The sequence below is a fragment of the Bubalus bubalis genome, chromosome 1, assembly GCF_019923935.1.
Source record: "Bubalus bubalis isolate 160015118507 breed Murrah chromosome 1, NDDB_SH_1, whole genome shotgun sequence".
In the NCBI taxonomy this organism is placed as follows: Eukaryota; Metazoa; Chordata; class Mammalia; order Artiodactyla; family Bovidae; genus Bubalus; species Bubalus bubalis.
In genome coordinates this window covers 67,272,639-67,560,996 of record NC_059157.1, presented here as the reverse complement: position 1 = coordinate 67,560,996, position 288,358 = coordinate 67,272,639, and the positions used below count along the sequence as shown (strand labels likewise).

Sequence of the window (288,358 nt, the reverse complement as noted above, 5' to 3'; positions counted from 1 at the left end):
TTGGTAAATTTAATCCTAAGTATTCTTTTTGATGCAATTAGAAATGAGATTTTCCTCATTTATTTTTCTGATAGTCTAATATGAGTGTATAGAAATGCAACAAATTTCTGCATATTAATTTCATATCCTATAATTTACTGAATTCATTTATTAGTTCTAATAATTTTTTGGTGGTGTCTCTAGGGTCCACTATATAAGGACCATGTCATCTTCAAACAGTGATAGTTTCACTACTTTCTTTCCAATTTAGATGCATTTTATTTCTTTTCTTTTTTTATTGCTCTGGCTAGGACTTCCAAAACTAAAAGTAGAGTAAAAGTGGTGAGAGTAAGCATCCTTTTTTTGTTCCTAATCTTGAAAAGCTTTTAACGTTTTATTATTGAGTATGATGTTAAAAGGTTAAAAGACAAAAATAGTAAAATCAACTATAGCTACAATTAGTAGATAAGGAATACAAAAAGCCAAAAGGTGTATATATGATATAAAAAACATAAAATATGCTGGAGGAGTAAGAATGTAGTGTTGTTAGGATGCATTTGAACTTAAACAACTATTGGTTTAAAGTAAATTGCTCTCCTTATCAGTTGATATATATAAACCTTGGGCTTCCCTGGTGGTTCAGATGGTAAAGAATTCACTTGCAATGCAGAAGACCCAGGTTCTACCCCTGGGTTGGAAAGATGCCCTGGAGAAGGGAATGGCTACTCACTCCAGTATTCTTGACTGAAGAATACCATGGACAGAGGAGCATGGAAGGCTACAGTCCATGGGGTTGCAAAGAGTGGGGCACAACTGAGCAAATAACACTTTCACTTTTCTATAAACCTTATGGTAACTTCAAGCAAAAACTTATATAGATACACAAAAAATAGGGAAAGGAAACAACAAAACATAACCCTTCCAAAACCTTGAAGGAAGAGACAAAGAAAAGACAAGATTTCAACGGAACTACAAAAGCAATCAGGAAACAGCTAAATGGCAATAAATGTATATTGACTAAAAAGTACTTTAAATGTAAATAGATGAAATGTTCCAATCGAAAGATATATGGTGTCTGAATGGATGAAAAGACAAGGCCCATACATATACTTCCTACAAGAGACTCCCTTCAGCTTTAAAGACACATTCAGACTGAAAGTGAAGTAAGAGAAAGATTTTTCCATGAAAGTGGACATGAGCAGGAAGCTGATAGCATTACTCATATCAGATAAAATATACCTTAAAACAAAGACTGTAAAAAAAATAAGATAAAGAAGAGCAATGCATAATGATAAAAGGGTCAATCCAAGAAGAGGATATAATATTCATAAATATTTATGTGCCCAACATAGGATCACCTTAATATGTAAAGCACATATTAACAGACATAAAACAAGAAATTGATAGTAAAACATATCCCTAATCATAGGGAACTTTAATAACCCAATTTATATCAAATGGATAGATCTTCCATACAAGAATCAATAAAGAAACACTGGCTTTAGACAATACATTATACCAGATAAACGTAATAGATGTATACAGAGCATTCAATCCAAAAACTGCAGAATTTACATTTTTTTCAAGTACACATGGAACATTTTCCAGATGAGATCACATATTAGGCCACAAAACAATCTCAATACATTTAGGAAGAATGAAATATCAAGCTTCTTTTCCAACCAGCACAGTATGAAATTAGAAATCAACTACAAGAAAATAAGTGAAAAAACACAAACATGTGATAGCTAAACAACACGCTACTAAACAGCCAAAGAGAAAATTTAAAAAATACATTAAGACAAATGAAAATTAAATCACAAGCTTCCAAAGTCTATGGGATGCAGCAAAATCAGTTCTAAAAGAGAAGTTCAGGCCTACCTCCAGAAATCTCTCAATAGTCAGTCTAACTTTATACCTAAAGGAACTAGAATAAGAACAAACGAGTTTAGAGTTAGTAGAAGGAAGGAAATAATGCCAGACTGGAAAGAAATGAAATAGAGTTCCCCTTCTATTAATTTCTGTCTGTTGCCAGGTCCCCATTTTACTGTGCCTCCTGTGATATTATTTCCATGTGTATTCCCATGTTAAAATCTAGTCCTAGAATATATTTATTATCCCAAATAAAGCTTACTAATAGCTATTTCCCTCTCTTTCCAACTTCTATAAAAACATGCCCCATGGGTGAATTATCTCTGACTAGAAAGAAGGCAAAGTGACCTCTCTAACCCCCTTTGTTAAATATTATCAATTGATTCTTGATACCACAAAATACAGTTATACTTTTTTGTTCCACATATATAAATATATTCATTATTTAAACTTACATTTTAAAATTATGCTTATTTCTTGGTCCTACATTATAAACCTAAAGCTATCAGGTTCTTGGCCTGACTTGGCATTGGCACAGAATCTAGATCATCACTATATACTAAGAGGCATTTAACAAGTACAAATCTACAAAATTTTATAAATATAAGTAGCCAATCTGATTAAACAAAATATTGAAGTATTATGTTCTTCAATATCAATGAGTTCTTTAACTCAATGTTCTAACTTTCTTATTGTCTATCTGAGACATATCCCTGATTGATAGTTGAACAATCCTTTATGTTTCAGTGACAATATCAAATAAACTACATGACATCCTGAACAATAAGGCAAAAATTGATCCTTAAAACTGCCACACACACACACAAAAACCCAGATCAACAAGAAATAGATCAATTTAGTCATTAACAGTGGACAAGGCCATCACACCCATGTCAAAAATTCAACTGCATTAAATCTAATGATCAGAGGTCATTTTTTTCCTTTTGCCTCTTACTAAATTCTATCATTCAGCCTCTCTTAACTCAAATTTTAAAAATATTTTAAGACAAAGTTAACACAACACTTATTGATTTGGAAGATATTTCCAATTTATAAAATAGCTATAACACAAGCACATCTTATTGGCTTTTTTTTAATAGACAGTGGGCTAAAATTCAAAAGCACATTTTACAAGTATGAAGTCCGAGTATTTGCACCATACACAAAAGAAAATTCTGCCTCCTTATTTACTGATAGACAATATTAAAGGAGAAGGCAAATAAAATGGTTTGAACAAGTTATCTAAGCTCATCGTTCAGTAGAATCCATAAGAAAGGCAGATCATGTGCTACAATGGTTATTTCTAGAAAGCTGAACATGGCAATAATATAAGATGAGCCTTATTCAGATCTTGTGACTGGTGATTCAGAAAAAGTTAGGCCAGAAAAAAATGTAGGCTTGATACAACTTTTCAAAAGATAATGTGCTGAGAATTCTGTAGCAACTGCAATTTTTTATTATTTAAAATTTCTTCAAGGCCCCCATAAAAGTTTGAAAACAATACCAAAGTTGAAATGAACATTTGGTGTCCAAAAGCAAAATTAGACAAAACAATCAAATAGAAACTTACATCAAAGTACAAAGCTAAAACATAACAATTAAAGGTTGATTTTGAACCCAGACTTCTTGGGATCAAATTCGAGTTCTAGCACCTGCTCTCTGAGTCGTTAGAAAAGTTTCTTAACCGATAGTGCCTCCGTTCTCTCAAGTGCAAAATAGGGATGATAATAGAACTTACTTCAAAGGCTTCTGTGTTAATACAGGTACAGCTATTTGAACAGAGCTGGGTGCATAGGAAGTGCTACACATAATGATGCTGATGATGATAATGACAACATGATGACCTAGATAATCTTCTGTAGTTAGCACGTTTTCTAAAAGCATCACTAGATTAGTTTCTGTTTCTTTCATTGAGTTTCTTTGCTCTTACCCCGAAAGAGATAAGCAGCTGCTTGTTTTTTGACATTCCTTAGAAGATGAGACTTATTCCAGTGAAGCATTTGTTTCAGAACAGGTGAAATTCCCCAGCATGAGTCCTCCAGGGGAAAATTATTGTCTTAAAATTTAAGTAGAAAAAGGCTTTTCAAGACATTAAAAGTACTAGGATTATGTTTAAAATTTAAAATGATTGCAAAAGATAAAGCCATTTCTAATATGGTAATTATTGTCTGAAATGAGTGCCAGTGAGAGGTCAGAGAAACCTGCAAAAGACTATGTGTATTCTACTGTACATTACTAATTTGGTTACATGGGAATGGCAATATTTGTATGCATATTGTGCAAAGAAAACATACTGCAAATATATTTCTATAGCTATGTTACCCATTTTACTGCTGCATATCTAATGAACAAACGAATTCTACTCCTCCTCATTAGCCTGCAGGACTGGCATTTGCTTTACAAAGGAATTTCAATACAGGGAAGGGGAGATCTCAGAATTTATCCACTCTTCTAAGCAGCTCTTTTACTACTGCTGCATGGATTAAAAAAAAATTACCCAATGTACAATCATAAGCCACATGTGTGCTTAGTCACTCAGACATGTCTGACTCTTTGTGGCCCCATGAACTGAAGCCCACCAGACTTCTCTGTTCATGGGGTTCTCCAGGCAAGAATATTGGAGGGGGTTGCCAGTTCTTTCAGAGAAGGCAATGGCACCCCACTCCAGTACTCTTGCCTGGAAAATCCCATGGATGGAGGAGTCTGGTAGGCTGCAGTCCAAGAGGTCGCTAACAGTCGGACACGACTGAGTGACTTCACTTTCACTTTTCACTTTCATGCATTGGAGAAGGAAATGGCAACCCACTCCAGTATTCTTGCCTGGAGAATCCGAGGGACGGGGGAGCCTGGTGGGCTGCCGTCTATGGGGTCGCACAGAGTTGGACACGACTGAAGTGACTTAGCAGCAGCAGCAGCAGCCATTTCTTTTTCCAGAAGATCTCCCCAACCCAGGGATCAAACCTGCATCTCTTACATCTCCTGCATTGGCAGGTCGGTTCTTTACCATCTGAGCCACCAGGGAACATTGCCGGCATGAGATATAACATGGTTGATTAAGTGTTCTGATAAATGTATTTTGAACAAGAAAACATTTCAAAACCATTTTGCTGTGTCTTAATGTTTCAAGCTCTTTACCCAAATACTTTTGCCGTGTAAGTACTCTCCACTAGGATACATTGGTTCAGGATATTTCAAAATATCATTTTAAGAAGCACAGTCTTGTTTTTCCCTTGTCTTATAAGCTTTAATTTCAAAGCTCTTTGATAACAGGTGCTAATAAAGTAGTTATTATCACAACTGGCTTATATGTTTATATATATTTAACATTAAGTATTAGAGAATATAGTGATGATGGAACATACTATTATCATTATTTATTTTCCATTATGTTCTGAGTGTCTATTGCCTTTAGGAAACATTACGTGGCAAAAAGCTCAATACTCTCTCACACCACTTTTGCTGTAGTTTTCTAGAAATGCCAAGTGCTGCAAGCCTCCTGAGGATGAAAATGGTTTTGCAAACATGGACGAGTGCTTCATTTGGTGGCTTTCACTTAACAGTCCTCAACGGAGCCACTTCTGCACTGATTATTTCTGATGCTCTTGTATTTTGAAATGATTTCGCTATGAAATTTATCATGGAAAAATCACAAAGACAAGGAAAATGTCTGTACCCATAATACATTATTTAATGGCATTTTCTCTGAGGGATGTACCAATTATTTTTCCTTCAGGAATATTCTTCTCATAAAGAACTATTTTAGAAATTTCAATTTTTTTTATAAATAAATTATGATGGGATTTCTATGGAGATGGTAAATTACTTATATGAGAACCACTGTTTCAGATTTTGCAGAGATTTGGAAATCCTACTTTGAAGAGAAAATCAAAAGAAGAGAACATTGCAGCCAGGATTACTCTAGCTAACTGGAAACTAAACCAATTATCTTCTGTGTGCATGTGTGCTCAATTGCTCAGTCATGTCAGACTCTTTGTGATCCTATGGACCGTAGCCCGCCAGGCTCCTCTGTCCATGGGTTTCTCCAGGCAAGAATACTGGAGTGGGCTATCTGTATCACCTCCATGGGATCTTCCAGACCCAGAGATCAGAACCCACATCTCTTGCATCTCCTGCATTACCAGACAGATCCTTTCGCCACTGAGCCACCTGGGAAGCACAGAGGCACCTCATGCTCCATTCTGTAGATAAGTAAAAATGATGTTTGGAGTTTCGTTCAATGAGAAAGCCCTCATCTTTCCTTCAGCTCTTTGACTATATAGCCTTGACCTTACATATCACAGAAGAAATACAGACTTCAGGTAAATGAAACAAAATTAACACATGAACATCTAGTGTTTCCAACTCCATTGATTTCTTGGGCAACTAGCTTTTACTTCATTTTACCTCTCTGTAGATAAGAAAAATAATTATCAGTGATATATTAATAAAATAGCTTTAAAATCATGTATCTGACAGTTTAAGGTAAAGTTTATGCTACATGAGTTCAAATTTTACTGCCTTTTTAATAATTTGTAAATCATGTTGACACCTTTAAGAAAAATGTCCATATTATCTAAGTCTACATTTTATTGCTTTATTATTTCTCTTATGTATTTTGGAAATGGAAATCTTTTGACCTTAAATAACCAAGTAATAAAATAAAGTAGTAAAAGAAATTGAAAAGCCATGCATCTGACTCTTTATTTCAAACCATTAAGATAAAAGTCTGAAAAAAAATTGATGACTTAATTCATAACCAATAGAACAATGAAAAAGGTCCCTCTTTATACTGAAGTATATAGCTAGATCAGTATGAATAAAAATGAGTAACTTCTGGTTGGTCAAGATAATGGGTAGTTATTGTTGTGGTGATATTTTTGATAGTTTAACCCAGATAGCACCACTTTTCTTTGCCTGTTTTATGTGAGAAATTACTTGGCTATTTACTAAACTTATTTCCCCAAAGAATGCTTATTATTCTGGGAATGCTACTTTACAAACACTGTATCATAAAGAAAAATAGGAAAAAAATGTCTTCTGTCTTTGAAATCTCAGTAACATTTTAATGTTTAAAATGATTTGCTTTTTCCTGTATCAGTGGTAATACAAATACAGGCATACTTCAGAGATATTGTGGGTTTGGGTCCAGATCACTGCAATCAAATGAATATTGCAATAAAGGGAGTCACACAAATTTTATGGTTTCCTGGTACATATAAAAATCATGTTTATATTATACTATAGTCCATTAAGTGTATAATAGCATAATGTATAAAAAGATGCATACTTTAAAAATACTTTATTAATAAAAAATGCTAACCATCATCTGAGCCTTTATAGAGTCTTAACATTTTTGCTGATGGAGGTGTTGCCTTGATGCTGATGGCTGCTGACTGATTAGGGTGGTGACTGTTGAAGGCTGAGATGGCCATGGCAATTTCTTAAAATAACATGACAGTGAAGTTTGCTACCTCGACTGACTTCCTTTCATGAATGATTTCTCTGTAGTATGCAATGCTATTTGGTAGCGTTTTACCCACAGTAGACCTTCTTTCAAAATTGGAGTCAACCCTCTTATCTCCTGCTGCTTTATCAACTGGGTTTATGTAATATCATATAGCCTTTGTTGTCTTTTCAGCTATCTTCACAGCATCATCACCAGCAGTAGATCCATATTAAGAAACAATTTTTTTTTGTTCATGCATAAGAAGCAACCCATCATCCATAAAGTTTAATCATGAGATTGTAGCCGTTCAGTCACGCCTTCAGGTTCCACTCCTCATTCCAGTTCTCTTGTTATTCCTACCACAACTGCAGTCACTTCTTCCACTGAAGTCTTGAACCCCTCAAAGTCATCCATGAGCGTTGATTTCAACTTCTTCCAAATTCCTGTTAATGTTGATACTTGACCTCTTCCAATGAATCACAAATGCACTTAAAGGCATCTAGAATGGTGAATCCTTTCCAAAAGTTTATTCAATTTACTTTTCTCAGAATCAATTTACTATTGATTCTTTGCTCAGCAAAGAATCAATAGTGTGTGTCTGTGTGTGTGTGTGTATCTATAGTGTGTGTGTGTGTTAAGTCGCTTCAGTCATTCCAACTCTTTGCAACGCTATGGACTGTAGCTCTCCAGGGTCCTCTGTTCATGGGATTTCCAGACAAGAATACTGGAGAGGGTTGCCATTTCCTTCGGAGAGGGTTGCCATTTCCTTCCCCAGGGAATCTTCCCAATCCAGGGATCAAACCCATCTCTTACATCTCCTGCGTTGGCAGGAAGGTTTTTGTTTGTTTGTTTGTTTGTTTTTACCACTAGTGCTATAGCCTTATAAAATTTACTTCTTAAATAATAAGATATAAAAGTCAAAATCGCTTCTTGGTGCATGGCTGCAGAATGGATTTTGTGTTAGCAGATATGAAAACATTAATCTCATTGTACAGTTCCATCTGAACTCTTGATGATCAGGTGCATTGTCAATGGGCACTCATGTTTTGAAAGGAATCCTTTTATTCTGAGCAATAGGTTTCGACAGCAAGCATAAAATACTCAACAAGCCATGTTATAAATAAGTGTGCCACCATCCACAACTTGTTATTTTGTTAACAGAGGATAAGCAGATAGAGTCAGCAAAATTCTTAAAGGCCTTCGGAGTTTCAAAATGGTAAATGAGCTGTGACTTCAACTCAAAGTCTCAAGTTGCATTAGCCCCAAACAAGAGTCATTCTGTCTTTTGAAGAGTTGAAGTCAGGCATTGGTTTCCTTCTTTAGCTGTGAAAGTCCTAGATGTGGCATCTGATTCCAAAAGAAGTCTCTTTTATCTACATTGAAAACCTGTTGCTTAATATAACCACTTTAATTAATTATCTTAGCTAGGTCTTCTGGATAACCTGCTGCAGTTTCTCCATCAGCACTTGCTGCTTCACCTTTGACTCTTATGTTATGGACATAGCTCCTTTCAGAGAGACCACTTTCTCCCCTACAACTTCATCAAAAAATCATTTGAATGTTGAGCAACTTCCACAAAACAACTTCTGAACATTGGCAGAGGGCACCAGGCACCCAGAAAGGCAGTCCAATCTCTTCCAAAGGAGCTAGGACAAAAACAAAAACAAAAACAAAACAGAGACAAAGGATTTAGGGATGGAGACCCACCCCAGGGAGGGTGTCGTGAAGGAGAAGTTTCCACACAATAGGAAACCCTCCAACAGGGGGGTCTGTGGGGAGCTTTGGAATCTCAGAGAGCAACATAACTGGGGAAAAAAAGAAACAACACAGAACGCACCCAACCGCGACTACTAGAAGATAAGCGGCTCAGACAGTTGCAACCACCAGCAGCAAGTGGGGGCTGGACACGCAGGCATGGGCTGCATCATTGGTCCTTATGGTAGGGACTGGGCTTGAATGCCCTGATGACAATCTGAGGGCGCTAATGTGACATAACAACCCAAACTGTGGGATTGCCAGAGAGACAAAAAAATAAATAGAAGGACCTCTCCCGCAAAAGGCTCTAATGCCAGGCGGTGACCACTGGCGCGTTCACAGAACAAAGTCTTGTGACCTATCAAATACCAGAGGAGAAGAAGCTGGCTGCCATTTGGGGCCCTCCCTCCCCAGAAGCAGAGAGGCAGGTGTGCAATAGCCAGAAGTGGAAGGCAAGGGGCCGCTGCAATCTCAGACCCAGAGACCGCATCTTTCACCAAACTGTGAGCAGTTGCTAATCATATCTTCCTGGGATCCTGGATGGTTCACACTGGCCAGGAGTGTCACAGCCTGAGATCAGCTCCCCAGAAGAGACACGTGGCACACCTGGGAAACAGTGGCTGGGGCTAGGAAGGTGAATAAGATGCATGGCCCACATGGGACAGTGTGCTCACCAAGCATTCAGTCACCTGAGCACTTGGACCTGGGAAGGGCACAAAATGCACAGCCTTCCTGGGTCTGTGCTCTTGCAAAGCACCGGAGAACCTGAGCGGCTTAGGACTGGTAAGTGAACTAAACACTGGGTCCACTTGGGACAGTGCCCTTGTGGAGCACCTGGAGCCTGAGCAGTGTGGACCTGGGAAGTACACGCCACCTTGGACCATGGCAGTCCCAGTGTGGTCCAGTCACTGCGAGCACTACCCACACATGCCCGCAGTATTTGTTCGCAGTGTCCCTCCCTCTCCTCAGCACAACTGAGCAAGTGAGCCTAAATAAATGGCCACCTTCACCCCCTCATGTCAGTGGCAGAAATTCGACACTAAAGAGACTTGAAAACAGAGGAAGTCAAAATAAACAAAGAAGGGGGAACCACCCCAGAAGTGACAGATGCAACAGATTAAAACCCTGCATTTAATACTGGAGACATTTGAGGGGCCCCTATAGACCCTGAGAACCAGTTCAAGCTGGAACAAGGGACTATATGACACTGTTCTGACCACACACTGGCCACAAAAGCTCCAGAGAAATTCTAAGATATAGTTTTACTATTATCACTTTTTAATTTTTTAAAAATTTTAGTTCTTTATTACTCCTTGAACTTTCATTTTTATACCCTACTATTACCTTTCTTGGAGAAGGCAATGGCACCCCACTCCAGTACTTTTGCCTAGAAAATCCAATGGATGGAGAAGTCTGGAGGGCTGCAGTCCATGGGGTTGCTAAGAGTTGGACACGACTGAGCAACTTCCCTTTCATCTTTTCACTTTCCTGCATTGGAGAAGGAAATGGCAACCCACTCCAGTGTTCTTGCCTGGAGAATTCCAGGGACGGCAGAGCCTGGTGGGCTGCCATCTCTGGGTTCGCACAGAGTTGGACACAACTGAAGCAACTTCGCAGCAGCATTACCTTTCTTAAAAAAAAAAAAAAAAAAACCTATTTTTTAAAACAAATTCCATATATATTTTTTAATTTTTGTGATCGATTTTGTTTTTCATTTTTATACTGTATTTTTGAAAGTCTAACCTCTATTCTAGGTTTTTAATCTTTGCTTTTTGACATTTGTTATCAATTTTGTACCTTTAAGAATCTAATCTTCAGTATCCACTTTCACTTATGGATTTAACTACTGGCTTGATTTCTCTCTCCTCTTTTGACCCTCCTTTTTCTCTTCCTGGTCACCTCTATCTCCCTCTTCCCTCTTCTCTTCTCTATGTAACTCCATGAATCTCTCTGGGTATTCCTAGCTATGTAGAGTTGTTTCACCATTAACCTAGGGGTTTTGTCTTCTGAGCTGTATGGGTGGAGAAGTCTTGAGGCTACTGTAAGATGATAACTGAAACCCAGAGGCAGAAGGCTCAACTCCAGAACTTTAGAACGTCAGAGAACTCCTGACTCCAGGGAACATTAATAGAGAAGAGCCCACCCAAAAGTCTCCATATCTACACTGAAACCAAGTTCCACCAACTGAAGCTTGAAACCAAGCTTTACCAACTGAAACCAAGCTCCAAGCCAAAAAGTTCCAGCACAAGATGCACCACACTAATTCTCCAGAAAAACAGGAACACAACCCTGAACATTAAAAGATGGGCTGCCAGAAACCATACCAAACCCATAGACACCTCAAAATTCACTACTGGATACTTCATTGCATGCCAGAGAGAAGAGATCCAGCTCCACCCACCAGAACACAGACACAAGTTTCCCCAACCAGGAAACCTTAACAAGTCACTGGTCCAAACCCACCCACAGGGAGCAGACTCCACAATTAAGAGAAACTATGACCTTCCAGCCTGCAGAAAGGGCACCCCAAACACAGCAATCTAAACAAAATGAAAAGACAGAGAAATATTAAGCAAGTGAAAGAACATGATAAAAACCCACCAAACCAAACAGAAAAGGAGGCGATAAGGAGTCTACCTAAAAAATAATTCAGAATAATGATAGAAAAGAAGATCCAAAATCTTGAAAACAAAACGGTGTTTTGTTAGATAAATAGACTAGAGACAAGGATTGAGAAGATGCAAGAAATGTTTAGCAAGGACCTAGAAGAAATAAAGAAAAGTCAATCAATAATGAACAATGCAATAACTAAGATTAAAAACACTCTGGAGGGAACCAACAGTAGAATAACTGAGGCAGAAGAAAGTGTAAGTGAGGTGGAAGATAGAATGGTGGAAATATATGAAGTAGAAAGGAAAAAGAGAACAAAAAGAAATAAGTACAATCTCAGAGACATCTGGGACAATGTTAAATGCCCCAATATTCATATCATAGGTGTCTCAGAAGATGAAGATGAAAAGAAAGGGCATGAGAAAATACATGAGGAGACAATAGTCAAAAACTTCCTTGAAATGGGGAAGCAAATAACCACCCAAGTCCCAGAAACCCAGAGAGTCCCAAGCAGGATAAATCCAAGGTGAAACACCATAAGACACATATTAATCAAACCAACAAAAATTAAACACAAAGAGCAAATATGAAAAGCAGCAAGGGAAAAGCAACAAATAACACACAATGGGATCCCCATAAGGATAACAGCTGATCTTTCAATAGAAACTCATCAGGTCAGAGGGAATGAATGGCAAGACATTCTTAAAGTGATGAAGAGAAAAACCTACAATCAAGATTACACTAACCAGCAAGGGTCTCATTCAGATATGAAGGAGAAATCAAAAGCTTTACAGACAAGCAAAAGCTGAGAAAATTCAGTATCACCAAACCAGCTCTTCATGAAATGCTAAAGGATCTTCTTTGGACAGGAAACAGAAAAGGTTTATAATAATGAACCCAAAACAACAAAGTAAATGGTAATGGAATCATACTTATCAATAATTACCTTAAATGTAAATGGTTAAATGTTCCAACCAAAAGACAAAGACTGGCCAAATGGATACAGAAACAAAACCCCTAGATATGCTGTCTACAAGAGACCCACCTCAAACCTAGGGATACATATGGACTGAAAGTGAAGGGCTGGAAAAAGATATTTCATGGAAATGGAGTCCAAAAGAAAGCAGGAGTAGTAATACTTGTATCTGATAAAATAGACTTTGAAATAAAGACCATAATAAGAGATAAAGAAGGACCCTACATAATGATCAAGGGATCAATCCAAAAAGAAGATATACCAATTACAAATATATATGCACCCAACATAGGAGCACCTCAAAAATACATAAGGCAAATGCTGGCAAGTATGAAAGGGGAAATTAACAGTAACACAATAATAGTGGGGGACTTTAATATCCCACTCACACCTATAGATAGATCAACCAAACAGAAAATTAGCAAGGAAATACAAGCTGTAGTGATACAATGGGCCAGTTTAGACCTAAGTGATATCTACAGGACACTTCATCCCTAAACAATGGATTTCACCTTTTTTCTCAAGTGCACATGGAACATTCTCCAGGATAGATCACATCCTGGACCACAAATAAAGCCTTGGTAAATTTTTTAAAAATTGTAATGACTTCAAGCATCTTTTCTGATCACAATGAGGTAAGATTAGAGATCAACTACAGGAAAAAAAAAAAAAAAACTATGAAAAACACAAACATATGGAGGCTAAACAACACACTTCTGAATAGCCAACAGATCACAGAATAAATCAAAAAAGAAATCAAAATATGCATGAAGACAAATGAAAATGGAAATGCAACAACCCCAAACCTATGGGATTCAGTAAGCAGCATTAAGAGGGAGGTTAATAGAAATACTAGCCTACCTCAAGAAACAAGAGGAGCATCACAACCTAAAAGCATAAACAACCTAATTTTACATCTAAAGTAACTAGAAAAAAAGATCAAAAAATCCCTGAAGTTAGCAGAAGGAACAAAAATCTTAAAAATCAGAGCAGAAATAAAAGAAAAAGAAATGAAGGAGACTATAGCAAATATTAACAAAACAAAAAGCTGGTTCTTTGAGAAGGTAAATAAAATAGACAAACTATTAGCCAGACTCCTCAAGAAAAGAAAAAAAAGGAGAAGAATCAAATCAGTAATATGAGAAATGGAAATGGGAAAATCACAACAGAGAACACAGAAATACAAAAGGTCATAAGAGCATATGGGTAACTATATTCCAATAAAGTAGACAACTTGGAAGAAATGGACAATTCTTAAAAAAGTATAACCTTTCAAAACTGAATCAGGAATAAATAGAAAATCTGAACAGACCAATCACAAGCACAGAAATCAAAACTGTAATCAAAATCTTCCAATCAATAAAAGCCCAGGGCCAGATGGTTTCACAGGCAAATTCTACCAAAAATTTAGAGAAGAGCTAACACCTATCTTACTCAAACTCTTCCAGAAAATTTCAGAGGAAGGAAAACTCCCAAACTCTTCCTATGAGGCCACCATCATGCTGATACCAAAACCAGACAAAAGGCCACCAAAAAAAGGAAGCTACAGGCCAATATCACTGATGAACATTGATGCAAAAATACTCAACAAAATTCTAGCAAACAGAATCCAACAACATATTAAAAAGATCACACATCATGACCAAGTGGGATTTATTCCAGGGATGCAAGGTTTCTTCAATATTCACAAATCACTTAATGTGAATATTCACAAATCGCTTAATGTGACACACCATATTAATGAATTGGAAGATAAAACCATATGATTATCTCAAGAGATGCAGACAAAGCTTTTGACAAAATTCAACACCTATTTATTATAAAAACTCTCCAAAAAGCAGACATAGAAGGAACCTCAACATAATAAAAGCCATATATGGCAAACTCATAGCAGACATTGTCCTCAATGGCAAAAATTTGAAAGCATTTCCTCTAAAATTAGGAACAAGACAAGGGTTCCCACTCTCACCACTACTATTCAACATAGTTTTTGATGTCCTAGCCACAGAAATCAAAGAAGAATATGAAATTAGAGGAATCTAGATTGTGAAAGAAGAAGAAAAACTCTCACTGTTTGCAGATGACATGATGCTGTACATTGAAAATTCTAAAGATACCACCAGAAAATTACTAGAGCTGATCAATGAATATAGTACAGTTGCAGGATATAAAGTAGACAGAGAAAGCTTCTGCCATAGGCATCAGAAGCAGGCAGAAAGAGTACCCACTTGCTAGTGTTAACAATGAAGTTATATACTCTCCAAATTCCAGCCTCACTCCTTTGAACTGTATCCTGAAAAACTGGGGTAGATTTGATCCCCAGGGCTTAAAGGGGACACACCTGGTCTTCCTATGTGATGCTGCATGGCCACGGTATCCATTGGAGGATGGCAAACCATGGCCAGTTGGAGGGTCTCTTAAGTATAATACTGTTCTACAATTAGACCAGTTCTGTAAGGAACAAGGGAAGAAATGGGTAGAAGCAATGGCAACCCACTCCAGTACTCTTGCCTGGAAAATCTCGTGGAAGGAGGAGCCTGGTAGGCTGCAGTCCATGGGGTCGCTAAGAGTCAGGTACGACTGAGCGACTTCACTTTCACTTTTCACTTTCATGCACTGGAGAGGGAAATGGCAACCCACTCCAGTACTCTTGCCTGGAGAATCCTAGGGACAGAGGAGCCTACTGGGCTGCCATCTATGGGGTCGCACAGAGTCGGACACAACTGAAGCGACTTAGCAGCAGTAGCAGCAGCAGGATATAAAAGTAATACACAGAAATTCCTTGCATTCCTATACACTAACAATGAAACAGCTGAAAGAGAAATTAAGGAAACAATCTCATTCACCATTACAATAAAAAGAATATAATACTTAGGAATAAATTTACCTAAAGAAACAAAGGCCCTATGTAAAGAAAACTATAAAACACTGATGAAAGAAATCAAAGATGATACAAATAGATGGAGAAATATATCATGTTCATAGATTGAAAGAATCAATATAGTGAAAATGAGTTTACTACCCAAAGCAATCTATAGATTCAATGCAGTCCCTATCATACTACCAATGGTATTTTTCACAGAACTAGAACAAATAATTTCACAATTTGTATGGAAACACAAAAAACTTTGAAGAGCCAAAAGAATCTTGAGAAAGAAGAATGGAACTGGAGGAATCAACCTTCCTGACTTCAGACTATACTACAAAGCTACAGTCATCAAAACAGTATGGTACTGGCACAAAGACAGAAATATAGATCAATGGAATAAAACAGGAAGCCCAGAGGTAAATCCAAGCACCTGTGGACACCTTATCTTTGGCAAAGGAGGCAAAAATATACAGTGGATAAAAGACAATTTCTTTAACAAGTAGTGCTGGTAAAACTGGTCAACCACAAGTAAGAGAATGAAACTAGAACACTTTTTAACACCATACACAAAAATAAACTCAAATGGATTAAAGATCTAAATGTAAGATCAGAAACTATAAAACTCTTAGAGGAAAACATAGGCAGAACACTCTAACATAAATCACAACAAAATCCTTTATAACCCACCTCCCTGAATAATAGAAATAAAATAAAAATAAATAAATAAGAGTTAATTAAACTTAAAAGCTTTTACACAACAAAGGGAACTATAAGCAAGGTGAAAAGTCAGGCTTCAGAATGCGAGAAAATAATAGCAAATGAAACAACTGACAAAGAATTAATCTCCAAAATATGCAAGCAGCTCAATACCAGAAAAACAAACAACCCAATCAAAATTGAGCCAAAGGACTAAACAGATATTTCTCCAAAGAAGACATATAGATGGCTAATAAAGACATGAAAAGATGCTCAATATCACTCATTATTAGAGAAATGCAAATAAAAAACACAATGAGGTATCATTTCACTCCAGTCAGAATGGCTGCCATCAAAAAGTCTACAAACAATAAATTCTGGAGAGGATATGGAGAAAAGGGAACCCTCTTACACTGTTGGTGAAAATGTAGACTGGTACAGCCACTATGGAGAACAGAGTGGAGATTCCTTAAAAATCTAGAAATAGAACTGCCATATGACCCAGTAATCCCACTGCTGAGCATACACACCAAGGAAACCAGAACTGAAAGAGACACACGTACCACAATATTCACTGCAGCACTGTTTACAATAGCTAGGACGTGGAAGCAACCTAGATGTCCATTGGCCGATGAATGGATAAGGAAGTTGTGGTACATATACACAATGGAATATTACTCAGCTATAAAAAGGAATGCATTTGAGTCAGTTCCAATGAGATGGATGAAACTGGAGCGTATTAAGTCAGAAAGAGAAATACCAATACAGTATGCTAACACATATATATGGAATTTAGAAAGATGGTAACGACAATCCTATATGCAGAGCAGCAAAAGAGACACAGATGTAAAGGATTACATCCTTTACCAAAAAAAAAAACCAGACTTTTGGATTATGTGGGATGAGGCAAGGGTGGGATGCTTTGAGAGAATAACATTGAAACATGTATATTACCATATGTAAAACAGATGAACAGTGCAAGTTCGATACATGAATCAGGGCACTCAAAGTCAGTGCTTTGGGACAATCTAGAGGGATGGGGTGGGGAGGGAAAGGGAGCAGGGTTCAAGATGGGGGGGACACATGTGCACCTCTGCCTGGTTCATGTAGATCTGTGGCAAAAACCACCAGAGTATTATAATTATCCTCCAATTAAAATTAATTAATTAATTAAAAAAAAAAAACTCATGAACCAACCTAAGCTAGCTCCAAACTTTTCTTCTGCAGCTTTGTCACTTCTTTCAGCCTTCACAGAACTGAAAAAGTTAGGACCTTCCTCTGGATTAGGCTTTGGCTTATAAGAATGTTGTTGCTTGTTAGATTTTCTATCCAGACCACTAAAACTTCTTCTTTATTGGCAATAAACCTGTCTTGTTTTCTTACCATTAGTGTGTTCACTAGAGTAGCACTTTTAATTTTCTTCAAGAACTTTCCTTTGCATTCATTACTTGGCTAACTGTTTGACACAAGAGGTCAAGCTTTCAGCATGACTCAGTTTTCAACATGCCTTCATCTCAAAGCTTAATCATCTCTAGCTTTGGATTTAAAGTGAGAGACAGCAACATTTCCTTTCACCAGAGCACTCAGAGGCCATTGTTGGATTATTAATTGGCTTAGACGCGAATAACTGACTCACTGGAAAAGACCCTGATGCTGAGAAAGAATGAAGGCGGGAGGAGAAGGGGACAACAGAGGATGAGATGGTTGGATGGCATCCGACTCAATGGACATGAGTTTGGGTAAGCTCCGGGAGTAGGTGATGGACAAGGAGGCCTGGCGTGCTGCAGTCCATGGGGTTGCAGAGTCGGACATGACTGTGACTGAACTGAACTGAACTGAATATTATTGTGTCTCAGGAAATAGGGAGGTCTGCAAAAAAGGAGAGAGACAGGGAACAGCCAGCTGGTGATGCAGTTAGAACACACATAACTCTTATCAATCAAGTTCATCTTAAATAAGAGTGGCTGGTGATACCCCTAAACAATTACAATAATAACATCAAGGATCACTGAAAACAGATCACCATACATATATTATAATAATGAAAAGTTTGCAATATTGTGAGGATAACCAAAATGCAACACAGAGACTTGAAGTGAGCAAATGCTGTTGGAAAAATGGTGCCAATACCTTCTCAACACAAGGTTGCCACAAACCTTCAATCTGTAGAACTATGATTATTTGTGATGTGCAATAGAGTGCAATAAAGTGACATAAGCCTGTACTGAAAAAAAAAGCCTACTTGACAGAAATCCAACAAGAAGCTGAAGTAACATGCAAGCATGTGTCAAAAGCACTGTGGGGGAAAAAATGACAATAAAAAATGCAAGAACCTTTTATCTAATAAATTCTTAGCATTGTAACAGAAGGCTTTGTTATTGGCACTAACACATTATTTCAACAATTACCATATTGTCAGCTAATCCTTGCTTACTAAAATTGGTAAGGATAAAAATAATGCCCAATCCTGTGAAAATGTAGTTGACCCTTGAATAACATGGGTTTGAACTGCATGAGTTCACTTATACATGGGTTTTTTCCAATAAATGCATACTACAATACTATACAAGCCGAGGATGGGTGAATCCAAGGGTATAAAACCACAGATTGGAGGTTAATGCCCTTAACCTCCACGTTGTTCAAGAGTCACCTATAATCGGTTAAGTTCAAAAGTCTGATACCTTTGTTAATATTACTTATTACATATTAAATCAAATAAAAAGTAAAACTAATCCTGAGAAGTATCCCCTTAAAATATAAAAATACCTCATCCAAATCTATTTCTGCTCTGTGCCCTTATTCCTCAAACTTGGCTCCCTGTACAAGTCTAATCTATGTTCAAGCTTATTAAAGCATATCAAACTTTTCAGAGTTTAAATATGAAACTTATCCTGTTACTCAAGCTTTTCTTACTAACATGCCTGGCTTCAAAAGTAAGCAGACCCCAAAGGAAAGCCTTGTCAGAGAAAGATTCTTCAGGCCTACCTACCCCCTTCCAAATTCATCTCATTGGGGTAAACAAGCCACAAAAGAAATGTCCCATTCCTAAAATATGGTTAGTTTGAAGTCAGCCTATAGGGTATTAATGATATTCAGACAGAGATGCTGTCAGATTTCCCCTGTGTTGGTTTCCACTACTACCTCTATTATATGCTATTCTTCTCAAGCTTGTTAATAGAGGAAATTTTGAAATACTCAACCACTGAGCAGACAACACTCCTAAGCTCAATGTATTTTTATCTTCTATGTATTTATGGTCCAAGATTGTCCTTTAATTTAAAATTAAAAGAATCAAATGAAGCAAAGCATCAAAAAATGTATTGCAACTCAATTTAGGGTTTGGTTTAGAAGACCAAGGAGATTGTCACTTGAGAGAACTTTAGCCTCTCAACAAATCAAAATTAATTTTCTCTGACTAGTTCCTTAACTGAAATGCAAAGAAAATTTGGATCATTTCTCTCTTTTTTTTTTTTTTGGATCATTTCTTGAACATACCCAAGCAACTAGCAAATTGAGTCAATCAGCCATAAGAGATTGATAGAACAAGCATTAATGCAATGGATATTAATCATATCCACTGTAATTATGTAAATATAGCTTGGAATGCCATGTATCATTTTAGTATGTTACCACTGCTTTTAGAAAACTTATGAATTTCTAAACTCAAAGCCACAAAGAAAGCCTGAAAAGTGTTGACATTGTTATTGCTATGTTCCGGTTGACTTCAGTATTAAAATTCTTGACTTAAAATGGATTACATCCTGATAAATCCATCAAAATTGAAAATGAAAGTGAAAGTGAGGTCACTCAGTTGTGTCCAACTCTTTGCAACCCCATGGACTGTAGCCTACCAGGCTCCTCTGTCCATGGGATTTTCCAGGCAATAGTCCTGAAGTGGATTGCCATTTCCTTCTCCAGGTGATCTTCCCAACCCAGGGATCGAACCCAGGTCCCCCACACTGTAGACAGATGCTTTACCGTCTGAGCCACCAGGGAAGTCCACTTAATACACCCAACCTACCAAAGAACACTGCTTAGCTTAACCTACCTTAAATGTGTTAAGAACACTTTCATTAGCCTCAGTTGGGCAAAATCACCTAACCAAGAGGCTTCCCAGGTGGCACTAGCGATAAAGAATCTGTCCGCCAATGTAGGAGACTTAAGAGACACAAGTTTTACCCCTAAAATCACCTAACACAAAGCCTATTTTATAATAAAGTGTTGAATATATCCCGAGACATATTGAATACTGTATGGAAAATTATATAAAGAATGACTATATGGGAGTGAAGTAAGTCAGAAAGGGAAAAACAAACATCATATATTAATGTATATGTATATATATATACATGCAGTCTAGAATGGTGGTATGGATGAACCTATTTGCAGGGAACCAATGAAGACGCAGACATAGAGACCAGACTTATGAACAAGGGTGGCGGTGGGGAAGGAGCACACAATATAAGTGGACAGAGTAGCATGGTACATATACACTAGCATGTGTAAAACAGATAGCCAATATAAATTTGCTGTCGCACTCAGGGATCTCAAACTGGAGCTCTTTAATAACCTAGAGGGGTGGTATAGGGTGGGAGGAGAGAGGGAATTTCCAGAGGAAGAGGACATATGTGTACCTATGGCTAATTCATGTTGATGTATGGCAAAAATCAAACCAATATTGCAAGGAAATTATCCTTCAATTAAAAATAAGTAAATTTAAAAAATAAAATAATGACTACATGGGTCCAGAATGGCTGACGTGCAGTGACTGGTTACCTTCGTGACACAGCTGACTGGGAGGCGTGGCTTGCCACTACTGCCCAAGATCGTGTGAAATTATCACTGTACATTGTTAGCCTGGGAGAAGACCAAAATTCGAGCTCTGAAGTACAGTTTCTACTGAATCTTTTATCAGTTTCACATTATTGCAAAGTAAAAAATTTGTAAACTGAACCACCATAGGTTGGGGGACCATCTGAATAGGCTAAAAACCACTCTTGTCCCATCTCACGAATAAAGCTGTGAGTGAGTCCATCCTAGCCTACGTGTGAAGCACAATTAGATGAACTAGATGAACTTTTGTGCCTTTTACTACATTAACAGCTGAGGAATTGAGGTTCTTCATTTGGACACAAGGGCATGAGAGGAAAGGAGGGACTGAATTGCCCTTCAGAATGTGTGGCCTTGAAATCTATTTTTGTCAATGAGCCCTTTGAGATGCCTTCTGAATAAGGGCTCAAATGATTAAACCAAATGATTTCCTTGTCTATGGAAAGGAAAGAGTTTGACTATGTATTTGAGTGAGACAAAACAGAAACCCCTAGGTATTAAACGAATAATTTAATATTAGGATGGACTTCTCTGGTGGCTCAGATGGTAAGGAATCTGCCTGCAATGCAGGAGATCTGGGTTCCATCCCTGGGTTGAGAAGACCCCCTAGAAAAGGAAATGGCAACCCACTCCAGTATTCTTCCTTGGAAAATCCCATGGATGGAGGAACCTGGCAGTTTACAATCCACAGGGTCACAGAGTCGGACGTGACTGAGTGACTTCACTTTAATATTAGGATAAAAATAATTTGTGTCTGTTACATTTTACAAAAATTTTACTACAGCAGTATCTATCTCAGTTTCGGGTTTTGCAATTTTAAGTTTCAGTCAAAAAACATCACTCAGTCGAATCTTTCTCTCTTCCTATTGCAGAGATATGTCTCATTGATGTCACAAAATGAAGGCTATTAAGGCAGCTGCTCAAAATAAAAGGTCTCTAAAAAGCAATAAATTCAGCTCTATCAAACCGTCCCTGTGGAACCATATTCAAACACGTGAGCCAAACTCATATCATGCGTCTTATTTCTCTCATATAAATGAAAAGCAAAACACTGGGGGGATATGGGAGAGACAATACAATAAAATCAACATTAGGCCTATCAAGTCAGCTTAATTATTTCAACACAAATTATTGAGTTTTATGTAATGGATTCACCCCAAATTATGTACTCCTATAAAACAATCATCTTTGATAACAGAGATTGTTATTTAATTTATGGCTCATTTTCAATTAAGAATCTACGGGTATTTAATGTCACATGCTTTAGACAATAAATGAACTATACAATATGAATCAGTTCAGTTCAGTTCAGTCGCTCAGTTGTGTCCGACTCTGCGACCCCATGAATCGCAGCACGCCAGGCCTCCCTGTCCGTCACCATCTCCTGGAGTTCACTCAAACTCATGTCCATCGAGTCTGTGATGCCATCCAGTCATCTCATCCTCTGTCGTCCCCATTTCTTCCTGCCCCCAATCCCTCCCAGCATCAGAGTCTTTTCCAATGAGTCAACTCTTTGCATGAGGTGGCCAAAGTACTGGAGCTTCAGCGTTAGCATCATTCCCTCCAAAGAACACAAAGCATCAAAATTGCAACCTGCCTACTCTCCTAATCAGAGACAGCTCTATTGTGAAGAGATCTAGGAAGTCATCAAGGACTCCATAGATGAAGTTTAAAGTTAATACAGTTGGTTTTACTCTCACCTCACAGAATTAAGAATAAAGTTTAGTTCTTCCAATGTCTGATAAAATAAGTATTTTGTTCATTCTATTAGAATTTTAAATAACAAGATAAACAAGTGTATCACACACATACAAACAAGAATATTATGGACTCACAATATGGCTTTGGTTGAAAGTCTTGCTAACTCTAGGTCTATCTTTATTTCGATACTAGATGCTTGGGGCTGGTGCACTGGGACGACCCAGAGGGATGGAATGGGAAGGGAGGAGGGAGGAGGGTTCAGGATGGGGAACACATGTATACCTGTGGCGGATTATGTAAAGTTTAAAAATAAAATAAAATTTTAAATCTTCAAAAAAAAAAAAAGAATGATATTTGAGAAAAATGATTAGCCTCACATGACTGAGCATGTACCACATGCACAAATGACATAAATCTGGCCATATTCATCAGAGCTATGCATTTCAGTTAAGAATTTTGTCATTTTCTTTTACTCACCAAATTCTTTAGAACTGAATCAACTCACTTATATCATGTGTATAAATGGTAATCAATGGCATAGAAAAACTGAAAAGCTGAAGACACTTGTGTTCCTCAACCCAAGGACTCAATTCTTGAAAATTTATCCCATGGAGAAATAACATAAAATTACATAAAAATAAATAACATAAGAAATAGCAAAATAAGTACATGCTCAATGCATGGAAGCATATGCTCAATGCAGGAAGAAAATATTTCTGTATGTTTCATTAAATTATTCTATATTCAGTATATGACATATTGTATAGTCATTAGAATTATGGAAAGCTGTATATTTTATATGTAATAAGCAAGAGATAATATTTGAAAGTGCTGTTTATATTTTCTTACCTTTAGTGCTACCTCAGAGAAGGCAATGGCACCCCACTCCAGTACTCTTTTGCCTGGAAAATCCCATGGATGGAGGAGCCTGGCAGGCTTCAGTCCATGGGGTCACTAAGAGTCCAGCATGACTGAGCAACTTCACTTTCAGTTTTCACTTTTGTGCATTGGAGAAGGAAATGGCAACCCACTCCAGTGTTCTTGCCTGGAGAATCCGAGGGAAGGGGGAGCCTGGTGGGCTGCCGTCTATGTGGTCGCACCGAGTCAGACACGACTGAAGCAACTTAATAGTGCTATCTGGTCTTCTCCCTCATCTTTCTTGTAAACTTCTCACACCCTGGTTACCAATAATTTCCTAATGGGCCACCATCAACCTGTTTGACGGATAAGGAGCAAAAGGAACTCAATCTGTCTCCACCACCACTGTTCCTCCATTCCCTCCCTACGACATAGACTTTGCTCCTCTTCCTATATGCTCTAGTGGAAAATTTGGGATTCATTCCCTTTTCCCCTGGAATTATCTCTTAAGCATCTATTAGAATCCTGGGTTCCCCTCTGTCTCGTGTTCCAAGATGCCTCAGTTCAGGTTCTCACGACCTCTTTCCTAAACTACTGCAATTGGCTCCCTACTCATCTCTCTGCGCCCAGTGCCTCCCCAGTCTACTTCATTCTCTACCTCCCTGCCAGGTGCTCTTTCCAAAAATATATTTTTCACCATGTCACTTTCCCTTTAAAACCAATGATGCCTTCAAGTTAAGATAAGCTTGAATAATTTGCAGGACATGCAAGGACTTGTATCTCTCCTTTTCTCAATGGCCTATGTCACAGGGCTGTGTGCTGCCACTCATACTGAGCCACTTGCGTCTCCCCTGGGTTCTGCACCCACTGGAATCCATGCCTGCATTGTCTTTTCTTACCTCGTTCCCCCCACTGACTCACTCGTATCTCCTTTTATTATTTCAGGGCACTCTCCACATACCTTTTTTCTAATTAATTTTTACTGGAGTATAGTTACAATGCTGTGTTAGTTTCTACTGTACAAAAAAAAATGAGTCAGCCATACATATACACATACCTCTCCCTTTTGGATCTCTCTCCCATTCAGGTTAACACAGTGCAGACATCCATGCATTTGTTCCCTACTTCTGTGTTTCTATTTCTGCTTTGCAAATAAGATCCTATATACTTCCAATTTAACTGTTAACATGTGCATCACTCCCACTATATCTTGCCTTTCTCTGGTTAGGCATTGCATCATATATGTTTTTTTATTCCCAACTATGTTATAGCCCCTGGTATTTAGCATAGGCCTAAGAAATATTTACTGAATGGATGAATGAGTGAAATGGATAAATGAAGGGCCTACAACTATGTAAAATACGCATGCATGTAGCAAAGATTAGAAATAAATGTGGAAAATAAAATCTTTAATTTCTAATAACTGATTTGAAAGTGTGTTTCTATTTTTAGTTATTTTATTAAAATATTATAATAATAAAGATCTTTATTTTTTTTATCCCCTCCCCACCCTAATAAAGATCTTTAAATCCATAGTAACTGTCTACTATAGAAATTTCCATTGATGAGTAAGTGCAGATTAGCAATATGCTCATCGCTTATAGTACTGGTAACTTCATATGTACTAGTGCAATTTAAGTAGAATTTTTTGACAAAACTTTCAGGCCATAGAATTCCTGTATTTAAAAAATGATTGGTCCAAAGTCACAATATTCAAAGTCATTCAAGATATTAGAATCTTGGGAACTTATTCTTATTTAAAATGGACAGGCAATTTCCTAAGGGTTAGCTTAAGGTTTCCATCCTAAGCAGTAACCTTTGCAAGTTCATATATGCAGTTCTGTCCATATGCAGAATATGAAATTGCAAATGGGAATGAAATGCTCATCAATCAAACATCAAATGCTAACAGAATTCCAGAAACACTTTGCATTTCCAATTATGCTATATCACTTTACATATCCCAAGCTCCCTAACAGATAAAACAACTTCTTGTGAGAAAGAATAAAATATCATACTTGCTTAGAACATTTATATATATATGTGCGTGCTTAAGTCACTTCAATCATGTCTGAACCTTTGTGACCTCACAGACTATAGCCCGCCATGCTCCTCTGTCCATGGGGATTCTCCAGGCAAGAATACCAGAGTGGGTTGCCATGCCCCCCTCTAGGGTATCTTCTCAACCCAGGGTTGGAACCTGTGGCCCCTGCATTGCAGGTGAATTCTTTACTGCTGAGCCATGAAGGAAGCCCCGTTGAGATACACACACACACACACACACACACACACATGAAGTAGAGAAGAATAGCAAGAATATGTAGAGATAATCTCTTTTTAATCTACCATGATTAGTCATGTATCTCAAGTGATACTGCTTTCTGTAAGAATCATTTACCCTTTATTATTAGCTGAAGTTACGGTGAAAAAAAAATCTATGACTACTGATACATAAAACTGTATAGAAGCACAATCCTAAATAGTTCTTATATGTTTTACAACTTACTAGAAAAACCACATGATATTAACAAGTTCCCTCTATGCTGGCTGAAATTCTCCCATAGTTACCTAAGGAGTTTAGAACTATAAAAGACTATAGAGATCACCTAGTGCTTCTGACTCTTGCACATCCTGGTACATAGAAAATGATAATATTTAAGCTAATTACTTTGGGAGGGGATTACTATATGGTGGATCCCTAAAAAGCACTACTCAAATCTTAGGCATCAAAACTTCAGGAGTTCAACAAAGGAGCCATACAAATCTGGTTATGTAATTTCAAGCATTGTAAAATTTTGAATGATTGTAAGAAAACAAAATAAAACCAAAACAGATGCTCAAATATTTAAAGAAATTCTGCCCCAGAAATTGTATAAAGTTAATAGCAAGCTCCAGCTCCAGAGCATTTTAAATATAACCTTTCATTTCAAAATCTGAGGATCTAAGTAGGTTGCAGCCTTGGTCTGGCCTGTGGTTACTGGGATTGGAGAATGTGTGGCTATTCCTTCAGATCAGCTAAAATCTATCTGAGCTTCACCTCTGTCACTTTCCGGCTCTCTTTCTCTCTGGCCGCTGATCAAGGGCACAACTCGGAACCTGTATTCTCCTTCTTCAGCCTCCTCTCCAGGTCCCTCTGAACACTGCAGGACTCTGTCATTTGCAGCAGCCATGCCGGCCTCAGGGTAGTTGGTTGTTAAGGCTCTGTGCCTTCTCTAGTGGAGAAGGCAATGGCATCCAACTCCAGTACTCTTGCCTGGAAAATCCCATGGATGGAGGAGCCTGGTGGGCTACAGTCCATGGGGTCACTAAGAGTCGGACATGACTGAGTGACTTCACTTTCACTTTTCACTTTCATGCATTGGAGAAGGAAATGGCAATGCACTCCAGTGTTCTTGCCTAGAGAATCCCAAGGATGGGGGAACCTGGTAGGCTGCCGTCTATGGGGTTGCACAGAGTCAGACACGACTGAAGCAACTTAGCAGCAGCAGCAGCCCCCTCTAGACTCTCTGACTTCACCTTGGAATGCTTATGAGAGCCTGAGCATCCTTCTGTTTTTAAATCTGGCCTCTGGTTGGCAGGGACAATGGCTTCTTCATCTGTCCATTCTCATCTTTACCTCCAACAGCAGTATTCACTATGATCTTCTTTGTTCTCTGGACTTTTTTCTGTTCATGCCCTTCTGAGAGTGCCTCATCATCTGAACTATTGGATAAACCAGATGTGGGTGTCGAATCCCCACAGCCTTTCTCCCAGAGCTTTCTGGTAGCATCACCCACATCCTCTGGGGCCTGAGGGGGATGGTAGCTGGATACACGGTCGACTCAGATAGTTTTTCCCTTTATCTTGATTCCATGAAAATTGTCAAGGGCCAAAATTGTACTCCTCTGGTCCTCATAGCACCTTAAATGGAATATTTTAGATTTCCTTGTCTTTCTGCCCCACATGAGACTAATGCTAACAATCTTCCATGCTGGGAGAATTACACAGAGCATACCTCCTTCGGTCAGCTCTTAAGGAAGCCTTCCCAAGAAGATCTGGGAGCCATCTTTGTACTCAGAGTGCCATGATGCCTCAGCTACCACTCCAGTAGCAGTCCCCTATTCTTTCAGCTTGTTAACCACTTGTGCCCTGGGTGACAAGTTCATCTCTTTGGCCTGGGACACCATACAAGAGCATCCCTGTGCCTGGACAAAGCCCACTTCCAATGAATGCTGGAGAATGCCACTTCTGCTATAGACCTTCAGAGCAGGTGTCCCATCCTGCTGGCTCTCCCCACAAGCCCTCAGCTGCCATTTAAGTTTCAACTTTTTATGGTACCTCATTCACCATGAAGAAATATGTTATTGCTCAACTAATTTGAAAGCTCTAATTCAGTCCAGTGTGAAATAGATGATTAGGTTGAAACAATGATATCTGCTCTGAAAAGATGCCTGATCATGGAAGTTGCCATCTCTTTCATTTTATTTCCTTATAATAAGTCCTTTTGAGAGCCTTCAATAAGTTAGTTCCACTTTGGGTAAATTATTAAAAATAAATATGAAAAGCAAATATGTTACAAGAAAGAAACTTAGACTGAGCTTTACTTAGTATATACTCATTGTATTAGGGTTCCCCAAAGAAATAGAACCAGTAGCAGATTGGTAGGTAGATAGACAGCTAGATATATGTCTATGTATAAAAAGATTTATTGTAAGAAATTAGGTCATGTGGTTACAGAAGCTAAGTCCAAAGATCTGCAGATGGTAAGCTGGAGGCCCAGAAGAGCTGATAGTATAGTTGGTATAGTTCCAATTATTTTAAAGCTGAAAGTTTCAACACCCAAGAAAAGATGCTGTGAAAGATGGCAGTTCTCAGGGTGAATGCAATGCATGTTTGTGTTCATAGCCTAAAATGACAATGAATAACCAATACCTAATAGCTTCCAATGGAGAATGCAATGGCACCCCACTCCAGTACTCTTGCCTGGGAAATCCCATGGAAGGAGGAGCCTGGTGGGCTACAGTCCATGGGGTCACGAGGAGTCGGACACGACTGAACGACTTCACTTTCACTTTTCACTGTCATGCACTGGAGAAGGAAATAGCAACCCACTCCAGTATTCTTGCCTAGAGAATCCCAGGAACAGAGGAACCTGATGGGCTGACGTCTATGGGGTCACACGGAGTCAGACATGACTGACGCGACTTAGCAGCAGCAGCAATAGCTTCCGAGGTGGCATGCATAATGGTAAAGAATCCGCTTGCTGATGCAGGAGATGCAAGGTGGATCCCTGGGTCAGGAAGATCCCCTAGAGTAGAAAATGGCAACCCACTTCAGTGTTCTTGACTGCAAAATTCCATGGACAGATGAGCCTGGCAGTCTACAGTCCTTGTGGTCACAAAGCGTCAGACACAACAGCACACGCACAAACTAACATGTGGAATGACTCCACCGAGCAACTTGTGGCATTCTACTGAGTCTTAGTTTGATTTGATTTCTCAAAACTGGCCACCCAATTTCTTTGATACTACTGCTACTTCAGTAACCCACATGTCTGTAAGAACTGTGAATTGCCCTAAAGCTATGCTTCACTGGATATTTCAGTCACCTCATAGTAGTCCAGCTAGAAAGCTCCATGAAATAGTCGCTTAGGTGTAATGGTCATATTCAACCTCTGTCCAACCTATTAGATTTGTCCAACCTATTAGATTTGAAACTCAGGAGATAATTGCGCACTGGTCTTTGTTATTTCATTTCTATCATCATTGCCAGTACAGATGAAAGAGCTCAAAAGTGGCATATAATAGAGAAGTCAAATAAGCCTTCAAAACCCCTTCAGGCATCTAGCACGGAAAATACACCTCTACAGTTGTTCAATTTGACCCATAATTAAATGTCATCTAAAATGCAAGATATATGTATTTTTAGTGAATCAATTGACTTCTTGATTTATTTTACTTATGAAAGATGGACTAGTGACATATGCTTCAGTGAGATGTTATCATGGATATAGCTGATAAAATATAACCCTATGTCCTGGAGAAGAGATTTGAAAATACTTAGCTCTGTCCAGGAGCTTAAATAATTTACCCTAAATCTTTTCTATCAGAATCATCCTGGTTATTCTATACCCCTGAGACCATATGGGAATCAGGAGGTGGAAGTCAACAACTCTCAATTATAAATTTGAAAGGCATTAGATGGAGGAACACACAAGGAAAAAATACCCTCTCCAGCATTGATATTACTTGTATTAACAACAAAACAAGTTACTTGTGTCTCATTGGAAAAGTGATGAGAAAAGACTTTGAAAAACCTACCTAAATAGGAATGTGTAGCTATACATACCTACCCCATCTTTGCCTAAAAAGTTCACTTCATGAAAAATAGTCATATTAGGCACAGCAGGCACACTAGAGGACGATAGTTTTAGAGGCCCATGAAAATGTCTTAATTCTTTAAAATCAGGAGAAAAGTTAATTTCATGTCAAAGAAATGTTTTAACATATAACAAAGTCTTTAAATCAATGTAATCCTCAAACATAATTTTTAAAAAGATTTTTTATACTAGCATTTAATATTTTAATATTATTTATTTATTTATTGGGGCTTCTCTGGTGGCTCAGTGGTAAAAGAATCTGCCTGAGACTCAGGTTCAATCCTTGGCTCAGGAATATCTCGTGGAGAAGAAACGGCACCTAGCTCCAGCATTCTCACCTGGAAAATTCCCATGGACAGAGGAATCTGTTGGGCTACAGTCCATGGGTTTCAAGGGTCAGACATGACTCAGTGACTAAACCACCACCACCATTTATTTATTTATCAGCAGCAGGTCTTAGCTGCAACATGCAGGGTCTTCATTGCATCTTGTGGGATCTATAGTTGCAGTTCAGGGACTCTGCTTGTGGCAGGCAGGCTCTCCAGGGCACAGGCTCCAGAGTGTGCCAGCTCAGTAGTTTCAGCACAGGGTTTAGTTGGTCCACAGCATGCAAGATCTTAGTTCCCAAACCAGGGCTTGAGCCTATGCCCCCTGCTTTGCAAGATGGATTCTTAACCACTGGACCACCCAGGAAGTCCCAAACATAAATGTTAATAATTTTGCTTTAGGATGATGGGGCCCATGAAGACATACATGCTCAAACCCCATAACAGTGGTAATGTGGTCCTGCTCCCCAAAGCCTTATTTACCTCTGTAGTCCTGCCTCTCTGGAGGTAGTGGATTGACATAGGGATAGACACCTGATTTTCATCATGTCTATCAGATTTATGTCTCCTATGGGTTTGGAATTGAGATTTAAGCTTGATATTAATAAGTATTTGTTAGTTTATGGGACCTGTACCCTTGTAGGCTTTCTCACAGTTGTGTTCAAAAACGTGATTTGTCTGCAGGAAAGAAAAAGGAATAAGAGATGATGTGGTCTGTGAGACAGAGAGAAAGAGATGGGAAGATGCTGCCCAAGTTCCTGGGGCTCTCTAGTTTCTGTAGGTCAGGTCTTCGTTGTCCAAACTTTCCTTGAATATATGAGAGATCTCAGTCTCCTTCCTTAAATTCTAATTTTTGGCTAAGCTGTTTGAAATGTTTTTTTTTTTTTGCTCATTTTAATCTAAAAGGACTGTATTAGTTTGCTAGGCTTGCCACAACAAAATATCACAAACTGGGTAGCTTAAACAACTGAAATGTATTGTCTCACAGTTCTGGGGATGACAAGTCTGAGGTAATATATCATCAGCAAGGTTGACTTCTTCTGAGGGCTTTGAGGGAAAGCTATGTTCCATATGCTCTCTTGGGCTTGGAAACAACTACCTTCTCTCTGTATCTCTCCATATTGTCTTCGCTCAGTGCGTGTGTGTGTCCAGATTTCCTGTTCTTACAACAGTCATATTGGATTAGGGCCCACCTTCATAAGCTCACTGCAACTTGATTATTGTCTGCTGCAGATACTATCTGCAAAAGATAATAATCTGTTATTAGTGATTATCTTGATTCTCTCTGTTAAGTCTCTAAATCTCTCTAATAGGTCACATTCTGATGTATTCAGGGTTAGGGCTTCAAGATATGAATTTGTAGGGGACACAATTTAACCTATAACAAGTGTTAAAACAAAGGGTAAAGCAGATTAAATTGTAGAGCACCATGTATTACTGCTAACGTTTTTGATATATTTCTTCTATTTTATTGAATTTTGATTTTTTATATATTTATTTGATTTATTTATTTGGCTGTATGGGGTCTGAGAGTGCTGTACGTGGTTATGTGAGGTCTTCATTTTGCTATGCGGGATCTTTCTTGTTGCTGCACACAGACTCTCTAGCTGTGGTGCACGGGCTTAATTCTCCACAGCATAAGGGATCTTAGTTCCTCAACCAGAGATTGAACCTGCATTCCCTGCATTGCAAGGTGAATTCTTAACCACTGGACCACCAGAGAAGTCCTTGAATCTGAATTTTAAAAGACACTTTTAAAATAGAGGAGATATCTCTGTAGACGAAGTCAAGGGGAAGGGATAGTAGCACAGGGAAGTGGTGATGGCTAGAAGGTACATAGGTGAAGACAAAGCATCCAGAATGGTGAGGAGCAGTTGTTTAGGGATGCATCTCATTTTCATGGTAAGAGCTGTCTGTGTAAAGTTTGTTCTAGTATAAACCATGTTTGGATAAATAATTCTCATATACAGACAGAACTTTCAGAGAAGGTAACCAATGTTCCTGAGTACAATGGTTAGAATTTCTAGACTATCTTATATAGCACAATATATCATGTAATGTGGGCTTCCCTGGTGGCTCAGATATAAGAATCTGCCTGCAATGTGGGAGGCTGGGGTTTGATCTCTGGGTCGGGAAGATGCCCTGGATAAGGAAATGGCAACCCACCCAACGAAGTTTTCTTGCCTGGAGGATTCCATGGATAGATGAGCCTGTTGGGCTACAGTCCACAGGGTAGCAAACAGTTGGATGCAAGTGACAGACTAACACACACACCATGTAATGTATAACATGAAGCTGGGAATCTAAAGATAGCATGAAATGAACAAAGTGTTGTACAGAAAAGGGACACTCTCATTAAATTTCATTAAGTTTTGAAATAAGTTTTGGGGGTCTCAATTTTTTCACTTTATTTTTAAGGAAGATTAATTGTAATATGTTAAAATATTTATAATGTATCAGTTGCTTCAAAACTGTTTAGTAGAACTTCCCTGGTGGCTCAGTGGTAAAGAATCCACCTGCCGATACAGGAGACACTGGTTCGATCCCCGATCCGGGAGGATCGCATATGCTTCAGGGCAACTAAGCCTGACTGCCACAGCTATGAGCCTGTGCCCTAGAGTCTGGGAGCTGCAGCTACTGAGCCGAAGTGCCTCAACAGCTGAAGCCCCTGCACCCCAGAGCCCATGCTTCACAGCAGGAAAAACTAACACAGTGAGTAGCCCGCACACCACAACTAAAGAGTAGACGTGGCTCGTCACAGCTAGAGAAACAGCCCTCACAGCACTGAAGACCCAGCACAACCAAAAATAAATAAAATTATTTTTAAAACCATTTAATAAATTAGATGAAAGGGAAATAAATAAATAAGTGACACTTTATATGTTTCTTCCTCCTTTTCTTAAACTTGACTACCATAAACTGAATATTGTCCATAATTTTCTAAAGGTTTTTAATTTCCAAAACATGATATGGTATCCTGTAATAGTAAAGGAAATGGAATCTAGAATTAAACCACGTGACTTCAAAACCTTTCTCTGCCTCTAAAGTGCAGTTATATGCAACCTATTTCATCTCTTTGTGTCTCAGTTTCCACAACTACAAAGTAAAAATAAAAAGAGCGCCTTATTCTTAGAGATGTTAGCAGCAACAAAGATCCAGCACAGCCAAAAATAAATATATGAATTAAATTACTAAAAAAAAAGAGAGATCATTTTGGAATTCTATGTTTGTATAATTGAGGAAGTCTAATACATAAAAACATTTCCCATAATGGTGCTAATTACTGTACAGTATCCATAACCTTTAGATCACTGAGCTTAATTTAAACAAAAATAACAGATGGTGTTTCAGGAAAACAAGCCTTTATATTGCTGTTTTTCCCTTTTCATGTGCAACTGTAAGGAAAGCAGATTTGGAAGTTTATTGAGACCTAATTCTATTTTGTCTTCTATTCTGCATTCTGTATATTTCATTCTAATAACAATGAAATTAAATTAACTTTAACTTAAAGAATATTATAATGATTAAATATCATGTGGAAAACATATTTTATTTATCTTGGCAAAAGTTTCACTCATTTGATAAGACAAAAGAATAAGCTTTTCAAATGCATACTGTATTTCAGATCATGATTTATTATTTCATGCTCTCTATTTGCTTTTGGAAGTGAATCACTTTGGGAAAATTCAGATTAGAGCAAATGGAAATATTGGCTAGAGCTTGAAACAAGTGACATCTTGCTACATTAATGTGCAGTTGTTTTTCAGTCACTAAAGTCACATTCAACTCTTTGTGACCCCATGGACTGCAGCACACCAGGCTCCTTGGTCCTCCACTATCTCCTGGAGTTTGTTCAGATTCATGTCTATTGAGTCAGTGATGCTATCTAACTATCTCATCCTCAGCTGGCCCCTTCTCTTTTTGCCTTTAGTTTTCCCCCAGAATTAGGATGTTTTCCAATGAGTTGGCTCTTCGTATCAGATGGCCAAAGGATTGCAGCTTCAGTTTCAGCACCAGTCCTTCCAATGAATATTCAGGGTTGATTTCCTCTAGGATTGACTGGTTTGGTCTCCTTGCAGTCCAAGGGGCCCTCAAGAGTCTTCTCTACCACCACAATTCGAAAGCATCCGTTCTTCAGCACCCAACCTTTTTAATGGTCCAACACTTACATCCATATATGTCTACTGGAAAAGCCATAAATTTGACTATATAGACCTTTGTAGGCAAACTGATGTCTCTGCTTTTTAATACACTGTCTAGGTTTGCCACAGCTTTTCTTCCAAGGATTGTCTTTTAATTTCATGGCTGTAGTCACTGTCCAAAGTGATTTCGGAGCCCAAGAAAATAAAATGTGTCACTGTTTCCACTTTATCCCATTTATTTGCCATGAAGTGATGGGACCAGATGCCATGATCTTAGTTTTGTTGTTGTTGTTTTTAATTTGAGTGTCAAGACAACGTTTTAAAGCCTGGGTAAGTCTACAAAAATAATTGAAAAATTTGTAGGCAGAAACACACAGAGAAGCTCTCTCAAGGGGGTGGCATCATGATTTATAACAATCTTGTTAAAGTATATTCCTCCTGAGTGCGACAACTTTACCCACTAAGTTTCGAAAAACCTGTTGACTCAACTGTGGTTTTTAGTCCCTTCCCTCAGATGATAGAGTAGACAACTTTCAACAGAAACCATATAAGAGACTGTTGTCATCGAAAACAATATGAAGCAGTCCCATTGCCGATCTAAATCTCAGCTCCATGACAATCACCATTATGCAGTTTTGCATGTCTGTCTTTACATTTATTCTTCGGCTTCCATTTTTATTTCTCTACTTCTATGAATATTCACTTATTCCTACCAAAAGAACTGGAAATCAGTTTATTAGTGCCTAATTAAACAGCCCAACCCCTAGAGCTTTGAAAAAAGACTGAGGTTAATTTTTACTGTATAATATATGGAACCCAATATATAGCAGACCAATGTGGCATTATTTGTATCAGCTGCTACTGCTAAGCTAACTATCCAGAGAGATTCCCCATCCTCCCAATAAAGTAGTTGGATTCATTTGAATTATCCATACTCTCAGGTACAAACTGTGTGAACTATGTGAACTATTTGCCCTGATTTTGCTAATATATAGCCAGTATTAGAGGAGATGTTCTAATTTGATTCACTTTAACATGGTCAATTTAAAAAAAATTGATCAGTGTTAGTTGTTTTTTAAAGTCCAAACCCCAAAACTGATGATATCTCTCTGAATTGACTTAGATTTAGTTTGGCTCGACCTGAGTAGATTCCCCAATTGCCTTGCTATTCTGAGTATCTGCTAGGACCAATTCATACCTCATAGTCTGACCATCAGGAGTGCATTATGAGTTAGTTGATATCTTTCTCAGTCATTTGGGCAGATTCTAAAGCAGTCTTGAATTGAATAGTTTTTATTCTGTTAATTTCATGTTGCATAGAAGTTCCAGTCTATAGTATAAGATCTAATACAAATACACCAAGATTTCACTTAAGCTGTGACCACCCTTCTTGATATTATTCTTAGAATCTCACAAATAAGCACAGGAATTGGTTCATTCCTCATATCAGAATATATGGGGACAGAAGTTGGCTCATGCTATTAGACTAAAGATGGAATTTTCACTAAATCATGAACTCTACTTGGCAGTGGAAATGACATTTTTTCAAAAAGAATCCCATCATGAAATCCATTGGTCCACTCACTTCCACATCAGTTTAAATCCTGGCTGAGTCTAGAGATTTATGTTTTCAGTTTGGCCTTCTTTTCATTACTGGAGAGCTTTAATTTCTTTCCATTACTTAGGATTCTCTCATTTTCTCTCCTTATTTTCAATGCTCTGCATATATTAACATACCTGTATTTGTCTTTGATAATGGAAAAAAAGACTCATCACTTTCAATGCTCACACTCTACATATCTTCATTATCTTTGGAATATCTTCACCAAAATATATTAAAATGTCACTAGAGAAAAATTAATGCATATAAAATATATGAATATTACTGGACTAGATCTGTATCGCTCTCTCATTAGTCAGCATGCAGCCTTCTGGCTGAATGCCTACATTTCAAGTCCAACAAAAAGCAAACAACAAATAGATTTAAGAACATCAGGCACAAATAGAAAGAGTCCTTTTACTGTGTAATGTTCTACCGGTTATTTACCAATTTATGTCTTTTCCTTAGTCATTTGTTTTTTGCATCAGAGTCAAGCAAATTCTTTTGTTCCTTTGCTCCACAAATATATATTTTGTACATTCTATGTGCCAGGAGTTGCTATCATCACTGGGAACAAAGAATAAGCAAAACAAGCAAGGTCCTTGGTTTTACATAAAGTTTACATTTTAGTTGAAGATGAGAGGCAGTAAATGAATAAATACACACATTGTCAAATAGGTCTTAAGGGCCAAGGGAGGAAAATACAAGACAGGAGGAAAGCTAGAATGTCCTCTGGAAATGGTAAGAATGTTATTTTATCTAGGGATATTTGTGTAGAGATTAACGGAAAATAAAGAAGCAGGTCACATGGGTGTCTGGAAGAAGAGTGGCCCTGGCAGATAATGTAATGCACAGTAAAATCCTTCATAATATGAACTGCTTCCTACTGGTTCGGAGGTGTCAACTCCCAAGTAATGAAGAGGTCAGAAGTATCAATTCTTTAAAAATTGTATGCTATTTTATTTTCTTAGAAATTATGCAAAATTCTTGGGAAAATACTGTTCTCATAACGTTTACTCATAGTTTCAAGATTCTTACAAGCTTGTATTACAAAACTGATGCCTCTAAATTTCATCTCTTTAGGGTTGTTTTACATCTTTGAATCAATGACAGGTGAGATTTTATTGTAATTTTGTTGTTGTTGCTCAGACACTAATTTGTGTCTGACTCTTTGAGACCCCATGGACTGCCCCATGCCAGGCTTCTCTATCTTTCACTGTCTCCTGGAGTTTGTTTAAATTCACATCCATTGAGTTGGTGATGCTATCTAACCATCTCATCCTTTGCCACCCCCTTCTCCTTTGGCCTTTGATTTTTCCCGGCATCAAGGTCTTTTCCAATGAGTTAGCTTTTTTCATCAGGTGGCCAAAGTATTGGAGCTTCTGCTTTAGTATCAGTCCCTCCAATGAATATTCAGGGTTGATTGCCTTTAGTATTGACTAGTTAGCTGTTTGATTACTTGCTAAGATAATTTTTTGCAAGTTTCCAGACAGTAGACATATGGAGAGCACAAGGAATATAACCAGATGTGCTCCTTCTTATTTAAGAACTTAGATTTCAAGTGACACGTAGTTTTCATATAGTAGTAGTGTTAGTCGCTCAATCGTGTCCGACTCTTTGCAACACGGTGGACTGTAGTCCACCAGGCTCCTCTGCCCATGGGATTCTCCAGGCAAGAATACTGGAGTGGGTTGCCGTTCCTTTCTCCTTCCTGACACAGGGATTAAACCTGGGTCTCCTGCATTGCAGGAAGATTCTTTAATGTCTGAGCTACATAGACTGCTGCATTTCATAGTAGTATGAATGTTCTCTGTAACAAGATTCTGTGATCTTTGAAATTGAATGCAAATCCCTATCCTCACAGGCAGTCTCCAAAGGCAATCTGAAAAATGCATCTAGATGTTTGAATATAAACTGTGAAAGTAAGAGGAAAAGAGTCCTTACCAAACTGAGAATACTAAATGAATGGAGTGCAAGCAATTTTATTCTTGCAGAGGAACAAAATGTCTTCTTTTTGTTACTTGTCTTTAGTGTCTGTACCTATCAAATGTTTTAATTAATATTTGGCGTTTAGACAATAAACATTATACCCCTTTCTTCTTTGATCATAAGATCAACAGGAAGACAAGCAAACATATCTAGTGGTTCACAAATACCTGAATTCAAACTGATAGTGAGTGCAAATGACAGATAATACTTTTCATCACTGGATTTAAGCTGCTTTTTAACCTGGTAAAGTCTCAGATTCAACATTGAATTTTCTCTAAAATAAATAAGTTAACTGGAGGAAGAGCAGATGAATTTACATCCTGCAGAAATGATTTAGGAGATTGATTATCTAAGGTTTATTCTAAGATTAAAAATATTGACCAAGAACAACAAGAACATTCCCATCCAAAATAATGTGAACAATTTAAAACTTCATTTTTGTATTTTGTCTTTCTTCTCAGTCCTTCTATAAAGAGCTTAGTAATCCTGTTATTTATCTTCTCAATATTTACATGTATAACAGTGAAGGGAAAAGAATCACTTTTAATGACTGAAACAAAGAGAGTTTAGATAAAATGTTAAGAACCTAAGTGGATTATTGAAGCAATTATACAGATAATCTCAGAAAAATTCACAAATGTAGTTGAGGTAGACATTGTTTTGTTAGACTTTGTTCCTATATATTTCAAATAATCACCTTGCTTTTCTCTTTGCTCTTCATGAAGACACACAGGCTAAGTAATTTGTGTAACATATATTTTCTATATGCTGCTTTCACTACCATCACTGTTTAATCAACATTTATGCTTAGTTGACTTTTCTTAATTAAAAAAGGAAGATTAACTTAGCCATTAATTTACTATCTAAAAGTATAAGCTTCTACCCTGCCAAATAAATAACTAGCACTTGCAAATGAGTGCATGATTCCACTTGACTGATTTTTAGTGACAACATGGCATAGTGACCTTAAGAGAGACAACATGGTCACAAAAGCAGTGTAAATATATATCAGATAATGTTAGGTGACAGGCTTCCTTGGTGGCTCAGCTGGTAAAGGACTCACCTGTGGGGGACCTGGGTGTGATCCCTGGGTTTGGAAAATCCCCTGGAGAAGGCAAAGGCTACCTACTCCAGTATTCTGGCCTGGAAATTTCCATGGACTGTATAGTCCATGAGGTCGCAAAGAGTCGGACAAGTCTGAATGACTATCACTTTCACTTTTAATGTTAGGTGAAAAAGTAAAATACACTAATAAATCTCTGCTACATTTAAAGCTGTTAAAAGTAAGACAAGTAATGAATGGAAACAAGGGGAAAGTATAATGGTTTAGTTCATGACATCATGAAGAGTTGGGTTTAACTAGCTTAGATTCAACTGAAATTTAATGATTCCCTGCTGTTGTTGTTGTTGTTCAGCTGCTACCTCACCTCACGTGTGCTCAGTCGGTTGGGTCTGACTCTTTGAGACCCCACGGACTGCAGCCCACCAGGCTCCTCTGCCCATGAAAGTTTTCAGCAAGAATACTGGAGTGGGTTGCCATTTCCTACTGCCATTCTTTGCAGCCAGGCTCTAGTGATAAAGAACCTACCCAGCAATGCAGGAGATGCAAGAGACTTGGGTTCAATCCCTAGGTGGGGAAGACCCCCCGGAGAAGAGCATGACCACCCACTCCAGTATTCTTGCCTGGAGAATCCCATGAACAGAGGAACCTGGTGGACATGACTGAAGCAACTGAGCATGTTCATTTGCTAAGTTGTATGCAACTGTTTGCAACCCCATGGACTGCAGCACACCAGGCTTTCATGTACTTCACTATTTTCCAGAATTTGCTTAAACTCATGTTACTGAGTCCATATGCTATCCAACCATCTCATCTTCTGTCACCCTCTTCTCCTCATGCCCTCAATTCTTTCTCAGCATCAGGGTCTTTTCCAGTGAGTCAGCTCTTAGCATCAGATGGCCAAAATATTTGATCTTCATCCCTACTGTGTACCAAACACTATGCCAATTCTTTCATTCTCCTTTATCTCATTGTCTTTCATCAGTTTTGTAGGAATAGTTTATCACTATGGCAGAAAGTGAAGAGGAGCTAAAAAGCCTCTTGATGAAAGTGAAAGTGGAGAGTGAAAAAGTTGGCTTAAAGCTCAACATTCAGAAAACTAAGATCATGGCATCTGGTCCCATCACTTCATGGGAAATAGATGGGGAAACAGTAGAAACAGTGTCAGACTTTATTTTGGGGGGCTCCAAAATCACTGCAGATGGTGACTGCAGCCATGAAATTAAAAGATGCTTACTCCTTGGAAGGAAAGTTATGACCAACCTAGATAGCATATGCAAAAGCAGAGACGTTACTTTGCCAAAAAAGGTCCATCTAGTTAAGGCTATGGTTTTTCCAGTGGTCATGTATGGATGTGAGAGTTGGACTGTCAAGAAGGCTGAGCACCAAAGAATTGATGCTTTTGAACTGTGGTGTTGGAGAAGACTCTTGACAGTCCCTTGCACTACAAGGAGATCCAACCAGTCCATTCTAAAGGAGATCAGTCCTGGGTGTTCTTTGGAAGGTCTAATGTTGAAGCTGAAACTCCAATACTTTGGCCACCTGATCCGAAGTGCTGACTCATTTGAAAAGACCCTGATGGTGGGAAAGATTGAGGGCAGGAGGAGAAGGGGATGACAGAGGATGAAATGGTTGGATAGCATCACCGACTCAATGGTCATGAGTTTGGGTAGGCTCCAGGAGTTGGTGTTGGACAGGGAGGCCTGGCGTGCTGCAGCTCATGGGGTCCCAAAGAGTCAGACACGACTAGGGACTGAACTGAATTGAACTGAACATATACCCATAAACTTGTCAATCTACTAAAAGCTGCTGGTTTATAGCAGACAGATCACATTGCCTACATGCTTTTTTTTTTCTGGAAATTGAAGTTACTAAGAGTTAAGAATCATAACCAATATGTGTAGATAAAACTAAGACTAATAAGGTTGAAGGGAAAAGCTCTATGCAAAATATTTAAAGAATGTAGATTGTTATTTTAAAAACAGAGAGAGAAATCTTTCCCTAAAGTAATTTTTTAGAGGTTTTCATGAGGTTGATCCAGAACAAGAAAGAGGAAAATGAAAGACAAATGCCTGAATGGAAATAGAAAGTTATAAAGAGTTAGGAAAAAAGAAATAGGAGAAATAAGAGAGCAAGAGAGAATAGCTTATTTGGTTGACCTGACCAAGATTAAATGGATCTATTATAAGAAGCTTTATGATCAATATTAATCCAGTGCAAACTAAAGTTTAGTTTCCTTATCTGTTAAAATGACAAAGTTTTCTTGGATTATTGGTCTGCTCCTAATAAGGATTATGAAAAGTTTTTCCTTACTTCATTCATTCACCTAAGAATAAATATACTGTGTCTTACCAGAATAATTTTCTGTGCTTTATGTTGTCTATAACATGTCCTGAAGTCAATTTAGTTCAGTTCAGTCTCTCAGTCGTGTCCGACTCTGTGACCCCATGAATCGCAGCACACCAGGCCTCCCTGTCCATCACCAACTCACAGAGTTTACCCAAACTCATGTCCATTGAGTCGGTGATGCCATCCAGCCATCTCATCCTCTGTTGTCCCCTTCTTCTCCTGCCCCCAATCCCCCCCAGCATCAGGGTCTTTTCCAATGAGTCAACTCTTCGCATGAGGTGGCCAAAGTATTTGAGTTTCAGCTTCAACATCAGTCCTTCCAATGAACACCCAGGACTGATCTCCTTTAGGATGGACTGGCTGGATCTCCTTGCAGTCCAAGGGACTCTCAAGAGTCTTCTCCAACACCACAGTTAAAAAGCATCAATTCTTCGGTGCTCAGCATTCTTTATAGTCCAACTCTCACATCCATACATGACCACTGGGATAACCATAGCCTTGACTAGACGGACCTTTGTTGGCAAAGTAATGTCCCTGCATTTGCATCTGCTATCTAGGTTGGTCATAATTTTCCTTCCAAGGAGTAAGCGTCTTTTAATTTCATGGCTGCAATCACCATCTGCAGTGATTTTGGAGCCCCAAAAAATAAAGTCTGACACTGTTTCCACTGTTTCCCCATCTATTTCCCATGAAGTGATGGGACCAGATGCCATGATCTTATTCTTCTGAATGTTGAGCTTTAAGCCAACTTTTTCACTCTCCACTTTCACTTTCATCAAGAGGCTTTTAGTTCCTCTTCACTTTCTGCCATAAAGGTGGTGTCATCTGCATATCTGAGGTTATTGATATTTCTCCCAGCAATCTTGATTCCAGCTTGTGCTTCTTCCAGCCGAGCGTTTCTCATGATGTACTCTGTATAGAAGTTAAATAAACAGAGTGACAATATACAGCCTTGACGTACTCCTTTTCCTGTTTTGAACCAGTCTGTTGTTCCATGTCCAGTACTAGCTGTTGCTTCCTGACCTGCATACAGGTTTCTCAAGAGGCAGATCAGGTGGTCTGGTATTCCCATCTCTTTCAGAATTTTCCACAGTTTATTGTGATCCACACAATCAAAGACATTGGCATAGTCAATAAGGCAGAAATAGATGTTTTTCTGGAACTTTCTTGCTTTTTCAATGGTCCAGAGGATGTTGGCAATTTGATCTCTGGTTTCTCTGCCTTTTCTAAAACCAGCTTAAACATCAGGAAGTTCACAGTTCATGTATTGCCGAAGCCTGGCTTGGAGCATTTTGAGCATTACTTTACTAGCATGTGAGATGAGTGCAATTGTGTGGTAGTTTAAGCATTCTTTGGCATTGCCTTTCTTTGGGATTGGAATAAAAACTGACCTTTTCCAGTCCTGTGGTCACTGCTGAGTTTTCCAAATTTGCTGGCATATTGCGTGCAGCACTTTCACTGAATCATCTTTTAGGATTTGAAATAACTCAACTGGAGTTCCATCACCTCCACTAGCTTTGTTCATAGTGATGCTTTCTAAGACCCACTTGACTTCACATTCCAGGATGTCTGGCTCTAGGTGAGTGATCACACCATCGTGATTATCTGGGTTATGAAGATCTTTTTTGTACAGTTCTTCTGTGTATTCTTGCCACCTCTTCTTAATATCTTCTGCTTCTGTTAGGTCCATACCATTTCTGTCCCTTATTGAGCCCATCTTTGCATGAAATGTTCCCTTAGTATCTCTAATTTTCTTGAAGAGATCTCTAGTCTTTCCCATTCTGTTGTTTTTCTCTATTTCTTTGCATTGATCACTGAGGAAGGCTTTCTTATCTCTCCTTGCTATTCTTTGGAACTCTGCATTCAGATGCTTATATCTTTCCTTTTCTCCTTTGTTTTGTTTCTCTTCCTTTCACAAGAGAACCAAAATTTCTAAGTTATCTAAAAGTTAAAAGAGCTAAATTGTTTGTTTGAATAATTATATCACCTCCTATGTTTTCTTTAAAATCCCTTATTATCACTTTAGTTTAATTGATAACTAAGTATTATTTCATATTGATCTGTGATCCTATTTAATCAAGTGTTTTAATCTTTGACACTTTTGATAACTTCCCCAAATCAAATTTTAAATAAAGTTCTACTAATCTCAAATTGACCTTAACGTTTCCCAGAAAGTCCATGGAAAATTTCAAAGGATTTTTTTTCCTCCTTTGTAAAAACAGAGATACTAAACTAATTAGGTTTATTTGGAAAACTAAATCAAATGAGAAGCATTATCAAATATGTAGATATACTTAGATTTCCTAGGTTATATCTGTATGTGTATACGTTTTTGATGTAAGAATGTCAGACATTATATAAAAAGTTTTTTAGAAATTTTACAGTGTCCTTAAATTTGACAATGTCCTTACTGTCTACAATATATCTTGATATAGTTTTATCAGTCATGATTCCAGTTATCATTTTAAATAGATGCATGTATATGTATAAGTGAATCACTTTCCTGTACACCTGAAACTTTCACAACATTGTTAATCAATTATACTCTAATATGGGCAGGCTTCCCTGGTGGCTCAGAGGGTAAAGAGTCTGCCTGCAATGCCAGAGACCTGGGTTTGATCCCCAGTTTGGGAAGATCCCCTGGAGAAGGAAATGACAACCCACTCCAGTACTCTTGCCTGGAAAATTCCATGGATGAATAAGCATGGTAGGAATACAGTCATGGGATCTCAAAGAGTCGCACCAACTTCACTTCATAATCCAATATGAATTTAAAATTTTTTAAAAAATTATATGTGAAAAATTATCTAAATTTCCTTTTCAATTATAATAAACTGTGATTAGATTTTTAACTACAGTCATTTTAAGCCCTTCATGATTCACAGCTAGTTATTGTTTTACTCTGTTCTTTTCTGAAATCTCTTATAACCAGCTCCTGGTTGAAGTGCTTTGTCTTCCTGAAAATGGACTGTCTCAGAGACTCAAGAAAAGGACTATGACAAGTACTCTGAGGTACAAGCATCTAATGGTATTGCTTAAATAACTTTAAGATCATACACTGGATTAAGTACGAATTTCCACAACTAATGGAAAAGCTAATGAGTTCATAAAACCACTAACCCAAGATCAAACAGAATAAGAATTAATTATGTGGAACTGAAAGAATTGATGAAGAAGGATTATGGTTTCTTTTATGACTTTTTCTCAGAGTATTACTGGTTCTTTAATGTTCTGTTTTCTTGACATAAAGAACCTCTTTCTCTGTTCTCTTAAGCTATATTTAATAATTGAATAGATTATATCTTTGTCAGTAAAAATGAAGCAATTATCTTTTTCTTGTTGCCTGATCCCTCCATAATGCAGAAACTTTGGCAATATAGTTATGTGCATAAATTCTATAAGAATATTTTTTCTCTGTAACAGGAAATAATTGAAAGCATTAGTTATTTGCCAAGATTTTGAGAAGAATGTCATATTGAGAATAATGTGCATAACATCAGTTATAACAAGACAGTCTTAAGAAACTAGGTTGACTTTTAAAACCAGTGCTTGCACTGCCCTCTTTAAAAAACAAAACAAAACAAAAACAACTGGTGTTGTATCTGAGTCATAGGATTTCAAGCCTTACTAATGCATTAGGATGGTCACTTATTAACAGACTCTGAAAATGTAGACTACTTGGGGAACCTCATAAAGAGACAAATACACCCAAATCTGCAGATACTGCCAATGAAGTCTGATGGTGAGTTCTTGGCTTGACTTCCTAGAGTCAGGAGGTTTTTTAAAAGTTTCAGTAGAGCAAACTTTAAAAGGTCTCTGTAGTCAATTTCCATTCTTGCCACATTTATGCAAACGACCAAGCCAAATGTAATGAGTGAGTGAGTGAGTACTCAGTTATTGTCTGACTCTTTGCTTCCCCCTCTATCCATGGAATTTTCCAGGCAAGAATACTGGAGTGGGATTGCCATTCTCTACTCCAAGGAATCTTCCCAACCCAGAGATCAAACCCCTGTCTCTAGCATCTCTGGAATTAGCAAGCAGCTTCTTTACCACTAGTGCCATCTGGGAATGAGATTAGTCTTATTTTGTAAACAAAGTGATTTTACTTTGAGCAGATTTTTTTTTTATCAAAATTGGGTGACTGTAGAGAAAAAACTGTATATTTTGGTGAAAATCTAGGCTGCATTCTTGTGGGTTATTAGATTCCGGTGTTCTATTTATACTCTTTCAGCTGTTTTTGCCTCTTTCTAAAGTGGATCATTCAGTCTTGCATATTTTGTCAACAATTAATATTTCTAGTTTTACTCCTACCCTCCTGACTTGGCATCACTGAGGACTAAAACCTCCTTTTTCCCAAAGCAGTGAAAGCTGAAGCTGAATGACTTACTACAAAAGATTCATCAGCATAAGAGTGAAGATCATTCATACATTTTACTAGAACACCAGCATCTTCCATACTCTGCTCCAGGAAATAACCATGACTGCAACACAGTCACTTCATCCTCACTATACCATCTAAAGACACTTTGAATAGAAAATAAAAATGAAAGAAATCCTTGGGTTTATAGTTTATTCTCACCATTGATATTTATAGTTCTTTGGTTTCCATAGCAATATCCCTCATTAAGTGCTAATGTCTGCACCATTTAAAGGCCTAACTTCAGTAGGTTTCCCAGCCCCACTTGAACCACTGCCTTCCAAAACGAGATACAACAGTTTAACTGTACTAAGAGTCCTATGTCCAGGACTGAAAGACTGGTTTAGTAGAATATGGAGCAATCAGACAGCTCAGTTTATTTATGAAACTTATGGGAAGTTTCAAACAGAGAATTAAGGGATCCAGAATATAACAATGTGTAGAATCTTTTTCTGAACTTCCCTTCTCTGTCTAAAAAGATTTCTCCCCAAAGAATTCATTTATCATAAATCCCTCCTCTACAAGGGTGAGGGGAGAGTTTTATGGCTAGGAAGAAAATAGGAAAAAGACCACTCACACCTGAATAAACAAACATCACAAACTTTCTTATCTCTCATTTGTTTTCCTAAAAACCCATTTATCTTTCCTGAAAAAACCCAGTTGTTCTTCCCATAGGAATCTTTTCCCCTTCTCTTCCTTTTCTCTTCACTTTCTCCTTTTAAGTTAGACATATAAGTCTCCAAGTCTAGCCATTTATTAAGTGGATTACATACAGTGATTAAACACTTAATTCTGCAAAAATAACGGGCTCAGAAGTTTTAAAGATAGTAAATAAATGAGAATGCCTACTGAAAGGGGGAAAAGGGACACATGAACAGAGGAGAAATATAGAAAAGGCAAAAAGGTCAATAGAAAAAATACACTCTTTCGTTGAATTAAAACAAGCCTAAAAAGTAACGATTACACAAATAAATATGGCAGTGTAAGGCTCAGTAAGCTAAAATCAATTCTTTATCTTAAATAAATCATTGAAAAGTAAACACTGAAATAAGAATATGTTAGCCCAAACACTATTTACGAAATAGGATTCTCAACTATTAATTAATTTGTATTCAATTGAATGAGAAAGTTCATAAATGTTTCTCATTGTCCTAACACGAACAAAATGAAATTTCAGGTGCAAACTAGAATTTTCTGATTTCAGGCTCAAAGTAAATCTCACATGAAGATGACCACGACCTCTTGAAAAGAATTAAGAAACTTGAATAAGAAACTTTGGTCATCATCCTCACAGTATATGTCTATATTTTGTCTATGCTTTCTTAGGCTCTTTGCCATTATGAATGGCTTTCTAGAACCAGCCTAATGAAGCGAACTTGTTAGGCATCCAGACCCTAAAGAAAAGGCAATTACTGTGACCTAAAGGCCACAAAATATGGTCATGCCATGCAATCCTTCCGAACTACCGCATCTACACATGCACATATCACTCTAGGTGCGTCATTTCTTATGGTCAGAAGACAGGCCAACTTATCCAGAGACCAAGAAATACAGCTGGAAGGTGCAATTTGAAAAACTTCTGAGATATTTTCCTCTAAAAGTTTATGCCCACATCTGCATTACAGCCTCCCTGTTAAACCTGTCTTTGGGATCAAAGATCTATCTTAGAGTTAAATAATGGTATACATGTGAAAACATCTATCCTAGTGCTAGTCACATAGCACATCCTCAATAGATGTTTACTGGGAAAATGACCTCCAGATAAATGCCCTAAACAGTTACAGAGAGAGTCATCATTTTTATGCTCACATCATAACTAATGCTACCTATACAATTCTCTTTCCTTCTCCTTAGGCTTATGGAGAAGTTCAAGTTCTGTCAGAATGCTTTCTACTTATCCTGCTTCATTGCCTTATAACACTTGCTTCATCAATAATCCTATATTTATCTTGTATTTTCAATCACTTGTTTTACAAAGGCTTTTTCTCCTGATATCTTGATAATTGATATCACGATATCTATTTCTCTTGATATCTTGATAATTATGATCAAAATGCTTCCCTAGCAGCTCAGCAGTAAAGAACCTGCCTGCCAATGCAAGAGATGTGGAAGGGAATGGCAACCCACTCCAGTATTCTAGCCTGGAGAATCCGAAGGACAGAGCCTCACAGGCTGTAGTTGCACAGAGTTGCACAGAGTCAGACATAACTGAAGCAACTGAGCCCACACACACGCACGCACACACACACACACACACACACTCACACGTACTAAAATGATCCATATTTGACCTTGTCTGATCTTTTACTGACTACCCTATCTTCATCCTTCAGTCAAAGTATTCTTTAAAGAGGAGTCTGTATGAAGAATCCTCCTTCTCTGAATGTCTCCATCCAAGTATTTTAATCTGGCTTCTCTCTTATAATTACCAAAAACATGGCAGAAAAGACCACCACAAACTTAGTTGCTAATTTCAGGAGCTGCTCTTCAAAAAAGTCATATGATTTTCTTTATTTTATTTTGTTTAATGACACCCACTTTCTTGAAACTCAGTTTCAATTACACAAAATCTTCCCAGTGTTCTTTGCTTTCTGACCTTTCCTTCCCAATCTGCTTTTCCGGCTTTGTTTTCTCCTTTTGCCCCTTAAATGTTGATGTTGCTCATGATCCTTTGCTTGACTACATTTTCTTCTTAATTTGAGTACTTTCCTTGGTGACCCCAACCATCTTTACAGTTTAAATTTCACCTATGTTGCTAAACATTTCTCTCCAACACTAGCCACTCTCCTCACTTCCCATGAAATACTTACAACTGCTTCTTGACAGGAACTGCATAGAAACTTCCAACTCAGCATGTTCAGTATGAACCATTTATCAAAAAATTATCATCTGCCAGGAATTTAAATTATGTCCATTACCAAATAACTCCAAAAATTTGTCTATTCTAAATCATAAATATATCTTGAATATGTTGTTTCCCTTGATCTCCACCATTCTCCCTTAGCTCTTATCTTGGGTAATTATGATATCCTAAAATTCGTTTTTTGAAGCTATTCAGTTCATTCTCCTTTCTGAGCATGCCTCTCCACTACCCATAGGAAAAAACACAAAATACTTAGCTTAGCAAACTTGTTCATACTTCTTCTAGGCTCCTGCCATTGCCCAATCATTCATTTATTCATTCATTTGAGAAATATTTGTTCTAATTACTGAATATTTATTATTTTAAATACAATGATGAATAAGGCATAGTCAAAGAACTTGTAAAATTTACAACCTAGTAGAGAAGAAAGACAAACAAATTTAACAGTTTTTGGAAAAAGTGTTAGAAACTATGAGGTTGGGATATATATTGATACAGAAGGAGCATGAGAGAAAGAGTAGGTAGTTTTTCCGAGTGACATATATTAGAAGATCCTTAGGCAAATGATGCTATGCATAAATCCTGAAAAAGCAAAATGGTGGAGCAGGGAGAGTTTTAGAAAGCCTTTTGCTTTAGAGAAACAAAATTACTTGAAATTTCTTGTATGTTCCCTGCTCTTGCATATTTGTCACTACACATACTGCTCCTATATCTTCTTTCTTGGACACCTATTTCACTTTTCCTGAACCTTCTTAAATGTCACCTATCATATTGACACTTTTATGACACCCCCCCAAAACTAAATCTCTTTCTCCTCCCTGATCCAGAGCTTGCTCATACCTCTAAGTGCTTTGTGGTTATTTGTTTCTCCTTAGTTATTTTTATCTAGGAGCTATGTGGTTTTCATTTTTGAATCTTGATTGCTGGTAGATAACAATCGCAGTTTCTATTATTATCTGTTGAATGCCCATAATTTATAAAGTTTTTGGTGCATATCATCTTTAAATTTCACAGAATCTTTAGGTGGTGTTGTTATTGTTCAGTTGTTAAGTTGTGTCCAAGTCTGTGACCCCATGGGCTGCAGCACACCAGGCTCCTTTGTCCTCCACTATCTCTTGGAGTTTGCTCAAATTCATGTCCACTGAGTCGGTGATGCTATCTAACCATCTCCTTCTCTGCCCCCCCGTTTCCCCTATTGCTTTCTGTCTTCCCCAGCATCAGAGTCTTTTCCCTTGAGTTGGCTCTTTGCCCAGGTAGCCAAAGTATTGGAACTTCAGTTTCAGCAACAGTCCTTCCAATGAATATTCAGGGTTGATTTCCTTTAGGATTGGCTGGTTTGATCTCCTTGCAGTCCAAGGGATTTTTATGAGTCTTCTTCAGAACCATAACTTAAAAGCATCAATTCTTTGGCACTCAGCCTTCTTTATGGTCCAACTCTCACATCCATTATGACTACTAGAAAAATCATAGCTTTGACTATATGAACCTTTGTCGGCAAAATGATGTCTCTGCTTTTTAATATGCTTTCTAGATTTGTCATAGTTTTTCTTCCAAGGAGCAAGCGTCTTTTAAATTTCATGCCTATAGTCACCATCTACAGTGATTTTGGAGTGATTTTGTCCTCGGATGTAGACATTATTATTACACTTATAAGTCACAAAACTAAAGATCAGAGAGGGCATGTTTACCCAACTGGATACAGTTGGTAAATAGTTAAACTGAGATTAAAACTTAGATGTCAATCTGTCACCAAAGCCTATATCTTTATAAATGAACTACACTATCACCCTAGTGGGTCTTGAAGGTGTGTTAAAATAACAAATGGATGAATCAACTAATAAATGAATGGTTGAATTTATGATCTAGTGGAGTTGAAATAAAAAATTAGGGCAGGCCCCACACTCATTAGCTTCCTCTCTTATATGAAACAATAATGTCTGAACCCACAAAATTTCATTTGTAGTCTTGCTACTTGTACCCTAATCATCTGACTTGATCTGCTCATATCTTGAATATAACTGCCTCATAAGAAAATTGTTTTTTTATGACTGCTTCCACATCACAAGATTCCACCTGAAAGTAATTACACAATAGTAGCTAAACATAACGGAGAAGGCAATGGCACCCCACTCCAGTACTCTTGCCTGGAAAATCCCATGGATGGAGGAGCCTAGAAGGCTGCAGTCCATGGGGTCACGAAGAGTCAGACACAACTGAGCGACTTCACTTTCACTTTTCACTTTCATGCATTGGAGAAGGAAATGGCAACCCACTCCAGTGTTCTTGCCTGGAGAATCCCAGGGATGGCGGAGCCTGGTGGGCTGCCATCTATGGGGTCGCACAGAGTCGGACACAACTAAAGCGCCTTAGCAGCAGCAGCAGCAGCAGCTAAGCATAAGATATTATTTATAGATTAAAAGGTCTTTTGGGCAACATAAGAAAATAACCCAATAAATAAAATGTGGTTATTGATATAATTAAATACACTTTAGAAATACATTCTCACTCATTTCAGAAACTTTACATAATATCTGTTGTAATTCCTTCAGATGCAGTTATACAGTAAGTAGTGTGTAATATAAAAATATCCAAATAGGAATAAGCTTGTTTTGGTATTATTTGGTGTTTACTTTGTCTGGCAAGCCTAGAAACCAAAAACATAAGAATGATACATAATTATCAGTTTTGTGCATTTTGTGCATATCTTTCATAAGCAAGTTCTGTAATTTGTAACCTTATAAAGATAAAGGAAACTTGAGACTATCTGAATCTACTAAACAACCAATTTAAGCATATTTATACCTCTGTAGCTAATGCACAATGAAGTTCTGTTGTTAGTTTCCAGTGGCTTCTATTAATATATTACTCAGTATACACTATTCAGTTTAGTTCAGTTGCTCAGTCATGTCCAGCTCTTTGTGATCCCATGGACTGAAGCACAACAGGCCTCCCTGTCCATCACCAACTCCCAGAGTTTACTCAAACCCATGTCCATCGCATTGGTGATGCCATCCAACCATCTCATCCTCTGCCGCCCCCTTCTGCTCCCGCCTTCAATCTTTCCCAGCATCAGAGTCTTTTCCGATGTCAGTTCTTTGTATCAGGTGACCAAAGTATTGGAGTTCCAGCTTCAGCATCAGTCCTTCCTATGAATATTCGGGACTGCTCTCCTTTAGTATAGACTGGTTGGATCTCCTTGCAGTCCAAGGGACTCTCAAGAGTCTTCTCCAATACCATAGTTTAAAAGCATCAATTCTTCGGTGCTCAGCTATACACTATGGTATGCTATAATAACACACAAACTGCTAAATCCAAGGATATAGTAGGTAACATGTCTCCAGTGATGTTTATATTCTAATTCCCAAAACCCATTAATGTTGCCTTACATGCAAAAAAGATTTTGCTGATTAAGTTAAAATTTTTGAGATGCAGGAATTATACAAGATTATCTGGATAGGCCCAATGCATTCACAAGGATATTTACAGTAAATGTTTTAAATAATTACAATGATATTAATATGACCTATTCTGAATTCTAGTGACAGAAAAATATAGCTCTTTAAATTTTAAGGTAGATCTCTTCATCCCCAAACTATTTACTTTACATATTTTCCCTTTAAATCCTCTGAACCTTGTCACAGACATAAAACAATAACCTAAGCTTGTAGAGAAGAAGACTAGAGAAATAAACATTTCAGAACATGAATATAGATTTATTGTTGCCAACTAATGACATTGGCAAAAAAGTAAACTAATGAACATCAGCGTGAATTAATTCCAGTGCTATATATTTTGAAAAGCTGGTCCTTAAAGCAACTCAGCATTAGAAGAAAGAAAAATTCATTTAAAGATTATTCATCAGCTCCTAGGGCTTTCCCAATGGCTCAGTGGGTAAAGAATCCGCGTGCAATGCATTAGACACAGGAAACGTGGGTTTGATCTCTGGGTTGGGAAGACCCCGTGGAGGAAGAAAATGGCAACCCACTCCAGCATTTTTGCCTGAAAAATCCCATGGACAGAGGAACCTAGTGGGCTACAGTTCAAAGGTCGCAAAGATTTGGATATGACTTAACAATTAAGCATGCACGCAATCATCTCTTATGTCGGAGACCAAAAAGAAAAAATAATTGACATAATTAATAACCTACTAGATAAAGAGTTAAAAAGGACATATGCTTAACAAAAGGAAATCATGTTAAATATCAAGCTCTTAGTTTTCTGAATATACACTTCTGAATACGAATGCAATGCCATGGGAAGGGTGTAATTCAGTAAAAAGCCCTATAAATTAGATGCAAAAGCCTGACTTACAATTGAAAAGAACTTTCCTGACCCATATGGTGTTATACTTACATATATTCCACAGCAACATTTCTTCCAGTTCCAAAGTTAAAATTTTTTTCTTTTCAATATTTTTTGCAAGGTCAAGAATTAAAACAATGTTGTTGTTATATACAAAAGACAATAATTTGAATTGCAACTTGAAATCAATTGGAAACTAGTCCAATCTCTACAGGATAGCTGCAAGGCACTTCACAGGCCTATTCCCTCAAGTACCAAAAGCAGCCACTATTGGGCACACGAAATGAATCTTTTCCATTGCACAAGAGAATGAATTTGTGTGAATGAAAATTCTGCAAGACTACAGCTTAGCCAAAACAAACTCTTTAACCTTAAAGATAATACTAATCAAAACAATTCCAAGCAGCATTATTTACTGTTCTGTTATCTGGAATTATCTAGTAAGCTTTAAATAGTTTGTCAATAATTAGATGTTTGGGCTTTTACTTAAATGATCACTAGAATTATCAACTCTAAAATCCAGGGCTTCATAAAACTTTAAAATCAAGTAGCTTCATAAAGTGGGGTGAAATGTAAATCCCCAGTCTCAGGTATCTCATCTCTGAAATGGGAAGTCTGGAACAAATGATCCTATATCATTCTGCTATGGCTGCATTACAAACCATCCCAAACTTAGTGGCTGAAGACAACAGCCACTTATTCCGTTCTCTCAACCATCATGGGTTGGCTGATCTCAGCTAGGCTCACTCATGCTCGGTTGTCAGTGAACTGATCTGTTGTGGTTAGTTTATCTTGATAGTATCCCTGAGAAAACTCTCCTTCATTGGTCCTTCATTGAGCTTCTCATATACCTCTCCTGCAAGCTAGTCAGGGCACATTCTCATGGCAGAATCCAAAAAAGAAGCAGAAATGCAGAAACATAACTAATGAGAACTTACTGTATAGCACAGGGAATTCTACTCAATGCTCTTTGGTGACCTGGATGGGAGGGAAATTTAAAAACAAGAAAGGATATATGTGTGTGTGTGTGTGTGTGTGTATGTATATATATCTGTTTCACTTTGCTATACAGCAGAAAAGAACACAACATTGCAAAGCAACTATACACCAATAAGAAATTAAAAAAAAAAAATAGTGCCCTACAACTGACTGATCCACCTTTCATTCATTTTCCTCTTAATATTTTTATCAAAACAATATAATAATCAGGCAAGAAAAATTCAAAGGATAACCCATTCAAGGAATGCATGATTACACACATTAACTTTCATTCCTCATTTTTATTCACAAAAGAAAATGAAATTTTAAGAAGAGGAAACTGATAGAGTATTTTTTAAAAGAAAGAATATTGGGAGTTTTATTTTTGCACATTTCTCTTAATGCTCATCAAGAGACTCAAAATAAAAAGCATCTTTTCCTTAGGGTAGTTGTATTGACAGATATTGAGGAGTAATTGTGACTAAGTAAGTGGCACTGCAAAGTCATCCTAAGAAACTGTTTTATAAACCACAACTAGATAAAAGGAGTCTTCCCTTACTGACCTCTTCTTTTAGGACCAGAGAGGAAATCTATTAAATTTCAGGCTCAAATTATGCCCATAGACAGTCTTAAAATCCAAGGTTATAAGTCATAATCCTGGCCCCTGGTTAAATCATCCAGTAATAAAAATGCATTTCTTCCCTGTTTTGAAGGATAACCCCGAGAACTAAGGTATAGTAGAGGACAAAGCTATGCCAGCACATATAAATCACAGTTATGTTTTAGTCATAGTCCTGATATCTCTGCTCCCAACCCCTCTGTCTTCTTTTCCTCTCAGGTAGATCCCAAGACTTTCAACAAAAACACTTCTGGTAGTACTTATACTTTACCCATACAAATGATGTAAGGCAATATTCAAATTTATACTTTTAATTTTCTAAGAATTCTTTAATTTTTAAAAGCTGTGACCAATTTTACTGATGTATAAAAGTTTACTGAATCAACCACTATGCCAAAATGAAATATCTGCCTCCAGGGAGCAGGGCAGAAGATGATCAATCTATAGTGGTGCTTAGAAGAAATGGAGTAGCCATCACAGTCAACAAAAGAGTCCAAAATGCAGTACTTGGATGCAACCTCAAAAATGACAGAATGATCTCTGTCCGTTTCCAAGGCAAACCATTCAATATCACAGTAATCCAAGTCTATGCCCCGACCAGAAATGCTGAAGAAGCTGAAGTCGAGCGGTTCTATGAGTCCGCTCAGTTGTGTCCAGCTCTTTGCAACCCTATGGACTATACAGTCCATGGAATTCTCCAGGCCAGAATACTAGAGTGGGTAGCCTTTTCCTTCTCCAGGGCATCTTCCCAACCCAGGGATAGAACCCAGTTCTCCAGCATTGCAGGCAGATTCTTTACCAGCTGAGCCACAAGGGAAGCCCAAGCGGTTCTATGAAGACCTGCAAAACCTTCTAGAACTAATACCCCCAAAAGATGTCCTCTTCATTATAGGGGAATGGAATGGAAAAGTAGGAAGTCAAGAGCTACCTGAAGTAATAGGAAAATTTGGCCTTGAAGTACAAAAGAAAGCAGGTCAAAGGCTAACAGAGTTATGTCAAGAGAACACACTGGTATAGCAAACACCCTCTTCCAACAACACAAGAGAAGACTCTACACATGGACATCACCAGATGATCAATACCAAAATCAGATTGATTATATTCTTTGCAGCCAAAGAGGGAGAAGCTCTACACAGTCAGCAAAAACAAGACTGGGACCTGACTGTGGCTCCGATCATGAACTCCTTATTGCCAAATTCAGACTTAAATTGAAGTAGGGAAAGCCACTAGACCATTCAGGTATCACCTAAATCAAATCCCTTAAGATTATACAATGGAAGTGCGAAATAGTTTCAAGGGATTAGATCTGATAGAGTGCCTGAATAACTGTGGACGGAAGTGCATGACACTGTACAGGAGGCAGTGATCAAGACCATCCCCAAGAAAAAGAAATGCAAAAAGGCAAAATGGTTGTCTGACTAGGCCTTACAAACAGATGAGTAAAGAAGGGAAGTGAAAAGCAAAGGAGAAAAGGCAGTATATACCCATTTGAATGCAGAGTTCCGAAGAATAGCAAGGAGAGATAAGAAAGCCTTCCTCAGCGATCAGTGCAAAGAAATAGAGGAAAACAATAGACTGGGAAAGACTAGAGATCTGTTCAAGAAAATTAGAGATACCAAGGGAACATTTCATGCAAAGATAGGCACAATAAAGGACAGAAATGGTATGGACCTAAAAGAAGCCGAAGATATTAAGAAGAGCTGGCAAGAATACACAGAAGAACTATACAGAAATGATCTTCATGACCCAGATAATCACGATAGTTTGATCGCTCACCTAGAGCCAGACATTCTGGAATGTGAAGTCAAGTGGGCTTTAGGAAGCATCACTACAAATAAAGCTAGTGAAGATGTTGGAATTCCAGTGGAGCTATTTCAAATACTAAAAGATGATGCTGTGAAAGTGCTGCACTCAATATGCCAGCAAATCTGAAAAATTCAGCAGTGGCCACAGGACTGGAAAAAGTCAGTTTTCATTCCAATCCCAAAGAAAAGCAATGCCAAAGAAAGTTCAGACTACCTCACAATTGAACTCATCTCACACGCTAGCAAAGTAATGAACAAAATTCAAAGCCAGGCTTCAACAGTGCAAGAACGTGGACGTCCAGATGTTCAAGCTGGATTTAGAAAAGGTAGAGGAACCAGAGACCAAATTGCCAACATCTGTTGGATCATCAAAAAAGCAAGAGAATTCCAGAATACGCATCTACTTTTGCTTTATTGACTAAGCCAAAGTTTATGACCATGTGGATCACAACAAACTGTGGAAAATTCTTCAAGTGATGGGAATACTAGACCACCTTACTTGCCTCCTGAGAAATCTGTTTGCAGGTCAAGAAGCAACAGTTAGAACTGGACATGGAACAACAGACTGGTTCCAAATTGGGAAAGGAGTATGTCAAGGCTGTACATTGTCACCCTGCTTATTTAACTTCTATGCAGAGTACATCATGCAAAATGCTGGGCTGGATGAAGCACAAGCTGGAATCAAGACTGCTGGGTGAAATACCAATAACCTCAGATATGCAAATGACACCACCCTTATGGCAGAAAGTGAAGAAGAACTAAAGAGACTCTTGATGAAAATAAAAGAGGAGCGTGAAAAAGCTGGCTTAAAACTCAACATTCAGAAAACTAAGATCATGGTATCTGGTCCCATCACTTCATGGCAAATAGATGGGAAAATAATGGAAACAGTGACAGACTTTATTTTGGGGGGCTCCAAAATCACTGCAGATGGTGACTGCAGCCATGAAATTAAAAGATGCTTAGTCCTTGGAAGAAAAGCTATGATCAACCTAGATAGCATATTATAAAGCAGAGACATTACTTGGCTGAGAAAGGACTGTCTAGTCAAAGCTATGGTTTTCCCAGTAGTCATGTATGGATGTGAGAGTTGGACTATAAAGAAAACTGAGCACCAAAGAATTGATGCTTTTGAACTGTGGTGTTGGAGAAGACTCTTGAGAGTCCTTTGGACTGCAAGGAGATCCAACCAGTCAATCCTAAGGGAAATCAGTCCTTAATATTCATTGGAAGGACTGATATTGAAGCTGAAACTCCAATACTTTTGCCACCTGATATGAAGAACTGACTCATTTGAAAAAACCCTGATGCCGGAAAGATTGAAGATGGGAAGAGAAGGGGACGGCAGAAGATGAGCTGGTTGGATGGCATCACTGACATGATGGACATGAATTTGAGAAGCTCCAGGAGTTGGTGATGGACAGGGAAGCCTGGCGTGCTGCAGTCCATGTGGTGGCAAAGAGTTGGACACGACTGACTGACTGAACTGAACTGACTGCAAGTTCAAAATTTCTTGAAGATTCATACTTTATTTAGGCAAATCATTTAAATTTTATATCACACTACATATCATGGTATTGTTAGGTTAGAATAAAAGTATCTGAAATCTTTTAACAGTTAATTTACTTATCTTCTTTTTTCCCAAATCCCCATGTAAATCAGTACAACAGAAAGAAGCTGTAGGCTCATCCTGAGGTTTCAGAAACCCAAGTCCCAGTTTGGGAAACATGACACTAATGTTCTGTATTACCTGTATTACCTTGACAATTGAAGTTTCATTTTCTCAGGGTTAAACAAAATCCTAACATAATTTTGTACAATGGGTATTGAACCTGAAATTACTGACTTCAAAATGCTTATAGGTATCTTGCTTGCCTCCTCTGTCAGGACCCAATGGTTATTTGAAAAATTATAGGAGGTCAGTTTCAATTTATCTTGAGATTTCACTTGGATAACACAAAAATGCCACAATTTTCCCTCCAGTTCGCTCTCTGGTATATTGTTATATACTATCAGTGAAGTTATTGAGCCTACATTTATGAAATGCCCCCCCTCCCCTCAAGAAGGTAAAAAACAAGTAAAACTTTTTGCAAATCAAACAGGATGGGAAGATGGTTTGGAGCTATGTTCCTAAATGGATCAGAATCTGCTTATTAGTTCTGGAGGCCTTTCACACACTCTCAAATTCCTGCAAAAACATAATACTCTTTTAAAATGTCACATTACATGGCCATTCATTAACTTTTATACTATTATTCAAGCCCATCATTTCAGAAAGTCCTTCCCAAATGGTTCAGGGTGAAACTAGTTTCTCTATCATTTAAATCATCAAACCAGACTATACTCCTTTGCTCTTAATTTAATTTTAATTTATATCTGGTTGGAAGTCTATCATCCAAATCTCCCCAGCCTGCCAGGAAGTTTCCAAAAATAAAACTGTAATTGGGCATGGGGGTGGATGCAGAACCAGCAGTGGCCCACCTAAACATCAGGGATCACATTCTACAGTCTTGAGAAAGAATAGTGGTGAGAAGGGAAGTAGGAAAGGACAATAAAGGGAAGAAAAACATATTTTGTTTAGGCTTTATTCCCTGTGTATAAAACTCAAGACTCAAACATATTTTCAGTTTAGGGCTTAAAGGAGAAAACTAAAAGAAGCCCCCTGCTGGCCACTCTAATTTCTCCCCTATTGGCTCAAAAAGAAAAAAAAAGGAAAGAGACAGGGAGAAAGATCTCTTTCTCTACCTGTATTTAAGATATCATTTTATCTTCTATCATTATTTTTTATGTATCATATCTCTCTTTAATTGAAATAAATGCATTCATACCAACATATATTCCTAAAGACAACTTGGTATTTTGTCTTTCCTTGATCATAGGAAAAAAAAATTAATCTTACATGTATTGTTTTAAAATTGCACTTAAAACTATATCACTAGCAGATTCCTTTTTGTTCTTCATACCATATCAGGGCATAAAATTTGGGCTAATTATCTCAAACTCACAGAGGTCTTTAAAAATAATATAGTAAATCAGAGTTTTATTCAAAATTACTTATTATAACTGTCTTTTGTCCTGTTCTAGAAAATTAAGGTACCATGCACGGCAAAAGCCTCCTGGTTGTCTGTTTCATGCTGTAACCTGAATCTATGAGGAAGTCACCCCATAGACTATTCTTTAGAAAATAGAACTTCTTGGGGCAGAATGACCCAAGTTGCCCAGGAATGTAAATTAAAATGATTGAGTATTTCTCTCTTTCCATAAAACAAATATTTTACTACATTGTGTACTATAATAACCTTTCTCACATACAACATAGAAATATTAACATCCATCATATATAATTAAATGCTCAAAGCCTATTTGTAAAGCAAAAGCTGCAGCAGAATGACATCACTTACATTTAGTTATTGTTTCAAAAGAAAGTGTGATTAATAGAAACAGAAGTATTCTCCTAGAGAGCTCGTGCCCTGTAACAGTGACATTTATATTAGAACAAACTACGTATATAACATTTGTCTTTATTTTGCTCCAGATCAACCTAGCTGAATGTTTTTTTTTTAATTTTATTTTATTTTTAAATTTTACAATATTGTATTGGTTTTCCCAAATATCGAAATGAATCTGCCACAGGTATACCTGTGCTCCCCATCCTGAACCCTCCTCTTTCCTCCCTCCCCATACCATCCCTCTGGGTCGTCCCAGTGCACCAGCCCCGAGCATCCAGTATCGTGCATCGAACCTGGACTGGAGACTCGTTTCCTACATGATAGTATACATGTTTCAATGCCATTCTCCCAAATCTTCCCACCCTCTCCCTCCCCCACGGAGTCCATAAGACTGTTCTATACATCAGTGTCTCTTTTGCTGTCTCGTATACAGGGTTATTGTTACCATCTTTCTAAATTCCATATATATGCGTTAGTATACTGTATTGGTGTTTTTCCTTCTGGCTTACTTCACTCTGTATAATAGGCTCCAGTTTCATCCATCTCATTAGAACTGATTCAAATGTATTCTTTTTAATGGCTGAGTAATACTCCATTGTGTATATGTACCATAGCTTTTTTATCCATTCATCTGCTGATGGACATCTAGGTAGCTTCCATGTCCTGGCTATTATAAACAGTGCTGCGATGAACATTGGGGTACACGTGTCTCTTTCCCTTCTGGTTTCCTCAGTGTGTATGCCCAGCAGTGGGATTGCTGGATCATAAGGTAGTTCTATTTCCAGTTTTTTAAGGAATCTCCACACTGTTCTCCATAGTGGCTGTACTAGTTTGCATTCCCACCAACAGTGTAAGAGGGTTCCCTTTTCTCCACACCCTCTCCAGCATTTATTATTTGTAGACTTTTGGATCGCAGCCATTCTGACTGGTGTGAAATGGTACCTCATAGTGGTTTTGAGGTGCATTTCTCTGATAATGAGTGATGTTGAGCATCTTTTCATGTGTTTGTTAGCCATCTGTATGTCTTCTTTGGAGAACTGTCTATTTAGTTCTTTGGCCCATTTTTTGAATGGGTCATTTATTTTTCTGGAGTTGAGCTGTAGGAGTTGCTTGTATATTTTTGAGATTAGTTGTTTGTCAGTTGCTTAATTTGCTATTATTTTCTCCCATTCTGAAGGCTGTCTTTTCACCTTGCTAATAGTTTCCTTTGATGTGCAGAAGCTTTTAAGGTTAATTAGGTCCCACTTGTTTATTTTTGCTTTTATTTCCAATATTCTGGGAGGTGGGTCATAGAGGATCCTGCTGTGATGTATGTCAGAGAGTGTTTTGCCTATATTCTCCTCTAGGAGTTTTATAGTTTCTGGTCTTACGTTTAGATCTTTAATCCATTTTGAGTTTATTTTTGTGTATGGTGTTAGAAAGTGTTCTAGTTTCATTCTTTTACAAGTGGTTGACCAGTTTTCTCAGCACCACTTGTTAAAGAGATTGTCTTTAATCCATTGTGTATTCTTGCCTCCTTTGTCAAAGATAAGGTGTCCATATGTGCGTGGATTTATCTCTGGGCTTTCTATTTTGTTCCATGGATCTATATTTCTGTCTTTGTGCCAGTACCATACTGTCTTGATCAGAGCAGAAAAAGAAATAAAAGGAATCCAAATTGGAAAAGAAGAAGTAAAACCTAGCTGAATGTTTGGGCACACACGACAACTGTAGAGAGATGGACAGCTTCTTTGGTATTGACTTGGCTTTTGTAGAAGCTTTTGCTTCCTTGACTAACCCTTTTCTCATTTCTACCGTCTTAACTTTGGGGAAGTGCATACATAGCTGGGCCATTTGCCATGCTCTCTGTTAGATCAGGGACAAGCAGACTACTCATAGCCCAGTTCATGATTCAGTTTTAAGAACATTACGATTCTACATAATACCCTTGACCTCGCAGAGCTGGTGATGTGAGCATAAAGGTTGCCAGGACACCGTAAACTTGTCCTGAGACAGAGTCCAATCAACAACTTTATGACAGTCCTTCTGGACGGTTTGACCTAATACCTACAAGCTGGTCATGAGACAGTCAGGGGATTGGAAATGTATCGCTTGACTGGGTTTTCAGATTGATAAAAAGAGAGTAAGCAACTGTGCTATCCGGAAGGTTCCAAAGTCTCAGGGTCATTTAGAGTCAAGTACAGCAGCTCCCCTTCCTAAGTCCAAGAGTTCTCCCACCAACCAGTGCCCAGGAGAGGGGAGTTACCCTAATTTAAACAAGAAAGCCCACAGCCTGCCCAACTAAGAGCCAAATGAAAAGGCAAGGTTGCCCATAAACTTTGGTTTATGAAGATCAAAGTTCTTTCTCTGGCCTGATTGCACCCCTGTTCTTTCTTTCTTTCTTTATTTATGTCCTGAAAATAAAGCTCATTTATTCTTAGTTTATAGCAACCATTTCCTTATTTAGAGATTATACTATTAGCTAATATAACCTATGAAAAATTTTTTATGGGAGTAGAATTGATTTACACTGTTGTGTCAGCATCTGCTGTACAGCAAAGGGAATTAGTTATACCTATACGTATATCCATTCTTTTTTAGATTCTTTTTCCATTAGGTCATTCCAGAGTATGGAACAGAGTTCCTGTGCTATACACAATAAGTCCTTTTTTTATATACAAAACAGATATCTCCTGCTCTTTTAACAGCCGGACAAGTCATTGCAACTTTCCATTACAGAGATGCTCCTGATGGGGGCAATATTGAACCTGGTCAGGGGATGATTTTCCTCTTCCTGGCTGCGGCTTCCCTGTGCATGACACCATGGTCTTCACAGAGAGGACTTCTCTGTCCTTAAAAGGAAAAAGGCCAGCACACTTGAGAGTTGGATTGAGTCAGTGAAGTAACCCTGAGAAGCACTAGGTTCGTCTTTAATGGTTCCTGTTTACTTTCCTGAGGAGAGATTATGAGAAGGAAATAAGATCACATTTTGAAGTATTTTCATAATGCAAGTTATCACTGAAACCAAATACTCTTTTGAATCAAACAACCTTAAAGTGATGTACAATTCTAATATCTATTTAATTAATCAAAAATTTTCTTAATAAATAATAAAATATATTCTATTTGTGTTTTAGAGGGGACATATATTGCATATACTCATAAATATTTAAATACAGGGAACCTGCTTGGCATAGAAAATTTTAAACTTTTCAGAAGTCTTCATTATACTGGAAATTTTTGAAGGGAAATAGAATTTTAACAGCTTTTTAGTTAATCATAGAAAAAATAAAATAAAATTATTTTCTAAATTCTGAAGGAAAAAGATATATTAGGTTATAGACTGCAAATGCTTGTCTCATTTCAGACCTCTTGTGACATCTTATGACAACATTGCCTACCTTAGTAACTGTGGAGTATTAGGAATCTTGGGAAATAGTACAAAGCATGAGAAAAATTTTATATTTTCATGTATACAAATATATGTATATACGTGAGGACTACACAGAGAAAATCTAATAAACCTGTATCAGTATCCATGTTTTAATATTGATTGGAATAGCTTAGGAGTTTATATTAATAAAAATATATCCTGATTTTCTAAAGTTTTAATAATTATATATATACACATATACATTACTAAGGAGAATGCCATGTGACAATTGAATTATACAACTGCAAGCCAGGGAACACCAAAGTTGGCCAGCAAACCATAAGAGGCTGGAAAGAGACAAGGGTTTCCACAGAGGTTGCAGTGTTCCATACAGGTTACAAAGCTTCCTTTGTGGTTGCTATAATCTGAATATTTCTATCCCCTAAAATTCATGTGTTGAAATCTTCATTCCCAAAGATGATAGTATTAGTAGGTGTGGCCTTTGGGGCTTAGTTTTAGGTGAGAAGTTACGATGCTGCATAGATGTGATATAAAATATATATATTTTATATATTAAATACAGCGCCAATAAACTTTCAAAAATTATTTTAATATGACAAACTGTTTTAAAATTATACAGGTGAGAATTGCCAAAATAGTTCTGAGTAAGAAGAATCCTGAGAACAAGATATTTTTCATAGTAACAGTTACATTAAAAAGATACAGTAATGAAAACAGTATCCAGAATAGACAATTCAGTGGGACAGAAAAACATGTACAGCAAAGGGCTCAAATATTTATAAAATTGTAGTAAAGGATAAAGTTGGAATTATAAATTATTGAGGAAACATGTTGCTGTTCAATGAATTGTGCTAGGAAAATGGTTCAATGCTTTGGGATACAACATATAGTAAAATAAATTCCAGCAGAACTAAGTAGATAGATGTAGAAAAATGGCTATGTGAGAAAACAAGAGAAAATATAGATAGCTATTGGGCTTCCCTGGTGGCTCATGGTTAAGAATCTGCCTGCAATGCAGAAGAGCTGAGTTCTATCCCTGGGTTGGAGAGATCCCCTGGAGAAGGGAATGGCTACCCACTCCAGTATTCTTGCCTGGAGAATTACATGGACAGAGAAGCGTGGTGGGCTACAGCTGATGGGTCGCAAAGAGTTGGACACGACTGAATGACCTACACTTTCACACTTTCATTTATATGTGATATTATCATGAGAAGCCTTATCTAAGTATTAATGCAAAGTGAGAAATTGCAAGGCAATATTTCGCAGGGTGATTCATTAATTACTTCATTTAAAGTCAGCTGGGTTATTGCTGAAACGGTTGCCAGAGCCATACCAAAAGATTATTGAAAAATACTCCCTGATAGTAGAGCCCAGAAATCCACGTTTTAGTGAAAACACTAAGAGATCGTGTTAAAGAGATCACATTAAATTTGAGAATCATTTCCAGGCAGGATAAGATCGATAGATTTACTACAGTTGTGAAAATTTCTATAAAATAAATACACAAAATCAAGAGTCAAAAGAAAACCTGGCAGGGGACTTCGCTTGTGGTCCACTAGTTAAGAATCCACGTTGTAATGCAGGCGACACAGGTTCAATCCCTGGTCAAGGAACTAAGATCCTACCCACATTCTGCAGGACAACTAAGTCTGCACACAGCAACTACCGAACCCACCCACCACAGTTAGTGTCTGTGCATGGCCACAAAATATCTTACATGACTCAACAAAGATCGGCATGCCACGACTAAGACCGGATACAGACAAATATAAAGCAAACCTGGCAAAAACAAACTGCAGTGTTATATGACAAACAGTTGAATAATAATAAATCAACAGAAAAACAAATTACTAAGGAAACTTGGACTCCATGAAAAGAAAAACAGGCAAAAAGGGTAATAGACAATTCCAAATGGAGAAAAAGTCTAATAAACACACACACAGTCAATTCTCAGTTGCAAAATGAAACCAGATTCAAACTCCTTTACAAATTGAGAAAGATGTTTTTAAGTATAATGACTAGTGCTGGCAAATGAACTTGTCCCTCTCAAATATCATGTAAGAGTTTCATGTGATACAATATTGCTGGAGAGCTATTCAGCAATATGAATCAAGTATCAAAAATTATTGACATCTTCTGACCTAGTAATTTTCCTCTTTGGGAATTATGCTGAGAAAATAATTAGACCTGCATCAAATATTTATGCACAAAGATGAGTAAATGAAAACAAGGATAAATCCATGGTCTCATGTAAAACAATGAAAAATGAAAACAACAGTAATTCCCCAAATTATTTTTCTGAAAAATTTTCACAATAAAATTTTAAGTACAAAAAACATGATGTACTATTTCTCAGATATATAATTCCAAGCTTGAGAAATATATATATATATAAATATGTGTTATATATATTTAGAAATAAACATATATATTTTATATATATTTAGAAAAAGTACTGTCAAAATTCCCTGGTGGCATAGATGGTAAAGAGTCTCCCTGCAATGCAGGAGACCTGAGCTCGATCCCTGAGTTGGGAAGATCTCCTGGAGAAGAAAATGGCAACCCACTCCAGTATTCTTGCCTGGAAAATCTCATGGACAGAGGAGCCTGGCAGGCTACAGTATTCTTGCCTGGAAAATCCCATGGAAGAAGAAGGAGCCCGGTGGGCTACAATAGAGTCAGACAGAACTGAATGATTTCACATTCACTTCCACTTTCTTTCACTCTCAAAAACGCTTCTCAGAGAGTTTTAATAATATACTATAGTTTCAATTCTCTTCATTTTTTCTCCATTTTTCAAGTTTCCTCCAAAAGAAATATCTTACCTTATAGATTTAAAACTAAAAGAGAAGTGGTTAGAATATTTTCTCAAACAACACTGGTATATCATATTTTCGCTTTCATTTAGGCTGTTTAAGCCATAAACGAACATATGCATGGAACTGGCCTTGTTTTTTTAATGACTAGTGCCTTTTGGAGGGTCAAAAATTCAAATAGTGCTATGGACTAAATGGTATCATTCAAAAATTGACATGTTGCAATCATATTCCCCAAACTGGCTATGTTTGGAGATAGTCTTCCGGAGGACTTCAGTTCAGTTCAGTTCAGTCGCTCAGTCATGCACACCAGGCTTCCCTATCTATCACCAACTCCGAGTTTATTCAAACTCATGTCCATTGAGTTGGTGATGCCATCCTACCATCTCATCCTCTTCAGGAGGAAATTAAGCTCAAGTATTAGGTGGGACCCTAATCTGATAGGACTGGTAGCTTTATAAGAAGAGGAAGAAATCTCTCTCTCTCTTTTTCTCTCCAAGCTTACACACTAAAAGAAGGCCAAGTGAGCACACTGTCAGGAGGCAGCCCCATACAACCTAAAGAAGAGGCCTCAGAATGAAACCTACCTTGACGGCACCTCGATCTTGAGCCTTCCAGCCTCCAGATCTGTGGGAAATAAATTTCTATTGTGTAAACCACCCAATCTATGACATTTTGTTATGGCAGCCTAAGCAGACTAATACAGGCACTTTTATCAATCTTATCATCCTGTTTGGTTTTGAACAAGTTTGTCAGTTTCAAGGTTCAAATCTACTTACCAAGAAGCATGATGTAACACTTCCGTGGATAGTAATAAAAGTATACTTAAAAAAAAATCATGAAAAATCATCTTGCAAAGAGAGGGATTAATTAGAAGCAAACAACATTCCTTTGGGTATGTAACTGCATGCTTGCTAAGTCACATCCAACTCTTAGTGATCCTATGGAACATAGCCCATCAAGCTCCTCTGTCCATGGGTTTCTCCAGGAAAGAATACTGGAGTGGGTTGCTGTGCCTTTCTCCAAGGGATTTTCTCGATCCAGGGGTCAAAGCCATGTCTCTTATATCTCCATCTCCTGCATTGGCAGGCAAGTTCTTTACCATTACTGCCACCTGGGAAGCCCCCTTTTACTAACAATGTATTGAATCTTTGGATATTGAATATTGGATTTAGACCTCATTACAAATGAATTTAACAATTCTATATTTATGTTTTAGCTTGCATTGGAGCAGGAAAAGGAAGAAAAAAGATTTCAAACAGATAGGTTTCAGATCTAAACTTTCTTGTAAAATCATTATCACCATTGTCTTGGTGTTTAAATTTTCCATTTTTGATACATGTTTTTGTTTTATTTTACAAAAAAGAAATAGTCTGTTATTTATACTTTATTATATACTTCATGTGAGAATAAATAAAACTATCATAAAGCTTCAATCTACTCATTAGGAGAAATATGAATAACATTTTAAAAGCTGAATGACTACCCTTTCATCCTGCCTTTCTAAACAATCACCTTTTTCTCAGTGATTTACTGAAAATGAAGACTAGATCCATGGAGAAACATATGTACTTAGAGATACACATATACATGTTCTTTATATTTATTAATATAAATCCATGTATATTTGTGTATATGTAATATGTTATACATATATATATAATTTTTATCTGCTTGGTTTAGGGGCCAAGATTCTACTCACTTTTCAGAAAACTCTAGGAAGTATTTAATTTTAGAAAGGCATATAGAACAGGACAGCTCAGAATGGACTAGTCGCTTCCAAGTGCCAAATAGCCACTATGGATAGAGGATACCCTATTTGTATCTTTTCTGGTGGCTTAGTGGTAAAGAGAAGGCAATGGCACCCCACTCCAGTACTCTTGCCTGGCAAATCCCATGGACCGAGGAGCCTGGTAGGCTGCAGTCCATGGGGTCGCTAAGAGTCAGACACGACTGAGCAACTTCACTTTCACATTTCACTTTCATGCATTGGAGAAGGAAATGGCAACCCACTCCAGTGTTCTTCCCTGGAACGCCGCCAGGGAAGGGGGCGCCTGGTGGGCTGCCATCTCTGGGGTCGCACAGAGTTGGACACAACTGAAGCGACTTAGCAGCAGCAGCAGTGGTAAAGAACCTGCCTGGCAATGCAGGAGACATTGCAGGAGATGCGGTTCAATCCCTGGGTCAGGGAGATCCCCTGGAGGAGGGCATGGCAACCCACTCCAGTGGGATTCTTGCCTGGAGAATCCCGTGGACAGAGGAGCGTGGCAGGTTACAGTCCATGGGCTTGTAAAAAGAGTTGGAAATGACTGAGTGACTAAACAACACCACCAACATTAAGGACATATGCATGTACTTGCTATTTTCTGTACATTTTCAATTTTTCAAAATAAAAAGTTTGAGCAAAAAGACATGTAGAAATATACCAATCACATTCCTTCGGTTTCAAATAGTTTACTCTTTTTAATCCCTGCAGTGTGTTAGTCACTCAGTCATGTCTGACTCTTTGCGACGCCATGGACTGTAGCCCACCAGGCCCCTCTGCCCATGCAGAGGACATGTTTAATCCACTAGCATTTTTGCTTTTTGAGCAGTGGTATCCCCTTGGACCATATTATGGTCTTTCTATTCTTTGCATAGTTTTGTGGCTGTTAAAAAATGATGTCACATGTAATAAGCAAACTAACGACTGGTGACATTAAAATGGGAAAGGGGTCCTTGGCATGGCTCAAAAAGTCCTGTATATAATTTTTAAATCAAAGCTGCGATTTGTGGTCCAGTGAGCAAGATGGTGTCTTGCTAGATTGCTCTGCCGATAAGAACTCGTCATTCTTGTCATGAACCAGAATCACCATTTCTGCACTTTGGTTCTGGGAGGCAGACGTCTTCTCTGACCTCGTCTGTGTCCTCTGACAAGGAGACAAATTTCAGCTTGTCCAAGAAAAGATACCCTCTGCTGCTCGTTGCTTGGGAGGGAAAACACAGTCTCCTTCCTAGGAGACAATGAAATAAGAATTGAGTCCAAAAGAATATATAAAGACTCTTCATTTTCAACTGGTCAGCCTTTCATTTTTAGCCTGAATGCAGCCTTGCCCTGAGAGATGGGGGGGGGGGGGTGACAAGCGGCTGAATTTCCCCTTCTTGCTCAAGCAGTCATTTATTCTGACAACAGCATCTTTTCAGTAATAAGAAATCAGTTCTAATTTCCCCAGTTTACTTAACAAAAATATGGACTACTTGTTGATAGGACTGCTACATTTCTTGTGTGCATGTGTGATCTAAAATGCTAAGTTTGGGCGATGGGGAAAAACACAGAGAAACAGCTTTTACTGGGGGAGAAAATATTTGTAGCAGTAAAGCAGCTACCCTAATTTGAATGGAACAAAGCCATCTTGAACTTCTTCTTCTTTTCAAGTACCTTTTCAGCATACCTGAGTTCTCACAGTCCTGGAGAATCATTTGAAACAAGAAAACTTTGTGATTGTTTTAAAACTTCAAAACTCCTGCCAGGATTGGCTCTAAATATCAGAGAGGTCCTTGTGAAGAAGACGTAAAGATATCTTGTAAAACCGGCTATGAGCTGCATAGGCAGAGCTTTAAGATAAAAGTTAAGGACAAAAACTTATTTTAGCTCCTCAAACAAAGGAAGGAAGAAAGACACTTTGTCCCTGATTCAGAAAAAAATGTTATTTAAGTGTAATGAAATTTATGAGCAGATAACACTCTATTAGTGAGTCTTTATAAATTTTATCACTATTCTCAATTAAGAATATGTTAAATACTGGTGTTGCTTAGTCGTGTCCGACTCTGCAATGCCATGGACTGCAGCTCACCAGGCTCCTCTAGATCAGTGTGTAAGTGTATTTAGTTCCCAGCTTGAAGTTTAAAGATAATCCCTGCATACTCTCTATTTATATCTTTTAAAATTGAATATAATATTTATTCAGGTTATTTTTTTCTGATTCAATCTTCAGTGAGGAAAAATATAATTTTCTTTCTGGGGAATCAGAGATTTCACACTAGCTTTAATAAAATCAATTTCATCACTAGATATAGAATATTTCCCTAAGGGTCACAAAAAGCTGACGTTGATTCATCTTCGTCAAAACAGAGAAGTTGTTAAAGGAAAGAATTGATATGAGAGTTCTTCCCACTAACTGAATGAACACAGAGGAATGAATAAGATGAACTTTACATATAAACATACATAGAGTCCTTTTCTCCTCGTCTGTCTCTTGCTCTGCTCTCTCCTCAGAACTGTCGGCAAGAGCAGACATACTGAGAAGTCAACTCAGCTGAGTGATACTGAAACTTGAAGGAAAAAGAAACTTGATGTGCAAATATACTATTGTTCAACAGCTTTGCAGGTGATTTTATTACCTTAAGACATCATGGTTTCTGTCTCCTCTCTCTGTGTCATTTCTCTCTCATTGCCTTTCTCTCACACACTCACCCAGAGGGGCACACATATTGATACCTGGTGGGGAATTTCTTAAAGTTATTTCTTCTCCAAACTGAGAAAAGTCAAAGACCCGGCTCCATTAAATGAATAATCACTTCTTAATATTTAAAATGAACAATCTGGGAGAGCAATTTAAATGAATATGAGAATTCTACCAAAGTAATACAGTTGACCCTTGAACAACACAGGTTTGAGCTGTACGGGTCCACTTATGAATGGATCTTTTTTAAAAACTAAATACATACTACAGTGCTACGGTAGCTCAGTTGGTAAAGAATCTGCCTGCAATGCAGGAGACCCAGGTTTGATTCCTGTGTTGGGAAGATCCTTGGAGAAGGAAATGGCAACCCTTTCCGGTATTCTTGCCTAGAAAATCCTTGGTACAGAGAAGCCTGGTGGGCTACAGTCCATGGGGTTCGCAAGAAATAGGACATGACTTAGCAACTAAGCTACTACCACAGTGCTACATGATCCATGCTGGTTGAGTTTGTGGATGTAGAGCCCTGAATATGGAAGGCCAGCTGTGAAGTTATATTCAGATTTTCAATGGAGAGGGTTTGGGCCCCCTTAACTCTATAGAGTTTAAGGGGACACATAAGAAGCCTTCTTGTTCACTTCCCCTTGCCAAAAACAGACATGGGAAGCATGGCACACATGCACAAAATTTTAATGCAATAATTCTAGTTTCAACTTTGTCCCAATAAATGTAGACATAACAACTTTAATCTAGCTCTTCATTCTGTATACCAAATTCAAACATTCTACCAAAAATCTTCAGGCATTTTCTGACTAAAAACATCATTTTCTCCCTTAAGGCTAAGTAAGCCCTATGGGTAAATAGGAAACTTGTAAAACTGGTTCTACTAGCAAACTATAAAACTTTCATGCCCTATTTACCACATTAGAAAAGAGCAACGTTCTCCTTTTTTCTCATTCTCGTTTTAGCCTGAACACATGGCTTTTTCTGAAGCTCTGCCAGGTTCGGGTCAGATACTATTAGGGCAGTGACGGCTGTGGGTTAAGGCACATTCTCCCCCCATGGTTTCACCTGTGAGAGCCCTTTAAAGTCTCTCTCTGGCCCTGTTCTCATGTGAATGCATTTGTGTGAGCGATCTCTGGACGATATTAAGTAGTTGTATCAACAATAAGTGTTGGTGATGCTTATCTCTCTATTTCTCTGGATTCTAGCACGCGAGACTTTTGAGATGACCTACTAAGATAAAATCTAAGTGACACATGTTACAGAAAAAAGGTGCAATTTGACTGGAAAAGACTTAAGAAGCAAACGTGGAGGTTACCTTCTGCAACACTAGCAATCCAGTGCGAGCGCTCTCGTGGTGCTTATTTTAGAACCCGGGCTAAATTCTTGGTGTTTGACTCACTGGAACAAAGAGTGAATCAAACACAAGGAATTTAGAATTTATTAGCTGGTAACATCCCATGAGTTTAGAATACTCAATGAAGACTATATGTATTTTTTAAAAAAGGTGGTGGTGGGGGGAGTGTTTCTGTTCAATTAAATTTTTTAATTGAACTATAGCTGATTTATAATGCTTTATTAATTTGTGTCCTACAGCAAAGTGACTCACATATATATTCTTTTCCATTATGGTTTATCATGGGATATCGAATATAGTTGCCCATACAGAAGGCCTTGTTGTTTACCCATTCTATAAACTTACATCTGCTAAACCCAATCTCCAGCTCTGTACTTCCCCCAGCTGCCTCCCTCTTTGGTTCAAAAAAACGTTTTTAGTCCACTCATTTCTGAGGAAGTGAAAACATCTCGGTAGTTCAACTCTTGCCCTACACTGCCTCCCTCACCTTTGACCTACCTATCTTTCATCCTTCTCTCCTGTGCTCCTAATTTTTTTCCTCCCCATCAAATATATGATGGAGAGAGGGTGAAAAGTCAGGACTTGATCATTTTCAGTCTCATCATCAGCCCTGACCTAAATGCTCTTGAAGGTTTTCCTAGTCAGATCAAGTAGCTGTCCATATTATTTAAACTACTAAACAAATATCCCTGAAAATGTAGTGGTTGAAATAAAATACAAGTGAATTTATCTTTTAACTAACAATCTGAGAAGGAAAGGAGATAGTGGGGAGACCCCGCTCCACTCAGTCATGCAGGAATCCCACCCAGAATGAGACTAATCCTTCCATCTTCAACATGTGGTTCTTAAGGTCCATCCTGTCATCACTATTTCAGTCCATGGGAAAGAAAAATAAAAGCTGTAGAAGTGAGCGTGCAAGCTTTCAAGGCAAGTCTTGAATGGTATCTATCACTTTTGCTCACACTCTCTGGAGAGAGCTTAGTGTTAGGGTCACAACCAGCTGCAGAGGAAGCAGGAAAATACAGTCGTTGGCTGGAAAGCTTCATCCCAGTTATGACATGATCTTACTTCAGAAGCAGTGGAGTGCAGATTGGGGTGGACAACTTGTAATCTCTACCACACCTTTCTAGGTGGCACTAGTGATAAAGAACCCACCTGCCAGTGCAGGAGATGTAAGAAACGCAGGTTCGATCCCTGGGTTGGGAAGATCCCTGAAGAGGGAAAGGCACCACTTCAGTAGTCTTGGGAAATCCCATGGACAGAGGAGGCCGGTGGGCTACAGTCCATAGGGTCACAAAGAGTTGAACACAGCAGAGAGTGTGAGCACAGCACAGGGCAAGATGCAGGTTCAAGAATCAATTGTTCTGGGCCCTTTGCCCATTGGCTCCTGCCAATGCAGGAGATGTAAGAAACGCAGATTCGATCCCTGGGTCGGGAAGATCCCTGAAGCGCGAAAGGCACCACTTCAGTAGTCTTGGGAAATCCCATGGACAGAGGAGCCCGGTGGGCTACAGTCCATAGGGTCACAAAGAGTTGAACACAACAGAGAGTGTGAGCACAGCACAGGGTAAGATGCAGGTTCAAGAATCAATTGTTCTGGGCCCTTTGCAGAGCAAAGTATTCCTATATATTATTCATCTGTAATGAGAATGTATTTTCTTGATCTCATAAATTAGTGTATACCTTATTTCCTAGATGAGTTATGAGAGTACAATAAGAAAATATATCTGAAAGCTGTTTGGAAAAGATAAAAATATTTATATTTTTAGTGTCTAATACTAACATTATATTTTAGTCTATATTTAGTCTAACACTATATTTTAGTGTTAGAAATTAAATTAAATTATTCTTTCATTGGACTACTACTCAGTTATAAAAAATAACAAAATAACACCATTTTCAGCAATATGGATGGACCTAGAGATTATCATACTAAGTAAAGTCAGACAAAGACAAATACCACATGATATCATTTACATGTGGAATCTAAAATATGATACAAATGAATTTATTTATGAAACAGAAATAGATGCACAAACACAGAGAACTCACTTGTGGTTGTCAAATAGGGGTGTGGGAGGGAGGGATGGATTTGGAGTTTGGGATTAACAGATATGCACTACTGTATATAAAATAAATAAGCAACAAGCACCTACTGTACATCATAGGGAACTATTTTCAATATCTTGTAGTAACCTATAATGGAAAAGGATGTGAAAAAGAATATATATACATATATATACACACAGCCACACACACACACACACACACACATATATATATGTACACATAAATGAATCAGTTTGCTGTATACCAAAACATTGTAAATCAACTATACTTCAATATAAAAAATATCATTCCTTCATTGTTCAAATCTAAGAATGAGTTTGAACCTATGAAGCCAGTGCCCAGCATTTCCACATTCAAATAAAATATGACTAACAGATAGACTGAAGAAAAGCAATCTTCAAACAGAGTCCAAACGGAAAGTATATAAGTAAGGGTCGAATATATATCACAGTTAAGCTAGGACACTTTTGTTGAAAATGGGTCTGAAATGTAAAGGCAGGTTTATCAATATAGATAGCAAATTTTATTCGAGTCAGTATCACAGCTCAGTGAACATCAAAACTGACTACACTTCTTGTAGCATCACTGAAGTTTGGAGGATCAGTGACGTTTGAAGGCAAAACATAAAATAAAAGCCTACAGAATGTTAAGAAAGACCCCCACTGAATGGACATTAGGTAGAGAGTGTCAGAAGAAGACTCAAGTTTTGTCCAGGGAGTACAGGCAAAGTTGAAGGACAAATAAGAGACAGAGCACCCCTTCAGTGGGATCACATAAAAATGCAAATCATGCCAGGATATATTAGTTAGACTCTGTTTTTTAAGAAGTTTAAAATAAAGATAGAGAACTCCACACCCAACCTCACATAATAACCCAGATCAATACTCTGATATGTCATGGAAAGAGAGACCAGCTAAGGTTAGGTAATGGAGGTGCCCTGACCCATTGACCTTAGACAGTCAACGTTCTGCCATTAAATGTCAGATCAATTCCCAATGACTTAAACATTACCCAAAAGCCTCTAGTTTCCTGGAATCTTTAATTTAAAAAAAAGCAAACTTCAAACACTACTATTTTCAAGAGTCTAAGGAATTACTATTTACTATATTAGCTTAATCCATCTTGCTTGCTCAATTTTTAAAATTCTTGTCTCAATTGTTTTCTAACATTTACAAAGCAGTGCCTGCATTTTTAAAAACTCTATATTATTATCTTTAACTTATGTTTATATCTATCTTTTTATATTCAGGAAATAACTTTTCTTTCTGGGATCTTATAAACAACTTACCATAGACTGTCCATTTTCTCATACCACTGTTACCAGAATTATCCTTATATTGCAATTACATGTGAAAAGGTTTTTCTCCCTTTAGGTCAAGGATGGCCCATGTTCAATTAATCTTTTATCCATATCATGCCTTGCATTTGTAGGTGGTGCTAGTGGTAAAGAACCCACTTGCCAATGCAGGAGGTATAAAAGACACAGGTTCGATCTCTGGGTCAGGAAGATCCCTTGGAGAAGGGCATGGCAACCTGCTCCAGTATTCTTGCCTGGGAGAATCCCATGGACAGAGGAGCCTGGAGGGCTACAGTCCAGGGGTCAGAAAGAGTCAGACACAACTAAAGTGACTTAGCATGCACACGGTACATAAATTAGCACAACTTTAGCCCAACTCCATTTCCCTCAACTCAAGGCCATGGGAGGGAGATGAGAAGAAGGTCCATCTATATGGCTACTATAAATTTGTAGGGGAATCTCCTAATTTTCCTCTTGGGAGTATGATGAACCAGTTTCTTTAATCCTTCACAAGGAACATCAAATCTAGTTTTCGATACTCTATCAAAGGTAAAGGTTGGAAAACATCTAGGGCATGCCCCATGCCTAGAAGTCCGTAATGAACAGTCATTTAGCAGTGATAATCCCAAGCTTACTCTTTTATATCTCAGGGATCACCCAACGATCCCTGTGTCCAAAGACTGACAGATCTTTTTGATGGGCATGATCCATGTTATTTGGATGACCAATTCAATGAATCAATGAGCCAACTGCCATCTCTAAACACCAACAAATTTCCAGCTGGAATCTGGCAGCCTGAAGGCGTCACTTGCACTAGGTGTGACAAGTTGTAATCTAAAAGAACACCTAATTTAGATCCTAGTCCACTTTTTTCAGAGCTGCTGGAGGAAAGAAGGGAGAAGATTACAGCTCTTTGCACTCCCAACATCCCCCATCCATTGTACCTGCTGTACAATTACTGCTGCCATGCTTGCCAAAGTGCCATTAAGGTTTCTGGAGCTCCTGGCACTTGGGTAGATATTCTACTTAATCACCAAAGATGACTTCTGCTTGCCAGCGGGGTGCCTCCAACCAAAGGAAAAATATCAGACAGATAAATGCAGATTTATTTTTTTTTCTCTAAATGTATAGAGAAAGAAGACAGAGAACAAGGACTTTTTGGGAGACCTCTTGTGTGCCCTTGTTCATTTTTGCTCTTTTTTTTTAAGAGTAAAAAGTTCAGTAAGAACTTAAAAAAAAAATGTTATCATCAATTCAAACAATCATGCCGAAAGAGGTCATATTGCCAGAGACAATAGGCAGCTGTAGAGGATCCATCAGGCTTCCACTGCCTCTGGGAGCAAGGTCTTCGTTTGTCAGCTGAGTTAGGATTGTTGGGAGAGGCAGCAAAGGTATTTAGTGCCCACTGGCCTCCCACTGACCTTGACTGTGGCTGCAGCAGCTCAGAAATGGGGTGTGGGGCTTGGCCACACGTCACAGCACTCGACTTTCCTACCTGCAGGGGGGTCTTTGGGCTTGTCTTGAGGTGAGTCTTCACTGCGGATAATTCACATACTGACTCATTTGGCACTGGAACTCTGGGTTGTGCTTGACTCTCTGTTCTTCTTCTGCTGCCTTCGGGTACAGATACTTTTAAAAAAGAAAAATGAGTAAATTTTAACAAACATCAGCATCATCACCCTGAATTGAGCCATCAGTAATTTGCTTTAGCCCATCACTGAAAATAGAGGCATAAACTTTTTTTTTTTTTAATTTCACAAGTACAACATTTCTCTTTGCATTGTGATATTTTCCATTGTAGGCAGAGGTAGGTGGCAGACAAAACCCAGCCCTTATTTCTTTCCTTTCTAGATGTTGATCAAAGTGTCAGTGAGGCAGTATGACTTGTTTTAGGATGCCAGTCCCTGCTCTGCTTGGTGACCTGTGACCTCCCTCCTCAGCGGATCTTGAGGTTAACATGAAGGCACACCGGACATCTCCACAGGAATGTGGCAAGAATTAAGCGAATGTATGGGCCTTACCGAGCAGGGAAAACAACTGGGTAATTTTGCCCACCAAAAACCCCGAAGCAGAGTTAATTTGCAGCCCACTGGTCTGTGACGTCAATCACCTGACCAGAGATATTCATATTAGTGCCATCTCTTGCTCAAATAGTAATCACCTGCCTTGTCCGGCCCTCGGAGGAGGGAGAAGAACAGAGGAAGTCGTGAAGCAGAAGTAGGTTAGTGCTAGCGGGAGAGCTGGGTGGGTAAACGTCTGTGACGTGATCAGAGTCAATTACAGCTGTTGACACTTTATCCAGGCAGTGACCCCAGGCCCTGGTTATAGAGGGCCTGAACAGACAGGTCTCTAGCCAGCCAGCCATGGTGCTCTCATTCCCTTCTCCCCGCTACAGCTATCTCAGCAGGAGGGCCTCCTGGAGGATCTTACAGTCACATCCCCCTTGCTTCTTGGAACCAGGAAATGAGAAAATCATTGCTCACCCCACTCCAAACTTGCCTCATCTCAAAGCTCTGTATCAGCTCTGAGCTTTGCAATCACACTGGGAGGATCTCTTCTGTAGAAGCGAAGAAGGACAGAATGTTGGAAGGGAGCTCTCCTTGACAGATGGGAATGAGAGCAGTGTGAGTAACTAACTGGAGGCAATAAAGGTGTTAGCAAATAGCAGGATGGAAGAGCGGCCCCCGGGATGACTGGCTCTGCTACACACGGTGTGTTGTAAGGGCACCAGCAAGAGCTGCCTGTCTCAGCTTTGGTGTGAAGAGCATGTGGCTCCCCCAGATTCGCAACATCCTCGTGGGCTTTCTCGGAAGCATAAGCACTGGCTGAGCCCCCATCCAACTGTATTCCCACTTTTCCTTTGAGATTTTTGTCTTTTCTTAAAGCAAGGAGAGCCTCATCTTCAGTGCCAAACCCAGCATCATGTAACCAATCACCCAAAAATCACAACCATGTAGGCCCTGCCCTCTGTGTTAAGAAAACCCAGCTGTTGCTGAGAATTGTGTATCTATACAGTGTTTACACATGAACGTAGCAGGAATTCTTAAGGCTAAGATGCCATTGAACCAAAAAATGTCATAACACAAAGGAGTCTTACGGACTTCTTATCTCCTCCCAACTACATTCCATCTGACAACCAAGCAAATCACGACTTGGGAAAGTTAAATAAGTTTTCAAGCTTACACAAAACAATTTTGAAGAACCCCGGCCTCTGGACTCTCTAACTAGTGTGTGTGTGTGTGTGTGTTTCCACTTTATGATTTTCATCTATCTTTTTTAACTTTTAATTTTATTGCTGCTGCTGCTGCTGCTAAGTCGCTTCAGTCATGTCCAACTCTGTGCGACCCCATAGACGGCAGCCCACCAGGCCCCCCTTGTCCCTGGGATTCTCACTGGGGTATAGCCAATTAGCTATATTTTGATAGTTTCAGGTGAACAGCAAAGGGACTCAGCCATACATATGCATGCATCCATTCTCCCAAACCCCCTCCCATCCAGGCTGCCACATAACATTGAGCACAATTCCCTGTGCCATCCAGTAGGTCCTTATTGGTTATGCATTTTAAATGTATCAGTGTGTACATGACCATCCCAAACTCCCTAACTATCCTTTCTCCCCTATCCTTCCCTCTCCCTGAGCAGGCAACCATATCACTTTATGAATTTTAACATAAAAATAAAAGCCACAGATTCTCTAGACCCCTATGCTACCTAGGGAAATATTTCTTACCCCCAATCATGCTTGAATCCCTCTACAACAGAAGCAAACACAGCTACTGAATCAGGGAAGCTCTTTTGTTCTCCTGTGACATGCCTGAGGGTAAGGAATTCTCTGGCCTCCCTGGTTCTCTATTCTCTTCACAGCTGAGGAGCCCGGATAGACCATCTAGGGTGGCTTCCAATTCCAAAATTCAATGACCCTTTGAGTTTAACTTCTTTCATCAGGATACCTGTCATTTCTAGGTAAGTGGTGTTCTCAGTCTTTTCTGCTAAAGGAGGTTAAGTAAATAAAAAGGAAAGATTGGGTTCTGCTTTTGGCCTAAATTATAACTTCATGACCAGGGATGAAAGAAGTTAATAGCAATAAGAAAGCTTCCAGGGTCTACCATTTACAATTTAAATCCTTTACTTGGAAGGTTAAAAGTTCAAAGTTGAGTCATAGTCTGAGGTGGCTCTGTTCTTTCTTTTTAATTATCTGAGGTCAGGAAGTTAATAATACCAGAAATCCCCAGTGGAGACCTCTTGTGCACTGTGTGAACTTTAAACTTGCTCATTTTTTTTAAGGGTAAAAAGTTCAGTAAAAACACAGTGGACTTTTCCTCTTAGCCTCCACCCATTCATCCCCCAAGGTCAAAAGTTGAACTGTAAAACAGAAACCCTTGTTCTCTGATCCACATTTAAACAGATCACTTATTAAAAGGTAAACATTCCAAATGCAAGCCAAGATACAAAGTGAATCTGTTCAATAAAAATAAAAATATTGTAATAAAATGAGTCTTTGATCTTTATCACTTGTCTTGGAATTGAGCATCAGAATTTATTTTATTTTTTGAATCTCAGAGAAAGAGCAGTCACAAAAGCTCTTTCCTAACCTATCTCTGCCCTGAGATTGGCATATCTGGAAAAGATAAACCTAAGACATTTAAAAATAATTCTGTTTACAGTCTTATCTTCAGGCAATTTCTACAACTAATTCTACACCATTTTTTATTTGTTTGCTTGTTTTGCTCAAACAGGAGTTCAAGTGTGGTTTAAATCAGAAAGATTTAAAGGACTGAGGAATTAAGAGATGTTTGCTGAAAATGGTGGGGGATGTGGAAAAAATAAAGAAATGGTTGAATCAACACAATGAACCTCATGGGAACCATGGGTAGACTATATTTTAAATTTTCAGAATATTAAAGCTCAAACATGAAGCCAAAAGGACAGCTGTACAGGCTTAAATATGTACAGCCAACCCTTCATATCCCTGGTTCCACATCTTTAGATTCAACCAACCGCAGATCAAAAATATTAAGAAAAAAAAACTCCAGAAAATCTTGCACATGTCAAGGCATGACTAGATTTATTTAATAAGTATAAGACTAGCCTTCTTAAAGTAATAGTGGCAAATTTAAGAAGTCAGACAGAGAAAGAGAAATATCATATTATATAACATATGTGCAGAATCTAAAAAAAAGTGAATAAGAATGAACTTATTTACAAAGCAGAAACAGACTTACAGACTTGAAGAAGGAACTTATGGCTATGGGGTGGGGTGAAGCAGGGTGGGGAGATAGACAGGGAGTTTGGGACTGACATGTAAACACTACCATATTTGAGATAGATTGTTAAAGGTTGTTTTTATTGCTTCAAGTATTATTTTGACAACTATAAATGCCAAAGATTTTGAGGAAAAAAAGTATGGAAAAGTCAGCTAAATATTAACCCAATCCAATCAGCTAGCTTAGAAAAGCTTCCTGAACCACGATCGTATTAGGTTGTTATTGCATGCAACCCCTAAGTGTTCTTTTCTAATAAAGCAAATGATATATGTGTCCATTTTTTTTCTCAGTGCACACCCTTTATGGATGCTTTGATTTAAAAAAAAAAAAGCCCAATCTGGGAATGAATATCTGTTCCAAAATCTTTTAAGAAAGCACCTTTGTCACAATTGAACAAAATGAAGATAATACCACTTGCTTGTCTACCTTAATAATTTTTGTACCTGTCTAATGAGAAAACTACAGAAAACAGTGAGAACCTTGAAATGATATGCAATGCATACATTCATGGTAAATATTTTTCACTGATGCCAGTTTCAACAAATGTCTGTTAAGTTCTTGGACTTTCTGATTAATTTTAATGTGAAAACTAGAAGATACGGCTCCAAAGAAGTTGTGACCTAGACCATTTACACTGTATGTAATTTTCACAACATCCTCTGGGACTCCTGGATGCAGCTGGATGACCCAGACCCAGGAGTGACATGCCAGGAAGGAAGTGGGGAGAGCATTTGGGGCTACTTCCTCTTGTGAGGACTCCCCTCTCAACAGCTGTAAGGAAGGGTGGAAATTCCTTATGAGTCAAAGGGTGACTTCAAAGTAAAGGATGAAATTTGAGAGACATGATCATATTGATTAGGATGTTGACCAGGAGGAAATCACTGCATTTAGAAGTGTTCAGGGAAAAATCAGGTATTAAATCAGAAGCTGAAGGGCATGTGGACATTGCTCACTTAGGCAGGTGTTACACTCGTGAGAATAACTTCTGGTTTCAATTTATCTTGTGAATATAGTTCCATGAATATTTATGTTTCTTCTTCTTTAAGTCATGACTCTTTATTTGAACTAGTTGTTTTCAACCTTCTGTCTGACTGAATTCCATATATTTTTTTTTCTTTTCCTACAAACCACTTCATTTTATGAGGCTATTATATGGTAAGGCCATGTTGTGTTCTGGACATACTTATCCTAAATGTTCTCATAGGAGAGAAAAAGGACTAGATCCATGTGAAATCAACCCTACACAGCACTGTGAGGCATATTCTACAGGTGGTATGATCGAGGTGCCATGAGAACCCTGGGTCTTTGCCACACTTTTTCATGCTTTATTGCCTTGCACTTTCTGATCAGTCCTCCTGGAAGACCTCGTTTGTCCTTGATTCCTGGGACTCTGTGCTCTGCCTCAATACTGCTCTTCCGTCACATCTCACCTCCTTCGACCTCTCTGAATGCAAGTGTCCCTTCCATAGCAATATACGCAGGCAGTGACATCAGAGTAACTATCTCACTATACCGTAATGTGCAGTTAATTTTGCTGCCTCCAACAATAAATTACAGTCAAACTGAGAGAGAGAATTCCCATGCAATTCCCTGGGAAATTCTTCTTTAAAAACATAGAATGAAACCTGACAGGATTTAGTGTATACCTTAACGGATAGCAAAGATGAGCTGAGACTCAACAGGGTCTGTGACAGACTGGATTTACAGAGTCCTGCTGGCTTGCAGGACACCATTAGCATAACAGTTTCCACTTTGGCTGTGCTTTGCTATCACTTGAGAACTTTAAAATATTCTTGATGTCTGGGTCCCAGGCCTAGATATTTTGAATTAATTGAACTGAGGTAGGGTAGGGTCATTAGGGTATTAAAATGCTCCTGGGGAAATCTGTGATGATAAGAACTGAAGAATATGGGCCACTGTACAGGAAGATGCTGTTAAATGCATCCAGGAATTGTCAATGACATTGACATACAGAAGTCACAAATGGACTGTTAATTTAAGGATAATTTATTTTCATAATTCTCTTGAAGAATAAGTCATTTACCCATCTGAACTGATTTAAGAGTTCTCTGTTATCCTCAGGATAAAGTCTTAGCCAGTCAACATATTACATCAGCCTCAACCCAAAATGGTCCCATCTTTTTCTTCTTCCTTATTAATAACGTGTGTGCTCGACTCATGCAAAACTGCTTGCTATTCCCAGAGAGTGCCATGCAAACCCTTCCCATATCCTCCTATGGGTCTGTTTTTAGGAATACCTCTGCTCTTATTCCTCCAGGTAATTCATATTTGTACTTTAAGATCCAACTCAGGCTAGTCTTTTCCTGAATGCCTTTACTAGTCCCCTTGGTTTTATAAAGTGCTTCTGCTCTGTGATGCACACAACTTAATTCACTGCTCAATTGTAGCAGTTAGCACATTGGCTTAAACCAGCGCTTTGCCTGCCACTGACTTTGGATTCTTAGACTCCCAAGGGCAGAAAATGTGTCATTTTTCTGGGTCCCCTTTCTCCAGTATCCAGCAGAGTGTTTAATTCATAGTAAATGCTATGGGAATGCTTGTTGAGTGAATGAATAAAAGGATAGACAGATGGACAATAAAAATATGATCATATAAATAACTCCATTATTTATTTAACATCTAGAAAGACTCTCATGGTATTCATCACTGAGGAGAGAGAATAATAACTTCCTGTTAGGTTTATATCATATTCATCTTCCAGTGGTTGGAGACCCAGGAGCCGGAGCCAATTATAGAAGTAAGAGACACCAGGCCAGAGCAAGTGGCCCCAGGAAAAAGGATTACAATCACGACTTCCTTGGTTATGTTAGGATTTTCTAGTTAAAGAAATGGAAACAAACATTGACTCACAGTGTTTCAAAATTGTGACCTTTCTAGATGGTTGCTTAGTCCTGAGCCACGTCACTTTCCGTTTGTTCTTTCCTGCCCTCACGTTGGCCTTGGGGTCCTCTTCATAGAATCATGTTCAGTATAAATGCATTTGCTCCTCCCCTCCCAAGTTGGGTTGAAACTAAATTATATGTTCATAGCTTCTTAAAGCTAAAATAAATTTTAGGGAGACTTCCCTGGCAGTCTAGTGGCTAAGACTCCATGTACCCAATGCAGGAGGCCCAAGTTCAATCTGTGGTTAGGGAACTAGATCCCACATTTGTATCTAAGAGTTTGTAAAGCTCAACTAAAGATCCCGCATATGGCAAGAAGATGGAAGATCTTGCGTGCCGCAACTAAGACACAGTGCAGCTGAATAAATAAATATTAAAAAGTAAAATCAAATAAATATACTTAAGATTTTTTAAAAAATATCCCTTCTCCAGGGCAATCTTCCTGACCCAAGAATCAAACCCAGGTCCCCTGCATTGCAGGCAGATTCTTTACCATCTTTACTAGGGAAGCCCTTATATGCAGTTTAAAAAAATAAATAAATAAGAGGATTATCTCATGCAGCCCCTCCATTTTGGAGACCTAGAAAGCTTGGGGGAGGTTCAGGGAATGCACCATCTGTGACAATTTGTAGTGTAGCTGGGTGGTTCTGAACTCCATCACCATACGAGGGCCAATAAGGTCACATCACCTGTAACATTCAAATCACTTAGGAACTTGGGTTCCCTCTTAACATCTTCTGTGACTATTTCCACAAAGCCCCAGGGAGAGTCCATGTATGTTCAGAAACAAGCCAGTTGATAGTCATTTTCCCTGGCTGCTTCCCTAAGGCTGCTTGCTCTCTAGGTCCCTGCTCTGGGTCTCGGGTCTCTCTGTGCATAGCCCTCCTTGTGTATTATCATCTTCTGTAGAAATGCTCCCAGGTTGCCACATAGGATTCTTGGTGGGGAAGCGTGTGTGCGGGGAGAGTGAGGGGTGGTTTGAAGGAGTGAGAGGAAGGGTGGGGATGAGGGAAAGAAAAAATGTTGAAAAACAAGAAAAAACTCTCCCCCAGCTTTGGAGGTGCCTGTGTTATCTGTGGGCCAGAGCACTAGAATCTGGTATTCTAGAATTTGGCTCTAAAATCATATCTGGATTCCAAGCTTGTCCCTGCCACTTGCTATCTCTTTGACCTTCAGCAAGACATGAAACCTTTCCGAACCTAAGTTTCTATCATTTCCTTCTTTAATATGGTGGGAATGCAAATTCCTTCTTCATAAGATTGTTGGAAGGATTAAATGTGCCCTGGCAGTGAGCACAGCAAGACAATGGGAAGGATCTGAGGCCCTTGGTAACTTTGTGCTTATCCACCAGGTTACTCTGATATTTCTGGACTGTTTGAGCCATGGTATTTAGACATCTCTGCTTTCCTTAGAGCCTGACACATCAAGTAGTGTAGTTTCTAAACATTGTAAGAACATCTACTCCCGTGATGTTTAGCCACCAATGCAAACCTAAAATACAGTGTTTAATTACAATATTAATACTGGTTATATATAAAGGGGTTGTGGAAGCAACATCTTCCCATTCCTAATATAGAAGCTTTCAAAACTGGCATTGCAAAAGACTTCAAGATCTCTGACTCAGCCAAGCATTAAACTCTCATGGTCACCCAGTCGTCATTAACAGAAGAAAGAGACACAAATTAAAGCAGAGAAACTATGTGCTTTATAATAAATAACTTGTAAAAGCAATCATTCAAGTCACCTTTTAATTGCAAATAGATATGGGCTAATTCACACTTCAAGCAAATTAGGGGTCCTTTAGATCCAACAAAGAAGACTTATATTGAAATAATTGGAGAGATTTCCCCAAAAGTTATTAGCCTCATATTCCCAATCACAAGGAAAAGATTTCATTAGCTCAGCCTTGGAATAAGACTGGGCAGCCCAGCTTAGCTCAGACATCTAAACCAATTGTGGGATTAACCTAGACTGCACCCAGACTGACACCTTTGGTTTATATCCTTTTTATTGTATATTCTTGTATTAGGTATACTTGATTATTGGAGACGGAAATGGCAACCCACTGCAGTATTCTTGCCTGGAAGAATCCATGTACAGAGGAACGCTGGAATATTACTTAGAAATAAAAAGAACAAAATTGTGCCATTTTCAACATCCAGGGGGATATTGTGCTAAATGAAACAGGTCAGAGATAGAAAGATAAATAGTGAACTGTCATGCTTATATGTGGAATCTAAAAAGCAAAACAACCAGATAAACAAGATAAGACAGAAACAGACTTAGAGGCACAGAAAGAAATTCAGTGACTGCCAGAGGGAAGAAGGGTGAGAGGTTGGATGAAACTGGTGGAGGAAATTAAGAGACACAAGCTTTCAATTAAAAATAAATAAGTCACAAGGCTATAACATGAGGCTTCCCTCATGGCTCAGCAGTAAAGAATCCACCTGCCAAGCAGGAGACACAGGTTTGAGGGTTCAATACCTGGGTTGGGAAGATCCCTTGGAGGAGGGCGTGACAACCCACTCCAGTATTCTTACTGGGGAAATCCCATGGACAGAGAAGCCTGAAGGGCTACAGTCCATGGGGTTGTAAAGAGTTGGATATGGCTTAGCTACTAAACAAAAACAACAACAAAGGATGTAACATACAGTATAAGCAACATAGTCAGAAATACTGTCATAATTGTGTATAATGACAGATGGTTACTGTCACTGGACGGTTACTAGACATGACATGGTGATCATTTTATAATGCATTTGAACGTTGGGTCACTATGCTATACACCTGAAACTAACATGATATTGTACCTTAATTATACTTCAATTAAAATAAAATACTGAAGATACTAGGCTCCATGTGACCAGAGATCCCATGCCAGGAGAGAGTGGTTAAAAATAGACTCGGGTAACTATGACTTAGTGACTAAACAGCAGCAGCAACAACAAAAAAAATGATGCATGACTCCTTTTTGTGAGCTTCCAGGTCTCCAAGGGGCAAAATTCTTTACCTGAGGCCAAAATGTTGCATTTATTTATCTTATCAGAAAGAACTACTAAGTAGAATGATTTGCTCAGGAGAACATATGGTCACCACGGAGTGGAGGAGAAATGTCCTCATCATCCAAATAATTGTTTTACTCAGGATATTAATGACGAGGTTATTAGAAAAACTTACTACCAATCAGTACCATAAATAATGGCTTTTCCATACATTTTTTTTAAGTTTAAATGTTTCTCCCCAATAATATTGTGAGATATATCTGATTCCTATTCATAGTTATATTAAGTGTTTTTTCTTTCTCATCACGACACTACACTATCCTTTATCTAGACTTCAGTTCTGTGACAGGTGGTATTTGATATTGTGACTAATCTGACATCCATTGAGTCGAGGATAATAACAGTCCTAAGAGTTGTTACACACTTATAAAGTGTCAGGCACCTTCTAGGCATATTATGTCTATTCACTCATAATGTCCAAAGAATATTAATTATCATAACTACTTTGAGGGTTAGATAATTTTACTATTTCCATTCTACAAATAAGAAAACTGAAGTTAATGCAGCCAACAACTTGCCACTGAGAAGAAGCAAGGCCAAAATCCAAAACCAAATGATTTAGCCTTGCAAAGCAAAAACTACCAGTGGTGCTATTTGCATTTAATCAAGAAGTAGTAAAAGTATGTGGGTGACTTCCCTGGTGTCCAGGGGTTAGGAATCGACCTTGCAGTGCAGGGGACCAAAATTCAATCCCAAACTGGGGTTCCAGGATCCTACATGCCGCGCAGTGGCTGAGCCCGCCCACTGCAACTAGAGAGTCCATGCTATGCCATGAAGGATCCCACTTGATGCAGTGGAGATCCTGGTACTGCAATTAAGACCCTGTGAAGCCAATTTAATTAATTAATTAATTTTTTTTTTTAAGTATGTGAGTGAAAAAGTTCCAGAATCATGGACTCGGATGGCCAAAGGGAGCTCAATCATTCATTAGTTCTTCTTGCCCAAAACATGAATCCAAAGAATTTAACTGTCTGTTCATTAAAAACAGACAACCAGCAGAAAAGACCTGAATATATCAAAGAATACAGCCCCCAGAAATGACTGAACAGAACTACTTCCACAAGAAGAAAGTGAAGGCTTTGGTGAATAAAAGGCAGATGTACGAATGAGAAATGCAGCTTGACCAGATATCAGACTCACTGGCATATAAACCACTAGATGTGATATTGTGTTTGGTCAGGAAGGAATGATAATGTTAGAGGAACACAAATGCAAAGAGGGTTTTTGTTTGCTTCCTTGGCAGCATGGAACTCTAGGAAATGATGGGGAAACTCACATTTCTGAGAATGCTTTTTCACAAGAGAGACAGAGATTAGAGTTTCCAATGAAGAAGGCATGCTGCAATCGAAGAAAGCAGAGTGCAACAAATCACGCGGGCCAGATGGCATTTATCTGAGAGTTCTGAAGGAAATAAGGTGTGAAACAGCAGAGATGGATGAGGACACATACTATGTTTATAAAAATAGCAACTGTTCTTGAAGTTGGTCCAGTTTCTAACACAGTGTCTATATTTTTTAAAAAAGGAACCAAAAGAGATTCCAGGAATTCAGTCAAGTGAACTTTGTCTTCATGTTAGGATACTGCTTGTGTTAAAAAAAAAAAAAAAAAAAAAATCTGAGGGCAGTACCAAACAAATTCTGGGCACTCAAATCTGACCAGCTCTCATCAGCTCTAAAAGAGTGGGGATTTCCACTGATCCAGCCTTTAAATTGATGATGACTAGTTAGAGCAACATCATGTACTTGCCTTTTGAAAGGTTTGAGAATGAAGAAACAGAGGCTTGCTTACATCTAAAATTAGGTAAAGAAATTAGAATCATTTATGGTGTATGCTTAGGTCAAAAAAAAAGAGAGATGAATTTGTCTAGAATCCAATGTTAGGATGAAATGACAATTTCATGTTCATTTTTTTTTTTTTTTTTCAAAATAATCAAGAGGTTTGTGTGAGGCACAAGCATTTGACTCTCATGTGATGGACACTGCCGGGCAAGCAGTACAAAAAGACATGGCAATCACATGACTGAATGGTCAAAATCGCTGCCATTTACTGAGTACCCATTACCTGGCAGGGCTTCCCTGGCGTCTCAGGGTGAAGAATCTGCCTACCAGTGCAGGAAACATGGGTTTGATCCCCGGTCCAGGAAGATCCCCTGGAGAAGGAAATGGCAGCCCACTCCAGTATTTTTGCCTGCAAAATCCCATGGACAAAGGAGCCTGACAGGCTAATGTCCATGCGGTTGCAAAGAGCTGGACTGGACTTAGCGACTGAACAACATCACCAGCACCCCATGGCAGGCACGTGGCTTGGTGGGTTTTTGTTTTGATTTGGTTTTTGTTTGGGGCGACACCCAGTGACATGTGGGATCTTGGTTCCCAGACCAAGGATGGAACCTGTGCCCCCTCCACTGGGAGTGTGGAGTCTTAACTACAAGGAAATCCCACTGCTTGGTGTTTTGAGATTCATTATCTCAGTTAGCCTGTGAGTGACAGCATAACCTACTTCAGAAACATCTGCTATTTCAGAAAGAAAAATGTCTTAGGGGGTCTGACAGGGTATAAGCCACAGTCAGAGTTCAGACAAGTTGCAAACAAATTTATCTAAAATGTTCTGGACAAAACATAGTCTCCATTTAGAATTGAGTGATGCCGAGAGGGTCATAAAGGAAGCCGAGGATAGAATCTGTTCTCTGCCCCTCAATCCCCAGACCAGGGGGAGTTATCTTCTAAATCTCCAGTTAGTCAGGCTCACATGGATTTCAGAAGCTACCCGCATCACCATCCCCAAGACTGGAAAGTCCTTACTGTTTTTGCATTTCCTGGTCCTTAAACCCACTTCCTTACCTAACATCTGTCCCTTGCTAATTATAACTGCTCTCTGTTTGTTTCCTGAGTCTCTGGCTCAGTCGCTTCCTGTGGCCTTCATCTCTGTGGCCCACCTGGGATTTCAGCCCCACGTGGGCCGAAGAGCCTTGTCTCAGGCTAGTCTGAAACTTTCCCAGGCCTTGGCCCGCAAACGTCTTCCACCCGACCCAGCGCTGACAGACAGCACAATCCGGAGCCCATAAAGATTAGAGATGTGGTATTAGTCAGTGACCCTTCCCAATTAAAATACTTAGTTCAGGGTTCTTCACACAATGCTTAAAGTACTCTCTGTTCAACAAAGGCTTGTTGACTGAATTTACAGCCTGTGCTGTAACATGAACTGCAGACCGAAGTCCAAATTACAACACATGACCTCTATGGCAAGAAAGAGTGAAAAAATAAAGCAACCCTGGACACACGCCAGATGACGGCGGGGCCCATGAGAAACTCCAGAGAGAGAAAAACGCACTAAACAGAGAGAGCCGTGCAGGCACCACATCCTTGCTCTCTGATCCTTTGTGAACTATGATCGCTCCCCTTCACAAAATTATAAGCCTCTCGAGAGCAGGGTACGGTGAAGTGTCAAGTGCTGGGTGCCCACCTTTCCTGTCACTCCAGTCATCAGGGAACTTGGCAGGAATTGAACTTACATGTTAACCTTCCTCTGTGGTCAAGCACTGACAATAGCCTTGAGTACCAAAAAGCCACAGTGAGCCAAGTATGAAGCTTTGTCAAATTCACATCGTATTTGGACAGTGATTTGGGAAAGAATCTTTCTGCCTTTTGCCTCTTATATATCGTTATTGTTGATGTCACTTAGTCACTAACTCGTGTCTCACTCACTAACTCGAATCCACCTACCAGGGCAGGAGACTTGGGTTCAGTTCCTGAGTTGGGAAGATCCCATGGAGAAGGAAATAGCAACCCACTCCAGTATTCTTGCCTTGGAAATCTCATGGATAGAGGAAGATGGTGGGCTACAGTCCATGGGGTTGCAAAGTGTCAGATACAATCCAGCAACTAACCAACAACAAAACCACAAAAGCCAGTTTCTGAAATAAATCTCTCTAGAAGTAAAACAATATATGTATACAAAATCTTTCTATATATGTTTCTAAGACAAAGTCTTTGGTTTTATTTTATTATTATTTTTTAAAATATCGATTTATTTATTTTGGCTGCACTAAGTCTTAGTTGTGGCCCATGGGATCTTTAACTGAGGCATGTGTGATCTAGTTCCCTGGTTAGGGATTGAACCTGGGCCCTCTGCATTGGGAGATCAGAGTCTTAGCCACTGGACCACCCAGGAAGTCCCATATGTATTATATATATTTCTATATATACATATATAAGCATTTCCCAGGTGGTACTAGTGGTAAAGAATCCACCTCCCAATGCAGGAGACATAAAAGACACTGGTTCAATCCCTGGGTTGGGAAATCTCTCAGAGGAGGGCATGGAAACCCACTCCAGTATTCTTGCCTGGAGAATCCTATGGACAGAGGAGCCTGGTGGGCTATAGTCCATGGGGTCTCAAATAGATATGACTAAAGCGACTTAGCACCACACACATACATATATTAAGTTCCCTCACTTGTAAATGTTGGGGTTCCAGCCACAAAAATAAGCTACCCTCAGTAGTTCAGGTGAATAGACTTTAATGAAGGAAACTTGGAATAGAAGTATGAGCAGAGGAAAGAAAACAAAAAAGAAAAGATTACACACCAGAGACTCGAGACGGACAGAAGCTGTTACCTGTAACCCCTCTTTCTTCCCTCCCCACTCAGGGCTGAAGGGGCAAGGGGAGGAAGGAGCTCTGTCACAGGTCAGTAAAGCCAGAGCTTTGAGTGGAGCCTCCTCCCTGTCCCCCTGCATCTGGGAAGGATGCCTCATGAAGGGAGCAGGGAAGAAAGCCCTGACCCCTCTCTCTCCTCTTGCTCCCTAATCTATCCAGTGAGTCAGTCTGCAGGTGGTAGAACCCAAACAGAGGCCAGCCAGGAAAGCAGCCTGGGAGCAGCTGTTAGCAGGAAGCAGACACTCAGGGCGCAGACTGAGTAAAGAGGGAAGGATGTGTCCTGGGTGGGAAGGAGACCAAGCAAAAAATATCCGTCGTAGCCTGGTTCCCCTCAGACTCAAACTACAAGTTCATACCACTTTCCAGCATTCATAAAAGACTCATTAACTTCTAACCAACCAATCTATCTTATTGAATTAATCCCAATTTTTTTCTTATTCAATTCTATCATTTTCTCTGGTCCCCAGTCTTGCTTCTTAATTATTCAGTTACATTTGCAATTTCCCAGAATTTAATTGCTATTACTACAATATCTGGGGCTTTCCAGGTTGTGCTAGTAGTAAAGAATCTGCCTGCCAATGCAGGAGACACAGGTTCGATCCCTGGGTAGGGAAGATCTCCTGGAGGAGGAAACAGCACCCCACTCCAGTATTCTTGCCCAGAAAATTCCATGGAAGGAAGAGCCTAGTGGGCCACAGTCCATGGGGCTGCAAAGAGTAAGACACGACTGAGCGCACACACGTGCCTTCTGAACCCCTTGATTTTAATATATTATTAAAGATCCACACATCCAGGAGACTTCCTTGGTGGTCCAGGTGGAAATCTGCCTTCCAATGAAAGAGAGGAGGGTTCTTTCTCCGGTTAGGGAACCAGGATTCCACATGCCCTGGGCCGCCTACTGAGCCTGAGTGCCACGGTGAAAGATTCCGCATGCCACAGTGAAGACCCTGCACGCAGCAATGAAGACCCAACACAGCCAAACACATATATACATAATGCTAAAAAAAAATACACACATTCATTTACAGGGAAAGTACTTACTGTGATAATTGTTCAGTCACATCCAACTCTTTGTGACCCCATGGACTGTAGCCCGCCAGGCTCCTCTGTCCATTCGGATTCTCCAGGCAAGAATACTGGAGTGGGTAGCCTAGCCCTTCTCCAGGGCATCTTCCCAACTCAGGGATCGAACCCAGGTCTTCCACATTGCAGGCAGATTCTTTACCATCTGAGCCACCAGGGAAGCCTAAGAATACTGGAGTGGGTAGCTTATCCCTTCTCCAGGGGATCTTCCCAACCCAGGAATCGAACTGCGGTCTCCTGCACTGCGGGAGGATTCTTTACCAGGTGAGCTACCAGGGAAGCCCTGGTATAGATGAAGGTATTTTATAAAAGAATCTGCATATGTCCAGTAGACTTGGGACTGAATATTATACCTATCAGGTTACAATCCACCACAATCTGGAGCATAAAAAGTATGTATTCCAAAATATGTATTTAATGGGATGATTTTCTTTTCCTTATGAGTGTTCACCTCCATTTGGCACAAAAAATTAGACTTCTCATATCTCAGTTACTATGGTCAAAGAGAGACAAGGCTCTATTGTTATGTATAGGCAAGGAGTTAACTGTAATCAATACATATGTGTTATCTGTCCAGCTTTCTCATCTGGGAATTGCCTGTCTTCCTCACTGCATTTATGAGGTTATCATAGACTGTTCTAGAGCAACAATGGGTTGGCCCAGTAGTAAACACTAGACTCAAGATGACATCATCATATTTCCTACCCCAGGCTTCATCTTCTTGGTCAAACTTATAAAGCTGAGTGCCTGATACAAAGGAAAAATCGCAATACATCCTTGGGAATAGTTCAACTAGAGCTGGCAGTCATTCTTTAGGGACATAAAACTATGCTGTATGAAACTAAGAGGCCAACTATCAGTAACCACATGTCTAGTCATATGGAAGAGAAAAGTAGAAACAATAAGAGAGAGAGAAAGAAACAAAGCATAACCCAGAACATCGAAGAGGCAAGAGCCACACAGTCCTAAGGCTGTCAGGTCTCTATTTCCAGTTCTGCCTCAAATGTAGCTGCATTTCTACTCCTGGGTCTTCTAAACCCCCACTTTGTTTAAAGTAGTTTTCATTGGATTCTGTCACAGGTAAGGCAAAGAGTGCTGATTAAAAATAAGTATTCCCACCATTTAAAGTCATCAAATGGAAGCCTGAACTTAATGGACTTGTCAGGAACATGTAGAAAAACTTATGAAGGAAAAACTCAGACCACACTTCACACTTACCAATTTCTTGCAAATGAATCTGATGGACTAGTTTTTTTTATTTCTATGATGGATGTTATCTTCAGGGGCAGGAAAATTTAAACCCATCTTTCCCATTGGGCTTTATACTAAGAACAGCAATGAACCTTAAATGATTCTAAAGCATGGAATCCTGGTTAGAACAAGAGCACAATCATACAGAATCTTCATTTTAAAAGCTAAGTGAGTTATATTTCTCTCACAACCCTTTGAAATGGAGTGAACACGGTTGTTTCTTGGTCAGTGAGTTGCCATTTCTTTCTCCAGGGGATCTTTCTGACCCAGGGATTGAACATGCATCTCCTGTTTAGCAAGCACATTCTTTACCACTGAGCCACCAGGTACGCTTCAGTAAACACAGTACGAAATCCAAAAGAAAGTCAGTTACTGAAGCACAGTGTGATCAGCCCTGGGACTTTCCTGGTGGTTCAGTGGTTAATAATCTGCCTACCAGAGCAGGGAATGTAGGTTCGATTGGGGAAGTAAGATCCCACATGCCATGGCCCAGGTAAGCCCATGCATTGTAGTTACAGAGCCTGCATGCTCTGGAGCCTGTATGCCACAGCTAAGACCTGATGTACCCAAATAAATAATAAATAAATAAATTAAAAAAAAATATGATCAGCCTTCCATGGCTCGAATGCGTGGGGCTCAGGTTTGATCCTGGTCAGGAAAATGGACCCTACGTGCTCTAACTAAGAGCTTACATGTTGCAACTAAAGATCCAAAATGTTGCAACTTAAAAAAATAAAAAATATCTCGCATGCCTCAAGAGGAAAAAAAAAATTAGATAAATATACTCTCTGGTCTCCTTTAGCACCTGAAAATCTCCTACTAAATCATTGGAGTGACAAGAGTTGGTGGAAGCTTTGACTCAAGGAAGTGTCATTTGCTGGGTAATTTTTAAAAGGACGTCTCTCTCTTAGAAGAAGAGCCTGAGGACAGAAATCGATGTTTTGGTCACTGAAATACCTCCGGGACTTCGCCTTTTGTCTGAAAAGATGCTCAAAAGACAGTTGTTAAATAAACTAAATGAGTTATGGATGAAAATAAAAAAATACGATCAGCCTTATCACAAAATAATGAGTGTGAGTGTGTCAGATGCTCAGGGCCAACGTGGGGACCAATCTTAGCTTCTATTTCGCACCGGAGTTTTCTACAATTTCTGAAATGTCATTATTTGTTCTGTTTAGAGGAAACATAAATCTAGTGAATAAGAAAATACATGAACTAAGAAAGGGTCTAACTTATTTGTTCCATTTTTAGCACCTGGGGAAAGTCCAAAGGACAAAGTATGTTTGTCCAATGGCCACAGATGAGTCAACTTTACAAGTACATTCCCTGCATGTGTGCTCAGCTGTATCCAACTCTTTGCAGCCCCATGGACTATAGTCCACTAAGCTCTTCTGTCTGTTGGATTCTCTAGACAAGAATATTGGAATGGGTTGACAATTGCTCCTCCAGGGGTTCTTCCTGACTCAGGGGTCAAACCCAAGATACCGACATCTCCTGCATAGGCAGGCAGATTCTTTACCACTGAGCCATCTGGTAAGCCCAAACACATTACAGTTCAGTTCATTCGTGTCCAACTCTTTGCAACCCCATGAATCACAGCACACCAGGCCTCCCTGTCCATCACCAACTCCCAGATTTCACTGAGACTCACATCCATCAAGTCAGTGATGCCATCCAGCCATCTCATCCTCTGTCGTCCCCATCTCCTCCTGCCCCCAATCCCTCCCAGCATCAGAGTCTTTTCCAATGAGTCAACTCTTTGCATGAGGTGGCCAAAGTACTTCAGTTTCAGCTTTAGCATCTTCCTTCCAAAGAAATCCCAGGGCTGATCTCCTTAAGAATGGACTGGTTGGATCTCCTAGCAGACCAAAGGACTCTTAAGAGTCTTCTCCGACACCACAGTTCAAAAGCATCAATTCTTTGGCACTCAGCCTTCTTCACAGTCCAACTCTCACATCTATACATGAACACAGGAAAAACCATAGCCTTGACTAGACGAACCTTTGTTGGCAAAGTAATGTCTCTGCTTTTCAGTATGCTATCTAGGTTGCTCATACTTTTGTTCCAAGGAGTAAGCGTCTTTTAATTTCATGGCTGCAGTCACCATCTGTAGTGATTTTGGAGCCCAGAAAAATAAACTCTGACACTGTTTCCACTGTTTCCCCATATATTTCCCATGAAGTAGTGGGACCAGATGCCATGATCTTCGTTTTCTGAATGTTGAGCTTTAAGCCAACCTTTTCACTCTCCTCTTTCACTTTCATCAAGAGGCTTTTGAGTTCCTCTTCACTTTCTGCCATAAGGGTGGTGTCATCTGCATATCTGAGGTTATTGATATTTCTCCCGGCAATCTTGATTCCAGCTTGTGTTTCTTCCAGTCCAGCGTTTCTCATGATGTACTCTGCATATAAGTTAAATAATCAGGGTCACAGTATACAGCCTTGACGTACTCCTTTTCCTATTTGGAGCCAGTCTGGTGTTCCATGTCCAGTTCTAACTGTTGCTTCCTGACCCACATACAAATTTTCAAGAGGCAGGTCAGGTGTTCTGGTATTCCCATCTCTTTCAGAATTTTTCACAGTTTATTGTGATCCACACAGTCAAAGGCTTTGGCATAGTCAAGAAAGCAGAAATAGATGTTTTTCTGGAACTCTCTTGCTTTTTCCATGATCCAGCAGATGTTGGCAATTTGGTCTCTGGTTCCTCTGCCTTTCCTAAAACCAGCTTGAACAACTGGAAGTTCACAGTTCACATATTGCTGAAGCCTGGCTTGGAGAATTTTGAGCATTACTTTACTAGCATGTGAGATGAGTGCATTTGTGTGGTAGTTTGAGCATTCTTTGGCATTGCCTTTCTTTGGGATTGGAATGAAAACTGACCTTTTCCAGTCCTGTGGCCACTGTTGAGTTTTCCAAATTTGCTGGCATATTGAGTGCAGCACTTTCACAGCATCATCTTTCAGGATTTGAAATAGCTCAACTGGAATTCCATCACCTCCACTAGCTTTGTTCATAGTGATGCTTTCTAAGGCACACTTGACTTCACATTCCAGGATGTCTGGCTCTAGGTCAGTGATCACACCATCGTGATTATCTGTGTTGTGAAGATCTTTTTTGTACAGTTCTTCTGTGTATTCTTGCCACCTCTTCTTAATATCTTCTGCTACTGTTAGGTCCATACCATTGCTGTCCTTTATCGAGCCCATCTTTGCATGAAATATTCCCTTGGTATCTCTAATTTTCTTGAAGAGATCTCTAGTCTTTCCCATTCTGTTGTTTTGCTCTGCTGCTGCTGATGCTGCTAAGTCGCTTCAGTCATGTCCAACTCTGTGCGACCCCATAGACAGCAGCCCACCAGAATACCCCATCCCTGGGATTCTCCAGGCAAGAACACTGGAGTGGGTTGCCATTTCCTTCTCCAATGCATAAAAGTGAAAATTGAAAGTGAAGTCGCTCAGTCATATCCGACTCTTAACGACCTCATGAACTGCAGCCTACCAGGCTCCTCCTTCCATGGGATTTTCCAGGCAAGAGTACTGGAGTGGGGTGCCATTGCCTTTTCCGCTATTTCTTTGCACTGATCACAGAGGAAGGCTTTCTTATCTCTTCTTGCTATTCTTTGGAGCTCTGCATTCAGATGCTTATATCTTTCCCTTTCTCCTTTACTTTTTGCTTCTCTTCTTTTCACAGCTATTTGTAAGGCCTCCCCAGACAGTCATTTTGCTTTTTTGCATTTCTTTTCCATGGGAATGGTCTTGATCCCTGTCTCCTGTACAATGTCACTAACCTCAGTCCGTAGTTCATCAGGCACTCTATCTATCAGGTCTAGGCCCTTAAATCTATTTCTCACTTCCACTGTATAATCATAAGGGATTTCATTTAGGTCATACCTCAATGGTCTTACTTGAGGGGCAGGGCCGTATGGAGGTTTTATGGTGGTGGTTTTAGTCACTAAGTCATGCCCAACTCTTGCAACCCCCTGGACGGTAGCCAGCCAGGCTCCTCTGTCCATGGGATTCTCCAGGCAAGAATACTGGAGTGGGTTGCCATTTCCTTCTCCAGGGGATCGACCCAACCCACGAATCGAACCCCAGTCTGCTGCATTGCAGGCAGATTATTTACCAACTGAGCAGATGGTAAACACCGAAATCAGATTGATTATATTCTTTGCAGCCAAAGATGGAGAAGCTCTATACAGTCAGCAAAAACAAGACCAGGAGCTGACTGTGGCTCAGACCATGAACCCCTTATTGCCAAATTCAGATTTAAATTGAAGAAAGTAGGGAAAACCACTAGACCATTCAGGTATGACCTAAATCAAATCCCTTATGATTATTCAGTGGAAGTGAGAAATAGATTTAAGGGCCTAGATCTGATAGATAGAGTGCCTGATGGACTATGGAATGAGGTTCGTGACATTGTACAGGAGACAGGGATCAAGACCATCCCCATGCAAAAGAAATGTAAAAAAGCAAAATGGCTGTCTGGGGAGGCCTTACAAATAGCTGTGAAAAGAAGAGAAGCGAAAAGCAAAGGAGAAAAGGAAAGATATAAACATCTGAATGCAGAGTTCCAAAGAATAGCAAGAAGAGATAAGAAAGCCTTCTTCAGCAATCAATGCAAAGAAATAGAGGAGAACAACAGAATGGGAAAGACTAGGGATCTCTTCAAGAAAATCAGAGACACCAAAGGAACATTTCATGCAAAGATGAGCTCGATAAAGGACAGCAATGGTATGGACCTAACAGTAGCAGAAGATATTAAGAAGAGGTGGCAAGAATACACAGAAGAACTGTACAAAAAAGATCTTCACAACACAGATAATCACGATGGTGTGATCACTGACCTAGAGCCAGACATCCTGGAATGTGAAGTCAAGTGTGCCTTAGAAAGCATCACTATGAACAAAGCTAGTGGAGGTGATGGAATTCCAGTTGAGCTATTTCAAATCCTGAAAGATGATGCTGTGAAAGTGCTGCACTCAATATGCCAGCAAATTTGGAAAACTCAACAGTGGCCACAGGACTGGAAAAGGTCAGTTTTCATTCCAATCCCAAAGAAAGGCAATGCCAAAGAATGCTCAAACTACCACACAAATGCACTCATCTCACATGCTAGTAAAGTAATGCTCAAAATTCTCCAAGCCAGGCTTCAGCAATATGTGAACTGTGAACTTCCAGTTGTTCAAGCTGGTTTTAGGAAAGGCAGAGGAACCAGAGACCAAATTGCCAACATCTGCTGGATCATGGAAAAAGCAAGAGAGTTCCAGAAAAACATCTATTTCTGCTTTCTTGACTATGCCAAAGCCTTTGACTGTGTGGATCACAATAAACTGTGAAAAATTCTGAAAGAGATGGGAATACCAGAACACCTGACCTGCCTCTTGAAAATTTGTATGTGGGTCAGGAAGCAACAGTTAGAACTGGACATGGAACACCAGACTGGCTCCAAATAGGAAAAGGAGTACGTCAAGGCTGTATACTGTGACCCTGATTATTTAACTTATATGCAGAGTACATCATGAGAAACGCTGGACTGGAAGAAACACAAGCTGGAATCAAGATTGCCGGGAGAAATATCAATAACCTCAGATATGCAGATGACACCACCCTTATGGCAGAAAGTGAAGAGGAACTCAAAAGCCTCTTGATGAAAGTGAAAGAGGAGAGTGAAAAGGTTGGCTTAAAGCTCAACATTCAGAAAACGAAGATCATGGCATCTGGTCCCACTACTTCATGGGAAATATATGGGGAAACAGTGGAAACAGTGTCAGAGTTTATTTTTCTGGGCTCCAAAATCACTACAGATGGTGACTGCAGCCATGAAATTAAAAGACGCTTACGCCTTGGAACAAAAGTATGAGCAACCTAGATAGCATACTGAAAAGCAGAGACATTACTTTGCCAACAAAGGTTCGTCTAGTCAAGGCTATGGTTTTTCCTGTGTTCATGTATAGATGTGAGAGTTGGACTGTGAAGAAGGCTGAGTGCCAAGGAATTGATGCTTTTGAACTGTGGTGTTGGAGAAGACTCTTGAAAGTCTCTTGGACTGCAAGGAGATCCAACCAGTCCATTCTTAAGGAGATCAGCCCTGGGATTTCTTTGGAAGGAAGATGCTATAGCTGAAACTGAAGTACTTTGGCCACCTCATGCAAAGAGTTGACTCATTGGAAAAGACTCTGATGCTGGGAGGGATTGGGGGCAGGAGGAGATGGGGACGACAGAGGATGAGATGGCTGGATGGCATCACTGACTTGATGGATGTGAGTCTCAGTGAAATCTGGGAGTTGGTGATGGACAGGGAGACCTGGTATGCTGCGATTCATGGGGTCGCAAAGAGTCGGACACGACTGAGCGTCTGATCTCAATGGTCTAGTGGTTTTGCCTACTTTATTCAATTTAAGTCTTAATTTGGCAATAAGGAGTTCATGATCTGAGCTATAGTCAGCTCCTGGTCTTGTTTTTGTTCACTGTGTAGAGCTTCTCCATCTTTGGCTGCAAAGAATATAATCAATCTGATTTCGGTGTTGGCCATCTGGTGATGTCCATGTGTAGAGTCTTCTCTTGCGTTTTTGGAAGAGGGTGTTTGCTATGACCAGTGCATTTTCTTCGCAAAACTCTATTAGTCTTTGCCCTGCTTCATTCCATATTCCAAGGCCAAATTTGCCTGTTATTCCAGATGTTTCTTGACTTCCTACTTTTGCATTTCAGTCCCCTATAATGAAAAGGACATCTTTTTTGGGTGTTAGTTCTAAAAGGTCTTGTAGGTCTTCATAGAACCATTCAACTTCAGCTTCTTCAGTGTTACTGGTGGGACATAGACTTGGATTACTGTGATATTGAATGGTTTACCTTGGAAATGCACAGATATCATTCTGTCGTTTTTGAGATTGCATCCAAGTACTGCATTTCAAACTTTTTTGTTGACCATGATGGCTACTCCATTTCTTCTGAGGGATTTCTGCCTGCAGTAGTAGATATAATGGTTCTGTGAGTTAAATTCACCCATTCCAGTCCATTTTAGTTCACTGATTCCTAGAATGTCGACGTTCACTCTTGCCATCTATTGTGTGACCACTTCCAATTTGCCTTTATTCATGGACCTGACATTCCAGGTTCCTATGCAATATTGCTCTTTACAGCACTGGACCTTCCTTCTATCACCAGTCACATCCACAACTGGGTATTGTTTTTGCTTTGGTTCCATCCCTTCATTCTTTCTGGAGTTATTTCTCCGCTGATCTCCAGTAGCATATTGGGCACCTACTGACCTGGGGAATTCCTCTTTCAGTATCCTATGATTTTGCCTTTTCATACTGTTCATGGGGTTCTCAAGGCAAGAATACTGAAGTGGTTTGCCATACCCTTCTCCAGTGGACCACATTCTGTCAGACCTCTCCACCATGACCCACCCATCTTGGGTGACCCCACAGGGCATGGCTTAGTTTCATTGAGTTAGACAAGGCTGTGGTCCTAGTGTGATTAGATTGACTAGTTTTCTGTGAGTATGGTTTCAGTGTGTCTGCCCTCTGATGCCCTCTTGCAACACCTACTGTCTTACTTGGGTTTCTCTTACCTTGGACGTGGGGTATCTCTTCACGGCTGCTCCAGCAAAGCGCAGCCACTGCTCCTTACCTTGGATGAGGGGTATCAAACACATTACAGGCAGTACAAAATAACTAAGATTTCAAAGACAGGATACTTTCTAAGAAACCAGTACTAGGAGCTTCTTCAGGTATAGAGTACTATAGCCTGTGTTTAGGAAGCTGAGTTATGGAGCCAGCTGCTATTTCCAATCTCCAATCTGTCATTTAGGACTTTGTGATCTTGGGCAAGTCACTTATCTCTGTGCCTCAGTTTCTTGACCTATAAAATAGGAATAAAGACAGGGATCCTGCAAGTTGTAGTTGAGAAAACTAAATGAGCAGGTGGATTTTATGCACTTGGAACAAAACCTGCATCAATAGATGTTAGCTCTTATTATTAAGAGGTCATAAATCACTTAGGTTTGTAGCCTCAAATGAAACTCATGCACGTGCACACACACATCTTTTGTTTTAATAAAAAAGTAAACATAAATTAACAGAGTAAATTTTCATTAAAGAAGCTAATGGCAAAGTATAGATCAGCTGGGAGAATGGGTTTACTTCACTCATTATTTCTGATACTGTTCCTTGTAAAATAGTAGGTCCTCATTAGATACATACATTTAAAAGGAACATTAAACATATATAATGTATAACCACACAGTTTGCTTGGCATTATTTTTTTTAATTATTATTATTCAAAGTGATTTTTAGTCTATGGGGACTATGTGAGTGATATTCTTCAGGAAATCAATAACCCTGTTTGTGCAGTCCCTTGGAACCACTGGGTCATAGCAACTACCAGTATTCAGATGTTTGGGAACTGTTCAGGGAAAAGACAGCAGCTTTGAAGTACTCTCAAGTATGAGAAGGGCATGTAGAAACAATTAATCATAAACAAGTCATTAAAATTAAAAGTGTATTCTTAAATAGTTTCTTGATTAAGAACAAATGCCTCATTAATCTGGAACATATTGACTTGAGAACACAAGGTAAGTCAAAGAAGTAATGACTGACATGACATGGAACACAACATGCTGTGTTCCCATTGCAAAAGCTTTAGAAGAACAGACTCCCCAAAAGGTCACTAGATACAGCGAATTGAATAGGAACCCAGCATCACCCAAAGATGCAAAGGTAAGCTTTCAAAAATCTATATAACAGAGGACATTGTGTGCCTGTATCACTGAAACTTTTCCATCTATAGATTCTGAGTGCCTCACATTTATTTCAGAATGAAAAAAACCCAAGATCTAAAAAAATTAACATAAAACATATATGCATATAAAAAATAATGACCTCTAATTTTTAAGAAACTTGGTGTCTGTTTACCCTACTCCATCTCTCAAGTTTTACTTAAATTTGTGAATAGAAATTTAAAGCCAACACAAATAGCTTTGAAGATAATTCTAACAACATAATTGGATGTGGCTTCTCTTTGAACCAGACCAAAGTTGCATTTCTTAAAGGAACATATAGTACTAAGAAAATAATAGATGCCCATCAATATGAATACCTTAAAAGTTACATACATAATTTCAAATGACAGATCAGACATTTGAGGATGACTATGAAATTTTTTAAAGACTAAATCTTGTTTGGAAACAGCCATTAAAATATACCATACATTCTTCTGAAAAGCTTCAGAATTTCTAATCCATAGAGAAAGGGACTTTTTCTGTCTCAGTCATTACTAAATCCCCAGAACCATGCTTAGGACATAATCAGTACTTCCTAGGTATTTGATGAATAAAGAACTTTAGCCATGGCTGAAAGTATAACTTGGTTGTACATATTATGAAGGACAGGGAAGCCTGGAGCGCTATAGCCCATGGGGTTGCAAAGAGTCAGAAATGACTTAGCAAGTGAACAAAAACAAAATATATGTTATGACCTATAATCTTTACAGTCAGCCCCAGGACCTTACACTCGGCAGCTGGCTCCTTACACAGGGCATTCCACACCTTTCCTATTTCCAGCATGATTTCCATGGATAAATCTCCTCACAATGAAGAGAAAGAAAGCACCATGAAAGGTGGTAGTAGTTTTAGATGACTATCCTGCGGAAAAGATTTTCCAAATGTCATTTTCTATATTATGGTACAAAAAGTTATGATAACTTTTCCAAGGCCAGAATACATTCGTCTGAAAATTAAAATCTGACATGATTTTCAGGGTCAAATTCCAGGTAGAATGTCAAACTATCTTTAAATTGTATACTTCATTTTAGACCTCAAAACAACGAAATGGAAATGACATCTTTCTTCTTTCTAGAGAGATGAAACAGTGACATGAAGAAAAAGAAAAGACATCACTCTGAGCAACTATAATCAGACTTTATTTTTAGTAATCTTTGAAACCTACCCTTCCCAAGATTTTAACCATAAAAGCAGGATGGGTAAAGAGGCAGCACAGGAACATTTCCTATTTAATGAATGTATACCCATCTTGTACTAGAATACAAATTATGATAGCCCATGTTCATGAGAAACAAACAATCTAGTTATGGGGACATACCTAGTAAGCAGGAAACATAATCCTACACTCCCTTATATCCTTTTAAGTATTAAATTGTGTAGGACAAATTTTAAATGGCTTGGAGGTGAGAGATAATTCCAGCACATAGCACAGTATCCAGAAAATATTGTTTTGTTTCATCATTTACTTGCTGAGTGGTATCCTACTCTTTGTGACCCCATGAACTGTAGCCCACTGGGCTCCTCTGTCCATGGGATTTCCCAGGCAAAAATACTGGAGTGGGTTGCCATTTTCTTCTCCAGGGAATCTTCCCATCCCAGGGATTGAACCCACATCTCCTGCATTGGCAGGCAGATTCTTTACCACTGAGCCACCTGGGAAGCCCCAGCATATATTAGACATGCAATAAATACTTACTAGGTCACTGAAAGCTTGAATGAATGAGTAAATGAATGATGCTTTTAGGAGTGAATCCTGTTTAGAATCCTGGAGAATGATGTCCAGGACTTGGTTGATGTTTCCACAAATGACATTTCAACTTTTCCTACCTCTCCATCTTCATGCACATGACAGAAATTGTATCAACCTTGTATAGAAAAGATGGAAAGGTAGGAAATCCGATTGATCTCTTCCTAGTATTGGTGGTCTTGGAGGCTCATATTGCAATGATTCACGTGGCCTGACCTATCAGATTCTTCCTGTTGGGAATTCACTCTGAAAGACTTTGTGGATTGTAGTCAACGAACTGTTTGCACTGCAGCCTGAGGCCGTGCAAGATCAAGGCCAGGCCTGCCATCTGAGGCCCTGTGGAAAAATCAGCAGAATAAGTGAGTAGAGATGAGAGAAAAATAGAATAAAGCTGATTAAAAAGCGAAGTCCAGAAAAACATGGTCCTTGAAAGAGATACAACTTGAGAGAAGAGGACTCTCTTTTGAGGGAAGGGCAGACTCAGTTCTGTAACTTCAGTTTTCTATTTCCCCTGGATTCCAGGAAGACCTCTTTTCCTCATTTGAATTAAACTACTTTGGGTCAGTTTCTATTCTTTATGACTAAAGGAGCCCAATTTAAACACAACTTTCAGCAATTGATTCTTGTTTTCCCATTGGAATTTGCTAATACTGTCTTTACCTAACTTTAGATAATATAAACATTGGCTTAGAATTTCTTAAAGTCTTCTTAACTATTTGGTTACCCTAAGAGAATTCACATACTTTTGTAGGATTTCACAGCAATTTCAAGAAAAAAGAAGAATTTATTATTCCTGTGAATTTCTATTCCGTTCAAAATGTTTAATTCAAAACATTTCATTTGTCAGAAACCAAACTAAACATAAAAAATTACTGTCTATAACTTTGAAGATAATGCTTTGGGCTAGCAACAGAAACATTTAATAAAACAAAACAAAATATTTCATCAGTCTTATAGAGCTTTTGTGTGAATTTAACAAATTTAGCATTTAAACAAAGCCCAAGTACCACTGGCCACTGGAAATGTTTTAAAAAGAATTTGTGATCCAGTTGTTCATGTCCACAAGCAAGGACAATGTTGAACAGAATTTTTTTCTCTACATATTTGATCAAAGTGGCCAGTTTTGGTTTTTTGTTTTTTTTAATGCTCTTTGTTAAAACAACTTAGGGGTATCAGTGTTTGAAAGTTAACCTCTGGTATATGTTTGGCTGTTGGGTTTTGTTTGTTTGTTTGTTCGTTATTTATTTTCTTTGTTTAATTTGTACATCTTGGTCATCTGAATGATCTGGGTGATCTTAAGCTGTTTGCTTGAACACCCAAACCTTCATCCCCAAAGGACCTGGAGCTAGACCTGTCAGAATAAGGCAGATGTGGAAGGAGCCACCCTAACCCTGCTGCCAGTGGCTTATTGTACTTTGCTCCCAGAAGCTTCATGAAGAAAACGTGCCAGGTTACATGCTCAGTGAGGAGATAGATCCTTGAGTCCTTGCAGAACAAAAGACCTCTGAGAGTGTGACCTACAACCAGTGATGCTTAAGAGAAGCACATGCTAAAAACAAGTGAACAGTCTTTTGGTGACCTCATCACCCACAGGAGAGAGAAGGCTGATAGTCTTGTTCTTGGAATACTTATTCTATTAAGATTTCGCAAAACAGCTTGACAAGTAGGTTATTAGGTTTCCTGTTGGGACTCAAGCCACAGACTGCAGATAACCCCCCCACGGGAAGGACACCTTAAAGTGTTTATGCTATAATCAAAAGGAACGCCTTGCTTAATACTTATACGCACATGCTGTGCTGCTCTCAGTTGCTTCTGTCATGTCTGGCTCTTTGCGACCCCCTGGACTGTAGCTCACCAGGCTCCTCAGTCCATGGGATTCTCCAGGGACGAATACTGAAAGGTGTTGCCTTGCCCTCCTGCAAGGGATCTTCCCTACCCAGGGATCATACCCACATCTCCTGCCTCTCCTGCACTGCAGGCAGATTATTTACCACCGAGTCACCAGGGAAGCCCATTTATATGCACGGAGCCCAAATCACATCTAAAACTTTCCATCTAGCAATCAGATTTGGACTTGAAAGAAACAAGTGCATAAAGGCTATAAAAGAAAAACTGAAAAAAAAAAATCAAACTATGAAACAAGTATTGTATCTAGAAATTCAAATCTAATTCCAAATTGAGACTAACAGATCTATCATATGTTTCTGGTTTCAAACCATATGTCCCTGGAAGTGAAGAGAGGAGATTTTGTAAAGCATCTTCCCTTTTCTTAAATGTTTACATTTTAACAGATATCAAATTGTTCTTCTTTTTTTCCCCCATGTAATGAACATAGCATTCCTTTTCTCTTTATCAAACCTCAATGTCCTCAGACCTCAGTCTGCAAGTGGAATAAAAGTGCAACAATATCTGCATAAAAAGTACAGGTTTCTTTCTGCTGTGCTGTGCTTAGTCACTCAGTTGTGTCCAACTCTATGGACTGTAACCCACCAGGATCATCTGTCCATGGGATTCTCCAGAAAAGAATACTGGAGTGGGTTGCCATGCCCTCTCCTCCAGGGGGTCTTTCCAACCCAGGGATCGAATCCAGGTCTCCTACAGGAGCTTCTTTACTGTCTGAGCTACCAGGGAAGCGCAAGAAAACTGGAGTGGGTAGCCTATCCCTTCTCCATTCTCTCTGCTACTGGATTATAAAGAAGAAAGCATCTTAGGCCCAGAGTTTTCCTACCACCCAAGAAGTTCTGTCATTTTCCAGGGTCTTGAGTATTGAAAAGTTAATTGCTTATGCAGGTTCAGACACTCCTGGCTTTTTGCCAGGTCTATGGGGCATCAGGGTGCCTGCCTATCTGAAGCCGTTGACCCTTAAGGAGAATGTTAGTTTATCCAGCACAGCTGCTGGTGTTCCCAGTGGTACACTGCATCCTGGTACTATCTTTCCTTCTGAGAAAATACGTCTAGTTTCTGAATTTACAGAGCTATCCATTGTCCACATTCTCTCCAGGAAACAGACACGACATTATCCTCCATATTTTCTTCATTCTCATCTAGCAAAGTCCTTTTGGGTCTTCAGACATAAAACTTTTACTCTCTCCTCCTTTCTCTAAATGCAAATCAATGCAAATATATGCCCAGGAGAATTGCTGAATCCAAAAAGCTGTTCTCAGTTTAGCCTTAGAGAAGACCACAGTCTGCATTCACATTTGCTCTTTTGGAATACCAGACTGAAACAGTTAATAAAGATGAGATGCAGCCTACATCTTTTGTATTTTCAGTAAGATGAGCACCATGGTTCCTTCGAGATTGCCAAAAATATTGAATGGAAATGTGCTGAACTAGGAGCAAAACTTTATGCTGGCTAGGTAAAGTGACATGTGCTACCGTTCACAGGAAATAATGGCAAACAGATCTTACGTCTTGTCACATAGATGAAAAAAGAGAAAAACTGTAGAATAAACACCAGTTGTGAACTCTACTGAGAGAATTAATAGGTGTTATACATTAAAGAGATGACCTAAAGTGGATTATAACTGCAACAAGATGTAATCTGTTTTAAGCAGTGTAATTTTATGTCATCTGGAATTACACATGGGATATATAGTACAAGGAACTTGGAAGTGGAAAAAATGAGTTTTCAAGAGGAGTGTTGAGTTTGCCCACTGACTCTAGATTTGCTACCAAATAGTGAGAAGAATCCGGAGAAGGCAATGGCACCCCACTCCAGTACTCTTGCCTGGAAAATCCCATGGATGGAGGGGCCTGTTGGCCGCAGTCCATAGGGTCGCTAAGAGTCGGACAAGACTCAGCAACTTCACTTTCACTTTTCACTTTCCTGCATTGGAGAAGGAAATGGCAACCCACTCCAGTGTTCTTGCCTGGAGAATCCCAGGGACAGGGGAGCCTGGTGGGCTTCTGTCTATGGGGTCGCCCAGAGTCGGACACGACTGAAGCGACTTAGCAGCAGCAGCAGTGAGAAGAATCAGGACAAATCCAGGACAAAGGGGCACCCAACTTTAGACTTGCAGAGTGAAAGTATTAGTCACTCGGTCATGTCCGACCCTGCAACCCCATGGACTGTAGCCCACCAGGCTCCTCTGTCCATGGAATTCTCCAGGCAAGAATATTGCCGTGGGAATCAAAAAATGGGCCAAAAAACTAAACAGACATTTCTCCAAAGATGACATACAATGGCTAACAAATACATGCAAAGATGCTCAACATCACTCATTAGCAGAGAAATGCAAATCAAAACCACAATGAGGTACCTCTCATGAGTTACCACAATAAGAACCACATTCTCCGGTCAGAATGGCTGCTATCAAAAAGTCTACAAACAATAAATGCTGGAGAGGGTGTGGAGAAAAGGGAACCTGCTTACACTGTTGGTTCGAATGCAAACTGGTACAGCCAGTATGGAGAACAGTGAGGAGATTCCTTTAAAAACTGGAAATAAAGCTGCCATATGACCCAGCAATCCCACTGCTGGGCATACACACTGAGGAAACCAGAATTGAAAGAGACAAGTGTACCCCAATGTTCATCGCAGCACCTTTTACAATAGCTAGGACATGGAAGCAACCTAGATGTCCATCAGCAGATGAATAGATAAGAAAGCTGTGATACATATACACAATGGAGTATTACTCAGCTATTAAAAAAAAACACATTTGAATCAGTTCTAATGAGGTGGATGACACTGGAGCCTATTATACAGAGCGAAGTAAGTCAGAAAGAAAAACACCAATACAGTATATTAATGCATATATATGGAATTTTGAAAGATGATAATGATGATCCTATATGCAAGATACAGATAATAAAAACAGATTTTTGAACTCTGTGGGAGAAGGTGAGGGTGGGATGATTTGAGAGAATAGCATTGAAACATGTATATTACCATATGTGAAATAGATCACCAGTCCAAGTTCAATGCATGAAAAAAGGCACTCAAAGCCAGTGCACTGGGACAAACCTGAGTGATGGCATAGGCAGGGAGGCAGGAGTGGGGTTCAGGATGGGGGACACATGTACACCCATGGCTGATTGTGTCAATGAATGGCAAAAACCACCACAATATTGTAAAGTAGCTAGCTTTCAATTAAAATTAAAAAAAAAAAAAAAAAAAGAATACTGGAGTGGGTAGCCATTTCCATCTCCAGGGGATCTTCCTGACCCAGGAATCAAACCCAGGTCTCCCACATTTCAGGCAGATTCTTTACCAACTGAGCCACCAGGAATGCCAAGACTTGCAAGTTCAGTTCAGTCACTTAGTCCTGTCTGACTCTTTGTGACCCCATGAATCACAGCAGGCCAGGCCTCCCTGTCCATCACCAACTCCCAGAGTTCACCCAAACCCATGTACATTGAGTCGGTGATGCCATCCAGCCATCTCATCCTCTGTTGTCCCCTTCTCCTGCCCCCAATCCCTCCCAGAAACAAAGTCTTTTCCAATAAGTCAACTCTTCTCATGAGGTGGCCAAACTATTGGAGTTTCAGCTTCAGCATCAGTCCTTCTAATGAACACCCAGGACTGATCTCCTTTAGGATGGAATGGTTGGATCTCCTCACAATCCAAGGGACTCTCAAGAGTCTTCTCCAACACCACAGTTCAAAAGCATCAGTTCTTCAGTGCTCAGCTCTCTTCACAGTCCAACTCTCACATCCATACATGACCACTGGGAAAACCATAGTGTTGACTAGATGGACCTTTGTTGGCAAAGTAATAGCTCTGCTTTTTAATATACTAGCTAGGTTGGTCATAACTTTCCTTTTAAGGAGTAAGCGTCTTTTAATTTCATGTCTGTAATCACCATCTGCAGTGATTTTGGAGCCCAAAAAAATAAAGTCTGACACTGTTTCCACTATTTCCCCATCTATTTTCCCATGAAGTGATGGGACCAGATGCCATGGTCTTCGTTTTCTGAATGTTGAGCCTTAAGCCAACTTTTTCACGCTCCACTTTCACTTTCATCAAGAGGCTTTTGAGTTCCTCTTCACTTTCTGCCATAAGGGTGGTATCATCTGCATATCTGAGGTTATTGATATTTCTCCCAGCAATCTTGATTCCAGCTTGTGCTTCTTCCAGCCCAGCATTTCTCATCATGTACTCTGCATATAACTTAAATAAGCAGGGTGACAAGATACAGCCTTGATGTACTCCTTTTCCTTTTTGGAACCAGTCTGTTGTTCCATGTCCAGTTCTAACTGTTGCTTCCTGACTTGCATACAGGTTTCTCAAGAGGAAGGTCAGAGGGCCTGGTATTCCCATCTCTTTCAGTATTTTCCATAGTTATTGTGATCCACACAGTCAAAGGCTTTGGCATAGTCAAGAAAGCAGAAATAGATGTTTTTCTGGAACTCTCTTGCTTTTTCCATGATCCAGCAGATGTTGGCAATTTGATCTCTGGTTCCTCTGCCTTTTCTAAAACCAGCTTGAACATCTGGAAGTTCGTAGTTCACGTGTTGCTGAAGCCTGGCTTGGAGAATTTTGAGCATTACTTTACTACCGTGTAGCCACAGGACTGGAAAGGTCAGACTTGCAAAGTAGGAGCTAAAACAGAGGGCAAAAAATGAGTATATTTTTGAATGAAGGAAGGTTACAATAGCCTAAAAGGGAAAAATAAGAAAGAAGGAGCATATACTGGAAATGATGACTCCCTAATTAAGAAAAACCAAATTTAGAACATAGTATGTATGCTTTATACATCCTCAGTTATCACAGCAAAGAGGAAAATAGTTTTTAAATAAACTTTGTCGAAAATATTTAGATTCGTATTTTCAAAACAGAGACAAATCTGTCTTCTAAATGTGAAACATCTGAGCCCATTCTGTTTTTCATCATGCTGGGGATGTGAGACTTACTCATGATTTTCAAAGTTCTCCTTTGTTCTGCTCAAGTGAATAGAGATGTGATTGACATCTTAGACACAAACTAGACCATCAGGCTCCATTGCTCTCATGGAGTGTGAATCCGTGCCACCCCCCTTTTTGGAGTCAATACCTATGGACGTTTCACAATATTTTGTTGACCTAGTTACAAAAGAGAAAATGTCATTTCTAAATTCTGTATGCATGTGTGTCTTTATGTGTATATGTGCAAGCATGCTGGCTAGTGGGGTAACAAGCAGCCTTTGGTCTATAAAGCTCCCAAGAAAGAAATGCACTAGTAGGAAAATTATAAGACATAAACTAGCATGACATAAAGACCATCAGAATTTACACATCCCAGGATATGTGTTGTTTTTAAAGTATCCATTTGGGAGGCTGGACACTTATTCTATTAAGACCGCCATTGCCCCAAACATTTTTTAGAGTTCCTTTTTGAATATGGCTTTCATTTTCTGTGCCACATGTTTTTGAATGTTCCAATGATAATGTACTTTCATCTTCTGACTATAAATTTGATTTAGAAATAACCAAAAGTAAGTCAGAAGTAAAGCAGGAAAGGCAATTAAATTGGCCAATATTATAAAGAGGTAAGGTGAACTGGAAAAGTTCTGTGTGGATGTATGCTTTGGGATATATTTAGCCTTTGTGAGCTATTAATTCCATTACAGCTCATACTTTCAGATTTTTTTTTTGTTTTAGATTACTTTGTTGCCCTCATTTTCAAAATTAGGAACATCCTGAATTTTGCTCCTGACAAATATGCATACGTATGTGTATGTTTCTTTCATTACAGAATGAAAGCAAAGTTTCTATAGAAGTCAATCATTTACATTTAGCAAGAAAAAATATTACTCCAAATGTAGTTTAATCCACCATTAATAACTAAGCAAAATACTGCAACTAACTCAAACATGCACTTTTAAAAAGATACATCAAAATATGAGATTTCTTTCAGCTAATTCTTTCCATCCATGTAAAGATACACTCTGCAAGATGTTTTGACAGCAATTTTACTAATATTTATGGTATCATTATTTTTTTAAGGGTTTTTCTTCTTTTAAAAATGTTATTTTTATAACTACTTCCATGCTTTTCAGTTGTAACTATTAATATTTGTGCATTTTTATCCTGTGATCTGTATGGGAAATTTTTGATATGAAATGCAATAAAATAAATTTTAGAACTTGAATTTGATATAAAGTCATTTTATTTACCTACAAATTTTTTTAACTCAGCCAAACCTCTTTATGCAAAATGTTTCCCCCTTCCTCTGTGCTCAGTGGCAATGACTGCTGACTTGGTTGCTTTGTAGCTTCCCAAATCACTATTCAATGTGATATTAGATTGTAGAACTTGGTCCACAAATCCTGAAACCTAGAGAGGCCCTAAGAGGTACATTCCACTGTCATTCAATTCTACCATGCTCAAGCTTGAGTCTTATGTCTCTCCCAGCTATTTAACTTGCTTTCTAAAATATAGAATATTTATTTCAAAAGTCAAACCACACCAATGTCAAAAGTGGTGGGAGTAGTGCAATTAAAATACAGTGAAAATGTACAGCACAGTGAGGGACCAAAGGCTAACACAGACATCAATGTAGAAAAGTGGTAGACTTACAGGCTAAGTTTTCCTTCTTTCATAATTGTATTTAATTTGCTTATTTTGCCAAAAGACGTCATTTCTCTGAGAAGCAGTCTCTAGAGCAAGATTGTTTTTCTTCAGCGTTATTGGTGTTTAGGGCCAGATAATTCATTGCTGGAGTGAATGGTGCTGTGTTTAGCAATGCCCTGGTCTTTACACACTAGATGCCATTAACATCCTTACCCCCAACTGTGACAGTCAAAAATGATTCCAGAGATGGCTAAGTGCCCTCTGGGGGACAAAATCTTCCCTCCCCATCATTCCTCCTTCTCCTGAGTTAAGAACCATTGCTTCTGAGTGACCGTTTGAATATTTAGAATAGGTTTCTGACAATAAGTTACAGAAGAGTGTTCACACCACGCCACTAATCATTCATGTTAGTTTAGTGTTTTACTCCAAGTAGTTTAAGTCCTGGGTAATATATTATAAGCCATTTGATACTAATTCTTATTAACTACGTTCTAATGTTTTTATGTTCTTTTTAAACAGTGAACCTATGTTCCTATGGTTGCTTAACATGTTCAAAAGAAAAATTATAGAAAAAAAATTTAATATGTCCAAATACAGGATTTACTAACATTAGATATAGAGGATAACATCTCAAATATCTGTAGCATGTTATGGCCACAAGAGTTGTATAGGGTGAATGGGTGAGAATTACCGCTGGTGAAGTCATAGCCCATAGAGCTTTGGATTATTATAGGCCAGGCCAAAGCAAGCAAAGTGCATTAGATTTGAGAGCACTTCTTAGAGGTGGCTGAAATATAACCAGTCAGTTTGCATTTGCAAGTAACATAGGTCTGAGATAACCAAGAGAGCACTTACTAAGACTTCAGATACTCTGAGAACAAGCCTGATTCTGTATATCAAGCTAGTAGAAGTTTTGAATCTATTTTTGCCCAGCTCTAGGATTTTAGTAGGCAAGCAACAACCAAAAAAATGAACTTCAAATTTCCCTCTGAGAATTATCAAGTTTTATGGAACATAAAACTAATTCAGGAGCAAAGCAAACCCTGAAGAACAAACTCTGATGGGAAGTGAATAAAGGAGCCCAGAGTCACTTTCTGATTTCCTTGGCAACAAGATTAGCAAGCAGAATGCCTCAATGAGTTAGAAAGCTCCCATACATACATACTTGATGCTCACAAATTTAAATTGAATAATAAAGATGATAATCAGACTGAGTGACAAAGTACAGATAAACTCACTCTGGCCCTGCAAGTACAAAACCAGTTATTCTACTAGATGTTTTAATAAGTACAACTTTTCACAGATCATCAAGACCACAGTGTATTATTCGAAAGTTCACAGAGCCTGGGGAGGGGGAAACTGGCTTCATATCAGCAGAGTCACCTAAATTTGTGACCTCTGACAAATTCCACATTCCTGAGCTGATGGCAAGTGGAGAATACTGCTTTAGCAAAGATTAGAATTATAGGAATAGAATATGTGAATGTGAATACAACAGCCACACTTGAGATGTTGTGATCTCCACACCCCACATTGCTTGTCTTACTCTGTGCCATCTGAACCTCCATCACTTCTCATTCACCAAATCCTAATACTTCTTTTCCAAGGAATATTTACTTTCCTGTGGCATCTCTCTTCATAACTGATTATTCTTGCATGTGCATACTCAGTCGCTAAGTCATATCTGACTCTTTTGTGACTCTATGGACTGTAGCCCACCAGGCTCCTCTGCCCACAGGATTTTCCAGGAAAGAATACTGGAGTGGGTTGCCATTTCTTTCTCCATGGGAATCTTCCTGACCCAGTGATCGAACCTGCATCTCCTGCATTGGCAGGCTGATTCTACACCACTGCATCACCTGGGAAGCCCTACTAATTATTCTTGGATGCAACCTATTTTGTAACCACCTAAGGTCATGTATGGAGGAGCCTGGTAGGCTGCAGTCCATGGGGTCGCTAAGGGTCGGACACAACTGAGCGACTTCACTTTCACTTTTCACTTTCATGCATTGGAGAAGGAAATGGCAACCCACTCCAGTGTTCTTACCTGGAGAATCCCAGGGACGGGGGAGCCTGGTGGGCTGCCATCTATGGGGTCACACAGAGTCAGACACGACTGAAGTGACTTAACAGTAAGGTCATGTATGGATGTGAGAGTTGGACTGTGAAGAAAGCTGAGTGCTGAAAAATTGATGCTTTTGAACTGTGGTGTTGGAGAAGACTCCTGAGAGTCCCTTGGACTGCAAGGAGATCCAACCAGTCCATTCTAAATGAGATCAGCCCTGGGTGTTCTTTGGAAGAAATGATGCTAAGGCTGAAACTCCAGTACTTTGGCCACCTCATGCGAAGAGTTGACTCATTGGAAAAGACTCTGATGCTGGGAGGGACTGGGGGCAGGAGGAGAAGGGGACGACAGAGGATGAGATGGCTGGATGGTATCACCAACTAGATGGACCTGAGTTTGAGTGAACTCCGGGAGTTGGTGATGGACAGGGAGGCCTGGCGTGGTGCGATTCATGGGGTCTCAAAGAGTCGGACACGACTGAGTGACTGAACTGAAACTGAACTGAAGAACACATTTCCTGGTGGCTCAGATGGTAAAGAATCTGCTCACAGTGCAGGAGACCCGGGTTCGATTTCCGGGTCGGAAAGATCCCCTGCAGAAGGAAATGACAACCCACTCCAGTATTCTTGCCTGGAGAATTCCATGGGCAGCCAGGCTACAGTCCATGAAGTTGCAGAGAGCCGGACATGACTGAGGGACTAACACACACACACACACACGAACATTGGACACAACTGAGTGACTAACACACACACAAGAACACACTGATCCAAAACTGAACTTATAGTTATCATTATACACATCAAAAAGGTGAAAATTAGATCGGGCTGAAGAAAAAAGTAGGAAAGAAAGAGAGAGTAACAGATTGGATAAAACAAGAAAATAAATGAGGAAGAGATGTAATTTCTATGTATGAGGTAGGAGAGAGGAGCTATTTCCTAAGGGTTTGAGGGAGGTAGATTTTCCACACAAAAGACGGCAGTAGATTGAAAAATTCATATGGATTGCTTTTCACTCCCCAGAGATTCTAAAATTGTAGGCAGCAAATGTAATGTTAAAGCTACATGTGGGTTCCTTTCCTCATAAGTAAATTATATTGTAAATTTCATTGTCTTAGTACTTTGGTGTGTAGCTTTGAACTGTGGTGTTGGAGAAGACTCTTGAGAGTCCCTTGGACTGCAAGGAGATCAAACTAATCAATCCTAAAGGAAATTAGTCTTAAATATTCATTGGAAGGACTGATACTGAAGCTGAAACTCCAATACTTTGGCCACCAGAACTGACTCCTTGGAAATACTTTGGCCAGAAGAACTGACTCCTTGGAAAAGACCCTGATGCTGGGAAAGATTGAAGGCAGGAGGAGAAGGGGAAGATCGAGGATGAGATGGTTGGATGGCATCACCAACTCGATGGGCATGAGCTTGAGTAAGTTCTGGGATTTGGTGATGGACCAGGAAGCCTGCCGTGCTGCAACCCATGGGGTTGCAAAGAGTTGGACATGACTGAGTGACTGAACTGAACTGAGAAGAGATTAGCTCCACAAATAAGAGCAATTTGAAAAAAAATAATAATGTAGCCAACAGAACTATGTTTCTTCAGGTTTATACTTAGAAGTAAATTCTAAAACTTGCCCAACGCCCCAGAACCATTCTGCAAATATACTGCTCCTTCTGTCCATCCTTAACAATATCACCCTTTACATGCATAACTTTTCACCCTCTTCCTCTAGGCACTTCAAATATCTCCAGGATAAGACATTATAAACAGATGCCCGTGGCCAAAAGCAAGGAGTTTTGCTGACACGTTCTTCTGAAGTCCCACAAATGAAAACCAAGGAAGGCAGAAAGGCACTTTTCATATTTAGCAGCTATAGCCTGAAATCTCAGGGTCTACATAAATTATTTTGTGATTAAATCTTAATCTGGTCATTTTACAGAATCAAAGACCCAGCTCAGTAACCCATTCACAAACCCACCTTAAAAATGTAATTTCCTTATTTGAGTGTCTTTTTTGAGTTTTGTTTTGTTGTTTTTTTTTTTCCCTGAAAATTCTGCCCCATATTGCTATTTCTCTGATATTAATCTACTTTATTGAGAATTTCTATCATGTGTAATTGATATCTTTAAACAATCTGTGCAGAAGTTCTTAATTGGTTTTCACAACTATCCTTAAAAAGCATGGATATTCATTTTTAAGACACAGTTTGAAACTTTTGATGATAATTTGATAAGTAACGGCTATTGGACAACTGAAAAGAATAAATGTTCACATATGTCTTCTTTTGTGTTAGATTGAAAAATTAACATTTTATTCATGGTGCCTTCCTGTATTAAATTTCTCAGGGTCACTGGACCTCAGATGCTAAAAGGGCAGAGGAAAGAGATAGATGAGAACAGCTCTGAAATGACAGTGCAAACATATGGTGTCCATCTTGCAAGCATGAGGCTCACGGGTGTTACTGCCGCTCTCCCTGTGCTCTGAAAAGCTGGAATAAGCCAGCAGGCAGCCTGGTGTCTAGTTAGAAGAGTGCCAGAAACAGGTGGTGCCGACCTAACCTTTTCCTTCCACCACAGATACTCTGAGCAAGTCCTGCACACGTCATAGTATTGCTTTAAACATATTTATTAAAGGAAAGCCACTTGTTTCAAAAGACAGTTTATAAGAACTCATGATGCTTAAAATTGTTGTTTTTTCTTTCACTTTGTGAAAAATCATGTAATTTACAAACTGAGAGAGTAGTATTGACATATATACACTACCTTGTGGAAAATATATACCTAGTGGGAAGCTGCTGTGTAACACAAGGAGCCCAGCCTGGCCCTCTTGTGATGACCTGGAGGAGTGGAATGAGAGGAAGACTCAAGAGGGAGGGAATATATATATATATATACACTTATGGCTGATTCGCATTGTTGTACAGCAGAAGCCAACACAACACTGTAAAGCAATTATCTTCCAGTTAAAAATTTTAAAAAATAATAAAGATAGATTTAAAAAATTTAAGTATTAAAAAGCACATTTTAAGCTTTCACATGTGTGTTTTGACAAGTGGTGTATAGTCCAATGGAACATCACCCAAAGCCAGATATAAAACATTTCAACCACCCCAAACATTTCCCTCCTGCTCTTTCCAGTCAAGCCGCACTGGACTGAATTCTATTGCCATCCATTATTTTGAAGCAACTTAGCATATGTATTTTATATTTGGCTTTTTTTGCTCAATATTATGTTTTTGCGATTCATTCACGTTGTTGGATATATTGCTAACTCACTCTTTATTGCTGACTAATTATTTCATTGTATGAATAGAATAGAATTTGTTCATCCATTTTTCTGAGTAGAGATGCATAGATCGCTTCCAGGTTTTCTCTGATCATTCTTTCACTAGCCTTTGTGTGGATATATGTTTTCATATCACTTGGATAAATATCTAGGAGTGAAACTCCTGTTACATGGAATGTTTAACTTTTAAGAAACTGGGAAAAAATTCTCCAAAATAGTTGTGACATTTTACACCACCACCACCAATCTGTGAGTATTTCAGTTGCTCCTCAGTCTCACCACTATTGGGTAATGTCAGTTTTTAGCCATTCCTGTGGGTGTAAAATGCTATCTCATTATACGGAAATCGTGTCTCTCTGAGGACTGGTGATGCTGAGTATATATGCTCATCTCCCCCATTCCCATGTGGGATGGCTCACTTCTACATTTCCTTTTGCCAAGTGTCTGTTCAAGTTTTGGGGTTTTTTTTTCCTATTTTTTAATTGGGCTATTTAACTTTTTATTGCTAACTTGTGAAAATTCTTTATATGTTCTGGATATAAGTTATTCAGGAATAAAAATGATAAGATTATTTTCCCAGTCTGTTGCTTGTCCAGTCATTTTCTTCTAATGAGCAGAAGTTTTTAATTTTGATGAAATTTCAACTATGTTTTTAGTGGTATTTTTAAAGTTTTATCTAATAAATCTTTACATAACCCAGGGTGACAAAGATATCCTTACTTATTTTCTTCTAGATTTTTATTATAGTTTTTATATTTAAGTTCCTGTGGGAGAGGTAAAACTTTCTTTCTCTTAGAATCCCTGGCTAGTTCTGAAAGTTAAGTTGACATAAGGCAAATTAACAGGAGAAAAACATACAGATTCATTTTTACATGTACTTGCTGCTGCTTCTGCTAAGTCGCTTCAGTCATGTCCAACTCTTTGTGACCCTATGGACTGTAGCCCACCAGGCTCCTCTGTACCTGGGAGCCTCATATAAAAAATGAAGACAGAACAAAGTGGCTAGACCTAAGTGTTTATGTACTAGGTTGAACAAAGAGAGATGACTGTAGAAAAGTAGATGTATAGAGAGACTAAAGGTAGATAAGAGCTATTTTTACGAGGTCTGTTTGCACAGATTTCTTTCAGCCTTGACTCCCCATCTCTGGTAATGAGAATATTTCTTTCCTCCTGGTATAGGAAGGATATCTTTCACATGGAAATTTTATCTCTTGCTTTCAGGAAGAAAAGAGAGGTCAGAGTGTTCTTCTCATACCAGTTGTTTTTTCAAGTGTCATTAGCTCAAAATAATCCTTTTGCCAATATGGCATTTTTGGCAGGAGAAGGAGGATTCTGCCACTTTCATTCATGCTCCACCTCCAAATAATATTTTGTGTATTGAGTGAGGTAAGGTCAAAGTTCTGTTTTTGTTGTTTTTGTTTCTAATGAGCAGTTAGTTGCTGCATCATGCTAGAAAGAATTTTATCTTCCTCATTAGTTTGATTTGCCATTTTGGTCAGATATCAGTATATTTGCATTTGTATATGTATGTATTATACATTTATATATGTGTGTATATAACTTGTATATGTGTATATATCATATAATGTATGTATCATAACATTTATATATGTGCTTATTTCTGAATTTTTAAAAATCTGTACCATCAATTCCCTAGTGGCTCAGATAGTAAAATCACCTGTTTGCAATGCAGGAGACCCAGGTTCGATCCCTGGGTCAGGAAGATCCCCTGGAGAAGAAAATGGCAACCCACTCCAGTACTCTTGCCTGGAAAATTCCCTGAATGAAGGAACCTCGTAGGCTACAGTCCATGGCATCGCAAAGAGTTGGACGCAACTGAGTGACTTCACTTTCTTTCATCATCAATTTGTCTATTATTATGCCAATATCACACTGATCATTATTGTGACATTGTATCAAGTCCTTAAATCATGTAGTGTAAATCCATCAACTTTGTTCTTCTTTATCAATACTACTTTGGGCTATTTTAGGTCCTTTGCATTTTTGGACTAACATGTAATTTCTTTAAAAAAAATCTGCTAATATTTTTATTGAAATTGTATCAGATCTATAAATAATTTTGGGAAGAGGACATCTTACAATCTTGAGTTTTCCAGTTCATGAATATGGTATTTATTCAGGTATATTAAAATTTCTTTCAGTAATATTTGAAAATTTCCTGATCTTTCATTAGGTTTATTTCTAGATGTTTAAGGGTTTGGGGGATATTTAAATGGTATTTTTAAATTTATTTTTACATTTGTTAATAATCAGAAAATGTAGTTGCTTTTTGAATATTGGCCTTATATCTGAGAATTTGCTAAATTCACCTATTAGTTCTAGTAGTTGTTATTTTGTATATGTGGATTCCGTGGAGTTTTATACACACATAATTATGCCACCTATGATTAATGACAGAGTCATTCCTTCTTTTTGAATTGTTTTGAATTGTTATGCTTCATGTATTTTTCTGGCCTTACTGTAGTGAATAAAATTTCTGGTCAGCGTGAAATGGTTACATCAGACAAATATTTATTTACGTGTTTTCTGTTTCTGTTACTCTTTCTTTTCAGTCCAAAAAACTTTTTAAGTATTTATTATGGTGCAGATATACTGCAGATAAACTATACCTTTTTTCACTCTGAAGCTGCTTTATTTCATCTTTATATTTTAAGTCTATCTTTACAGGCTTCCCCAGTGGCTCAGCAGTAAAGAATCTGCCTGCAATCCAGGAGATGCAAGAGACGTGGGCTTGATCCCAAGGTTCGATCCCTGCGATGGGAAGATCCCCTGGAGGAGGAAATGGCAGCCAGTATTCTTGCCAGGAACATCCCACGGACAGAGGAGCCTGGCTAGCTAGAGCCCACGGGGTCGCAGAGGCGGACATGCCCGAGCGCGCGCGCCTGCACCTGCAGGATACTCCAGGCCATGAAACACAGGCTGATAATTGTTTCTTTTACATTTTAAATAAACAGGTTGTTCTATTTTCCGCTAGCCTTTATTGTTTGTAAAAGAGTTCTTATCATTATTTCCCTGTTTGTGGTTGTCTTCTTTATCAGTTTTTAATATAGTCTTTTAACTTATGGTACTTGGTCTATGAGGCACTAAGAAGGAAATTTCTTTGTGTGTACTCCACTTAAGGCTTGTTGTGCTTCCTCAAAGTCTTCCACTAATTCTGGAAAATTTCTGTTCATCATCTTTTCAAATATTTCTTCTGCCCCATTCTTTCTCTCCTTTCCTTGCACACCAATTACACATATTTTTATCATTTGATTTTGTCCCATCAATCTCAAGATACTCTACTCCATTATTTTCCCTGGTCTTTTTTTTTCTGTATGTTTCATTTTGGATAATTTCTACTGCACTGTTTTTAAGTTCACTAATTCTTTTCTGTGTTCAATCAAGTTGTCAATAAACCCATTGAATGAATTAATTTCTTGGAACATATATTTCATGTCTTGCATTTTGATTTGATTTTATAAAAATGTCTAAGTCACCAATAAAATTCCTCATCTATTCACACATGAAATTCATCCTTTCCACACACTGATCATAACCATTTTAAAATGTCTTTTTGATAATTTCAGTACCTGGAACTTAAATTAAATATGCATTAATTTTTTTTAACATAAACCTTGTAGAGAAGGCGGACAAAAAGAAGCAAATGTAGACAAATATGGGAAACCTATTGAAAATGTGTTCATTTCCCCAGTATCTCTCGACTCCCCTATCCTGCAACACAAAATTATTTCAATTGATATTTGCTTCTATTGACTCCTTTCTCTGTTTAATATGGATTAGGTTTTCTTCTTTCATCACTTGCCTTCTAATTTATTTTTGTATTTTGGACACAATCTGTAAAAGAACAGTAATGAAAAAGAAAGGCAATGCCAAAGAATGCTCAAACTACCATACAATTGTAGTCACCTCACACGCTAGTAAAGTAATGCTCAAAATTCTCCAAGCCAGACTTCAATAGTACATGAACTGTGAACTTCCAGATGTTCAAGCTGGATTTAGAAAAAGCAGAGGAACCAGAGATCAAATTGCCAACATCTGTTGGATCATCAAAAAAGCCAAAGGATTCCAGAAACATCTATTTCTGCTTTATTGACTATGCCAAAGCCTTTGACTGTGTGGATCACAATAAATTGTGGAAAATTCTGAAAGAGATGGGAATACTAGACCACCTGATCTGCCTCCTGAGAAATCTATATGCAAGTCAGGAAGCAACAGTTAGCACTGGACATGGAACAACAGACTGGTTCCAAATCGGGAAAGGAATATGTCAAGGTTCTATATTGTTACCCTGCTTATTTAACTTATATGCCGAGTACATCATGAGTAATGCTGGGCTGGATGAAGCACAAGCTGGAATCAAGATTGCCAGGAAAAATATCAATAACCTCAGATATGCAGATGACACCACCCTTAGGCAGAAAGCAAAGAACTAAAGAGCCTCTTGATGAAAGTGAAAGAGGAGAGTGAAAAAGCTGGCCTTAAAACTCAACATTCAGAAAACAAAGATCATGGCATCCGGTCCCATCACTTCATGGGAAATAGATGGGGAAACATTGGAAACAGTGGCTGACTTTATTTTCTGGGACTCCCAAATCACTGCAGATGGTGATTGCAGCCATGAACTTAAAAGCTTTCTCCTTGGAAGAAAAGTTATGACTAACCTAGACAGTATATTAAAAAGGAGAAACATTAATTTGCCAACAAAGGTCCATCTAGTCAAAGCTATGGTTTTTCCAGTAGTCATGTATGGATATGAGAGTTGGGCTATAAAGAAAGCTGAGTGCCAAAGAATCGATGCTTTTGAACTGTGGTATTGGAGAAGACTCTAAAGAGTCCCTTGGACAGAAAGAGATCCAACCAGTCCATCCTAAAGGAAATCAGTCCTGAACATTCATTGGAAGGACTGATGCTAAAGCTGAAACTCCAATCCTTTGGCCACCTGATGCGAAGAACTGACTCATTTGAAAAGACCCTGTTGCTGGGAAAGATTGAAGGCAGGAGGAGAAGGGGACGACAGAGGATGAGATGGTTGGATGGCGTCACTGACTCAATGGACATGAGCTTGAGTAAGCTCTGGGAGTTGGTGATGGACAGGGAGGCCTGGCATGCTACAGTCTATGGGCTATAAAGATTGGACATGACTGAGCGACTGAACTGAACTGAACTGAACTGAATAACTAAAGTAACACAGTATTTTCCCACAGAAAAATAATGTCTTTTCTTCATGAGCTGAGTCAATCTATCCATTATCAGGCTGTGTTTGGACAATTTTTCAGGTTTAGTTACATTCAGTTCACCACTAACTTCACATTATTTGATAATGGGATCAGAAATTTCCATTCAATTGTACTTGGGAATCTTAGCACCAGTGATACTCTGGAGATTTCTTTGTAATTTTCATCCAGCCTCCAGTTTTCTGAACCCGGGGCCATCTCTTTTATGATTTATAGCCTTGTGACTAGATTTTTAGTCACTGGGGAGTTATCCTTGCATTTCTTCCAGAATTCCCGAATTTTAACCTTGGACCTACCAATGACTGATTGTCTGACTTGGGTGAACTTACTAAACTTTTTCATCTCATTGCTGAAATAGAATAAGGAGTACCACGCCTATGTTTCTTAAGGAGAGACTTAACATTAGAGACCCAGCATGCATTTAGGAAAATCACACTGTGTTCTGATTGAGCTGAATGTGAAAGTCAAAGTTAGATTTGTTGTAGAAATCAAATGCCCTTTTTGGGTTGATCTGTCTCCATCAATAATACTTTGAACACAACAGTGTTGTATCAGTTGCTTAATTAGTTTCCCTTTTATAGGGATATCCCCTTATAAATAAGAAAGTATTAAGTAGTATGAGCTGTTAAAAGAAATATTGGGAGCATCAACTCAAATTAAAAGCTATACGGACTCAAGAAATGATTTTATTATTTCTAATTTTCTAATGACCTCCAGAACCTTAGAAGATACGATATTTTTAGGCAAAAATGTGAAAGATACACAGCATGGCTATTTACAACCTGCTGCCAAGGAAAGGGTAGATAAGAAGGGAAGGAAGGAGATAACTATGGAGTTAATATTCAGCATACTTTATCAACTATCTGTAATGGCCTCTCATTTATGATTCTGGGATATTAGCCACATAGAGTCACACAGAGAGTTTCTGTGCTCTCTGTCTGTAACTGTGGTTTAAAAAAAGAAGTTTGCATTGTTGAAATTAGCCCATATCCACTGCCAAAAGTACATGATCCAGTGGCTAACATGTAATGATGCTATTTCTGAAAACTGTGTTGTAATTAAAAGTCACAGTCTTGCACATATTTCAGACAACTCAGCATTGAAGTCAAGTCAGGTCACCGATAGAAAGTTATTGGTCAATGATCCCATTAAGCAAGTTAAGGGATGCTCTATATTCAAAATGACTTCATCTTCTCAAAGGATAAAACCACCACATAATCCCAAAGGATATCTCCTTGTCCTCATGAGAACTCCATTAAAAATTAATATCTCAACCAATTACAATAAACTGTAAAGAGATTTCACATTTATTGTGGGGAAATTCTATTATAATAAGAACATTGCTAGGAAAAATATCCCCAAATAGCAGGGTATAAGGTCAAAAAAAGAATTGAAAGAACCTTCTCTTCACCTTATTATCTTCACCTCATGATAAGACCTAAGAAAATATTTTCAGTGAAAGATAGCTTATGATATACAATTTACCATGCTCATATTTGTCAAGCCCTGTGCTGAAGACCAAATAAACTCTGGAAGTGTTTCCACTGAACTTAGGGGGAAATAAATTCACTTTTGTAAACTCTTCTTGTAAAGATGATTTCTGATACAGGACAGACTGAGCACACATTTATATTCTCCTTCTCATTCCAAACCATGCAAAATAATAACAACTCAAAAAACAAGTATTTTAAAAAATATAGAAGGTACTTTTGAAAGTATAAAAAGTCAAATTACTGAACCACAAAGTTTTGGAATTTCTGAGGTATGGGATCATATACAATCAGATCCTTAGCAAAAAAAACTGGAGGAAACTATTGGTTAAAACATATGTAGGAGGTAAGAGGTTATAACCTATGCCATGGAGGTAATAGGTTTGAGGATCTCTAAGCCTCGTGTCAGTAATGCCAAGAATTTGGAGAAAACTCTGGAGCATTTAGAAAGAATTTTAATTGGAGATCTGAATTTGGTCTAGTCAAAGTGCAGCGGGCTAGTCTATTTCTTCCTTTCTCAGTCTTTTATGCTATGTGGGCTTGAAAAACTGGTTCAAGAAGAGTATAGGGCTGGAGAGGTCTTGTAGTTGTCAGATAACTACTGATTTCTGGGTATGATGGGTACTCTCACATTTGGAAGAAAAGCATCCATTCCAAAGACCTCCTCCATACATTAGAGGCAGATTATAAAAACACAAAAGGCACAGGAATAGTGACTCTCAAAATAAAGCTAAAGACAGCCAAGAAGCATTACTCATTTTAAGAAAGTCAATAACATAGCAGTCAAGCAATAACAAAAAGAATGACCACCCCCCAAGAAAAAAGTTAATTAACAAAAAAGTATAGAATAAGTATATAGTTAGATTAGAAAGAATATCACATGTATATGAAAACATATTTCCTAGACCTCTTAGAATAAAAATGGAACAGAAATGAAAAAATTCAATCAGTAGGCAATAATTGCAGTAAAATATATTATATAGTGAATTAATGGGTTGAAAAATAGAGCTGAGATATTCTCACATGAAGGAGGACATATGTACCAAAGGAGGTAAAATATAAATGTAGAGTTAACTGATATAAAGAGTATATCCAGAAATTCCAAAATCCAGATTATAGAAATTATAGGACTTGAGGAAAGAAAATGCAGAAAAATATATCATCAAATAAATACCAACCAAAAATTTCTCAGGCCTGAAGAAAGCATGAATCTTCAATTAAAAGCGCTAAGCTAGACTTTAAATGAAGAAGGCAATGGCACCCCACTCCAGTACTCTTGCCTGGAAGATCCCATGGACGGAGGAGCCTGAAAGGCTGAAGTCCATGGGGTCACTAAGAGTCGGACACGACTGAGCAACTTCCCTTTCACTTTTCACTTTCATGCATTGGAGAAGGAAATGGCAACCCACTCCAGTGTTCTTGCCTGGAGAATCCCAGGGACAGGGGAGCCTGGTGGCTGCCGTCTATGGAGTCATACAGAGTTGGACACCACTGAAGTGACTTAGCAACAGCAGCAGACTTTAAATGAGCTCAAACCCTCTGAAAAATCAGCCTGCCATCAGCATAACTTCTCAGGAGCATAATTCAATACTAGAAGATAGATACTGTTTTCCAATTAAAGAAGGAGAATTATTTCATGGGCTTCCCAGGTGGTGCTAGGATAAAGAATCCTCCTGCCAATGCAGGAGACATAAGAGATGTGGGTTCGATCCCTGGGTCAAGAAGATCCCCTGGAGGAGGGCATGGCAACCCACTCCAGTATTCTTTCTTGGAGAATCTCATGGACAGGAGCCTGGGGGGCAATATAGTTGGATATGACTGTAGTGACTTAGCATGCAACTATTTCAAACCTATAATTCACTCAATTAAGTGAATTAATATTTTTATTATTTTATTAAAATAAAAGATAATATAAATAAATATTCAGAAAATCAAAGCCTGGCAGTGTTTACCAAGTTAAGCAATACTTGAAAGAATTAATTGGGAATACACATTAACAAATAAGCAATGAATACCCCAAAGAAGGGCATGATGTAGTTCCAAATATACAAAAGTAGTAGCAGATTCATAGTCATGTCTAAATAACTGTTGATGGGCAGAGGAAAACCAAAAGCATAATAAACTTCAGTTAAACTCAACATGAAAGGTGGTAACATTAATGCAGAAGAAGAAAATTAAACTGGGATAAGATTTTACCCTTTAGGTAGAGCAGATACAGATATTTTTAATCCTAAATAGCAATAGAAATATTGATCAGAAAAGACCCTGATGTTGGAAAACATTGAAAGCAAAAGGAGGAAAGGGCAGCAGAGGATGTGATGGTTAGACAGCATCAGTGACTCAGGGGACATGAATCTGAGCAAACTCTGGGAGATAGTGAAGGACAGGGAGGCCTGGCATGCTGTAGTCCAGGGGGTCTCAAAGAGTTGGACATGACTCAGGAACTGAACAACAACAACAATCAATAGAAACATAAAATTTTTAAAGTGTATTTAAATTTTAAAAGTACAATAGTATATACAGCTTCTCAATCACAATATAAGAATAAATGGATCTTAGAAGAAATACCAATTTGAAATCATCATACTATCACTCTTCCTCTTGTGCCTTTGAGGCTGATGCCAAATGCAATCATTTTCTGCCAACAATGCACTATCTTTGCTGAAATGTTTTCTAGCTATTTGTCTATTAGTAAATTATTTTACAATATATGCTACATCATGTCACAGTGCCAAGAATTTTTTGACAATTTAGAACTTTCTGAAGCTAAAGGAGATTATTAGATGTATGCAGTACAGGATGCCATGTGTAGTCAACTTTCTTCAGGCTGACTAGGTTTAATCAGGGCTCCACTGCAATGCACTTGAAAAAGCTCTGAAAAAGAACTCCCAGGCCAGCTATTACTGGAGTATTGGGTTCTAGCAGAGTCATCTGGATTTTTCAAATGTCTGATTCATGTATTCTGATATAAATTCCAATCTGAAAAAAATATTCCTTGCTTTTTTAGATGAGGAATATACCTGATATATAGAAATTTGCCTTTCCTATCAAACTGCCACACAATTGCACTCATCTCACACGCTAGTAAAGTAATGCTCAAAATTCTCCAAGCCAGGCTTCAGCAATACGTGAACCGTGAATTTCCTGATGTTCAAGCTGGTTTTAGAAAAGGCAGAGGAACCAGAGATCAAATTGCCAACATCTGCTGGATCATGGAAAAAGAAAGAGAGTTCCAGAAAAACATCTATTTCTGCTTTCTTGACTATGCCAAAGCCTTTGACTGTGTGGATCACAAGAAACTGTGGAAAATTCTGAAAGAGATGGGAATACCAGACCACCTCACCTGCCTCTTGAAAAATCTGTATGCAAGTCAGGAAGCAACAGTTAAAACTGGACATGAAACAACAGACTGGTTCCAAATAGGAAAAGGAGTATGACAAGGCTGTATATTGTCACCTTGCTTATTTAACTTCTATGCAGAGTACATCATGAGAAATGCTGGACTGGAAGAAACACAGCTGGAATCAAGATTGCCGGGAGAAATATCAATAACCTCAGATATGCAGATGACACCACCCTATGGCAGAAAGCAAAGAAGAACTAAGAGCCTCTTGATGAAAGTGAAAGAGGAGAGTGAAAAAGTTGGCTTAAAGCTCAACATTCAGAAGACGAAGATCATGGCATCCGGTCCCATCACTTCATGGGAAATAGATGGGGAAACAGTGGAAACAATGTCAGACTTTATTTTTGGGGGCTCCAAAATCACTGCAGATGGTGACTACAGCCATGAAATTAAAAGACGCTTACTCCTTGGAAGGAAAGTTATGACCAACCTAGATAGCATATTCAAAAGCAGAGATATTACTTTGCCAACAAAGGTCCATCTAGTCAAGGCTATGGTTTTTCCAGTGGTCATGTATGGATGTGAGAGTTGGACTGTGAAGAAGGCTGAGCACTGAAGAATTGAGGCTTTTGAACTTTGGTACTGGAGAAGACTCTTGAGAGTCTCTTGGACTGCAAGGTGATCCAATCAGTCCATTCTGAAGGAGATCAGCCCTGGGATTTCTTTGGAAGGAATGATGTTAAAGCTGAAACTCCAGTACTTTGGCCACCTCATGCAAAGAGTTGACTCATTGGAAAAGACTCTGATGCTGGGAAGGATTGGGGGCAAGAGAAGAAGGGGACGACAGAGGATGAGATGGCTGGATGGCATCACTGACTCGATGGACATGAGTTTGGATGAACTCTGGGAATTGGTGATGGACAGGGAGGCCTGGCATGCTGCGATTCATGGGGTCGCAAAGAGTCAGACACAACTGGGCGACTGAACTGAACTGAACTGAAATCCATTTAAACATAATAAAAACAAATTCAGAAAAGGACAATCATGGGTAATTTTATTAGCATCCTATCATACTGATAAAATGTAAGCATTTACAAAACTAACTTGTCTCTCTATATAGGTGGTCCAATGAAGATTCCTGTGGAGGGTGGGGCAAGGGTGGACTTGTAAGAAAAACTAGATGCCTGGGTTAACCAGATGTATTATTCATTTAAACACATTGTAAATGGAGTCTTGGTGATTATGACACACAATGGTAATCTTTTTTTTGTTTTGAGAGATAGTTGCTCTTTTACAGATGTGTGCTTTTATAGTTAATCAGACAATGATTGATATGCTAGTTAATTAAACTTAGTTAGCCGAATATGCGCAGATGTCATTCATATGGGCAAAGTGAAAAGCAAAACTATTTGCTCCAATTTCTCTATAGCCTGTATTATTTTTTTATGACATTCATGTGGAATAAAAAACAACTCCTCAGTGGATTTAATCTAATACATCTGTTAAATCAGTCGTGACTTGGTAATGCTTTGATAAAATCTACCTAACATTCAGTTCTAGCTATTCTTCTCATATAAAGGCTTGGAATTATTTAAATAAAATGGAGAACACAGAGTTGGCAAGAAGGAATAAATACTCAATTTGTTCAAACAGCACATAGAAAGTGCTAGTAGCAGATTCTTTATATACTGAATACAAACATTGGAAAAGAAGAGGGATATTAGAAATATAATTATTGATACACCCAGCAAGATCCTCCCCAACCATATGTGCAGAGATTTATTCTACCAACAATAGCAAATGATTTCATCAGAAAACAAGAATATATAATGTCAGTGCCTAACTGAAGGGGGTGACATGGGTTCTCTGAGCACTGTGGGGACTGGACAATCTAGCATTAATATCTTGCTGCTGCTAAGTCACTTCAGTCGTGTCTGACTCTGGGCGACCCCATAGACGGCAGCCCACCAGGCTCCCCCGTCCCTGGGATTCTCCAGGCAAGAACACTGGAGTGGGTTGCCATTTCCTTCTCCAATGCATGAAACTGAAAAGTGAAAGTGAAGTCGCTCAGTCGTGTCTGACTCTTAGCGACCCCATGGACTGTAGCCTACCAGGCTCCTCCGTCCATGGGATTTTCCAGGCAAGAGTACTGGAGTGGGGTGCCATTGCCTTCTCCGACTTATAGAACATCAAACTTTGAGACCTCTTGCTGTGCAGAGAAAGACAACAGAAACTCTAGATCTAATAGAACCACATAAAATGCTTGAAAGACCTTGGTACTTTGGTTTTTAGGATATATGTGCTTGTTTCGGGTTTTGATTTTATGTACGTATATATATTTATATATACATATATAAAGCGGAAAAATTACGTAAGGTCAACTAACTTGTGAACTAGGCCAGTAGACATGTGCTTCTTAAGTGCTCTCTGGCGGAAAGGTGAAAAGTTTAAATTGAGAGAAAACAAAAAAGATTACTTTGGGAGTCACTACTTTGGAGGACTTTTCGATCTGAAACCCTGGTTCTGTCAGGCATGCACAGACACACACACACATTCACACACACACAACACAATATTGCCTGCAAGGTATCTATTTTTAGCCCAAATCCAGACTACACAAATACCAGTGTTTATTTTTAAAATATCTATTATTTAGATCTTACTATGTTACAGATACCATTCTAAGTGATTTATGTACATTAATCATCAAAACAGCTATATTATGATCCCTATTTTTACACATTTTTACTGAAATGAAAGCACAGACTGGTTAAGTCATTCATTCAAGTTTCACACAACTAAGTAGTTGGAAAACCAAGCCTCGAATTCAGAGGGCAACTTGCAGCTTCCACAATTTTTCCACTACATGCAGGAGACACAGGAGACATTAGTTAGCTCCCTGCATCAGGAAGATCCCCAGGAGAAGGAAATGGCAACCCACTCTAGTATTCTTGCCTGGGAAATTCCATGGACAGAGGAGCCTGGCAGGCTATAGTCTATGGAATCACAAAGAGCTGGACAGGACTGAGCAACTAAGCATGGCCCGTACTATCTATCACTTGCTAAATTACTTCTCAGCAAGATTGGGAAAGGACAAAATATGCATTCCCTCACTGTGTCCTCTGAGTAGTGGACAAGAATGTAGACTGGGCTTTTCCCATAATGGGAACCGTTTCCACGCCACAATAGCAGCTTTAATGGGGACTTTTACCTTGCTTCTTAGAGAGGGTACAGACAGAGGAGCAGCTCGGCAAGACCGGGACATGTCTGGACGGGATTCACATTATCTATGCTAGATTGTATCTCTAAAACAGGTTCTCAAGATAAAGTGGGTCTGTGCCAAGATACATTTATGTTCTTATATATTCATTTGATTTAATCTTTAAAATTGTATCTGTCCTGCTGGAAATTTACCTAATTAACTTCAGAACTCCCCCATTCTGTTCTCTTATCTTCTGCTCCCAACCAACTGCAACTGTATGGTTAAGCGTGGAACACGGATGTTTGAAAAACCTGGATGCTCCCCCTGACTCTGCTACTGCATAATCTAGGTCGAGTCATTTAATTGCCTTGATTTCATCATCTGTAAGTTATAAGGATAGCTTCCAGATTTAAAACTCTGATATTCTAGCTCACTGCATCCTGTGTGGACATTTCCATAAATTCCATGAATATTTGGACTAAAAAAAAAGAAAAAAAACTTCGTGAGAAGACAGATTATGTTCACCTTAACCATTCATGTGCATGCAGAACTTAGTACTTAGTAGGTAGCCTTTAATTTTTGTTGAGTATTATTTGGAAAGGTAAAAATATCCATATATGTAATAAGTAAAAACAAAGGTAAAAATTAAGTATTTCAGAAAGAAACCCCACATTTGGGCCAGTTAATGGGGAATGGCCAGAATTTAATTTACACTTTGACACATTTTCTGAGAAAGCTCTGAAGAGATTCAGGACATGTTATTCTAGCATACGGTACCTTGGCATATTGAATATTTTAAGCTGAAGGAGGTTAAGAAAATGGCAGAAGCAGAGAAGTCAACTCTGGCCTGCTCCTCCCTTACTCTTCTTCCCTGAAACAGGTTGTAAAACTTTCAGGTGGAAGGTAACCTCCCTGAACCAAGAGGAAGGAAGACATTCAAATAACCAGAAACAGGGAACTGGGGGCAGAGAAATCTATGCAAACCAACCTTGTTAAACTAACTCTTATCTTCCTAGTTACTTCTTTATCATTCACAACTCCTAGCCCAAACTCCTCTGTCTTGTCAGTTCTTCACTAACATTATTTCTGTGTCTAAACTGTATAAAAGTTCTTGCTCTAGTCACTTCTTTGGGTCTTCACTGTCTTGTAGACTCAAAAAAATTCAGTAAAATGTGTATGTTTTCTTCTCTTAATCTGTCCTTAATTTTTAGACAGTTTAGTTTTCAGACCTAGTCAGAGACCTAAAGAGGGTTAAGGAAAACTTTTTCCTCCCCTACAGATCTAATAACACGTGTTTTTTCTCAGAGATTTAACTTTTAAAAACTTGAACATAACTTTGCTTTCCCTGTAGTGTTTGTTTAATTTTTTATAGCCTGGGGGTTGCCAATAAATACGTCTCATGCACAAAAGAACAGTGCTATTACATTACTATCTTTACTCTTATAGCACAAGTTCATAAAATATAATGGAAAACTAAAACCTTGTTTACACTTATGCATTGTTTTTTCAAAAGTCACCCTTGGCTCACAAGCACCTACACTTTTTAGCACCTCACCTAGCTTGATTTGCTAAGGTTAAACTTGGGCACACACACTACACACATATACTTAACATAATCATTATCTTGGGAACCCCAAATGACCAATGATAGAATGCTATGAAATCTTCCAAGTTGTTCTGCAGAGTCTCTGCTGCTGTTGTGGCTGCGTCGCTTCAGTCGTGTCCAACTCTGTGCGACCCCATAGACGGCAGCCCACCAGGCTCCCCCGTCCCTGGGATTCTCCAGGCAAGAACACTGGAGTGGGTTGCCATTTCCTTCTCCAATGCATGAAAGTGAAAAGTGAAAGAGAAGTCGCTGAGTCTTGTTGGACTCTTAGCGACCCCATGGACTGCAGCCTACCAGGCTCCTCCGTCCATGGGATTTTCCAGGCAAGAGTACTGGAGTGGGGTGCCAACGCAGACCTAACAACTATTACTGACTTTTTGGTGGATATATTGAACCTGAAATTATTAACTAGAATTCTCCCTCTTTTCTACATATTTTGTCTCCCAAAATGCTATTATCACTAAGAGTTTAACTTAGGTTCAAGTCAAATTAGTTTTAGAAAAATAGTAAGAGGGAACCATGTGTTAATTTTATATGATTCTGAGGATTTACAAATTGCTCTTAAATAAATGAACTCTTATGCATGGAAAATTCTCCCACTTATTCTTGAGGTAACCTATAGGATTAAAAAGGAATAATAGGATAACTTAAAAAAAATAAACATTTGTTTGAATTGCCTGCATTGCTTCCATTCCCTGTTACATTAAATATTTTTCAGCAACAGAAAAGTATTTAAATTTATATTTGCATGTAATTGACTTAGATTGGAAACTAGAATTTTATATTTAGCTACATTTATTTTGCTGTTAAAGAGTATTTATTATCCTAAATTGATAGGGTTTGATATCTTTTTTTTTACTTTAAATTTTATTTTATTTTTAAACTTTACATAACTGTATTAGTTTGCCAAATATCAAAATGAATCTGCCACAGGTATACATGTGTTCCCCATCCTGAACCCTCCTCCCTCCTCCCTCCCCATTCCATCCCTCTGGGTAAGTCCATTAGAAAATATTGTCTCTGGCTTTAAAATATATTCAGAAAAAGAAAGCTCCTAATTGCATTTCTGTTGCTACCATCCTAATATAAGCAAGAATGCAAAAATCATTTTTCTCCTGGATTACCATATGTGTGTGCGTGTGTGTGTGTATGTGTGTGCTCAGTCTTGTCTGACTCTTTCTGACCCCATGAACAGTAGCCCACCAGGCTCTTCTGTCCATAGAATTTTCCAGGCAAGAATATAGGAATGGGTTGCAATTTCCTTCTCCAGGAGACCTTCCTGACCCAGGGATTGAACCCAAGTCTCTTGCATCTCCTGCATGGGCAGGCGGCATAGGGGCCTCCTAATCCTTCTCCCTGTTTCCATCCTTGCTTCCTCTACATCTGCTTTTAACAAAGCAGGTCAGGGAATCTTGTTAAACGAAGATCAGGCCATATTATAATCCTTCACAAAATCTACAAATGCTTACTTCTTTCACCCAGAAAAAAACAAACACAAAAAATGAAGTCCTTACAGTGACCACAAGGTTCTGCATGATCTACCAGTCACACGCACACACATTGTCACTTCACTCAAGCCACACATGGTCTCCCTGTGGTTCTTGGGGGTAGACTGGGCTTGCTCTTGCTTTAGAATAGTTATCTTGGTCAGACCCAGTGTCTGAACTGCTCTTCCCCAAGTTAACCACAAGACTAATCCCTTCATCCTTCAAGCCTCTGCTCAAATGTCACTTTCTCAAACTCCTGCTGTTCTGTTTGCAACCACATCTGACCCTAAATCTGTACTTCTATTGCTGAACCAAACTTGAGTCCACTTGCCCAAGTGCAATAAAGCCATCTACTGACACCGGGTTTTCGTGAAGTAATGGACTTCCCTGGTGGCTCAGATGGTAAAGCGTCTGCCTACAATACGGGCGACCCGGGCTCAATCCCTGGGTCAGGAAGATCTCCTGGAGAAGGAAATGGCACCCCACTCCAGTATTCTTGCCTGGAAAATCTCATGGATGGAAGAGCCTGGTAGGCTACAGTCCATGGGGTCACAAAGAGTCAGACAGGACTGAGCAACTTCACTTTCACTTTGGTGAAGTAAAGTACAGTGTTTATTGTAAAACACTGCCACACAAGTAGTAGTGCTGAAAAAAGCCTCAAACTCCATGATGGGTTTCAAGAAAGCATTTTGAAAGGTCAGGGAAGGGGTAAGAGTCCCAGGTCATGCACAATCTGATTGCTTGATGGTGAGATAACAAGGTGGTGTCACAGGGGTTATCATTATCAATCCTTAGGCTCCAGCAGGCCGGGGCTATGTGCTCATGGCCATCAAGTAGTTATCATCTTCCATCTCTAAAACTATTCAGGAAATGTGCATCAGATACTATTATTTGAATATTTCAGAAAGGAGCTAAAGCTGGGTTTAGGAAAGGCAAAGGAAACACAGATCAAATAGCCAACATCCTTTGGATCATAGAGAATGCAAGGGAACTACAGAAAAACATCTACTTCTGCTTCATCGACTATGCTAAAGTCTTTGTCTGTGTGGATCACAAGAAACCATGAAAAAATCTTTAAGAAATGGGAATACCAAAACACCTTACCTGTCTCCTGAGAAACCTGTATGCAGTTCAAGAAGCAAGAGTTAGAACCAGACATGGAAAAATGGACATGGTTCAAAGCTGGGAAAGGAGTGCGTCAAGGCTGCTTATTGTCACCCTGCTTGTTTAATTTATATGTAGAGTACATCATATGAAATGCTGTGCTTCATAAATCACCAGCTGGAATCAAGAGTGCTGGGAGAAATATCAGCCTCAGATACACATACGATATCACTCTAATGGCCAAAAATAAAGAGGATCTAAAGAACCTCTTGATGAGGGTGAAAGAGGAGAGTGAAAAAGTTGGCTTAAAACTCAGTGTTCAAAAAACTAAGATCATGGCATCTGGTCCCATCATTTCATGGCAAATAGATGGTGAAAAAGTGGAAGCAGTGACAGATCTTATTTTCTTGGGCTCCAAAATCACTGCAAATGGTGACTGCAGCCATGAAATAAAAAGACACTTGCTCCTTGGAAGAAAAATCATGGCAAATCTAGACAGTGTATTAAAAAGCAGAAACATCACTTTGTTGACAAAGGTCTGTATAGTCAAAGCTATGATTTTTCAAGTAGTCCTGTATGGATGTGACCGTTTCACCATAAAAAAAGGTTGAAAGCCGAAGAATTGATGCTTTTGAACTGTGGTATTGGAGAAGACACTTGAGTCCCTTGAACAAAAAGGAGATCAAACCAGTCAATTCTAAAGGAAATCAACCCTGTATATTCATTAGAAGGACTGATGCTTAAGCTACAATATTTTGATAGCTGATACGAAGAGCTGAATCATGGGAAAAGACTCTGATGCTGGGAAAGATTGAGGGCAAGAGAGCAGTGGGAGACAAAGGATGAAATGTTGGGCTGGCATCATCAACCCAATGGACATGAGTTTGAGCAAACTCTGGGAGACAGTGAAGAACAGGCAAGCCTGGGGTGCTGCAGTCCATGAGATCGCAAAGAGTCAGACATGACTTAGTGACAGAACAACCACCACAATGGGGGAGGGTTTTTTCCCGTGAATGCCCCCTAGGGACTTTCAAGTCCATACATACTGCTCTTTCTTTCCTCCATAAGACTTAGCATTTTCTAATACTGTATATAATTTCCTTAAATATTGTGGATATTACTACTTTTCTCTTTCCCCCCTACTGTAATGTAAACTTTGTAAAGATAGGAAAATTTTGTTTTTGTTTGCTAATGTAGTTCATGTACTATGGGATATTATAGGTACATCATAAATATTTGCTGAATGAGTAAATGAATTTGAAATCTTAATCATTAATTAAAATTTCTTAAAATACAAAACTCTAGAGGTAAGTTGATGCCATTAGCTTTGTCATTTAACAAGTTTAGGGTCCTAATTCTCTAAAATTTCCTTCTTTTCCTTGTCTTGATTGATTGCCTTGTAGCTTCAGTATGGCTGCTGCTGTTCCAGGCATTTTATCTGTATTCCAGGCAGGAAGAAGGGCTTCACCGGTGGCTCCGTGGTAAAGAATCCACCTGCAGTGCGGGAGTCGTAGGAGATGTGGGTTCTATTCCTGGTTCAGGAAGATCCCCTGGAGGAAGTCATGGCAACCCACTGCAGTATTCTTGCCTGGAGAATCCCATGGACAGAGGAGCCTGGCAGGCTATAGTCTGTAGGGTTGCAAAGAGTTGGACACCACTGAAGCAACTTAGTATGCACACACATAAGGCAGAAACAAAGCCTGAGGAAAAAGGACAGCTCTCCCTAAGAAATTAAAAGATTTCTTTCCCATACTATCACCTATAGACTTCCACTGGCTTAAATCTAGCTGACCAGAATTGGGTCATAATGTCAAGTTCAGCCATCAGTTCAGTTCAGTCAATCAGTCACGTCCAACTCTTTGCAACCCCATGAACCTCAGCACGCCAGGCCTCCCTGTCCATCACCAACTCCTGGAGTTTACCCAAACTCATGTCCTTTGAGTTGGTGATGCCATCCAACCATCTCATCCTCTGTCGTCCCCTTCTCCTCCTGCCCTCAATCCTTCCAAGCATCAGGGTCTTTTCAAATGAGTCAGGTAACCAAAGTATTGGAGTTTCAACTTCAACATCAGTCCCTCCAATGAACACCCAGGACTGATCTCCTTTAGGATGGATTGGTTGGATCTCCTTGCAGTACAAGGGACTCTCAAGAGTCTTCTCCAACACCACAGTTCAAAAGCATCAGTTCTTCGGTGCTCAGCTTTCTTTATAGCCCAACTCTTATATCTATACATGACTACTGGAAAAACCATAGACTTGACTAGATGGACCTTTGTTGACAAATATCTCTGCTTTTTAATATCCTGTCTAGATTGGTCATAACTTTCCTTCCAAGGAGTAAGCATCTTTTAATTTCATGGCTGAAATCACCATCTGCAGTGGTTTGAGAGCCCCCAAAAATAAAGTCTGCCACTGTTTCCATTGTTTCCCCATCTATTTCCCATGAAGTGATGGGACCACCAGATGCCATGATCTTAGTTTTCTGAATGTTGAGCTTTAAGCCAACTTTTTCACTCTCCTCCTTCACTTTTATCAAGAGGCTCTTTAAAAAAAAAAAAAAGAGGCTCTTTAGTTCTTCTTCACTTTCTGCCATAAGGGTGGTGTCATCTGCATATCTGAGGTGATTGATATTTCTCCTGGCAATTTTGATTCCAGCTTGTGCTTCTTCCAGTCCAGCGTTTCTCATGATGTACTCTGCATATAAATTAAATAAGCAGGGTGACAATATACAGCCTTGACGTACTCCTTTTCCTATTTGGAACCAGTCTGTTGTTCCATGTCCAGTTTTAACTGTTGCTTCCTTACTTGCATACAGGTTTCTCCAGAGGCAGGTCAGGTGGTCTGGTATTTCCATCTCCTTCAGAATTTTCCACAGTTTCTTTGATCCACACAGTCAAAGGTTTTGGCATAGTCAAGAAAGCAGAAATAGATGTTTTTCTGGAACTCTCTTGCTTTTTCCATGATACAACAGATGTTGGCAATTTGATCTCTGGCTCTCTGCCTTTTTAAAACCAGCTTGAACATCTGGAAGTTCGTAGTTCACGTATTGCTGAAGCCTGTCTTGGAGAATTTTGAGCATTCCTTTACTAGCGCGTGAGAGGAGTGCAATTGTGTGGTGGTTTGAGCATTCTTTGGCATTGCCTTTCTTTAGGACTGGAATGAAAACTGACCTTTTCCAGTCCTGTGGCCACTGCAGAGTTCAGCCATAGGGAACCTGAAAAAGGGGTACAAGATTTCCACAGTAGATTTAGATCAATTATGAATCACCAGCTTTAGGTGAGAACATAGCCAATGGACCCCTTAAGTTGTGCCCAAGGGGAAAGAATACAAGGAGGCGATGAAGACACTGCCAGTCATGCTCTCATGAAATCTGCACTTGACCTTCTGAGCCTAGAGTAACACAGAAAAAAAATAATATAAAAGAAGATAGGAAGTGTTTGTTTCATTGAAGCTCAGAGCAAAGAAACAAAATTACAAGAGTTGGTGAATTAAAAAAAGGTAACACAGAAAAGCTTTCTTGAGTTTGTTCTTGGGTAGGAGAAGACAAATCAGGAAGAGGTAAAATTCAGAGTGGGGATAGTAAAAGAATATCAGCTTTATAATAAATGTAACCTATCAATGATATAGCAAAGTTAAATTATGACAAGGTTTTATACTATCCCTTAAGGAAAGTGAAAGTGAAGTTACTCAGTCATGTCCAACTCTTTGCAACCCTGTGGACTGTAGCCTCCCAGTCTCCTCTGTTCATGGGATTCTCCAGGCAAGAATAAGGGAGTGGGTTGCCATTTCCTTCTCCAAGCCCTTAAGGAAATATATATTTAATAGGAGAAGAGACACAGAGTGAATAAACCATATGTAACATATTATCGGGTTTCTCCAGTGGCTCAGTAGTAAAGAATTCACCTGCAGTGCAGGAGACTTAGGAGACAAGGGTTGGATCCCTGGGTCAGGAAGATCCCCTGGAGGAGGGTATGGCAACACACTCCAATACTCTTGCTAGGAGAATCCCATGGACAGGGGAGCCTGGCGGGTTACAGTTCATGGGGTCGTAAACAGTTGGATACGACTGAAGCAACTGAGCACGAATGCATGCAACCTAACATCCCCTGAAAGGAGTTGGAGCTTTTAAGGACAGGTTGATCCCAGTGACCTAATCTAATATTTTGATTATAATCATTAAGAACTGAGGCCCAGATATGTTAACTGATTTTTCTAAGATACATGGTTACTTCATGGCCAAGGACAGGCACTGAAATCTTTATATGCCATTACTATGTGTCCCAAATTTCATTATAGCATGAATATCCTCCCTTAAAAGAAAATCACCAAAGAGCAGTTTGTTACCAAATAGCAAGATCCTTTTTTCTCATCCTGGCCTTCCTGAGTCCAACTCTAGCTGTGTTGCTAGTAAGTAACAAAAATGCATGCAAGATTTGAATAGGCCCTCTTCCAACAACACAAGAGAAGACTCTATACATGGACATCACCAGATGGTCAACACCGAAATCAGATTGATTATATTCTTTGCAGCCAATAATGGGGAAGCTCAATACAGTCAGCAAAAACAAGACCAGGAGCTGACTGTGACTCAGATCATGAACTCCTTATTGCCAAATTCAGACTTAAATTGAAGAAAGTAGGGAAAACCACTAGACCATTCAGGTATGACCTAAATCAAATCCCTTATGATTATACAGTCGAAGTGAGAAATAATTTAAGGGCCTAGATCTGATAGATAGAGTGCCTGATGAATTATGGAATGAGGTTCGTGACATTGTACAGGAGACAGGGATCAAGACCATCCCCATGGAAAAGAAATGCAAAAAAGCAAAATGGCTGTCTGACGAGGCCTTACAAATTGCTGTGAAAAGAAGAGAAGCAAAAAGCAAAGGAGAAAAGGAAAGATATAAGCATCTGAATGCAGAGTTCCAAAGAATAGCAAGAAGAAATAAGAAAGCCTTCTTCAGCGATCAATGCAAAGAAATAGAGGAAAACAACAGAATGGGAAGGACTAGGGATCTCTTCAAGAAAATTAGAGATACCAAGGGAATATTTCATGCAAAGATGGGCTCAGTAAAGGACAGCAATGGTATGGACCTAACAGAAGCAGAAGATATTAAGAAGAGGTGGCAAGAATACACAGAAAAACTGTACAAAAAAGATCTTCATGACACAGATAATCACAATGGTGTGATCACTGACCTAGAGCCAGACATCCTGGAATGTGAAGTCAAGTGGGCCTTAGAAAGCATCACTACGAACAAAGCTAGTGGAGGTGATGGAATTCCAGTTGAGCTATTCCAAATCCTGAAAGATGATGCTGTGAAAGTGCTGCACTCAATAGGCCAGCAAATTTGGAAAACTCAACAGTGGCCACAGGACTGGAAAAGGTCAGTTTTCATTCCAATCCCAAGAAAGGCAATGCCAAAGAATGCTCAAACTACCACACAATTGCATTCATCTCACACGCTAGTAAAGTAATGCTCAAAATTCTCCAAGCCAGGCTTCAGCAATATGTGAACCGTGAACTTCCTGACATTCAAGCTGGTTTTAGAAAAGGCAGAGGAACCAGAGATCAAATTGCCAACATCTGCTGGATCATGGAAAAAGCAAGAGAGTTCCAGAAAAGCATCTATTTCTGCTTTACCGACTATGTCAAAGCCTTTGACTATGTGGATCACCAGAAACTGTGAAAAATTCTGAAAGAGATGGGAATCCCAGACCACCTGATCTGCCTCTTGAGAAATTTGTATGCAGGTCAGGAAGCAACAGTTAGAACTGGACATGGAACACCAGACTGGCTCCAAATAGGAAAAGGAGTACGTCAAGGCTGTATATTGTCACCTTGCTTATTTAACTTATATGCAGAGTACATCATGAGAAACGCTGGACTGGAGGAAACACAAGCTGGAATCCAGATTGCAGGGAGAAATATCAATCACCTCAGATATGCAGATGACACCACCCTTATGGCAGAAAGTGAAGAGGAACTCAAAAGCCTCTTGATGAAAGTGAAAGAGGAGAGTGAAAAGGTTGGCTTAAAGCTCAACATTCAGAAAACAAAGATCATGGCATCTGGTCCCATCACTTCATGGGAAGTAGATGGGGAAACAGTGGAAACAATGTCAGATTTTATTTTTCTGGGCTCCAAAATCACTGCAGATGCTGACTACAGCCATGAAATTAAAAGACGCTTACTCCTTGGAAGGAAATTTATGACCAACCTAGATAGCACATTCAAAAGCAGAGACATTACTTTGCCAACAAAGGTCCTTCTAGTCAAGGCTATGGTTTTTCCAGTAATTATGTATGGATGTGAGAGTTGAACTGTGAAGAAAGCTGAGTGCCGAAGAATTGATGCTTTTGAACTGTGGTGTTGGAGAAGACTCTTGAGAGTCCCTTGGGCTGCAAGGAGATCCAACCAGTCCATTCTGAAGGAGATCAGTCCTGGGTGTTCATTGGACAGACTGATGCTAAAACTGAACCTCCAATACTTTGGCCACCTCATGGGAAAAGTTGACTCATTGGAAAAGAGACTGATGCTGGGAGGGATTGTGGGCAGGAGGAGAAGGGGACAACAGAGTATGAGATGGCTGGATGGCATCACCGACTCGATGCACATGAGTTTGGGTGAACTCTGGGAGTTGGTGATGCACAGGGAGGCCTGGCATGCTGCGATTCATGGGGTTGCAAAGAGTCGGACATGACTGAACGACTGAACTGAACTGAACTGAACTGAAAGGAGAAAGCAGAGACATGTATCAACAAATTCTGGGAGAAAATTGGATAAGAAAAGGTCAGTGTTTATAGAATTGAAAACAGGTTTGACTACTGACAGGACAGCTGTTACATCCAGAGCTTTGTATCCTAGAAAAATACTCAATTATCAAAAAGACATTCATTCATTCACTAGCTGCACATTGTTAGAATTTTCTAAAAAAGGCATACAGGTTTCCACACTTAAAAAGATATTGAACGTTACTGTTCTTTTACAGAAATTGATTCTTTTACTATTTATTCAACTGTTCATTCAGTTGAACTCACTGAGGAGAAGTGTACTGCAAATATCGAAACGGGCTCCTTTTGGAGACAGTGAATCAGCATAAGTAGGTAGGGAGCTCCGTTGGCACAAGGCTGAGAACAAATACTCTGGATAAAGAGCCCAATTTCACATCCAGGACACCAGCCTCAAGCAGTTTCATCATCAGCAAGTCTTTCCAAGTTCATTATTTGTGCTCAAGACCTATAAATGCCCCATTTTAAACTTCACAACAGCAACAAAATGTACTAAGAAACCAGTGTAGGTAAATGGCATTGAAACATGTAAAATATCATGTATGAAACGAGTTGTCAGTCCAGGTTCAATGCACGATACTGGATGCTTGGGGCTAGTGCACTGGGACGACCCAGAGGGATGGTATGGGGAGGGAGGAGGGAGGAGGGTTCAGGATGGGGAACACATGTATACCTGTGGCGGATTCATTTTGATATTTGGCAATTTGATATTTGGCCTTTCAGGAGGAAAACCTGAAGTCTGAAGGACTAGGAAATGAAGTCACCAGCCCGTTTTCCTCCTTGACCTCAGGCAAATGATTGACTTTGGAACTGACAATGGCAGGCTTAGAGCTATTCAGAGTGTCAAGTGCCACCTGGTTTCATGTCACTGAACATGTAACAAAGAACAGGAAAAGGGAGGCTGAAGTAATGGGGGAAAGTACATATCAAATTACATCTTGAAATCTCCATCTTTCCCAAACAAATGTAAACACTTAGATGCGTCTGAATCATTCATTTCGAAAGTTCAACAGAGCCTTTCCCGGGCAAGTAGAACAGATTAAAGCAACAATAACTCCTGCTTTGCTCAACTGATTTCCTAGATTGAGCTGACAAAACTGTTCTTGCAGAAATCTGGCCTTGCTTCCTTTCTCCTACAGAATTGAAATGTCCCTCTTGGTTATAATGCTGGAGAACCACAGCAGAATAGCCTGAGAAATCCTAGTGAGGGGTAGGGGGAGGAATCCAGAGCTGAAAGGTCTGAGTTAGGACTGCATATTGACAGGTTTTATTTATGGTATTATGATAATTTCAGAATGAGTTAATCATCTGCCAAAGAGCATCATCACCAGTGGCTGTGTCTCATCATCACGTTCTTCCCAGCCACTCAGTCATCATCTTATTAGAGAACTAAAGATCTCAGGTTTCCTTCTGTTGTGTTCACTTATTTCTTTATTCACTGGCTTGATTTCTTACTCTTTCTTCTCCCAATTAGCTACCCAACTGACTTTTTTGCATAAAATGAGCAAGCATGATGCAAACTGATGGGGATGTGAAAGGCAAGTAAGGACCAGGTAATACATGCCCTTCCAGGTATGGAAATGGAGAAGTTGGGGCAGACTAGATTAACTGACGCTTTGCCTAGGAGAATTGAGGAGGCTTCTAATATTAGATCACTGGCTTTGAGAAGTGGTGGTGGTGGTGGTGGTGGAGGAGGGGCTTGGATGTAGGTGGAGATAAGAATTAATCAGGAAGAAAGGGCATGCAAGCAGAAGGAATGGTAGGTATAAAGGCAAATAAGCACGGATGGTCTTGGTGTGTTCAGGGAAGAGTGGAAAAGATCAATATGTTTGGAAAGAGAGATGTGTAAGGGCAAGGAGGATAGGGAAGAGATAAAGACCACCAGGGAATTCAAGGAAACGAGACTATAAAGACAGGTCACTGTCCAAACTGCTTTTCTACCTACTGGTTTCTCAAACCAATGTGATATGGCCTCACCCTCACCACTCCTCTGAAAGTACAGTTGTCAAAGTTGCTAAGGACCTTCTTATGGCTGAATACATGGGTCACTCTTAGGCCTCACTTGACTCATTGTCTTCAGTAGTGTACCAAAGGCTGGAAAATGAAAGCTGATTGAGTACAGGCAATAAGTAGGTACATTTTCTGTAAACAGTTTAGAAGCAATAATAAGAACTAACAAGTTTGTGTGCTAATTCACTTTAGTAGTGTCCAACTCTTTGCAACCCTACGTTCTGTAGCCTGCCAGGTTCCTCTGTCCATGGGGTTCTTCAGGCAAGAATATTGGCATGGTTAGCCATTTCCTTCATCAGGGTATCTTCCTGACCCAGGGACTGAACCTGGGTTTCCCTCATTACAGGCAGATTCTTTACTGTCTGAGCCACCAGGGAAACCCATATGTGTATACATGTATAGCTTTGCATACCTAAAACACAACATTGTGAATCAACTATACTTCAATTTACATTGAAAAAATTGTTTAGTTTTTAAAAAAAGAATAAAGAAACACTCCTCCTCAAAGCTCTTTTATTGATCCAAGATCTATGCTCACATTTTAATAATATATATATTATCATATATGGCTGTTATAGCATGTTTTATGTATATTTGTAGGCACAATTAAAATAAACACATTTTTCTTACTTATCTTTACCAAGTATCATATTCTATCTGAATGTGAATTTCAGTATCCACAATTAAACCACTCACCCCAGACACATGTAGACTCAAGAGTGATGTTCATTGTGTCTCCAACCCTATAGTACATGTATTCCCATGTTTTGAATTTGTAGATTCAAAATAAATGATAATAGCACAGAGATTGCAATGACAAATAGAAATTGAGTTAATTCTGTCATCTTTATGTTCTACATGTTAAGAGTTGTTATTCGTGTTTAAAATTGAAAATGGCAAAGCACATTATATACTCTGACATATTATTTACTTTCTTGGTAAGTACAAATTTTAAATCATACATGAAATAGTTGACTGAGTTTGCATAGTATCTTTAAGACAAGTTCACTTTTTTTTAAATGGTGCTGTTTTTAAAATTACAGAACAGATCAAGAAAATGAAGATAATTATTGATTCTTACATGATGATGACTAAAAATAATTTCAGCATATAGAAGAGAGACTCCACCCTGGGTATTAAATGCACTCATTACTGATCAAGGCAACATTCAACACTTATGATCACCCTATATTTCTGTAAATAGTCTTTTCTTTTGGTTTCCATAATACACAATCTCCCAGTTTTTCTCCCATTGTCCAGTCTCCTTTGCAGGATTTGCTTCTCCTCATTTCTTAAAATAACATAGTTCTCAGAGTTTTGCTCCAGGAGGTCATCTCTTCATAAACATACAAGGTTCCCTGGGCAATCTTTTTGACTTCAAAGGCTTTAGCTATCAACTGCATGCTAACCAGCCTCTGAATCTATAAAATCTCTCTCCTGAAATAGCTAGTTTATCCAACTCTGGACTGAATATCTTCCTTTGAACATAGCTTGAGGTGAAGTGAAAGTCACTCAGTCCTGTCCAACTCTTTGCCACCTCATGAACTGCAGCCCGCCAGGCTACTCTGTCCCTAGAATTCTCCAGGCCAGAATACTGGAGTGGGTAGCCATTTCCTTCTCCAAGGGATCTTTCTAACTCTTCCCAATCCAGGGATTTAACCCAGATCTCTTGCGCTGCAGGCAGATTCTTTACCATCTGAGTCACCAGGCAACATAACTCAGACATCTCCAATTAATTTGTCTGAAACAATTTTGTTAACTTCACCAATCATTTGGTAAAGTCTAGAAAACCTTAATTTACCTTTCTCCTTTTTCATCCATGCCTACTAAATTAGCAAGGCCAACATTCTATCTCATAAATATCTCTTGTATCATCCACTTGTCTCTTCCCTCACCATCATTACCATTCCCTATGCTACCATCTTGGCACCCCACTCCAGTACTCTCGCCTGGAAAATCCCATGGATGGAGGAGCCTAGTAGGCTGCAGTCCATGGGGTCGCTAAGAGTCAGACACGACTGAGCGACTTCACTTTTCACTTTCATGCATTGGAGAAGGAAATGGCAACCCACTCCAGTGTTCTTGCCTGGAGAATCCCAGGGACGGGGGAGCCTGGTGGGCTGCCGTCTATGGGGTTGCACAGAGTCGGACGCGACTGAAGTGACTTAGCAGCAGCAGTAGCAGCACCTCTTGCCACAACTGCTTCAAACAGCTGTCTCGTGCATTGTAGCCAGAGACCTTTCCCTAAAGTGTAAATCAGACTACATCACTAAACAGCCAAACATCATTTAATACACTTTGTGTCTTACAAGATGCATATGAAGAGGCCTCTTTTTACCTTCAGAGCCTCATGTCTCAGCCACTCTGATTCAATTTCAGTTATTTTAATGCTTGAAATTCTCTTCTACCTCCGAATTACTGCATATGCTAGTTCCAGCCTCTAAATGCCAAAGAAAATATAATTTCCTCTGTAAAACCTGGCTGCCCCTCAAGTTTGGGTTAGATGCTTTCCTGCTGAACCCTATCACAGCACCAAGTCTGTCTCTCCTACCAGTCTTTAGTAATTAGACTTCAAATTCCTTAAAAGCAGATATAAATCTGTCTTACTGAATTTCTAAGATCTTACACAATGCTGTCATAGTATGAGAACTAACAATCATTTTGTTAAATGAATGAATATATGTATGAATCATTTTTCCCCTCATGAGAATTTCTCTCTCTACTTCATGGATCATGGCTGCTTTGTCTACAGCTTACAGTGTCCATAGCTCCATTTTTACTTATTTCATGCCTAGAAAACTTTTCCTATGCTTTATATTTATAAATACATTGATGATTTATTTCAGAATACATTGTAGTATAAAACATATGACATGCTAAATGAAATCTGGCAAGTTTTTTCCCTTACCTTCAGGAGGAAAGTGTGAATGGTAAATATATTTAAAGTCTACCATGTGGGAATGGAATGCAGAATCTTGTCAATGGTGAACATTAGAATTGTCCTTTCAATTTTATTTATTTTTTATCTTTATAGCTCCACTATATATTACAATTATTTTTAAGTAGATAAATTATGATTTTTTAAGTTTAACTTTCAATATCAAGCTCTCAAAAATTAATAGAATGAATAGACAGAAAAGTACAAGGATATAGTAGACTTGAAAAACAATCAGAACCAATTCAACATGGTTTTTCCTGTGGTCATGTATGGATGTGAGAGTTGGACTGTGAAGAAGGCTGAGCGCCGAAGAATTGATGCTTTTGAACTGTGGTGTTGGAGAAGACTCTTGAGAGTCCCTTGGACTGCAAGGAGATCCAACCAGAAGGAGATTTCTTTGGAAGGAATGATGCTAAAGCTGAAACTCCAGTACTTTGGCCACCTCATGCGAAGAGTTGACTCATTGGAAAAGACTCTGATGCTGGGAGGGATTGGGGGCAAGAGGAGAAGGGGACGACAGAGGATGAGATGACTGGATGGCATCACTGACTCGATGGATGTGAGTCTGAGTCAACCCTGGGAGTTGGTGATGGACAGGAAGGCCTGGCGTGCTGCGATTCATGGGGTCGCAAAGAGTCAGTCAGACACAACTGAGCAACTGAACTGACTGAAGATTTATACAATTTTCACCCCACAGCAGAGTACAAATTCTATTCAAGTTCCCATAGACTATAAACCAGGAGACACTGGAACATATCCAGGGACATAAAAGAAGGTGCAAAAATTTCATGATCTGAAGAGATTGAAATCATTGTGTCGATTCTCTTACCACTGTGGAATTATGTTAGAAATCAGTATCAAAAGATACTTATCCTTTCCATTTTAAATCTGTGTATGAACAGAGGTGGTCATTTTAAGTGTCTCTTGGTTCTGAGTTTCAGGGGAGAGTTTGTAGAGGGGATCTTTCCTGATTCCAGATGAAGAGTTACACAAAAATTACCCAAGTTGAGGCATTTTAAGAAAAGGATGTCATCCTTTTCATCACTGGAGATGCCCAACTAAAGTCCAATGCTTAGGAAGAGAAAAAGAGGCCGAGTCATATTTTCTAGCCAGCCTGACCTTCTCTTCATGTTTGTGTCAACAGCAGTTGTGCCTTCTGATCTGGTATTTACATGGAGATGAGAGGCAACTGGATGGATTCTCAGCTCCGTGCTGCCCCAGGCAGGGCTGATAAGCAGCAGGTAAGAGGCACCTGGACGGGACTCCCCACGGGTCATCAGGGGTTCTAATCAGCTTCTCTCAGCCAGCAGATTTTTAACAGTGGGTATGTTCCAAATGTGTCAAGGCCTATTTTTCAAACATCACTGCAGATTCATTCGTTATGTCTTGCCTTTTTTTAGACCTTGACAATAAAGGGACATTTTTAACCAAGGAAGGGAAAGAGAAGCTAGTGTACGCTGATGTTTTATGACATGCTAGGATCCACAGTGAGATTAACCTATTTCTTTGAGATCTTTGGGGCCCTATTATCTGTGACTCCTTGTTATTTTCCGTTCCAGCACTGCAATTATATCTCCAAAGGGAGAGGATTCAAACTGCACTTTCACGTTGATGTGCTCTGAATTCTGACGCATTTCAAAGTGTGTACCTTAAGGTGGACTCTGAGGAAGTTCAGGAATCTGGACTCTGCTCTGGGTGTTTGTGTGTATGTGTGTGTCTAACTTGAGATAGAAATAGCTCAAGTGTGAGAATCTTTGCTTTCTTACTCTCCACAGGACAGGGGATGCTTCATACTTAAATTTCCCCACACAGGTAAAAACTAAAACAAAAACTCCGAAGATCTCTAATGTATTTTATGTCTGTTTACTGTTCGTACCCTAGGAAGATATTTGAGGAAGAGCATTTGGAGCATTAAAATGAACACCTTTGTATGATGTTTCATTTATTTCCTATGCAGCAGACAAATGGTGTATCTACTAGGTGACTTAAAGCAACAGTAATTTATTCTCTTACTGTGCTGGAGACCAGAAGTCCAAAGTCAGTTTCATTGCGCCAGGACTGAGGTGTTAGCAGACCTACCGTCCCTTCAGAGGCTACTGTCTCTTGCTCCTTCCAGCTCCTGGTGGCTACTGGCATGCCTTGGCTTATGGCTGCATCACCCCAGTTTTTGCCTTCATGGTCACATTGCCTCCCGTTCTGTCTACGTCAAATAACCCCTTGGCTTCTCACATGTATGAACTCTTGTGATTGCATTTCCTATCTATCTGGATAATCACAATATCTTCCCATGTCAAAAGCCTCAACTGAATTATACCTTCAAATACTATTTTATCATACTAGGAAATGTTCAGAGGTTCCGGGGATTAAGATATGGACATCCACATGGGGCCCACATTCAGCCTACCATAGGTGGTGAATGCATCACCTTACTAAAAACAAATTTCTCCTTGGGTACAAGCCATTCAGGGGAAATTAAAGATGAGAACACCCTGTCACAGCAAGAATCAGTCTCCAAAAAAGTAAAGATATCTTATCCTCACTGATTCAGAAGTCAGTGAGAAGAGAATCCCTTGGCAGTCCAGAGGTTAGAGCACTGTGCTTCCACTGCAGGGGACACAGGTTCAATCCCTGGTTGACCCCTCTTTCCATGGGATTCTCCAGGCAAGAATACTGGAGTGGGTTGCCATGCCCTTCTCCAAAGCAACAATATAAAAGGGTTTTAATAAATTATAGAATATCGACAGAATGGAATGTCATTTAGCCATATTAAGTTGATGTAAAAATTGTTAGACATGGGAAAATGTACCTATGAAATTTAAGTGAAGTAAATCATGACAATATATATTTTGCGTGTGAATCTGTAATTTGGGCAGGGCTCCCTGGAGACATCTTTTCTCTACTCCATTTGGCATCAGTTATAGCAGCTCAAAGGCTGCAATCATCTGAAGGCTGACTTGTGTGCTTGCTCAGTCACTCAGTGTGTCGTACTCTTTGCAACCTCATGGGCCCATGGACTATAGCGCACTGGATTCCTCTGTCCATAGTTTTCTAGGCAAGAATACTGGTGGGTTGCCATTTCCTACTCCAGGTCACTTACACATCCAGCAATTGATGCCATTGGTCAGAACACCTCCAGGTTTCCAAGGGCCAAGGTCCTAAACATGAGAGCCAGGCAGAAGCTCTCTCATCTTTTATGACCTAGCCCTAGAAGCCATGCAACATCTTTTCATCACATTCTATTGATCAAGGCAGTTGCAAGCCCCTGCCAATTAAACACGGAGGAAAAATAAGACTCAGTGTGTTGATGTAGAGGCAAGGTTTTGGCACCAGAAGATATGTGGTAGCCACTTTTTGAAAACACAGTCTGCCACACAAGGACATAAGCTATATACAGAGCATGGTCCTGACAATGTTAAATACAAATACATGATTACTAGTAGATCAGAAGTAAGTCGTAATACCTATTCATATTAATAGGGATAACTGACAGTATTTATGTCTTGGTGGTAGAATTATAGGTGATTTTTGTTTTTTCTTTCATGTAATTTTCTGAATTTCCCTAAATTTTAATGAATAAATATAATTATTATTAATGAAACCATCAATATCCTTTTTAGAAATGAGAATAGGGAAAGAACAGTTTATACAATATTTTCATACATAACACATCATGTGATTCAAGCAATAATCTAGTGGTCAAGAGGTAGTGAACAAATTTTCAGGCCCAAAATCTGAAGCTAAGACAAATTCATGCTGATTTATAGTGGATTTGAACTTCAGATTCCAGTCTTTTGATTCCATAGTCTTCCTTTCCATTGTACCCTAGTTTGCATGACTTCTCCTTTAAAGTGGGCTGGAAACTGCAATTATACTTACAACCTTCTAGGGCAAAATCTCTCCTTTCTTCTTGCCCCTCATTCCCACAGTGACATAAAGATGAATCCTTCTCCCCTCTTTATGCCATCTCTTTTGCTCTAGAGATAAGTGTTGGGAAGATGTAGAAAATTAGAAACTCTTGAGAAGTTCCTGAAAATGTTCATGGAAAGAAAGAATGGGAAATGCACAAGTCTGGGATGGGGACTTGGGAGAATTCTCATGCAGTGGGAAACATCAAGCAGGAGTACAGGGGTGACTTTGGATTCTGTTGCCTATAGGCTCAAATAGCATAGGTAGGGGCTGGTTGTGTCTTGATCTTTACATGGTGATGCTGAGACTAGATAGATGAGAAATATGGAAGCAGGATGACTTTCCTAGGACATCAGTTTCTGTAAGGAAGAGGAGAAGCTTCTGAGGTTGGACAAATAAAAGAGTGAGTACCTAGTTCTAAGGGGCTTCCCTGGTAGCTCAGTTGGTAAAAAATCTGCCTGCAGTACAACCCAGGTTCAATCCCTGTGCTGGGAAGATCCCCCGGAGAATGAAATGGCAAAGCACTCCAGTATTCTTGCCTGGAGAATCCCATGGACAGAGGAGCCTAGCAGGCTACAGGCCATGGGATCACAAGCGTCAGACATGACTTAGCAACTAAACCACCACCTCCTTGTTCTACAAGTTGATCATAAATAACTAAAGGATTTTCATAAAATAGGTGCTGCTGTAAGATGTTATGGAAAAACCCGACCGAACCTTTTTGCCAACCCAATATTATGATACTCTTCATGTGGGTACATGTTATTATACATTCATCAAAACCCATAGAGTGTATAAAACAAAGAATGAACCCTGCTATAAACAAAAGACTAGTTAAAATAATGTATCAGTATTGGTTCATCAATTGTAACAAATGTACCACATGAATATAAGACAGTAAGAAGGGACACAGAGTGGGCAGCAGTGTGGAGGTATGTGGGGGAGCTCTGTTCTTCCTGCTCAATTTTCATATAAACCTGAAACTGCTCAAAAATTTAATTTTAAAAGAAGCATAAGGAAAAAAGAATAATTTTCCTGAATTAAATACCAAAAAGCCACTCAAAGTACTACAAGCCGAATATAAAAGTGGTGACAGGTTGTTGCACTGAGGTTGGTCTGTTGGGTTTGATTGTGGAGCATTGCATGCAAGAAGAGTTATGAATCAGTATATTATCCTGGGTAGGATGTGAAAAGAAATTAAACAAAATTCTTGGAGAAAGAAAATAGATTTAGGTAAACTATGTTTAATAAGAAAGAAGAAAATAGTCTTTCAAAATAGCATGTGGTTTAGTCCTCAGGGCCAGAAATCTGTCATCCTATGGTTAGGAAAAAATGCTGCAGCACAAAGTTGCTAAGTAGGTTACCCCGAAGGCAGGTGGCTTTGAGTGCATTTATTTGTTGATCGGAAAGATAAGGAGGAGGGATTTACTTTGGGAATGGCACCATGAGGAGCTCTGCAAACCCCTTCTCCAGCAAAACAGCATAACTGGTAAAATTAATTTTAAAAAACACTCTGAAAATTTTCCTAAAGGAACACAGCAAATGAAGAAACATTATGTAAGAAAATCTATTATATGTTGCTAACAACATCTGAGCCATGGCCTACTCCTTCCCCACTCCTGCAGCTTGTGAAAGTGCTGCCTGCTGTCGTGTCTGACTCTTTGTGACCGCCTCCCCTCCAGCTTACTGTGATGGAAGGTCCCTTCAAGCTGGATGTGTTCAAGAAAATGAGCATGCCCCTCTCCTGCTCTGTTAAGGGTGTCATTATCTCTCTGGAAGGGCCAGGTCACCAGCATTTCTCATTCTTGGCAAAGTTCTATAAAACAGAAGCTACTGTTGACTGAAAAAAAAATACACAAACTAAACATTGAAAGTTCTGTTTTATTCAGCAGACAAGAGGCCTTAAGCCCAGGAGGCACTGAGGGACTGCTCTGAAGAGGTAAGGGAGGAGCCAGGATATATAGGAGTTTCTGTAAAACAAAACAAACAAATAAAAGCCCCAGGAAGTCAAACCATCAAAAGATTAGCTAGTTAAATAGAAACAGACACTTCTGTAGAGTCAGCTGAGTAAATTTAGCACTTTTCTATATATGGGAAGATGCGAGAATCGGGACTCCTTGAAATCATTCCATTGATAAGCACCTTGGCTATCTAGGGCCAGTATCCTGTTTTTCTCCATCCTGAATCCCTTCAGGGTGCACAGTTGGCTGCGGTGGCTGCTGGCTTGGTGGCTGTAACATCCTTTGTTTACTGATACAGCAGATGATATTTTTTGTCCACAATGCCTTCAAGGTGAGTGCCAATGAAAGTCAAGGAATTTCTTCCTCTACTGAGATTCTTCTCTAGGGGCAGACAATCAATTCTAAGTGTGGCAGGGAAGAATATGGATCTTTGATTGCCTCAGGCCCAGCTCATTCATAGGGTAGAGGTTCCCCACTGCAAGTAGTCAACTGAGAAGACCCAAAGCTATCATCCCCACCCAGCACTCAGCTCATAAAAACAGGGATGTTACTCTTGAGAGAAACAGGCCACTGTCTCTGCCTAAGCAATGAAACAGTGGCTTGGGGAAATTTTAACCAGGGGATGCAGCAGACCATAAGAACAGAGAGTTCTGAAGCTCCCTCCTCACTTACAACAGAGTGTGAGAAACTTAAAGCCTGAAATATTCTTGAAAACAACAAAGATCTTGGTGTTAGGCAGTTGAGAGAAGGTTGATAGTTCCATGAGAACAATGAGCTAAACCACAGGTCAACTAGTTTACTAGAGAGAATCAGAGACAACTATGAAGAGTCCTCTGGGGAACAGAACAAATCTCAATGACCTGCCTCAAAAAATACTCTTGCTAAAGGGCTCAATGAAATTGGGTCAGACAATGGAGATATTTATGCACAGGGCATTGTAAAAAAAAAAAAAAAAAGAGTAATCAGAAGATAGTAGAGCCTAATAGCTGGCTATATCACCAGAAGAGGCAGACAACTTAACAGATAGATCAGGGAAAGAGTCTTCCAAAGAGGACCCTGCTAACACCAACGTCGTCCCAGGGTGACTGTGTCGGAAGATGTCAAAGGAGATCTAAATAGGTGGAAAGACACATTATGCTCACAGATTGGAAGATTTCATTTTGTTAAAATGGCAATACTCCCTATTTGATCTATACAAATTCAATACAATCCCTATCAAAATTCTGACTATCATTTTTGCAGAAATTCATAGCCTTATCCTAAAAGTCACATAAATTTAAGAAATCAACAATATCTAAAACAATCTTGAAAAACAAATTTAGAAGACTCACATTCCCTGATTTCAAAAATGTCTACAAAGCTATAGTGATCAAGACTGTGTGGTACTGTAGATTCTTTATTGTCTGAGCCACCAGGGAAGTCTAGTTGGCATAGGATAATCATATAAATCAATGGAAGAGAACTGAAAGTCCAGAAATGAACCTCCACATTTACATTCCATTGGCTTCATACCCTCATATTGCATGTATGGCATTAGCCAAACCAAATATTCATTGGCTGTCTACCCTGTTTTTGATGAGTACAATAATAAAGTTCATAGCACAATTATTCATAACATCTAAAAATGAAAACAACCCAAACATCCATCAACAGATAAACTCTGGCATAGACATACAGTGGGAAATTATTCAGCAATAATAGAGAGGAAGGTACTGATACATGCTACAACATGGATAAACCTTGAAAACATTAAGCTGAAGTGAATAAAGCCATTCATGAAAGATCACATATTGTATGATTCTATTTATATGAAATGTCCAGAACAGATAAATCTACAGACAGAAACAAAATTAGCTATCTAGCGACTCTATGCGGAGAAGGCAATGGCACCCCACTCCAGTACTCTTGCCTGGAAAATCCCATGGGTGGAGGAGCCTGGAAGGCTGCAGTCCACGGGGTCGCTAAGAGTCGGACACGACTGAGCGACTTCACTTTCACTTTTCACTTTCATGCATTGGAGAAGGAAATGGCAACCCGCTCCAGTGTTCTTGCCTGGAGAATCCCAGGGACAGAGGAGCCTGGTGGGCTGCCGTCTATGGGGTCGCACAGAGTCGGACACGACTGAAATGACTTAGCAGCAGCAGCAGGGACTCTATGAATATACTAGAAATCATTGAATTGTACGCTTTAAATGGGTAAATTGTGCAGTACATGAATTGCTTCTCCATAAATCTATTCCATATTTAGAAAAGAAAAAGAACAAGAGGGAGAGAGAGGAAAGAGGAAAGGGAAGGAATGGAGGAAGGAAATCAGGTAAGTCAGATGATGTGTTTGTGCTCTGGCTTTTATACCTGTTTCGGTAAGACTTCACTTGGTGATGATCAGAAACAATTCCTAAGTACCGTATTGTCCCAGTCATGTAGTTGCATCAATGTCACTGTTATTTTAGAAAGTTGCACTTTGACTATTCAAAGCCAATTATTGGCTTCTGGGAAACTTTCTCACATTACTATAATTTGGAACAAAAGGAAGTCCTAGAATTCAACTTTAGCATGATCACCTCACCCTCACTGTTTTGCTCATTAAGGCCAGTTGGGTAAATAAGTATGTTTTGATGGTGTTAGGTTGGCTGTTTGGTTTGGTTTTAGGGGAAATGTTCATAAGCCTCTTATCACTCTATATTTCCTGGTCTGATATCCCAGTTCCATAAGTCTACAACCTTACCCAAGGATGAAGAGACAGAAAACACACACACACACACACACACCTGATTTTAAATATCCAGACTCACAAGAAACTCACCTTTGATGAGAGTAAAAGTATGATTATATTCTATTAATAGGACTTCCCTGGTAGCTCAGATGGTAAAGCGTCTGCTTACAATGCGGAAGGCCCGGGTTCAATCCCTGGGTTTGGAAGATCCTCTGGAGAAGGAAATGGCAACCCACTCCAGTACTCTTGCCTGGAAAATCCCATGGACAGAGGACCGTGGTAGGCTACAGTCCACGGGGTCGCAAAGAGTTGGACACGACTGAGCGACGTCACTCACTCACTCAATTAATATAGTTCACATTAGAAGCTTTCTTGATTTGCTTAAGCTAGATAGGAGTTCATAGTAGAGAACAGTTTAGGGAGGGTCCCCTCTTTCTTAGCAAAATTAGGGACACTGTGCTTCAAACATCTGCCCCCCTTCTAAATACATCTAGCTTTCCCCACAATTTCTCTAATTACAAAAACATTCACTTAAAAATGTCCCCTTTGTTTTTTTCCCCCATGGCCTTTTATCAAATAGAAATCATGAGTCATCAGTCCTACTTGGCTAGGGAAAGGGAACTATTTCATCTCCACTGAAAGCTAATCTCTTTATCCTAAATATGCTCTATATTTGGTTTTTCCACTGCCATTTGGACATATAATGAGTAATTTCATCTAAGACTTTATTCTTTCACCTGGGGGTTGGAAACGCTAAGTGTGATTTTTCTGGACAAATAAAACGCGAGTTAAAAAAAGCTTATTAGATCCATTTTGTTATCAGAATAAAGGGAAATTATCTCTCAGCCCTCTTCCACCCATATGAAAGAGAGGGACCTCTTGTCACAGCGACACAGCATACCTTCATTAAGCACCTGCTGAATCATTGAGTATTTGTATTACTTTTCCAATACTCTTAGAGCCTGGTAATGTGGTCTTCTAGGTACATTGCCGCTGTTAGCCCTCTGATGAATGTGAACATGTGTGCCAGTGGCATAGTTCACATGTGGCACCAGTCGCTTGCATTTCTACACCCACAGAGACCCAGATTTCCTTGAGGATCTGAAACAGCCTAATGCTAAATCAGATCCTACCCTGATGAGGATCTTATCAAGGAGTGAGTTGTACCATACTCATCAAGAGAGCATGCTCTGCCTGGTTTTGATTCTTGAGGTTCAGGAGAGTTTGTGTGCATGCGTTAGCTGCTCAGTCATGTCCAACTCTTTGAGATCTCATGGACTGTAGCCCACCAGGCTCCTCTGTCCATGGGATTCTCCAGGCAAGAATACTGGAGTGGGTTGCCACTTCCTTCTCCACTTAGGGAGAGTTTAGTCCTCTGCAACATGAACATATTCATGATTGGCAGGAAAGGCCATGGATTCTTGCCTCAGGTCTATGTCAGTGTGATGTTTGGAAGGTTTGGCAGCTTCTGCTAAAGGTAAAAATTCTAAGAAGCTTACTGCTCTTTGTAAGAAGATATCTTACAACAGGTAATTATACCTACATTGGTAAAATTGCCTAAGTTGCCTTCCCATTCTCAAAAACCAGCTCTTCTGTCAGCTGATAGAATCCAGATTAGACAGAATGCTTGGCTTGGCTTATGGAGATCATGAGCCTTAGGGCTAGAGGTGGCCTAGAAGACTGGTCATTGCTTCAGGGAAACACAAACCCGACGCAAAGAGCGAACTCATTGGAAAAGACCACGATGTTGGGAAAGACTGAAGGCAAAAGAAGAGGTGGCCGAGGATGAGGTGGTTGGATGGCATCACTGACTTGACGACATGAATCTGAACAAACTCAGGAAGATAGTGGAGGATAGAGGAGCCTGGCATGCTGCAGTCTACGGGGCTGCAGAGTCAGACATGCCTTAGCAACTGAACAACAAACTACCTTGTTGTAACTACTCTTTTTCCCAGTCCAGGGCAGGGGAGGCAGCTTTACATTTTTTGTGTGAGGAGAAATCACTTTTCATTGATTAATTGACTGAGCATACATTTACCGAGTAACTGCTTTATATTAGGATTTGAACACACTTCACACTTCTTGCCTTTAGACAAGCGGTCTGAAGAACACATCGCCTGGTGGAATCACGAAGGGTTCTTTGAAAAGGTAGGTTTTAAAGATAAATACAAGTTTACAAGACTAAGGATGGGGAGAAGAGGGCAAAGAGAGGAGGTATTTTAGGCAGAGAATGTCAAATGGTTTAAGGTGCTGATGCAAATTAGGCAGATGTGCTCAGGAAATTGAATTCTTATTGAGAAGGTTTGAACACTGTAATGATTGGTGGTGATGGACAGAGAGGTGCTTAATTGTGGAAGAATGAGTTGAAACTGTGAACATACAGGCAGGGTCAGAAGTCCAGGGGCACCCAACAAGATGCAGCAAGGCTCGAGGGCACATCCAATTGGGTGTCATGAGTCTTGGAAGGATTTGCAGGTTGTGGGAAGATTGGCTCCAATGACAGCCAGAGACAACCTTGCTAGTCCTGGCAGAAATCTGCAGTTTTCTAATTACAAGAAAAGTCATCTCACTGTTCTGAGGCTCCCCCTCACGGCACAGTGGTAAAGAATCTGCCTGCACTGCAGGAGACATAAGAGATGTAGGTTTGATCCCTGGGTCTGGAAGATCCCCTGAAGTAGAAAATGGCAACCCATTCCAGTATTCTTGCCTAGAAAATCCCATGGACAAAGGAGCCTGGTGGGCTGTAGCCCATGTGGGCATGTAGTCCATGGAGTCACAAAGAGTTGGGCATGACTTAGTGACCTAACAACATCTCCCTGTTTTATCCTTAAATGACCGTTTCGTATCAGCTAGCTAGGGAAAAACACAATCTCAGACAACATACCGACATTGAAGGTCTACTCCTGGGCCCCACTGGTGTTCAAAAACTACAGGCCATGAAACCCAAGCAATATTAGGCCACTTCCTTTTCCAGATGTGACCTCAGAGGTGAATGCACATCAGCAAAAAGAGCAAAATGGATAGCCTAAAAGGATCATAAATTTTTCTTAAAGTTCAAAGCACTTATCTCATGAAGTTTAGTAAAAACAAAGACTGGAAAACAGAAGGTTCTCTAGGTCTTTGTCAATAAGAACATAAAAAGCTGTTTAGAATGCCTGAGAAACCCTCTTCTGACTACAGTATACTATTTTAAAATTTGACTATTGTTCAAAAGGCTTATGTATTTACTTTTAGACGCTCAAATAAGGGCATCAGCACTTCTCCAGGACTAGTTGATGGGATTTGAATTTTATTTCCAATTATTCTGGTACCAACTAAAGAGTACATTAACTCTGGTTTTTTAGAGCAGGGGTCTCGAACTTACCTATGGAGATGGAATTTTTAGTATGCTGTAAACATTATTATGCCAACCAATTTGAGAAATCTAGTAGTGAATTAATGCTAAATGAGGTCAACAGATTTCCTCCACCAAGCATTAAAAGGTGCTAGTGTCAGATACTTCTTAAGCTTGATGGAATAAACGAAAAATGGCATGCTTAACATTTAAAACCTATTTTCTGTTACCAAATGGGTCATTTGGTGACAGCAGTGGTAGGGAAAAAAAAAATAACTTTTTCAAAATTATTTCTTTGTAAAGGAGAGTTCTACATTAAGAAGCTTGAAATAGAACTTGGCATAGTGTGGGTGATCATAATTTGATTAGATTATTAAAAGTCATTGGCACTAATTTATAGTCAAGAAGAATTACTAACTGGGGTGGTTTTTATTACATGATGTACTTATTATGCCTTTTCACTGTTTAAATCAATAAACAAAACATGGCTATGCATCTCTGGTTCTGATGACTGTGTCTGTACAGACAGCAGGGCATAACTTTTCAACATTTTAATTATGTAGACAGGTTTTATGTATTTCCATTACTTGGATATTATTTTAGACAATGTTTATAAACTTGTTAGGGAGGAGCTGCAAAATTTTCAGATTTTAATTTGAAATTTTAATAGGCCTATTTTAGTGTCAGAAAATACAGATTCATCTCTGGGAAAATTATTATTAATGTATTTGTAAAAGTAACTTCCCTCCCCCAAGGTCATCCATTCACAAGTATAGAGGTTTTTCCCCTTTTTCTAAATAAACTGATGTCTATTACTTACTATGCCATACATTGCTTATCACTCTCAACTCATTACCTATATACATATATTAACAGCATATAGTTATTTGATATATACATGTGTACATACACATATTCATTTTTGCAAAATGTTTGAAGACTTTTATTTAAAAAAAATTTAATGCCCATTGAAACTTGGATAAAAACCTAGTAACATCTTATCTTACAAGAAGTTGGTATCAAATCAACTTTATTTTTGAACACTGTACAAAGTTTTTCCCACTTTAAAAATCCATGATGACCATCCAGTTACACAACAAGAAACAGAACAAAGGGTGCATAGGCCAGGCTGTAAGCTGATGGTCTTTCTGAGCTATGCTTCCATTGCCCTGTCTCTAGATACATTAACTCTAAGACCATCTTCTTTTTTTTTTTTTTCTTTATTTTTCCAAGAACGGCAAAGCATTCTTGAAGACTTGCTATTCTCATGACCAGAGACTTTTTATGTTTATGAAAAATCTGAAAATCAGAGAGAGCCCAAAAAGTAACAATCATTTCAAACCAGAGACAATGAATTTTTTCCTTCATTTATTCAAAGTCACTGCAGGAAGTAAACACTAAAAGATTAAAAAACAAAACAAAAAAATTCACACTGCAGTATGTACAATTTCATGACATCACATGAAGAAATTAAATTTCCAATAAAAATGACAAATTATATTACTGAGCAGATTGCATCAAAATTGGTTGTGTAAACCCCAGAATTCATACCATGAATGGTAGTGTGCCTGTATTCCAGTATACTGGAACACTCCTGGTATATGTTTCCAATGGGATTAAAAAATTCATGAAAGTAGTTGTGTGAACTCTTTATTTTGAAAAGTGGTTGACTTGATTTAAAAAGTTTTAAGACCCTTGGATTCAAAGCATTCTTCCACAAAGCTCAAACCACAGAAGTCGTGTCCAGAAATGGAATACTGTTATGTTGGGATGAACATCTGATCTGACTTGTTAAGACATTTTACCAAATGCACAGATGCACAGGGTCCCCCATGCACTTTTCATGCAGCAGGTAATCACAACTTAAATAAAAGGCTTATTCTATACATTTGTCCAGACTTGCAACTGTATACATACATGCACAATTTTTAAACCTGTCCGATTATATTTACACTTGTACATGGAATATACAGAAACCAAAGAGATTAAAAGGCTTTTCTGTTGTATTAGAACAATACAAAATATGTATTTTTTCATTAAGGAAATCACTATTTACATCACCTTTAAAAACCAATTTTAACATCTTCATGTAACAAGTCAATATATATATATACATATTTTATATATATATATATAAAATATATACTCTCACCAGTTTACTCTTCTGTAAGATGCAGCAGAGAGCAAACAGGTAATGCTACCTTACTGATGTCAATGAGAGCTGTAGTACCCTTTCACAAGTGACTTTGTTAGGAAGAAATTGTCTAGATATCTAAAATAGTCCTTGAAAATGTGTGTATGTGCATCCTTGCATCTACATATGCATAAACGAAGTGCATTTAGGGATGTATGCCCTTTCTCAGCACTCTTCTTTAAGATCATACTAAACTCAAATTGGGGACACGCTCTAGTAATCAGAACAGCCTTCTTCATGGTCAGGTTTATCTATATACGACATATCTTCATTTCTTTGCTGACAATATCCACCACCAAAAAACAACCAACCAACCAAAGGAACAACAACAACAAAAAAATACAGTGTTGGCCCTTGATCTTCTTTTTCCTGACCTAAATTTCACTCCCTTGTAAAAGCCCATTTTCCCCTAACCAAGGGGGAACACTGGTAATTTTTCTAGCATACTTCTAAGGCTCTAGAACTTTCATAACGGCAGGAAAAAAAAATGACTTGTTTAAAAGCTTATATAGTGTAGACAGTAAGACTGTCACAGAATAAAGATGAGATGCAGACGAACATCTTCACTGGCCAGTGGAATTTTCATGACATAGCATAATATTCACTCCTATTATTTTTTAATATATTCAGTAACTATTTACAAATCATTCTGAGAAAAAATAATCATTTAGGGTTTTAGATCATATTAGGAAATAACACCCATTTTTAATATAAAAATCTTAGAAACAACTTCAAGTAGAACAATTTCAAATAGATTTCCTTCTAATTAATAATTGATTATATAACAGTTTTTTGGTAGGTCAGTTGCTACCTGGGTTCACAATTAAAACCAAATCTAACTGGTGAATGAACTGTGGATGGTAAAAAATGAACTGAAAAACATGGACGTGTTTCCAGACAGAAACCCCATGTGGTTCAATAATAAATTAAGTTCTTCTAAGAAAACATCAATGTTTACTTTTAATCACTATTTTAAAATAACAGATCTGATGGAGTGACTGTGTACAACTCTGCCGTGTGTATGTGCCCTTTACTTTTTTGTTTAAGCAATCTGAGTTTAGTGCCTTTCTTGGGTGTGAAATATATATTTTCATCTTTGTCAGCACTGTTCTTAGGACAATGGTTTTCACAGAAGTTAAGGATGTATTCAGGAGGAGTTGCCAAACCATCCTGGAATCACCTGAGTTTGGTAAGTGGCCCTGTTATTCCATCCCTAAGGCTAATTAAGTAGATGTTACTCATTAGAACACACAAGTAATCACATATTTTTCCTGAGATGTTGAGCCAGATATGAAAGTTGTCCCCTCCACCCAATTTTTTTTTTTTTTTTGTCATAAAAAGTATTCGGAACTCGATTTCCAAAGACATAACAGTAATAATATGAAGTACAATATTGCAAATTTTGAGTTGACGTGTGACTCTATTGGGGAAAATATAGGCATCAAATAGTTTGTTTACAATCCTGTTTTCTGATAAAAGTCATAAGCAGTGGTTTCAATTTTCAAAATCCAAATTTCAGTGTGCAGAAGAAACACCTAGGGAGTGTATTAAGATGCAGAAGGAAGACTCCCAGGTCCACTCAGTAGAGAATTCTTGTTCGGTAGGTCGGAGCTGCTGCCTGGGAATCTGCATTTTAAATCAAGTGCTCTGGATGGTGCTAACGCAGGTGGTCTGAGTCCAGCTTTAAGAAACCCTGGTCGTCAGACTCACAGGTACCACAGAAATGGTGAGAAGTGGCTTTTATAAGACATGGTGAAAACTGTCCAAAGAAAAGCCATTTTGCTTGTTAAAAACGACTTATTTCAGTTATTTAGGAAACCATCTGAAGATAAATGTTAACTTTCCTAATTCTGTAAAAGGAGGAATATTAATTTAGTAAAGTAGTTAAAGTACAAAAATGGAAATCTGCCTTTTTTTAAGATCTATCAAACTTCCACCAATTGTAATCAATTTTTACCAAGTAGTACAAGGTTTAAAGAAATACAGAATATTGAAAAGGATCGGGGAAGGGAAGACACATTGAGGAATCACAAAACCCCTTTCAAGAGTCAAAAATAATTTTCTTTTTAGCAAAAGTGAAAAATGTAAGCATATATTTTTCTAATTTGTTTTGGAATTGAATGAGAAATGAAACAGCACTAGATTTTTTAATTCAATAATTACTCTTTAAAGAGTTATTATTTAATAATGTGGACTTTAAAAAACGTGTTATGTAGGTTGCTTCTGAAAAGCAAAATCAAGTACCCTAATAAAGGCAGCAATGCATTAATCTGCTGGATGGAGATTTATATTTTAATTTATGCCTATTATCTGTGATTAAAAAAAGAATTATCATTCATGGGCTACTCACAGTTGTCTGATGCATACAGAAGGTGTCAAACAACCAATTGCTAGTTCAGCAGCTTCCTCCTGACATTTAACATGAAGCAAAAAGTAGTCTGCATATTTAAACATCACCATTAACCAATACTTTTCAAAATGAAAAAGTTTCAATTATACCATGCTTTTCTCAAATCATGCGCTTATTTATACAGATCCCAAGTTCATTAGTTTTAAAAAGATCCAAAGTTGGATGGCAGGTCCATTTTATTCTGATTCCTTTTTTATTGTTAGCATGTTTCCCAGAAGTCCATAAACTTCTCCGTTTGCACTCTGTGGGAGAGAAGCATTATTTCCCATATGGCTATTATAAGTGCTCCTTAAATTAAAGAAAGAAGCTTTAGTTTCTGCAGCAGGAAGTAACTCTTCTTTGATTGTAACCTGTGAGATACTTTCAGCAGATGAAGGCTCCCTCCAAATGTCCCTGTCCTGTGTTTCTCGACTGGTAACAGAAGTGCCTCCTTTCTGGAGCATGTAATAGAGTATTGGGTTAGTTTTGGTCAGTCTCGGAGAGTCTTTCTCATACTCATTCTTGTCCACATCTGTGATAACCCACTTAATGGGTCCCTTCTCACTGGGCATGGAACATCCATTCACAAGCCCAGCTTCTGGTCTAGACCCTGCGCAGCCCAAGTGCTCAGGGAAAGGAGGACTCCGGGGGGCCTTTCCGATACCTGGGTATGGAAATGTCCTGCTGACCATGCAACCGCCGGGCTGAGTGGCACCACACATTAGTCCGTTTAGAGAAGCAATGCTGAATTCAGGCTTGCTGTTGGTCATACTGTTTCTGTGTCCTTTCTTTTTACTGTCAGCCACAGAGTTACTCCTGTGCTGAGACAAATCTCTCACACAGTTTTCTGAGAGAAGCAGCTGTTTCAGGACGTTGAAGCTTTTGCTCTCTCTGGTCCAATTCCTGGGTTCACTTTCGCTGGCCGAACCGTGACTGGCAGGATGCTTAAACTCAAGATCACTTCTGCTAAGTTTCAGCTCTTGCTGGTTAAGCAAGGACCCATACAGCACCTCTGGAGCACTGTGACTGTTTGCAGCATCGACTGTGTTATTTTTCATCTTTTTAAAGGGGTTTTCTAACGGCTCGGTGTAAAGCTTCCTTTTCTTAGGGACCATGCAAAGGTTCTTCGATTCTACAAGTGTCAGTTCACTATTTCTGTGACTGCTGTCCAGCTCATCAGCCAGGTGACTGTCTTGATTTTGTCTCAGCAATCGACTCAGCAGACCATTCTTAGAGAAAGAAAAATCCTGAGGTGAGCCAGGCTCTGGTTTCAAGTCCTCGGATGCTGGTAAGGCAGGTGCGCTTCTCTGCATGGGAGGGGCCATCCCTAGGAAGGGGGCGCCCGGAGCCTCATGGCTCAAGTGTGTGCCCGTGGCATGCAGACGCAAGTCATCACAAGGCTCAGATTTTATTTTCACCATCAGTATTTGTTCACTTAAAGCTCTATCTGTATGTTCCTGAGTGCTCTCATCTCTTAAGGGCATCTTCTCTTTCTTTTCAGTCTTCCCTTTGTTGGGATTTCCCAGCAGTAACTGGAGGACGGTGCGCCTTTCAAGCAGATTTTCTATTTCAGACCCAGAAAGTCCTGGTTCAGGACCTACTGTGTGACTGCCGAACACTTTCTTCTCTTCAACTGCACTTGTTTTATTGGCAAGCAGAGGGCTATTCAGTCTATCAATCATACCTGGAGGTTTATCTGTGTTTACACTCAGCAGCTGTTTACTGGGTCTCTGCTCTTCCCCTGACACGGAAGACTGCATTCCACATTGCGCTAAATTTTGTAACAGTTTACTGGCACTGAACGTGGCCGAGTTTTGTGCACCTTCATTGTGGATGGCTTTCTCCCCCTGCGATTCTTTGCTTTTTGTAAGGTCCATCAGGTGGTTCGAGGCGGTACTCGCTGGCTTTTCAGGCTGGGGACCACAGGCATATGGTGGGGAATTCCATTTGATGACCAGAGAGTGTTGGGAAAGGTTGATGGGGGAGTCGGCTTTGGTGGATGCAAGCAATGGAGGAGTGCTCACGGGGGTAGTCCTGTTGGTGCTGGGGCTTTCTATTACAGACGTCCGGGTGTAATTCTGTGTGCTGAACTTTGTCTCATCGCTGTGTGCTTCCTGAGGGCTGCCGTTTCTTTCCATGTTTTCTTCATTCTTATGGCCAAGCAGCAACTGAAGAAGGGTTACTTTCTGGTGTGAATTTAGCTTAGAATTCTTTGAGGTATCTTGATCTTCTTTGACGTCAACTTCGGGGACTTTTGGATCCCAAGTGTTTAGCAAGGACTGAGTTAAGTTATCCAGAGAAACAGGCTGGTCGGGTTCAGGTTTTTCTATCCGGTGTTTGCAAGACAAGTCTATGGGAACACAGTTGGAGTAAGAACTTTCATCGCCACTGCTCTCATCGGTGAAACTAGGATTGGGATCTGAGTAGTCATCAATAGTCGTAGGTGTGCTGCTCTCCTCAAAAATGCTTCCTCTCTCACTGTGACTGTGTCCGTTCATCGGCTTAGGTATGGTCTGGCTTTTAAGAAGATGTAAAAGCAAACTGTTATTAGCAGCCTGTTTTATATTGTTTCTTTCCAGGGAGTTCTTATAGCCTGCATTTTTGGGGGAAGAAGGGACAATACCCACTGGATTCTGAAATGCTGTACTTTTGCTAGCCATTAGTTTGTTTGATGATGTTCTTGCCTGACCATTAAGATGGCCTGATATGCCTTTTGAGAGCTGGAAACTGCCCATGTCCTTCTGGCCATTTTCTTGTAATCTGGCCATGGCAGCAAGTCTTTCGCTTGCTGCCTGATTTGCATTTTGTGTTTTTAAAGCATGTTCTCGAGAATACTGCTGTAAATGGGCTTCGCTGGAGAGAAGTAGTGCTAGTTGGCTACAGGCAACACTGGGTTTGGGTGAAGTGGCAGGACTGGCCCTTTTCTCCACCATGCTTGCGACAGCCTGCAATCTTGCAGCACATGACAAGGGCTCGCTCATGACCTTTGTTCCGCTCTGCCCAACGTGATGAGGTGACTCTATGAACCTGTCTCTGATAAGGGTTTTCGTGACATCAGGGACGTTGGTATCAGGCTTTTGATCTTTAGCCTTGCTTTTCTTCAACAGAGTTTTTAAGTGACTTGATGCAACCCCATAGCACCTTAAATCTTTCTCCACTTTTAAAGAATTATGACTCAGGGCGTATCCTTGCTCCTTGAGGCTCTGCCTAATTTGTTGTGACAGGGCAACAGTCTGCAGCCTAGAGCTGAACGACTGAAGCAGAGAGGCCAGTACCTTGCTGTCCTGTTTGCCTTTAGGCGCACTGTCAGCCATGCCAGCCAGCAGAGCCTCCTTCTTTACGTTTAAATTTACGATGGAATCAGACAGCCTCTTCCGCTTCGCTGCGTTCCAGTCCTCAGAAGACTGCAAGAGTCTGGCTTTTTTGAGGTGCAGCATGCCAGATCCCTGATATGTGTGTGTGCTGAGAACTGGACCATTACGCTGACAGGTGGGAAACGCGCTACCAGAAATGTTAAAGTTCTGATCGTCTTCATTACGCCCGGCAGACGCTTTGTCGACGGCAGTACCTGACCCCTCTGCTGCCTGATGCATTAGTAATCCTTCTAGGTAAGTTAGAACAATAGAATCCTGGTGCACATCAGAGCCCAGCTCTTCTCCATGAGTCATGTTCAACAGAAGTGTTCACGAGGGCCTGGTTTCTATTCACTTTGAGGAATGGTTTTCTGCAGGGGAGTGAGATCTAACTTCATAAGTGAGTGTTGGTTTATCACCTTCCACAGTAATTAGACAGAGATATGCGGTTCCATTCTGACCAGGATTACTGCTGGCTGGCAATGATGAGACAAAAGGTAGGCAGGCTGTGACGTAGACTGACCTCAGAGCTGGGAACTCCCAAACAAGAAACAGCAGCAGAATTCCTCTACACACAGAGCTGAGGTGGCAAGCAGACAAAATCCTCAGTGAATATACTGCTTTTCCTTCTTCATCTTCTGTTCCCCAGTAAATGCAAATATCAGTGTTCTAAAAAATAAATAGAAAATAGTTAAGAAGATGAATTAGAATTATGGTATGATGCCTATAGGCAAAAAATACAGCACTTGTAAGTGTCTATGTGTGTGTATATATATATACACACATATATACAATATACATATGTATGCATTGCAGAGCTTCCTTATTAGTTTATTATCATTCCTATTAAATTGGAAATCTCTACTGGAAATCCTATGGATTAATCCATATTGTTAAAAAGATCTAATCAGTTACAGAAAATACTTTAATGTTCTGTAACTGTCTTACAAAGCCCACCAAGTTTTTGAATTTTCATAAACACTTTTCTGCAGTGGTATGAATGGCAAGTCTCTTCTACAGCACCACAGCTCTATGAGGGGCTGGAAGGAGCTTCCTTTCATTACTAGGAGCTTTGGAAGGAACAAGAGAAGTGTGAAAAAAGGAAAAGAGATCCTTGTGATGTGGACTCATCAAATGAGTTTGATGTGGGGTTGAGCATCAAAAGAATTGGCGCTTTTGAACTGTGGTATTGCAGAAGACTCTTGAGAGTCTCTTGGACTGCAAGGAGATCCAACCAGTCCATTCTAAAGGAGATCAGTCTTGGGTGTTCATTGGAAGAACTGATGCTGAAGCTGAATACTTCCAATACCTGGCCACCTGATGTGACTCATTGGAAAAGACCCTGATGCTGGGAAATATTGAAGGCAGGAGGAGAAGGAGAAGACAGAAGATGAGATGGTTGGATGGCATCACTGACTCAATGGACATGAGTTTGGGTAAACTCCGGGAGTTGGTGATGGACAGGGAGGCCTGGTGCGCTGTGGTCCATGGGGTCACAGACAGCCAGACACAACTGAGCGACTGAATTGAACTCAATTTAGGGTCCTTGCAACATTTTTAGCTTAGTAAATATGATTGTGTGCTCAGTCCTGTCTTACTCTTTGCAAGCCCATGGACTGTATAGCCTGTCAGGCTCTTCTGTCCATGGAATGTTCCAGGCCAGAATACGGGAGTGGGTTGTCAATTCCTACTCCAGGGGATCTTCCTGACCCAGGGATCAAATCCACGTCTCTTGCATTGGTAAGTGGATTCTTTACCACTGAGCCACCTTGAAAGCCTTGTAACACATAAAAGACTATGTGTATACACTAAGCTATCACTTTACCCTGTAGAAAACTGGACAGGAAACAAATTTAGGATAGAATTGAAGAGGAGTAATTGCTTCTGGAAAACTCTAAGTGGTTACTTTTCATTAATTTCTTTGAAAATTCTATAAACAGCACCGATCACATGAAGCAAGCAAGATAAAGAACTTTTCATAGAAACCTGCATTCTCAACATTTTAACGTTAAAACAATTCGATTTAAAGCTAGTATTAACCTGGCATTTTCTTTTTGTGGAAAGGTAAGCACATTATTTCCGAATCACCAACATATGGCTGGCTTGCTTGATTTTATACACGTTACTTAACGCTGCCAGGCGCTGCGCTCTACCTGAGTATAGCCAACTACAAATAACTCAGCGTCAACACACGTTTAAAAATTAGGTTTCTTTGGAGATTTACAAGCAACATATTTAGCAACTAGAATATTTTATAAAATGCTGTGATTCATTGCCTTGTCAGTGAATCTAATGGTTTATTTTTAACTTCAATAGCGATTTTATTAGAGCTTTTAAAAGAGTTTTTAAAAGAGTCAACACTCTCTTCATAAACAAAATAAGGAAGAAACTTGACTTTGTATGGCAAATACTTAAGTGATTTCTGTGGAAAGGGAACAGAATCATCCAAAACATCTGGTTTATGGAAGGTAAGAAGGACCAAACAAAGGGGGAGTAAAAGTACTGAGGGGCAGAAGAAAACAGGAAAAAATAAAAACAAAAACAAATGAAGGATTCACAAATTTTGCAACTCTCAAAAGCTTTAGAAGGAAAAATTTAGTTTAGAAACTAACATATAAATATATTAATACCTTCTTTAAGAATCAGGTTGGTAGGAATGATAGGCAAAATGAAGAAAGATTTCTTTAAGGAACACTGAAAATACATATATATTTATATATGTGAATGGGGGAAAATATAAACCTACCCACTGATAAATTAGAAGCTGGATGAAGAACATCTGTTTTAACTTAGTTGCCATTTGTATAGGGTGATTCCATTAAATTCTTAGAAAAATATTTTCTAGTTTTAACAAAAAAATTAGTGTAACACTTACTATACCAAGAAATGACTTAATTTTGATTTTAGAACTATCGTTCTAAATCAAAGTCAGCTCTTTATAATTTTAACAAATTCATTTAACCTTCAGTATACCACAAGTAATAGTCATCACCGTTTACTATCTGGGTCCAATGAACATGTAATTACTATTTAAGTCAGTTTGTGAATAATTTACAGGACAATGAAAAACAACTTGACTAGAATTTTTCATGAGAATTTACACAGAACAAATCCAATTCTTAATATCTGTATTTTCCTGGTTTTGAAGGACAACATATCTGAAATGGGCAAGGCACTTTGGAACTGATAGCTTAACTACTGTCAGGCATGAACCTGTAAATACCTTGTAAATACCGATTCTAGATTTCAAAAACATGTCTAAAAGGTTCTAGACTTCTTTTTGTATTTGTATCAATATAATTCACAATGTGTTAACTTTGGAAACTTTGACAACGCAAAAGTATACTGAGGACAGGAGGACAGATATCTTCCTTGTTACAGAATTGCAAAATATTTTTTATTTTTAGATTTATTAATACCAATTATATCATTTCCATGTCACTTATTTTCTTCCAATTTCTTTTATTGCACACCGGCCTTGTGTGCTTGTCAACTTCTGAACTGTTTCAAAATATGCGGGTGTCAGCACCATAAAAGCAAGCCAGGGCAGGTGAGGTTCCTGTCACAAAATACTGAGTGATGAAGTCCTTGCTGTTAAGCAACTAACTTAATACTGAAGGAGGAAAATACTGTATTTCCTTTTTGCTTAAGAACTCTATTGTTATAGTGACTAGGTGAAGTGTTGGATATGTTAACTAATCTTACTTTGGTAATCATGTGCATAGCAGATCACCACATTATACCCCTTATAAAGGGTGATATGTCAATTATATAATAAGCTGGGGGAGAAAAGAACTATACTGTTCACTCACTGACCCTCAGGTTTGAGAAAATTCATCTAGGATGCTGTCATCTGAAGACAGTGGCTGGAGATGTTGCTTATATACTCAATGTCACCATCATCAGTTGTGTCTGGAATGTTACTATCAGTCCCTGCATTCATCCACTAATTCATCTAATTGAAGCATCTTCGTAGGCCAACTTTCTTCTCTTTAACATTGGGGACAGAAAATAGAAAATACTGAATTCTCTACTATATTTGCTAAAAATTCAAAACAAAAAGACAACAAAGATAGTCTCCAGACATTTTCTTTTTACATTCTTGAAAGACAATACAGTCTTGGGCTATGCTATTAAAAACCTGAAGATAACACAATAAAGATGACATTTCACTACTGCATTATCCTTTTAGGCACTTGCATTAAGTTCCTTTGGCTTATTATTTTAGTCTTTATATCCCACAGTTGGAAACAAATGACGAATTAATTTCCATAATCATAAAAGGTCAAAATGATGAAAGATATATAGGAAAAAAACAATCATTAAGATTCCATAATATATGTTCGATTTATAAAAAGTCTGATGAAACGTGAAAGTTAAGTCACTTAGTCGTGTCCCGACTCTTTGCAACGCCATGGACTGTAGCCCACCAGGCTCCTCCATCCATGGGATTCTCCAGGCAAAAAAACTGGAGTGGGTTGCCATTGCCTTCTCCAGGTGATCTACCCGACCCATGGATCGAACTCAGGTCTCCCGCACTGCAGGCAGACGCTTTTAACCTCTGAGCCACCAGGGAAGCCGCATCAAAAGTTCTGATGGACACATGTTAATACCAAGATACAATGTTTTTTCCTATTAAAAAACACATTCATTGAAACTTTAAAAAAGAATAAAAGTCATGTAATACAATCCTTCCTACCAAACAACTTCAAACTAAAACTGGGTCCAAAGAACCCTGACAGTATACCAAGGGTTAATGCATTTCAAGATAATTTAATAAAATTCATGTATAACCATTTACAGTATTAAAATTATAAATGCAATCTTTCTCTTATTAATTTAAAATTGTTTATAACCATAAAAAATCTCTTAAAAATTGAGATTTTACTCAATGTTCACTAGCATGCAGTAAAACAATTATTGTCGTGGCAGGCCATAATTAAAAAATAATAATAAAATCAAACTAAACCATAAAAGAATTCCATGGAATCTTGGCCCTATGCATAGATAAATTTTGGTTTAGAGTTTTAATAGATAAAAGACAGTTGTAAATAATATGCATAGTCACAATTCCCAACTATGGGTACTATTGATTCTCTGAGATAAAATATTTCCACTGAAGCACCGGTTTACATTTTCCATTTGAAAATTAAGCCAAGTGAAAGTTCACTGAATTTTTAAACACTTTTAAAAATGGTAAAATCCAAGTAACAAGATTTTATTTTTATAAATGAAGAATGGTCTTTCTCTAGCTGTTTTTAAGGAAGGGATTCAGTATCTCACTTGCAATCAAATTCTCCATTAAAAACACATTTCAATGATTAACACCTATGAAGTCACTTCATATCTTATTTAAATGATATCTAATGAATACCTCATGACTTCCAACTGTTTTCATGAAATCTCCAATTTCTTCTGCATTATCAAGTGACACCTGTTTGAGTATTGAATTTAAAGGTATTTCTGCAATGCTACTTTAATGAGCACTTGGATTCTTGGCTCAGGTTCCTGGAAATGCAGAAGGAATTGAAAGGCTATTCCTATTGGGTAATATTACCTAAATTTCACTGTAGATGATTTTGGCGATGCAATTTATGCAAAAGGAAAGACAAACAGTAAGATGTTTCAGTAAGCATTAGAAGAAAAATATGTAAGTACCAAGACAATTGCAAAGCTGTAATTATTGAAACTTTTTACTTAAACAATAAAAAATCCAGGTAAATGATTCAGAGAACTCTTGGTGTTCTCCAAGGTGAGACTTGAAAAGAAAGTTTTAACAGTTGAACAAGGGGAAAAAAAAAAAAAACAAAACAAGAAAAGCTTATCAAGAAGTTGTAACTCCAAACATTTTATGCAAATAGATGAGATTAGCTTTATAAACCAAGGGTCAATGAAAAGTTCAGTTCAGTTCAGTCGCTCAGTCCGACTCTTTGGGACCCTATGAATCACAGCACGCCAGGCCTCCCTGTCCAGCACCAACTCCCGGAGTTCACTCAAACTCATGTCCCATTGAGTCAGTGATGCCGTCTAGCCATCTCATCCTCTGTCGTCCCCTTCTCCTCCTGCCCCCAATCCCTCCCAGAATCAGGGTCTTTCCCAAAGAGTCAACTCTTCGCATGAGGTGGCCAAAGTACTGGAGTTTCAGCTTTAGCATCAGTCCTTCCAATGAATACCCAGGACTGATCTCCTTTAGGATGGACTGGTTGGATCTCCTTGCAGTCCAAGGGACTCTCAAGAGTCTTCTCCAACACCACAGTTCAAAAGGATCAATTCTTTGGCGCTCAGCTTTCTTCACAGTCCAACTCTCACATCCATACATGACCACAGGAAAAACCATAGCCTTGACTAGATGGACCTTTGTTGGCAAAGTAGTATCTCTGCTTTTGAATATGCTATCTAGGTTGGTCATAACTTTCCTTCCAAGGAGTAAGCGTCTTTTAATTTCATGGCTGCAGTCACCATCTGCAGTGATTTTTGGAGCCCAGAAAAATAAAGTCTGCCACTGTTTCCACTGTTTCCCCATCTATTTGCCATGAAGTGGTGGGACCAGATGCCATGATCTGAGTTTTCTGAATGTTGAGCTTTAAGCCAACTTTCTCACTCTCCTCTTTAGTGTATATAAAATCCAACACTTAGTGTCAAAGAACAAGAAAAAAAGGTACAATTTCAAATAACGGTCCTGGGATGTCACTGAAAGGTGAAAACTACAGTGTATCTTCCGTCATAAATTAAAAGTTTTTGGAAAAAAATTTTAAAAATACAATAAATGGTCAATTATTGCCATTTTATAGCTGGGTATAATAATGGGCACAGTAAAGGTGGAGCCTGGAGTTTTAGTTATCAGAATATACTTATAATTTCTTGAAAAATAAATAAAAACTAGTGTATATAATTTAAATTGCAAGATAATTTTTCTTGTAGTAGTACCTATTGAAAGATGGCTGTGTGATTGTTCAATTGGATGGGTGCCAGGAAAATCAACTTACCTAAACACATTTTGCTCAACTGAGGGCCTCAACATTTAAAATTAGACCACAAGAGCTTCTTGCCCTTTCCCAGGGGTTCTCGTTTCAGATGTAAATACTCTTCAGAGATCCGTAACAGAAGCGACGGACACTCATGAGTAAAACAGCTGCCCAGATTGCTCTGCACTGCAACCTGAGGGACTTACATATTTTTGCCCAAGGCCAAATCTGCTCATACCTTCCAGGTCTATCAGCTGTAACTTGCTGTCAGCTGCTCCCATAGGAGTGCAGTAGCGTCACTCACGTTCCCTATTCGGAGCCTCACTAGGAGACACTAGTGCTTGATTGACACAAGCGTTAACAGAAGGACATACGAATCTGAGGACCTCTTCAACTCTAAAATTCTACCTCCATGACTCAAAGTAATTTATCAACTTACAGTTGATAAAGATGACAAGCATTTTAACTAGAAAGATGATATGCTGTCATAAAAGTTGTGGAAACAGCCCTGACCAATATGTTTTATAGTCTTTTTAGTGAATTTCAGGGGAAGGAAATGCTTTTGAAATAGCCATACACCCTACCCATTCAATCCTCCAGTTATTTATCTTCACTACTTTCTTTACTGGGGAAAAAGAATTTCAAACAGATGTTTATTTAAAAGCTAAACATGAGCTTATATTCAAACTGGAGTTTGTGCTTATCTCCTAAAGACTATATACTGAATAAAATACAATAGTGAAGATTTAAGACGCTTGATGACATAGATAAGTGCATGAGAGAGGTAAAATAATTGTCCTGGCAACAGAAACAAGTATCTCTTGTAAATGATACAGCAAAATAAAGAAGAGTTTCTCTGTTCTGAATTATTCTCAGAAGGCTTATGCTACAAACTGCATTCAATAAATCCACTATTCATTTTGTTTGCCTCTCTAGTTTATAGAAAAATGAAATTTACAATCAAAATTAAGAGTATCAAGTTAGAGATTTTAAGTTAAAAAAGTTCATAGAATCAAAGGAGCTAGAGAAAGAGCTCAGACAATTTCTGTTCCAAAATGAAACACCCTCATGGATGCTGTGCTGCATTATCTTGCAAACATGGAAACTAGAATATTTTTAAAGAAAATTAATTCTAACTCTAGGTTTTTAAAAATCCAGGAGGATAATTATGATAAAGAGTACCTGTGATATTTACTTAGAATTAATAATGTCTGTCCACTGTCTTCAGTTAAACACTAGTTTCTCTGAAGAAACATAATTATTAAGAAATTATTTGGTGGCACATAAGTGTAGGAAAAAAATGTTTAAATGTAAAACTAACAGGGTAACTGCTGCTGCTGCTAATCTTTTCCAATTGCTCTTCAAAGTAACAGGTGCTCTCTATCAGATTTGAAAAGCCTAATAATTTATAATCTCTATCCAAATATGAAATATAATGGAAAGTGGTGCTTTCTTCTCCTGAAATTGTTTATAGTGTGTATACACACACACACACACACACACACACACACACACACACACATACATCCTTTGAGACTGGAGCATGAATCCTATTAAACTCAACTATACTCTCCCCATTCCTAAAATAGATTTGACATACAGACATAAGCACAAGGTCAAGGTCATAGATCAGTAAGAAAGATTACCAACAGAACTGATGTAACAGCTGGCATTTGATCAAAGCTCCTGGGGTTTTTAGTATAGTGAGGAGACACTCTGCCTTTACTCACAGGGTACACTCTGTTTTAAAAATGTTCCCCATCTTTGAAGACAAGATCTTTATGCACTTTTTGTTACAAAGTATGTTCTGTTAAAAACTGTTGTATTGGATATGGAATAAAAAAAAAGAAACTAGTGTATGTATGTTTCAGAATCATGAGTTTTTAGGTGTATGTATATTTATGCTTAAATATTTATGTATTCATGTTATAACTGATCCCTGCCACATGACAAATTTGAAATTACTTTAACTTATAGGTTCCTGAATCCACTGTGCTCCCCTAGGCCTCCAAGCCTTTGTACCAGCTAAAATGGAAACTGTCTATTGCTCAACATCTTGGGTCGCTTCTTCTCAAATACAGATTTAACTAATAAAAAATTGGTTCAACCAGAAAAACTTTACAATGTATCCATTGTCTTCCATGATAATTTCCAAATTATCCATATAGGAAGAATCTTTGGTTAACAACAGCAGCAACAAAAATGATTCTTAATGGAGTATATTAATTGTGTGATTAATAAAAACATGCCTTTTGTTTCAGCTGTTCAAGCAAAAAACTTAATTTATCTTAAATTACATTTATGAAACCAAGAGTTATGTGATGAATGTTCTTACTGAACCATTCTGATCAAGAAATTATTTTTAAGAATGCATAAAATGCATTCTTAATGTTGGGGTAAATTTATAATAGAAGTGCTTTTCTTGTTAAATTAAGTATCATCTGCTGTAGCTGCATATAATTTGCAAATTATGATACATGAATATATAAATGTTCTCAGTTATCAGTTTTTCATTTTGCAAAATTGTTTTTGAAGAATTAAGTCGATTTGAATGAAAATACCAGAATTGTACTATCCTAGAAGATCTGCTAGTTTCTTGATAGCAAAGAAAAAAGGACAAAAATATTTATCAAATTAAATACCACTGCAAATGGAACTTCCTTTACCAGTCTGAAGCAGACCATGAGTTTATCAAAATTACCAGTAATGGGCACCAATTTGTACAACAAATTTTGATAACAAAATCTGTTGACATATTTTCTATTTTAAAAGAAAACAGAATTCCTTGTAAAATATACTAAAGTCTCTTTAGAGGAATCACTCATCAATTAATAAATATGTCTTGGGTGAAAGTGTTGCCCTGCTGGGTGAACTTTGATTTTCCAGAAACAGTATAAACATCACGATATCCCACTTGCCCATAATGGCCCACAACACAAAGTTTTCTAGATTAAGGGTTTTAGTCTGTGGCAGAGAGCTATCACTACAGACACAATCCACGGACAGAAAGGCACAGTGATGATGTATGTGGGAAGGGAAAAAGTCAACGAACCTAACAGGTTCCTGCCCGAGGGGATTAATAAGCAAAACAACAAGAATATGCACAATGTACCTGGAGAACTTCCATGTCTTTAAATATTAACAGGTAACATTAAAATAGGGTTTTCAGCTAGGTAGATGAAACTACTGGCATGCTGTTGGTGTGCTATTTACTTTCAAAGGTTTCACTCTGAATGTGAAACTGTCACCCATGCCTTTCTACAATGACTCTTTTGCCCATCGGTACACAGAAGGACGCAACTCAGCAACTAAACAACACACAAGCAAATGTCTGAAGTGACGTCTGAAGTCAGGCACCACTGAGGTCAAACTGCCAGTACCTGCCAGTCTGAGATCCAGCTTTGCTGGTGCCAAGGTCTCGGGCATGCTCAGTCTATGAGCCGGGCAGTTGGTATAGCCTCAGCCATGGCACCTGACACTCAGCTAGAGACTAGAGTGCAGGCAGTGAGGAGGCTTTACAAGAGGCTCCTACGAGTTGGAGAAGAAACAGGGAGAATAGTCTAGGTCTGTGCTTTCTTGACTTCACTTATTGGACTAAAAATATTTCAGATCATTACCTTTTAAGGTAATTAAGAGCATTAGAAACAACTGCTACTATGAGCATTATTTAATAAAATTGAAACATTTTAACACTGAAAAATGAAATACTTTAGCCTTGTGAGGATTTCTATAATATACCTCATTTTTCTTATTTTCTTTCTTTTCATTTTGGTGGTGACAGAATGGTGACATGTGCACTGGCACATACAGATGCCATCCTGACACTTCTCTGTTTAGCAGTTTGTTCAATGCCAATATCAATTACTTACATTCTTATATCAATATTTCCTCTATTTATATTTTATTGTTCTGATATTGATCGTGTTTTCAATTGTAGAACTTATGTAAAATTAATAATTTGTTTTGTTGTAATTAAATTATTGTTATTACACGTGTGTGTGTGTGCGTCCTCAGTCATAGTCAACTCTTTGTGATCCCATGGACTGTAGCCTGCTGGGATCCTCTGTCCATAGAGTTTTCCAGGCAAGAATAATGGAGTGGGTTGCCATTTCCTACTGCAGGGGATATTCCAGACCCAGGGATCGAACCTGCATCTCTTGCATCTCCTGCACTGGCAGGCTGATTCTTTACCACGGCACCAAGCCGGGAAGACCTGTCATTACACATGAGACTATGACTAAGTCATAAGAGTGGGAAAAATAAGAAAGAAAAGAACCTTTTGCTCAGAATCCTTTCCTCTTTTCACTCACACAATTTCTACTATCATCAACATTTGATGATAAAATATATCATAATTAAAAAATGCATCACAGAATGATGTTCCAGTGGCTCACAATCAAGCTAAAAGAATCAGGTATCTTTTCTATTCCCTAAGTCTCAGCTGAGGCCACACCCTCTTCCTCCTTGGGCAGCCTTCCCTAAACTACACAGGCTGAAGCACATTTCTCATCTCTGGGACTTCACAGACTCAGTAGATCTTTCAATCATCTCATTACAAAACTATTTTGTGTTGTTTATGCATGGCCTTCAGCTGGAGTGTAAACTTCTTCTGGACAAGGATTACACTTTTGTCATCTTACATCCTAGCACCTGGCAGAGACAGCACTCCCAGCAGAACACGCAAGTCAAACTCCTAAAGCCTCAGACTATAAAATGAAGGGTGGGCTGTCATAATTGTAAGGTACTTTAAGATTGAAGACAGAATGATAATGCTATTATAATGTTTGGTTTCAAATTCAAGACATCATCCCCTCCCCTGAATGTAACAAAAACTTCTACAAAATTAAAGAGTAATAAAGTATTTTATTCTACACAAGAAGTTCTGTGGTTTTGGAAAACACGCACATTCTGTTAGAAAAATTCAAGATCTAGATATTTAGAAGTGAATCTTTAACATCTGTATATAAAATAAAGATCATTCAGTTTCCTTTAAAAATCAGTGTCTTCCTGGCTAAGGTTTATAAGGCTGTGCGGGCGCAGGAGGGCCTAGAGGAGCTATCCCACGTTGAAGGTCAGGAAGGGCGGTGGTGAGGAGATACCCCTCATCCAAGGTAAGAGGCAATGGCTGTGCTTTGCTGGAGCAGCCGTGAAGAGATACCCCACACCCAAGGTAAGAGAAACCCAAGTAAGACAGTAGGTGTTGCAAGAGGGCATCAGAGTGCAAACACACTGAAACCACACTCACAGAAAACTATTCAATCTAATCACACGAGGACCACAGCCTTGTCTAACTCAATGAAACTAAGCCATGCCCGTGGGGCAACCCAAGATGGGCAGGTCATGGTGGAGAGATCTGACAGAATGTGGTCCACTGGAGAAGGGAATGGCAAACCACTTCAGTATTCTTGCCTTGAGAACCCCATGAACAGTATGAAAAGGCAAAATGATAGGATACTGAAAGAGGAACTCCCCAGGTCAGTAGGTGCCCAATATGCTACTGGAGATCAGTGGAGAAATAACTCCAGAAAGAATGAAGAGATGGAGCCAAAGCAAAAAGAATACCCAGCTGTGGATGTGACTGGTGATAGAAGCAAGGTCCAATGCTGTAAAAAGCAATATTGCATAGGAACCTGGAATGTCAGGTCCATGAATCAGGGCAAATTGGAAGTGGTCAAACAAGAGATGGCAAGAGTGAATGTCGACATTCTAGAATCAGCAAACTGAAATGGACTGGAATGGGTGAATTTAACTCAGATGACCATTATATCTACTACTGCGGGCAGGAATCCCTCAGAAGAGATGGAGTACCCATCATGGTCAACAAAAGAGTTCGAAATGCAGTACTTGGATGCAATCTCAAAAACAACAGAATGATCTCTGTTCGTTTCCAAGGCAAACCATTCAATTTCACAGTAATCCAAGTCTATGCCCCAACCAATAATGCTGAAGAAGCTGAAGTTGAGTGGTTCTATGAAGACCTACAAGACCTTTTAGAACTAATACCCAAAAAAGATGTCCTTTTCATTATCGGGGACTAGAATACAAAAGTAGGAAGTCAAGAAACACCTGGAGTAACAGGCAAATTTGGCCTTGGAATATGGAATGAAGCAGGGCAAAGACTAATAGAGTTTTGCCAAGTAAATGCACTGGTCATAACAAACACCCTCTTCCAACAACACAAGAGAAGACTCTATACATGGACATCACCAGATGGTCAACACCGAAATCAGATTGATTATATTCTTTGCAGCCAAAGATGGAGAAGCTCTATACAGTCAACAAAAACAAGACCAGGAGCTGACTGGGGCTCAGATCATGAAGTCCTTATTGCCAAACTCAGACTTAAATTGAAGAAAGTAGGGAAAACCACTAGACCATTCAGGTATGACCTAAATCAAATCCCTTATGATTATACAGTGCAAGTGAGAAATAGATTTAAGGGCCTAGATCTGATAGATAGAGTGCCTGATGAACTATGGAATGAGGTTCGTGACATTGTACAGGAGACAGGGATCAAGACCATCCTCATGGAAAAGAAAAGCAAAAAAGCAAAATGGCTGTCTGGGAAGGCCTTACAAATAGCTGTGAAAAGAAGAGAAGTGAAAAGCAAAGGAGAAACGGAAAGATATAAACATCTGAATGCAGAGTTCCAAAGAATAGCAAGAAGAGATAAGAAAGCCTTCTTCAGCGATCAATGCAAAGAAATAGAGGAAAACAACAGAATGGGAAAGACTAGAGATCTCTTCAAGAAAATCAGCGATACCAAAGGAACATTTCATGCAAAGATGGGCTCGATAAAGGACAGAAATGGTATGGACCTAACAGAAACAGAAGATATTAAGAAGAGATGGCAAGAATACACAGAAGAACTGTACAAAAAAGATCTTCACAACCCAGATAATCACGATGGTGTGATCACTGACCTAGAGCCAGACATCCTGGAATGTGAAGTCAAGTGGGCCTTAGAAAGCATCACTACGAACAAAGCTAGTGGAGGTGATGGAATTCCAGTTGAGCTATTCCAAATCCTGAAAGATGATGCTGTGAAAGTGCTGCACTCAATATGCCAGCAAATTAGGAAAACTCAGCAGTGGCCACAGGACTGGAAGAGGTCAGTTTTCATTCCAATCCCAAAGAAACGCAATGCCAAAGAATGCTCAAACTACCGCACAAATGCACTCATCTCACATGCTAGTAAAGTAATGCTCAAAATTCTCCAAGCCAGGCTTCAGCAATATGTGAACCATGAACTTCCAGTTGTTCAAGCTGGTTTTAGAAAAGGCAGAGGAACCAGAGATCAAATTGCCAACATCCGCTGGATCAAGGAAAAAGCAAGAGAGTTCCAGAAAAGCATCTATTTCTGTTTTACTGACTATGCCAAAGCCTTTGACTGTGTGGATCACAATAAACTGTAGAAAATTCTGAAAGAGATGGGAATACCAGACCACCTGACCTGCCTCTTGAGAAATCTGTATGCAGGTCAGGAAGCAACAGTTAGAACTGGACATGGAACAACAGACTGGTTCCAAATAGGAAAAGGAGTACGTCAAGGCTGTATATTGTCACCCTGTTTATTTAACTTATATGCAGAGTACATCATGAGAAAAGCTGGACTGGAAGAAACACAAGCTGGAATCAAGATTGCCAGGAGAAATATCAATAACCTCAGATATGCAGATGACATCACCCTTATGGCAGAAAGTGAAGAGGAACTCAAAAGCCTCTTGATGAAAGTGAAAGAGGAGAGTGAAAATGTTGGCTTAAAGCTGAACATTCAGAAAACAAAGATCATGGCATCCGGTCCCATCACTTCATGGGAAATAGATGGGGAAACAGTGGAAACAGTGTCAGGCTTTATTTTTCTGGGCTCCAAAATCACTGCAGATGGTGACTGCAGCCATGAAATTAAAAGACGCTTACTCCTTGGGAGGAAAGTTATGACCAACCTAGATAGCATATTCAAAAGCAGAGACATTACTTTGCCAACAAATGTCTGTCTAGTCAAGGCTATGGTTTTCCCTGTGGTCATGTATGGATGTGAGAGTTGGACTGTGAAGAAGGCTGAGCACTGAAGAATTGATGCTTTTGAACTGTGGTGTTGGAGAAGACTCTTAAGAGTCCCTTGGACTGCAAGGAGATCCAACCAGTCCATTCTGAAGGAGATCAGCCCTGGGATTTCTTTGGAGGGAATGGTGCTAAAGCTGAAACTCCAGTACTTTGGCCACCTCTTGTGAAGAGTTGACTCATTGGAAAAGACTCTGATGCTGGGAGCGATTGAGGGCAGGAGGAGAAGGGGATGACAGAGGATGAGATGGCTGGATGGCATCACTGACTCGATGGACGTGAGTCTGGGTGAACTCTGGGAGTTGGTGCTGGACAGGGAGGCCTGGTGTGCTGCGATTCATGGGGTCGCAAAGTGTTGGACACGACTGAGCGACTGATCTGATCTGATCTGATACTCACAGACTATAAACAAGAATGAGCAATCGTTTCAATATTCTGGTATCATAAAGCTTTTCATCATTTTCCTCTCCCAAACTACTCATTGCACAGAAGTTGAATAAAATCTATTTATATGAAACATTTCATTGTTAAATTTTATTACAATGAAGACTATATTTAAGAAAGAAGTATCATATTGAAAGATTCAATCCTTAAAAACTCAGAAAAACCAAATTCATCCTAAAAAGGACATAATGATATGGGGAAAGAAAGGCTTCATGAATTAACTTTGCATCATATATTAAGCACAAGTGAGAAATTATTTCTTTTTGGTCATTTGACAATTAAACCACTGAAGTAGATAATAATTATATACCACACAACTTGAACCCTTTAAATTGTGTGACAGTGAAAGATGATCAGTCTTGTCCAATTCTTTGCAGCCTCATGGACTATACAGTTCATGGAATTCTCCAGGCCAGAATACTGGATTGGGTAGCCTTTCCCTCCTCCAGGGGATCTTCCCAACCCAGGGATCAAACCCAGGTATCCCGCATTGCAGGTGGATTCTTTACCACCTGAGTCACAAGGGACACCCAAGAATACTGGAGTGGGTAGCCTATCCCTTCTCCAGGGAATCTTCCTGACCCAGTAATCCAACCGGGGTCTCCCGCACTGCAGGTGAATTGTTCAAACTGGTCAAAGCTATCCTTAGGATGATCTTTTGCTGAAGTGTTTCAAGTATGAGCTTGTACTGTGTCTGGCTAAATAAAAACAATATCCCGCCAGAAAGTGATTCAATTAGAATATGTAAAAGTGATCAAATTATTTTTAAAAGACTTTATACCTGAAAATGTGAAAACCAATTAAACAAAACAAACATTATCCAAGCAGGTGTGGAATACTGATGAAAGAAGAGTCAACGTGTCACTGTCTTTTCTATTTCGTCCATATCTGCATGCTATCAGCAGTAATATCAAATCAAGGGAATTTCCCTCCTTTAACCTGTGTTAAAGGATTAAACTTCCCCCACCTGCCTCATGCAGGATATCAAATCTAAACGATGTCTTTCAGGTCTGAGGAGGCTAATAAGTCATGTGGGTTCAGAAAATAGCTAATTTTGATGTGGATGGAGACAAGTCTGACAAGTCTACATTTTGTTTTTAGTACATATTAAAGATTTTCTGAAATGTACAGTAAGTCTTTAATATGTACTAAAAACAAAATGTATCATACTATGCTCCAAAAGCTACTAAAGCATTTGTTTTAAAGTAATTACATTATGAAATCAAGTTTCCTTGCCTATCATAAAATATTGTGGGGATTTGGGGGGAGATACTTAATTCACTGGGACTACTGACTTCTTTTCAAACCTAAACTGACAAATATCCTAGCCTCCATAACACTGGGAATACAAACTTATGAACTTGTATAAAAATGGCACAGCAGCTCATTTTTATAGAGAAACCTATCTTCCTTTGATGATTCTACCACTAGCTATCATTTTCCTAAGAGAAAATGGATTCTACAAACATAATGGGACCAATTAGGAAAGAGTTGAAAGGTCACCTGCCTAACCCATCATCCCATGTAATGCTTAAACCCCTTTAATAACCTGTATGCTAACACTGGTTGTCTAGGTTACTTCTGAAAACCTCCAGTGACCATGGATGGTATTCTAAGGTGGTATTTTTTAGAATCAGATGGCTCTGGGTTTAATTTCTGGCTCTTTCACTTAGCCAGCTGCATGACTTTGGGCAAGTTACCTACTCTCAAAAGTTTTATTTATAAATAAATAAATAACCAATACCACCTTCATAGCGCCTCTGTGGGGACTAAACCGACAATGCTCATGTAGTGCTCAGCACAGTGCCAGGGCTCAGGGAGGGTACTCAGCAAGGATTACCCACTATTCAGAGAACTCATTCCATGTTTGCACAGCTGCAATAGTATGATATTCGTCCTTGTGCTGGACTATAATCTGTCTCCTTTACACTGATCATTAGTCCTTTGGGGGCCACAGAAAAAAAGGCTAATCCTTCAATTATCCTTCAAACATTAGAAACATTATTCCACTGACTAAATCCATCACCTTGTTAAGGTCTAGATAAGACAGTTAAATTCCATTCTTGAAGGAGTCTGCTGCTGCTGCTGCTAAGTCGCTTCAGTCGTGTCTGACTCTGTACGACCCCATAGACGGCAGCCCACAAGGCTCCTCTGTCCATGGGATTTTCCAGGCAAGAGTACTGGAGTGGGTTGCCATTGCCTTCTCCGGTTGAAGGAGTCTAGCAAAGGACAAACAAAGGAATACACACACATGCACCTGGGCACCCCTCTGCAAGGATGACATTCTTTATAAATTCCTGACGGGCCAAAGTAGCACATAAATACTCCTGGGAGCTCTCCACCACAGACTGCTGGCTCCTACTGAGTTTGTTGTTTAGTCTCTAAGTCCTGTCTGACTCTTTGCAACCCCATGGACTGTAGCCCACCATGCTCCTCTGTCCATGGGATTTCCCAGGCAGGCACACTGGAGTGGGTTGCCATTTTCTTCTCCAGGGGATCTTCCCAACCCAGAGACTGAACCTGCATCTTCTGTATTACACGTGGATTCTTTACCACTGAGCTACTAGGGAAGCCCGTTACTGAGTTTACTGCACATTAAAAAAAAAAAAAAATGCTCTCCCCCAAGTGCTTTAGGCCTTATCTCCTTCTCCAATGAAATACCAAGTTATGCTTTCTTTGATTCTTCTCCTGAGGTTGGTTAATATTATATTGGTATTACATTCATTCCCATTTTAACATACAAGCAATTGAGTGACTAGCCAGTAAGTGGTTCATCCAAAACCAATTGAGGTTCTTCTGAGTTCCAGCCTTCCCTGTGAGTTGACATTGCCATGGACTATAAAGATGAGTTTGAAAACATTTGGCAAAGCAAATGACTTTATAGCACCTGTAGAACTCTAGATTACTTTCCCTACTCTAAAATCTGTGTCTGTTGTTGCTCTTGCTTTTATCAGAAAGATCACATAGCACAGTGGTTAAGAGAACAGTCACTGGATTCCTGACTCCGGCATTTGTCAGTGGGTAGCTCTGGTCAAGACCCTGATGCTGGGAAAGACTGAAGGCAGGAGAAGGAGAGGACAACAGAGGATGAGATGGTTGGAGGCATTACTGAGTTGATGGACATGAGTTTGAGCAAGCTCCGGGAGTTGGTGACGGACAGGGAAGCCTGGTGTGCTGCAGTCCACGGGGTCACAAACAGCCGGACACGACGGAGCGACTGAACAGAACTGAACTCTGGGCAAGCGACCAATGTGTTCTGGGACTTGGTTTCTTTAACTGTAAAACTGAACTAATATTATCTACCTCCTCAAGCTGTTCTATGACATGGAATGGAATACGCCTGGCATTTTCTAAGCATGAGATTAACATTAAAATTCTACCAACAGAGCTGAGGCTAGGGGACTTTATCAAATTGTCTTCACTTTCCAGTCAGCCCACATAAAGCTCCTTGTGAGCTGAGACATCGTCTTTGGCATTTGTATCTCCATGCCTGATACTGTCTGTTAAATGCTTCAACATATTCTATATATATCCTGAAAAACTAAAAAAAATAGTTTAGATCTGCATTTTAATAATCTAGCTAATAAACTCTTTAACTTTATGATTTTGTAATACATGTTTACTTAAGCCAAAGGGTCATTAATTTCATGTACAAAACATGCCTATCATTTTTTTCCTTCCCTGGACTTTTTCCATAAAGAACCTACTCCCTGATCCCTAGCCCCAGGGAATGGACCACGTTGAGAATGTGACTAAACAGGACCAATTCCTTTCGTCTCCTGGGATATGTAATTCACAGAGACTGAAAACCTTCATTTTGGGGTTGCTTTAATGAGGCCATACTTCACAGCTCATACAGAGGAGTCAGTATGCTGAGAGAAAAGAATGAAGGAGGTGCAGAGACAGAAGCAGAATGAGGAAGGCAAAAAGGGAGAGAGAACAGGCAGCAAGGAGCTGATGAACGGTTTTCCAGTTTCAAGGAAGTGCAATGCTCTTCTATCATTGGATTCCTGAAGAGCCTACTACATGCCTCTAATAAATCTCCCTCTGCTTGAGCTTTATTGAATAGGCTTCTTTCTGTTCCATGCAAAGGCAGCATCCCTAAGCTACTGCAGTAATACTATGTGAGGCAAACCATGCCCTCAAATCCATGGTTTAAAGACCTCTGCAAGTATCAATACTCTTTTCCCTCACTTTTCCTACAGAACCTCCATCTCATGAACTAGGTCTACGTCCAATGCCTATCTCTGATTTTCAAATGGGGAGAGCGACACAAGGAGGTAAAGAAGACGTTCAAGGTCACACTGAGAGTTTGCAGGGGCTGAGCTCATAACAGGATTTCAGATTTCTTATTCCCTAGGGCCTGAACTAACCGATAAACCAGCTGCCTCCCTTGATGAAACTAAAGTATGCCAATTATCCAAACTGTATAGGAAACACTGACCAAAACAGGGGTTAATTGGACATTGGTTGTTTTAATTCCACAAGCAGCTCTTTCCCTGAGTTACCCTGGGAGTGAATAACATATCTTTTGTGGGGATGGGAAAGAGGCCGGCACAGGCCATCTGGCTGAGCACGTCCTTTCGTCAAGTTATCCGTGCAGCGGTGTGAAACTTACTGATGTTGAAGAACTTTACAGTTTAATTTATCATTTTCCTACTCTATTGACTTTACAAGTACATAAACCTTTATTCTCATATTAGCCAAGCAGTTTAACTGACTCTAAAGTTATTGAATCTATATGAATGTATATATTCTACATGGTGCACAGGCAAAGGAGACTGAAATGTTCTGACATTAACGACAATTTCGCATATTCAAAAAGAGAACAATTCCTTTAGACCATTAGAAAGGAAATGAACACTCATTTTTTTTTCTCATGAAAAGTAAAACAAAATATTAAGCTTCCTTCAATCAAGGAAAAAAGGAATCATGAAAGACACAGATGAGCCAATTTCCTTGTCCATCTTTCTGACTTCTTCCATTTTGTAATTTTGCTAAGACAACACATCTTAGACTATTAGAGTCAAGATTGCTTCCTAAGACCTCAGAGTCAGAACCCATCAACTGGGTTCAGCTCATGACTATAGTGTCACTAGCCAAGGGCATAATCAAGAGCTGTTCCAGTTCTTAAATATGCATTTTTCCCCTTTATTCCTTCTTTCTTCTTGCCTTTCTCTACCCTTCCCAACTTCTCAAATGGTTTACTTTCTTCTTTCCCTCTTTTAACTCCTAAGTCTTTAATTATACCTGATTTATTCATGCTGCTGCGGACAGTGAGAACTGCAAAGGCTCCTGAGACTGACATTAAGACCATACTCATATTCTCTATGTTGGGAAATGTGGAGGGGATGGGGTGGGTTATTAATACTGAATCATGCAAGTATCAATGCCCAACTCTGGGTCAGACTAGGACTGTCCAAACCCTGAATGATGAGCCTTGAGCAAGGTTCAAGACCATGAGAATGAATGGATGAAACAAAGGCAAGCTTAGAGAGACTGCCTTTGCCTAATATACAAACTAGGTACTACAGCTATTAGTTAGAAGAGGGTATGTGTCCACGCTAGGAAGCTAAGGTAGGAAATAGATAAGCAGTAATAAAATCTCAAGGGAGATGCTGGTATTCCAACTCCATGTATGAACAGACTGGAAAATAAATTCTTAAAGTGGAACCCAGCACAAAGACAAGTAGATGGGTTGTAGTGAAGTTGGCAAGGAAATAAAGACCAGATGGTTCTTGCTCAGAGGGCTAAATAGTAAAATATCACATAAGGGGGATCTTGATTTGTCTACCTCTACCATCTCTAGCAAATTATGCCCCTAAATAGGCAAAACATCTAACTGTAAGCAGCATCACACTCCTGACAGTGCCTGCAATCGAAGTTCATTAGTGAAGCTGGTGGGTGAGAAGCCGGGTTACTCTGGGTCAGGTACGGCCAGGTTATGTCTGTGGTTCCAGGTGCTTCTTTAATTCATTTACTGGGTTTCAACCGGTCTCCAATTCTTCTTAAATAAACTTTGATGGCTCCTGGCCCTAGATGACAGCCTTGGCTCCACAAGTTTCAACAACCGCCCAAAGGAAGGAGTCAGAAATAACAAATATCCCATGGTAGAATAAACGAGAAAAAGAGGCAGAAGGTCCCACTGCTAGTTCTCCAACTACATCTGATTCAAATCCTTCCTGCATATGAGGTGAAATACTTCTTTTCAACAAGAGCTGGGTGGGACCACCAGAAAGAAGACACTGGACTAACTCCTCAAACTCTAGGGCTATGAGAGATACAGAGGACAGACAAAAAGTAACCATGTGTTATGATTTTTTTGTGTGCCTCACTTTACTCCTTGAGAAGCATTAGGCTCAACAAGATCCTCTTTAAGATTCTATTGCATTTCCCTGGAGCTAGTTATTTTAGCTCCTTATTTTGAAGCCCTTCTTGAGAATGTTCTTGGTATGGCTGAGCGCAATCACTCTGCCTTTCTATTTCTTCTCTGTCATTTAGGGCTGATGCTCCTTTCAGGGCTAAGTATGTATTCCCATTCTAGATAGAATAAAATGCCTTCTTTCATCCTATCCTCCCCCTTTGACCCACCGAAGAAGGCTTTTTATAAGTTTTGTGCATTTTGATACAGGAACAGAAATGGCTTATAAGTTTCTGTATTATATTTACATAAGAGAGTATCATTTAAATTCCCAAATCAAAAAGTCAGTGTTTCTCCACAAAACATCTAACTTGTAAACACAGGTTTGTCACAAAATTACTACTGAAATTGACTTACCAAGTAAGGCATCTTCCACCTACCCCCTTAAAAGTTTACGCACTGTAGGAATACTCAAATGAGTGATGTACAGGGGAAAAAAAATTCATCTGCTAAAAAGATTCTCAAATTTGGCAATTTTTTTGTTCTAAATATATTATTCAGTAGCATAAACACTGGGAAGTAGAAATGGTTGGAACTCATGTTCAGAATAAAAGGGCTAAGTGGAGTTCTGTATAACCCGCAAAATGGAAGAACAAAATTACACATTAAAAATTGCATAGTGGAACAAAACTAAGCAAGAATGTGCTTTGAATCACTACTATATAATCAAGAAAATGTTCATCAGATAGTTGACATGACTCAAATCTTATTTGTAAAATTATGTCTGAGAAGGGATAAAAATGGTTAAGCCATCTTAAAAATCTCTGTTCAATATCAGTTTTTACCTCTTTAAAAAGAATGCCAGTAAAAAAAGCACTTCTACGATTACAGAAGGTAAACTATATATTTTGCAGTGTTAAGTATTTAGAACTTTTTGTTATCAGCAGTGGGCCTGGTAACAAAAGACTGGAAGTAACCAACTAAAATCAAGAATGGTAACAACAAAATATCAGGATTGAGAAGCTCGACTTCATAATCTATTTTACAGTCCTGTATTTCAATCCCAAAGAAAGGCAATGCCAAAGAATGCTCAAACTACCGCACAATTGCACTCATCTCACACGCTAGTAAAGTAATGCTCAAAATTCTCCAAGCCAGGCTTCAGCAATATGTGAACCGTGAACTTCCTGATGTTCAAGCTGGTTTTAGAAAAGGCAGAGGAACAAAAGATCAAATTGCCAACATCCACTGGATCATGGAAAAAGCAAGAGAGTTCCAGAAAAGCATCTATTTCTGCTTTATTGACTATGCCAAAGCCTTTGACTGTGTGGATCACAATCAACTGTGGAAAATTCTCAAAGAGATGGGAATACCAGACCACCTGACCTGCCTCTTGAGAAATGTGTATGCAGGTCAGGAAGCAACAGTTAGAACTGGACATGGAACAATAGACTGGTTCCAAATAGGAAAAGGAGTTCATCAAGGCTGTATATTGTCACCCTGCTTATTTAACTTATATGCAGAGTACATCATGAGAAACGCTGGACTGGAGGAAACACAAGCTGGAATCCAGACTGCCGGGAGAAATATCAATCACCTCAGATATGCAGATGACACCACCCTTATGGCAGAAAGTGAAGAGGAACTCAAAAGCCTCTTGATGAAAGTGAAAGTGGAGAGTGAAAAAGTTGGCTTAAAGCTCAACATTCAGAAAACAAAGATCATGGCATCAGGTCCCACCACTTCATGGGAAATAGATGGGGAAACAGTGGAAACAGTGGCAGACTTTATTTTTCTGGGCTCCAAAATCACTGCAGATGGTGACTGCAGCCATGAAATTAAAAGACGCTTAGTCCTTGGAAGGAAAGTTATGACCAACCTAGATAGCATATTCAAAAGCAGAGACATTACTTTGCCAACAAAGGTCTGTCTAGTCAAGGCTATGGTTTTTCCAGTGGTCATGTATGGATGTGAGAGTTGGACTGTGAAGAAGGCTGAGCGCCGAAGAATTGATGCTTTTGAACTGTGGTGTTGGAGAAGACTCTTGAGAGTCCCTTGGACTGCAAGGATATCCAACCAGTCCATTCTGAAGGAGATCAGCCTGGGATTTCTTTGGAGGGAATGATGCTAAAGCTGAAACTCCAGTACTTTGTCCACCTCATGTGAAGAGTTGGCTCATTGGAAAAGACTCTGATGCTGGGAGGGATTGGGGGCAAGAGGAGAAGGGGACGACAGAGGATGAGATGGCTGGATGGCATCACTGACTCGATGGACGTGAGTCTGAGTGAACTCTGGGAGTTGGTGATGGACAGGGAGGCCTGGCGTGCTGCAGTTCATGGGGTCGCAAAGAGTCGGACACGACTGAGTGACTGATCTGATCTGATCTGATTGGCTACTCATAGGACTAGACACCACTCCAATTTACCCTCTGTCAATCTCAACAATTTATGCTGAAGAAAATCTAAGAGTTTCATTTTCCACAGCTCATTTCTGAAAGGTGCTCTTTTACACCTTTCAACAACCTGTAAGATAAAAAATTCCCTCTAGTTTTTATTTCTAAAGATACCACAAGCTTTACAAATAAAAACACTAGGGCTCATCCACCAGTTCTGTAACTCTAGGTAAAACTTTTTATGCCTCCGTTTAATGTGGACAATACCAACTTATCTAGTAGGAGAGTTGTGAAGATTAAACAACACATATAAAACATCCAACACAGCAAGTCCTCTAGAAATGCTACTTTTCCCCTCTTTATGCTCCTTATTGCTATGGATACTAACTTATATAACTGCTGTAATATAATTTTATGCTAATTAGGCAAAATCTGTCCTTTCCAAAATCAAGTAGTATGAAAGTCAAAGTGAAGTCACTCAGTTGTATCCAACTTTTTGTGACCCTGTGGACTGCAGCCCACCAGGCTCTTCCATCCATGGGATTCTCCAGGCGAGAATACTGGAGTGGGTTGCCATTTCTTTCTCCAGGGGATCTTCCCGACCCAGGGATCAAACCCAGGTCTCCCGCATTGCAGGCAGACGCTTTAACCTCTGAGCCACCAGGGAAGTAGTACCACATTGCAAATGCTTTGGATACTCAGGTATTTTAAATGATCTGTTTATAATATAACACTGCAAACCCAGAATCTGGCATTTCTAATTCCTAACTAGCTGACTCTGCAATTTAAAGTGGACCCATATACAGGTTTTTTACTATGACTTGATACTTTAAAAAATGTCATGCTGCTTAGTAACCACATGCCTATTGATTCCACCATCCTACTGTTTACAAGAGCATCCATTAAAAGCAAACTGCCAGATTTTTATGCTGCACAGAGAGCTTCCTTCAGTGCTACCTGATCTTTATTTTCATTAACTAGAGGAACTAAAACAGCTTGCCAAAAGTATCAGTCCTGTCAGTGATAAGAGAGAAATCAATTTCAATTCTGCTAAAGAAATATTAGTTTAAAAAATTTTAAACATTTTCACTTGAATTTCAAAAGTCCTTTGATTTTTATAATGAAAAATACTGTTCACAGTGTCATTGATCATAACGGGGATACTGTGAAGATACTTAACTTCAAAGATACCTAAAAATGGGTAACATACTAAAGCTAAGAATTCAGGTTTTGAATCTTGGTTCACCAACTAACTTAACTTTTCTAAGACTTTGGAGATAATGTTACCTAATTAATAAAACCATAAAAAAGATTTCATGAACTAAGATCTGCAAAGCACATAGCATTATATATGGTGTCCCCTAAGTACTCGTAAGTGGAAGCAGATTCTACAGCAAATAAATTTCCCTCTAAAGCAAAACACTAAAAGCAATTCAGGAAAGAAAAAAAAAAAAGACATCTGAACTATACTGTGTCTTGCATTTTTTCAGTACTATGAAAGATAATCCAAAACTTGTACTATCGGAGCAGTAAAATAAGAGCAAAAAGCCGAAGATGAAGAATTATTCCAGTTTTACACAAATTAAAAGGGGAGAAGGCAATGGCACCCCACTCCAGTACTTTTGCCTGGAAAATCCCATGGATGGAGGAGCCTGGTGGGCTGCAGTCCATGGGGTCGCGAAGAGTCGGACACGACTGAGCGACTTCCCTTTCACTTTTCCCTTTCATGCATTGGAGAAGGAAATGGCAACCCACTCCAGTGTTCTTGCCTGGAGAATCCCGGGGACGGGGGAGCCTGGTGGGCTGCCGTCTAGGGGGTCGCACGGAGTCGGACACGACTGAAGCGACTTAGCAGCAGCAGCAGTGCAATTATAGCTTCTGAATGAAATAAAATATGGCAAATCTAAGTCACATTCTTGCACAAATATACATACATACACAATCTATATATCAATAAAAGGAGCATTTTCATAAAAGGGTATCACAACACGTACCTGAAAGAACTAAGTTTCAGCCTAGGGCCTGTCACTACCCTATAACCTTGGCAACTTTTAAATTACTCTTAAGTGTCTCAAGTTTCTTCACTTCAAAAAAGAGAGAACAAACTATCACAGGGAACAGCTGGGAGGGTTAAAGGCTACATAGGCCTGCAGAATCTGTGCTGTCAGTAGCTTCTATCAGATCATCACAGCATCAATAACCTCAGATATGCAGATGACACTGCCCTATCGGCAGAAAGCAAAGAGAAATTAAAGAGCCTCTTGATGAAGGTGAAAGAGGAGAGTGAGAAAGTTGGCTTAAAACTAAACATTCAAAAAACTCAGATCATGGCATCTGGTCCCATCACTTCATGGCAAATAGATGGGGAAAAATGAAAACAGTGACAGATTTTATTTTCTTAAGCACCAAAATCACTGTGGACAGTGACTGCAGCTATGAAATTAAAACATGCTTGCTCCTTGGAAGAAAAGCTATACAAACCTAGACAGCATATTAAAAAACAGATACATCACTTTGCCGACAAAGGTCCACATAGTCAAAGCCATGGTTTTTCCAGTAGTCATGTACGGATATGAGAGTTGGACCATAAAGAAGGCTGAGTGCTGAAGAATCAATGCTTTTGAATTATGATGCTGAAGAAGACTCTTGAGAGTCCCTTGGAGAGCAAGGAGATCAAAGTAGTCAATCCTAAAGAAATCAACCCTGAATATTCATTGGAAGTACTGAGGCTGAAGCTGCAATACTTTGGCCACCTGATGCAAAGAGCTGAGTCAATGAAAAAGATCTTAATGTTGGAAAAGAATGAGGACAGGAGAAGTGGGTGACAGAGGATGAGATGGCTGGATGGCATCATCAGCTCAATGGACATGAGTCTGAGCAAACTCGGGGAGATACTGAAGGACAGGGAAGACTGGTGTGCTGCAGTCCACAGGGTCGCAAAGAGTGGGAGACAACTGAGTGACTGAACAGCAAACTATCACAAAATATCACAGGTTTGACAAAAATTTTAAAAATCTTTAAAACTATAAATGACTTTAAAGTATCACTATTTTCATGAATTACAGTATTTCAGGAGGTAGTAGAAATTTAATTTTGTAAGATTTTTAATATTCCATGAACATAGAGGAAAGAGAACTCCTACATATGTAAACCCTAAACCAACGCCTGCACCCATAGCTTAAGAAACTCCATCAAATATGATTGAAAAAAAACTCACTGATGATTAGACACTCTATTTTATGTAACATTCTCTGACAACTGTTGTGATAAATGGTTCAGTGCTGTGTATGTTGTACACTACTATATTAGCTTCCTAACTGGCCCCCTCCAATACAATCTTTACACTGTAGCCAATGCTCTTTGTAAAAGGTAAATTCCTTTGAATAAAAACGCATTATGGTTTCCTTCTCACTTCAGATAGTTTGAATTCCTCTCTAAGGTCTACCAGGTCCTGCATAATCTGGCTCCAGAGAATCTAACCAACCTTATGTCATTTAGTCCCTTGTTTATTATACTCTAGTCAGGTGCTGTCCAACAAAATGGAATGAGAATCACATGTGGTATTTTAAATTATCTACTGCTTTACTACTTTACTTGAACTTTAAAAGAAAGTTAAAATTAATCTGAATATATTTTAACTCGATATATTTAAAATATTATGGCATCAATATGAAACCAATATAAAATCCTTAAGATGTTTCACATTTTTTTTTTTGTCATACTAAGACCACCTGACTTGCCTCTTGAGAAACCTGTATACAGGTCAGAAAGCAATAGTTAGAACTGGACATGAACAACAGACTGGTTCCAAATAGGAAAAGGAGTACATCAAGGCTGTATATTGTCACCCTACTTATTTAACTTATATGCAGAGTGCATCAGGAGAAACGCTGAGCTGGATGAAGCACAAGCTGGAATCAAGACTGCCAGGAGAAATATCAATAACCTCAGATATGCAGATGACACCACCTTTGTGGCAGAAAGTGAAGAAGAACTAAAGAGCCTCTTGATGAAAGTGAAAGAGGAGAGTGAAAAGGTTGGCTTAAAGCTCAACGTTCAGAAAACTAAGATCATGGCATCCAGTCCCATGACTTCATGACAAACAGATAGGGAAACAGTGGCTGACTTTTTTGGGCTCCAAAATCACTGCAGATGGTGATTGCAGCCATGAAATTAAAAGACGATTACTCCTTGGAAGGAAAGTTATGACCAACCTAGACAGCATATCAAAGAGCAGAGACTTTGTCAACAAAGGTCCATCTAGTTAAGCCTATGGATTTTCCAGTGGTCATGTATGGATGTGAGAGTTGGACTATAAAGAAAGCTGAGTGCCAAAGACTTGATGCTTTTGAACTGTGGTGTTGGAGAAGACTCTTGAGAGTCCCTTGGACTGCAAGGAGATCCAACCAGTCCGTTCTAAAGGAGATCAGCCCTGGGTGTTCATTGGAAGGAATGATGCTAAAGCTGAAACTCCAGTACTTTGGCCACCTGATGCGAAGAGCTGACTCATTGGAAAAGACTCTGATGCTGGGAGGGATTGGGGGCAGGAGGAGAAGGGGACGACAGAGGATGAGATGGTTGGATAGCATCATTGACTCAATGGACATGGGTTTGGGTGGACTCCGGGAGTTGGTGATAGACACGGAGGCCTGGCGTGCTGTGGTTCATGGCGTTGCAAAGAGTTGGATACGACTGAGCGACTGAACTGAATTCCTAATTGGTGTGTAGTTTACACTTACAGTGTGTCTCATTTGGACAAGCCCCACATGGCTCAAGGCTACTAGACTGGAGAGATCTGGAGAGCATAACTCTAAATACAGAGATCTCCTTCAATACCAGAATAGACAGTTCTTTCTGGCCCCCTAGCCCCTGCGTGTGTGTAGGTGCCTCTCCCAGGAAGACTCTTCCTATAGCTGCTCCTTTGCCTTCTTCCACCTGCCTATGTGTGTGTGCTAAGTCACTAGTCTTGTCTGATTCTGTGACCGTATGGGCCACAGTCCTCCAGGCTCCTTCTTCCATGGGATTCTCCTGCCAAGAATTCTGGAGTGGGTCGCCATGCCCTCCTCCAAGGGATCTTTGCAACCCAGGGACCCAACTCGTGTCTCTTAGTCTCCTGTTTGGCAGGTGGGTTCCTTTACAATTAGAGACACCTGGGAAGCTTTGCCTCCTTCCACAACTCAGCTTAAATGTTACTTCCCAAGGCAAGGTTTTTCCAATGGCCTTATGTAAATGGATCTCCCCATTTTCCTCTAGCAGAGAAATCAGGAGACCAATTGTCACAGGACTTCTCTCATTCTGTAACACTTTTTGCTTGCTTTTCCTTGCTGTTATCTTTAATACTTATGTATTGCTTGTCTTCTACCACTACAATGTACTTATTGTTTCGTGAGGACAAGAATTAGTTTTATTCTGCTTGCCACAGGCATATCTGAGACACTGAATTTTTGCTGAATAAGTGGATGTCTATACATATTCTAGTTTCTTTCTAACTACTTAATTCTATACATAATACTAAAAAGCAACTGGCAGCATAGGAAATATACATATATATATATACACACACACACACAATTACTTGGGGTTTCCTTTAATTTAACATGTTAAGCCAAGTAAAGATGATTACAAGGTATAACTTTAAGAAATCCTTTAGGTTTTCAAGTAATATGCTTTTATAAAGATCAAAAGAAATAATCACTTCATTTAAAATTACAAGTATTGTACTGTATAATGAAAAGGTAAAATTTTATTTAAACAGGTCAAATCATAAGAAATCTCTAATATTCCTCTATTTTGTGCAGTCCAGAGAAAACTGTTGTGTTAATTGCTATTTATTTGGCATTTACATTTGTTAACAAAGATCACCCCAGTGTCCTAAGGATCTCCAAAAGTCTATCAATGCTAAGTAATTTCTGTAATTAAAGGGACAAAAGTCTAGAAACTATGAGAGGCATTTGAAGAAAATGAAACTTTTAAGCTAAGATTCAAGCAAATTAAACTTCACCTTATCAGTTCTGGGTTGTCACTTTCCAAATTATTTCCTATCATTCTAAAGTGAGGTACATGATTCAATTATCAATAGTTTATACTGTTAGATGGAAAGGTGGTTATTGAAAATTACACACAGTTTTTGATACATATTTTAATAAAGTCCACACAAATAAAAATCACATAACTAATCAAGACAAAGATATGTAGTTTGTGAATGTGAATCATTAAAGTTACAGACTTTTTTTTGTTTGACATATGTGATTAAATTAACAGGTTAAAAAATAGGAATAAGAGTTTAGACCTGGCTTCACCACACTGAATACACAGGATGAAAAGAATGCACAATTCATTTAGAGATACCCAAACAGCTCTACTACATCATATTATGGTTACCTAGCCAAATCCTACTGTTAACAGTGGTATAAAGTATACATCTGCAGCATGACTATCTGACATTTGGACACACACACCTAAAAACAAATAATTACCAGATAATATATAATGGTTCAGGCACTATACACTGTCTTCGCATTTATCATCTTGATAACCTATCGAGTTTGATGTTATACTAATCCCTACTTTGAAGATGGACAGAATGAAGTTTAGAAGGTGAAATAGTTTGCTTGCAAACCTTGGTCTGCCCAGTTGCTGAAGCAAAAAGCTGGGTTTGAAGTTTTGTTTCATTTATTCATATTTTTTTAATCTACTAATGGGAGGGAAGGGTTTAGGAAGTTTACTGCCATCTCCCCATCCCCATACCTTACATACTTCATATAAACTTAATATTGAGCATGAGTTTAGTTCTTAAACCACATCTCCACTGCCCACTAGTCTCCCCACTGCCCCTATACTTGGTCAACTTGATTTTCTGACATCTCTATTTATTTGTTCATTTCTCTTTTGGAAATAAAACCAGCCCAGTAGGATGAAGGCAAGTCCAGTCTTGTCAGGAACTGATTTTTGGAGTGACCCTTTCAGTCTTTAACTTGGATACCCATCTGACATGTACTGTTGGGACTTATTTGCAAACCCAAACTCGTAGCCCCTGGATGACTCCATGATCAATCTTTCCATGAACAATCTGAATTAGAGTGTTTCTTGAATTTGTCAATTCAGCATTTAATTATGTTTGAAAGGGGCCATGCCTGGTCAGTATACCTCCTTGGAGGTCTTTACCTAGCAAAGTCCCAGTTGGCTGCCCACTTTCTCTGCTTAGTTTGATTACACAATTAAAGAAAATATTGCTATAAAATATTAAATATTAGCTGAAGCAGAGACATCACTTTGCCAACAAAGGTCTGTCTACTCAAAGCTATAGTTTTTTCAGTAGGCATGTACAGATGTGAGAGTTGGACCATAAAGAAGGCTGAGTGCCAAAGAACTGATGTTTTCAAACTGTGATGCTGAAAACTCTTTAGAGTCCCTTGGACTGCAAAGAGATCAAGCCAGTCAATCCTAAAGGAAGTCAACCCTGGATATTCACTGGAAGGACTGATGCTGAAGCTGAAACTCCAACACTGGCCACCAGATGTGAAGAACTGACTCATTGGAAAAGATCCTGATGCTGGGAAAGGTTGAAGGCAAGAGGAGAAGGGGATGACAGAGAATGAGATGGTTGGATGGCATCACCAACTCAATGGACATGAGTTTTAGCAAGCTCTGGGAGTTGGTGATGGACAGGGAAGCCTGGTATGCTGCAGTCCATGGGATCACAAAGAGTCGGACATGACTGAGCTCCTGAACTGAACTGAAATGAATCAGTAATTCTGTGTATGTGTATCTCATTACCAAACAGATTGTAAATTAAAGCAAACTGAAACTGTATCATTATAAATATGTATAATGATATATATAAATATATATAATGATTTAACATCCATTTGCTTAAATTTATAGAACATTTAGTTATGAATTAAAATTACTGTGGCTACAGGTATAACTACTGTTGGCTAGTATCAACATAATTATTATTTTAGGAGAATAATATTAGGTAAAGAGTTAACATCATGTGAAAAAGTGATCACTTTTTATAAAGCTAGCAATTTGTATTTTTGCTTTGACTCAGCTACTAAATAGTTTTATAACAGTGACCATGTATCAACCTGTCTAAAGTTTAGTTTTCTCATCTGTTAAATGTACCTTTATATGAACTGATCTATAAGGTTCTACCACTCAAAAACTCTGGTCTAAGCCTAACATTGAAAACTTAACAATAAAAAATATACTCATTAACTGAGTTGAGGGAAGTATCACCCACATATTTAAAGCTGTCCTCATGAATGACTTTCATCTCATGCCTTCAAGTCATAGTCATAATGATAAGTCAAATGTTTGATTTTTCCATAGATTTAAATCTCTCTGACTAAAGTTATAATGCAGTTTTCTTGGATGTTCAAAATCATCTGTTGATGTCAGCATAACAGATCTAGACTCACAGAATGCATCTAAGACATGGATTTCAGTGCTTGAAAAATGTACCATCACAGCAGACCAGCATATGTGGGAAAAGGGTATCATGGAGGCAATGTGAGCTGAAGAAAAATCCTAAGTATGATTGTCTATCTGTGCTTGTCTGTGTTGAGAGGAAGGACAATTTAAGACACAGTTGGGCACCTGAAGCACTCTGAGTAAAAAACAATTCTGCAAAAACAGTTTCTACTCTGGTTCTGAAACACCGAATTCTAGTTCCTTCAATATCTAGAATTCTTTCAGAACAGAAGCAGATGCTGAAAACTACTACCATGAGAACAGCTGAAAGTATAAATAGAAAAAGTATAAAAATCAAGTGTGTAGGGTAGCTGGATAGACCAGTGGAGTGTTCTTTATCCACTTGACTAACAAGTATTTATTGAGTAGATTCTAGATGCCAAGTAGAGTGCTAAGCATCGTGTATAATTTAGTAAACATAGAACATAGCTTTTGTCTGTAAAAAAACAATCTCCTACTCCATCAAAAGAACTACAACCACAAGAAAACAGAGTTTAAATATAAATCTCTTCTACTTGCTATTTCCTTTATTATCTTTCCATTCTGAGTTGGTTATTCATTAAATATACACATTCCATCTCTTCTTTTGTAAGGGTGAAAGATAACAAATGTTTCAAAATTTTTAAGGTAATTACAAATTGAAAACTAAAAATTTTTTAAATTAAAAACTAAAATTTGAAGGAGAAAGAGTTTAGGACATGTTTTATTTTGGAAAATAAAATGTTTGAGTCTTAGTTCTATGGTTTATTTTTTCTCTACATTTTCTCAATTCACATTTTTTCAAAAACAAAAAAAAACTTCCAATAAAACTCAGAGTGTAAGAATGAACGCAGTACCAATAATTTTGATGGTTGACATTCCATTGAAAAAAATATTTAATAGTCAATTTTGCCACTTAATTAAAGAAGTTCTTTGAAAATATCTTCTTTCCTTAATAAATAACATGACCTTAAACAATTAATGTTAATCAATGACTTATATCAGAATTCGGTACTGTATTTGTTGTTTAATAAATGCTTATAATCTTGCAAGTTGTCTAAACAATCACTTGGAAATTTAATTAATTTCTTGTTTCTCATCTTTACTATAAAAATAGTTATATTCATTCCTTATTTCTCAAAATTATTGGTAAAATTAAAGAACTTGTTGAATAAAAACAAAAAACAAAAAAAGCAAATGCTTAAAAATGCTTCTCCATTCACACATTTGTCTCTAAAAGTATCTGGGAATAAGTTGAGACCAATGTCTGTGGTCTCTGATTTCATCAATCTTCAGTATTGGAATGTTTGTACAATGTATAAGTAGTACATACAGAACAATTATTCACACATTTAAATGGGGGGGAAAGTGTAATCAAAAAAATATTAGGCTATATACTGATTTTAAGAACATAAAAGTAAACAATAGAAAACAACTTTAATCCACCAGTGAACTGTTTTTGCTTCCTCTCTCTCCTAAATCAAGGGCTCTGATTATAATCAAAGACCACGACAGGGACAGAGGAGGCAAAGGGCACCTGCAGTTCACACGTGGCAAGAGACTTGGACAAGAGGAATTTCACCTCTCCCCTCATGGTACAGATTTTCACATAACCTAAAGCGTGTGGCTCCGGCAACACCTCATGAATGCCTGGATCCCAATCACAGGGATTTCGATCCTTTTGTGAAATATTAAAACATTTGTTCAGTTCATATTTAGAAATCCCGAATTTTACACCATAAGTCTCTATCTGAAAAACATTCCACAAAATTAATTAAAAAAAAAAAAAAAACACCTAGGAGAAACATTTCAGTTTCCTTTCCCACAGCAGAATCAAACAGTATAATGTTTATACAATGAAACTAGTAAAAGAGTAAAGTTAAAATTACATTTCTTAATTTTCTTAATATAGTTTAAGGTGGTAGAGTGGCTACTTTTTCTTTTAATGAAAATCTCTTTCCTATACTCTTCATCATGTAATGTAGGACCTTTAACAATACAATGTACTGGAAAATAATTAAAAATCATTTCCTAAACTAATTAGGTTCGGAACCACCTCCCTGGTTTCTCCCATTCATCTTGTGCTTATAACCTTATAATATTAGCTCGAATTTCATCTCTGCCTGACACATTTCAAGCAGTGAAACAGATTAGTGCCTCAGAACACTTTATAGGGTTTCGTTTATCAATCAGGTTATGTTCCCAGTGATGCTTTCAGCAGAATTATCTTATTCGAATGAACTCTCATGGACTGAAGTAAACAAAGCTATAGCCCACTCCTCTTCCATACTTCCCATTCATTTATTTCCTTTTTTTTTTTTTAAACTTAGACTTACAGCACGTGCCACAGAAAGAGAGCGTGTTAAATATTCCTGGAGTGTCACAATATGTAATACAATAAAACAGATTACAACCCTACCTTTCTTTCACAGCAGTGGTGCCAAGCACAGGTACACCGGAGCAATCAATTTGTTCTGCAGACAGTAAGGCTTTCATAGAATACTAATGTAAAATCTCTTTTCTTTCTCCTTTGCCTTGACTCCCCAATGCCCAGGTCCCGACCAATACAAGGAGGAGGGCGGTATGTCTTCTGCCGAGATAACCACAACTACTAATCAAGTCTACGTGTACAAGGGCACAGGATTAAACCTCCACCAAGCTTGAGTCAGGGTTTGAGAGCAGCTAAACACACGCACAGCACGGTCAAAATTAAACACACACACACTCATACACCATGCACAAGCCAGGAAAATACAGATGTGTCTACTTCAGTGAACTAATTCATCACACTTTTACCACTGATAGTTTTTTACCTCAGGGGTATGAAATTAGCTCCTGTTGAAGTGAGGGCTTAGATTCAACAGTACCTAACAATAATTAGCCTTTTTTTTTCTCCCCAGAAAACGAGAATCACGATCAGTATTTTTTGCATTAAACTGTCCTTTGTTTTTAAAACAAGATGTACACTATCCAATACAGTTTATATGGACTTCATCTCTCAAGTATTAACATAGGGTTAATAGTCTCAGCAGGGATCCTTAAGATTTTACACTTTAAAAAGGGTATTATATAGTTCAAATCTACTTATCCAAGAAGAGCTTGTGTATTACCAAAAATGAAAAGATATCTAAAAGATCTTCATTTAGCTTTTACATTAAATATAATCCCAAGATATTAAAAAATATTTTCGGGTCTCAACAATTACTTAAAAAAAAAAATCTTTAAAATTTTACACTTATGCTGTGGTGCTATTTTTGATCTCCTAAGTCTAGAGTTTTGAGGTTCCTTTCAATTAAGCATTTTTCACTTGGCTTATTCTCCTTTTATTCAAAATATGAAAAGGTGTGCCAATCACTGAGTTAGCATGAGAATGGAAGTTGTTAAATGTTTACCAATATACAATACCTCATTTTAATTTGTCTGCCTTAATTTTCAAATAAGTCTTGAAAAACGCTGATAATCAAGGGATTACAAACTAAATAAGAATGAAGAACAAACCATTCTAGATGACTGGAGAAACTTATGAGGAAGCTTTCTAAACCAGCTCTGTGCTCATGTACACACTTGCCTTAACGCTGCTTAAAACATGTCTTATTTTGCACTCTTCCTCTTTCTTAAAACAAAACAAAACAGCAGAACAATTAAGAAATACCAGGCTTTCAATGAAGTACTGCAATAATGTTTAACGGATACTGATGCCTCCGTCCTTGACACGCTGACCATGTCATCAGGCTACTGTCATGTGATATCATGTCATTTCCCCACCTGGCTGGTGACCTTGTCCTCTAAATGACCTAAAGCTTCCCTCAAGTAGCAGGAGGCCCCTCCCCGCTGTCTCAGCAAGGTCGAATGGGTCAGCGTGTCCTCATCTATAATCCACCACCATTTGTCAGCAGGGAGGCTGGAGGAGGCAGGCTTGCTACAAGGGGAGAATGCCCAATTAGGCAGCTGTCACACAAAGCATAGGCTGCGAAATTATCCCCTGTCAAAAGAAAGAGCAGCTGCGGGTGCCAATTACAGCAACCTTTCAACCCTTTAGGTACTGGAAACTACACAGAAGTAAATGAAGAACAATTAGTGATAACAAATCGATGAATTAGGACAGTAAATTAGAAATGACTAGCAGGTGAGCGTGGGTCATACATGACAGAAGGGCACACCAGACTCCAGGCAAGGGCAGGGATGCACAGAATCACACTGCCCTTTCCTTGCAGATAGATTTCCCCTCCAGGCTTTTCTTTTGGCAAACCTAAAATCCTCTCAAACAGCCATAACCTAAAAGTGTATATACCTTTTTACTTTCCTGGGAGGACCCAAAGATACTGCTTCTTGACAGGAGCAAAATGGTCCAGAATAAGAAGTCTAGACAGTTCTAAACTGTTCTTCTAATACCATTCATCATGGCATGCCGGAAGCTTCATTATCTGTGGGCCCCAAAGTCCAATGTATCAGTTCAAATAAGCACAGTATGTTATGTCCACCTTCCAGAAGTATGTGCCCTGGTTCTACTTTAGCTACACTTACAGGGAAGCATCTTCTTTAAGAAAGAAACAACCAAATTCCAAGAAAGCTTTATGTTAGTATTATAATGTTGAAGTTTCTCTACAGACATGATTTTGTGCATAAAGAAATAACTTCAAGTGCTTATGTACATGATCTACCCAAAGAAGTATCAACTATAAAAATTTCTTGGATTATTTGGCTCTAATACTATAGAGGTGATACGCATTAAGTCTCAAGCTTAGAAAGCCAGTTTATTTGGACTCTTTCCAACTGATGTCCTGTAGTTAGCACTCACAGGCAACAGAGGAGGAACAAGTCCCACAGAAGAGAGGGAAGCCCGTATGGCTGTTAAGTGTTTACGCACACGGTTTCATTGTGCCTTAAAAAGTCCGTATGTTGACAAACAACTTTCTTAGAGGCTATTTGAAACGAAAATTGCTTTTCTCCTTCCTGAGGAAAAACACATGTGTCTTTTTATACCAATTCTCTGAAAGTTGAGAAACTGAATGATAGGTGATATATTTTCTAAAGACTCAAGAATGGCTACCCACTCCAGTATTCTTGCCAGGAGAATTCCATGGACAGAGGAGCCTGGCGGGCTATAATCCATGGGGGGTTGAGATGAGTTGGACATGACTGAGCAACTTTTACTTTCAAGGTAAATTGATTTACTAAAATTCCGAGTCACACATGTAAAAGTGAAGAAGAGAAGGTGAGGTAATAAAGAAGTATTTTTTTCAACCCTCCCCAACCAATTAAAAATAAACCAGTTAACAGCAGAAAAAGTTTCTAATTCCTGCTTCCTCAGTCAAGCCACTTGATAAAATTTCCAAGAGGTGAATGGCATGGGGAGAAAACTTCTCCTATAAAGTTTATCCAAGAATTTTATTTATAAATTATGTTTCCTCCTTAAAAAAAGGGGGGGCATTTATACATTTTCTTAAGTTTAGATTGCAATCTTCTAAAGGAATTCAAAGTAATGGCAAGGAGACAGGAATGAAGGAGTTAATGCCTTTAGAATTCAGCTTCCATCATACATGGGTGACTATCTCTTTAAATAATTTAAATCCTCTCCATCAACTACAAAGCTGTTTTGAAGCCATTTAGCTTTGTTCTTTACATGTGTTCTAATTAAGAAATGACCTTGTCATCACACACACCAGAAATCCAGGATTATTTCCTACAGCAAAAATTCACAGAGCCCCCCACCAAAAAAAGAAAAACAGGGGGAAAAAATAGACTTCTTCCTCACTTCCTCACTAAAGGAAGTTGTTGGCTGGCTGAATGCTGAAGCAGTTTCACCGCATAATTTTTTGTTGTTGTTGAATGTCACAGGGCGGGTTAGTGTGACCTTGAGCCGCATCAGCAGCACAGCAAGGGTCGAGATGCCTGCAGGCGCCCTTGTACTGGATTTGCAAGACAAAAACCTTCAAACTGGCTGAAGGACATCTTAAATCTCTTCAAAGGTTTTCCGAACTAATCTGGGCTGCTCTTAGCAGGATCTGTGCCAGTGTGCGAAGCAAAATTAAAAACAAGGTCTTTGACAGGATGTTGTCTCCTCTTAACCCTTCCCAAGCAGAACAGAACAAATCACAAGCATTTGGGAGACAGTTTACCTAGAAGCCTTTCTTCATAACAAATTATGGAAGCAAGCAATCACAAAGCATGAGGCAGCTATTAGTCCTTAAAATGAAACCCTGCCATTGCAATCAAAGATTTTGGGTGGGATTTTTTTTTTCTAGATCATATTGTAGTGTAGAGCATATAAAACTTAAATTCTATTTGTTTATCTTTTAGAGTTGCTGCAAGTGATATGTTAAGACTAAGGAAATATTTTCATTGACATTAATCTCTCAATTTCAATTTATTTTTAAAGAATAAGCTTTCAGCTGGTTAAGTCATAAACTTCATGTTGCATACAGCTTACTAAAATTAAAATAAGTAAAAAAAAATGCATGATATGTTTACTAAAGTTCTTATTCCTAACACGATGAATACACTGGTAAGATGAGGAAAATATCAGAATAGTGAAAGTGAACATAAGTAAAACAAGATAAGGCAGTCTCAGCCTTGTTATAAGAAGTCAGCAAGACATCCTTTTTTTTTTATTGTAATGTTATAGTATTTCCGATGTAGGCCAAAAAAGAAGGTATTAATGCCATCAGAGGGTGCGTGTCTTCTCTGCAGTACCCTTCAAATTTAATTTAGTAGCTACAGCTCTCAGGAAATAATCTAGGCGAAAAAAAAGCTATAATAATTAAAATGCAATAACCTAAAATCAGTGTAACCTGTGACATGTTAGTTTCTCATCATATATAATATATGCCATAATTAGTTATAAAGATTATTTAGTATAAGGTATAAAATGTATTAAGGTCCAATAGATTGCAAATTATACCTGTCTGAAAAAACAGACTTGAGTTCAAGTTTATGCTGAGTGGCTACCAAACTAACTCACTTGAATTTGGACATGCCAGGGGTCCCCATCACCCAGGCCACGGACCAGTACCAGTCAGTGGCCTGTTAGGAACCAGGCCTAATTGCAGGAGGTCAGCAGCAGACAAGTGAGTGAACCTTCATCCGTACTTACAGCTGCTCCCCATCGCTCTCCCATTACCCTAAGATAGGACCACCTAGTTGCAGGAAAACAAGCTCAGGGCTTCCATTAATTCTGCATTATGGTGAGTCGTATAATTATTTCAATATATATCACAATGTAATAATAATAGAAATAAAGTGCATAATAAATGTTATGTGTTTGAATCTTCTGAAGCCATCCCCCACCCCTTACCCCAGTCCGTGGAAAAACTGTCTTCCATGAAACCTGTCCTTGATGCCAGAAAGGTTGGGGGCCACCGAGATACGGTTTCCCAAATGGGGCAGGAAAAGGGTAAAGTATACCTAGTAAGTATATAACATGAGAGTGAACAAGTGAAGTTTTCTTTAGTCATTGTGCAAAAGGAGACAGGGTGTAAGTGCTAAATGTTAATGCTGAGGTTTGTAAGTCCAACAGGAACACAGTGGGCTGTAACTAGGTTTTCAGCTGTGCTATGACCAAGGTTAGGCTAAGATCATGGCATCTGGTCTCATCACTTCATGGCAAATAGATGGGGAAACAGTGGAAACAGTGTCAGACTTTATTCTGGGGGGCTCCAAAATCACTGCAGATGGTGACTGCAGCCATGAAATTAAAAGACACTTACTCCTTGGAAGGAAAGTTGTGACCAACCTAGATAGCATATTAAAAAGCAGAGATAGTACTTTGCCAACAAAGGTCCGTCTAGTCAAGGCTATGGTTTTTCCAGTGGTCATGTATGGATGTGAGAGTTGGACTGTGAAGAAAGCTGAAGAATTGATGCTTTTGAACTGTGGTGTTGGAGAAGACTCTTGAGAGTCTCTTGGACTGCAAAGAGATCCAACCAGCCCATCCTAAAGGAGATCAGTCCTGGGTGTTCACTGGAAGGACTGATGCTAAAGCTGAAACTCCAATACCTTGGCCACCTGATGTGAAGAGCTGACTCATTGGAAAAGACTCTGATGCTGGGAGGGATTGGGGGCAGGAGGAGAAGGGGACAACAGAGGATGAGATGGCTAGATGGCATCACCGACTCGATGCACATGAGTTTGGGTGGACTCTGGGAGTTGGTGATGGACAGGAAGGCCTGGCGTGCTGCGATTCATGGGGTTGCAAATAGTCGAACATGACTTAGCGACTGAACTGACTGATCAGTGATGGTTAAAAAAATGAGGCAGAAGAGAATGGCAGTCACTGTAGGTTCAAAACAGCACTCAAAGGCAGGGAACTACTTAGTGGGATACAGGAAGCAGTGGCCCAATGTGACTAGAGATTAGGCTGAAAACACAATTGGAACCAAGGACTCTGAATCAAGGTCATGTCAAGGAGTTGGCATTTATCTGGTGAGAAGCAGGAGGTCTACAGGCAATGGTGTGACTAAATGAAAGTTAGAACACAAAAACAAAACAGAGTTGTAGAGCTGCTGATGGCTTGGAGGGGAAAGAAATTGAAACAAATTAGTGCAGAGAAGAAAACAGTCAAAATAAGGTAGGAGCAGGAGAGGTGAAGAAAAAGACAACTCTGAAAAACAATGAAACCTGGTTTAAATATTTAGATAGTGATATATCCAACATAAAGAGTGTTACAAAATAGGGTATTTTCAATAGCAAGTTCATTAAGTAAAAAAAAGAAAATAATTATGATGTCTCAAGCCTAGGTTTGTAGAATACATGGCAATATGACGTACGAATTTACAAGAAAACTAAAGGTATTTAACAAAGAATCAGAATCAGATTCTGTTGGAGAGTCGAAGTTTGTATATTTCAAATAGCAATCTTCACTAAGTATCAGGCAAGGATTTTGCTTATAAGGCAGCAACATGTACTTTTTCAGTAGAGTGTGATAGCAGAGTTCCCTTGGCTATAAGAGAGAGATGTGCATGCTCAGACACTCAGTCATGTCCAACTCTTTGTGAGGCCTGTAGCCTGCCAGGCTCCCCTGTCCATGGGACTTCCCAGGCCAAGAATCCTGGAGTGGGTTGCCATTTCCTTCTCCAATAAGGGAGAGAGGCCTGGCTTAAACCATAAAGTCATTGTTGGAGCTCAGAGTTTCATCAACACTAATGAAAATAAAATTAACTTAGCAAACATTTACTGACTGCTTACTATGTTTAGGACACAGAATTAAAAAATAAAAAGTCCCTAACATTCTGTCAGCTTTGTGCTTCTAGTTTGTCACTCATAAAAATAAAGCCCCAAATTACAGCTCCCACGATGACACCAACACACAATAAAAAGACTGGTGAGTAAATAGAATAGAGCTGTCAGTGAACTAACAGGAGTCTGAACGAGCAGCCATCTTGGTGCTCCCATGCAGCTGACAGGTATATACAATGCATGCCCAGGACACTCCCGGAAGACCCAGTCCCCTTTTACTTTGAAGGGAGTCGTCAAATACTCTAGGAGACTGACTGTCCTGCTAAGACCTCAGAAAGAATTTAACAGAGTATCAGCCAAGGTAAGAGGGTAGAGAGTGACAAAGAACAGAAGTCACTAAGGCCAAGTCACTATCTGCCAGAGAGCAGACTGTACTCCCAGAAAAGGACAGCCAGCATCAGGGATCATGTTGAGGCAAGTGGAGGGGAAGGTCAAACAAAGGAGAGAAGAAGGAAAGGTCTCGAAGGGAAGACTTCCCACTCCACTGAAAATGGTATAAACTTTACTTTGTGAAATAGGAAAATGACCAAACCTCCAAGCCCTCTGGAGTAAGGAGAATCATCACAGAAGAAGTATTTGGAAGTTCATTACTCATAAAAAGGGCTAGCACGTAAAAGCCAGGGTACTGACAGGGCATAACTAGGAATGACCTTACTGAGTATCCACAAATAAAATGACTGCTCCTTGAGTTAGCATCTCCTTCTTACAGCTGCCAACACTGGTAATAAGCTCCAGCACATTCTATGTCTAGACATTAATAGAAGAGTGGGTAACATGATAGACCTCACAGATACTTCAAAAAAAAAATTATTAATCTATAAACACAAAAGCTAGGTTACAACACGATCAAAATAAAAAATACAGAATATTCTGCTGGCAATTAAAGTGAATTCTTGTAAAGCAGCAGTTCCCAAAGTGTGGTCCAGGGACTCCAAAGCAACCATGATCCATTCAGGAGGCACATGAAGTCAATACTACTTTCATAACACTCAACTGTTATCTGCTTTCTTGTCTCTTTCTCTTCTAAGTCTACAATGGAGCTGTCTAGGGCCACAGGATATGTAAGCGCTCTGCTGATGACTCTTGGAATGCATACTTGTGTAATCCTGTGTTTTAAAATTTTTCTCAGTTTAAAATTTCTAATATGGTAAATACTGGTTGATATGACCCTCTAAACAAAAACTCTCTGGGGTCCCGCAATATTTTAAGAGTACAAAAGGGTCCTGAGGCAAGAAGTTTGAAAACTGCTGCTGGTTTACTAAAACAAAGAAGTACTTCTTGAGAAGCACAATCTTGGTTTTAATCTTCAAATGAAATCTCTACTTTCTAATTTTCAAGAATTTACATTATAACTGTGACTGATAAACACTGTTCTCTGTGCAGAAATGATTCCAAAAGACTAGGGGAAAAATTAAAGGATGACCTTTTAAAAAGACTACAGGGGATATATTCTTAATTTACAAGAAACAATGACTCCACATATATTTATAAAGAAGCTGCTATGTTGAGAGCTGAAGATAGAAGAGTTACTAAGTAATAGACCAGCCTTTAGTGGAACCACAATATTGCCAGAAAAAAATATAATCAGTGACATAATGAGATACTACTATAAGAGAAGGCATGAACAAAGTGTAAAAAGCATGGACGGGCAAATTCTTGGGAAGAAGATGGGATGAAAAGGCAAGCAACACTTTTTTTAGTGAAGACACTCCACAGACGTGGTATGCAAATTGACTCTAACACAAGCAAGGCTTTGCCAATTAGAAAAGAAGCTAAAAGCATCCTAAAAGTAGGAGAGGCATAAGTTTGAGCAGGGTAGCAGAGCAATACAGTGTGTTCCAGAAAATAGGTAATTCACTTAAAGAACAAAAATTACAAGTAATTCTGTGCTCAGTTGCTCAGTCATGTCCAACTCTTTGTGACCCCGTGGACTACTGCACGCCAGGCTCCTCTCTCCTTGGAATTTTTCAGGCAAGAATACTGGAGTGGGTTGCCATTTCCTCCTCCAGGGGATCTAAACTTTCATACAATTTGACAAAGTAATTTGCTGTCTTTTGAATTTAATGATCAAAGATTTGGATGTATAATTTGTATGTATGTTTCTTAATTTTCAATCTGCCTTAGATAGAAGCTTTTTAAAAGCACAGTAAAAGTAAGTTACTAACATAATGAAATGAAAACAACCAAACAAAAACTAGTACTCCACCACAAATATTTTGAAAAGCTTACCACACAAGATGGTGGGGATGAAGGGCAGCAATAGCAGGAAATAAAAATTTCAGGCTAGAAGCTTGCATGGCTTCCCAGATGGTGATAGTGGTAAAGAACCCACCTGCCAATGCAGGAAACATAAGAGACGTGGGTTCAATCCCTGGGTCGGGAAGATCCCCTGGAGAAGGGCATGGCAACCCATTCTAGTATTCTGGCCTGGAGAATCCCATGGACAGAGGAGCCTGGCAGGCTACAGTCTATGGGGTCACACAGAGTCGGACAATGACTGAGTAACTTAGTATGCAGAACCTTGCACAGATTATACTATCAACAATTTCTCTAAAAGTAAATGCAAAAAAGAAAATAAATAGGGTTTGAAAAATACTAGCATAGCTCTAATCTAGAATGGAGAAATTCTAATTATCTAAACAAAGTACATAATAAGCTCTACTGATAGAATCACACCAATTTCAGATATACAAACCACAGGCCAAATGGTTGAAGGGCAAAATGTACCAGAGAATCAAGGAAAATATCAGATTGAAAACAGTTAATTAAAAAAAACAAAAAAAAACAGGATTGGTGTAAGAAGAGAAAGTGAATTGACACTTAAATCAATACATGTTAAAATTATTTTAATTAATTCATTTGAAACCTTTCATGGTAGAGGGAAAAAAAACCTTAGTTGACACAGAGGCTCGGTATAGTGGGAATTTTCCTCCTAAAATACCGTTAGTGATATCAACTCAAGTATTAAGTAAAAAAAACTTATGGAAAATCAATTTTTATAGACATCAAATTCAGAAAAATGTTAATTATATGAATGTTTCCCATTGTAATGGTAAATCAGGATTGATTGAAGAAAGTCTTGCTATTTTTTTTTATGGTCATTTTGCTACTGGCATAACTGAATTATTTTGATCAAAGAAGTAACACAGAGGAGTGGAGTTTTGGAAAGATCTAGCACCTGTGAGAGACTGCAACAAAGACATCGGTATGGAGGCTTAGCAGCACAAGAGCTCCAGATGAGAAAAGAACTCTGAACCAAAATGCTGGTCATGGGAAAGGAAGCTAACGATTAGGTGGAAGCTACGTTGGGAACTAACAATGGTTTATTTGAGCGGAACATCCAAATTTTCTTGCCCAGGGCATCCACGAAACCAGGGAAGCATAAGTGAGATAGCCAAGTTAGTTTATGGCAATGAAATTCAATCAACCCCAATGACTCACCCAGATTCTGGACTGATCTTGATTTCACCAATAGCAAATACAAAGGTTTCTCACTGAAACCTTTGTGTAGAAGTTTAAATACTTTTTAAAAGCAGTATTTCTTAAAAACCTTACTTTAAGGAGCTATATAAAGTTATATAAAGCTTTATAAAGTTCAGGGAAGATTTCCCATGTTGACAATTAGCCTCATATCCACCTGGTAACCCAAACTGTTATAATCAGCTAAATTACTGGCCCACATTTTTGTGTCTTCATAAAGATACTATACATGAGAAAAAAGTTTTTAACACTTTAGACATCTGTTGAAATAGTCATCAACAATTTAACCAAACTAGGAAAAAAATAATGTACAAAAAAGCACCCTTCCCAATGAGAAATCATGAGATATAACAATAAAACTGTACTTAGAAAATGAGTATATTCAGTGTTTCAAGCTAAACTGAATTATGGCCAATAATCCACTTCTACCCAAGATGTTAACTTTTATATTATCAATATTTATCAAAATTAGCTTATATATGTTACACACTAAGATGAACAGAGCAGAGAAAATACACGGGACCCTTTAAAATACAATAAAGGGTGAAATCTTGATCTAAGACATTAAGAAGCTTTATAAACACTCATGTTTCATATGGTTTACAATATTATTAATTAAATACTTTTCCTTTTTTCCTAATCATCCTCTTTGACTTGTTATTTAGGACATTACTATACTTAAAAATATAACATGCCTAGTTTCAAAGTGGAGCTGTATTACAGACAAACCATAGTAAAACCTTATGAAACATTAATATATTAGTTCAGAGTCTTCAATCTATTCTGTCATATACTAGATATATTCAAGATCTTCCTCACTGGAGACTGATAGTCCATGGGCTAACGGAAGGCCTAGTGAATAGGTATTTTATAATATGATTCAACTTCTCCCAAACTTATTTGGCCATGAGTTCCTCATTCAAAAGGAAAAACTGTTCAGCAAGACATATTATAGAAACAATACACTTAACATATTCATTTTTAAAATCTTAAATATTTAAAAACATATATAAATGACAGAGATAATCACTAATAATTCAAATTTAATTGCTTTGAAAGTCGTTCACTGTGTATTCTAAATAATCTATCTGCTATCTAGAACAAAGACCTAAATTTGGTCATTTTTTCAAGGACAATTTATTGGCTATGTATGTTTACCATCTGGCTATAACAATTTATTTACCAACTGTCAAAAGTGGTTGGAGCTTACCACAAAACAAGGGTGATGACAAATTAAGAGCAACAAACAAGACATAATTATATCTTGATGGTCACAAGAATATGAATCATTAGAATTTTCATTTAAAAAAAATAAAAATCAAGAATTAGGATTTAATATCAACTATGTTTCTACAAATAATAAGAGCATATTTCAGACTATCAAACAGATATCAACACATAATTATACGTGAGTAAAAGAACTTTGAATATTTATAAATAAAAGTTAGGTTGAGGAAAAAGATAAGTGAATATGTGAAAAAATGACTAGCAACCAATAACCACTAATAATTTTATCATGTTTTTGTTTAATAAGTATAATGTTTAAAGATTTCCTTGCCTAAATTACAAGAAAGAATACACACACTAATTAAAAGTAGAATAATTAAAAGAAAAACCTCATCACTAGATTTTCTGAACATAATTAAAACAGTGAAGAAAAAGGAATTAGTATTATCACTGTGCCAACCATATGATGCTTACAGGTAGAGAACAAATCTGGCTCAAAGTTGCCACCCCCCTACTGAAACATCACGGTCCATAAAACGCCATGAATTTAGGATAATCTATCTGCTATCTCTCTTCCAAAACAGAGTCTTCAGTTAGCTGAACTCTTCACAACTAATTATGAGCACAATAACCAGTCACTGTGCCTTTTCCCTGTTTACTTATTGTTCTTCTGTCCATGTATAAGTAGCGTAAGGTCCAAGAACTTAAGACATGACAAATTCATTTAGGTTGTAGCTATACTAGAAAACAAGTAGGTAAGTCCTAGTAGAGTAAGCCACTCACTTATCTATTTCTGCAGCACTGCCAATCTACTCATGATAATTTAATCAGATTTTTAAATCACTTCCCAGAAATGCTGAAATACTACTATCTGCCTTGGAAGAGGTAACCATTTTATATAATTCAAAAAGCAATCACTGACTTATACTATAATAAACCCACAAAAACCAAACATAGTTCTATTTTTCCTCCCAATGATAATTAACTTTTTACCTGAAATCAGATTGCTATTTATATTAACTGTCCATTCTCTCTGGTTTCTGGTTAAAAAAAACAATTTTTTTTTTCTGGTAAAAAAACAAAAGCATCATTAACATAAATGCTGTTCTTTTAAAGCATCTCAATCACTCTCTCCAGAAGTAATCCACACCTCTGAATTCTCAAGAACGTTGTCTGTGTCTTTCTTATGGTATTTAACCTCTTCCTATTGTTTGATGATACTTGTTTACCTATATTTATTCTTTCCCTGTAAGTTTCTTAGTTATAAGATCATATCCTATTCAATTAAAAACACACATATACACACACTGCATAATAAAGTTATTTGCATAGATAAAGCACAAAACACAAAGCTGGTAATTATAAGCTCATTTATAACTAAGAAAGGACTGTCTGAAATATACTGAAGTCACAATGATTAAGCTTAAGAACTCAGGAAAAATATGCTCACCGTCCATCTCCAAGGCTGGAGTCTCTGCTTTCTGAGAAAGGAAACTGAGAAGGCTGCTGAAAAGTAACTCTGATGTCATTTGGAGTCTTCAGATTCCCGCTCCTCCTTCAATCTAGTGAGTATCATAGGAAAAGGAAAAAAAGAGTTTGGCATCTATTCCAAACCAGATTCTGGAGTATTTTTTGTTAAGTTCTGTAAACTTCTCTTAGTATTTTTTCTTGTTCTAGTTCAATAGACTCATTTCACAGAGAAATATGAGTTGTTTATGAAATACTAATTTACCACTAAAGGCAAGCAACAGATTTTTGCTTCTTAGGCAACACATTTACTTGATACAAGTAGATGATTCAAGAAAACAAACTGTGAAAAAGGTTGATAGTTGCTAAGAAGCATTTAGTAACCTGTTAATTTCAAATTTCTATCAAATTAATCCAATAAAGTTACATCTAAAAATTCTAAATCCTCCCAAAGATATATTTCCAAAGTTTCTTAAAAAGAAAAAAAAAAATGCTAGTTTCATATTAAGCTTTGTTTATTTCAATATATTACCTACGTAACCTTCCCAGCAAAAAATTTGGTAATAAATATCAAATATTTTACATATATAGAAAGACTTCTACACCAATGTCCAAAGCAATTTTATTTTTAATAGCCAAAAACTGGAAACAACTCAAATTCCCATCAATAGGTAAATGAATTATGGTATATCCATACAATGGAACATTTACTACTCAGCAATCAACAACAAAAAATGATATACTGTTGATATAAACAACATTAATGAATTTCAAAATAACTGTGCTGAGTACAAGAACCCAGACAAAAAGGAATACATAGTGTGTGATTCTGTAAGCATAAAAATGTAGTAAACGCAAATTAATCAACAGGGAGAGTAAACAGATCAGTGGTTGCCTGGGAATAGTTGTGAAAAGTCATAGGAAGATGGGATTACAAAAGAGCATGATCTTAATTGTGGTGCTGATTTAATGGGTATACACGTATGTCAACATTTATCAAATTGTATACCTTAAATATGTGCAGTTTATGTCAATTACATTTCAATGAAGCTAAAAACCTGTATTTCTTAAAATGTTGTATGCCCCTTGATGTAGCAATTCTAAGTACAGAATTTTTCCTAATGAGAAAAAAAAAGAGGATATGTACACATATTTAGCCATAAGCATGTCATTACATTCTACATAGCCACTAAAATATATATAAAGGAATTAAGTTTCAGGGAATAATATACAATATTATATATTAAGTGATAAAACAGGAAACATTATGTTCTGTGTAACTGAATTTTTGTTTTAAAATTATACAAAAATAAATATAGTAATTATTCTTCCAGGTACAGGTTACTTTTATTTTTTATTTTTTCCTTATCTGTATTTTTTAGTTTCTTCACAATAAATGTGTATTACTTTTATAATAAATAAAACAAGTTAAAGGATGAAATATCAACAGTCTATCACTGTCTAATCCCTTGTATGTGTATAAAGCAAACACTCGTAGGAGGTAGTGTACAGTACAGATTTCTGGGTTATCATGTCACCCTCACCAGTGACCTACCAAACAAGAGTGAGAAAGAGCAGGTCTGACAGGATGAAAGGGTGTCATGCCAGTTACAAAGCACTTTCATCGACATGACCTCATTGAATATTCGTAACTCAGTGAAACAAGCAGAGGAGGCCTTATCCCATTTTACGGAGGAGAAAGCAGGGCTGGGTTAAGTGTCATGCCCCAAATGATAGATCCTGGACTCAAACTAGGCCTTGAGTATAAATCCTGATAGGAATTCTGAGAGAGGAATAATCACTTCTGATAATTTATAAGGCAGTGCTTTATACTTGAACTTAAAAATAACCATAGTTAAAATCAACTTAGTATTCCTATTAGAATATTAATTCTTCCGAATTCCCTAAACTCCCAGTCCACCAACTAGGAAGCTACCCCCAAGACAACGCTATCCTGCCCCTTGTCAATGTTATAACTGTTCAATTTTTAGTTCCATTTCTTTTTTTTTTTTCTTGAAAAAGAAAAAAAAATTATCTTTCATTTCAAGTTGGAAAAGAAAGTAATTACAACTATATTTTTGAGTACAATAACTATAAGTTAATGACAAAAGGTTTAACTTAATTTACTTTAGAATACCACCTTTTGTGCCGTATCTTTTTTGGCGCATGGGCAGACAAGAAACAGTCTCAAAACAGCCATATTCACTGAAGAATATGACCAATTCTTGACAAGAGCAAAAGTAAACATCTTCAGAGGCTTTGCTACCACTCTCACCAGCACTCCCAGGACTATGAGAAACTCAACAGTTAGTAAAGATAGCTCTCATTTACTGGACAGTTACTATGCATCAAGTACTGCACAAAACTCTATACAACCCTATGAGATGGAGGAGCCTGGTAGAATACAGTCCATAGGATCGCAAAGAGTTGGACATAACTGAGCAACTTCACTTTTCTACAAGATGATGATTATAATCCTCATTTTATACATGAGGAAACTGAGTTTAAGTTACCCCGAATTCCCAAATTACAAAACTAGTAAGAAGTTAAAAGTGGAATTCAAACCCTGTTATATTTTACTTACAAACGAGACAAGGCCTTGACAGTTCTCTGGAGCATAATTCCAGACTTTTTTCTAATACTACTCACTTCCCATAATCTCAATTCAGATAGTGCTAAATACTTGGTAATAGTACATAAAGTTCATGAGTCTACATTCTTTCATGTAGAGAGGAAACAATATTCAGTATCCACAGTTCACGTTTGATATTTTGCCACATACTAGAATTGTTTTATCTATTAAAGCATTATTATAACCTTTCTGAGCTAAACTTATGACAAATGAAGAATAAGTTAAAAGAATACTTAAATAAAAATTAGTAAAAGATAATATAAAATCAACAACTATCATAGAATATGAATAAATGGAAAAAATAGCCTTAAATCCAAATCAATGAAACAATATGCCAGATGTGTTGTAAATCATGAAGGAAGGAAACATGACTATGAATAAAAAAAATAAATAATTAAAACATTCAAATGATTTCTTATAATTATATTGTAAAGTATTATGCAATTGTTAAAATATATGTTTCCAAAGGATAAGAAGATATTAAGAAGAGGTGGCAAGAATACACAGAAGAACTATACAAAAAAGATCTTCATGACCAAGATAACCACGATGGTATGATCACTCACCAAGAGCCAGACATCCTGCAATGCAAAGTCAAGTGGGCCACAGGAAGCACCACTACGAACAAAGCTAGTAGAGGTGATGCAATTCCAGTTGAGCTATTTCAAATTCTAAAAGATGATGTTGTGAAAGCGCTGCACTCAATATGCCAGCCCATCTGGAAAACTCAACAGTAGCCACAGGACACTTTTCATTCCAATGCCAAAGAAAGGCAATGCCAAAGAATGTTCAAATTCCCACACAGTTGCACTCATCTCACACACTAGCAAATAATGGTCAAAATTCTCCAAGCTAGGCTTCAACAGTACATGAACTTAGAACTTCCAGATGGTCAAGCTAGATTTAGAAAAGGCAGAGGAACCAGAGATCAAATTGCCAACATCCGTTGGATCACAGAAAAAGCAAGAGGGTTCCAGAAAAATGTCTACTTCTGCTTTATTGACTATGCCAAAGCCTTTGACTGTGTGGATCACAAGAAACTGTGGAAAAGTCTTAAAGAGACGGGAATACCAGACCACCTGACCTGCCTCCTGAGAAAGCTGCATACAGGTCAAGAAGCAAAAGTTAGAACTGGACATGAAACAACAGACTGGTTCAAAATTGGGAAAGGAATAGGTCAAGGCTGTATATTGTCACCCTGCTTATTTAATTTATATGCAGAGTACATCATGAGAAACACTGGGCTGGAGGAAGCACAAGCTGGAATCAAGATTGCTGGGAGAAATATCAATAACCTCAGATATGCAGATGACACCACCCTTATGGCAGAAAGTGAAGGGGAACTAAAGAGCCTCTTGATAAAAGTGAAAGGAGAATGAAAAAGCCAGCTTAAAATTCAACATACAAAAAACAAAGATCATGGCATCTGGTCCCATCACTTCATGGCAAATAGACAGGGAAACAATGGAAACAGTGAAAGACTTTCTTTCCTTGGATTCCAAAATCACTGGGGACAGTGACTGCAACCATGAAATTAAAAGATACTTGCTCCTTGGAAGAAAAGCTATGACCAACCTGGACAGCTTATTAAAAAGCAGAGATATTACTTTGCCAACAAAGGACCATCTAGTCAAAGCTATGGTTTTTCCAGTAGTCACGTGTGGATGTGAGAGTTGGACCATAAAGAGGCTCAGCACCAGAGGACTGATGCTTTTGCACTGTGGTGTTAGAGAAGACTTTTCGGAGTCCCTTGGACTGCAAGGAGATGAAACGAATCAATTGTAAAGGAATTCACTCCTGAATAATCATCGCAAGGACTGATGCTGAAGCGCCAATCCTTTGGCCACCTGATGGAAGAACTAACTGGGAAAGACCCTGACACTGGGAAAGACTGAAGGCAGGAGGAGAAAGGGATGACAGAGGATGAGGTGGTTGGATGGCATCACTGACTCAATGGATATGAGTTTGAGCAAGCTCCGGGAGATGGTGAAGGACAGGGAAGCCTGATGTGCTTCATAGGGTCTCAAAGGGTTGGACACAACTGAGCAACTGAACAACAACAAAAAGAATATGTCACCGTAACTTGACCAGAATGTGACTGTCAAGAAAGCAAGGTACGAAACTATCTATCTGCTATCTGAACAAATTGTAGGGGCAAGGCACTGTGGGAGATATTGGATTACAAAGTAAACAAATCAAGTGCAGTACCAAGTGCTGAACAGCTTCCTGTTCACTTTATTCTTTGTGTGACTAAGGCCTCCAGGTTGTTTAGAGATCAGCTTTTTGTCATCTCAGAGAAGATTTTCCTTTTCACTATATCTAAAGTAGCTTTTTCTCTCTCTCATTGTTTAAACCCTTTGTTTTCTGTTTCCTTTATCTTTTTTGTCTGTGTCTATTGAGATAATCATGCAGTTTCGTCCTACATTATTTTAATATGATACATTAGTTGATTGCTTCAATGTCAAATAACCCTTCCTTTCTGGGACAAAAGCCTAAAAGGATACCATGTTTACTGGACAAAGACTGAATACTTTCCCCCCTCTGACATCTGGGAAGAGGCAAGGATGATGGCTCTAGCCACTTCTATTCAACACTGTACCAGTGACTCTATTCAGAGCAATTAGGCAAGAAACATAAAGACATACAGATTGGAAAAGAAGATAAAAACTCTTTATTTGTAGGCAATATGATCCTGCATGCAGATTACCTTAACCAAGCCAAAAAAAAAAGTGCTAATAAAATTAAGAAAGTTTTGAGAGATTGTAGGATACGAGCCATGTATAAAAATTAAATGCATTTTATATACTAGCAACAAACAAGTCAAAAATGAAATTTAAAAAATCTCCACTCACTCACAATAGTAGCAAAAAAGAATAAAAGACTTAAGAATAAATCTAAAAAAATGCAGGGATTTCCTTGGTGGTCCAGTGGTTGAGAGTCTGAGCTTCCACTGCAGGGGGCTCAGGTTCAATCTCTGGTTGGGGAATGAAGATCCCAAATGCTGTGAGGTGTGATACAAAATTAATATAAATTATTTTAAAAAATGCAAAACCTCTATACTCAAAATATAAAATACTGTTAAGAGAAATTAAACATCTTTATTTAAAATTATTTTAAAAAAATAAAATAAAATAAAATAATTTAAATAAATAAACAAAGATGCATTTCTTGTTCATGAATTGGAAGCCTCAGTATTGTTAAGATGGCAATTCTCCCCAAAGTGATCTATCAAAATCTCACACTGCTTTTTTTTATCTGTAGAAATCGATTCTAAAATATATATATATGATAGTCTAAAGAACCTCAAATATCCAAACAATGTTGAAAAAGGAGATTAATGTTGCCAGGACTTTACCTGGTTTCAAAACTTAAATAAAACTATAATAATCAACATAGTGCGATACGGGCACCAAGATGGACAACTGAAAAATGAAACAGAATAGATAGCCCAGAATAAACTGTCACATTCATGGTCATTTAATTTTCAATAAGTATGCCATGGCAATTCACTGAGGAAAAAAACTCTTTTTAATAAATGGTGCAGGAACAGCTGGATATTCACATGTAAAAATAAACTGATGAGTATAAACATTTACCTCACAACATACAAAATTAGTAACTCAAAATAGATCACAGTCCAAATTTTAAGAAATAAAACTACAAAACTTCTAGTAAAGAGCATAAGGGGAAAAAAATCTCATAACCTTAGGTCAGGGAAAGATTTATTAAATATGACAATAAAAGTTCAACCCATTAAAAAAAAAATCAGTTCAGTTCAGTCATTCAGTTGTGTTTGCCTCTTTGCCACCCCATGGATTGCAGCATGCCAGGCTTCCCTGTCTATCACCAACTCTTGGAGCTTGCTCAAACTCATGTCCATCGAGTCAGTGATGCCAGCCAACCATCTCCTCCTCTGTCGTCCCCTTCTCCTCCTGCCTTCAACCTTTACCAGCATCAGCATCTGGACTACATCATATTTTTCAAAAGATACAACTTAGAAAGAAGACAAGCCTCATGATGGGAGAAAATACTTGTGCAAATAGTATATATGATAAAGAAATGGTATCCAGCATATTAAAAGCCCTAAGGCCTCTGAAAGAAGATGATAAATCAATTTTTAAAAATAGGCTAAAGACTTGAGAACTTTTCACCAAAGATACATGAAAGTTCGGTAAACACACAAAAGATACACATATCATGACTTATGAGAGAACTCCAAATTAAACTATGATATTTCACTATAAATACCCACCAGAACAGATATATATATATATTTAAAAGACTGAATAATTCTAAAGTTAGGGAGGACAGGAAGAAACTGAAACCTTTATACATTACTGATGAGACATAAAATAGCATAGCCTCTTTGGAAAACAGTTTGGAAGCTCCTTAAAAAGTTAAGAGTTACTACTAAATAACCCAGAAATTCTTACTCTGAGGCTATAAACAGAAGGGAAACGAAAACTTATGTCCACACAAAAACTTATATATACATGCTTGTAGTGATATATAGTGAAGTTGCTCGGTCGAGTCCGACTCTTTGCAACCCCAGGGACTGTAGCCTACCAGGCTCCTCTGTCCATGGGATTTTCCAGGCAATAGTACTGGAGTGGATTGCCATTTCCTGCTCCAGGGGATGTTCCCAACCCAGGGATCAAACCCAGGTCTCCCGCACTGCAGACTGACGCTTTACCGTCTGAGCCACCAGGGTAGTGTGCATGCTTACAACAACATTATTCATAACAGCCAGAAATCAGAAACAACCTACGCGTCTATCAACCAATGAGTAACAAAATGTAATACATTCAACACAATGAAATATTATTCAGCCATAAAAAGGAATGAACTACTGATATATTCTACAATCAGACAAATCTTGCAAATTATGTGCTTAGTGAAAGAAACTAGTCACAAAAAAACCATGTATTACAAGATTCCATCTATGAGAACTGTCCAGAATAAGCAAATTCAGAGACAGCAAGTAGATGAGTAATTGCCTAGGGCTGAGAATGGAGCAGGATAAGAATGGGGAGTGAAGATTAATGGGCATGGGATGCTTTTTAGAGTCATGAATATGTTCAAAAATTCAATGGTGGTGTTGACTGAGCACCTATGTGGCTATAAAGAATTCTTGAAATGGGTGAATTTTATGGTAAGCAAATTATTTCAATAAAGCTGATAAAAAAAAAGAAAAAAAGATGACTATCTACTTAGTACTTATTAAAACATCAAAAGTAATTCCAGAGTAAAAACTTGGACTTCTAATCTTATTTATCTGCTTTTGAGCATGGCTGACATTTCATCTAAACAGATTTTAGTATTTAACTCATTGTAACTAAATATAAATCACATAAAAAAATCAACTGTTTTTATACACCAGTAACAAACAGAAAATAACATTTAAAAACTATAAGATGAAACCTATGTACAATTAAGATTTTGAACTTTAAAGAATGTCTCCTTCAAATACATAAAATCACATATTAGAAATCACAGGTAAATTGTATCCAGGAGAGTAGTGAAGGAGGAAAGGAGAACTGAATACTTTTAGAGTCACAATTATTTTGTTGCAATTTAACCCTGGGATAGAAGGCAGGGGGCTACTTTCTTGGGTTGGACTGTAGCCTACACACAGATCCCACCTCTGTTCCCTTCCTTTCTGCTCTCAGCCCTCTTCTCCAAACAACCCATGCTTCTCTTTCTATTCCAAACAACCTGTACGTCTAGTCTGTCCCAAAGAAACATGTATATCATATAAGAAACAAATCGCCAGTCCAGGTTTGATGCAGGATACAGGATGCTTGGGGCTGGTGCACTGGGATGACCCAGAGGGATGGTATGGGGAGGGAGGTGGGAGGGGGGTTCAGGATTGGGAACACGTGTACACCCGTGGCAGATTCATGTTGATGTATGGCAAAACCAAAAACAATATTGTAAAGTAATTAACCTCTAATTAAAATAAATAAATTAAAAAAAAAATCCAACATGAAAATATACCTGAAGAATCAACTTGTAAACATTGCAAATTCTATATGGAGACAATATTGGAAGATAACCTGAATAAATGGGATGACATACCATGTTCCTAACAGAAGAAAGACTCACTACTACAACATGCTAATTCTCCTCAAAGTGAACCAATACACTGAATGAAATGCAATAGAATTCCAAAGGTTTAATAAGTTGATTCTAAAATTTACAATGGACAGCAAAAGCCCATAGGAGACAAGCCATCTAACCAGATAAAGCATGCAGTACAGGAACTCGCTCTATCTGTACAGAGACTTATTATAAAGTTTTAGCCTTTAAGTTAGTGTGCTCCTGGAAAAGAGACAAACTGACCACTGGGGAAGAACAGGCCTTCACACACATGGAAAACGATACTTAATAAAAGTTGCGGCAGGTCGCTGAAGGAAGGAGGGATTTACTCAACCGTGTTGAAACAATTGGCTATTCATTTGGGGGAGAAAAAGAAATTTAATCCCTAATGCATAATACATACAAAATAAATTCCGGAGGAAGTCAAGTTTTAAGTAGAGAAAACAAGTGTCTAATATTTTAAAATAAAATGTAAGAGATATCTTTATGAACTCCGGGTAGGGAAGGCTTTTTTACGAGATAGAAATGGTTGGTTACCTATAAAGCATATGATTACTAAATTCAACTGTATTATACTTAAAAATGTCCATTCATTGACAAATAAAAAAAAAATGATTAACTACAATATCACAAACTATATTGCCAAAAATTTGGAGTATAGAATATGTGTGTTTCTTGCAACATTTTACCTAAAAGTGGGCAAAATAGACAGGGAGCATTCTTAATAAGGGGTATCAGGGTCCAAGCAGGATGAGGCAGGTGTCCGTGGTAAAAGGAGGAAACACTGGTGTGGAGACAGAGCCCAAGCTCTGGAACAGTGGTTAGGTGAGCAGAACTCGCCGTGGCGGGGCTCCAACACTGGGTGTCAATGCCTGAGCAAGGTGCTATAAAAAGATGCACCATGCTGTGCAACGCAGGAATCCAAGTGGGGCCAGGAGGGCTTCCACGTAAATGGTTTTGAACTTCAAAACAGAATTGTGAGGTGGTGGAGGGTCAATGAAAATGGCAGATCAACCACATATGGGGAGACTGACCAAATTTAGGATAATAATAGGCAAGTTCTTCACTGTTAGAGGGCAGGTGCCAAAAAGGGAGAAAATGTGGTTAATCTCTGTAACGTGGGAATGAAATTGGAGGTAGCAATATGGTCGAGGAATGACATGTCAAAAAGACCCAGAAGCCATCTTGAAGGAGACCCAATTGGCTAACTCAGGGTAAGATAAGCATCCAAGTAAGTTAACAGTAATGCATTATAGATCACTGAATAAAATACAGTCATGAACTCACAGTGACATAAATTAATTCATTAATTAAATAAAAGTTTGATCAGAAGGGGGATATTTATAGTTTCAAAGCACCTTCACACAAAATAATTATTAATTACAGAGGAGAAATGAGTAACTTCACAGTAGAGAAACCTGACAAAAACTGATTCTCTGAATCTAGTAATCCAAGTGAACTTCAATAGTAATAGGTCAAAATGAAACCTTGTGCCACCTTATAAGATGAAAAAAGACACAGTATAACATCTATGATATTCCTGCCAAATATTCATAACCTACATTCTATGAAATAACCAGCCTAAATAGTCCTCAAAGTGCCAAGATCCTAAAAGTCAAAGACTGAAGAATGGTTTCAGATTGAAAGAGACTAAAGAGACGTGACAAGTAAAACGCAAGATGTGATTCTAAACTGGATTCTTTTATTATAAAGAACATTTTACTATAAGGGACATTATCGGGACAACTTGTGAAAACTGAATGAGATCTGAGGATTAGATGATAGTAATGGACTGTGAAGAAAGCTGACCACCAAAGAATTGATGCTTTTGAACTGTGGTGTTGGAGAAGACTCTTGAGAGTCCCTTGGACTGCAAGGAGATCCAACCAGTGTGTTCAGTGTGTGTTCTTTGGAAGGACTGATGCTAAAGCTGAAACTCCAATACTTGGGCCACCTCATGTGAAGAGCTGACTCGTTGGAAAAGACTCTGATTCTGGGAGGGATTGGGGGCAGGAGGAGAAGGGGACGACAGAGGATGAGATGGCTGGATGGCATCACCGACTTGATGCACATGAGTTTGGGTGAACTCCAGGAGTTGGTGATGGACAGGGAGGCCTGACGTGCTGGGATTCATGGGGTTGCAAAGAGTCGGACACGACTGAGCAACTGAACTGAACGGAATGCACCAATATTAATTTCCTGATTTTCATGGTTTTATTGTGGTTTATATGAAAATGTTCTTGTTTGCAAGAGATCTACACTCATTTATTTAGAGATGATAGAGCATCAGATCAAATCTTTAGGGGAAAAATTTATCTTTATTGCACTTGCAACTTTTCTATATGTTATTCTTTTAAAATAAAAAAAAATAAATGCATTTAATGCACAGTTTTAAGTACATAGTGGACAAACACATAAACAAGCATTTTGTGCAAAAAAACACCAGTGTTGAGTACCACGTGAAAAGATGTTTAACCTCATTAGCAATCACAGAAAAACAAATTAAGATAAGATGCCACTACATTAGGAAAAGTTAAGAATTCTGAGAATTCTGAGTTTTGGCAATGATTTGGCTCAACAGGAGGTTCTGATGTATGACTAGTGGAAGGTAAATTGGCCCAAAGGTTTTGGAAAACAATTTGGCATTACTCCATAGAGTTGAACATTCTCTATGCTTCTACCGTTAGATGTGTATCCTCAAGTTTGCACATGTACACTAGTACACATATAAATGATGGCTGAATCACACATAAACACACACATCTGTATCAATCAAAACATATATCAAAACATCAAAACATATATCAAAAATGAGTAAAACAAGCAAACTGAAACCCTCCAACAGTAACCCAGATGCCCATCAATAGGATAGCAAATAAATCCATGCAATGGAATATTAGTCAGCAGTAAAATAAATGAACTACAATTACATTCAACAAAATAAATAAATGTCAAAGAAACATGGTAAACGGGGAAAAAGAACCAAGTCCCAGAAGACTTACATAGAATGCTACCAATTTTAAAAAAATTAACAAAAAAAAAAAAGCATATTATTTAAGGAACCACATGATAAAAACCAGTAGTATTAAAAAGAAAGTAAATGATGAACACAAAACTGAAGAGTGGCTGGGGGTCAGGAAGGGCAGTTCGGGTAGAGACACAGGCAAGGAGAGGCACACGCTGACAGAGGCAACTGTGTTAGTGAAGCCGTGATTGCACGCTGGTTGGTGGGTTCTCAGTTCATTACTTTGATTTTGTGTTTCATGATTTAAATTTATACTGGATTTCCATTATTCACGTTTACATAATAAAAAGTAAGCTGCTATGTTTGGCAAATCAGAGTTTTACTTTGACAAGAATTTTGTTTAGGTAAAGCATCTTAATAACTTGTACACATGAACAAATACTAACTGCCAGACAACAGATTTTGCTAACTCTCCTTTTTAAAAAACAAAAACAAAAAAAAACAAAACAAAACAAAAACAAAGGAGTATATAAAGAAATACAGTCCAAAGAAATTGAAAGTAAATTTGCAGATTAAAAACTTACAGCCTGGTCAATCAAAGAATGAGGCTAATTCATATCTACCATCAATTTGGTCTCAAATAAGATAAACACAAATGCTAGGTTAATTACTGCAAATTTGCAGAACACTGGTCATTTTGGAAAAATTACTTAACACGGGAAATAGGTAAACTGAAGCAATTCAGTACACTTCAAGTTCTGAACAAACAGATTCCCCCTCTAAATACGCACATTTCCCCTCATTGGTCATATAGGCCAAAGGTCATATATTCACCAAGCTTGTGCAAAAGCGTGAAAAGAAAAGCCTAATCCAAGTTAAAGAGCAGCATTTCTTTGCTCGTGAAATAATTTCTTGTATTTATTCCATAGTACTTTTACCTGACAAAACAATTAGAATTCAGTTTTCTCAACAATCTCATATGAATAGAGCACATTTTATCAGGCAATGTCTACTTCATGATCCATAATTTTAAGTTTTTAAATAAATTAGAAATGATAATGTTCTAAGTAAGATTTTCTACCTAAATATTTCTTGAGTACCTATAAGACGAGTCAAAGGTACCTATAAAAAGGTACTTGACAAGATGCTTCTCAGCATTTTATGTGATGCATGCAGTTTGAAAATCGCACCTCTGTGTGGCATCCTTGTTAAATGCAAATAGGTGCAATAATCTGGTTAAAAGATATCCTGGACTAATTCCTCTTCAAAAGAAAAGCCATTCATCCTGATAAACTCACCTTAAGATGTAATGTATTGATCTCTCTTCTGACTTTCTTACTACTGAATGATATGCTTGCGCATTAACTAGAGGCTGTATGATACTGAGGAAGCTGGGTGGGGGGAAGATAGCCTGGACAGTTAACAATGCATGTATTTAGAAGGATCATCAATTGCACCATGTTCAGAGGAAACAGATGTACCCTAAATTTTTATCACTGGTTTTTGTGGTGTATTTCTTTTTTTGATGTGTGCTTTTAAGAAGATTTGGGGTTTCAAAACTGGGGTACTGACTCGAATAAATATATTTAACATGCAATTTTTGAAACTAAAATATAGTAGGCACTAGATAAATGCTCAGTGTATAAATGCTTCTTTGAATATTCTATTTTAAAATCAGTTCCAGTGTTTCCCTGTATTTGTTCAATGGAATATAAAATATCCCTCTGCCCCCCCGCCACATAAACCTTTAGTTCCCCATTTTGTATTCTCTTCTTCCTTACTGTTGTTTTTTTTTAATACATACATTTTTAAAAGCCATTTCCTAGTATTAATGGCCAAATTCATCCTTTTAAAAAATATATATTGATCTGTCTTCAAGAAATATTTATACAATTATTTATTTGACATGTCAAATTTAAATGTGTCAGTAACTGAATCCCTGTTCTTCTAATCTCAGTTAATATTAACTCCATTCTTTGAATTGTTGAGGCCCCAAACCTGGCTGCCATCCTTGCCTCTCCTCCTCTTATACCTCACATCCAGTTCGTCAGCACATTCTGTGGGCTTTGCCTTAGAAATATCTAGAGTCACTACTTCATACCGCTCCCATTCAAGTTACCCTCTATCGCCTCGATTATTACAATAGATTCTTAAGCTGTTTCCTTGCTTCTGTTTTTAATGCCCACTATGGTCTACTTAACACAACTGCCACAGTGATTCTGTAAAAATGTTACATTGGGTCACTCCTCTGGTCTAAACTGTCTCCTGGCTTTCCCCTCTGACCTCACTTCCTATGATCCTCCTTAGTCATCCCATTCCAGCCAGCCACAGGGCATTTGACAAGAACACTCATCTCCCCAGAGAGTTGCATCATCAGCTCCCATACCAACACAGCCTTTACTCAAGGCATCTTCTTTCTGAGTGAGAGACCTTCCCTGGACAAAATCTGCAACTTCACGCACACCCCATCCCAGACTTTCCATGCTCCCTTCTCTACTATAATTTTTATCTATCATTTGTTCATAAGATAGCATGAATTAAATTGCTTTATATTTTTGTCTATTTCATCATAAGCTCCAAGGGGGCAGCGATTTTTTTTTCCCTTTTGTTCACTTCTCTATACTTAGGGCCAAGAAACGGAACACAACAGACATTTAAAAATAAATATATTGAATGAATCAAGTCATGAGTGCCCTATATTTCACAATCTCCTAAGAAAATTTGGAGCAATTACTAAAATTGTGACATTCCCTAGCTGTGATAGACCTGAGGCAACCTTCTCAAAGACATACCTCCTCGTTTCTTACTTGCTGGCAAACGCTCACCTTTTTATTCTTAGAAGGTGAATATTGATTAGGTCAAGCTGCTTAAGACAAGTAATGTTTATTCTGCCAAAAAGGGGTGTATGCACAGGCATATGATGTAATTATGGCCAATGAAGTTTACTAGAAAAGGTTTTTCCACCACCTAAAAAAAAAACTAGCATGGAAAAATAGCTCTCTTGGAACCATGAAGAGTGACATTGTCAAAACACTCACGATGGTAGAGAAGAAATATGGAAAATACCTTGTGGGTCCTTGATAACATCATCATGACAATTAAACACCAGTACTCCAAACTTCCTGTTGGGTGAGATGATCTACTGATTATTTAAGCTATTTTAATAAAGTATTCTATTACTTATATCTTAATCAATACAGAAATGTTTTTCAAATATTCAGTTTCCTGAAATGTGTTAAGTCAAACTAAAGAGAAAATGGATGTCAGGTGTTTCCCCTCTTTTTTATGCTGCACGCCTAGAGAGTATGTCATATGACAATAAATAAGATCTCTAATGAGAGTCATATTTTCTCATCAGAATAATTGTATAAATAGTGTTTTTGTTCTTAACTAAGAATTGAAAATAAACGTATGACCATGTTGTCAACTGCATATTTAACTTAAATGCAGAGTACATCATGAGAAATGGCAGGCTGGATGAATCACAAGTGGGAATCAAGATTTCCAGGAGAAATATCAATAACCTCACATATGCAGATGACACCTCCCTTATGGCGGAAAGTGAAGAGGAACTAAAGAGCCTCTTGATGAAAATGAAAGGAGAATGAAAAAGCCAGCTTAAAACTCAACATTCAAAAAACAAAGATCATGGTATCTGGTCCCATCACTTCATGGCAAATAGACAGGGAAACAATGGAAACAAGTGACAAACTTTCTTTCCTTGGATTCCAAAATTACTGGGGACAGTGACTACAACCATGAAATTAAAAAATACTTGCTCCTTGGAAGAAAAGCTATGACCAATCTAGACAGCTTATTAAAAAGCAGAGACATTACTTTGCCAACAAAGGTCCATCTAGTCAAAGCTATGGTTTTTCCAATAGTCATGTGTAGATGTGAGAGTTGGACCATAAAGAAGGCTGAGCACCAAAGGACTGATGCTTTTGCACTATGGTGTTAGAGAAGACTTTTCAAAGTCCCCTGGACTGCAAGAAGATCAAACAAACCAATTGTAAAGGAATTCAGTCCTGAATATTCATTGGAAGGACTGATGCTGAAGTTCCAATCCTTTGGCCACCTGATGCAAAGAGCTGACTCACTGGAAAAGACCCTGATGCTGGGAAAGACTGAGGGCAGGAGGAGAAGAGGGTGACAGAGGATGAGATGATTGGATGGCATCACCGACTCAATGGACATGAGTTTGAACAAACTCCGGGAAACAGTGAAGGACAGAGAAACCTGGCGTGCTGCAGTCCATGGGGTCGCAAAGAGTCAAACACACAACTGAACAACAACTTTTACAGATGGAGGAACTGGAACTCAGAGCTGTGGAGTGAGTTGCCCAAAGTCATACAACGGGTAAGAGTACACCATGATTCAGATTCAGGTCAGGGTGCTGCTATAATGCGTTCCACAAACCACTACCCATTAAGTCTCCACAAGGTCAAAGTAATTTCCTTGGTCAATTTGTGTGATCATTTCTTGAAAAATTTTTAAATGACCAAATTTTCTGCACCCAGAACTATGCTGAATACACACACATATATACACTAGTTCTTACTGCCTCCACTAGCCTCTTTAAACAAAAATATATTTCTAGAGTAGTCTGTGTGTTGTGTGTTAGTCGTTCAGTCATGTCTGACTCTTTGCGACCCCACGGACTGTAACCTGCCAGGCTTCACTGTCCATGAAATTCTCCAGGCAAGAATACTGGAGTGGATTGCCATTCCCTTCTCCATATATGCAGGGTGAAAAGAAAGTGAAGTCGCTCAGTCGTGTCCGACTCTCTGCGACCCCACGGACTGTAGCCTACCAGGCTCCTCCGTCCATAGGAATTTCCAGGCAAGAGTACTGGGGTGGGTTGCCATTTCCTTCTCCATACAGTAGTCTAGCTTTTGGCAATTTTTATTAACAAATTCACCAAACACAGTTGACCCTACGTTCAGTTCAGTTCAGTCGCTCAGTCGTGTCCGACTCTTTGCGACCCCATGAATCGCAGCACGCCAGGCCTCCCTGTCCATCAACAACTCCCAGAGTTCACTCAGACTCATGTCCATCGAGTCAGTGATGTCATCCAGCCATCTCATCCTCTGTCGTCCCCTTCTCCTCCTGCCCCCAATCCCTCCCAGCATCAGAGTCTTTTCCAATGAGTCAGCTCTTCACATGAGGTGGCCCAAGTACTGGAGTTTCAGCTTTAGCATCATTCCTTCCAAAGAAATCCCAGGGCTGATCTCCTTCAGAATGGACTGGTTGGATCTCCTTGCAGTCCAAGGGACTCTCAAGAGTCTTATCCAACACCACAGTTCACGTGGGTCCACTTACATATGGATTTTTTTTTTTCAGTAAATATATTGGAAAATGTTTGGAGATTTTATAATTTGAAACAGCTTCATACAAACTACATAGACTAGAAATGTCAAAAAAAATAAGAAAAAAGTATGTCATGAATGCATAAAATGATACCAGTCTATCCTAATATCAGGATAAGCGTAAGGTGAGGGATATTTAAAATAAAATTAATGATGTGTTAGTTTTCACACTTCCTACAACCTTGCTTTCAGAGAATTATATTACTATACAGTATGCCCACAAACATAAATCTAATAGAGAATGCCATAAAAATTTTATAATGACTCATTCATTAGTGTATAGGTTGGGCTACTACAAAATAACTGTATTGATTACATGAGGATACCATAAAGCAATCATACTGGTCTTTGTTATCAATACCTGAATTGTTATACCTGTAAATAAATATGAATTTTTCTCATTATCTTTTCATGCCTGATGTCTAGTGTTAATGCACATAACATCTATAGCGTTTTACGTCGTACAAGACAATACTGACGCAGACAGAGAATTCAACTTAAGAAATGATGTAAACATACCATATGGATGAATATAGCACAGATTTATGCACTTTCTCTTCCTTATCATTTTTTTTTAATAACATGTTCTTCCCCTAGCTTTATTGTAAGAATACAGTATATAATACATATAATGTACAAAATGTATGTTAATTAGCTATTTTGGCAGTAAGGCTTCTAGTCAACTGTGGGCTATTAGTAGTTAAATTTGGAGGGAATCAAAAGTCATATTCAAATTTTCAAATGAATGGAGGTAGGCGGTTGGCACTACAACTCCTGTCTTTTTGAAGAGTCACTGTACATCGTTTTTGTTACTACCACAGCATAAGCATCCTGAATTTTTCTTACTGGAATAAAGTCTGTTAAAACTTTTTGCAGGAAAATCTGTATGGCTTTTTAAGTATCAAAGAAGCTGAGGAAATGTTGATACTTTAAAATAAAATCCTGACCCAGTAAGAACTGGCACTAGGCCTTGTATTCTCTTGCAGTCAGCAAAAGTACAAATCTATAAAAATTCAAATAGTAGTTAAAGGCATGCATTTTGAAGTACCTACATGTGTGGTGAGTCACTTCACAAACTCACACTTACTAAAAAAAAAATGTTTTTTAAACCTGAATGTGTGAACAGAAATCACTTTTAAAACTGTAAATGCTCTAGACAATTAAAGAAAAAGTAAGTCCATGTGGGGTTTTACTAATTGTTCTCTAGAGGGAAAAATTATTACTGACTGCTACACACCTTGCTTTATAGGCTAGACGCATTTAGAAGCTGCTCTTTCTAACCCTATATTAATCCAGATCTTTGGAAAAATCAAATTAAGGCCAGTTTAATCACCCAGCAAAAACAAGCAACTGTGTATTGCAGAGGGCCAGATTAGAGGAAGTGGAGAGAATTGGGTCAGTAGGTGGCAGATGTTAACCGGTTCAAATTTGAAAGGCATTCAAAAGTATGACCAGAGTTTATGAACATTCTTAAAGTAGAGGAGAAACAACAACAACAAAAAGAAAAATGTATCATGTGTGGAAGAAACAGTTCTAATTTAGAACGGTGTTCTACTGAGTAAACAGTGGTCATCTGTAAACTTATTTCTTTTGAAAAATATAGAATTAACAACATTGTCACATTCTCTTTCTGGAATGTTATACTTGTGACAGGAAACTTTATTGCCTCATTTATCAATACTTGTGGAATATTCCTGTGATGTAGATTGTATCCTCATTTTGAAGTGAAGTGGAAGTGGCTCAGTCGTGTCTGACTCTTTGCAACCCCATAGATTATACAGTCCATGGAATTCTCCAGGTCAGTATACTGGAATGGGTAGCTGTTTCCTCCAGGTCAGAACACTGAGACTCAGATTAAGCAATTTGCTAACAATCTGCGTGGAGAGCTATGGGTGAAATATAAATCTTATGGTTCTCAGACCAGCATTTTCCTCATCACTACTGAACTGTGGCCATGATGGTGGCTATTCTTTACTGTCTGCATTAGAGGAACAGAGAAATATATCCCTTGGGTTAATTATTCTGTTTGTAAAACCAAGAAAGAAAACAAACTACTTCTGCCTCCTCCAATGAGAAAATAGGAATCCTATCCCTTATAAATGTTTTCTTTTAAAATACAAGCTTGTAAGTTAGTGACTGGTGATTGTGTGATAAGGCTATCAGGAAAAAAAAGTCTAAATGTTGAAAGTTGAATGTTTTAAATAGTTCACATATATTCATTTCAGACTTTATCTAATGGAAAAAAGCATGATAATCTGCATCTTTCATTAACATAACCAAGAGGAAGAGAAGCTATACTATTATAGAAGACTTAAGCAAAAATATAACAGTAATATTCTGTGCTCATCAGACTAGCGTTAAAGTGTATGTGACTTTCTAAGAAATTGTAATGACATTTTCACCCTTAACAGAAACTCATGGGAGTACTTAAATAAAACAAAAATGTTATCCATTTCTTACTTTCTGAAATTACCATGAAAATGGCAAGTTAGCAAGAACTCAGCATTAATACAATAACTCCATGCACATATTTTGAATATACTTGTCAATACAACTTTAGTAATTTTCTCTCTCAGGTTATATCCATTTCTATTAGAATAGATACAGACTGTCTTTAAGAATTTTTGTCTGTAATACAAGTAGAAAATGCTTAATATTTTCTAAACTTTATACCCTAGGTAATAAAGTAAGGGCCCTCTATACTGACTGCCTAAATACACCTGGGCGGCCTATAAAGTTAACCTCCCGAGCCTAGTTAGTTGCCAAAAGAATGTTATTCAGCTGCATATAGTTTGTTATGAGTAAGAAGACTTGGGCTTCCTAGGTGGCTCAGTGGTAAAGAATCCATCTGCCAATGCAAGAGACACAGGTTCAATACCTGGGTCAGGAAGACCCCCTGGAAGAGGAAATGGCAATCCACTCCAGTATTCTTGCTTGGGAAATCCCATGGACAGAGGAGCCTGGTAGGCTACAGTCCACAGGGTGGCAAAAGAGTTGGACACAACTGAGCGGCTAAACAACAAGGAAGACTTAGAGACCACAATCATTCCCTCTTCTTACTAATACAGTCTCTGTCACTACTTTGTGTCACCAATATCTGAGCATTTAAATACAGAAGACTCTAATGGGTCCACATTTTCAGGGCCTATTCTATGTGTGATGACTGCCTGTGTGTGTGCTCAGTCTCCTCAGTCATGTCTGACTCTTTGTGATCCTAGGGACTGCAGCCCACCAGGCTCCGCTGTCCATGGGATTCTTCAGGCAAAAATACTGGAGTGGGTAGCCATTCCCTTTTCCAGGGGATCTTCCTGACTCAGGAACTGAACCTGCATCTCTTATATCTCCTGTGTTGGCAGGTGGGTTCTTTACCATGAGCACCACCTGGAAAACACTGTTTGTTGACGACAGTATTGGTGGATTAGGATGCTGGTCCCACGAAAATTCATTTCCCCTTGAATGTCGACCTCTTTCTTTAAACTAATTTATAGCTATTATCAATGTATACATAACACTCAGATTTTGCTTTTGAGGGGTAAAAGATCTCTGAAAGGCAGAAACTTGTGCTATTCCAAAATACTTCTCTTAGCACTAGAACTATATCACAAAGGAAAAAACTTTCCCCAAATTCAGTCCTATTAAAAACCTGCACTAGCCAGGTAAGCTGTTTAGTCTTAAATACTTCTAGGAAAGAGAACTGACCCAGATGGGGTCACCTTTAGGAAATTTATGGAAATCTGTGAAAAGATGTCCTTAAAAAAACTGTATTTAACCCTAATGTAATACAATATGAGGAATTAAGGATCAATTTTGTAAAGTTAACAAGATTTTTAAATTCATTCATCTCTGAAACTAATCATTCTAAAAAGGTAATTCATTACTTTCACCAAAGGCATCTGTATTTTCATTCTTGTTTCAGGTGAACAGTAAAGAAATTTAGAATACACAATCAGCTAACATTAAATCAACCTTGCTGTCATTCAGGTAAGGAATATTGAACAACATTCTATATGTTTCACATTAAGACAAAGAAATGTACACGCTCAACAAAATTCAGTGTGGGAACTATCACAAACACTTGTGTCAAGCTCTAGAACCGACAGATTTCTGACACACACGCTATCATTTCATCTTCACACAAACCGCATGCAAAAACTACTGCACAATAAGTTTAAATAGCTTACATAATATAATGCAGGATGAATTTTTAAATCTTTTGATTGTTTTTAAAGCTCCAGGGTATATATACTCTGAAGTTGTTTTTTCATCAACACTTTAACTTACTACCCTGTATATGGGAGGCATCAAGCTACGTGCTTTGTATATCCCAAATTTATAAAGGAAATGGTCCCTTCCCTTTAGAAGTTTACAATCTCACTGAAAATATCAATAAAATAATGCTGTGTGAATGGTACTCATCAACTACTGAGAGAGAGTGGAAGAGGGCGCTTGTTCCTTTCTCTAGGGTGATCATATGAATCACAGGATGCACAGCGTTTTTGTAAGAAAAGAACTAGAGAGACAGAGAGATCACAACACAAGTACGATGACGACAGCCACAACCGTGGCAGTATAAGAAGCGTGCAGTTAACGTGCTCAAGGATGAGGCAGATGGAATACGACGCAGGGCCAGGCAGAAAGAGCGCCCGGCCTTAATCTTGTGGGCAAAGGTCTTTGTGTCCAGGGTAATGATTATCTCTTCAGAAAGTTTTATTGTGCTGTAGTGTGGAGAACATATTAGATAATAAACACTGAAAGGTAAAAGAGTGGTTAGGAAGCTACTATAGTAACTGTATAACAATCATGAAATACTAAAGCTTGATTTAGCAGATGGCAGTGGAAAAAGTAAGAAATCAAATCTCGTAATTCTTTCTATTCTAATGAAAATGATTACAGAAATACTTGTATATATGGTCACCAGTTATAATGTGTTGAATATATAAAGGCATAATATAAAACTCAAATCTTGCAAACAGACTTGCAGGAAAGACTGCTTAACTCATCTCATAAGAGTTACCGACACTAAAATGGAATAAACACTTAGAACACCTCCTTTGAATGTATTCTAGAGTAACAAATACCATTCCTCAGTACTATAAGTCTTTGATCACTTTATTACAAATGACCTAAAACTGAAACTTTCCAAAACTACATTAAGAAAATATCTATATAAGATGGAAAGACAACCTTTAATTCACTATATAGAAATTACTTCTTAAAAACCATCAAGGTCTGCCTGATTCATAGTAATTTTAAAATACAATGAATCTCTATATTTTACAAAAACACAAGGTATCTCTTATAGATGTACTTCTTAAGCTGATTACCATTATTTTATAACAAAATGGAAAAATGCATGTTTGTATACTCAAAAGATGAAAGACCCGATCATAATACTTACACTCTATTTTTAGAAAACTTCATATCTACATATTACTCTTAATTGAGATATACATATCAGTTTGATAAATAAACTACTTTTAACTAATTCAAATTATCAAATGTATTATTACAAATATAATTGAAGATTTTGTTTTCTCTTACTTCAAATACTCCCTGCCTCAGGAAGTCCATAAGGCAAAATTTGGGGAGTGAAAAATATGCATTCAACAACTATTTAGTCAATAAACACTTATAAATACTTATGAGCTCCTTCTAGACATCCAGCATTCTCTTAAACCACTTTATTGAGAAAAGATATAGCTAGAAAAAGCTGTACATATTTAATGATGAGTTTGGAGGTGAGTATACATTTGTGAAATATTGCCACTATCAGGAACCACATACACACACACACACACACACATATACACACACCCCTTATATCAAGAACCCAAAATAACTGTTAACACATGCAATTATGGAAAGTATTGCTTAATAAGCTTCACTACTTATGACAGCCTTCCACAAATGACCACTGTCATAAATTAGTATTTCTTTATTCACATTCCAAATTCTGAACACTAAAAAATTTAAAACAAACCAAAGTGGTAGCAAAATCTGACCCAAGTTCAAGTAAGACAGCTTACAGATCTTGCGTCATCTCACTTGGCAAATATATTCATGAATAAACATTAACCCTCAAAATCTAGGTATTCTTTGAATATCCTAATTAATAAAAAGTCATAGGTACATTTATATGCATACAACCTTTTCTGAGTTGCCCTATTGGAGAAGAAAATGGCAACCCACTCCAGTATTCTTGCCTGGAAAATCCCATGGACGAAGGAGCCTGGTAGGCTACAGTCCATGTGGGTTGCAAAAGTCGGACACAACTGAGCAACTTCACTCACTTCACTATTCTACTTAGAAGATAGTGAAGTTACATCATATGTCAATTTATCACACTAAAATTAAAACAGCCATGCTTAAAAAAAATAAAATAAAATTCTACTAGCATATAACCTAGAGGAGGAGAGACAATGTGGATCTAAAATTTTGATTTTACAGTTGAAAGATACACATTTTTCACACAAATGACCCCAAAATGCAGGCTAATTGCATTAATCTCGTGTTCAATTTTAAAAATGTAATTTATTCCTATACTAAAGGAAAAACAGGCTGTTTGAGACCTACAGAAACATACCCTATTAACATCTGCATGAAATCTTTGCATTGAATTTTTAGTATATTTTAACTGATATGAATTTAACTAAAGAAGTATCTTTTTTAAAACATCCAAGATGTAACTTTATAACCTTACTGTTCACCAGACACATGTGGCTACTGAGTACTTTAAAAGTGACTAGTTTGAACTGCAATGAGATACAAAGTGAAAATAACCCTGAATGTGAAAAATTTAGCATGAAAAAAAGAATGTAAAATATCTCATGATTTTATACTAATTAAGCAATGAAATAGTATTTTATAGATATCAGTATAAAATATTTTACAAACTTCATCAGCTTTTCACTTTATTTAATATGCCTTACTAGGACTTCCCTGGTGGCTCAGACGGTAAAGCATCTGCCTACAATGCGGGAGACCTGGGTTCGATCCCTGGGTTGGGAAGAAACCCTGGAGAAGGAAACGGCAACCCACTCCAGTACTCTTGCCTGGAAAATCCCATGGATGAAGGAGTCTGGTAGGCTATAGTCCATGGGGTCACAAAGAGTCAGACATGACTGAGCGACTTCACTTCACTCACTAGAAAATTTAAAATTTGAGCTAACATTATAATTCAATAGAACAGCTCTGCTCTATAAAAAAGACTGAGAAAAAGATTAATATAAAATTTCTCAGGTACCTATGTTCTAGAGTGAATGATTTCACTTAATCACCAAGCAGATTAATATAAACCCAGATAAAGGTCACAAGAAACATTCATCATAAATGTGGAAGTACTACTTTGTTACTCAAACATATCCATGATTTTAGATAGTCAAAGAGGTTACTAAAAATTCAACAATAAAGTAAAAGGCTTCATTATATGATGTGAGCAATTTGTTTGAAAATCCATTTCAGTATTTCCTTAGTTATAAGTATGTACAGGAGGGTTCTGTGTCTTACTTGCTTTCAGTGGGGTTAGGACAGATGTTAAGTTTCATGAACCAAACACATAATGGAATCAGAAAACTGGCTACTTAATTTTAACAGATAGGAAAATTTAATAATTCTTAGAAAAACAACTTTAGAGTTCGCATAAAGCTAGATCTGAAAAATAAGTCCACTTCATAATAAGAGCTATCATTAGTAAAAGATACAATGATTGACAGTTCCTAAATATCCTTAAAAGCACTCGAGGTATCTATTTAACTGTCAAGTTAGACATATATATTTTGTAACATAGGAGTTCCATCCCTGTGCAGAAATGATCAGAAATGAATGATGCTTATTTCTACCAAAAGATTTTTAAAAGTTCACAGTAACCTTATTTTAGCCCCAAACTGGTAAGATATTCAACGTCCATTTATAGTAGAAGAGATAAAGGATAGTATAATCATACAATGGAATATACACGATTGGGCAGTGGGGAGGGGGGTGACATATACATGGATGACTCAAAGACATAATGTTAAAACAAAAAAGTCAGACACAAAAGAGTTCACACTATATGATTCCAATTGTATCAAGTTCAAAAACAAACGAAACTAATCCAAGATATAAGATGCCAAAGACCAGTTTCTGTTGGGTGGAGGCACTACTGAGCAGGACGGACGCCAGCGAGCCTTCTGGGGAGAGCACAGTTATGCAGGGGCAGCGGTGGTGCAGTCATTCACGTCCAACTCTTGTGGCCCCACGGACTGCTGCCTGCCAGGCTCCTCAGTTTACGGGATTTCCCAGGCAAGAACACTGGGGTGCGCGGCCAAAAATCTTTGAACTAGCAAGTAGGAGTGCCAAGCTGAAGTTAGACTTCAGTAAAATGGGTTTTTTTTTAAAATATAAGAAATTATTTTTTAAAAAGTTTGACCTAAGTTATTTTCAAAAGAACGACTTAAAAGCAATTTCTATTCAGAATTTACATAAGAATTTCTCTATTCAACCTTGCAACTAAATTTCTTTGCAATTTCTTTTTAATAAAAGCTAATAACCAGTTAATTCTATTCAACCTGCTCTTAATTTTGCAATTACTTGATGAATTTTCATAAATGGATAAATTACAATGGCTTTAAAAAGTATAGGAAACCTCTCTATAACTAATACTTATTAACTATTTGAATGTTTATATTTTTAAGTATGTAATGTGCTAACTTTTAATTTAAAAAGATAACTTTAAATTTCACAAAATTCAGGCTTTCAGATCATATCCTCTTTCACTGAAAAAGTATATATAAAAATTAAGTTTAGTATTTGAGAGTTCACTTAGAAGTTCTTTTATAGTTCTAATGTGTTTATTTGAATTTACTATTTGCTTTTACCCTCTCCATCTGACAGCAACAGGGAGAAAATGTTGTTTTGCTAATAGTAAATAACCTTAAACCTACAAAGTTCAATATACTGTGCTATAGAAATATAAAAGACTATATTGATCCAATTCTACAAACTCATAGTGCTTGACAAGTGATCACATAAGAAAATTTGTAAAACTGACTTTTGTGTTATTTCATGTGAATATAAATCAAGACTATCCAGTTAATAGTCATATGGATTCAAAGAAGTTGACACTAGAAGTTGACCAATCTTCAGTTAATAGTCACATGTAATCACTACAACCTTAACAAATATATTATCTTATTAAATGTATTAATGCATTCTTCCTTTATCAGCTTCTAGTCTAGCAAGACAGCTGCCAAGTTTTTTAAAAGACCACCACAACACTTACAGGAGATATGAAGGAGGACACCAAGAAGGAAATCTGGGATATGACTGAAGGGGACCTGTGTTCACCACTGACCTCAGCAAAACTGGCTGGTATGTCCACATGGGGTCTTGGGGTTGTAAAGGACAGAAACACAAAGCAGGTAAGTTTACCAACTGACAATCTTAAAATCCTTCCTTCCCAGGAATATATCACATGTCCTGAGACTCAGGGCCTATGGAGCAGATGAATTACTGTGTTGCACCAACCTATACACATGTGATAATGCAGAGGGAATTGAGCAGATGGATGTTCAGAGGGGGAGTCAGGTGACCTGGTTGTTTATTTCCATGGACCCTGATAAAAGACTGATGGAAATACAGATGACAGCTGGTCCCTATTCTAGAAGGTAGAACTTTATGTAGGCACAAAGAACTTTAAGACTGCCTGAAGATTTAACATATATTTCACATCGTTTCAGATAAACGGGAATTTTTTACAACTCATTTTCAAATCAAAACATTCTTTAAAATAGTACTGTGCTCAAAAGGTAAAATGTAAGTATCTCAGATGTTTAAAAAAGGCAAAACTGGTTCCATCTAAACCAGATTTCTTGTACTCACACAAAATTCAGAATTTACCAACACTGAAATATATCTCTCTCCTCTGTTACAAATGTCAAGCAACTCAGTTATCAATCTCTGAAGCATAAGAAAAATAAACTAAATATGGCATAATATTCTTTCTTCCCTATAACTGAAAAGGCTTAACTACATTTTAAAAAGTGGAGCAATGAGGCAAAATACATACCTTCTGGATGTGTTTCTCCCCAGTGTTAAAGTAATGGGTCCTGAGAACAGAGTTCTTAAATCGCTCACAATCCAAGCACTCTCTGAAAATTAATAAAAAGAAATGTTACTTCAAGTGCATCTTATCTCAAAGAATTTCAACAGTATCTTTTACAATTAAATCTTAACTACTGACTGAAAAAAAATCTGAAAAAATGACCCCACCCCCCAAAAAAAGATGTATTACAAGTAAAAAATATTCTTAATTATAGACGTTTTCCTTGGGCATGGTTATTGATCACATCTGATAAAAAAATATGCATTACAAAATTATTTACATCAAAACACACTATTTATCTGTCTATACACTGTGTAAAGACTCTTCCATCAATTCTTAACTATATGAGAAGTAAATGTCAATGACCAAGGGGAATATGATCAAAGATTCTGGGAGAAAAGTATTAGAATTACTTGGTAGTTAACACAAGAGTTGAAATACCTCATTTCCACCCCCTAGACCATTAGAAACAAAAAATACTAAACTTGGAATCAGAATCATCCTAGATATAGAATGACATCAATATGGGGAACAGTTTATACTTATAAGAACAAAAGAGTGGATGAAAAAGTTTTAGGCTCGCAAGACCCACAGCCCCCCTTTAACACTGCGGTGGCTGAGAAAACCGTATACTGACCAATGGCCAATGGACAGTGAGCCCAGTTCATGATAAGACAAGTACGGGGCATTCGCCAAGACTCCTCACTCCACTCACACTAGCCACTGTACATATGTCAGGTTCACATTTTCTACAGTTCTCAATTCCTATCCCTGGGCTTCCCTGTTGTCTCGGCAGTACAGAATCTGCCTGCCATGCAGAACATGAGGGTTTGAGTCCTGGGCAAGCTACAGTCCATGCGGTTGCAAAAGAGTTGGACACAACCGAGTAACTGAACAACAACAACAATAATCCCACAGTCTATGCCTGGTTCTCAAGGATTATAGCTTAGCTTACAAATAAAGAAATAAACCTAAACCTTAAACTCCCCAAATAAAGCATTTTCATCATTATTTCATTAGTGCCCTTCAGTCTCCTTAAAACCATGCACATTTCTTTGAGTGATGCTTCTGTGATATCCTAGGGAAGCAAGCTCTCGAATCACCTTGCCTCTGGGTCACTGCATCCTGCTTCCTGTTACTCCCCTATGACTGTGAGTCTTTCATTCATCTCTGTATCCCCCAGTACCTAGTAAGGTGCAAGGCACAGAGCTGATGCTGAGTAAAGTCTGCTTTATGAGTCAACGAATCTCAGAGACTTTATCAACTAATACATCATGCTGAAGTAAAAATAGGATCAGCCAACAAAAGCAGGTAGTTACATGAGCCAACCACAGTGGAGAATACTCATCTTTTTAAAAAATTTCACACTTCATACATACACATACTCAATTCCCATTCTCCAACGCTCTCCTTCTCCCTTTTCTCAGTTCGCCTTAGCAACACTCTCCTGGCATCTAAGTCAATACTCTCCCAATCCCTACTAACACTCAGCCAGCTGGGTGGCAGGGCTCTTTTCTGCCCTAGTGAATTGGGACTCTGCACCAACTGGCATGGTAACAAACATTAACACAAACTCTCTTAGCACACTCTTTTAGCACACTCCTAAGATCAGCTGCTCCTAAGCTACCCTCCATCAGCAGCAAGGAATATCACCTAATGTGTAACTCAAAAATACCTCGAATCATAACTAAAGGCAGTATGTTCCCCAAATTTTATTAGGAGACAAGTACTTATTACCTTAAAATAGAGAGGAAAAAAAAAAGAAAAGAAACAACAACAATAACAAAAAACCCTGAAGAGACTGCCTAATGACTAAAAACAAAAAAGAGCATTATCATTTCCTATTAGGACACTACTTTTTCAGCAGCTAAATAAAAACATTACCAAATCATTTTATGTAATAAAATTTAACCTTACTTTGACCTTCCTCATACAGCAAACAAACCTCTCTATCCAATAAAGTTCCATCTGAACTATGTAAGATGATAAGCAATACCTTAATTGCATTCATTTACATGACTTTGAAACTATTCTGGGCTGAAGTCACTGACTGCAAGGTCACAGAATACAAAAAAGCAAAATGTACGCAATTTACCAAGGAGGAATGATGCACTTAGACAGTGGGGAGGCCTTCTCCCTGCCTCCTTAGGAGAGACCCAATGCTTAATGCAGTCAACAGGTGCAGCCATCTCTAACATCTCTATCTGAAATGTATCATACCTAATTGTACATACTGATCTTATAAATACACATACAAAATATAATAAGAACATGTATTTGCTAAATCCATCTTATATTATGGCTCTCTTATTAAAGGCCATCTCCCTGAACAGAGGCAAAGGACAATTCTATGCCTTATCAACACTAAAGATCAAAACATGCAACAGGGCTATTACTACTTCCAATGTTTTAAAAAAATGTCTAACAACTAAAAGTCAGGTTATAAAGCTGTAACAATTTTTAGGACAAGAACTGCAAACACAGAACGCTAAGTATATTAAGCATTTCTGCTTTCATTTTTCACAACCCAAGCATATATTCAACTAATTTGCTTAGAGGAGCAGACTTTTTACATATCTCAAAGCCAATAATACCACATTAGTGAAAGTAAAGAAATAAAACTGGCTGACAGAAACTGACTACCAGAAATTACAAGGGACAATGTGTTTTCTTCAAAACTTTATAATTTAATATGATAACAGACAAAAACAAGTTAATCCTACAAAATATGTCTTTAGTAAAATTGTAACACAAACTAGATGTTATTGGCACTTGAATTTACTGGAGAAAACAGAAGGAAACTAAAAGGTTAGGATCTAAAGACCTTTAAAATGTACTATCAATACAAATATAGAACCTCAAATATTTGTTTTAGGTTTAAGATATCATCACCAGGAGATTCATTTTAGAAGCTTCTGTCCATTAAATTAGATAAATCTCCTACATTTAATGTATTAATACTATTATACCAAAGCACTTTTATACTACTCAAGCCAAACTTCGGTAATTTAAAAATGATTAAGCCAAAAAAAAAAAAAAGAAGCCATAATATAAAATGTATGCCCCTTCACCTTTTCTCCCTACCTAAAAGGGCAGGACTCTTTCCATGTAAATCTATATTAGATCCCAATCATTTCAACTGATGTTACTCCACAAAGAACATAAAGATGAAAACATTTTTAAGTACTATATTCCTAAACAAACTCTAACACCTTGCTGTCACTTTGTCCTTTTAAAATGATAAATAACATATCTCAACTTCTCTCTATAAGTTAAACCAGTTCACTTGGGAATAGTTTAGTAGTAAAAATAAATGCATACATGTATTTTAAAATGTACTAGTTACTATTATGATTCACATATAACTTTCAGTGACCATATCTTCTTTGGATATTTTAATTCTAAAACAATTCAGGATTTAATGTGGGCATGGCAACCCATTCCAGTATCCTTGCCTGGAGAATCCCATGGACAGAGGAGCCTGGTGGGCTAGAGTCCATACGGTCGCACAGAGTAGGACATGACTCAAGCGACCTAACACACACACACACACACACACACACACACACACACACAGATAATCTGTATAACTATGTAACAAACAATTCATGGTTCATATATTTCAATAAGGATAAAAGTACTGGTGCCAACCCCATCTTCAAATATTATTTCCAGTGCTCTTGGTCACATTTTTAATTTCAAATCTCAGGCTTATGATAATTTCTGATAAATAGGACAACATTTTGTTATTTCTCAAACACTTCCCTCTGCCCATCCAAAAGACCAAATGCTTCATGTTCTTAAAGCTCACTAATTATGATCATAATATCTATCTAAAGTTCTATTTCATACATATAAAATTAGGTTTTCCTTTCCTTGGATATTAGACTATATTAAAACCAATTTTTATCACCACATTCTGGCCTTTGTATGTCTTCATATGAGCTACAACCTTGAACTGAAAATGAACTTTTAAAGGCAGCTCTCTTATAGTTCTCAAAACTGAAGGAAAACCTCCAAGCCAAGGTTGGGGCACACTTCATGTTAACAGCATGTATCAGCCTCACAGTCTCCTTTTCATTTCTCTCTTCTTTTCCTTTACCCCTCCCGTGGTCAGTGAACAAAATACTACACTTTATATAAGTAAAGAAATACAACCATATATATATATATGGTATGGAGGTAAATGATCCATCTTGTCCAAAAAAGAGATATCTAAAAAAAGAAACATCAATTCTGAGTATAAAATTATATCCTGCACTGATAGGTTGCTCAGAGAACTCTAAAAAAGGACACTGTAACTCAAAAACGGTAAGGAACAGACCAGAAACACTCCATAAGATGAAGAGTATGTAGAGTAGTCCACATCTCCATTTTAAACACTTGCTCCGGAACATGTTAATTGACAATTCTTTCTTGGACATAGTTTTCTTCCTCTCTCACCTGTTCATTCCCCCACCCATCTTGCATTCAACTCCATAAACAGCAGTTATTCCCCCATTATAAAACAGTTGACGGTTAAAACAATGAGCCAACGAAGAAAGTACAATATTCTATAACTGACGTTTACTGCATTGGCCTTGGACTTCTAATCTTTACCAGACGGGCACACAAATCAGTCCATCAGCTCATAAAGGTGTGCTTTTTTAACCTCTAAAACAGATGGGATTGGCCAGAAGTGTCTGGCATGTCAAACTGCTAATCACTGCTGCCCTTTGCACAAAATAACCCACTTAAGTTGAGGCATGGTTGCACTGTAACCGACATTAGTCTGTGGGAAACCCATTTAACTGTCACACACTCCTGCCACTCCTGCTCTCCCTTAATTAAGCCTAATGCCTTATGCTTTGACCTTTTGTTCTAGCCTATTAACCCTATCTAGTACAAGTTCAATTATGTTAAACTAAAAACTTTGCTGTAAAATATTAAATGCCACGCTCAAAAACCATAAGGAACATCCTCACAGCCCTTAGTTCTATGCACCCTGCGACTCGATGCATGTGGCAGTAAAACCTCATTTTTGAAGTGATACTGATTCTGACAGTCAAGAAGAACCAAATCATCATTTTGGTCCAAAACCCCCTTATTTTATAAACTGAGACCAGAAAACAACAAATGACTCACCTATTTCACAGCTTCAGCTGAACTACACTGAAACTTATCTCATCTTTAACGCTGATCCTCAATTCTCCATGTCTCTGATTTATAGCCAAACCACTCTGGAGCATGTTAAGGATACTAATATTTTTAACGCATTACCACTTGTCACCACCCACTAAAAGTCACTACACAAATAAGCGTAAAGCAAACTCAATGAGCATATCGACATCAGTTTTGAGGTAATCTTTCTTTTCCACACCATAACTTTCTATCCACTCATTATTTCTTTTCTTCTTTTTAAAAGGAACAATGGTCATCTGAGGGAACTGCTAAGTTCTGCAACACTCCCAAGGCAATAGGTACGAAAACAAAGTTTTTTTTGCTTTACTGATGCTTCATTTAAGTACTGAATCAAGCAAAAGACTTAAGCTACAGAAAGCAACTACAACTGGCTACTTATCCCCATTGGAAAAAGCTGATTATCTTTAAAAATATCCTTTTTACACCTGTATGTAAATGGACTGCTATTCAAGTGCCCAAAAATAAAAATGGCATCATCAGAAAGAAAATACACAAGGATGTATAAAATGTAATATATGCAGGTAAACGAGCAGTCAAATGGAAAACAAACACCGAGCCGACTAGCAGCAAGCTAACGATTCAGAGTCGCATTCACCTTTTTTTACTGCAAAAGGTATTAATGCTAATATTATATATATATATATATATATGCATTCTTTTTTATATTCTTTTCCATTATGGTTTATCCCAGGACACTGAATAGGACCCTGTTATCCTTAATATTAATTTAAATAAGACATTATGCCTTAATTACAAGAGTCAGTTCATAACATAGAAATTAAGCTTGGGTCTCAGACACTGAGAAATTCAACAGTGGGAAAGTTAGACTAGTGCACAGTACTCACGCGCCCCACAACACACTGATTGACACTAAGGAACAATGAAAAAGCAGTTCGGCACTGATAAAAACACAAAGTAGAATATATCACATTAATAGTAAATCGGCTAATTTCTCTACTCTCTTGCTTTGGACAGTGGTCTATTGGCCTGTATATCTTCTTCACTATGACTTATAAGCTTATGAATAGAAAACTATGCAAGTCCTGACAGATATCTTCTCTGCTTACAAAAGACATCTACTTCTAAATATGCATAAAGTTTAGTAAACATTTTTTGTCTTCACAGGCAAGTAACTGGATTAAAGTCATTTTAAGAGTATTTGTTAAATCTCCGTGCTGGATATGTGTATACCAGATATCCAGATAACCTACACATTTTCTTTAGTATTTGAAAATTGCTAGTCTAGAAATTGTGACCTCCATGCTAAAATAATTTTATTTTCTACCTTAGCATTGATAATCTAGTTGAATACGATAATGTTCTAACAGAAAATTCACCTCTAGTGAAAAGCAAATCCTAATTTTTAAAAACAAAGGAGCTTCATAAACTACTTAAGTTCTATAATTTACAAGGTTTTGAACAAGTCCTTCTTGATACCTCTTAACTTTCAAGATTACTGAATGCCAAAATTAATACTAGATATGAGATTATAAGATGCCTATAGTATCCCAAGAAGTCAAATTCAATGCAATTAAATGTGTTGCGCTGGTAGATCTTGATGACTACTGCAGGTGAGGTCAAGAAAACTGCCCATGAGGCTCTAGAAACATTTTCTTTTTTTGTCTTTAAAAAAAGTAAATGTTGCCCCCAAAGATTTTGTTGAACATGCATTCTAATACATTATAAATTGTGTATTTTTTAAGAAACTTGGTATGCAAAACAATTTCAAGTGCCAAGTAATTATGATGTCACCAGCAGTTTCATGGTTTCCTTCATAATAAATATGTCTGGAAAGAAGATGATACATTTTAAAGAAGAAATATTATTCCTTTTAGAAGTTCTAACTTAAATAGACTAAAGAAAAAAAATGGTACAACAGCAGTTATTATGCATGTTATTCATAATAATTAGCAGCTGTTATGTATTAACGCATAAAGGCTCCATTCCTAAGCCCCCAAAAGCCAGATTTCACCAATAGTGGAGATTGGTACAGTAAAACGAATGTTTTTTAGCAACCTTCTATGTAACAGGCACCTACAGCGTGGATAATGCATTGATGGATAAGCTCCTATTCATGAAACTGACACTCTACTGAAGAGGACAGACATTCAACAAAGGTGGGACTATTATAATCAGGGCTTCAAGGAACTTCGAGAGACAAATCTGATCATTTTAGAGGTGTGCAGACCACGATGAGCACCTACACTCTCTCGTCTTCTGTCCCATGAGTCAGAGTATTCCATTCCAATTTGCTTCACCAAGGTCAGAAATGTGGTCAATCTGTGGCCCACATCAAAGGCTACAATTACGCTTCTCTTCTGCTCTCTTTCTAGAGGGGTGGATCTTGGTGCAGCTGGTTCAGGGCATTGGTCACCCCTGGTCTACACGGTGTCATCTCTGATCTGGTACCTCTCCTCAGGAGAATACAGGAGTGGGGCCCATGATCTTTGCACTACGTTCCCAATAGAACAGACCCAACCACCTTCACTAGTGGTTTTAGATTATTGTTCTTTGGTAGAAAGCAGAGCTGGCCTGTGAGTGTTGTGATCACACTAATTAACTACAGTTACCTGACTCTGCTGCTGCTGCTGCTGCTAAGTCGCTTCAGTCATGTCCAACTCTGTGCGACCCCATAGACGGCAGCCCACCAGGCTCCCATCCCTGGGATTCTCCAGGCAAGAGTACTGGAGTGGGGTGCCATTGCCTTCTCCGTACCTGACTCTATTCATCTACAAATAAAATTCCCCTTATTATTATTCAGTTGCTCAGTCGTGTCCGACTCTTTGCAACCCCATAGACTGCAGCACACCAGGCTTCCCTGTCCTTCCCCACTCCCTGGAGCTTGCTCAAACTCATGTTCATTGAGTCACTGATGCCATCTCATTCTCTGACATCCCCTTCTCCTCATGCCCTCAACCTTTCCCAGCATCAGGGTCTTTTCCACTGAGTTGGCTCTTCCATCTGGTGGCCAAAGTATTGGAGCTACAGCTTTAGCATCAGTCCTTCCCAATGAATATTCAGGCTTGATTTCCTTTAGGATTGACTGGTTTGATCTCTTTGCAGTCCAAGGGACTCTCAAGAGTCTTCTCCAGCACCATAGTTCGAAGGCATGAGTTCTTCGGCACTCAAGTCTTTTTTATTGTCCAGCTCTCACATCTGTACATGACTACTGGAAAAACCATAGCTTTGACTGTACAGACCTTTGTAGGCAAAGTAATGTCTCTTCTTTTAAATATACTGTCTAGGTTTGTCAGTGCCCTACTGAACTTTAAATATAACTCAAAAATACATGTAACATGTAGAAACAAGGTTGCCGCATGAACAGATGTGCACCTGTACTGTAAAGCTTCTCTTTTTTAAATTCTCACCCTAGAAAATATATTCCAAGTTCTAGAATATCAAATGAATCATAAGACTGTCCTGAAGACCATTTTTTAACAGCATGAGAAGAAAGCAGGTTACAAAAAACAAGGATGATGCAACTGACCCTGCTCACTCCACTTAAGATCCAGTCCTGATTATCACAGGTCCTCCCTTGGGGTCAGCTTAGACTTAGTATATTGCTGGATCCATCATCAGAGGTTATTAACTATTCCTTAACACCTGGTACAAAAGTCCGTCTTTCTGAGGTTACCTTAGCAAAAACAAACAAAAAAGAGTGAAAAAAACCAAAACTTGATTTCTCATCCCTGGGATTATTCTTAGGTGCTCAGTATCCTCCTGTGTAAGATACAGACAAAAAAATGTTTTGGAAGTTTTAAATTAACAATGACAAAAATGTTGGAAAATGAATAAGCATTTACCCTACTGTATCACACGGATACTCCTAGCAATTAAAAAAAAAAGAAAGAAAAAGATTTAAGTGAGAAATGAAGAAAACAAAAGGGAAAACGGGGGAAAAAAGGAAACAAAAATAGAGAAAGGAGGAAGATCAAGAGAAAAGGAAAAGGTGTGTAAGGCTAAGTAGTAGCACTGATCACTATTTGATTTACAGTCTACACCAACTACCTAGCCTATGTGCTTTTCTGTTAAGCAAGATGCCTCTAAACACCAACTTGTTTGATAATGAGCAAGTAGGACAAAGTATTTCTAGAACAAGTGCATTTATACTCAGAAATTTCACAGTTTCTATCAAATTCCTTTCCAACCTGATAGCTAAGGCTCCTATGAAAGTACTTCAGCTCCTGAAAGCCCAAGCAAAAGCAAAAAAAATAACAGAATATAACACTGATTCAGCTCAGTTGAGGATTACCAGGACAGGTGCTGCTAAGTCACTTCAGTCGTGTCCGACTCTGTGCGACCCCACAGACGGCAGCCTCCCCCATCCCTGGGATTCTCCAGGCAAGAACACTGGAGTGGGTTGCCATTTCCTCCTCCAGTGCAGGAAAGTGAAAAGTGACAGTGAAGTCGCTCAGTCGTGTCCGACTCTTAGCGACCCCATGGACTGCGGCCCACCAGGCTCCTCCGTCCATGGGATTTTCCAGGCAAGAGTACCGGAGTGGGGTGCCATTGCCTTCTCCAAGGACAGGTGAGAGTAACATTTTACTAGCAGAGTGAACAATGTATTGCTTTGAGTTTTGCCTCAGTAACACCAAACATTCAGGGGGAAAAAACAGGCAGTGAATAAAACTGTTCATCTTCAAACTTTGACCTCATGTAGATTTAGTCTATTTCAATTATTTTTTTTTAAGTTGTCTGAATTTATATACATATATGAACTCAGGAAAGATTTTCTTACTCAGATTGTTTGCTTACACAGTTTCTCACTTATTTGGCCAGAAACAATATACTCTCTTAATAAAAAATCATAGTAAAACATTCTTTTGCAGCTTTTATACTAACAGTTACGTTTATCCAACATTTACTCAGCAATTCAAAATCCAAAACACACTAAAAAGTATGTATATGAACCTTATTACTCAATCTTATATATTCAATATTGTTTCAATTTGACTGCCTTTTAGTGTATAAGGAACCACTCAGCTTGATTCTTTTGGGTTCAAAATTCCATAAATTTTAAATGAGGCAAGTAAAAAGAGGTGGAGAGGTTTATAACTCCATTTCTCACGGTTCCAACAATAAAAGAACATGCCTTATGTGTACTTAAAAATACATGATGTGCTGCAAATCTCCCTAACTCAAAAATTTCTTTCCTGACCATGGTCTACTTCCCAAATGAAGCCACATACTCCAAGTCTCTCGATTTCTGCATCCTCTTGATAAATTCACAAACGCATTGTCAGTTTCCTTTTTGTATTACAGAGACTAGTTCATTAGCATAGCACAGTACTTATAATTATTGGCGGTAAACACAGGACAATAAAAATAAAAATCATGTTAAGAGCCGTAATAGCCAAGAGACTTAACTTTTCAACCAGGAAAAGCTAAGGCTCTGAATCTGCTACAACGGCCCCTTGAAGTGCACAAACATAATTAGCCTTGGGAATACCTAGATTAAGACCATGCCAAGCTCTTTTAATGAATTATATCAAGAAACATAGTAGCTTTCTCTACCTCAAAGAACACTGTGGTCCATTTCACCGGAGCTCAGAGTCTGCATAACTGCTCTTGGTGACTCCATCCCCTCCTGCAAGTGCAGGAGCAGGACGTCAGCTGACAATTCACAGCCAACAGTGGCAGAAACACCTGTTAGAAGCAGGGTGCCTTCCCAGTGGGGCTGCTCTTTGAGAAGCCAGGCTACCTGAGTCCTATGGCTATTGAGCTGGGAGCATGGGGTTTTTTTTAATGATTTTCTAAAAATCAGGTAGAAACTGGTTTTCTCTTCAAAAGATGTCATATTCTCATAGAAAAGCAAATTATTATCAATCAAATTAGTTGTATGACCTCAGGCAAGTCACTCAGGCCTCTCTCAGACTAGGTCTCTTATCTGTAAAATAGAGAAGTATTAGGCACTCAGTCCTATCCTACTCTTTGTGATCCCACGGATTGTAGCCTGTCAGGCTCCTCTGTCCATGGAATTCTGCAGGCAAGAATACTGGAGTGGGTAGCCATTCCCTTTTCCAGAGGATCTTCCTGACCCAGGGATCAAACCTGGGTCCTCTGAATTGCACGTGGATTCTTTACCATCTAAGAGACCCCATGGATTATAGCCTGCCAGGCTCTTCTGTCCGTGGAATTCTCCAGGCCAGAATACTGCAGTGGGTAGCAGTTCTCTTCTCCAGATTTTCCCAACCCAGGGATCGAACCCAAGTCTCCCTCATTGTATATTCTTTACTGTCTAAGCCACCAGGGAAGCCCAAAATAGAGAAAATGATGCCTATATGTCACAGGGGAACGCTACAACCGCCAGCCCTATGCCTAGCATAAAAGCCAGCCTTATGCCCAGCATAAAAGCAAGTGCCCCCAAGCCTCTTCTTTCCCTACCCCTCCTCTCAATAAAAAAGCAACAGACAAGTAACTAAATAACTTTTTATATTTCAAGTTTGGACTCAATCATCTCTACTTTCAAAGCTACAACCTTGAAACCTTTACTGTTTCCTGTCAACAACATATATTGATAATCAGGGTTTCAGAATTTTGAAGTGAAATCTAACCTCCCTGTTCTACAGAATCTACAGATGTTGCCCAGAGAGATAAAGGACTTCCCTTTCATCAGTTATCACACATTGATTCAGTAGCAGAACTTAAGCTAGAAAAGTATGTGTGGAATAATAAAACAGAGATGCTTTTTCAAAATATGTTTTTCAAAAGTCAAACCTGAGCCTATGTGACCCATTGTGCAAATACTCCCTTTGGCGAAAAACTGCAACTGTGATTAATTTCATTTTGAGGATATTTCTTATATCCCGTTTGGTAGTGTTTCCTGTGCTTTCAAGCACTTTTTCTTGCTGTTCTCCACCTTCTTCTGTTCTCCTTCCTTTCCTTAATTTCTTTTCCAGAGTAAAAATCTACCACTCTATTGGAGATTACTATAAATTAGGGAATCAAAAAAAAAAACAATTCTTTAAAATGTGTGCTTTAAAAGAAAAAAGATATAATCTCTTAAATATTTCATATCTCTCAATATCTAGAAAAATTCCTCAAGACAGCAGTCTCTTTTGAAACTTCTAATTCTCAAACTTTGCTTGTGTCCTGTTACATGTCAGGCTCTCTTATCCACATTGTCATTAAAGCATCACAGTTATAATGATATTCTTATTCTAAGATGGTATACAAACATAATTTCCTCTATTACTAGTGTAATGCTAAACGGCCTTATTTTTAACACAGTAACATAGTTAACATGTTCCCATATTATGTACAGTACAGAAAATTCAACAATTACAAGTACACAACTACTAGAAGTTATCTTAGCCACTATGTGATTTAGCTTTTCTCTTATGTAAAGAGAAAACTAGGTACTTTTACCTAGTACCCTCACATAGCTGGTAAAGAAGCTAAAAGTAAAATAATCAAAGCCGACTACAAAAAACACAGGTCCCACACTTGTTAGGTTCCTGAGCTACAATCTATTAGCAAAGCACAGATTTGAAAACAAGGAGTAGCCCTGTCTATCATTTAACAGGTGACTGAAAAATGACTTTCTTAATGCAGGTCCAAGGGTGAGAGCCTCCTTTTCACAAAAGGTCTGAATAAACACCAGCATCAGGTCAGTCAGAGTTGTCCTGGTCCCAGTGGTATCCTACGCTGATGACTCAAATTCCCAGCAGGCTTCTAGTTGAGTATTTCTTGAAACTCTAGGCTTAGTCACCCAGTGACCCGGAATTTAAGGCAAATAAGGGTCTCTTCCTTCCATCCTTAAAAGTATTTTTGCTGAAGGACACCAAGCTAAAGAGACAAGATGGGTCTAGAGCTTTTTAGAGCTTTTACTCTTTGAGGTGTACCAAGTTAAAAAAAACTGGGGACAGTGAACGATGCTAGCTTTGAATTTCAAACACAGCTCTTGACTGTCAGAGAAGCAAGTTCATTTCCAAGTTTCTTAACAAAATGCTTTTTTTTAACCCCAGTGCTATTTATCCAAAGGGGAAGGAGAGAATGAAAGGAAGAAAGGGAGGGAGGGAAGGAAGGATGAAGGTTGGGAGGGAGAGTCGGAAAGAGGCTGGCTGGCTGGATGCATGCATGGATGTCACAAGCATCTTCCTAAGAAAAGTTTCAACATATTCTGGAGCTTTTCTTGAATTTATTTTGATTAAAAAACATGTAAATAAAATTTCTTTAAGAAGTAATTATCCACACATTATCTTCAATAACAATTTATCTTAAAATCTGGTTTAGCTTTAAAAAAAAAAAAAATCTTAGTAATACTAAGTAAACACAGTGGGGTACTTTTCCCCATAACTTCAAAGAGTAATTTTTTCTACATTTCTGAGTTATCAATCTTCTGAATCCTTCAAATCCATTCCTCATTACTCTTAGAGCTCTAGGCTAAATGTTATCCCTAGCATGGTTCAAGAGTAATTTTAACAAAATTCTAACACAGTGATAAAATGTAGCATATTTACCTTTTCCTCATTCTTGTTCTCAATGTTTTATGAATTTAAGAAAAATTACATGTTTCAGGCATAATAATATCCTAAAACATCACTTTTTTTTAATAATTCTTTGTAATATTTGCAAGATTGTGTAGGGATCAATTGGAATTTTAAGGTTCAAAGTACAGAGTATGTAATATAACAGTGACAACAATTAGTATATCATCCTGCTTCCCTGGTGGCTCAGATGGTAAAGAATCAACCTGAAATGCAGGAGACTGGGTTTTGATCCCTGGGTAGGGAAGACACCGCACCCCTCCCCCAACACCACCCCTAGAAGAAAGAAAAGACAACCCACTGCAGTATCCTTGCCTGGAGAATCCTGTGGACAGAGGAGCCTGGTGGGCTACAGTCCATGGGGTTGCAAAGAATTGGACATGACTGAGCAACTAACACACACACACACTTATCTCAATAACCTATATTTATCATGAAAAATTAAAATTATTCATATCTGTAGCAAAATAAAAGGGAACGTCTCTTCTAAACAAACTCTACTTTTTAGAACTCTAAAAATTCAATTTGAACATTACATTTCAAGGCACAAAAACAACAGATGGACATCTATATTACAGTTCGCAGAAAACCCTGATAAGGTTTCAGAGGTCTCTTTGGTCCCAATTTTCCCCCTACCCTTGAATCACCAGATAATGTGCTTAAATAAAGCATTCTTTCTGGGGCTATTTACATGAACTTATCCTTATCAGCAATCTCATGAAAGAATTCTCCAGTTATATCACTCAAACCTCAGCACTCTGTTTTCCATGTTTAATAAGACCCCTGGAAAACACCATATCGCAAAAGAATAAAGAAAAGATGGTCTATTTTTAATTCATTTCCTTCAAAATAAACTATTACTCTCTGAGTCCTGTTTCTATGCTGGTATCCAATTTTGACCTTCTACTTTATAGATATATTTAAGAGACATTCAAAAACAGTGCACACAGGCACAAGTGGGGAACTTGCCATTTCTCCCTCTCAAACCACCACTATTTATATAATATTGCTGCCCTCATAAAAGGGACTCCATTACCATCAGCAATTCATGTCCCTGCTTCAGTACCAGATGCAAAACAGGATACAGAAACAAGATCTCTCTCCTCCATTTACCTTTTTTTTTTATTCCAACCTCTGGATATAACCCTCAGTTCCATGCCATTGGCCCGCTTCATCATCTGACACTCTCGATTTTTACCTTCTCAAGTCTTAGTGACCCTCCTGGAGTAATATTGTGTCAATCCTGATTATTGAATCAATCTAAATATTACAGAATGAGTTTGCTCATTTTCCCCTCTGTCAGTCCCCTCACAAAACTGCCACTTAAGGAAATGCATCTTGAACAATTCGCCAAATCAAACTCATGATCTTGAAAGTGCCTCCAAGCACCACCCCGCCCCATTCTGTTCAGAGCATCTCTTTGACTTTTCCATAGTAATCAAAAGTTGCTTTTCATAAAAATATTTCTCTAGTTGGAAGACGGATACAAAGGGCTTTGTTAGAACAGCAAAATGCTTTTCTCCCCAGTCTGCACCCATGGAACACTAAACCACTATGAAACCAAACCAAAACAGAACCCACCCTCATTGTGCGTCAGCCACGTGAAGGGGCATCTGGAAAGAGCACAAGTGTAAAGAACCTCCATGCCAACACAGCCAAGAAGCGAAGCTACAAATGAAGGCAAAGTTAATGGGAGAAAACACCCACAGATGTCGAAGCTACTCATTTTAAAGAAGGAGATAAGAGAGCAGGAAAGCAGTAAGCAGAGAGGAAGGTGGGGTGAAGACCAACTGGAACACTTCCACCTATACTTTAAAACCTGACTGTATCTGGAAATCTACAGTTTGAAAAGCAAAACTCAACTTATCACAATTTAAAGAGAACAATTTTTTCTTGATAAAAATGAGCTGTTTCGAACTTATGTGGGGCAGAGTTATTTTTTAAACCTGATTCACAAAGCTATCATTGCTCTTTCAGGACACTTAAAAATGACCTTTTAAATTTCTTACAATTGTTAAGTTTTAAAACCTAATCCCTTTAACATCATATATCCTAAGCCACTCTGATTTAAACCTACCTCGGTGCCATCTTCCAGTATCGGTTTGCAATGGAATCTGTACAATTAATAATAACCTTCCTCCTCCTCATCTTTTTAGGGAGCCGAGAATGACACACCTCCTTATCTCCCTATTTGCGCCATGAGACTGACATATTTTGCCTCATCTGTCACCTTCCATAAAACTCTGCTTTCAGATATGAGTTAATTCATTTTTAGTTGTCCTCGATGTTCTAAAATAGTGATGTTTGACAGAATTAATACAGTGCTCTAGTTCTCCCTGTTCAACTGGTATTTAATTAAAGATCTTGGAGGCCATCTTTCTCTCGGGTTACACAGTTTAAAGAAGGAATGTTACTTCCTCCCTGGACAATGTGCTAAACCACATGGCAACAGAGCTATCTTCTTAAGGTCTCCCATCCTCCCATTTAACAGATTGTTTTACTATGTAAAAACTGCCAGCAGGACAGATTGCCACTTTATTTCACAGTGATGCTTACTTTTCACATCTCCAAACTGCAACTTTACTATAGCCTACCTTGTCTCTTACCTTTAAAGTTTCTAGAATTTCTGGAGTTGTGATGCTCCCTTATATTTTTATTTGATCATTGCTTTTGTTTCACTTGGACCTCAAAAAAGTCCTAATGGTATTAAATTGTAAGATGTCTTGAATCTCTGGTAACAATGCAGAGAGCCTTTAAGCAATCAGAGCTACCTAAGGCACAGACACAAAATTTCTTAAAGTCTTTTGAATTAATACCTTTTGGCGAATAGCCCACTTAACTTGGTATGTCATCATTTTCTATTGTAAAGGTAGCATGCATAATTTAAACTGGCACCTGCTATTTATCATGCAAATAATCATTCTCTTGGATGGCCTTTTTAAAGTTAGCATTTCTTAATAATTCTTCAGCTGTATCAGAACCACAAGAGGCATGTCCATTTAAGCAAACTTCAGGAGCAATAAACTAACAAACAGACTCTAGGTGGTGGTATAGGTTATTTTTTATCATGATGTTTTGCTCTTAAACTGCAAGAGTCAGAGGAGCCTTCAGCCTCCTTTACAGATGTCTTTTTACTGCAAACTTACACAATTTTAGGGTGGACAATTAATAAAAGTTTGGAGACCCACCCAGGAAGTGGGTCCAAGCATTAAACCTGGTTTTCAACTACCTCAAAGGCACTGTAGAGAGCGCACTGGAGTAAAACCAACAATGAGGAGTCCTCCTTTTTGTTTGTTTTTCGTTAAGTATTTTACTCATGCTCCTAGGGCACTTTCAAGGGGTAAGTGTGGAAAGAGGTCTTTCCCCACCAGAGTGTAGGAAACAGACTAAAGTAACAATCCTGCAGCCCGCAGGATAATGGCTGTTCCACTGCTGGAATCTTCTTTGTCTTTAGGAACTAATTTCAAGCAGAGAAAAGTTAGCACTGGTGATGAAGCCACTACTCTCTGAAACCAGTTAAACCCAAACCACATTACCAAACCGCTGGGCAAAACCAGAGCAACTTACTTCAAAGCTGAAAACATTTCAACATACTCCAGGCAGCAACCCACACTTGGTGCCAGGCAGATGAAGCACCATTTGTTTAAAAAGTCCACTTATTTCAGTGTCTCTTCAAAAACAAAGGTGGCAAACTAGTGATTAACCATTGAAGAATCACACTGGGAAGATGCCACCCACTTGCTAAAGTCATGATTCACTAATAAGCAGGTTCAATGCAATTCATAACTTGAAAGAATGAATTACCAAAGCCCTCTGCTTCACAAATCACTCCCTCACCAAATGTAAAAAACAACCATCATCTATAACTCCACAACCATTTTCTACTTGCACACTCTGGATGGACTCTCTTCCTCTAAGAACAGTACCCCACCCCACCCCCCCGCACAATCTCACATTTAATCATTTATATTACCGGAGACAAACTCCAACTCAGTTCCACCAACTGAGTGAAAAGTCCCTGTGGCTAAGAACGTCTTACTTCTTTCCCAACATAAAAACGCCCTATTAAAAATTTTTTTAAAAACACAAAAGTACTTACGCTGTTTTTCTTCTACTATCTTCAAAACTCAATTCAATAACGAGATAGAAGGTAACAACTCCTGTAATACTTCAGAGATCAACATGTGTCACAGACTCCCAGCTTGCTAGCCTCTAAGACATACTTGATTCCTTTGTTCCTCCAGACGGAACAACAACTCTTGATTAAAATTTGGAAAACTACTTTGGAAGGGTTGTGACGGTTTGCAGAATATTTCCCGGGAAACCCTTCATAAGACAACATCCAATAGTAGTAGAAGAGGACACACAAATGGAAGAGAGAAAAAAGAAGCCTCCCAGGACCTGCACGGGGTTCACTCTAGAAGTGAACCCGGTTTTCTGGCTCCGGAGAAAAGTGATGGTTGAGGCCTCGGGTCCCAGGGGCCTCGCCCTCGGGACGGGAAGGACAAGTACCAACGGGCCTGGCTGGACCCGAGGGTCGGCTGGGGGCCGGGAGCGCGGTCCCTTTGCCTACCCACTTTCCCCAGCCCGGGATCCGGCCAGCTCAGAGCAGGGAGGCACCCGGGCGAGAGGCGGGGAGCTGCGCCCGGCGCCGCCCAGGACGCCTGGGGCAGCAGGACTGAGAACGGCGCGACGAGAAGCGCCCGGGGCTCCGGGCCGAGGGGGACAGCCGAGCGGGGGCGCGACCCGGCCCCCCCGACCCGGGTCCCGGTCCACACGGCGGCCGCCTCCCCCCCCGGCCCAGGACCGCCAAGAACCGGTGAGCCCCCGGGCCAACTCCACAACTTACCGGCCCCGCTGCCCCGGCCCCCCGAGTTCCCGGGGAGGTTCGGAGCCGGCAGAAGAGGCGGGATTTGCCCGGAAGCCGTCCCCCTCCGCCGAGCCCACCCCGCCGTCCGCGTCCGCTCCCGCCGCCGCGCAGCGCGGGCCCTCCGCCGCCCCGACGCCCCCCGAGGCCCTGCCCGCCAACGCCAAAGCCGCCGCGGGCCGCGCTCCCGACCGTTTCCGGCGGCGACGGCCGCTCGTCCGAGCCCCCCGGCCGCGGCCGCCACTCACCAGAGGCCGCCGCGGCTCCGAGCGCCGGGGCTCCGGCCGGCTCACTCCGCGAAGGCGCCCTGCTGCCCCGTCCTCCCTCAGCGCCCCGGCGAGCTCTTCCCTCCGATCGGCAGCGCTGCCGGGCGCAGCGGCCGACGCGAGGCCACGGGCGGGCGCGCGGGCGAGCGCGGGGCCGGGTCGTCCCTCCGCCTCGGCCGCCGCCGCCGCCTCCTCCTCCGCCTCCGCCGCCGCCGCCGCCTCCCGAGTTCGGGGCTCTGCTGCAATGTCTGCGAGGCTGACTTTGAGCGCCTCGCTCGCCGCCCGCCCGCAGCCGCGCTCCTCCCTCCGCCGCCGAGGCGGCCGCGGCCCAGTCCCTCCCCTCGCCGCTCCACGCCATTCAGCTCTTCAGCCAAGTTTCTTAACCCTTTTTTCCCCTTCTCTCCCATTGTCACCGGGGCGGCAGGCACGCGCTCGGGTCCCGGAGGCTCGCGGGAACTGCGGGGCCCCTCGGTTGGCTGGTTTTCCTCCTCGCCCGCCCTCCGGCCGGCCGGTCCGGGGCTGCGGGGGCCCCGAGGCGGTGGGAAGACCACGGCGGCCGGGAGAGGTGGGTGCTCCAGGCGCCCCGAGCCCTTCCCCGCGGCTCCCGGCTCTGTCCAGCAGCCCCCACCGCCGCCGGAGGCGCCGGGACAGCTCCTCCTGGGGCTCCCGGTGGGGGTGGGGGGGGTGGGGGACCAATCTCGTGACCCAGGCCAAAGGCCCGCGAAGTGGGCTCAGCCTGTGGGTCGGGACGCCCCGGGTCCCTTCCTGCATGCCGACGTCTTAGGCTTCCTTCTCCTCCCACTTCACCCCACGACCCGTGTCTCCTGGGCTCCCTCTCGCCCACCCCCCAACTTCCACCACCTTGTAATCTGTGTGTCTTGCTTTAGTCGGGGGGTGGGGGGTGGGCGCTAACTGCGGGTCCCTCTGATCCCGCGCCCAGCACGTAGAAGGCACCCAGGGATAATCGGGGAGTGAGTCCGAGAAGAAAACTGGGAAGGAGACCTGAGGAGCGCCGGGTTCAGCTCCTCGGACGGGAGCAGGGTTTATCTTCTGCTGCTTTGTCACTGCGAAGTCTCCAGCGGAGTCATTCCGCGAATCGACATCGTCCTCGGACCGAACCTGACCCTCCAAAGACAAGGCAGAAGACACCCAGCTGCCACTTCTCGGGCAGCTCTCCGCCGGTTCAGGCTCCGAGTAAGAAATAACAATTACATCACGAGGCCAGGGCGGCAGCCCCGGAGAGCCTCCTGGTTTCCTGCAGCCTGATCTCCCTGAACCCGCCTCTAAATTGGGGGGGATACGGATTGGTGAAGAGAGAAAGTGGAGGGAGGAGAGAGTCATCCGAAACCATCATTTCCCCCTTCTCCCTGTATTTGCTGTTTAAAAATCTTATCCTCAAGACTCTCCCCAAACATCGAACTAGAACTATTAACACCCCCGCAACACCTCCCCAGATGTCAGGTTTCTTTTTGACTCTAGCATCTAGCATTTAGTAACTCGCCATGAAAAAGAAAAAAAAAAAAAAAAATTGCCAGGGGAAATGAGGACCGTTGCAGAAATTGTTTTTGCTTGCTGCAAAAACGCTGAAGTACGGCTTAGCCTCACTGTAAACTCCGAAATGGCATGCCTGTGTTTAAGCACTTATTACACAAAACAAGTGAGTGGATAAGACACTCCATTCCTGTGTGTAGGTTTTCAGATCCTTAAGGATTCGACAGCATTTGAAAATAAAGTTGCTAGTGCACTTAAAAAAAAAAAAGAAGAGCTATCCAAGTTATAAAACAGTATTCTATGCCTGTTATGTAATGGTTGTGTTGTGCGTGTAAAATGTCATTTAACCTTTAAAAATATGAATGAGGATTTGGGAACACCTTCACAGTCTTAAAAGGGAAAGCGATTTTTCAGATGAGTGCTTGATAATACAGCACCTAGCACAGTGCTGGGCACATGGCAGGAAGATATTGCTTCATGGTGATAGTGCATTTTAGAACAATTATTTTACATCACCCTAGTGATTTCAACTGTGTGGTCTGTTGCCATCTTATATATTTCAACCTCATATGAGAGCTTATTATTTGTACCTACCACCATTTGAAATCTGTTCAGGGCAGCTTAGTAAAGTCCACTGTTCTGCAGGACGACGTTTATCCAGGATTGATTCAGAGCCAAGTGTTTCAATTAAGTGATAGGCAGCATTATTGGAGTGTGGCCCTTTAAGGAATCAAACTAATTTTCTTTAAAACTGTTTTTAACTGTTGTACAAAGATTTTCTGAAACGTATTATAAATGTTTCTATTTTCTTAAGCCATTTTTTTGGCTTTTTCTTGAAAATTCAGAGTTAATTTTGATAGTAGGTTATAATGAATTTAACAACTACATAAAGTTCCTGTTCTCTATCAAGCTCCTTCCTAGGAGTTAGGGAAGCTCCCAGGGTGAATAGAAGCCATCAGTCCTCACCCTGAAGGACTCCAGGATACTATGACCCAGTGATCATCTCTGTCTTTTGTAGTTGCTCTCTCTCCCCCTTCCCTAACAATCTGCTGTCTTTTCTCTCTTTTGCCGGAGTGTCTGTCTCTAACATTATCCTCCTTTTCTGATTGGCAACTGCTAGTCTGGCGCAGACCGAGATTCCAGATAGCCTCATTTGTCACCATTCAGTCTAAAGTAAAACAAAATAGGTCCCATATAAGGAACTGATGTGCTCACCAAGGAGAAAGGCAGGTGAACTTTAGTGTGTCGACCTTGTGACAGATATTTGGATTACTCAAATGATGCTTTAAAAATCATTCTTTTTGCTTCTTAACTGGGTTTTAGATCATTGTGGTTGGTAGATAAACGACGTCCTAGTAAATAAGATTACACAGTTAATCCAACAAGCCAAATACAGGTCCTGCCCTTTTTAATATTCTTGTTAAAAAGTCAACTGCAAAATATTAGATAACTTAACAGAGCCCCTCACTTAATTCTTCATCTATCTTCTCAAACCCACAGAAATCCAATCACTGAAAGCCTGAACTCTTTTTGATACTTCATTAATGTTAAGTAAATTGCACACCTTTTGTGGAATTCATTTTTAATCATTCTAATTGTGTTGGGGCTATTTTGTTGTTATACTTTGTTTTTTTAAAAAATCAATACCTAAATTTCCTGGCTAAGAGAGTCATTGTAAGGATACTGGGGCATATATGTAATAGAAGAATGCCTACTCTGGAATTTGTATTTTGAAGTCAACTCATTTTAACCAATTGTGATGTGAAAAAGATGCTCTTGAGCTTTTATACTTACACACACAACTATTTTTTAAATTCAGGGTTCCTATGGGATCAGATACATATAGTTCAGGCTCAGTGTTTTTATCTGCCACAAAGAAGTTGTCTGGGAGAGGCATGCTTATGATGTGCTCCCTGAATCTGTCTGTGATAGCATTTTTCACTTCTGTTGGTGACTGGGTATTTACTTATCTGTATCAGAGAAGGCAATGGCACCCCACTCCAGTACTCTTGCCTGGAGAATCCCATGGACGGAGGGGCCTGGTGGGCTGCAGTCCATGGGATCGCTGGGAGTCGGACACAACTGAGCGACTTCACTTTCACTTTTCAGTTTCATGCATTGGAGAAGGAAATGGCGGCCCACTCCGGTGTTCTTGCCTGGAGAATCCCAGGGACGGGGGAGCCTGGTGGGCTGCCGTCTATGGGGTCGCACAGAGTCAGACACGACTGAAGTGACTTAGCATAGCATAGCATCCCATTCTAGATGCAATCACTACAGGCATAGGGTCCATGTCTTTTGGTTCATGTTTGGATATGTCCCCACCTATCCCTGTGTTCTGCAAATGGTAGGCATCCAATAGATATTGGGCAAGATACTTTCACAGTATAGAAAAGGTTTGTATAGGCAAAGCTATGGTCGTTTGAGTAGTCATGTACAGATGTGAGAGTTGGACCATAAAGAAGGCTGAGTGCCGAAGAACTGATGCTTTCGAACTGTGGTGCTGGAGAAGACTCTTGAGAGTCCCTTGGACTGCAAGGAGACCAAACCAATCAATCCTAAAGGAAATCAGCCCTATTCATTGGAAGAACTGATGTTGAAGCTGAAGCTCCAAAATTTTGGCCACCTAATGCAAAGAACCAACTCACTGGAAAGGACCCGGACAAGGAGAAGGCAGTGGCAGAGGATGAGGTGGTTGGAAGGCATCACTGACTCAATGGACATGAATCTGAGCAAACTCTGGGAGATAGTGAAGGACAGAGGAGCTAGGCATGCTTCAGTCCATGGGGTCACAAAGAGTCAGATATGACTTAGCGACTGAACGACAACAACTTTCACAATCCAGAGGACAATCTGTATTTCTAGTTTGGGTACAAGTGTGGAGTAAGGGAGTTCAGAGAAAATTTTACAGAGAAAAGAATGCTTTAACTGGCTATTAAAAGGTAAGAATTTGCCAACTAGGCCAGTGGGAAAGGGTTCTTAAGAGAGGGAAAAGACTGCCTAACAGTAGTAAGATGTGAAGAAAACAGAAATATGTGTTGAGAAGTATTGAACTTACCTTATACACTATGAACTAATGACTAATGAACTATGATAGAGAACAAAAATCTACGCAGATAAAAGTCTACTGTAGTTATGCAGTTATAGTCCTTCATCATCTAGAGAAATGCTGTCCAATAAAAATATAAAGTCAGCCACAAATGAGAGCTGTGGATGTACCTTTAAATTTTCTAGTAGCCACATTTTCAAAAGTCAAAGAAACAGATAAAATTAATTTTAATAATTTAACTATCAAAAATATTATTTAAGTGTGTATACAACATAAAAACTTTTCAATAAACATTTTATATTCTTTCATTCAAAGTAATGTTTCAAAATCCACTGGGGTTTTTACACTCCTAGGACATCACCTTCAAGCACTTAATAGCCACGTGTGGTTAGTGGCTACTGTATGGGACAATGTGTCTCTAGAGGACAGATAAAATCTTTGACGGTACAGTTAAAGGACATTTTGTTAAGATGAAAATCTGAATCTTGTGTAATCTATGATTTTAGTTGTGTTGATTACTGGTGTTTAACTCTGCTATGTTATAAAGACTACTTTCTTGCGTCTAGGCTTTTATGCCAATTAGAGAATCAGCGAAGTTTACATTTTATGTACTGTTACTCCATTAACCATACTGTAGTTACAACTAATTTTATTTCTATTAACTCTGGTGATGGACTGTAAATGTAACCTGACTGTATAGCTTTAAAAAACACTATAAATTTGGAGTTGAATAAACTGTTAAAAAGTCTTCCTTAGAGCACAGAACTACTTCTTTGTGAGTTACTGTCAAACATCATCCTGGCTATAGAAGCCCAGGGTTTTGCTCTTCAATTCTTCCAGGCCCACGCACTTATGGAGAATATTAGATTGGTGCAAAAGTAATTCTGGTTTCAGACTGTGAATTTTAAATCATTAAGGAAGTTGGAAGTGAAAGTGTTAGTTGCTCAGTTGTGTCTGACTCTGTGACCCCATGGACTGTAGCCCACCAGGCTCCTCTGTCCATGGGGTTTTCCAGGCAAGAATACTGGCATAGTTTGCATGCCCTCCTCTAGGGGATCTTCCCCACCCAGGGATCAAATCTGGGTCTCCTGCATTGCAGGTAGATTCTTTACCATCTGAGCTACCAGGGAAGCCCTTTAAATCATTATAACTAGGCTCAAACATCTTTATTAATCAAAATAGGAACCATTACAATCAACACATCTTTGCCAACAAGAAATAAGTTTGTTTATTCCTGCAGCGTAAAAATTTGTGCTTTGGAATTCAAGTACTCATGGAAAACATTTTCTGCCTCATGCTAGTTGTGGAAGCATTTTCCCCTACAAAAAGTTATTGAGATGCTTGAAGAAGTGGTAGTCGACTGGCAAGAGGTCAAGTCAAGAGGCAAAGCTTTGTAGCCTTCGTAGCCCAATTCATTCAACTTTTTAAGTGTTGGTTGCACAATGTGCAGTAGGGCATTCTTGTGGAGAAGAATTAGGCTTTTTCTGTTGACCAATGCCTGCTGCCAATGTTGCAGTTTTCAGTGCAACTCATCTATTTGCTGAGCATGGATTCAGAAAGCTATAGCGGATCAGAGGGGCCACAGACTACCCAACAGTGACCATGACTTTTTTTGGTGAGAGTTTGGCTTTGGGAAGTTCTTTGGAGCTGCTTCTCGGTCCAGCCACTGAGCCGGTTGTTGCTAGTTGTTGCATAAAATGCACTTTTCAGCTCACATCACAATCCGATTGAGAAATGGCTTGTTGTTGTGTAAAATAAAAGAAGAGGACACTTCAAAATGACGATTATTTTGATTTGCGGTCCACTCATGAGGCACCCACTTACCCAGCTTTTTGCCTTTCTGATTTGCTTCAAATGCCTAATGACCATAGAATGGGCTACACTGAGCTCTTGGGCAACTTCCTATGTAGTTGTCAGAGGATCAGGTTCAATGAACCTCTCAATCAGTCAATGTCAATTTCTGATGGTCGCTACTCTTCTCATCTTCAAGGCTCTCATGACCCATTTTGAATGTGAGTAAAAAAATTGCTCAGGTTTGCATTTTGCCTAACATCATTTCTATAGTCTAAAATAAACAGCAAGTAATATCATTAGCAAAAAAATAAAGTAAGAAATGCACATTAAAATGATGTATAACAGAACCACATTTATTTAAGAATATATTCTAATATCAAATAGCAAAGTCAACAATGCAAAACACAATTAAATTTGCACCAACCTTAATAGCTTCTTTCCCCACAGATTTCTTAATAATTTAGAAAAACAGATAGAGTCATCCCTTGATATATGTAGAGGACTGGTTACTGCACCCCCCACAAAACCTAAACCCTCAGATGCTCAAGTCTCTTGTAAAATGGTAGCGTTTGCATCCTAGGAACATCCTTTCTTATATTTTAAATAGTCTCTAGACTACATATGGAGAAGGAAATGGCAACCCACTCAAGTACTCTTGCCTGGAGAATCCCATGGATGGAGGAGCCTGGTAGGCTGCAGTCCATGGGGTTGCTAAGAGTCGGACACGACTGAGCGACTTCACTTTCACTTTTTGCTTTCATGCATTGGAGAAGGAAATGGAAACCCACTCCAGTGTTCTTGCCTGGAGAATCCCAGGGATGGGGGAGCCTGGTGGGCTGCCGTCTGTGGGGTCGCACAGAGTCGGACACGACTGAAGCGACTTAGCAGCAGCAGCAGCAGACTACATATACCTTGGAGGAGGGCATGGCAATCCACTCCAGTATTCTTGCCTGGAGAATTCCATGGATTGAGAAGCCTGGTAGGCTATAGTCCATGGGGTCACGAAGAGTCCGACATGACTGAGCAACTAAACCCAGACTACTTATAACACCTAATACAATGTAAATACTATGTAAATAGTTGTAAATACGATGTTAAATGCTGTTTAAATAGTTGCCAGCAAGCAGCCAGTTGAAATTTTCATTTTGAAACTTTCTGGGTTTTTTTGTTTTAGCATATTTTCCATCCTTGATTGAGTAAACCCATGGATATGAAATGTGCAGATATGGAGGGCTGACTGTATGCACTTTGCTTTAGTTTAAGGTTATCTGAGTAAAATCTCTAAAAATGAATTGAATTATGTTTTATCCAGTTGATCTATTATACAGATGTATATTTGTGAAATCCTGAAACGTCCTATTCATTTATGACAGGGCTGTGTAATGAGATCTACACGACCCATTTCTACATAAAACAGTAGGATTCTGTGTAACATTTACATGGACATATTAAGCTGACATCGGAGAAGGCAATGGCACCCCACTCCAGTACTCTTGCATAGAAAATCCCATGTATGGAGAAGTCTAGTGGGCTGCAGTCCATAGGGTCGCTAAGAGTCAGACACGACTGAGCGACTCCCCTTTCACTTTTCACTTTTATGCACTGGAGAAGGAAATGGCAACCCACTCCAGTGTTCTTGCCTGGAGAATCCCAGGGACGGCGGAGCCTGGTGGGCTGCCGTCTCTGGGGTCGCACAGAGTTGGACACGACTGAGCGACTTAGCAGCAGCAGCAGCATTAAGCTGACATATCATCAAAACTGACAGATTTTCCTTAGCTTCATTGGGATTTCTTGGGTTTTTGGATCCCTTAACTGTACTGCATGTTTTCTTTTGGAGGGACTGAGAAAGCATCGTCCATTGCCTTTCATAAAGTGTCTGCCTTCTCCTCCTTCCACACTTTCAGCTGCTTGTATGCAATCATTTTCAGTTGTTGTTGTTTTTTTAAGATCCAGTTTTCAGGATTCATTCTAGTGAATAAATTGAGTGCCCTGGTTTTGCCAGTCTTTGGCACTCATGCCCCACCAGAATAAAAGGGCTCCAATCTCATTACGGAAAACTGCACAGGAACCTACAGACAGAGTGTGTAAATGTCTTAATCTTAGCTCTTCAGACCTTTCATGGTACTCAGAATGCTGCAGTACATGCTTACTGCTGCAGCTTCAAGCAGGTGGCTGCCTCAGACAAAGGCTAGTGTGGATTTTATTAATATATACATATGTGTGTGTGTTGTTGTTGTTTAGTCACTAAGTCATGTCTGACTCTTTTGTGACCCCATGGACTGTAGCCCACCAGGATACTCTGTCCATGGGATTTCTCAGGCAAGAATACTAGAGTGGGTTGCCATTTCCTTCTCCAGGGGATCTTCCTGACTCAGGAATTGAACCATGTCTTCTGGATAGGCAGGTGGCTTCTTTACCTCTGAGCCACCAGGGAAGCCTAAATATAGATAGATAGATAGATAGATAGATATAGATATCTCCAGAAAATTGCGTGTTGAATATTAACTTTGGCTGCCTTATAATTCTTAAGTGACACAGAATAGTAAGGGTGAGGGATGGTTTATTCAGGTCAGCCCAAGTGTCAGTAATTTAGTGTGCAAAATACTAAGTACGTGTGGGTGTGTGTGTGTGTGTGTGTAGGTGTGCGTGTGCACACAAAATCTTCCATTGATGCCCATATGAAAGTCCAGAGGATTTCCTGGATAATTCTCTTCTGACCTAGGAAGAGAATTCTTGATAAGCAGTATAAACTCCTCATGTCCCAGGAAGGCTTATAGCAGATACATAGCTCAATAATTTACAGTAATAATCACTCCAACCAAGCTTTATTCTGTTAGGTAGCTCAATGATTTATCCTGTTAGTAGCTCAGTGTATTCTATTTCCTAGAAGCCAGATATCCAAGAAATCTAATTCCAGTTTCCATCAGTTAGTAACTGCATTATAGCTACTAGTAACAGAAACAAGAACCAACTGTGACTTAACCAGTGTGGAAGGTGATTTTCCTCCATTGTAAAAGGTCCACAAATGGCATTTTGGGGGCCGCTTTGATGATACCATCCTTACTAAGCACCTGGATTGCTTCTATTCTGTCACTGTTAGCTCTTTACTTTCATTCTAAAAGTTGCCTCATGATCTTAATTGATTGCTGGACTCCCACTCATCAAATTGCATTCCAGGCTGGAAGAATGTGGATGGCCTACCACCTTTTAAAGGAGTTTTCCTGAAAGGAGCATCCTAACAATGATCCTGCTGACATGGATTCAGAAGGAGTGTGAGGTATATCGTATTTTAGCTAAAAATAATACTCAAAATCAAGATTTTGTTTCTAAGGAAGAAGATGAGACTTGATATTGAGCAAGTATATCAGTTACCTCATGCTAAATAACACATCACCACAACAATGAGAAGCTTAAGACGAGAACCACTATCATCTCAAAGCTTCTGGTAGGTAAAGAATTCAGAAACAGCTTAGCTGGATTGTTTCGACATAAGGTCTCATGTGGTTGCAGTCAGGATATTGGCAGGGTCTGCTGTCATCTGAAGGTTTGCCTGGAGGTGGAAGATCCAATTTCAAGAAGGCTCCCTCACAAGGCTGTTGGCAGGAGGCCTCAGCTCCTCACATGGCTATTGGCTGGAGGCCTCAGACCCTTGCTACAGGAACCTGTCCACAAGCTGCTTGAGTATCCTGCTGACTCCCCCATAGAGCGAGCTGTCCAGGAGAAAGCAGTGATGAAGTCCCAGTGTCCTCTATGACCTGGTTTCCTAATTGACACAGGATACTTCCACTTTATTCTATTAATTAGAAGTGAGTCACTAAGTTAATTCCACTCACTAGGGGAAAGTCATCCTAAAGGGAAGCTTTACAAATGATTTGTGGACATAGCTTAGAACCTGCAGATTAGGCTATAGCGATTTTCTGTCATGGTCCACCTCTTTGGTTTTCCAGATCCACATGCACCCCTTTGTTTCATAAATAGAACAGTCTCACTGCCTCTCCAAGGGATCAAGACCCAAGTGTCTCTCTGCTACTGGTGTTTCAGAAACAGATATGCAACCCTCTCTAAGAGGCCCAGATGGGGCTTTTCTAGGTTGGTAACCAGTTAAGTAAAGATATATTTTCACCATAAAAAGGAATGAAATTGAATCAGTTCTAGTGAGGTGGATGAACCTAGGGCTTGTTGTACAGAGTGAAGTAAGTGAGAAAGAGAAAACAAGTAACATATATTAACACTTTTATATGGAAACTAGAAAAATGGTACTGATATACCCTATCTGAAGATGCAGAGCTAAAGAACAGACTTGTGGGATACAGCAGGTGAAGGAAAAGGTGGGGTGAGCTGAGAGTGTAGAACTGAAACATATATATTACTATGCATAAAATAGCTGTGAGAGATTGCTTAACCCAGTGTTCTGTGACAACCTAGAGGGGTGGGAGGTGGGAAGGAGGTTCAAGAGGAAGGAGACATATGTATACTCATGGCTGATTCATGTTGTATGGTAGAAACCAACACAATATTGTAAGGCAATTATCCTCCAATTAAAAAAATAAAAACAAATTTGAAAAAAAAAATCAAAAAGATATATTTTCAGCTACCAGCACATGTAAGTTTTCAATGATGGAGAAGAAATGGGTCATTGCAGTTAGCCGATGTCCACTGGTGACATTAGGTACCATTTCACAATAATTATCAAAACCTACTGAACAGGAATAACCAGGACTCTCTGCCCCAGCACTGCAGGGAGTCTCTTTGTTGGCCAACCTGGCAACTCCTGGTTCTTTCTCTGGAATGCTCTCCTTCATTTCCTTGTCCTCTGTTGCTCCTGGATATACCCTGAAAGGTTCATTCTTGTCAGTTTTCCTTGACAAATATATCTGAGGTGGGCACGGGGGTGGGGTGGGGTGGGGTGGAGGGCAAGATGTACTTCTTGGAGACTTCATGAGATTTGAAATATTGGAGTTGTTTTAAAGTTTTAACAATCACAGAATGTCACAGACCAAGTTTTGGGTTTCCTTGGGAAGATAATTCCTTCAAACACTTAGCAAACTTGACTTGTTTCAATTCTGTTCCAGGTACAAACTGCCATAGTCAAAAGACTTGCCCAGACATGGTTTTTGAGCCTGCAGATTCTCCTCTTTTATTTACTGGGCTCTGTTCTCTGCCCTTCCCTCTGGCCCTTAAAGTAATGGCAGCTACCTTGAGAGTATCTGAAATAATGGGCTTATATGGGGAAACAATACAATTCATCATCTGTTGCCAGCAATATCACTGCTGCTTTATGACAAAGCAAGAGCCTTACCTCCTGCTAACACTGTAGTTTCATGGCTACAACTTCAGACTTCTTCAAGTTCAGATACAAAAAAGCAGATGAGTTGTTCAACACTGCAAGTTCTAAATCACTGGACTCTCCACCAATGCAGTTAGTGGGCACAGGCAGAGAATGCCTTCTTTAGCAAACCTTTACTTCTTTCCACCTCTACTGAGTTAATCTAATTCAGAAGATTTTGATAAAATTAGCAAAAATGAACCAACACCTATAAACACCTATGGATACTATGAGTTCATTCTATTATTTCCTTGAACACTATAACCTCAGGCAACAGCTATCTTGCTTTTAAAAGTAAACAAGTGAGAGACTAACCAAATATTTGGCTACCAGATAAAAACTAAATTCTGAGCCCTCACTATCCAAAGCTTCTACTAAATTAGTGTTATTTATACCTTCCAGCATCTCATTTCTGGTACCAATTACTACATAGGTCATGCATAGTTCTTGGTTTCAGAAAATAAGATTAAAATTTTCTAGTTTAAACAAAAATGAGTTTATTATAATGTAATAGATAATTTATAATGTTTTTGTTGGTACTCAGGAACCACTAGCTTTGGAGGATATATAGGAGAAATATACCGCTGAACATTAGGGTGGTCAAACGGAAACACAGTCATTATGTCACTTACACAAGTGAAGATACAGATTAAATTCTAGGTCCTCCATTAAAGTTCTATAGATGAACCAAACTCCTCAACCCCCTTACTTGCCAGAATAGCCCTGTAGATTCTCTCTCATGATGTTCATATCCACCTTTCTTGTCTTAAACAGGTGCATCTGGTTGGTGGAAACCAAGTAGTATGTGAAACTATACCTTTACCTGAATCTGAGAAATATCTATAACATTCACCTTTCCAATCTCTAGTAACCAGAAAAGCATGCTAGAAAGAGATAGAGTGGTGTTGGTGTGTTATTCTTCAGCATTTACTAAGGATCAAAGGGCTATTTCTGAGTTTTAATTATATTTTAATTAATAAACTTAAATTTATTTTATTTATGAGTAGTCCTCACAGTCAACAAAAGAGTCTGAAATGTAGAACTTGGATGCAATCTCAAAAACGACAGAATTATTTCCGTTCATTTCCAAGGCAAACCATTCAATATCACAGAAATCCAAGTCTATGTCCCAATCACTAATGCTGAAGAAGTTGAAGCTGAAGGGCTCTATGAAGCCCTGCAAGATCTTCTAGAACTAACAACAGAAAAAGATGTCCTTTTCATCATAGGGGACTAGAATACAAAAGTAGGAAGTCAAGAGATACCTGGAGTAACATGCAAGTTTGGCCTTGGAGTACAAAATGAAGCAGGGCAAGTCTAACACAGTTTTTCCAAGAGAATGCACTGAGAAAACACCCTCATCCAACAACACAAGAGACAGCTCTACACATGGATATCACCAGATGGTCAATACCGAAATCAGATTGATTATATTCTTTGCAGCAGCAGCAGCAGCAGCAGGTCTATACAGACAGCAAAAACAAGACTGGGAGCTGAATGTGGCTCAGATCATGAACTCCTTATTGCAAAACTCAGACTTAAATTGAAGAAAGTAAGGAAAACCACTAGACCATTCAGCTCAGTTCAGTTCAGTTGCTCAGTCGTGTCCAACTCTTTGCGACCCCATGAATCGCAGCACGCCAGGCCTTCCTGTCCATCACTAACTCCTGGAGTTCACTCAGACTCACATCCATTGAGTCAGTGATGCCATCCAGCCATCTCATCCTCTGTCGTCCCCTTTTCCTCCTGCCCGCAATCCTTCCCAGCATCAGAGTCTTTTCCAATGAGTCAACTCTTTGCATGAGGTGGCCAAAGTATTGGAGTTTCAGCTTTAGCATCATTCCTTCCAAAGAAATCCCAGGGCTGATCTCCTTCAGAATGGACTGGTTGGATCTCCTTGCAGTCCAAGGGACTCTTAAGAGTCTTCTCCAACACCACAGTTCAAAAGCATCAATTCTTCAGTGCTCAGCTTTCTTCACAGTCCAACTCTCACATCCATACATGACCACTGGAAAAACCATAGCCTTGACTAGACGGATCTTTGTTGGCAAAGTAATGTCTCTGCTTTTGAATATGCTATCTAGGTTGGTCATAACTTTCCTTCCAAGGAGCAAGAGTCTTTTAATTACATGGCTGCAGTCACCATCTGCAGTGATTTTGGAGCCCAGAAAAATAAAGTCTGACACTGTTTCCACTGTTTCCCCATCTATTTGCCATGAAGTGATGGGACCAGATGCCATGATCTTCGTTTTCTGAATGTTGAGTTTTAAGCCAGCTTTTTTACTCTCCTCTTTCACTTTCATCAAGAGGCTTTTTAGTTCCTCTTCACTTTCTGCCATAAGGGTGGTGTCATCTGCATATCTGAGGTTATTGATATTTCTCCTGGCAACCTGGATTCCAGCTTGTGCTTCTTCCAGCCCAGCGTTTCTCATGATGTACTCTGCATAGAAGTTAAATAAGCAGGGTGACAATATACAGCCTTGACATACTCCTTTTCCTATTTGGAAACAGTCTGTTGTTTCATGTCCAGTTCTAACTGTTGCTTCCTGACCTGCATATAGGTTTCTCAAGAGGCAGGTCAGGTGGTCTAGTATTCCCATCATGACCGAAATCAAATCCCTTAAGATTATACAGTGAAAGTGACCAATAGATTCGAGGGATAAGATCTGATAGAAAGCCTGAAGAACTGTAGATGAAGGTTCATAGCACTGTATAAGAGGCAGTGATCAAGACCATCCCCAAGAAAAAGAAATGCTAAAAGGCAAAATGGTTATCTGAGGAGGCATTACAAATAGCTGAGAAAAGAGAAGTGAAAGGCAAAGGAGCAAAGGAAAAATATACCTGTCTGAATGCAGAGTCCCAAAGACTAGCAAGGAGATATAAGAAAGCCTTCCTCCATGATTAATGCAAAGAAATAGAGGAAAACAATAGAAATGGAAAGACTAGAGATCCCTTCAAGAAAATTAGAGCTACCAAGGGAATATTTCATGCAAAGATGGGCACAATAAAGGACAGAAATGGCATGGACCTAACAGAAGCAGAGGATATTAAGAAGAGGTGGCAAGAATACACAGAAGAACTATACAAAGAAGATCTTCATGACCAAGATAACCTCGATGGTGTGATCACTCACCTAGAGCCAGGCATCCTGGAATGAGAAGTGAGGAGGGCCTTAGGAAGCATCACTATGAACAAAGGTAGTGAAGGTGATGGAATTCCAGTTGAGCTATTTGAAATCCTAAAAGATCATGCTGTGAAAGTGCCACACTCAATATGCCAGCAAATCTGGAAAACTCAGCAATGGCCACAGGACTGGAAAAGGTCAGTTTTCATTCCAGTCCCAAAGAAAGGCAATGTCAAAGAATGTTCAAACTACCAAACAGCTGCACTCTTCTCACACACCAGCAAAGTAATACTCAAAATTTTACAAGCCAGGCTTCAACAGTACATGAAACGTAAACTTCCAGATGTTCAAGCTGGTTTTAGAAAAGACAGAGGAACCAGAGACCAAATTGCCAACATCCATTGGATTATATAAAAAGCATGAAAATTCCAGAAAAACATCTACTTCTGCTTAATTGCCTATGCTAAAGCCTTTGACTGTGTGGATCACAAAAAACTGTGGAAAAGTCTTAAAGAGACGGGAATACCAGATCACCTTATGTGCTTCCTGAGAAATGTGTATGCAGGTCAAGAAGCAACAGTTAGAACTGGACATGGAACAAAGGACTGGCTCCAAGTTGGAAAAGGAGTACATCAAGGATGCATATTGTTTCCCTGCTTATTTAACTTATATGCAGAGTACACCATGCAAAATGCCAGGCTGGATGAAGCACAAGCTGGAATCAAGATTGCAGGGAGAAATATCAATAACCTCAGATATGCAGATGACACCACCCTTATGGCAGAAAGCAAAGAAGAACTAAAGAGCCTCTTGATGAAAGTGAGAGTAGAGTGAGAAAGCTGGCTTACAGCTCAACTTTCAGAAAACTAACATCATGGCATCTGGTCCCATCATTTCATGGCAAAAAATGGGGCAAAAATGGAAACAGTAAGAGACTTCATTTTCTTGGACTTCAAAATCACTGCAGATGATGACTGTAGCCATGAAATAAAGACTCTTGTTCCTTGGAAGAAAAGCTATGACCAACATAGATAGCTTTTCTATGTTCAATATAGACAATATAATAAAAAGCAGGGACATTACTTAGCTAACAAGGGTCTGTCTTGTTAAAGCTATGTTTTTTCCAGTAGTCATGTATGAATGTGAGAGTTGGATCAGAAAAAAACCTGAGAACTGAAGAATTGATGTTTTTGAACTATGGTGTTGGGGAAGACTCTTGAGAGTCCCTTGGACTGAAAGGAGATCCAACCAGTCCATCCTAAATGAAATGAGTCCTGAATATTCATTGGAACGACTGATGTTGAAGCTGAAACTCTAATACTTTGGCCACCTGATGCAAAGAACTGACTCATTGGAAAGGGCCCTGATGCTGGGAAAGATTGAAGGCAGGAGGAGAAGGGGACGACAGGGGATGAATTGGTCGGATGGCATCACTGACTCGATGGACATGAGCTTGAGCAAGCTCCGGGAGTCAGTGATAGACAGGGAAACCTGGTGTGCTTCAGTCCACAGGGTCACAAAGAGTCTGACTTGACTGAGCAACTGAACTGACTGAAATGACTGAAACTTAAATTTGAGAAAAATCTTAACAGCATATACAATAAAATTAAAAAACAGCATGCATTAAGTTGAACTAGTATATTCCCCATTTGCTCTAGGGTTCTTTTTTTTTTTCTATTCTTGTTATTATTGTTGTATTGTTGTTATTGTTGGTCTACCTTTCTATTTTAAAGCCAGTAATAAGATTTCAAAAATGTTTGATACATATCCCCTATACAAATGAATCATTAACTGTTCAGTTCCATTCCCACCCACTCCTTCATTCTAATCACATGTACCTCTTGCTTCCAAGTGGGCATGAGCAAAGTTGATATGAATACCTGAAAAACAGGACTGTTTGTTTATAAGAAAAAAAAAAAAATATCATCTCGAGCTGAAAGTGTGTCAAATCAAGAGAGAATGCTAAACCAAATATCCAATAGAGAGCAAGACCCAAAGTTTCTGAAGTACATGAAGGGTTTTAGGTTGTAGGATGAACAAGAATTCATCCAGGATCATTAAATTTGGGCAAATTTTGCATTGATCATATTTCTTTGTATTCTAGCTCTTGGAAAGTTGGTCAAAATATTAACCAGTATGCTGTTCATGATCTTGTTGGGACAGAAAATGTACTCACTCTTGGAAAAAGTGTTTTTAGTTCTAAGGAAGAAAGATGATCTATGCAATTAACTTGAAAATAAAGAAACTTCTAAGGTGCAACATGTATGGAATTCAAGAACATGTTGTCACACTTGTCTTCAGGAGACCATTGCCCTTGATTCTGGTGCTCCACCAATAATGTGTCTTTGTTCTCCCCTTCTTCAGACTATTTATTGGTTTAGTTCTCCAAAGAGAAAGGTTGGTTACCTTATCAACCAGCCAGTGAACCACTCCTTTTAGGGACAGATCTATCAATCCTTGTCTATCAGCCAGAGCCAGTGAGTGGAGGTGAGGGAAAGTTCACTGAGTACAAAGGATTGGCATTCCCAAGACTGTGAATAGGACTGATAAGTCTAGAAGAGTAAGATGGGGTGTGGTAGACTAGTAAACTAATGTTTCTGGTATGGTCATTATCTTTCACACTGTGTAAATTAAGACTTGTAATATTGTAACAGCATCATTAATCTTATTTGCAAACTGCTTACAAATTAATGTGTGTGATTCTTATATACAAAATACATTAAACATATTCATTCTTTCACCAATAATTTATTGATTGCCTACTAAATACCCTGTGTTACACTATACCAAGTTCTGTTAATACCAAATGAACAAACCATGGTTACTAGCTTCGTGACATCCATAAGAGGGGCCAGCTAATATTTAATTTGATATATTCTTTAATAAAGATATGGTTAAGATGTGTGTTATGGAGGAAGGAGGCATTGGTTCATATTTTGGTTATTCAAGGAAAGACTTCTTTCTTTGAAAAGTGATTATTGAGCTCAATGTTGAGTGATGAATTTACCAACATGCTTTTTTTCCCCTCTATGGTCATCACTGACTGGCTTTCATAAAGCTATTAACTCTAACATCCTGTCATCAAATCCTATTATGCAGGTGTTATTAGCCTTCCAGGAAGTTTCACTGATGGTCTATGTGTCAATATTTAGGGCTAGAATGGTATCTTATCAATTAGAAGAAGGTCCAGATTCCTCCCATGGGGTAAAATTTATTTTTCTAGTGCCAGATGGCTTGCATGCCCATCAGAATCTTTCAGGTCTCTTTGTAGTAGTTGTTTTCATGTCCATAATCTCTTCCTTGGTATCAAGGCCAGGCTTAAACAAAGCTGTAAAATGTACCAAAGCCTTACCTTTGGTACCAATAAATACTCTTGTGTCTAACTCACAACTTCATAGTAACACTGTATATTTATATACCAATTTTCTTTCCAACACACTATCAATTGTCGCATGTACTACTAAGAAAGAAGATTGCAATAAAAAATGACATAATGCTTTCTTATAACATGGAATTTTAATCTTATATTTATTTATTGGAAGAACCCTTTGAGCTTATATATACATAGATTTTAAAAATCTTTTTATATTATAAAAATATATTATCTTTTAATCTATGTATAGATAAAAGTGAAATATAAGTAAAATAGATTCTTTAAGATATTCCTAAAATGTTTTACATTCAATCTGTCTCCCAGGAGTCACTTTTTGACACAGTCATTGATGTCTATACTGTATGTTGTTTTTTAAAAGTGCAGTTTAATCATTTTTGTCATCAGGAAGACTTGGAGATGCATCACTTTTCTTAAAAGAGTGCTCCACACTGTCTCTGTATTTTTTCCAAACTGCTGACCTCCAATGAGCATGTTTTGATGTATACAGATAGTGGCAAATGATACCCACAGAAAGTGACTGTAAGATATATCCTGATGTCAAAGATGTTATAATATCAAATGATGACTCAGTGGTATAAACATAGAATCAAAGACATGATATCACTCGGTAACTTCCAGAGTGTTATTGCATACATTGTATCTCTTGAATATCTTCATAATAATATAAGTCAAGTAAGCATTCTTCTCATTTTACAAGGGAAGTACTGAATGTCCTCCAAATTAAATATCTTGCCCCAGTGACTGAAGACAAATAAAGAGTGGAGGTGGTACTATGTTTGGTAGAACTAGGGCATTTTATTCATAATCCAAAGTCTCTTTCCACCATTTCATGCTACTCATCATCATGCTTCTTGGATACTCATAGACCTACCCTGTGTTTCTTAACCTTCCACCTATCGCTTATCTTTAACCATAAAAAAGTTAAATCCAGTGGTTTACAAACTATATTATGATCTAGAAAAATACTGATGTAGCAAGATTTTCTGCTTTTCAAAATCAAATGACAGTCATCTTTTTCCAATTTACAATGGAAAAAAAATTGGTTGTCAGATCATCCTTTAAATAAAATATTTCTGATGGATTTTTTTAAACCTAGTTTCTGCTACCATTTAACCAGGCTAGAAACTTGTTTCATAGATTATTGAATTTGCACAAAACATATGACCATTTTTAGTTTACTGTAGCAAAATTACCAGGTGTTATGAAAAAAACTGGTACAAGTGTTTCATTTCTTAAACAAATATGAAAACCTTTAATTTCATTCATTCTCCTAGAAGCCCGCTCTCTTCCAGGAACATAGATGGCTCAGATACACTAATCCCTGTTAATAAGTTGGCTGATTATTATGTGAAACTCTTTAGATGAGCTCTTAGAAAATTCGCAAAGAATGAATTGAAGAGTGGAAATTTGAGACACTCCATAGGTCAACGAAGAATTTTTTTGTTTTTTTTCCTGCTAGTTCATGCATTTTCAAATTTCTTCAATCACCTAATGTGAACAAGACATTCTAATTTTAGGATAGACTTACCTGTGATCAACACTTTATTTCCAGGTCCCTTTTGAGGAGAGTAGCTCAACACTGCATCAAAGAACCAAATTTACAGGTTCTTTTTACCCAGGAAAAATCTGATGCACTTAATTAATCTTTCCAGGAAGCCAGGCTGACTCTTTCTACTTCAACACATCATATGTTTAAAGCATGTATAATTTAATCCTGTTTGAATGATGTGCGAAAGAGAAGTGACATTAAATAGTAAGAAAGCTCTGAAGTGAACTGAGCTATATAATTTGGGCAGATGCATTCTTAATATCACCTTTAAAGGAACTTGAAGTATATTTGATGGTGGGAGAAAATATAGTATAGGTTTGAAAACTATCAAACAGCATCTGTTGCCTTCTCCATTTTGATTAAAACATGCTCAGAGGGAAAATAGTGGTTTGTTTGTTAAGTCAAACACTAATGAAACATTTGCTACAATAATCTCTTTAATTTGGACAACATTTGGCAATAAAGTGCACTCATTGGATCATTTGCCACTATTTTGGTCCTTCAGAGTTAACTGAGCACAGCTAAGTCTAATACGGTAATGGACTCTGTTAAAACCTGGGCATATGCATTTCTCATGCTCCATTGTGTTCTACTCTGGTGAAGAGAGATAAGAAATGTTATTGTGAAGGCATTAAAAGTTTCTCATGGACATAGCTAAACACCATGAGCCTGAACTGTCTCATTTAGTCATTTCTTGATTCCATAGGCAAGGAACCAGAGATCAAATTGTCAACATCTGTTGGATCATCGAAAAAGCAAGAGAGTTCCAGAAAAACATATACTTCTGCTTTATTGACTATGCCAAAGCCTTTGACTGTGTGGATCACAGCAAACTGTGGAAAAGTCTTAAAGAGATGGGAATACCAGACCACCTGAGCTGCCTCCTGAGAAATCTGTATGCAGGTCAGGGAGCAACAGTTAGAATTGGACATGGAACAAAGGACTGGTTCCAAATTGAGAAAGGAGTACGTCAAGGCTGTATATTGTCATCCTGCTTATTTAACTTATATGCAGAGTACATCAAGAGAAATGCTGGGCTGGATTAAGCACAAGCTGAAATCAAGATTACTGGGAGAAATATCAATAATCTCAGATTAGCAGATGATACCACCCTTATGGCAGAAAGTGAAGAACAACTAAAGAGCCTCTTGATGAAAGTGAAAGAGGAGAGTGAAAAAGCTGGCTTAAAACTCAACATTCAGAAAACTAACATCATGGCATCTGGACCCATCACTTCATGGCAAATAGATGGGCAAACAATGGAAACAGTGGCAGACTTTATTTTGGGGGGCTCCAAAATCACTGCAGATGATGACTGCAGCCATGTAATTAAAAGACTCTTGCTCCTTGGAAGAAAAGTTATGACCAACCTAGATAGCATATTAAAAAGCAGAGACATTACTTTGCCAACAAAGGTCCATCTAGTCAAAGCTATGGTTTTTCCAGTAGTCATGTATGGATCTGAAAACTGGACTATAAAGAAAGCTGAGTGGCGAAGAATTGAACTGTGGTGTTGAACTTTTGAACTGTGGTGTTAGAGAAGACTCTTGGGAGTCCCTTGGACAGAATGAGATCCAACCAGTAAATCCTAAAGGAAATCAGTCCAGAATATTCATTGGAAGGACTGATGCTGACGCTGAAACTCCAGTACTTTGGCCACCTGAAGTGAAAAACTGACTCATTGGAAAACACCCTGATGCTGGGAAAGATTGAAGGCAGGAGGAGAAGGGGATAACAGAGGATGAGATGGTTGGATGACATTACCGACTCAATGGACATGAGTTTGAGTAAGCTCTGGGAGTTGGTGACGGACAGGGAAGCCTGGTGTGCTGCAGTCTGTGGGGTCGCAAAGAGTCAGACACAACTTAGCAACTGAACTGAACTGATTCCATATATCTTATGGATCAAAGGCACCACAACTATAAAACTCAGGAGAGTAATGAGGATTAAAGATATTAATCAAATCATGACAAAATGAGTTGTTAATTAATTTTCAAATACAGGGTATATGGTTTTTGAATTAGTCTATGGTAGTTGAAGTGAAAACATAAAACTTCTCGCATGCGAAACAAACTCAACCCAGCAGTAAATGCCAGTAGAAAATAGAAATAATTCATATTACCACTGAATATAGTTTGTAGGGGCTTCCCTGGTGGCTCAGATGGCAAAGAATCTGCCTGCAATGCAGGAGACCTGGGCTCAATCCTTGGATGGGAAGATCCCTGGAGAAGGGAATAGCAACCCACTATAATATTCTTGCCTGGAAAATCTCATGGACAGAGGAGCCTGGTGGGCTACAGTCCATGGGGTCACAAAGTCATGCTCAGAGCGTGACTGAGTGAATAACACTTTACCAATAGTTTGTAGAAACTAGACTGTTTTGGAATTGAATTGGTTCTCATATCTAAATCATTGCTTTAAAAAAAAAAAGTATCTATTTTGGCTGCACTGGGCGTTCGTTGCTGCTCAAGGGCTTTTTCTCTAGTTTTGGTGAGTGGGCTCTGTGCTGTGTGCTTAGCTGCTCGGTCGTGTCTGACTCTTTGTGATCGTATGGACTGTAGTCCGCCAGGCTTCTTTGTCCATGGGGATTCTCCAGGCTAGAATACTGAAGTGGTTGCCATGCACTCCTCTAGGGGGCTATTCTCTAGTTAAGGTGCTCGGGCTTCTCATTGTAGTGACTTCTCTTGTAGAGCACGGGCTCTAGGGCACGAGGGCTTCAGTAGTTGTGGAGCACTGGCTTATTCGCTCTGTGGCCTGTGGAATCTTCCCAGACCAGGGATTGAACCTGTGTTTGATTGGCAGGTGGATTTTTAACCACTGGACCACCAAGGAAGTCCCTAAATCATTGTTGTAAATGCTATGTGTGTGTGTATATATATATACTCACACACAACACCGTCTAACACACATGCACCCACAAACCAATTTTGGTGGACTTTGTGTTAACATCCACTACTTGGAATAAATTAGGCAAGTAACTAACAGACAAAAACAAAACAGAAAGCAATCCTTCAGCTTCTTTTGGCTCCTGCAAAACCAGAAGGATCATTTACACAGGTATACTTGAAAAAACTGACCTGACTCTGCCCTTCCAGAAGGTATAAGTGGGTAGATCATCATGTTGAAAGCCTTCATTGGTTTGGGGTTATTGTACCATTAAAAGAAGAGTAAAGTAGTGACATTTTTAGTGGTTTATCCCATTACCGTAGCCTGAGATGGTCTTTTATTTTTTGTCTATCAGAAGACAAAATCAGCTCAAATACCATGCTCTGTGTAAAATTTCCCTTCTCTAAAGGTATTTCTTACTTTGTTAGTATTTATTCATCCAGGCTTGGATATGGCTGAATTCCCAAATGTCCCAGGAGCTGTTAGACTGTAAGATCCTTCAGGATCTTACAGGGACTTCATCAGATCTAGGACCATTTGGAAGCACTGTCAGTGGGGTCAGGCACTGGAGCTGTGCAATGAAGATGACATGGCACATGGCAAGGGATGGCAGGAGCTGCTGCTGCTAAGTCACTTCAGCCATGTCCGACTCCGTGTGACCCCATAGATGGCAGCCCACCAGGATCCTCTGTCCCTGGGATTCTCCAAGCAAGAATACTGGAGTGGGTTGCCATTTCAAGTTGCCAGTAGCCATGACTGTGGCCAGGAAGAAGCAGAGAAGATGTAACAGAAGTGGAGCTGGAGAAGTCAATGAGATTAGCCTCAGGTCTGAGGAGCCTACTCTGATGTTAGAATAATATTTCCATACCTCTTCCCACATCATGGCTATCACCTTAGATTACATTTTAGATAACAGCATGTAATTGTGCGGAGAAGGCAATGGCAACCCATTCCAGTACTCTTGCCTGGAAAATCCCATGGATGGAGGAGCCTGGTAGGCTGCAGTCCATGGAGTCGCAAAGAGTTGGATACGACTGAGAGACTTCACTTTCACTTTTCACTTTCATGCACTGGAGAAGGAAATGGCAACCCACTCCAGTGTTCTTGCCTGGAGAATCCCAGGAACAGCGGAGCCTGGTGGGCTGCCATCTATGGGGTTGCACGGAGTCGGACACGACTGAAGCAACTTAGCAGCAGCATGTAATTGTGTATTTTCAGAATGCTTCTTTTTTTTAAGTCTTAGAGGTGTTACTAAATTTTATCACTTAATATTGTATTTCTGAATGAATCTTTTGTTCATCTCTAATACCGAACATCACAAACATGGCTTCCCAAAAATCTTCTTAGTAGAGGGTCAGTGACTGGAGCAGATTGGTATCAGACAATTAACTTGTCAGAGATGATCCTTTTACACAAGTTAGTTGTTAAGAATCTATTTCTTATTGGCCAAGTCTTCCTAGGGATTAGCACAGTGCCTGATACCTACTTAGACCTCAATAAATATTTGTTAAGTGAGTGACTAATAATAAATATTTATTTGGAGCTCACATATGTCAGACATGGTGCAAAATACAAATATTGTATCCTTTAGCAGTAGTTCCTATTCTTATTTTATAGATGAATATGCTAAAGCTGAAACTCCAATACTTTGGTCACCTCATGCGAAGAGTTGATTCATTGGAAAAGACTCTGATGCTGGGAGGGATTGGGGGCAGGAGGAGAAGGGGATGACAGAGGATGAGATGGCTGGATGGCATCACTGACTCGATGGACGTGAGTTTGAGTGAACTCTGGGAGTTGGTGATGGACAGGGAGGCCTGGCATGCTGTGATTCATGGGGTCGCAAAGAGTTGGACACTACTGAGCAACTGAACTGAACTGAAATGGAAATTTGAGATATTTTATAACTTGATCAAAGTTACACAACTAGTAAGTGGTGAAATTGTGGTTTGAACTGAAATTGGGGTTTGTGCTACACCCAGTATAGCACACTACTTCTCTATGCCAAACATATGAATGAATGATGGAATGTTCCGCATAAGAGATCATCATAATTCTCTAGGTTAATGGTGCTCCAATAGTATAAAATTGCTTAAGGCAAGTGCAAAGGTTCCAGGCATTGTCCATCCTTACAAAAAGTTCACTTGTGAAACTAATTTTTGCTTATTTTTTTTACATGAAATTAGATGGAATACTCTATCAAAATTTTCCAACTTTATTTTTAAACTTAGCACATCTACATGATAAAAAGAAACTTAAGATGACAACTACTTCAGCAAAGAATGATAAGCGAAAGACCAGATGCTACATATTTTTCAACTGCAAAAATATCACGGGAAGCCAGCTGGATCTTCTAAAATTTCATGATGTCATCATATGGCTTTGAGATCTATTTAGTTGGTTCATAATCTTATTAGCTTATCTCTGCTTCCAGTCATGCACTAGGGTTTAATTGCATAGGTTTGTTTATAACATTGTTAGAATTAGAGTTCTGGTCTCATATTTCATGCAAGAAGCATCTTCCAGGATGATGCACAAAAACTTGCCACCCTGCAGAGTACCTAGTGACCACTGCAAACTGATGTCACTGTCCCATTTTTCTGAAGAGGTCATCGCTTCCTGGCAGCAAGCTATCACACAAGTGACTCAGAGTTTTGATCTTGTTCAACTTTTCCCAAAAGTCCAAGTCTAGGATAGTGATAACTTTCAATGTCACAGTGAAATTTACCATGTTTTTCAGGCATCAGTTACACTGCTAGGTTCAGGCAGATTTCAGTTATATTAGGGATGGAAATAACTTTGCATCCCCACACTTCTACTCTAAGTTTCACTATCCCATTCCCTCCCCGCCCCCTAATTTTATTCACTTTTTTAAGTCTCAAAACCACATTCTTTCACAGATCAATATTTTTTTTACTACCAAGTTTTAAGTAAGGTAGTGTCAGGTATTTTCTGAGATTCTACAATGAGGTCAACCACTTTTCAAAATTTTTTAATGTAAAAATACTAGCATTTAGTATAGCTCATTAGAAGAGCTTGCTCCTGATGGACCCATCAGAGCTGGGTTGTCTTCCTAGGGAATGAATAGGCAAGTTAGGTCTACTGGACACAATCCCCATCTGTACACAGGCTTCCCAGGTGATTCAGTGGTAAAGAATTCTCCTGCCAATGCAGAAGACTCAGGTTCAATCCCTGGTAGAGGAGATCCCCTGGAGAAGGAAATGGCAACCCACTATAGTATTCTTGCTTGGAAAATTCTGTGGACAAAGGAGCTTGGTAGACTATAGCTCATGGGGTTGGCAAAGAGTCAGACACGACAGAGCAACTGAGCATGTATACCCACTACCTGTGTACACTAATTAGTCAGACAAAAATGAGGCCATCTTTCTCTTCCTCAGAAAATTATATGAATAAAACATATTATTTAGGATGCTTTTCTGTACAAGGTAAACTCAATTCAAAACTGCTGTAAAGGACAGGAAACTTGAATTAGCTCATTTTATTAGAAAGTCCAAGATTAAGGATGCTTCAGGTGAGGCTGGTTCAGGCAAGATCCAACGTTCTGTGGGTCTTGATTTCTTTAAAGTCTCTTGTTAGGATGTAACCATCTACTCCCAATGTGTTTACTTCATTCTCATCCTCATTTTCATTTCATTCACAGACATAAGATGGTGAAAACATCTGACTTTCAATTTCCCAAATTCCTTGTTATTCAGTCTCTCAGTTGTGTCTGACTCTTTGCAATGCCATGGACTGCAGCATGCCAGGCATCCCTTCATCATCTCCTAGAGCTTGTTCAAACTCATGTCCATTGAGTCAGTGATGCCATCCAACCATTCTTTCTCTGTTGTCTCCTCCTCCTGACTTCAATCTTTCCCAGCATCACGGTCTTTTCTAATGAATCAGCTCTTCACATTAGGTGGCCATAGTATTGGAGCTTCAGCTACAGCATCAATTCTTCCAGTGAATATTCAGGATTGATTCATTTGAGATTGATTGGTTTGATCTCTTTGCAGTTCAAGGGACTCTCAAGAGTCTTCTCCAACACCACAGTTTAAAAGGATCAATTCTTCAGCACTCAGCCTTCTTTATGGTCCAACTCTCTCATCCATACATGACTACTGGAAAAACCGTCAGTTCAGTTCAGTTCAGTGGCTCAATCATGTCCGAATCTTTGCAGCCCCATGGAAGGGCAGCATGCCAGGTTTCCCTGTCCATCACCAACTCCCAGAGCTTGCTCAAACTCATGTCCATCAAGTCAGTGATGCCATCCAACCATGTCATCCTCTGTCATCCCCTTCTCCTCCTGCCTTCAATCTTTCCAAGCATCAGGGTCTTTTCTAATGAGTCAGTTCTTCACCTCAGGTGGCCAGAGCATGGGAGTTTCAACTTCTGCATCAGTCCTTTCAGTGAATATTCAGAACTGATTTCCTTTAGGATTGACTGGTTTGATCTCAAAACCATAGCTTTGACTATATGGACTTTTATTGGCAAAGTAATGTCTCTGCTTTTTAACACACTGTAAAGCAATATAAATTGTCTGAAATCAGTGTTATTGGCTTTGATTAACCTGACCTTGGCCATGGGATCACTGGGAACCAGCCCCTGTTGCCAGGAAAATGTGATGCTTTGAATGACCAGTACTGGATTACTTGTTGCCTCTGGAGTCAGGGTAGCATTTTCTCATAAGGGACAGTAATAACTGAGACTAGAGAGAGAACAGATCTGCGCAAAATGAAACTGAAAACAGTTGTCAAAATAAGATGAATGGATATTGGCATCAACCAAACAATAACATCAACATTTCAGTTATCCATTCTACTTTTTCCTACCTTT

At 38.8% G+C, this 288,358-nt stretch overlaps 2 protein-coding genes across 9 annotated transcripts; both read right to left on the bottom strand.

The window, feature by feature from the left end:
* Positions 1 to 61,410: 61,410 nt before the first annotated feature.
* LOC112577670 (RNA-binding protein cabeza) lies at positions 61,411 to 261,285 on the bottom strand. Of its 8 annotated transcripts, none has more exons than XR_006549984.1 (5): positions 260,895 to 261,285; positions 242,074 to 242,155; positions 214,947 to 215,058; positions 76,700 to 76,833; positions 61,411 to 62,780 (listed from the first exon to the last, which is right to left on the bottom strand). XR_006549984.1 is itself a non-coding variant. In XM_025282284.3 (4 exons), exons 1-4 carry the CDS (start codon positions 261,268 to 261,270, stop codon positions 215,054 to 215,056), a joined length of 519 nt encoding a protein of 172 aa, XP_025138069.1. In that variant the 5' UTR covers positions 261,271 to 261,285; the 3' UTR covers positions 214,988 to 215,053. The 8 variants fall into 8 exon arrangements, 3 of the variants coding, with proteins under 3 accessions (XP_025138060.1, XP_025138069.1, XP_044795924.1); XR_006549985.1 differs by lacking the exons at positions 61,411 to 62,780; positions 76,700 to 76,833 and adding exons at positions 167,408 to 167,544; positions 170,692 to 170,865; XR_006549983.2 differs by lacking the exon at positions 61,411 to 62,780 and having other exon boundaries at positions 74,101 to 76,833.
* Positions 160,293 to 167,325, bottom strand: NRIP1 (nuclear receptor interacting protein 1). Its single transcript, XM_025282257.3, has one exon. The coding sequence runs from the start codon at positions 167,188 to 167,190 to the stop codon at positions 163,720 to 163,722; it is 3,471 nt and encodes a 1,156-aa protein (XP_025138042.2). The 5' UTR covers positions 167,191 to 167,325; the 3' UTR covers positions 160,293 to 163,719.
* Positions 261,286 to 288,358: the final 27,073 nt, after the last annotated feature.

What these genes read in the sequence shown, in the direction of transcription:
- NRIP1 (XM_025282257.3), bottom strand. Translation starts at nt 167,190, where the DNA reads ATGACTCATGGAGAAGAGCTGGGCTCTGATGTGCACCAGGATTCTATT.
- LOC112577670 (XM_044939989.1), bottom strand. Translation starts at nt 261,270, where the DNA reads ATGGCGTGGAGCGGCGAGGGGAGGGACTGGGCCGCGGCCGCCTCGGCG. An exon ending in CGGAGCCGCGGCGGCCTCTG is followed by an intron (nt 242,156 to 260,894) that starts GTGAGTGGCGGC and finishes ATTAATTTTCAG; the next exon opens with AGAGTGCTTGGATTGTGAGC. An exon ending in GGGAGAAACACATCCAGAAG is followed by an intron (nt 241,394 to 242,073) that starts GTATGTATTTTG and finishes TACAACCCCAAG; the next exon opens with ACCCCATGTGGACATACCAG.